Source organism: Myodes glareolus, chromosome 2 (genome assembly GCF_982192425.1).
Source record: "Myodes glareolus chromosome 2, mMyoGla1.1, whole genome shotgun sequence".
Taxonomy (NCBI): Eukaryota; Metazoa; Chordata; class Mammalia; order Rodentia; family Cricetidae; genus Myodes; species Myodes glareolus.
The window spans coordinates 42233163-42521520 of NC_142027.1; the positions used below are offsets into that span (position 1 = coordinate 42233163).

The 288358-nt window shown below is 40.8% G+C and overlaps 4 protein-coding genes and 2 long non-coding RNA genes across 13 annotated transcripts; 3 read left to right on the forward strand and 3 right to left on the reverse strand.

Moving 5' to 3' along the window:
* Nucleotides 1-18980: 18980 nt before the first annotated feature.
* On the forward strand, nt 18981-22145 carry LOC125392978 (ferritin heavy chain B-like). The gene is made up of 4 exons (XM_048422966.2): nt 18981-19185; nt 19640-19783; nt 20678-20803; nt 21846-22145. The coding sequence occupies exons 1-4, from the start codon at nt 19090-19092 to the stop codon at nt 21996-21998; spliced, it is 519 nt and encodes a 172-aa protein (XP_048278923.1). The 5' UTR covers nt 18981-19089; the 3' UTR covers nt 21999-22145.
* An 8407-nt stretch (nt 22146-30552) lies between these two features.
* On the forward strand, nt 30553-36271 carry LOC125392928 (ferritin heavy chain B-like). The gene is made up of 4 exons (XM_085685653.2): nt 30553-33075; nt 33875-34018; nt 35036-35158; nt 35949-36271. The coding sequence occupies exons 1-4, from the start codon at nt 32965-32967 to the stop codon at nt 36054-36056; spliced, it is 486 nt and encodes a 161-aa protein (XP_085541779.1). The 5' UTR covers nt 30553-32964; the 3' UTR covers nt 36057-36271.
* An 8556-nt stretch (nt 36272-44827) lies between these two features.
* On the reverse strand, nt 44828-55553 carry LOC148122947 (uncharacterized). The gene is made up of 3 exons (XR_015735844.1): nt 55410-55553; nt 47816-47878; nt 44828-47061 (listed from the first exon to the last, which is right to left on the reverse strand). It is a non-coding gene; the product is annotated as an uncharacterized LOC148122947 (long non-coding RNA).
* Nucleotides 55554-57734: 2181 nt separating this feature from the next.
* On the reverse strand, nt 57735-114863 carry LOC125392914 (uncharacterized). Of its 5 annotated transcripts, none has more exons than XR_015735846.1 (7): nt 114753-114863; nt 111762-111844; nt 73578-73789; nt 69960-70040; nt 61976-62163; nt 61068-61153; nt 57735-60284 (listed from the first exon to the last, which is right to left on the reverse strand). It is a non-coding gene; the product is annotated as an uncharacterized LOC125392914 (long non-coding RNA). The 5 variants fall into 5 exon arrangements; XR_015735845.1 differs by having other exon boundaries at nt 57735-60292; XR_015000616.2 differs by lacking the exon at nt 61068-61153.
* Nucleotides 114864-122668: 7805 nt separating this feature from the next.
* Nucleotides 122669-182879, forward strand: St3gal6 (ST3 beta-galactoside alpha-2,3-sialyltransferase 6). Of its 3 annotated transcripts, none has more exons than XM_048422382.3 (11): nt 122669-122851; nt 139334-139500; nt 151480-151579; nt 159583-159657; nt 162328-162431; nt 163950-164013; nt 172773-172868; nt 176005-176191; nt 176290-176427; nt 177361-177513; nt 178713-182879. In XM_048422382.3, exons 2-11 carry the CDS (start codon nt 139419-139421, stop codon nt 178797-178799), a joined length of 1086 nt encoding a protein of 361 aa, XP_048278339.1. In that variant the 5' UTR covers nt 122669-122851; nt 139334-139418; the 3' UTR covers nt 178800-182879. The 3 variants fall into 3 exon arrangements, with proteins under 3 accessions (XP_048278339.1, XP_048278335.1, XP_048278338.1); XM_048422378.3 differs by lacking the exon at nt 122669-122851 and adding an exon at nt 122958-123269; XM_048422381.3 differs by lacking the exon at nt 122669-122851 and adding an exon at nt 138988-139129.
* Dcbld2 (discoidin, CUB and LCCL domain containing 2) lies at nt 180452-241970 on the reverse strand. Of its 2 annotated transcripts, XM_048422655.3 has the most exons (16): nt 241506-241969; nt 227898-228125; nt 214857-214994; nt 203774-203825; nt 201827-201899; nt 201394-201527; nt 199053-199093; nt 197923-198138; nt 197085-197209; nt 193700-193850; nt 192659-192745; nt 192384-192509; nt 188807-188900; nt 186357-186406; nt 185171-185308; nt 180452-184197 (listed from the first exon to the last, which is right to left on the reverse strand). In XM_048422655.3, exons 1-16 carry the CDS (start codon nt 241699-241701, stop codon nt 183728-183730), a joined length of 2319 nt encoding a protein of 772 aa, XP_048278612.3. In that variant the 5' UTR covers nt 241702-241969; the 3' UTR covers nt 180452-183727. The 2 variants fall into 2 exon arrangements, with proteins under 2 accessions (XP_048278612.3, XP_085541778.2); XM_085685652.2 differs by lacking the exon at nt 185171-185308 and having other exon boundaries at nt 241506-241970.
* Between the last annotated feature and the right edge of the window lie 46388 nt (nt 241971-288358).

Sequence of the window (288358 nt, forward strand, 5' to 3'; positions counted from 1 at the left end):
CACAAGAACATACACAGATACATATGCTCATACATATGCATACATACACATACTACGCACATACAAATACACATACACAATTCCCAAGTACCTTCCCTAAATTATACCGTGTTTACCAATTTTCTGTGATAAGCAGTCGCAAGATGTGTCATATCAAAGTGACTCTGTTCCATTGCTTTCAGGACAGATACAAAAACACAAGCTAATTAGTAACAAGGTATTGCTAAACATGGCCTTGGGCATGCTTTCCAACAACTTAGGAATTCTAAGTGCGGTTGTGAGGGGAATGAAATTAACAAGGAAGGAAAGCTTTTGACATTTTAGTATTCTGTCCTAGGATTTGCATTTTGAATTTTTCATCTTCTTGCAAATTTTTTCATCTTAAGAGAATAGTGTCGAGTTGCCTTATATCAATATCTAGGCCAGGCGTAGCACATATCTGCCATTCCAACACAAGGGATGCTGAAGCAGGATTACTGTAAGTTTGAGACCAGCCTGGGCTGCAACAACTCTATATATTAAGTATATAGTGCCACTTAGTGTGGTTGGCTTACTCTTACTTTAGTCAAAGTAATTTTAATTGAATGTTCACAGACAGAGGTAGAAAAAGCACTCAAATAGTCCAAGAGAAGTTCACTCAAGAGACGAACTCACAGTGCCTGCCCCTTCTCTTCTATCTTTTGCCTTTAGCTTCTCTCTATTTTTTTTCCCTACAGTAATCTGGACACAATGTGATCACAACGATCCTGTTGCTGAGAATGTCCCAACACCTTGGAGAGCAGGTTGCTCAACAGAGCCTGCACTCTGAGGGCAGCTTTCAGCACACACTCTAGGGCATACTGCCTCCTTCTAGACATCATGTGATCTAGGAGCAAATAATTTAAAGACTGAACTTGTTCCTTAAATCTTACAGATATAGACACTGTCTGTCTTGGTTCAGATGCCTACCTTGGGAAAAGATGATGTACAGACATGGTAATTTCCAACAATAATTAATGCCTGAGGCTCGAGGAAAGGGGATGGTGAAACTGTACCTTATCTTCTCTAAAAATCAATGAATTGAGTTGGAAAGACTAGCATGGATAGTCTTTTATTCACATAAAACGGTAGGTTAAAGCATATAATGGGAAAGCCTGGCAACTTGAGTTTGATGTCTGGAACCCACTTAGCAAAAATAGAGCCAACCCCTTGTAAGTCGTCTTCTGACATACAATAATTTTTAAAAGAGTGAGAAAGTATAGAAGTTGATTCTGAAAAGCTTACTATGCCTTAAGGTATTTTTTTTTAAACAAACTAGCAAGCACAGAGTAGTGGTTTATGAACAGCGAAGGGCATGAGGCAAGTATCTAATACATTCAGCGAGCAATATAGTTATTTCTTTTTAGTTAGTCAAAATACTGAAATGCTGCTCAATAATCCTCTTGTACACTGTAAAGATTTGTCACTCAAATTGGCTTAATAAAATGCTGATTGGCCAGTAGCCAGGCAGGAAGTTTAAGCAGGATGACCAAACTAAGGATGATGGAGAAGGGCAGAGTCAGGAATCACCAGCGAGAGGTGGAGCAAGAGATGAGCTTGCCATGCTAATAAAGGAACTGCCACATAGCAGAACATAAATAAGAAATATGGGTTAACTTAAAATGTAAGATCTAGTTAGCAATAATCCTGAACATTTGGCCAAACATTCATAAGTAATATGAAGTTGTTATTTGGAAACTGGAAGGCAGAAAGGTTGATTAAATTTGGCATTCTAACGAGGGACCAAAATTTCCACATAACACCTGACCAAACTTAAAAAAGGATTCTAGACACACAAAAAAAGGCGTCAGGTATGGCTTCTTGGTAGCTGCATTTACTCAGGTGGGCTCTGTTTGCTGGTGGTGAGCAGAGGAGTGGCTCCTTTTAGACACAGCTTCCTGTCTCAGTGTTAGCCACAAGAACAGATGGCCTTTTTAAGAAGCCCTACTACCAAACACTTAAATGGGATTTGTGAGCAGTGGATGGGATGCTACTTGTTGCCAGTGTGGACTCTGAACCTTCCCAGAGCTGGAGTGGTAAACATGACTCCAGCCTGTACTTTCACCATGAAGCTAGGCACTCAGAACCAAGGATTGGGTCTGAGGCAGACACCAAATCCACAACTTTGGTCATGCAACTTAGCAATTTAAATACTCATGTGGTCAGAAAAAGATAGAGATATGCAGTAAAGACAGATTCAAATGAAAAAAGGGAGTCTCTAAATGGCTTATTAAAAGTATTCATAGGCTTGGGAGAAAGAAGAAAAATAATATATACAGCCTCAAATTAAAAAATATTGTTTTAAAATAAAGTCCTTAAAAAGAAATAAAGTAATAAAAATATAGTAAGTCATGTAAAGATGGAAAATACACAGAGTCTTGATACTGTAAGTTATTGTGTTGCTTTTAAATTTTCTGACTACTAAAAAGCAAATGATAAATACTAAGATACATTTGATTATAAAAACTACTAGATTAAATCAACCTATATATTTAAAAATATCTTGACTTCAAAATTTCAGTCGAAAGGTGTTTTACTCTGGGAAAGAGATTCTGCTTCTATTTCCACAGGAAATTACAGGCTATAGATTCATTCTGGGCTAAGAAAAATCAGGCTTGATCAAGGAAGACCCTCTGAAAAACCGCCAGTGGGGATGGATGACCCAGATGATCCAATGTTTCAGAGATCCTCTGTTGCAGTTTCCTCTGAGGTCTACTTCCAGAACAGTCTGCCAGCTGCTGGTGGAGATGATCCAGCTTCACAGAATATTCCAGACAGGACTTGACTATAATCCTAAATTTTTTCAGGGTCCCCCAAAGAAATAGGACCAGCACCCCCAATCAATAGGAAGTAGCCTAGAAAGCTACACTCACATTCCCAAAAATGGATTATGGATGTTTGCCTTTGTTTAGGGGGGTTTGGTTACAAATTGTTATTGGTCAAAGGGAAAAAGGAGAAAAGAAAGAAAAAGTTAAATAAAAGAGTTAAATTCAAAAATTCCTTTCTAAAGAAAAAAGGGAAATAGGATATAGAAATAATAGGATAAAAGTCTAAAGAAAAAAGGGAAATAGGATATAGAAATAATAGGATAAAAGGGTAGATTATTGAATCTAATTTAAATGTAAAAAGCAACTACTAATCTTAAGTATTTTACATTGGTTTGGATTTTGGTTTATTGATACAAATTTAATGATTATTTTGTTATACTGTATGTATGTGGTATGGGAGAACTGTCTGTAATCTGTCAATCATGTTTAAAATAAGCGCTGATTGGCCAGGCAGGAAGTATAGGCAGGTCAACCAGACAGGAAGTGGGGGGGGCAATGAAAACAGAAGCATTCTAGGAAGGAGAAAGCCCATTCCTCCCAGTCCTGCCTCAACTACCTAAAAAGCAAGATGTGATCTGCCTTACTGAAAAAGTTACCAAGCCATGTGGCTAACATAGATAAGAATAACGGGTTGATATAAGTTACAAGAGTTAATAAGAAGCCTGGAATAATGGGCCAATCAGTTTATAATCTTATGGAGACCTCTGTGTGATTTTCTCTGAGACTAAACTTCTGGGGGACCAGGTAGGACAGGAACCCCTACAAGCCTGGCCCTCATGTTACATGTATGTTTCTACTTTTGTGTGGAGCATTGTATTATGCCATTCATTTAAAAATGTAATGCATAATTAAGAAATATAGATTAATAGTCATCTATAATAGCAAATTTATAGTCATCTAAAATAGCAAACTTATAGTCATGTTAGTTAGATTTTTAGGATCATGCAGAGATATATTTCTTTAGGTATAATAGAAGATAAACTTGGCACAAAACTTTGGGATCACAAAGGTAAGATAGATAATAGCCTATTTTCTCCAATTTTGCCAAATGCAAATAACCTATATATTGTAAATATAATTTTTATTTGATAATTGTTTTTGTTTTATATAATCTTGCCATGTTAAACTTAAAACTTTCCTTTTTAATTAGACAAAAAGGAGGAAATGCTGTGGGATAATCCTCTTGTACACTGTAAAGATTTGTCATTCAAATTGGTTTAATAAGATGCTGATTGTCCAGTAGTCATGCAGAAAGCATAGGCAGGGGAACCAAACTAAGACTGATCAGAAGGAGAAGGGCAGAATCAGGAATTACCAGTGAGGCACAGAGGGAGCAAGAGATGAATGTGCCATGCTAGAAAAGGTACCACAATATGGCAGAGAGTAAATAAGGAATATGGGTTCACTTAAAATGTAAGATCTAGTTAGCGATAAGCCTGAGCTATTGACTGAGCATTCATAAGTAATATTAAGCCTCTGAGTGGTTTTTGGAAACATTGGACAGGAGAAAAACATCCAATTACACTGAGAGTGTTACACTTGCTAGGGCTAAGGGAATGTGTGACTATCTGACCCTTTCAGCATCAATGCTCTTCCCAACCATTCTCATGTCAGGGGCCAATGGGTAGGCTGGGTCATTTGGAAAGGAAGACCTTGGGGACAAAGCAGTAGCATATGTATATATGTGCTTTGTTTTAAGCAATCAAGGAGTGGTGAATCTTGGTACCTGATGAGGAGCCCTCATCATATAACAAGAAGATATTCAGTCTTGCTTATGTGCACCACCCTTCCCTTCCTTCATTTCTTCATGGAACTTACAGCAAAAGGCCCTTACTCAAGAAAAGGTACTCACTCCACTCCTGCCCATATCCCCAAACATTCTTCCAGGCTGGTGGGAAAGATCACTCTTAGAAAATATGCATTTAAGAAGTTTTATCTTAAACCATACTGTCCTTGCTTTAAATTTAGATGACAAGAATCTGCCTCCACCTGGAGTAATGTTTTTTTACCTCATCCTTGGAAGCTGCTTTTTAGATATGAAGAGCCTTGGATGAAAGCAGATAGGGAAAACCACATTTGAATGGCTTTTTGCTACAGGTGGGTTGCTGTATTAATGAAGATGTGGACCTCCAAGGGACTGAGGCTGAAGACAGGTGAGCAATCTACAGTGCCGAAGAAGGCGCACACAGAAATCTGCTTAGAGCAAGGGGCTCAAAGACAGAAACAAGAGCAAGGAAACATTAAGGGACAAAGGAGACCAGAAGCCTGGGACCTCTGATACAATGTCCCTGAAGCAGTGGGGATGATGGCATAGAGAAGAGAGAATCAGTGGGATTTTTTTTCAAGTGCTCCTGTCTGATCAAAAGGATACAAGTGCCAAATAGGAGAAAGTGCTGGGATCTAGGAAGTCTTTGGCTGCCATTGAGACAAGAGCTTCAGGAAAGAGAGACGCTATGGGCTTTCCCAGCGCTGAAGCAGGAACTCCGTTGGAGCCCTTGAGATCAGGCTTCACCCGCAGACCTCACTTTGCATGTTGCTGCAGGACTATACAAATGACCCTCAAGCTAAAGTCAGTATGCCATTTTTAATAATAAGTGGAAAATTTAGGGTCCTTCTGGAGCCATTAATACTTTTGCCAACACACAAAATCTAAGGCATAGCAAATTATAAATACAAATATCTGAAGTATTAATTACTTAGTAATTTAAAACACAAATGACATTGAGAAGTGGGATGCTTTACTCCTTTGGGCTTTTTGAGAATAGCTGGAGCCATGCTCGCCTTCTTGTTCTTAGTGTGTATCCTGTGGCCTGGAGCGGGAGGCTTTCCTGGGCTTTGTTGAACTGTCACTCTTGTCTCTATTCTGGATTTAAATATGTACTTAGAATAGTACACGTTTTGGGCTTTCAGCCTTTTGAAATATTCCAGCAGAGCCTTTAGTCCTGCTGGGGGTTTTGTTGTTGCTTGTTTGTTTTTCTCTCAAACCCACTTCACTTTCTCTGGATCATTTTCATCCAACACTAACAGGTTCTTAGTGTATATTAATAAGTTTGACTTCTGTAAGTTTTTAAACAATTTTTATTACATTTTATTTAGTGCGCATGTGTGTGTTTGTGTGTGTGTGTGTGTGTGTGTGTGTGTACTTGTGAACCACAGCACCCTGTGAAGGTGACATGACAATCTGTAGGAATCAGCGCTCTCTTTCTGCCGTGTGGGATCAAAGGACTGAATTCAAGTCATCAGGCTTGGTAGCATATTCCTTTACCTGCTGAACAATCTCACTAACCACTTCTATAAGTTTTTAATGATGATAACTTTATGTATCATTTACATTGGGCCTCATTTCCTAGATGTTTTGTCAAGCATTTATCTGTATGTTCATGCAAGGATAGTTTCACACAAAACCGAAATTTGTATTTCAGTGGGCATTCAGTCTTTCAATATATTTGTAAACCTAAGCCAATCAGTTGAAGACTCAAATAGAGTAATGGATGAGCTTACAGATTTGAGATTTGCCAGACTCAAACTTTCTTAAAAGACACACACACACACACACACACACACACACACACACCTCTGCCTCCCCCCTCAAATACCTCTCTCTCTCTCTCTCTCTCTGGGATTCTCAAGACAAAGTTTTTCCCAGTATCTTTGGCCATCCTGGAACTCTCTCTGTAGAGCAGGTTGGCCTCAAACTCAGAGATCCACCTGCCTCTGCCTCCCAAGTCTTGGGATTAGAGGTGTGCACCACCACCACCCAGATTTCCCTCTCTTAATAAATACACAGCAATGTTCCTGACAAACTTTGACTAATAATTTTCTGCCTTTCATATAGCTGTCTCAAAATGGATAACAGTGTGATTCTCTGGGTCAGTAAGGTCTCCTACAATTCCACTTAAGTTTGGCCCAAACCTCACTTCCATGGTTGCCACTCACTTTTTCTTTTCTTCCTTCACTTTCATCCTTGTTAAATAATTCACCTTTTCAATCATCTATTTTAATAAAATGTCACATGGGTCTACCCCTGGGAGGTAAGGAAGCAACATTAGTTATATACATTGTACCCTGAACACACATTGAGCAGGTTCAGAAAGTAACACCGTTGATCAGTGACTACAAAGAACACTGTTTTTACCTAGTGATTGTGAGCCAAAGAGGTAAATTAAAGTACTTTGCACAATAAGCCAAAGTTGCATAACTGACCTTTGAATTGTGTAGTTGGGGAATGGGGAATAACCAAGGCAGGGTAATTAGCTGTAATCTGTGCATGTTGGAACTGGAGCGAGCAATGCAGGGACTGACAGTAGGGATTGGGGAATAACCAAGGCAGGGTAATTAGCTGTAATTAGCTGTAATCTGTGCATGCTGGAGCGCGCAATGCAGGGACTGACAGCAACTGCTTTCCAGCCTTCATTCATAATCACCGAAGTCCCCTCGAGAAGGACCATGAAGAAAACATGGTTGTCAGTACAACCAGTGGCACTTCTGCAAGAACTGTAGTATTTCATGAACTAGAGTTATTGAAACACAGAACATTTTTATCATAATTTCCATAAATAATTAGCACATAAAAATATAAAGTTGTCCAAATAACTGAAGTATCCTGTGAGCAGAAGAGCTATTTTTCACCAGACATCCAGTCTTCTTTTTCCTGCCTCTAACAAGAGCACTCCGGGTTTGAATAGACACGTAGCTTTCTCACAAGAAATCCCCAATCCCAATCTGTCTTGACACTTCCGACCCAATTATAGTCAGTGGGACGTGAAGACGTGGGTGCCACTTCTGGGTTTGGGCCCTAATGGAAAGGAGGTGCTCCTCTGTGGCTGGGATATAGATGTAAGGGTGGGGACTAGATCAACTGCTCTGAATCCATTCTACGCTAGAATGTGTGGTCTGAGTGAAGAGCTAGTGCTGCATTCCACACCCACGGACGGCTGCCTGCTGTCAGTTTCATCAGAAAGAACAAACTTCACCACTGTTTGATCCTCTATCCTTGGGGACTTTGGACTACAGGCACTTGACTCCAGCCTGACAAGTGTTACATATCATCTCCTGTTTGGGGATAACAATCCAGTATGGGAAAGGGAAGAACTATACACGCATATAGGGGTGTAACATATAGTATAACATATATGGTTCATGGATCCTCTTCCTTCCAACTTTCATCTAAAGAGGACAGAGGAAAGAATAAGGGACACATGTCTACAGTTTTCCTTGTGAGCTAAGCTGAGCAGGCCCTGCAGCTGCGGTCAGTGAATCTGCACTAACACAGCGGCCGGAAGTTTCCCTCTGGGAAGGTGGGATGTGGGCTTCCAGAAATAAAATTGAATTTTGTGCTGGAGAGATGGATCAGTGGGTAAAGGTGCTTGCCCCAAATCTGACGAATGACCTAATTTTGATCCTTGGGACCCACATGGTTTAATAAGAGAATTAACTTTCAATCTCTGCAAGTGCTTTCATACATACACACACATATGCATATATGCATAAACAAACAAACATATAAATACATCATGCAATTTAAATTTTTAATAAATTTTAATTTCCAGAACTAAATGGATACTAATGACAGTCATTTGGTACTATTCATATACTAGTGACAAAATTCAATTGAAGTTAATTAAAGTCTCAGTCATCATGATGAAAATAATTTATCCTTCTATATCTGTAGAATACATGCATCACAAAATCTGGCTCATACACGGGAGAACTTGAAAGGAGGAGAGAGAGAAGATGAAAGTGATTTAAATATTGTAATCTCAAAAACTATTTTTAACCCTAATTCATTAACTAAGAATGGTGTAATAGTCGAGGATAGCCACTAGAGGGCACTCGCCTACTACTAGTCCTCAAATGTTTACCTCTAAGACGGTTTGTGGATGGTCCTGTGAGTCTGCCCTTTAGTGAAAGATAGTTAAAAGCATGGTGAACAGAATGGCTCGTGGAGCTTAAATGGCAGGCGAAACCTGGCTTTGTCATCCGTGAACTTGGGTGGTGTTTATTTTAGTGTCCTGAGCTTAGGGTCCCTGACCCGTCAGAAAGTTAGAAACAGAACCCAACTCTTAGAGCTGTTGTCACCAAGTTGATTTAAAACACAAATGCAGAACAATTATCAACATTTCATCAGAAGTACTATTTTAATAAAGGTGTTTGCTGAATTTCTCTGTGAGCCCCTGGGCACAAAATTATGTAAAAATAAAAATGGTGATTGTCTTGTAGAGCAGCCAATCAAAACGTAAGTTCTGATCCTCGCTGCAGCAATCGTGGAGTGCTGGTCAGGGCTGTGCATGGGGAATGAGGTAAGGCAGGGCTGTTCTTTGCATGCGTGTTTTGGACTTTATGCTTTTCTCAAAAGTGAGTGGGATCTGTTCCACAAGGCATGAAGGCAGAGGTCAGACAGCAAGACCAGATTTATGCTTGAGATGATCACTGTAGGAGAGGAGGAGGTGGAAATGAAGGATAGATGAGTCTGGGGTCAAGTAATTTGGGAGCAGAGGTCATTATAAGATTTCCCCTGTTCTGGATTTTAATCCCAGCACTTGGTGAGGCAGAGGCAGGCAGATCTCTGTGAGTTTCAGGTCAGCCTGATCTACAAAGTGAGTTCCAGGACAGCCAGGACTACACAGAGAAACCTTGTCTCACAAACAAATAAACAACAACAACAACAACAAAAATGCCCCTTTTCTAATCTAAGGAAGAATCTTCAGAAAATACTACAATTATTTACATCTATTACTCTGATGATAACAACTTGAACCTTATAAATACTTTTCTTCTTACGGGATAAACATAGCCTTGGGAGTTTAACGGAGCCTAGTGGAAAACTTTGCACGAACCTTCCCTTATTTATACACAGTGCATATTATAAAGATACCTTGCAGGCCCCTTCCTAAGTTCTGGGCTTTCAGTCCTCCAAGGAGAAGGTTGTGAACTTTGCAACCACAGGGGAAAGCAGAGCTGCTTTTCCCAGAACAAAGAGCCAAGGAGGACAAGCATTTCTCAGATAGCCTGGCAGAGCCATAGCTAATGCAATGGGTTTCCAAGAACTCAAAAGATACTGAAGACATTTCAGTCCACTTTATCACCCTGAGCCAGAATGGGTGGGGCCAAGGAGGCGGGAGTGAAAGCAGGGAGCCAGGAAAGAGAAAAGCGGGTGTTGTGGTTTGGATCTAAAACATACTTCACACACTCAGGTCTTGAATGCTCATTCTTCATTTGAAGGTAAAATGTTTGGAGCCTGTGGAAGAAACGCATAGCGAGGGATAGCCCTGAAAAACAGTGGTCAGCCTGGGTTTTCCCATGCTGTCTGCTTCCTGGCCTCCTGCCATGTGAAAAACCTCTCCGATGTGCCCAAGGCCCTACAAACTGACCATGTGCCTGGGTCTCCATGGCTTGCCATAATGCACTAAAACTCTCTGAAACCATGAAATCAAATAAATCTGCCCTTCTTTAAATTGTTTGGTATTGTGGCCCCAGTGAATGAAATTAACTGACATAGATTACTGGTGCCAGAGAAGGAGGGCCATTGCTATAATTAATCCTGCCCATGTGGCTAAGTCTTTGAAACTGGTGTGGGAGACAAATTTGGGAAAAAGTGGGAATGTGGGCTGGAAAGCCCAGAGAAGGAGCTAAGTATAATTGGACAATCATTTCAGTGGGAGCTCAGAAAACTAAAATGGAGATGATGAAGGCTGTGTTCATAAATTTTCAGATAAGATTTCTACTGGGATAAAACTAGAGGCTGGTTATGTTACAGACTGGCAAATAATTGGCCAGTGTTTTGCTGATGTTGTGATCCTTTGAGTGATGCTGAATTCAACTAGGAAAAGGAAATTTCAAGACAGTATAGCACTTAGGATGTGGAGCGGCCATTGCTAATTGTACAAGCTCCAAATAGAACAGGATCCAGAGAGTGGCCATATGGGCTGCAAACATCAAAACCATAGGGATGGAACTGTCAGACTCATATCATGACACCACAGACCCCTTGCTGGACAGGAGCTACAGAATGTTGTTTACCCTGATGGGTTTTGGTCTGTATTATTCCCATCCTTTATTTCTAGGTACCTGTTTCTCACTTTTTGCATGGGATTATTTGTTTTGTGCCTGTATTCTAGAAGCATCTCTTTGTCTCTATTTTTCATAGAATCACAGCTGAGAGACAGCCTCAAGTCTCAGTAGAGACCCTGGACTTAGATGTTTGAACAACATAGGAACAGTTAAGACCATGGTGACTCTTGAAGTAGGGCTGAATGAACTGTGAATCAATTATAATAGTCACAAGTCTTTGGAGGACAGAGACAGAATGGTACACGTCACATCATACAGGCTTCTCTTTTGAATGCCTACTAGCCGGTATTGCCATTTTGTTTCAGGGACTGTGAAATGTCTGTGAAGTGTGGCTTAAAACCCTAAGTAAGTCAGTGGGGAGAGAGGGAGTCAGTCTTTGAAGTTGATGGCTGGTCCCTGCTTTGTATCATATTCTGTGCTTTCTGATTCACCTTTATATGAACAGTCTTAATCCCATGGACCCATTCCCATAAACTGAGTCGCTCCACCTGCCTTCCACAGTGGCAGCAGTAACCGAAGTAAAGAGAGCCTGAGATTGCCTTGGTTCTATCTAGAACTCACCAACAGTTTATGCTATTTTCAAATTAGTGGTACCAGGAAAAAGAGGTACATCTATTTTCTCTCTAGCACCTGAGTGATGACTAGAAATGGCTCCACAAGGGAGGAGTTTTCACCTTGGGACCCTTTTGCCAGGAGTCAGCTCCAGCTTTACACTTATCTGAGCTTTGTCTATTTCCCTCATGACTAGTCACTAAGAGAAAAATGTGCTTGATATAAACAGACAAAACTGCTCTTCCCTCTGTCAAAGTCTTAAAAATTACAGACTCTTGGGGTTTTATCTGAGACTGTTTTTTTAAAGATAAAAGGAATCGAATGTAATGATTTCAAATTTTACTATCAAATTATTTGAAGCTAAATGCCGTGAAGAAGCTCATTTAAAACATGAATGCGTGTCTAAGCTGGCTTTGTTGTTGAAAGTTTTGGGTTAGACATGTCTCTGTTGTTTGTCACACTTAAACACTAGGTGGTATAAATGGCTTCTTTGAATTTTTAGAATAAAGAGAAGCATGAAAGTCGTGATGAAGCGAATTCTGCCTCTCTATAGAGGGTAGGAACAAATCCCAAATAGTAGCAGCTATTTGACTCGCACAGTACTATGCGTGGTTATAAAGATAAAACTGAAGATTGTTATTTCAACTCATGGTGAAGAGTGAGATCAGAGAGACTTTTTAGGACATTTTTTTGGGGTAAAATCAATAACCTGATGACAAGGCAAAGGAGGGGACCTAACAGGACAGATCAGAGTGTTCCCCAGCAGTCACCTGATGCACTGTGGATAGCTGTGGGAGAAAACTGAAATCCAGGAGTGGTCTTAAAGAGAGCTGATGGAAGCTCGATACCCCTGAATGGTAGAAAAGAAATGAGACAGAAAGGTGACTCCCCGTGAGCAGGACCCCAACACAGAATTCAACACTGTCGAGTCAGAGTTTCCCAATGCTATGGAGATGTTCTCTGCACCTTCATAGTGGAAACTTGGGTGTTATAGCTGAGTGTCACTTACGATATCTTGTCTGAGCTTGCCAAGTCAAAAGACCTTGCATTTTCTTATCTCTGGGAATCCACCTTTCTACACTGAGTCTGCGTGTGTCTGCTTCCAGACCAGTTTGGCCCTGAAGAAGCAAGCGTATTTGGGGTATGGAGTGATGAGAATTCTTTGTGAACTTTGCTGGTGTGTGAAGCGTGAGATAACAAATATCCCTTCCTCTTAAGACAGGTGACATGGGAAATCAGCTGCGAGTTGCCAGGAGGAAGCACAGTTAACATATAGCATGAATGGAGAGGAGTCTTGGGACTCCATAAAACGGGTGGTAGGTTGTGTGGAGCCTGCCTGTGGCCATCCCCAGAACTCTACAGCCTCCTGTAGAATCTTTTCCCTCTCCAAGGGGCAGCACATGCTGTAAGAACCAGCACTGACTCTCTATCAGTGACTTTTTTGTTGCTGTGATAAATCCCTACAACCAAGGGCAACTAGAAGAGTCTATCATGGTGGGTTAGCGTGACAACACACAGAAGTCTTGGTAGCTGGAGCAAGGAGTTAAAAGAACAGATCTCAACCACCAGCACAAAGCAGAAGGGTGAAGTAAAAGTAGCATGAGGCTATACACTCTCAAAGCCTACCCCAGCGACACACTCCCTAAGCCTTCCAAACATGGCCACCAACTGAGGACCAAATCACCTCACAGACATGCCCCACAGTTTGCTTTCTAGGTTGATCTAAATTAAGTGATCCTCAACTTTCCTAATGCTGTGACCCTTTAATGCAGTTTTTCATGTTATGGTGACCTCCAACCATAAAATTATTTGTTGCTACTTTGTGACTGTGAGTCTTCTACTGTTATGAATCGTAATATAAATATCTGACACGCAGGATGTCTGATATGTGACCTCTGTTGGGGGTCGTGACCATAGGTTGAGAATCTCTGATCTAAATTATTTCAAGTTGATGAGCAAGGTAAACCATCACAATTCTGCTCCTTGTTAACTTAATACCCAAACATATTATTTTAAAACTGAAACATCATCTTCCCCTGGCCCTACAGGTTCATAATGGAAAATACATTCATTTCCATTTCAAAAGTATCAAGTCATTAAGAACTGCAACACTCTTTAAAAATTCAAAATTTCTTTTTTTTGAGACTCAAGCCAATATCTATCTATCTGTCTGTCTGTCTGTCTGTCTGTCTGTCTGTCTATCTCTTCTTTCTTCTCTCTTTCCTCTCCCTTCCACCCCCATCCCCCACCCCCAGTTTTCAAGACAATGTTTCTCTGTGTAACCTTGTCTGTCACTGTCCTGGAACAACCTCTGTAGACCAGGCTGGCCTTGAATGCACAGAGATCCACCTGCCTCTGCCTCCAGAGTTCTGGGATTAAAGGTATGCACCCCCACACCTGGCTGAACCCAATCTCTTAACTAGGAGCCTTTATAGAAGGAAATGTTTAAAAATTTACATCCTTCCAAGATAACAATGTTACAATATAGTATTGTTACAATGGCTCTATCCTCATTCCAAAATGGAGGGATGGGGGCATAGCAAGGAAAGATTGGACCAAAACAAGACCAAAATCCCATAGAGAAAACATCGAGCCCTATAGTGCCATGTCTGGCATCTCTGGGCTCCAAAGGGATTGGTACCTGCCCCCTTCCAGCTTTATTTCTTGCAACACACATTAGCCTCCTCTTGGCGTGAACTGCACTTCGTACCTGGATTTATCTTGGCAGAAGTCAAACAGTTTTTATCTCCAACATCCTGTGGCATCCATCAAACCCCAGGCTTTACCTTTACAGTTTCATGCAATGGCCTTGTGGGACCTCCTTGCAGAGACTGCAGCCCGGCCACACATTGCCTGGTTGCGGAAGACTTTGGGAATCTCGACCCAGCTACCATAACTCCCTCATTCTTGTAATTTTCATGCCTGCAAAACCAGTACTACTAGGCAATACTGCCTAGTTCTACTACCAGCTCAAGGTGTAGACTGGTCCTTTAGGAATGGAGTCTCAACTACCGTTACATGCCTAAAGAAACATTTCCTCAGGTGGTTCAGTTCAGTCTGTCTCATTTCAAATACATTTTCATTTTACAACCTGGGGACTTTGATAGGCAGAGTCTTACCTTTAGAACATCTTACTATTATCCTAGAACAGAATAATGGGTTTCTCTTTAATAATGCTAATAGCATTATTAGAGTTGTTTTCATACTAACCCCGTCTCTATTTTTAAACTCAGTCTCCTTTCTGCACAAAACTACACACTTTTCTTATTTTTCTGCTGTTTTGTTCTTTCTGTCTGGGGACCTGAGAACAATGAGCAGCAATTGTGACCCAGCCCTAATGCTGCCCTGCCCTGATACTTCTTCCATCTCATGGATTAGACCATTGTTTCTAAACTTGGCCTCACTCAAGCTGTGAAGACACAGGCAGGATGCAGCCGGATTCTTCACCTGACCGCAACCCAAAAACCCACCAGTCCTGTTCTTGACAGAATCCATGTCTCAGTCTGAAGTAGCATACCAGGCTTCTACTGTCTGTCTCTCTTAGCGTGCTGGTCTTCCAGTCCCCAGCAGAATGTCCAAGTGCTGCTCATTGCATGCTAGCACTCTCCAAACGCTCACAGATTCCGACGGCAAATCGTTCTAAAGGCCTCTGAGCTACAGAGCTGGGTTTATCTCAGCAACTGTTCTACACCTGGTACTGGCCTTCTGGATTAGTTTCTTTTCTCATTAGAGAGACTAAATGCCTCATGAGGCAAATTAAGGAAGAGAGTCTTTTGCCTTGTGGTTTAAGAAGATATAGTCCATCATGGCAGGGATGTCAGTGCAGTAGGATCATGGGGCAGTTGGTTATAAGCATAGTAAAAATATGAAAAAGCTAAATTAATATAAAATGCCATCAATGGGGATTCATTAGAAGAAGGGGGATGGGAAAAGACAAACGCCTACATAGCAGTTTCCCCACAAGGTTTAATATCATATTCCTGTTGCAGTCAGCATGTCAGTCTTTGCCAGTGACGTTCACACGAGCCAACCAGCGCCTCCATCATCCTTCTCCTCACACCTGAACCAATCCTGCACAGCCTTTCAATCATAGGACGCCATTGGTGGCACTGCTTCTGCAGCTTTTGTCTTTTACTTTTCCCAGTGTTTATGTCAAACTATGCTGGAATCAAACCAGACACATACTCACCAAAAACCGAGACAGACATGTTTTTTTTCTCATCAAAAACTACACATTAGTTACCCAGCAGAGAAGGAACTGTAGCCATCCAGAGAAACTGCTCTCAACAAGGATTGTCCACACCACAGACTAACATAGGAGGGTGGCTTTAAGAGTTTTTTTTTTTATTTTCTGTTGTTGTGATTGTTAGTTTTGGTAGTAATGATGTTACTGGTGGTGGCAGTGTATATGTGTATGTGTGTGTACAAATAAACAATGAAAACTTCATGTGACGATATGATGTCTATCTCATTGGAGTATTTACCAATGTACGTGCTAATAATATTCTAGTCTTATTAGTGAGATTATAATCTCCCTTCTCTTGGGGTAAGATTAGGTTGCTTTTTGGTGGGTGAAAGTCACATTTTTCACTAGGATGTACACTTTGGGGTACCACAAAAAGCATTTGCCAAATGAAAGTGTAGGTGTGGTTACTACAGTTAAGATAGAGACATGTTGTCAAATGCTGTGTTTGTGTCTCCAGAAAATGGTTAAAGCCCTATTGAACTCTATTCCCTGGTCATCTTCTTTTCTATGACTATTTAAGGATTGGCATGTGTATCCATTATAATGTGATGTAACAATGCCTCCTCATATTTCTCTGATCCTACAATAGGGGTGATTTGTATCTTCCGAAGAAGACATTAAGGCTATATATAATCAGTGATCTCTTAGTCAACCACAGACTGTTCATTTCTAAAACTGTAATTTCATATATTTTTATGATAATTATACATAAAAAATATATTTCAGGTTGTAGGGGTTGATTTAGAAAAACTGTAGCTGTACCTGAAAGCCTACAGAACATCCATCACACTTTATCACAGCAAAAATGATTATAAAAGCTATAAAAATATGAAAAGCAAAAAAGAAACCACTGAAGTTCTTTAAAAATGGGTAAATAGCAATATAAACAACATTCCTTAGTATGATGGCTACTCTCGGTTGTCTTCTGGGGCGTTTCTGGAATGCCAGAAATGGAGGGCACACCTGTGATCCAGGTGTTGAGGCAGGAAGACACACCTTTAATCTGGGCCACACTTTCAACTGGAAGTCTACGTAAGGACAATGGAAGAAAGGTTTCCTTCTTTGGCTGTTTGCCCTCAAATTGGAGCCTACTTCTTTGAGATTTCAGCATATATAGAAGAGCGGCTGAAACATTCAGCCTCATGGCACTGAGAAACTACTCGATTTTTGGACCTTTCGTTAACAGCTAGCCATTGCTGGACTGCAGCCTGTAAGTCATTCCAATAGATTCCCTTTCTATATAGAGTGAGACATAGAGAGATTAATTCCTTAAGTTCTGTGGCTCTAGAGAACCCTGCCTAGACCACTTAGTAATGTCTAGCCACAGGATAAAGCTAGTATTCATACATATGTGTGTATAAAGTTTATATGACTATAAATACATATATTCAGTCTTATGACTTGTCACAGAAGGAATAGTAGAATCATGCCACTTTTGTATGGAGGTATCATTATAGTATCTTAGAATCCTGCAAAATATCCAACTGATCATAAAAGTCTTTCTAAACAAAAATCTACAGCTTGTCGACTCATTCACATAGAAACTGCATCATATAGAGAGTAAGAAATCAAACGTTTTATCAATATACTCACACAGTATTCTGATCTTCTAAAGAATTTCATGAACTGGGGGAAGAAGAGTTGGGTCATGTTTTCCTCAGCTGGGAGCAGAACCAATGGACCAGTGGACAATATTTACAACTTCTATGTTTCTTCCCCTTGGCCTGCTCTGACCTTCAGAGTCCAGTATGCCCAAGTGTCTTAGCATTTCTGCTTCCCAAGGACTCTGCCATGGAGGTCCTGACAGTTTAGACATGTTTAGACATGTCAGTGCACCACACGGACCTCTGGAGAATCCTTCTTTCTCCTCCTACTCAGAGATCACCAGCAGCATGGTTTCTACCTTACAGAATTTCATTAGGAGCTTTTGGGGAATATTCTTTTATTTATTTATTTATTTATTAAGTATACAGTGTTCTGTCTGCATATGTGCCTGCAGGCCAGAAGAGGGCACCAGATCTCATTACAGATGGTTGTGAGCCACCATGTGGATGCTGGGTATTGAACTCAGGACCTCTGGAAGAGCAGTCAGTGCTCTTAACCTCTGAGCCATCTCTCCAGCCCCCTTGGGGAATATTCTTGAAACCCTTCTTTTCAAGGTGTAATCCTTGATGGGAAGCATCTGGCCACTGCTTAGAGATGCGGTGTATCAGGCTCCACCAATCACAGTTCGGTGGTTGAACCTAAGACCCAGGTGATTCCTATGTAAACTATGGTTTGAGAGGCACTATCTTAAACCATCTCTCTCTTTCTAAATGGAGGCCAAGAACAGTGTTGCATCAGGAAACAAGAGAGACAAGTGAAGTGACATTTTTATAGTCTTCCTTAAGGTGACTTTGTGTGTGAAACTCTGCCCAACTTTGAAAGCTTAGCTCCTTCACTGACTCGTCCTCCCTCACGAAAGTGCTCACCCCGCATCACCTCACAGAAAGACTTTTGGACACATGCAGACATAATTTAGGTCCAAGTAGAGATCCACCAGACATATGGAACATTTGGCCTTTTACATATATGGAAAATATACTGTAATTACTCAGTGCTGGTTCAACACACTACCTAAAAGTACCTCATTATGGATCATAGGAATGGTGAAGAAAGTACAACAGTCCCCTGCCTCAGAAGGAAATAGATAATGAAGAAGTCGGCATCAGGCCAGGTAGGAACTTCAGAGAGATGGAGTAAGAAGGAATTCAACAGAGAAATTGGGAAACTACTGCCTCATCCGGAGACTGCAGCTGTTCTCCGGAAGATCGCCTCGTGTCTGATTCCACTTCTCTGCCTTCCCTCGCAAGACAGATTTAGAATGCATATTTTTTTCAGAGGCTCTGCCCTACTCTTCCTAGCTGACATGATTTTGCCTTTTCAGAATGCTGCCGTATCCCACACTAAGCTCAGCCGTGTGAAGCTTGCTGAGGTCTTATGCACAAAGTTTGAGGTCATAGGGTAGGCTCTCTGTGGAGCCAGCATGCTGAGCCAGCATAGTTCTTAGGGGAGAGGGATGGGCAAAGGCAATGAATCCCCTTTGACAATACACACTCTCCCAGGATATATCAGCCTTCTCTAATCATATTTAGAAAGATTAGCAAGAACACTGAACGCGGAGATAATTAGAGTAACTCCTCCCTCCACAGGCCTTCTTTGAACAGAGTAGTTCTTCCATTTAGAAACACTGCGGTTGTTGGTGGGCCAGTTACTATTAGTTACAGCTGGAAGAAAATTCACCTTGTCATTAGAAGTGGGCTGACCTATCAGATTTAAGAAGCACTCCACAGCAGTGGGAAGCTCATTGTTTGGTTGAATTTCCCTAGTGCTGAGATGTATTTCTGCAACCCTTTTTCTAAGGAATGTGAAGATGCTTTGAACCAAGCTGTGGCTTACCACCTGCATATCTCCTGTGTGTATTTAGGAATGGTTAGTATGGACTGCTGAACGCCTATGTGGGAGGATTCTGCTCTGTTATGCTTTGTTATGTGTGACAATGGGTTTGTTATCATTTAGAAATATTCGTAGGTATATTTGCAATCTGATACTAGGTAAAATGGCAACTCAGTTGGTTATGGTATTGATGTCCTGCAGTCTGTTGATTTAGAACTGTAATTGGAAATCATGGGTTAGGGTGAGGAGAAATACAACCTTTGTAGTAGGTCCCCAGAATTAAATGGACATCAAACAGTTGTGGGAGGCAGAATTAATATATTTATACCACTATGTGATTATTGGCATATTTTTTAATGTAGATATGTTGGGATTAATGAAACTTCCACTGCATTCTGTCATGAATCTAATGATTAATGAACGAGAGTGCTAGAAACAAGACTAAGCCTCTCCCATCCCCAGTAGTCTCATAGTCTTATCTCTGTCCTAGGCCTACAGTTTTGTGGTTGATAAGAAAATGCCCCCTTTTGCCCGGTTCTTTGAAACTCAGGCTGAAGAAAGGAGGGAAGTTGCAGATCAATTCCTAAAATGTCTATGGAAACGTAAGGGTAAAATCTGTCCTCCAATTTATAAGGTAACTATAATTTTACTGTGATCATCTCCCCAAGGCCTTGTCTAGGCCTAGGAAATAATTGATTGCTATCTCATTTATTAGTTTATTCATGTTCTTAGATGGCCTTCTTTGTGACAGAACTCTAGGGTAAGCATGTGTCAGTACCTTTGGGGGTAAAACTTAGTCACTGAATGCTTGTTTAGTTTTTCTCAATGAAGTACACGAAGAATTGTCTCTGCACCAGCAAACACCACCTGAGGATCCTGAGAAATGCAAATTCAAGGACCTCAGCCCAGGCCCAAGTTAGTTGTATCTTAATAAGTTCCTCATTCTGTCCTAACTTGATCCAAATGTTCCATAGACTGAGAAGCAGTACCCTCACAATTTCTTCATAGGCTCATTAATATCCTCTTTCCTATCACTAGTTCACCCACAGGTTCAGGTATTTTCTCTTTTCAGTGCGGTACTCCATCTCATTGCTCAGGGAAGACACTCAAAAGAAATGGTCTGAAACTCAGGGACATTACATCCCTGATTACCTAAAATGTTGCTGTTGGTTTTTTTTTTTAACTGAACCTTTATAAAGAGAAATATCTACTAATAAGAAAACAGAACTGTCATCACTATACAACTTCAAACCTAGGAATAATTGAATACATACTTGGGCCATTTACCCTCAATGTCCTTGATTTGTAGCACATTAAACATATCTCTGCAGATAATCCTTGATCCCAAAGACCACTTTACATATCCCATCATTTAAATCAGTGTTTGCAAGTGAGCCATCCAGTCTCTGCCAATTCCAAGGCACTCAAGATTGTGGAAACTATTGGATTGTGCACGTCTTATTATATGCAAAGTAGAATATAACCTGGCCTAAGGAAGGAAATTAACAACTCTGTTCCTCTCCAACAGAAGCCTAATATGAATGAAATAACCACTCCTACAGAAGCCCTAAAATTAGCTCAGGAGCTGGAAAGAACATTAACACAGATTCTGTTAAATCTAAACACTAGAGCTTGTCTGGATCGTGAAGCTGATGTAAGTAGTTAACTGATTCTCACAAGGTCATTTCCCACTTTTGACTAGCAATTTGCCTATGAAGTGAGCAGACAGAAGTACATTCCACATTACGTATGTGTGTTTCTATCCTCAAGGAAGGACATAAACTCATTGCTAAGCGTAACTAGGACCTGAGCGGTTAGAGATCTAAGTAAGGAAGGGTGCAATGCATTACAGCATAGCTTTCTCAGAAGCAATGTGTTCTGGACAATTATACAAAATTATGGTATGATGCCAGCTTGAAACTTCATTCAGAAATGCCTAAGCTCATTGATCTGAAACCCTTGGAGAACTCACTACCCCAAACTCCTGGCATCCACCCAGTTTATTTTGTTTAATATGCTTTGCGTGGGGTCTCCACTTTGCTTTTAAAGCAAGTTGCAGGCCATGCTGCTGCCAGCTGGGAGGCACCATTTGCCATGTGATCGTTCTGTAGTCTTGATGAAATCTTCCTGGCTGGTAATGAAAAGTCCTTCTCAAAGTAGAGTTCAGCTCACCAAGCCCTTGGTGTCTCAGGAAGTCAAAAAAAAAATACCATAGCACAAAAGTTCTCCACCCTAGTTAGACAATGTGCTCACCAAGGGGCTCTAAGGAGTTGTAGTAGTTGGACTTTAGGCCTGAATATTTAGCTAAGTCTTCAAAAAGGGGCTCTGGGTATCTATCTAGTCAAAGTCTCCATGTGATTCAAGGAAAGGGGATTGAAAAGTATGCAGTAGAAGCTTGTTCCTTAAAGTCATATGCACTCTTGAGGAAACATCCTGGCACTCTGGCAAGCAGGTGCCTGTGTTTACATAGAGGTTTTGAACATCTTTGCTCAGTTCTTTTGGCCCTTCAATTTGCATATGAATCACCTGCTCCTGCTCAGTACTCTGTGTAGTGATTTAGTAGATTTGTGGCAGAACTTGAGATTCTGTGTATCTGCTGGGCTCTGGACTGTGCTTCACAGGTTACAATTTAGATAAATTGCCTCCCATTGAAGGCATGGTCCTTAATGAATGTTCTTCCCTGTTTATGTCTGTAGCTCTTAAGCTTTTTGACATCGTTGATCCAGAAACAGAAACGGAATGAAGGTTATCTAAGTTGTCAACTGACTTACCAGGAAAGAGTAGAAAGACAGAAACAAAAAGACATCCAGACTGAAACACCTTCTACTTCATCAGGTGAAGGGATTTAACTTTGAAAGGCAAAGAAGCAAACTGGAAATCGTAAAGTCAGTGATTTAAGAGTCTTCATCACCCAATTGCTGAAGACTGCTTTCTTTTCTATTTTTCTAATGCTCATTCTTAAATAAAATTAAACCTGTTTTGCATTATAAATGTGACTTAAGAGTTTAATGCTTGAGAAAGTTTAGTTTTGCGAATATAGAACTTGGTACAAACATCATGAGGGCCCCCAAGGTACATTAAATTTGTTTTTCCTACCTTCACTTATGGCTCTCAAACATTCAGTGACAAACAAGATTAGGGGAACTCAAATACAAGTGAATGTCTAAAAATTAAGTGGTAAACTTTAGTTTATGTGTATGGGTGTTTTGCCTGCATGTGTATCTGTGGACCAAGTGCATGCAGTGCCTATGGGGTCCAGAAGAGGGCATCAGATCCCCTGGAACTGAAGTGAAAGAGCACTGTTAGCTCCCATCAGCGAGCTGAGAATCCAGCCCAGGTCTTTGAGAAGAGCAGACGGTACTCTCAACATCTAAGCCATCTCTCCAGGCAGTAACGATTAAAATCTCCATATTCTGCCCTCATGTGTGTATGTATTTTAAACTTGAAAAAAGAAAAGATTGGAGGGTTTTCTTGTTTCGTTTTTTCAAAGTAAACGCAGCTTGAAAACAAGAGGTGCTCGGGTAGAAAGGATGACCCTCACCTGAGGGATGCACAGCAGATGGCTAATGTCACCTGGTCCCTTTTTATAAGCAGAGATAGACACGGGTGGAGCGGTTCTGTTGAACTTGTCCATATTGGGTTTCATGGTCTAAACTGATGAAGATGACTGACCAGGTCTCTTTCTCAAGAGGGCACCAGACCTCATTACAGATGGTTGTGAGCCACCATGTGGTTGGCTGGGAATTGAACTCAGGACCTTTGGAAGAGCAGGCAATGCCCTTAACTGCTCCACCCATGTCTACCTCTGCTCCTGAACCTTGCAGTGTGTGTGTGTGTGTGTGTGTGTGTGTGTGTGTGTGTGTGTGTGTGTTATTCACATGCCCTATGTCCTATTTAGAACGAAGCACTCCATTACCACCTCTCAGTACACTGGCCATATATGTGGTGCGGGAGAATTGTCTGTATTCTGTCAACCATGTTTTAAATAAACGCTGATTGGCCAGGCAGGAGGTGTAGGCGGGAAAACCAGACAGGAAGTGGAAATGATGTAAGAAGAGCAGGAGAATTCTGGGGAGGAGGAAGTTGATTCCTCCCACTCCTGCCCAGATCACTGAAACAGCAGGATGTAAACTGCCCCACTGAAAAAGGTACTGAGCCACATGGCTAAAATAGATCAGAATAATGGGTTAATCAAGATGTGAGAGTTAGCTAATAAGTAGCCTGACCTAATGGGCCAATCAGCATTATAACTTACAGAGTTCTCTGTGGTTGATTTTCTCTGGGACTAAACAGCTGTGGGGTACTGGGAGGCACAGAAAACACAAACAAGTAGGCCCCCTCATGTTACATATATGGATGGCTTTATTAACTGCTGCCTTGCTACAAAACAAACAGAAGTCTGTAGCAGACAACAGAGGCAGAGAGCACTAATCTATGGATATAAATGAAAATATTATAAATATATAGCAGGCAGTTTGTCCTTTAGCAAGCCAGTAGTAGTGATTTGTGGCCCCTCACCTAGTGCCTACAACCACCTCAGCTCCAGTTCTTTGTCCAGATTTACAGTACTAGGCATGGATTCCATCCTGCAGAGTGAGCCTCAAATCCCTTCAGAAAGTTGCTACTCCATAGCAGTCATGTATTGTAGTGGGCATTGCTAGAAAGGTAGTTTTCCAGCTCACAATTATTAGGCCTTTGCTATTGATAGCTTTTCTTCCTTAGCAGTCTGTAGAGCACCTTCTGGCCCTATGGAAACTGTCCAGCAGAGAGAAGCCTTCCAGCTCAGTTTCCACTTGATTTCTCTCTGTTTTGCGGTTGAAGTTTGTGGTTTCTTCAACAAGGTAGTATCACCTAGTTTATGGTGGGCAGGCAAGAGCAGTGACAGTCTCCTGCCTTGTGTTGGAGTCTCCCTGACCCATAACTTATAAGGTAGTGTCCTACACCTAGTGCTGGGATTTTCATTTAACAACCTATAGCTTCTGGGAGCAGTGATATCCACCCTGGCAGGGTACCACTCTTCAAACTTTTTATATTTTTTGATTATCTTATCAAGTGGGTCTATTAGGGTTTAATGTGCGGAAGGGTACTTTGGTGGATTGGGCTCAAAGAATGACACAAAGTCTCATGCCATGCAACAGACCTCACACAAGAGACTTATTGAGATGGAGGTAAACAAAGACAACCTCTGATCAAGAGTGGAGGAAGGAAGGAACAGACTGTGAAGCCACTGGCTTTGTAAAGGGAATAGTGCAGATAATAGGGGAATATGTGACTCGTAGCTACGGTGGAGATGGTGATAATGGTGGGTGGTGATGATGCGGCTGCTGGTGCTGAGTTACTGAAGGAGAGGTGGGGATGCTTCCGACATTCTTCCCTCTTGTTTACTATAAAAGGAGAGGAGATAGAAAGGGGTGACTGGTGAAGCAGGAATGAGGGTGCTGTGCTCTTCCTGTTGACTAGGTCAACATCTTCAGGGTTCTGTTGATCCTCACCATCAGGATACATTATGTACTGATGAGTCCCCAGCTCTGTGACTTCAGGTTGCTAATCTTGTAACAATAACTGATTGTTTGATTAGACATTTTTTTAATTCATTGTTGAAGAAATTGATAAAGCAGGGTACAATTGGTAAAAGCAGGAAAATGAGAAGCGGGGATCAGGAAGGGAAGTGTCTAATTCCATCTGAGGTTCACAAAGGGCCCAGGGATGGAGGCATCACTTTGTCTTCTTACATTTTTGGAAGTCTGAAGTTGTTGGATCAAACTCCTCTCACCAAGATCCACGTGACGCTGACTCTCATAAATTCTCCTCCAACGGCCACATATACACTATGGTACATAGGTGCACACACACAAGAACTCACATACACATGGGTGCATAGATAACTGTTTCAAAATGTAAAGTAAACGAAGGCATCCACTCACCTAGAAGAGTTACTGCTAGTGTAGGGTCAGAGGAGGCCAAGGAAAGCTGGTGGCTATAATCCAGCTCATAGCTCCACGTGCACCTGGCCGAAACTGAAATAACCAGGGAATGGAGACGCACCATGTCTGCGGAGATTGGTTGACAAGAAGAAAGCTGAGAAGTAGAATTGAAAGTAGGCTGTGGAACACAACAGAATTAAGAAAGCCTGCCTTTTCACATACAACCAGAGGTCCTGAGTTCAACTCTCAGCAACCACATGGTGGCTCACAGTCATTTATAATGAGATTTGATGCCCTCTTCTGGCATGCAGGCATATAGGCAGATAGAGCATTCACACATTAAAGTAAAAAAATAAAAAATATGACAGAAAGACACATCTGCCATCAAGTCGTATATCTTCACTCAAGGCTTGCCGACTGCAGGTGCTGTGTGGGCCTGGGGATGCCCCTTCACCCCTAGTACTAGTCCGTTAGAGCCTTGAGAGCCGCTGGAGATGAAACAGGGCCTAGGCACTGCTTGCCCAAGGAGTTCTACAGGGAATCAGAGGGGCACTAACTGGTGAGTTCCTGGAAAAAAAATCCTAGGGAAGGAACTGTCTGGGACCAAGTTCACCCCAGTTCTGTGCCTAACACTGCTCACTTGATGACTTTAAAAACATAAAAACAGGAAAAGTAAAACGATTGTGTCATTACGCCAGCAACAAAGTCCTGGCCTGGTAATTGAGACAGGTGGAATTTAAAATTGCTTATTCTACTGCAAGATTCCATCAAATGTGTCTTACATTTATTACCGATAACCAGGGAAAACAAACACCTACACTGCGGGCCACTCATCCTGTCTTCTTTTCTCCTCAGGTCTGCACAGGAAACATGAGGGCAGAAGCTAGTGCTCTTGACAGGCAGCATTCTGTTCCTATAGAATACCAAGCCCTAGGAGGAAAGGCAAGTTGAGAATTATCATTCCTGGTAGGGTCCAGTCATTCGCCTGTTAGAAATGTCTGGCACTTTCTGCTTAAGAGAAGTCACATGAAATAAAATAAATCTCTCCGGTCTATTTTTCTGGAACAAACAAACAAGCAATCCTTTGCTTCTGATAATATAAAACTAGTAAAAATATAACTTTATAACATTAGACAAGTCACAAAAGTTGGTCCTAAGCAAATAGTGTACTAGCTTCCAGTCTTCCCCATCCTAGTTCTGCTGTGCAAAATCACTATGCAATGCTCAGGTGAGTCCTGAAAATATCTGACTGGTATGAGTCGAATCATCTTCCTGGGGCTTCAGACCACCCCTTGTATTAGTTGCTTTTCTTGTCACTGTGACAAATGCCTGTCAGAAGTCACTTGGAGAAGGAAGAATTCAAGTCGAATCACAGATTCAGGGTGGGAAGGCAACGGCAGTGTTCACTGCAGTGGTTTCTGTCCATGGTAGCAGGGACACAAGGCATCTGACTCAACACATCTATTAGGAAGTAGAGAACTTGAGCCAGAACGAGGACCAGCTATAATCGTGCATCCCCACCGACGTGGCCTGTTCAGCTAACTACATCACATATCGGAAAAGTTCTAAGACCTCCCCAACGGTACAATCAGCTGGGCACCAACTCTTCAAACATATGAACCTGTGGGGGGCAGCTCACAGACAACCATAAGACTTCTTAGAACAAACAGACAAAGAGCCTGAAATCAAAACATAGGACAACAGGTAATCGTAAAGAAAACAAAAAGCCTTGAGTTTTTCGTGACAGTACCATGGAAGGTACCAGGACAGAAGATGGCACAGAAAAGCAAGTGGCTCAGTGGGAAAATATCCCCTGTCCAACCAACAGAGAACATAAGTACAAGGGGAGGTTAGGGCTAAAGGCTCTGTAGTGACTGGAGCTTCAGGAAATCTGGTCGAACAGCAGCTAACCTGGCACAAACACAGACCCTGTGGTAGTAAGGGTGTGAAGTTATGCTACAGTCATTTATTTGAGGTTGATGATTGGTACCCTGTTTTGCTGACAATGAGACAGTATAGAAAAACTAAAAGAATAAGAGTATGAACTCCAGCGACCTCACGGGTGGCCAAAGATTTGTTTTCTTCTCTTTTTAAATTATACCAGGGAGACTACAATCAGTGAGCATAGAAGTCAAGATGAATGGGAAAAAGTTGGAAGTGGTGAAATAGCTTTCATTGGTCCGTTCCTTCTTCCCTCTTTCTCCTTCTGATTTCTGGCCCCCGTGATAGGGCAGCTTCAGTGTAACTCCTGCTGACAAGATACTCTGCCTCATCTCACAACAATGGGGCCAGACAACCTTGGTCTGGAACTTTTGAAACCCAGAGTCAGAATAAACTTTTCCTTCCCTTCAGTTATTTTCTCAGGCATCTCACCAAGCAGTGAATGTTCTTAATAGCGCAATACCTAACCTCAGCTGCAATGGACAATTGCGAGAATGCCGTAAGGTAACTATCGCTAATCAACCGGAGCCCAGAACCAGTCATTTTCTTTTTATCAGCACTGTCTATGTGTTAGTTCATATCAGTCTTGTGTGTGCAGAGGGCCATTGCAGCCACGCTCACATGACACATAAGGAAACTGAAGCTTGGGGAGGATTAGAGGACAGACACAAAGTCTAGATCTCGTCTGTAATTCTCCCTTAACGTTCTTGTACTTATTGCTCTGCCTTTCATAAGACGTAAAGTTGCCACTAATGCAATGTCAGTAAAATTTACTAAGTACATGCAGATTACTGGGAACTTCAGGGTTGCAGAGAAGCTATCAACACCACCCTCTTCCAGCCCCCAGAAGTAGCAATCCATTTGAGTCATGAGATTGTGTTTTCAAGAGCATTATCTCATTTTGCATGACGCTGAAGGACCATGAAAATGACCCACAAGCAGAAACCAGATCATTCTTAATATTCAGTGGGAAATACTGCATCTTTCTGGAGGCTTTAATAGCTTTGCCAATATGAAAGAACTAAGTTTTAGGAAATTAGGAGTGAGAATAAATAAAAAAATGTTAGCTAGAATGTTTTCTTTGTACTTTTGAGAACGACTTGAGCCATGTTTGCCTTCTTGTCCTTATTGTGTCCGATGTCTGGAGGAAGAGTCTTCCAGAGCTTTGCTGAGTTGTCACGTTCATTTCTACAAGTGGATCAATTTGTAAGGTTAGAGTGTGTTGGCTTTGATTCTCTGAAATACTCTAACAAGTCCTTTGATGTCACCTTCTCTATGGTCTTCATCTAACATAAACTGGTTCTTCATGCATGTCCAAGAGTCTGCCTTTGGGAAGAGCTCATGGTGGTTAATTTTGTGTATCCATGTTGGGTCACATTTCCTAGATATTTAGCCAAACATTACCATGTATGCTCCTGTTGAATTGGATTTTAGATGAGATAAAAGTTTATAATGTGGATGGTGAACCTCCATTCTTCACCTGAAGATTTTCCTGAACAAGAAGGGTTACTTCAAATTTCTGCTGTAGAAACAGTCATACTTGAACTTCAGTGTGTTCTTCTTAGCTCTCCAGTCTGCTGCTGTTCCTTTCTCCAGCATTACAGATTGTGGACTTGGCAGACTCCAAAGTCCTTAAGACAAAGATCCCTTCTCTGCCTTCTCTTTGTCTCCTTCTCTGTGCCTCAATTTGTCTCTGTGTCTGTGCCTCAGTTTGACTCTGTCTCTACATACAAATAATATATGTGTATTTGTTTGTTATATGTGATTTTTAAAGATATGAATGTTAAAGACATATGCATGCCCATGCTTACTCCGTGTTATTATTTTGCTGACCTTCCCTGTCACCTGGGTACCCTCTCAAAAGCTCCACCCACCCTCAACCTCCCCGCCTTTCACTGAGGCAAGCATATCCCTGCCTCCTCTCCTGCATTCTCTCTTTCTTACCTCCTCTGAAGAGGTAACTTCTTCCCCCTTTTCCCCTTTACTCTCTTCTTCTCTTTCCCCTTCTCTCCTTTCCCCCTCCTCCCCTTTCCCCTTCCCTTTCCTCTCCATAACCCACTAAATAAATTCTATACCCACACACTCTCTCTGCATTATGTACCTGTCTGTCTCTCACCTGACAAGGGGACCCACCTAGGCTTCTGGGGACCCGCCAAGGCCTCGGGTGACCCACTGCTGCCTCTCGTGGGACCGGTCCCCCACTACCATATCTTTAAAAAAAGAATAACACTCCTGGTTCTGCTTCATTGACTAGGTTGTTAGAGATGTATAAAGATGTATAGATAAGTAGATGTAATTCCTCTGTATCTTCTGTAAGTTCATTTAAGTCTGACAAGAATTGTACCTTGTACTGTTATCACTTTCCATTTCCTTCACACCCATCCTCATCCTCTCTTACTTTTGTTCATTTTATAATGTGGCACATTAATCTACCACTGGCAGACAAAGAAATAACATGGCTACCTTTCTGTAGTACCCACCTAGCGTGAACTGAGCGGCAGACCAGAGAACCCAAACACCAAATGCTTGAAGTTTACTTAAAAAGTAACATGATTGACCAGTGAGCATTGTGAATACTGCTATTCACATAGAGGTCTGTAGACTGACGAGCTAAAGTTTGTCTCTTTCACAATACACGCATTGTACTGTGTACAGTAAGTATAATTGAGGTAGCTGACATTTGAGCAGTGTGCTTGAGCAACTGTGACATTTAACGAAAAGCAGGGCAACAAATTGTAATTTGTGCCCAAGGAAATACAGTGACAACTGGCACTTACTTCTCAGTTATCTAGATTCACAATTACGAAGGCCTCTCAAACAAGGGAAAGGGGTTCCCACAAAATTGGTAGCCCTTCTATAAGAACCCTATCACTTCACCAACTAGAACTGTAGAGATAGCTGACACTTGCAGCTTAATAGTTATGAACAATTGGCACACAGGAAATTCACACTAAAACATGCGCACACACAGTGTGAGTTGTGATGGAGACAGTTTTCTCCCTACAATCCATTACCTCCACCCCCTTTAACAACGCTGCTCTAGGTTTCAGTGGGGCAAATGGTCCCCTCTCTGAAATCGTTAATTGCACCCTCTTTTGAAGCTTCTGACCAAATATTGGTTAGTGAAATGTGGAGGAATCTCTTAGATATGGCTATGCTTTACTCTGGCCTTTGCTAGTCTGTCTTGGATATAGTCAGATTGAAGGGAATTAAATCAACCGCTGTGAACCACAAAATGGAATCTGTGTGTGGAGTAAGAGTACTATGCTCCCTAGACTGCTGTCTCTGTACAGCTATATAAAAAAGAAATACAATCCAATTTTGTTCTAGTCGCTGTATGTGTGTGTGTCGGGGAGGGGGGGGGCTGTTTGGTTACAGACACGACCTGGGCCTAGCAAGTGCAATGCACTGCTTTCTGTTTGGGAATAGACAGCTGCTTACATATACAACAATAAGTAGTGGCCTTTCTCCCTTCCAACCCTCAATGAAAGACAACAAAAGGGAACAGGATTAATAAATATTCTTTTTCTACAGAAGGAAACTGGACAGGTCCTGCTGAGGAGGATTAGGAGACCAGCAAAGCCGCTGTAGCTGTGTTGAATGAAGGAAGCCTGCCTCTCAGAGTGGCTGTGGTCCATCCCACTGGTCGTTTCTATACACAACGGCTACAGATTTCCATCCGGACCACCAGATACACTGGAGTAGAGACTCCCAATATAAAACTGAATTCTCAAGAACAGCTGAGGCCTGGGACAATCATCTGGCATTCACCTACACAGTAGCTCTCAATCTGGCTAGAGTCTTATGATCTCCTTCCTGACCTTTGCAGGCTAGGCACACACATGGTGCACATACATATATGCAAGCAAATACTCATACAATGAAACAAGAAGAAATGTCTTTAAAAATAATGGTGAATGATCTGCTCAGGTGCCATATTTTTGGCCTACTCTTGAACTCCAAAGCCCAGCTATTCCAAAATGCTCTAGCATGTCCACCTCTCCAGGATGCTGCCATGGAGGACCTACAACTTGTACCTGTCAAGCCAACACAGCTGTCTCTAGAGAATGCCTCCACTTTCATCTTATTCAAAGATTCCCACCTGTGTCATAGATGCCAGGCAGAACATTACTGAACACTTTTCGGAATGTTCTTTAACCCCTTCTCTTCAAGATATGGCCCTTCCTAGGCAGTACCTAGCAGTAGGCTAGGAATGCAACACCTCAGGCTCCACCAATCACAACTTTGCGTTTGAACAAAAGTCCCAAGTGATTCCATTCCTATGTGAACTGTGGTCTGAGAGACACTGTCTTAAACCACCTCTCCTTTTCTAGAAGTAATCTCAGACTCTATTGGAAACAAAGGCAGGGTTGGGTCAAGAAGCAAAAATGATAGGTAAAAGACACATTTGCAATCGCTCCTTCTTTAAGATCACCTTGTTTAACTCTGTACCAAGTTTGAACATTTGGCTCCTGGGCATGAGTTCTCCCTCAAGAGGCTTCTTCATCATTCACCACCTCACAGGGATGGACTTTGAAGCAACTGCTATTTCCTTAAAACCATCTCACACATCAAGATTCTTGCCGCTCACCCTCCTGAAGCTTGGATTAGTCTAGCACCTAGACAGCTGCCATTTCTATTCACTTCAAGCAAACAGGGGTTAGCTCAAAGTTAAGGTCTGCCAGATGAGGAAGTTTGAGCTTTCTTTGTAGGGCAAACCCATTTTCTTCAACAGTGACTCAGCACATCCCTTCAAGCACGCCGTTACCAGTCTTAAAATAGAGAAATAGATGGAGGCTGAGACACAGAGAGACCTTTGAAAAAAAGAATAAGAAAAGAGTCAAAAAGATACTAATTTGGAGATAGGTAAATTCCTGCCTCATCTCTTAGCTATAGCTGTGTGTGGCAAGCTGCAGGTGGAAGGCCTTTCTTCTATCTCCACTTCTACATCTTCCTTCGGCTTACAAGGCTAACTTAGAGTGCCAGATTATTAATGAAACCCTTACGACTCCTCCTCTAACTGAGAGGATTATGATATTTCAGAACTCTACCCTAGTCTACTGGAAGCTCACTTCTGTACGAGGAGGGAAGGGGTTGTAGTGTTTCCTATAAACAAATGTGTTCTCAACATGCTTCTTAGATCTGATGTACATCAAACATTACTCTTCAGGAAGTATACTTGCATTCTCAAATAAAAAATGAAAGGGAGAAAAAAATGAAAGGGAGGAAAGTTTGTTCAAGGTGGGGGTGGGGAGGTCAAGGTCATCACAAGGGAACCCACAGCTGACCTGGGCTCATAGGAGCTTGCAAACTCTGGATCTACAGCTAGGGAGCCTGTATGGGACCTACCTAGTCCCTCGACATATGTGTGACAGTGTATATTTTGATCTACTTGTGGTGAGAACAGGGCCTGACCCTCCCTCATACTTTGGCTGGCTTCCAGGAACCTTTTCTTTATACTGGGTTGCCTTGCCCAGCCTTAATACAAGGGGAGGAGCTTAGTCCTACCTCAACTTGATATGTCAGAATTTGTTGACATCCATGAGAGGCCTGCCTCTTTCTGAACAGACACAGAGGAGGAGTGGATTGGGAGTGGAGGATGAGGGGAGAGAATTGGAGGAGAGGAGGGAGAGGAAACTCCAGCTGGCATGTAAAATAAATGAATAAATTTAATTAATAATGATAATTAAAAGAAGAAAACGAGAAGAAAGATTGGCCATTGAGGAAATCAGAAGACAAATCCTTACATCCCCTTCTAACCCATTTTTTTGCCATTTAACTTGATTTCCTTACCCAGGCACAATGCCTGTGCTGGTAGATTGGCAGTTGTGGTCTCAGGTGGTCATGGTTTCATCCATTGCGAGGAGTGGGCTGTGACCACTCTTAGTATTTAAGAGGCTCTCCAGTGAGTAGGCAGCACATCCTATGGCTGAAATTTCCTGTTGCTGAAATGGCACCTAAGAAGAAAGCAAAAGTGGATATCGTTCCCGACGAGCCTTTAACTGCTATACACCAAGTCGCCTGTATGCTGATGAACATCAGTGATGTTTATTACTTCTTGGTTAGTAGGGCTCTTGGGCAGCTATGGGGGGATGTTGCTCTGATCTGGGTGATGATACACTTGCTAACTTCTTACCTTGGAGTTTAACATTAGGTGAAACAGTGGTTCAATAGGGAGACTTTGCAAATTTATAAGTCTGATAGCAAAGTACGGCTATGAAAAGGAAAATCACAATTCTCCAGTTGAGTTCCCAAAGTTATTTGGGCAATAGCCAATGGTGGCAGAATAGTTTTTTTTATTTGTTTTTTGTTTTTCAAGACAGACTTTCTCTGTGTAGGTCTGGCTATCCTGGAACTTACTCTGTAGATCAGGCTGGCCTCTAACTCACAGAGATCCTCCTGCCTCTGCCTCCTGAGTACTGGGAAGCATGTTCCACTACTATCTGGTTCAGAATAAACAGTTTAACACCTTAATGCGATTTCATACTCAATATTAGTATTCTAGGATTAGTACGATAAAACTACTCTTAGATTTTTAGTAAATCTGTGCTAGGCTTCTGTCATGGATCTATATGGTTACTGAATGAACCTGATAGTGTGTATGGTAACATATCTGACCCATAGACAAGCCATATTGTAGAAAGACTAGGGACTGGTCCAGGTGACTGCTCTTTGGTATAGCCTGAGTTCAGGGAAAGAGTAATTTCTAGAATTCAAAGAACAAACCAGCCACCCAGGAACAACCAAAGACCTTTTCTAGATGACCACTGAGACAACCAACTGTTTTCATAAGATTACTACCTAAAAATTTAACTTCTCCTATCTCCATCTCTTCCCCCAAATTCTTACCCCAATCCTAGAGTTACTATTACAACGATCAGGTGGCAGTGGCTGGTTTTGGAGCACATATTCAGGACCAGGCTGTGACAAGATGGCACGAAGCCAAAAAGTCTCTGAAATACATCACAGGAAGAGGTAATAAGGTCTGCCTTCCAGATATTCAGGTGACTGAAATTCTACTCTGATAATTTCTTTGGGAGCTTTTTACTAGATCTTAACTACAACTGCTTGCTACTTAAACTTACTAGTTAGTTCATTTACGTTCTTAGTAGCTGAACATGAGTTGTTTTCTTCAGGCCTAAAGCTTGACCACAACAGACCTGTTTAGCTTTTCTCAGTGAGCCAGCCATGGAGATCTCTGGATCACAAACCCGAGTCCAACACAAGGACAGTGAGAAATGCAAATTCAGGACTTTCACCCTGACCCAAGGAACCTGATTGTGAATGGGGCCAAGAAGCTGTGTCTTAAACTCCTCAGATGATCCTAATACTCTGAAGAGCTTAGAGGCAGAGCTCTCAAGAGCTTTCCCTGGGGCTGCTACCAGCCTTTTCAGTTTACAGAAAACTCAGGTAGACCCTCAAGGATTTATTATCATTGTCTCATCAATGTCTCTTACTACATTGGTCTCACTGAATGCCAACACTCCAAAGAAACAGTCTGATCTTAAGACTGTTGTATCCTAGCTCAGGGGTGATTGGGGCAGCAACACACACCTTCAGTCCTAGCACTTGGAAGGCAGACGCAGGCAGATCTCTGAGTTTGAGGTCAGCCTGGTCTACAGAGTGAGTTTCAAGACAGCCAGGGCTACCCAAAGATTGTCACATCCATTCATCTGTAATGTCATTTTAGATGTATTTTAATAAAGGAAGTATATATCTTCTACACAACATAGTCGAACCATCATTGTAGAATTTCAAAGCCAATGGAACAATTATTAACTTGTTCAATTTGCCCTTAGTACCTTTGCTATGCAGCAACTGAATTTGTCAAGGATCTTTTTACTGTCCTGAGGTCCAAATCAATTAATCAAGATTACTGCAGGTGAGCCAGGTGCCAGTCGTTAAGACTTTGACTCCTGTGCTATATGAAGTGTGAAATCCTTCTCACTCGCAAACCTAGTCCTCATCTTAAATAGAAATTACCCGAGGTAGGAAATTGACTACCTGTTCATTTCCAACAGAGGCCTGAAATAAACAACTGGGAACATATTAACTGTCTGACAACTGCTCTAGATATGGAAAAAGAGTTAACCAAGGTCCTGCAAAATCTTCATGCCTCGGCCTTTAATATTGGAGATACCGATGTAAGTAGCCAACTGATTTTGATAATCTCTGGGATCCCTTCCTGATAGTTGGTGAGCACTCTGGCTCAAAGTGGACCTTCTCTTTCACTAAGCCCATAGCATCTCAGGAAGTCAAATTGAAGAAAATGTAGTTCAGAAGTTCTCCACCCCGATTAGGCAATGAGCTCAACCACGCGGCTCTAAGAAGGTGTAAGCAGTTGAACCTTGTGTCCGAGCACTAAGTCTTTGAAAATGGGTTCTTTGTATCCAGTCAATCTCCACGTGATGCAAGTAAACAGGATTAAGCACTTGTCAAGGGGCTGGAGAGATGACTGAGTGGTTGGGAACATTGACTATTTTTCCAGTGGACCCAGGTTCAATTCCCAGCAACCACATGGCAGCTCACAACTGTCTGTAACTCAGGTTCCATGGAACCAAACACCCATGGCAAAACACCAATACACATAAAATAAAAATTAAAAAGAAAAATTTGTCAAGAAAACCTTATCCCTTAAAATGATCTCCACCTTAAATATTCTCCATCACTCATTCATTGCAAGTGGGTACTTGCGTCTACCTAGAGGCTTTGAATGTCTTTGATCTGCTCTTTGGGTTTGGGACCTTCAATATGCATATGAATCACCTGATCTGTTTGAAGTTGCAGGTATTGATTTAATGGGTCTGATAGAGCATGGGAATGTCTTTCTGTTATGATCTGGGCACTGCTGGTTCATGGGCTAATATTTGAATCAACTGCCTCTCAGTGCATAAATGGTCTTTAATGGAGTTCTTTTCTATTTTATTTATGTAGACATTAAACTTTGTGAGAGAGTTAATACCTAAACAGAACAAAAATGAAGAACGTTTGGAAAGGGAAATTGCTGAGCTGAAGAGGCAAAATGAGAAGTCTCCGATGTAGGAGGAAGAGGAGGAGAAGGTAGAGGAAACATGCCTGTACCCTGTCACCCTGACTTGGAAGTTACCAAGGAAATAACTGAGTGGTAGCAAATAGCATCAACCATTTTATTGCCGGTCTTAGAGTCAGTAATTTAAAGTCTGTCTTTTCCACTTGCCTGAGGAATTTTTTCCTTCTTATTGTCTCATGGATGAAAATAAATCTGTTCTGCACTGTAATTTGTATAAAGAGGTTTCTGTACATGTACATGGGTTAGGTGTACCACTACGTGGTTGACCAGGACTTCCTGGGATGATATTATATGCATTTTAAAAGGTATCTCCCACGCTGTGCTATGGTCCCCCAAACACTCAGTGACAGTCACGATTAGGTAAATTCTAAAGAAATTAAAGGAAGAGATGTGGAAGGTGGATATGATGAAAACATGTCTTATCTGACATTTTCAAAGAATAAAAAATTGGGTAAATTCAAATACAAGAAACTGCAGTAGAAGAAGTAGTAAAACTTGATCTCAATGCTCTACCCTCATTGTGTACATATTTTATGCCTAGAAAGTGGGGTTTTTCTTCACATTAAATGAAATTTTAAAAGGAATTTTTCATGCAGAAAGGTGACCCTTACCTGAAGGGCGTAAAGCAAATAGCTAATGCTGCCAGGTGCTTTCTCAAGGCAGCACCAGATGTGGCTGGGCTATTCAGAGGTAATTAACTCTCTGTAGTCTGGAGCATACTGCAAAATTATTTTCAGGCGCAAACAAAGATGTAGATGTAGGTCAGATTTTTCAAAGCTGATGTGGGTAATTCAGGATAGATATGAAGGGCTGATGTGGTCAGTATAGGGTAGAACTCTCAGAGCTGATGTGGGTAATACAAGAGGATAGTCTTCTCAGACCTGATATGGGTAGTGCAGGATAGACCTCTGAGGGTTGATGTGGCTAGCATTCCCTGAGAACAAATAGGAAGCTCTTTAGGATTGTGTCCCAGCTACAAAGCTTATTAGCCCCATGCATGAGTTTTATCTCTTTATTGCCTCAGTTTAGTCTGTAAAATGGAGTTAATATTTCATAAGGTATAAATTCATACGTGAAAAGTACTTAGAACACCTCCTGCCTGAGTTACATATCCTGTTTCTATACTGTTACTTACAAGCATGAGGAAGCTGATATCTAAGAAACATTTCTAGTAAGAAAATAGCACAGGCGAAACCAGAGGACTATCTTAAGAAAAAGGCCAATTTTGTTAAAACACAAAGATATGGGTATAAGAATCACCCATAGATACCTTTCAAAAACTTTAAAAGGATCAGTATTCAAACTGCCAATTAAGCATTCTAGAAGATATCTCAAATTCTCAGCTTGGGCTAATAGGAAGAGCCTGCCTCAAAATAAAAGACAGGAAAGAGCAAACATTTTGTTTTGCTTTGCTTTTTGGTACTACTTAGTATTTTTCTAAAAACATCACAATCAACCTTAACGTTTGTTTTAATTATTTATTTTATGACACAAGGTCTCATGCATTCCAGAATGTACTTGAACTGATTCTTCTGCTGGCTCCACCTCGTAAGTGCTTAATGGCATTACTTCCAGTTTTATGCAGCGCTGAGGATGAAACCCAGCTCCCTGTAGGTGCTAAGCATGTAAGCAAGCATTCTACTAACTCAACTACATCCCCCAGGGGTCCTCAGTGTTGTGATCACCTTGAATGTGAAGGATAGCTCACTGCTTTTTGGGGTGGAGTATGTTCTTGCAACCCAAGCCCAGCCTCTGCCTCAGATAGGGCAGCTCCTGCACTTGTGACAAACAAAGGACTTCTTTAGACTGTGAAACGGCCCTTAAAAGGCATCATTTCCAGGTTGAAACCCAGATTCTCAACTGTGAACTAAAACCCGCTTTAAGGAAGGCGACCGTAGGCTGCAGAGATAATGGAGTCGCCCCTCCCTATTCCCCGAACTCTGCTATTTCCAGAATCTGCAGCACAGCACCTGTGTGGTGTGTGCGAAGGAAGGAGGGAGACAGTGAACAGGATGCGATGCGGTCAGGGAGCAGCGAGGACAGACAGGTTGGGCGAGAGTTTGTAAAGGAAACAGCAGAGCCTAACCTGGAGCGTGTCGTACAGCCCTCCTGCCTGACCAGGCTGCAAAAGACAAAAGGAAAGCCGTGAGAGGCTCCACAGTCGGCACAAAATCAAACAAAAACAAAACACGGCTCTCACCTTAGCGGGAACGAGAGACAGTTTATTACAGAGACAAATGTGAGTGTCGGTGGACCAGATATACAGATTAAGTTATCCCAAGTCTCATATGAATGTAGTCATAGTTTCACAGAACGTTTGCAGTAAGAGAACAGAGAAAGCTTATATCAAGACGTTTTGCGAATGCACTGGTGGCTGCATAGGCTAGGTCTCTAACCGTGAACCAGGGCAACCTCTGTTAGAGGTCCCAGATACTAGGATTTTAAGTAAGTGGAAACTAGCTATCTGTACGGTCCTGGAGGATTTACAGAATTCACACCAGTGTTAGGTCTAACACATAGAGTAGGCAATAAAGAATATTTAGGTGCTGTGCCCTGCACGGCTCCAGTGTCTGACCTGACTAGGTCAGCCAGGGAATGAAGAAGGGACAAACACTGATACATGGACACATGAACATAAAAACTGGAGTCTGACGAGAAGCCTCATTACCTGGAAGCTCAAATTTTTTTTATTTTATACAAAGCAAGGAGGCAGGTTTTGCCAATCTTGGTAGGAACAGTTTCTATTGGGGGGCAGTCTTCTGGCTGTAAACAACCACAGTGAGAAAGCTATGGTGGACGTTTTCAGCACACACTGTCAACACTCACACTCAGACCCAAGGATGGTTTTGCTATTACTCTTATCCTCACCCAGGAAAGGCTTGGCCACTCCCATGCACCTGAAACGCTGGGTTTTTTGATAAGGCCATCACCACGTCAGCAATACACATTTCGTCAGGACTTCATTTGCTCCCCACACTTGGGGAGCTAAAATAGCCCAAGACAGTTAGACTCTGCACCTGCAACATTCCATCTCCCCACAGCCATTGAACTTTTAACTGTCCATAAGCCTTCTAGAATGTTAAGGTAGGTGCAGCCCCCCTCCCTTACAGTGCTTTCGGTTAACAAACCACAGACATCTCAGCCAACACTTTGAGAAATGGTTTTAGGTATGAAACCTAAGTCATGACGTGCAGCAGATAGAACTTGGAGGCAGAGACAGTACATACGCTCCAGGGTCCTCCCTGACTGGTACAGGATGTAGGACATGCTGAGAGTTAGACCCAGTCCTCCTGCTTAGCCAGTAGAAGGCCTGGCACTTTTTCATCTCTTAAAACTTATACAATACTCCATTTCAAGAAGCCCTGGGGATACAGGAGGAGGGAGAGGACAGAAATTCTGACCCACAGAGCCAATCTTGAACAGAATAGTTTTTCCATGCTACAACTCAAAGATATTGCCCCATAACTATCTCGTAAACACCAGTGAGAGAGACTTGTTTCAGTATGCATCACTGTCGACTGCAATGTGAGCCTTGGTGGGCTCCTAGGATGCTACAGGTGCTGTAGCTCTATGACTCAACGTGACCCACCTGTTTGTCAGTCTAAGTGGCCAAGGGGCCCAACCTCAAACAATACAGAGCAGGGTAAGTCCCCAGACACTGTGGCTAGGGCAAAGTTGTAAACACAAGATTTTGCCCTGGATCTCAGTAGCAATGTCCTGTGTTCCTCATCCCCAAGATCTGCAGGCTTACAGAGACTCTACATGAGCTTCAGTATCAAAAGAAGATAGGCAGGCTAGTCTATCCTTCCCTTAGTCTAACTGGAACCAGTTGAAGCAGTTGTGATGCGCTTGGACCAGGAAGCCCCCTCAACAGTAGGCAACCAATGTAAGCCTTGGCCCAACCCCAGGATTGAGCAGGTCTAAAAGACTATGGGCTCTAGGTGTGATGCACTTTAGAGGGGCATTGGTAGCCAAAGCTGAACTCTTCACAGTGACTCCAATCAAACTTAAGCAGACTCTTCCGTGTCTAACCACAGTTGGTAACTGGATGAGGTATCTTGGTCTAGCTGTCCCCAAAGAATGAATTAGGTGGATGGGATACTCAGTTCATTTCATTGTATGAATATTCACACGAATAAATAGAAGAGTCTATGAAGTGTGAAGCTGAAGTGTTTGAGGATGTTGCTAGAATTCCTTCCACAAGGGAGATGTAAAAACATCTACCCCCTCCTTCTAAGATCCCAATAACAAATCCCGGTAAGCGCCCACCAAAGTCCATTCAGGGAACCAACGAGTCTACTAGAATTACAAGAATAATGGGCAATGGGTTGTCGGTAGGAGCTAGAACAGCTGTAAAGGAGCCGCCCTGGAAAGGCTGCGCCCAGCATGAACGATGACTTCCTAATAGCTTCCTGCATGGAGTTCCCTCCCTGAATCCTTTCCCATCCTTATACTCTTCCCCTCCCTGAGGCGACATGAAACTGGATGTTACTGGAGAGGAGGAGTAGCTGGATATTTCAGCGAGGGTTCCATGACCCTCACTGACAACTCCTTCCATGAGGGAACATCGACAGCCAGCAAGGCCAGCTGGGACAGTCTTAGGTAAGTGGGCACAGCTGAACTCATGGGCCTCTTGGCTGAGAAGACAGCCTGTGCAACAGGAGATAACCACATTAGTATCCACAGTTTACCTGGAAATACATGAAACAGTGGATTAATGAATGATAAAGACATGGGAATATTTATGTGAAAAAACATATAATAAATTAATGATACAAATCTACTTTTTCTCCAAATATTTTATATACTTCAATTTTGTTGTATAGGTAAATATTGCCATGATAAAAAGCTGGTAAATATTCATCTTTAGTCCATATATTACTCTCACAATTACAATTGTTCTAATTTGCACAAAGTTTTGCCTGGAGAAATTTCAGTTTTTATATATAGACTTATTAGCCTTTTTCTTTTTGTTTTTTATGTTATGGAAATGGCCTTATTCACTAGTCAGCCACCGACCTGTTTTTACCCAATTCATGGTCTTGTTTTTGTAATTTTCTTGTTCCATTTGGAATTTATTTTGGATAAGACTAAAATGATGGTGCTAAAGGACCTTTATTTACTTATTAATTTGTTCAGGAACACTTCTCAAGTCATCTACCTAGACAGATTCACATAACAAGGACATCTCTAAATACATGGTGCATCCAACTCAAAAGCTACATGATTCATTGTGCAGCTTTCTGGTTCTCTTTCATAAACCAGGAAACCAAGTCATTAAAGTCCACGTCTCATTTAGTCTGTGCTTTACAAGTTTTCTGGGGGAATAATCACAGCCATAAGCTTGCTAAGCATAGAGGTTATCCCACCAGAGATTTCCCTAGCATAACCTAGAAATGGTGCTCACTGCTATGCTTAATGCCACTGGTTTGAACTGCAGGTGAAACTGAGAAGAGTTTTTGGGTTTCTTTTTTTATTATTTTATTTTACATACCTTGAAAGACAAACACAAGCCTTCATGCAGTAACTGATGGAAGCAGATTCAGAGACCCACAGCTAAGCACTGAGAAGGATTTTGTACCTGAGAAAGATGAGTTAAAAAACGTGGGTGTTACATGAGTAATCAATTTGGCCGTACTTCTTTCACTGTTGATAGTTTTTCCATTGATTGTTTTTATTGTTGTGTGTGTATATTTTCGTTGTTGTTGTTTTCTGAGGGATAAGTTCCTCTCATGGAAGTACACAGATCTTTAATGTGTATCTCCACAACTTCTTACCCATGGAGAATTCCATGTGAACACTAGTGAAATTAGGATGCACATTGTTCTCCAGTATCCGTGTTCTCTTCCAGTCAATATCTTCCACATGAATAGGCATCATTCTCACTTCTACCGTGTGCATGCTTTTGTCTGTTGATTTTATTTTGTTACTGTGTGGGATATTGAACCTATAACCCTATGCATCTTTTATCTAATTTTGAAAATCTGCAACATAATTCTACAATGTGCAGAATCTTGCCTGTCTTAATTTTTCTCGTGTTTATTCAATACTTCTCTTTGAATGAAGTCATCACACTGCATTTACTGTTTTTCATAAATGATTGAGCTATTTTCCATTTTGAGCTATTACAAAAAAAAAATCCGGCTATGTACACTCTTGCACAATTTTGGTGGCTCTGTCTCTATGTCCTCATTTTCATGAACTATATTTCCAGATGGTAAGATTTCTGGGATATTTAATTTAAGTCACTGATACACACACTCCCAAGACAGTTCCACAAATTTATACTCCCATAAGCAATGGAAAATGTTTTTGGTCCCATGATAACAGGGTATATTCATCCACTTCTTAGTAAATTTTAATTTGTATGACTACAAATTTAAATATTTAAAAATTTGTAATATTTAAGCTGGATGCCAGGAACTTCCACCCAGAACTCTTTCACAAGAGGTATCCTGGGATTCACAATTACTGTACAATAGTATACTGTCTCATCATGTCTGCATCAGACAAGGTCACTCTAAGATCACAACAAGATGAGAGAAACCACAGATGTTGTTCAAGCAATCCACAAAACATCAGCTGTCTTCTCTCCTGACTAATGCAAACAACTGTGTCCTTGCCCTATGCTGCTCTCTGTGTGGATAAGATAATAGTTGTTCACACCAGTAACTACCAACAGTGTTGTAGATCAAAACCACAATGACATAGCATCTCATGCCTGTTAGAATCTATCACCAGATAAAAATAGTACATGCTGGCTAGGATGCAGAGACAGGGACTTTCTTAAAAATTGCTGTTTGTTGGTGGAGGATTAAGTCCCAAGTGAATGTATATTGTTGATACAAACATGGCCTCAGATCCAGAGCAATGGCAAAGCCTTCTCCTGGTCAAGGACAGAGACTGGCTGTATATGCAGAAAGTATCAACTACAACTTCCATGACTGCAGTCCAGCACTGCCATCTACACAGACCCACTACCAAGGCTAGCTCACCCACCTCCTCATTCAGTTGTATTTAATAAATCTGGCTCCATGTTCAGTGATATATAATAAACATCCTAAGCTTTCAGGCTTCTATTGCAGTTCCATCAGAGCTCACAACCCAACTAATCCCAGCTTTTCCGTATGTGTGAGTCATTTCTTCATTCCCCATCACCCCAGTCAGGTCAAACCTAATGCCTTGCAGGTTGTTGCAGAAGGGAGAAATGCAAATTAGCACAATATGTTACCCTGCAATCCTGCCACAAGGTTATATATCCAAAAAAAAATGGAATAAGTACATCAAATGCATATGTGTAGGCCCATATTTACTTTAGTACTATTTACAATAGCCAAGATATGACATCAACCACGGTATTCATCAATTGATAAATAATAAATAAATAAAAGAATAAGTGTGCTATATATGCACGATGGAATATTACATCAAATCTTATCATTTATGGCAATGCGGATATAACTAGAAGGCACTATGTCAGGTAAAATAAATCAGGTAAGAAGAACAAAAGGCACATTCCACTCATCTGTGGAAACTGAGCTGAAAACATAGAAATACAGATTACAATGGGGTCCCGAGAGTTTAAGAAGGGGATAGGAGAGAGATAACAGTGAAGGGAGGGACAGTGTGTACCAAAATTGTAGGGCCTGGGTCTACCCTTGTTCCTGGGGTTCATCTTGAGGACAATTTCTGGTCAGCTAACTAAAACATTCTGTTTGTTCCTGTGCTCCCTCTGCCCTGCCTGGTGATTAGCTGTAGGGCATTGTTTACTCCATCTCATCTTTGGTGTGGTAATTTCCTATCTGCCTGGGCAGAAATCCTTGTACAACAGCGAGGTATATAAGGATTTCCCCAAGTTGAATAAACGGCATTCGGCATTCGGCTTATCTCCTTTCGAATGATCCAGGTCTCTTGTGTGTTCTTTCAATCTTCAGGCCCTTGCCCGACTCACATACGGTACAGTGGCGCGGCGAACTGTACCGAGAGGGTAACACAATGAGGTGTTACACAAAATAAAGTCAGAGGGGAGGAAGTAGTCCTGTTGTCACAAAACTATATCCCACAATTAGCTACATATTTTTAAATAACTACAGGAGAATAGTTTAAAGGGCCCAAACATAAAAATTATAATATTTGAGGAGTTAGAAATACTAATTATCATGATTTGACAACTACATGCTATATTAAATATATCAAAGTACTCTTCTGTATCCCACAGTTAAGTACAGCTGTTATATGATATTAAAATTAAAGCTGAAGATTGAGTTCAGTATACAGTACCCAGTACCCAGGAAGAACCATTTCAGTTAAAAGGATGCCAAGTTACAGAATACCTCTACTTTCAAATCCTTAGGTAAGTTCCACTTTCTTAAACTCACATCCAAATCCATCCGGCAAACTTTAAGCAGTTTAACAGGTTTGACCTCCTCTTGGCCCGCTAGCCCCTACCTGGAGCACTCTTCCCTGCTACTAGAATTACAAACACAACTCATTCAATTACGTGCTTCTCTGGTGGCCTTTGGCTGGAGGACACTGACAACAGCTTCTAATAATGTAAAATGCAAGGGAAAAGCCAGACATATTTCCGTATTTTAATACTGCTTTTCTAAAACAGATCAAATGAATTTTTCAAATGATCCTAAGAAAAACTTTGCAAAGTCATGGATAAACAGCTTTATGAAGAAAAAAGGGGTGTCATTTTTTTTATAAATAATCCTTAAGAGGAGCCTCTCCACTGACGCAAAATAACTCCAATCAGACCAGATTAGACCAAATCAGATGACCACATTTAATGAATGCAGCACTCCAGGGTGGCACAGGAACATGGTAGAAGAAAGACAAAGAGGGGAAGTCCATGCAAACCCCTAGATCATGTGTTCCTTTTTTTTTTTTCTGGTGTAAGCCTAAGTAGCCTGTGGGAGTGGGCTTCCCGGAGGTGGAGTCTGGACCAAGGCAACTCCCAGGGGGAGGGGGCTTAGGATGGATACCAGGGACTGGGGTGATGCTTCCAATCATCCCAGACTCTTTGGATATAGGGGTCTTAGAGGGCTAGGGTCTCACTTCCCAACAAACATCCCAGAATTTTTGTATATAGGGGCATCGGCTCAAATCTGGCTACTTCCTGGGGGCATGGGGTGACATGGGAGAGGGGAGAGCTGGGAGTTGGTGAGTTCATGCTCAATGAGATGTGTGGCTGGAGCAGCATCTGGTTTGCTGTCATCCTGGAGTCCTCAGGCAGCTGCTTTTTGAGGGAGCTGAGAGGCAGGTGACTAGGAGAAAAAATATCGTTATTATTGGTACCATAAAATGGGGCTAGCCATAGGAAGTCATTAACTGCCACAAAGAGAAGCCTGGTTGTATAGGTGAGGCTTGGGTGTATAACTGGGACACAACAGCAGATAAAACCAGATTTTAATTGGTAGGTGTCCTTGATCCAGGAGAGTTGGTACCAATGGTGAAGGTCCAGGAACTGTTGCAGGTGTTTGGTGTTATCTGGAGAGTGCTTTGGGAGTTGGTCTTGCCCAGGCAGCAAGAGTGACCTGTAAAATATGCTTGAAGCTGGGTGAGGTTAACACAGCAGAACATTTTCCTGGAACCTGTAAAAGAACTGGAACAGATTAACATTTTGGTGTCATAGCAAAAGGCTATTGTTTTAGGTTAAAAGGTATGAATATTTTAAAAGATAATTAAAGGTAATTAGGAACTCTGGATTTTAAAGATACACCTGTTAGTCCTGGACTATGAGGCCTGTAAAAGAGGCACACTGTGTGTTTTTAGTAGGAAACTTTATTAAATCTCGTGAATGAAGTAATAAGTTAACAACATCTTAAATTATCAAATGCCATTAGACAGATCTGGGAGGGTTAAATGAGCAAAAATGAGACAGCTTTTTAGCTATGCAGATAATGCCAAATCTTCTCTTTAGTCCTTGGAGAACACCAGTCAGAAGCAGTGCTTGCCGTTAGCTTTAGAGTACAAGAGGCCCAAAGATTTTTTTCCTGTGGGAGGGTGGAAAGACTTAGTCTACCTGTCTTGGCAGAAGATCGATTCCCTGGGTGAAGCATTCAGGAAGCTAAAGAGGTGAAAGGCTGCTTTTTGTTGTGTGAGTGGGTTTGGCAAACCCAAAGGCAAATACCTGGTTCCAAGAAAGACCACAAACTGAGACTACCCAGACACCACCTAGAAACAGACCATCCAAAGGAAATTTCTAACATTCCAACCATTGTAGGTAGGATCACCTGCCAGCAAACACCAATTGCTTTTCACCAGGATGCCCCTAGACAAATGTTAGCCAATCAGGGGTCCTGAACCTTAGAAATCCCTTACCCCCACCATTGCTACTATAAAAACCCAACCCTAACTGAGCTCTCTGATCACTCAAATAAGTTGGATACACAGAGAGACCAAGTTTGCGAATGTTTGTAAGAATAAAAGCTCTTTGTTCTTATATACAGGACTCAGTTTCCTAGTTAGTTTTGGGGGTACTCCGTGAGCTGGCCATAACAAAAACCAATCCATGTTTCTAGACAAAATAAAAACCAAGAATGGTGTTTTCAACAAAAGTATAATTAATACATACCATTATGAGTTTCTGGAGGTTGAGTTTAAAAGTCATTTGGTAATCAACAACCATTTGTCATTTTAAAACTTATAGCTCAAAAAATAGACATGATCATGTAAACCTGTAATCCTAGCTCTTGAGAGCTGAAGGCAGAAGACAGGGAGTTCCAGGCTATCCAAGCTAGCCTGGGATACATAGTGAGATAGCACAATCTGGCCACGGGTGTGGGGTGGAGTCCTTGGTCAACTCTGAGTAGACAGAAACTCAAATGTGCTGAAGGGTAATTATAAAATCATACACTGGCCTGGTGATGGTGGTGCATCCCTTTAACCCAAGCACTTGGGAGGCAGAGGCAGAAGGATCTCTGAGTTCCAGGCCAGTCTGGTCTACAAAGTGAGTTCCAGGCTCCAGGATAGCCAGGGCTACAGAGAGTGAACCTGTGGGGGGAAAAATGGAAAAAAAAAAGGAACAAAAGCTCATGCAGTGAAATCTTTAAAAACCATCTCATTAAAATCAGAAACAAGATCAAAATTAGTGCTCTCTCTATTTTATTGGCATCTAAAATTACCTGGTGCAAGGAAACACAAACACACAACAAACCCTCTTAGGAGTTTATTGGAGGAGGGGTGTACAGGCCTGGTGAGGTCGGTATGCAGACAGAGAGAGAGAGAGAGAGAGAGAGAGAGAGAGAGAGAGAGAGAGAGAAAGAGAGGAAGATGGTGTCTCGAGCTTTTAAAAGCTGCCTAATGCATGCATACAGGGGGATGACATGGTTATGTCATACACAGATGACCGTTCACACATGCACACAAGGGCTCACACAGTTGTGTCAGACATTGGTGATGCAAACATGCCGCACATGGGTCATGCAGGGTCCTTTAAGATCCCCTGGGGCCATTTGGCCCTTCTGCCTGAGGGCTTGTCCTCACATGCATGCGTGGCCTTAGAACCCAGAAGTGTCAGCCATGCTGTGTGACTGAATCATTACATTCCATCCTTTGTTTGTTATAAAAATTTGGGGCGTTTGGGGTCTTTAATGGATGGGAATAGAGCATCATAAGATCTCTTGTGACTGCTTCCTGTTGATTTTGTGGGCATTATCAGGTTTCTTGAGACTGCTTTTTGATGATTTTGTGGGAATCGTAGAGTTGAGATGCTTGACCATCTCAACTTGTTGGGGTGGCTGATTACCTGTGTGCTTTTTTTCCAGGCTCCATGGAACTGGTTGGCTGGCAGCTTGGACCTTGCAAGATGCTGGAAAGACAGAAAATTATGCCTGAAAAATATTTTAGATCCTGGTGATTAAGGGAGTAGAGTCCCAATATGGAAGAGAGAGGGGTGTTTTTTGGAGGGTGGAGGAGAGAATTTCCCAGGGGTTCCCAAGACCAGGAATAATAAGGAAATAATTAAATAATACTTATTCTGGGTGAGTCTGGTCTATTTAGAAAGGTTCAATTGGCTCCCTGGAGCTTATGAAAAAATGTTTGAAAAGAAATAAATTTTAGACATATTAAAAGTTTATGATTATGATGGAATAGTGTTGGAATAGAAGACAGTGGAGAGAAGGGGGAAAGGAAGGGGGAATTATTGGAAAGGGGAATTATTAGACCTCTCAATGTTTTAACTGAAGCAAATCTTAAGGCACTTGTTCTCTTTAACATCATGGTATTACCTTAACATCCAGGAGACACTGCTGCAATCAGTAATAAACCCATTATGTTAAAGTCTATTTTGTGGGGTTTTGGAGTCTGGAACTGTGAATATCCCCAAACTCATTACTGTTTCTTACCACCTGGGCTTTTGGGAATCCTTGTACCTCTGGCTCTATGTTTAATGATGGTCCCTGTAATAACAGCTGAGTGGTTAACTGGAAATTTAAGTATGACATTGGAGATATAGAGAAGTTAGTAAAGCAGATAGGAGAAAGAGGAAGAGGGAGAGTATATGAAGTTTTTGTCACATAAGAGTTTAGTACAGTGATGAGACTTTTATTTTTCTGAATCTGGAGAAAGAGTGGCTGATCTTGGTGCTCTCTAAAACTTAAGGGAGCAGGGCCCTGTTTGAATTACCATATATGGGGGGGTATCTTGAGCTGGAAGAGTAAAAGGTTTAAGGTGAGACAGGTGGATCCAATGAGAGAGTCCCTCTAGCTAGGCAGCTGTGGGAGTTACAAGAATTACTTCAAAAGGGCCCTGCCATTTAGGGGAAAGGGGTGAGGGGTATTGATCTGGGGGAGAGAATAGTACTTGATCTCCTATTTTAATTGGTGGTGAGCATGAATTGGCACATGGTTGAGGTAATGAGCAATCAGTAAAATCCTATAACAGGGAGTGAAGATGGGATAACAGTGGAGTAAGCAGGTGATCAGGAAAGGGAGAGGTTTTAGGTGAGAGGCCAGGAGTTAAAACCGGCCACCCATACATGAGTTTAAAGGACAAGATGGAAAGGGGGCTTTTGGGGAGAACTCTAAGCCTAAGAAGGGCCAGAGGCAAAAGTTTTACCCAGTCAAGGTAAAGCTCCTGTGACATCTTAACAAGAACATTTTTAAAGCACAGTTAGTTTGTTCTACCTTCCCTGAAGACTAAGGGTGGTATGGGATATGAAAATGCCAGGGAATGTTAAGAGTTTTAAATAAAGTTTAAGAGATCTGGGAGGTAAACTCTGGCCATTATCCAACTGAAGAGAAGTTGGGATTCCAAACTGGGGGATAATTTCTCAGAGAAGAACATCAGAAACTTTCTGGGCCCTCTTGTTAGTGGTGGAAACTCGTCAATTCACCTAGATATGGTGTCCACCAAAGCCAGGATATATTTAACTTGTCTGACTGTGGGCATCTGAGTAAAATCAAGCTGCCAGTCAGTTCCTGGAAGGGAGCCCCTGGCCTGGATGGTGGGAAAAGGGAAGCTATGATATTCGGTCTTGGGATCTGACTTTTAACAGATTTTAGAAGAGCCAGTGATAGCTTTTAAGTCCTCAGGAGTGGGCTGGAGGTGAACCTTGACAAAATGAAACAGAGCTTTGCTAATAGGATGAAAGAGCTGATGTAGGTAAGACAGAATTTGCCGGATGTCAGGTGGTGTATGCAAAAATGCGGGCTGTACTGTATGAATCCCCTGAGGTGACTGAGGTAGGTTTGGGCTCTGGAATGCTGCTGTCCTAGCTGCTTGGTCAGCCCAGTTATTTCCCTTGTAAATAATTGGAATGATCAGTCTAATGAGACTGACAGTGAATAATTCCTATAGCCTTGGGGAGATGGGAGACATTTAACAGGTCCATAATGTAACCTGAGTTAGTTACGGATCCTCCTTTTATCATAAGAAGCCCGTGCTCCTTCCAGATAGCTGCGTGGGACAGGAGGATATGAAAGGCATATTTGGAGTCTGTGTAAACATTTAAAGATTGTCCCTGTGACAACTGTAAGGCATGGGTAAGGGCTATTAATTCAGCCTGCTGATTAGTGGTATGGGCAAAGAGAGTGCCTGGGGCTCCACCACCCAAGTATCTGACACCATGGCATAGCCTGCTCTATGGGTCCCTTCACATAAAAAGGAACTGCCATCTGGGTACCAGATGTAAGTGGCCTGGGATAGTTTGCCCTCCTGTATATGTGAGGGGTGGGGCAGTAGATCCTTTAAGGTTTCTATGAAGGAACGAGATGGGGAATAATTAATGTTAGGTTGAGGTAGAAGATTTGAGATATTAAGGGGTGGGCAGGATTGGAAAGTGAGTGTGGCATCTTCTACTAGTGCCACCTGGGGGGAAAGAATTCAGGAAGGGGGTAAGGTTTGTAAGCCTCTGTAAGTTAAGAGATGAGACAGATTTTGGTGGGAGAAGACAGTGGTGGGTGACCCAAAGGTTAGTTTCTTTGACTCACAAATAAGAAACTAAGTGGTCGCTAAAGTGTGCATGCAGTGTGCCCAGCCCTGAGTGGTGAGGTCCAGCTTCTTTGACAGGTACACTACAGGTGCAAAGGAAGGTCCCAGCTGATGTTCTAGGACCCAGGGGCATATTCCTCCTTCTCTGTTACATAGAGAGAGAAGGGACGAGTTAAATCTGGGAGATGGAGAGCTGGGGCCTGGATAAGGGCCTGCTGGAGTCTCTGTAAGGGTTTAGTGACCAGATAGAGAAGGGGCTCGTGCAGAGAGCTGAGAGTTGCCTCATATAAGGGACAGGTAAGGAGAGAAAAAGAGGGGATCCAGGAACGCAGGAAGTCAGCTACTCCTAGGAACAATAAAACCTTTTCTTTTGTAGGAGGAACTGCAAGGGGCTGAATTAGCTTTTTCCTGTCTAGGGTAACAGCTTTTTGGTTTGGGGTAATAAATAATTCCAAGTAAATAACCTGAGAGGTAGACGGTTGGACCTTAGAAGGTGAGACTCTATAGCCCTTTTTGGACAGGAAATGTAAAAGAATGGAGGTATCAGCTTTGCTGATCTCCAAGGATGGACTGCAAAGTAAGATATCATCTATATACTGTATGAGTTTAGACTTAGGGAGAGACAGTGAGAATAGATCAGAAGCTAAAGCCTGACCAAATAGGTGTGGGCTGTCCCAAAATCCCTGGGGAAGGATGGTCCAGGTGAACTGTGTGGAGAGGTGAGTGTCAGGGTCAGTCCAGGTGAAGGCAAAGATATTTTGAGATTGAGAGCTGAGAGGAATAGAGAAAAAAGTCTTCTTAAGATCTAGAACTAAGAAGTGGGAGGTTCCTGGGGAGATCGTAGAAAAAAGTGTGCAAGGATTAGGCACTACAGGATGAAGAGGGACCACTGCAGAGTTAATGAGCTGGAGGTCTTGAATCAGGCAATAGGTTCATTAGGTTTTTTTAATAGCAAGTATTTTTAATAGCAAGCCCCCATGGTTGGGGGCTGTCCCCCCCCCATTTCTACGAACACCAGAAGATTTCTGGGAGCTCAAAGGTCAATTCCTTGGGTTCAGAGGAGAAATGGTTAAACTGACCAGAATGGGGAAACTCACAAATTAAAGCTGGTGGTGTGTATAGAGGTCATGCTCAGGCAGAAGGGACATGTGGTTGTTGTGGAAAAAATACCTGGTCCTGGATTCCGACCCCAGTAGAGGTGCAGAAGAGCTTCCCGAGTCTCACGGCACCAATGAAATTATCTGGTGCTAGTGAGAAGGAAAAACGAACATGCAACAAACCTGCTTAGGAGTTTATTGGGGGAACGGGGTTGTACAGCCCTGATGAGGTCGGTGTGCAGAGAGAGCTAAAGATGGCAGGTCCAGCTTTTAAAGGCTGCCTAGTGCATGCTCACAGTGGGATGACGTGGTTATATCATACGCAGATGACTGAGCTCATGCATGCACACAAGGGCTCATGCAGTTGCGTCAGACATTGGTGATGCAACCACGCTGCACATGGGTCGTGTATGCAAGGTCCTTTAAGATCCCCTAGGGTCATTAGGCACTTCTACCTGAGGGTTTGGCTGCACATGCGTGTGTGGCCCTAGAATTCAGAAGTGACAGTCATGCGGTGTGGTTGAATCATTGTAGCATCCTTGCCAGCTTATTAATATTGTGAACAAAGTTTCTAAAACTTTTAGTAACATTGTGTTAGTTGCTTAGCACCAAATGTTCCTACTTTTCTTCCCAAAAATTTATTCTATAAAATAGCAAACATTCAAAAAACAGTTATCTTTCATGAAATTAAGAGAAGAAAACAAATCCTCTGCAAGATAGAATCTAGATTGGCGGACCACGGGAAGGAAGCAAGAGTGGCCTGGGTGTGAGTCTGTTGTAGATGAGATAGGCCTAAACTAAATAGTCCCTACCTAATACACAAATGCCTGGGCACAAGCAGTTAGACAAACACTGGCAGCGGACAGATATGGCAAGGGGCCATAGATAAACAATAAAGACAGCAAACTTCTCACTTCTTTCTCATCTGAGACAAAGGCATGGCTTTTGTCCCCCTCCCCACTGACCTATCCTACAAATTCAAAGCTAGAGCAGGTCTTATTAAAACTGTGGGCCTAACAGCTTCCTTCTTAAAGTGACCAATCCTAAATGCGGGGAAGAAGACCTGCATTCCAACACACCAAAGGTAATTCAAAGCCAGAACCCTCAGCGAGAAACCAGACAGCTTCCTCCATTTCCCACCGCTTTAGTACTTATTGTTTACCTTGCTGTGTGCCAACATTGAAGCTTTTCTTTAACAGTTGACTCTGCTGCTTTGTCTGAGATTTTCTCCCTGAAGATACCTGTTGTGCTGAGATTATTGTTTTCTTTTTAACTAGTAGAGAAAACAAACCCAATCCAGGGTCCTTAGATAGCACCAAACCTACAGCTATAAATCATTGTGGATTTACTGTAGTCAATCTCTATTTATTTTAGTTCTGTTCACTCTGCCGTTCATTCACATCCCTCCCTACCCTTTCACTAAGAATAATGTTTTACTCTGGATTAACCTGCAACTTTATAACAGTGAATGAAATATGCTTATGCTTAGTGGGAGACCAATACACAGGCACATTTTTGTCATGTTGCTTTCTGTTTTCTATCTATGCACCAGCGTTACACATTTAATCACCTTCCTTCTAGACCCTCTCTCAAATGCCCCTCCATTCTGAGGTGCTGAATGTTAAAATCCCAACATATGCATTTGGAAGGACACAATAGTGCATGGGAAAAAAATTATCTGAAGGAAGGAAAGGAGATATGACAAATGTCAAACTAACTCACTGTGCTCAGTAGAATTTCGCTGCTGCTATCTAAACAAAGGATATTCTGTGGGTATCATGCAAAATTCTAATTATAAATGAGTCAATTGAATAAAAATACCATAGCTTCATATAAACATACCATAATTTCAATAAACAAGACTCTACAATGAGAGTTATATAAATGTAGTTGTTAGACCTGCATGTTACTTTGCAACCTTTATGTCAGCTCTGTTTTAGTTTCGGATCTTTTGTTAAAATTGCTCAGAGTTCACCCCATTCCATTTGCTAACAAGTCCATGATCTCTTGGTTCTCTGGAGCATGCTTCAGTAGCCCTGATGTGAACAATAATTTTCTGGGTCCTTGATCGTGGAAAAACACAACCCTGGCCTTGACACTTGAAAGACAGTTTAGATGAACTTAAAACCTTTGACTACAGCTCTCTTAAATGTTGAATATAGATGGTGTCCTTTTCTGATGTTGACTCTGGCTATGACAACTTGGCTTTCGTTTCCAAACAAATGACACAGTGTTCTTGTCCCACTGCCCAGTTATGACCAGAATCAGCAAGATGATCTGGCTTATTATTAATAAATATAGCTTATATATTAATAGATACAGATACTGGCTCTTGATACTAGTTTCGACGCTGATCATTCTAGGACAATTTACTCAGATTGGATGGAATGTTCAGCATAGTCTTACTTCAAGAATGCATTCTAAACCAGGCATAGTGGCACGCACCTTTAATCCCAGCACTCAGGAGGAAGAGACAGGTAGATCTTTGAGTTTGAGGCCAGCCTCGTCTACATAGTGAGTTCCAGAACAGCCATAACTCATTCTAGCTCTTGTTCTCTGTGGCTTGGTTTCCATGATTGAAGGACCTACCATTATTCATATTTTGGAGTCTTCTCCCCTTCAGTTTAAACTTTCACTTATTCTGGTTACAAGTAATTTTGCTTCTCTCTTTCATTTTCCTCACTTTCACATGAGAATAAAATCTGTGTCTTATTGTGCTTCCTGTGGTTTCCCTTGTGTACCTTATAATTTAGTTCTTGCTTGACTCCTCCATCTCTCCCATAAGTTTCACAAGCAACCGTTTCATATCCTGTCTTTTCTGACTATTGTCTCCTTTGAATTGGCCATCCTGGTGGGTTTTGACCATGTTTCCTGAGGGCCTGTTTATATTTTCATTGTGTTCCATCTTAGTTTCAATTATATCATTAACTTATTTGTCTTTTATTCATGTTGGAATATTATGTTACACCCATCCTCTGCTTTGGAGAAATATTTCCCAAGTGTTAGTTGGCAAGGAAGTTTTTCTTTTGTTTGTTTGTTTTTTTTTTTTTAGCTTGGCATTCTGTTCACCCCATTCTTCTCTAACGGATCTCTCGTTGAGCACCCTAATTATGCAATTATTTTGTTAGTCGTATTAAAGTGAGTTGGGAATTTTCTCAGTTAGAAGGAGGAGCTGCACAAGAGGCTGTCGCTTTCCACATCACAGCAGCGATGTAAGGCGTGTGCCTCTTCTGGGTCAAGGCTCACCTCAGTTTCAGATCTTGATCACAAAAGCTCTTACCATCAGTTCTATGCCTCTGTGGTTCTTTCTAACCCTCAGAGGAGAAAACTTCACCAAGAGATTCCATTCCCAATGTATACTCAAACATGCCTTTCCTGTAAAGGCGCTGTATTCTTGACTGTATCCCTGCCCTGGGCGTCCCCTCACTCCCAAATTTTCTACATTGACTGCCTTTCTCTCCCACTGTACTTCCACTGCTCAGCTACCTCAGTTCTCACTAAGAATAGCTCTCACTCTTTGGGGAGTAAATATTTGCTCTTAATTTTTGATATCTGCTCTTTCTGAAACCCCACTGTGCATCTCATTCTGAGATACACTCATGGCCATTTTGAGGCTTTCTGCAACCATATTACTGCGTTTACTTACACACACACACACAAGCGTGCATGAGAAAGAGAGAGAGAGAGAGAGATAGAGAGAGAGAGAGACAGAGAGAGAGAGAATTATTACACAGAGTACCCAAAGGAAAGGAAATATGTGAGAGAGAGCCCAGTATAACAGATACCATAAAGCACAGGCATTAAAATATATACTTCATAAGTGTGAGGGAATCCCTCTAGAAGACAAAACTCCATCCTACGTTTCCTCCAGAAACAGTTCAGGAGGTGGTAGCAGACAAAGTTCCTGCTATGAGTTGTGCACATAAATACAAAGAGGCAAGACTTCCAAACAGCCGTGGAGTCTAGAAGAAACCAAATGAATCTGTAATTCCAGGGAAGAAATGTGGCATAAGGAAAGTCATGGAGTCTTCATCTGGCTTATTTTCCTGGCTCCTACAGGAAATTTTTGAAAAAGGTACGCCATTCAATACCGACTTCAAATAGCAACTATAAATATACAAGGAGAAAGGGAAGACAAGGGTGGAGAGGAAGAAGTGGAGGAAGAGAGGAGGATAATTGCCCTTGCTTGTGTAGAGTTGTAATTAATAGATAAAGGAGGGTAACTAAACATTTGGTTTCTTCTCTTTTTCCTTCTATATATGAGGTACAGGTTGTGACTTAGCTATTAGTAGAATTTCCTGTAGGAACCAGGAAAATAATCAGTGCTAAGAAATCATGGCTTTCCTTATGCAAACTCTTTATTTTCTGGAATCACAAAACATATATTTTAATTTTAGCCTTGTATAGTAGTTATCTTGTAGATTTATTTTGCATTTCTTTATGACTGGAAAGGAAACCTTTTAAACTTATGAAACTGCATGAGTGAATGCGCTGTGGTTCTCTGTAGAGCCAGAGCTGAGTCTGATTAAGAGGAAAACCATTACCATGGAATCTATCCACTTTAGAGTCTGAATTTTCCTACTATCAAGATACTGTTAGTTCATAGCATAAAGGCTTGCTGATGCTCACAGGTATTGTTGTTATGATATGATAATCATTGTGCTCATTTTAAGCCTAAGATATACATGAGCAACTGCTATATTTTTAGACAAAACTGATTTGTGTCTCTACTTAGTTTTCAAAAAATGTGATATTATAGGTAGAAAATAAGTCCCTTTAAAGCACCAGAGAGATCGCTTGTTATACATGATAAAACAAGATTGTTCAATATTGTTCTTCATACTAAATCAATTCAGCAAAACAAGTATTTATTGTGCTTCATCTTTTTCTTTCTTTTTTTTTTAGGGAGTGGGTGGGGAAAGTGTTCAAGACATGGTTTCTTTGAAGCTTTGGAGCCTTTCCTGGAACACACTCTGTAGACCAGGCTGAGCTCGAACTCACAGAGATCCACCTGTCCCTGCCCCTCCCCCCAAGTGCTGGGATTAAAGGCCTGGGCCACCATCACCCGCAGGCCTCTCTTCCTTTCTATTTAACCTAAAATTCCAATTCTGTCTTTCTGTCTTTTCTTTCTTTCTTTCTTTCTTTCTTTCTTTCTTTCTTTCTTTCTTTCTTCCTTTCTTCCTTCCTTCCTTCCTTTCTTCTTCTTTCTTTCTTCCTTCCTTCTTTCCTTCCTTCCTTTCTTTCCTTTCTTTTCTTTTCTTTTTTTTAAAATTCTTTTCTAAGACAGGGTTTCTCCATGTAGCCCTAGCTGCCCTGGAACTCACCATGTAAACCAGGTTGTCTTAAACTCACAGAAATCTACCTGCCTCTGTCTCTCTAGTTCTAGGATTAAAGGCATGTGCCACTCTTACCAGTAAGTTTCATATTTACATCATGGACTTAACCTAGATATAAAATATTGTTACCCATGAAACCCTAATAATAACAGTTACAGTTTCCAGAAGAGTAATCCAAACTTATCATCATCATTTGAGTTGTCCATATTGCTGACCATGTTCCTCTAGAACTTTTACCTTCAAGATCACAGGACTTTTTCATAAACTTGGTTGTTGGTGGTTACTGACACCGATTGTCCACCAGCCTGTAATAGTAACAATCTGTGTCAACTTGTTCATTATTGACTGATATTAAAGATTTACCTTCCAAGAATATGAGCACTGCCATCTTTACTAACAATGAGCGAGATCTCTAGGTGGAGGTGCTATGATGGTAGCTGATCCAGTGTACTTTGCGTATCTAATGGCATCATTTTCTGGGGCACCCACAAGAGTCATGGTTCAGCTCTATTGCCTCAGAAGTTCAGAAGAGGTCCATGAAGAAAAACAGATCACTGTGGAAGAATCAGTGATTGAAGAGATCTTCGTAGTTGAAAGGTCTTCCATGTCTACTAAATCTAAGGTCCTGGGCAGTATGTGCAGGCATTTTCTGAGCTATAACTTCAGAATACTGAATTGGTAGGAGCTATAACTGTTGAACTCATACTATCTATAAAAAAGAGTTCTAATGGGATATGGAAATAATGCTAGCAGAGACTAAATATTGATAGTATATAATACAAAGATAAAATGTAGAAACAAATTCTTTAGAATTGAAATTTTTATTCTAGGTTAAATTTCTTTACAAATTGAATTGTTGATTAAAAACCCAAAATCATTTAGACTCTTAAATATAATAATTAAATATAAAAGCAAATTATTAAAAATAACTTTCTTCATATAAATGAGACCAGTTATTTAAAGTTATTTAATGTGTCTATGCAAGAATATTAGTGATTGATAACGTAAGACAGGTCATCAGCATTTTGGCTAAACTAAGTAAATGGGAACAAATGAATTTTGTAATCTCTATGTTACTAATTATTTAGGCTCTTCCTGAACTTATGCCCAACATCACACAGTGTTCTGTTATCATAATGATATTGTCTAACTTGGTGGGAAGGGGAAAATCACTTGGAAAAATTAAGTAAGCATCCTTCAAAGTCATTTCCTTTCTCATAATCAACTCTGTGTTTTTAGAGTGCTCACCATACTGAGGGGTTCACTCCTGAGCAAGGTACCACAAAAAGGTTCTAGAGGATGAGGGTTAAGACATCAGTTATACATTGAAAGAAGGATATTTGTGGAAAAAGGTGTCATCAAAATAAAAAAATGATTATCTCCATCTAGGTATTGTCTTGGGAAATTTTAAGATAAAACACAAAAAGAAGTGAAGGATATATGATCTATCTGATTCTGAACTTTACTTAGAAATAGAAGTAGACAGATGACAGACAGATAGATAGGAATAATATGTGTCCGTATAAAAAATTAAACTGATTTTTGATAATAATCTTATGGTATAAGAACTATGAAACTAGAAAAGAAGTAGTGTATAGAGAATATTAACTAGATCTAGGAAATCTAGATTTCAAAGTTAACTAATTTTAAAGTTACCATTGGTATGAAACAAGATATACCAGCAGAAACATTTATTGGCTCCTGGTGTTACTGCTCTTAGTCTGGGATTACTGTGAGCTCACTGGGTATGGTTGTGCAAGCCTGTAATCTAAGTTCCTTGGACATAGGAAAGAAGATCATGAGTTTGAGGCCAGCCAGGACTACAAAACACAACCATGTTTTAAATATCTAAGAGGTAGGGACACACTAGAGTGACAGAGAACTTGCCCATCAGGAACAAGGAAGACCTAGAGTCTGATCCCCATCACCATGAAGAAAGAAAAAGAAAGGGGAAAAAAAGAAGGGGAGGTGGGAAGGGTTAAGAGATGGGGAGAGGAAAAAGAGAGGGGGTAGAAAGAGGAAAAGAAATGAAAAGAAAGAGAGAGAGAAAAGAGGGAGAGAGGAAGAAGGAACATAAAACCCTTAGTGGCCACATAAAAATATCAGCGATCAAATTTACCAAAAAATAACAATAAATAAAGGAAAACTATTAAGGATTTAACCTTTCCTTGTCTATATAAACCATCATAAAGTAACCAAATAGTGAGGCTGAGGAGACCGCTCAGCAGTAAGAGCTCTTCCTGCTCAGGTATGAGGACTTGTGCTCAAAATCCAAGAACCAACGTTTTCTACAATTCTAGTCATGCCTGTAACCCAAAGACCTCTTCTAGCTTCCCAACAGTTACATGGATACACACCCATACACACATGTGCATATATGCCACACTCATAAACCACTAACACACAAATCAATAATTAATAAAGGGAAGTTTCAACTTCTGGAGATATTCCATAAGATAAATAATAAAGAAACAATACATTGTGAAATTTTCTATTTAGAAAATTCTTTTGAAAAACCACTAGAGCTTAGAATGTAGCTGAGCAGTAAAGCATTTGTCTAGAATTAGTGACGCCCTACGTTTAATCCTTAGCCTCTCAAAAATAATATAATAAAACTAACAGCAACCTAGACAACAATTATTAGTGACTTTTAACAAGGCAAACATATATCCAACTGGGCACTTGGTGCTTCCCAATTGAAGTGTGCAATAATGTCACGAAATGTCTACTGTTTCTGTTCAAGCTTCTGAAATCACAGACAGAAATCAACACGATCCAAAGTGTGAGGAATCTTAAGGAATAGATCTTCAACAAATAATCACAGGGAAGAAAAACAGAAGAGAGGGCTGGCAAGATGCTTCTGTAGCAGGTAAAGGCAATTGCCACCAGGCCTGACTGCCTGAGTTCATATGGTCACAGCCTTTGCCCTTGAAGAGATATCAACTAAATATTTATGAAGGAAGTAATAGAAGTCAAAAAGAGAGTAGGAGGTGGGGTAAATATGTGACAAGAGTGGTCATGGGTAAGCCCAGGTGTCAGATATTAAGAACTATATTACACTTTCCACATACTTTTCAGTGTGTGGAATATATATGCATTTTTAAGATAATCGCCTCTAATGGACATTTTATTCCCCTTAACATGTGGTTCTGGCAGATGAGTGTTGGTTGAGTCCAGCATTCTTTGTTTGCCCATGTCTTCATATCTCCTTCACAGAATTCAGGGTGACAGTCACTTCAGCCATGGCCATCCCATCATCCTTACAGAAATGTTCAGACTTCCAAGATTTAGTCTGTGGAGTTTTTTTGCAGTGGTGCTTCAGTCTCTTCTGGGAGCAATGATGCCTGGTTCCCTGTGCCCCTCAAGAAAAGGACAGAGCAGACTGTAAATGGGCTCCTAGACTTCGTAAAGATATCCTTTTTTGCCTGATTTTCTAACTACCTCCCTACATGCAAAAATGACTGGCATATATGGAAGGGCACTTAGTGCACTATTCATAAAGTATAAAGTAATGGCCAAAGTCATTAAAAAGTCATTTTCTGTCTGTGGTTAATATTGACAACAGCCATCACTTCCCCAATATATGCTTCTAAGGGCTTCACATTAATTTTCTCGAGTTACTTGTAATCATCCAAAGTATTTTTGACATGTGTTCCTCATGGCAACTCTTCGAAGGGACTTCAATCACTAATTCCAACAGTGGCTAGTCTCCTTAAGACTCTGCCTCGAGGACCTTCACTCCAATTCACTATTATATTTCAAGGGTGACAAATTTGTATGAGAATCTTCTTTGTAAAATTTTTATGACATTTTATTTGTTTATTGGGGAGGCTCACACTCATGCCATGATGAGCATGTGGAGGTAAGAGGACAATTTCGTGAGTGTTGGTTTTCTCTTTCTATGGGATGCTGTCCTAGGTATTGAACTCAGCCCACCATGGTGCTCTGCAGCAAGCGCCTTCTGCTGGTGAGCCATCTAACTGGCCCTGTTAGGAGATTTAGTGATTCAAATCTAAAGCACGACAGGCAATTTCTTGATGATTGTTCTCTATGTTCTAACTTGATCTGTGTCTGACTCTTTGCCTCTCTGCAGATTCTCTACCTTGTGACTACATGGTCAAATGAGTCAACTTACCATATATCCTTCATTTCAGCAACCAGCAAAACCTGGCCCATCCTATCTGAATTTCACTTCTCCAGTACTATATAACTTCAGTTAGCCTGGAAAGTCAGAAATGCACCATTGGAGCAATAGCAATGTCTCTGAAACACGGTGAGATCATCCATTATAAATATGACTACAGGGATTTACAGGAGATAGTTTATATTAAAAAAAAAAAGAGTATGAATGCCCGGAAAATGTCTATTTATCATAAGACTGATAGATGGGTTCAGTATATAGAGATCTTTTGCAATCAGATTTATTTGCTTTAGAAACACTAGCAAACTAGATGCACTCCATCCTATCATTCCAGAACAAAATTCAGTTATATTCTTCTGCAGGCCAACAAAAGCAGACTTTGGATAGATGGAAATCACAACTTCCACTCTAAAACTGACATAACAAATGACTACAAATCAATCAATCTAAAACATCAGAAATTTATTTTTCAAATTTTAGAGCCCAGATTTCTGGTTCAAGGTTGGTTGAACCCCAGCAGGGTTGGTTCCTTTGGGAGACGGTTGGTGGGAGTTCTGATTGAGAACTTACTTTCAGAGTCTGGCAGCTATTGTGATGCTCAGCATTCCTTGGCTGGTGGATGCTCCTCTCTAATCTCTACATTTGTCTTTTCTCTTCATTTCTCCTCATCTATCTTGTACACAGTTAGTCTTGTCGAACTCAGTTCAACTCTAGGCATAATTTTGAATTTTGAATTTGAGGGGAGGGTCAAGATACAACCCAATATAGTATCCACCAGACTTCCTTTGCAATGAACTTAGACCTTCCTGTCCCACTTGTCTCCCCGAGTCTATTTATTACCGTTATGTCAAACTATTTCCCTGTGGGTGGCACCATTCTCACCTTTAAATACTAGTACTTACCAACTGTTATGAATTAGGTTTGTTTCTCTGCTGGCAATAGTTTTTTCTTCTGTGTGGAAGTCTGTCAGTCCCACCTTCTGCTAATGGTTCTTTTCCTGAGAACTGTGGTTAAATCTTGGCCCAAGACAGCTGTAGCTGCCTGGTATGGAGTCTCTGATCTCTCGCCTGGAATAGATTGACACCTCCTCCTGGAAAGGGATCAGATTCAGAAAACAGAAAGAAGTTTTAAGGTTCATGATGACAATATATTTTTAGAAAATGAGAGAAGCCAAATCTTCCAAGGAAAGAGGAATATAAAACATAAGGAACTGAGCCAGTAGCCACAGTTGGACACAGTGACAGTCTGCTTCCCTCAGCAGTATGTCAGGGATGTCCCCTTTGCTTCAAGAGAAGGTATTTTGTGATCTTGTCCCTCACCAGGCCTTCCTTCTACATTGCCACCTCTTTCTCTCCTCTACTCAGACCCAGTAAGACAGCTAGCTAACTTGCAACTGAGGTGCTGTGTTGGACTGGTTTTTGCATTTTTGTTTGTTTGGTAGGTTGGTTGGTTTTTCAAGACAGGGTTTCTCTGCACAGTAGTTTTGGCTGTCCTGGAACTCACGCTGTAGACCAGGCTTGCCGCTAATTCACTAAGATCCACTTGCCTCAGCCTCCTGAGTACTGGGATTAAAGGCATGCACTACCACTGCCCAGCTGAACTGGTATTTTTAATTCTAACTTTTGTTTTGATTTAGAACACTTTGCTGTGCCTTTAATCCCAGCACTCAAGAGGCAGAGGAAGGTGGATCTCTGAGTTTGAGGCCAATTTGGTCTGCAGAGAGAGTTCAGGAACAGTCAGGGATACACAAAGAAAGCTTGTCTTGAAAACCAAAACAATCAAACAAAAATTAAATTTAAAAAATTCCTTGATGATCTATAACAAAGTAAAATGAGTGAGAATCTAGCATATCAATCTCATTTCCTTTCTAGAGGAATGACCTAAGTAACAATTTATTTGAAGTTTACTTGGAAGTGGCATTCATTGGCCTCAGGGACCTAATGATATCTTTCCTTCATTGTGTTTATGTCCTCAATGCAACAGTAAGCTGGTACCTCCAACCTGCAGGCACTATATTAAAATGCCAGAGCATCATGGCTTGCAGGAAGGATTAGCTACCATAAGTAAAGAAGACATTACTTAAGTAAAAAGATGAAATCAATATATTTGATGAAATCAGTGTACTTGTATAAGGAAAGACTTATTGTCTTTGTGGGAAGAAATCAAAACCGAAATAAGTTATAATGACTTCTTGATAGAAATTGGAAAACATAAACCTTTTAAAACACTGAGTGTAGTGGTGTGATGTGGGAGTCCCCTCTGTGTGTTGCTTTTCTTGGTTAATTAATAAAGAAACCACCTTGGCCTGTTGATAGGGCAGAACTTTGGTAGGCGGAGAAGATGGAACTGAATGTTGGGAGGAAGAAAGCAGGACTCAGGGAGACAACATGGAGCCACTGCTAGAGTCAGACATGCCAAATCTTTGCTGGTAAGCCACTGCCATGCGGCGATATACAGATTAAAAGAAATGGGTTAAATTAATATGTAAGAGTTAGTCAATAAGAAGTTAGAGCTGACAGGCCAAGCAGTGATTTAATTAATACGGTTCCTGTGTAATTATTTGGGGGCTAAGCTAGCTGGGCGGCCAGGACGAACAAGCAACCCCTCCTGTAACAGTGGTGTAGTCCTATAATTTCAACATTCAGAAAGGAGTGCCACAAGTTGAAGGCTAGCCTGGGCTACAAAGTGAGGTCTAGGTCAACTTAGCTAAAATAAGATTTTGTTTCAAATTCTATATACATACTTTTGCATAAATTTCTCCTCACATAAATAAGTATAATTCATTCACTCTAATGTGTAATACAATTAGTCTATATCTGAACTTTTCTTTTTGTAAATATAAATAATAAAAATTAGTACATTTTAAAAATAATACCAAGCAAGGGCAGTTGCACTCAAATAAATATACTGACATGGTTTCAGATAAATTTTATCTTTTAGCAAAAAAAAAAAACACCTTTGAAACCATATTTCTAGAACTTTTTCTTGGCTTTATAAGCAGAATTTTGTTGGAATTAATCAGACATTTATTAGCAAGTCTTGAGAGATTTCCAGTAATCAGTCTCATTGTTTGATAAGAATGAAGCAAGCTGATGCCAGAAACTGTCAGGTAACTGATCGTCTGCAGCTGTTTGAGAATTTCTTAATGATCTAGTTCTCCTACATCCTTTAACATTTCCAAAATGCTTACAAGATAAGAGGTCAACGATAGCACATTTCTGTGGTACTTGGCTGAATTATAAATTCAACAGAAAGTACAAGATTTCATAATGCTGAAAGGTAGTGTGCCCTATTCCTGAAGCCAAAGAGAAGAGTGCCCCTCCATACTTCATCACTAACTGCCTGTCTCTCTACCTAGGACATTTCCTGAAGGCCTGCAGATCTCCCTGGGAGAGGTAGAAAGAATGAACTGAAATTTGAAACCAAGTATTGGTTCTTTAAAAACATTCAGCTTATTATCTGTCCTTCATGAGTCAGTAGCATATTTTCTTTTCCATGCGTGTGTGTGTGTGCATCTGTGTGTTTGTATTGTGCACTTGTGCATATGTACATGTGTGTGTGTGCACGCATGCGTGCATGTTTGTGTATATTTAGTTCTTTGAGAATTTTGTACAATGTGTTTTGATCACATTCACCCCCTCCACCAACTCTTTCAGGATCTAGTCCCTTCCTAACCCACCACTAACTTTGGATCCTTTTTTTAATCCATCAAGACCAATTTATGTTACCCAAATATTCTTGGATATATTTCTTTCTCTAGAGTGTGGTCACCTTACCACAGGATATACTGTTAAAACAAAACAAAACAAAACAAAAACTTGTCTTTCCCTTTCCTAGTAGCTAATGATTGCTCGTAATTCCATGGTTAAACGTGGGATTTCATGTTCAGCTCCCGTTTCCATGCTTGGATCTGCTCTGGCATGGACTTGCACAACTTTTTTGCATGCTTCCACAGCCATTTGTATACCATGTACTTGAGTCGTAGACCATGGAGAAATCAAGCCAGTACTAACTTGGAAATCTCATCCTTACTGGTTAACTTTCACAGTGCCAGGAGGTGTTATGTGCACCACTGGAGGATGAATCATCATCATACCGAGCTGTGAACGCTTTGAGCTATGATAATGGCTGCCCTGGCAAGATATGCCTTTGGAATAATACTGGCAGATACAGTAGGAGAGTAACCAACCACTTCAATATTGAATGTAAGTCCTCCTCCAAAGATGAAACACATCCATGCCACTGTTATTGGCCCCTAAACTTATGACCACACAGGGAATAGGCCCCAGGGTAGTACTTAGTACTGTTATTTTGCTAAGTCAGCAAAGTATTATAAAAACTTATCATTACACCCACAAACCAATGCTTCTCAAAGTCCTCATCTAAGCAGCTCCTAAATGCAGGAGCATTTTCTTAAGACACTGCAACCTTTCTGTGAGAACTCCAACTTGTTATCAGCACTCTTGCTTTCATCAGCTGCCACACTTCATAAATAAGTAGAAAATGGTTCCGGGTAGGAGTTTGAAAGTAATTGGCCCCTATAAGCTCAGGGAGTGGCACCATTAGGCGGTGTGGCCTTGCTGAAGAAAGTGTGTCCCTGTGATGGCGGGCGTTGAGACATCCTATGCTCAAGCTACACCTAGTTCAGTTAGTTCACTTCCTATTGCCTTTCAGTCAGAATGGAGGACTCTCAGTTTCCTTCTCCAGCATCACATCTGTCGGCACACTGTCATGTCCTGCCAAAATGATAATGAATTAAACCCTCTGAACTGTAAGCCACTCCAATTAAATGTTTCTCCTTTCATAAGAGTTGCCTGCTGTGGTCATGGTGTCTCTTCACAGCAATAGAAATCCTAACTAAGACAGAAGTTGGTACCAAGGACTGGGATACTGCTGTGATAGGCCTGACCATGCTTTTGTTTGAAGGAGTATGGACCCTGGGACTGTAGATTAGAACTCTTTACATGCTGCTTAATGGACCATCCTAGAAGAAACATGGAAGACAGTGGCGCTGAGTGTGATTTGAACTATGGGAGCCTGGATCAAGATGCTTCAGAGGAGAAGAATGTTAGTTGGTATGTGGACTAGACACTGGTCTTGTGATGTTTTGAAGGCTGTGGCTGCTTTTTGCCCATGTCTGAAAAGTCTGCCTGAGGCCAAAGTGAGAGTTTTAGATTAATTCTTTTGGCAGAGGACAGCTCAAACAGCCTAGTATAGATAGACCCTGTTGTGTGGTTACTAGTGTTAACTCTGATGCAGATAGATGTATAACGAAAATGATCAAATTGAGCAAGAAAAAATACCTGAGGAGAAAGGGAGCACCAAGAAGTGGAATGGAGCTTAGTCCTGTATTCAAGGAGATAAACAGATTAAGAAATGGAATAAAGGGAGTGGTGACCTCAGGATAAGATTCCACCCAGAAAACTTCCCACTTGTCGAAAGGATTTTAAAAAGAAGTTTAGAGCTGTTTGTGGTGGCATACACCTTTAATCCCAGTACTCAGAAGGCTGGTACATCTCTGAGTTTGAGGCCAGTTTAGTCTACAGAGTAAGTCAGAATAGCAAAGTTTAGGCAGTGAAGGAAACCACGAAAAATAGAAAACTGGTGAAGATATAATAGAACAACGTAGTCATGTTCTCACCCCAACAAACAGCAGAAATTGGCAGTTTTGGCCATATGGTTCTGGCTTTAAAATCAAGGAGCAACTAAGGAAAGCCACCAAGGCCAGACATGTGTCAAGGGTGTTCCTAGAAGAAAGCCCAAAGAGGCTGTTATATGAAGCTATGCTATTGAAGCCTGGATTACCTTTATTACCTTGGAGACCCCAAGATATTAGAGATGCCAAAGTCATGGGATATCTGCTAAGAAAGGCTGCTAATAGGAAGTGGAACCAGTTCAACAGAAAGAAGCATCTTGCAGTCAAAGCTGGAAGGAGCTGGAGTGCTTTGATACCAGACATGGAGATGTAGACTTTGGTGTTTGCCCAGCTGGTTTTCCATCTTGCTTTGGTCCAATAAATTTCCTCACTATTTGCATGAATCTCATAAGAGACTTTGAACTTTGGACTTTTAAGCACTATTGAAACTGTGATAGACTATGATGATTATTTTGATTAAATGTATTTTGCATTATATTATTACAAGCTTGTGGGGGCCAGGGAGTGGAATGTTGTAGTTTGAATGTAATTGGCCTGCATAATCTCATAAGGAGTGGCACTATTAAGAGGTGTGGCCTCATTGGAAGAAGTGTGTCACTGTGGGGGCAGGTTTTGAGGTCTTTTGTGCTCAAGGTATGACCAGTATCACAGACCACTTCCTATTGCCTGTGAGAGAAGATATAAGAATCTCAGTTCCTTCTCCATCACCATGTCTGCCTGCATGCTGCCTTATCCCGCCATGATGAAAATGGACTAAACCTCTGAACTGTAAGCCACCTCAATTAAATGTTTCACTTTTATAAAAGTTGCTGTGGTCATGGTGTCTCTTCATAGAAACTGAAGCCCTAACCAAGACACAGGGCAGCAATAAACAGTGCTGAGGATAACTCAGCTCTGCCAATGGCTTTTGCCAAATCATATTGCTTTGTTGGATCAGAGTCCTTACCTAGAAAGTGCAAGCGTGTGTGTGACGCTTTACTCTTTTGATTTTTTGGAGGAGCCCACCACCCAGCTCCTTAAAAAATCACCCACAGAGGCTTATTCCTAGTTATGAATGACTGGCCTTATCTTGGCTTCTTTCTAGCTTTTCTTATCTTATTAACCCTTCTATCTTTTGCCACTGGCTTTTATTTTTCTCTGTTTCTGTATACATTTCTTTGCTTCTTTCTCCATAGCTTGCTATGTAGATGGGTGACTGGCCCCTGATGCCCTCTTTCCTTGTTCTCTTACTGCTCCTCGTCTCCCTCCACTCAGATTTCGCCTTCTATTTATACTCTCTGCCTGCTAGCCCCGCCTATCATTGCTCCTGCCTCACTATTGGCTGTCAGAGAACCACAGCTTCACAGTTAATCAAATGCAACATAAACAAAAGTAACACTCCTTAAAATAATATTCCCCAACACAAAAGGATTGCTTATAAACTTCAATCTCCTTTTGTATGTGATAAATGTAACAAATGAGTCCGTGAACTGAAAGGATTTCCTGAGGAGACAAAACGTTTCTAGAGATTAAATAAGAAATGAACATCTATTTAAAACTCTGACTGCTATACTTTAATATATTGTGCAAAGGCCTTGGCGCAGTCAATCATGAGTCAAAGCAAAGGTCAGCAGACGAATCCTGTGCCTGTCTAGTGGAGTGAGGAGCATAGTGCTTTGCTTTATTCATAATAACTTATAAAGTCTAAGGTGGCATCCCTGAAAGCTTGACCCTATCTCCCGTGTCTGCTGTATTGCTCTCAGTATAACTCCTCCAGCTCATGCCTGTTGTGGCAAACAAACATTTCCTTCTTTTGAAAGCCTAAACAGTTCTTAACTCTGTGTGTGTGTGTGTGTGCTCGCGCGTGTGTGTTTGCTTGTCACATCTTTTAGCCTATCCCCTGGTGAACACAGCTGCTGTGAGGAATGCTTCAATTAACGCTGGAGTTCAAGGCTCTCCCTGGAACACTGATTTCATTTTCTATGCATATGAAATCAGTTGTGGGATTCCTTCAACCATGGGTGATCTAGTGTTGAGTTTTTGAGAAAACTCAGTGCTGGCTTTCATAGTGGCTGTCCTAACTTGTTTTCTCACTAACACTGTGGCAACATCCCCTTTGTTCCAGTCATTGCCTAGACTTGTTATCATTTATCTTTTTGTGTGTACAGTTTCTTTTCTTTTCCCCACCCCCAGGGAAGGAGTGGTTAGATAGGATGTCTAGTAATACAGTTGGCCTTGGAGATGGCGTGTAGCGAAGGCTGTCTGTGAACTCTTGATCTTCCTGCCTTCACCTCCAGAATGCTGGAATACACAGGCAGACGACTTATTCATGTGTGTGTGTGTGTGTGTGTGTGTGTACATATAAATTTGTAACAAGAATATTAAAGAAAAAGAGTCATAATTTAAGATAGAGTGAGGGAGAGGCATGGGAAGGACTGGAGGGAGGAAAAGGAGGGGAGAAATTCTTTGGGGGAAGATTTTTAAGACAGGGTATCTCTGTATCTTTGGAGCCTGTCCCGGAACTCGCTCTGTAGACCAGGCTGGCCTCTAATTCACAATGATCTGCACCCAAGTGCTAGAATTAAAGGCATATGCCACCACCGCCCAGCTAATGTAATTATATTTTAATTAAAAGTAAAATAAAAATTTAAAACCCTCAAGAGCTGGGCAGTGGTGGCTCATGCCTTTCATCCCAGCAATGGGGAGACCGAGGCAGGAGGATCTCTGAGTTTATGGCCAACCTTGTCTATAGAAAGAGTTTCAGAACAGCCAGAGCCACACAGAGAAACCCTATTTCAAAAAAAAAAGATAAATAAATAAATCTCAAGAATACATTTAATAAGGAAGAAAAGATAGATATATACCTCTGTCATGTGCACACATGCACTTAGGATGGGGTGAGTTTTCTTCTTGTGTGTAAGCTCACTTGAGTGTTGTAAGGACTCTGCTAGCAGTGGGGCTGTCTAGGTAACTAAGCATGGTCATATAGCAGTGAGGTCTCTGGCTGTGAAGCTTGGGGCCCAGGAACAGTTCCTGGGCCATCAACATTTTGACAGCAACAACAACAGAGGCAAGATCACAGATCTATCCACAATTTGTGAATAACTTTAATACTGTGATAAAATTTGATTTTCCATGTGTTAATGTAGTCGCATTTTATTTGTATTCTAATAAATAAAGCTTGCCTGAAGATCTGAGAGTAAAATAGCTCCACTGGTCAGCCTTACAGACCAGATAGAGGTAACACATACCTTTAATCCCAGTAGCCACTAGTTGCCATAGAAACCGTGCAGTGCATTGAAACCCCGTGGTGCACACCTTAAATCCAAGCCCTGGAGAGGATTATAAAACAGGAGGAAACTCTCAAACTCAATCTCATTATGAAATTTCAGAAATGTCAGGCTTGTCGTTTCGGACTGAGGTCAAGGTCAGAGCCAGTGACTCATTGCTTTGCTTTTTAAATCTTCAGGTTGAACCCCAATTTCTCTCTATGAGTTTTTATTAATCGTGCTCCTGGTAAACTAAAAAAAAAAATGTATTGTCTTTCCATTTTGGTGAGTCTGTAGAAACAATAAAAAGATGTGGTTTGGAAAACTAAAATACTGCTAGATTTCTTTCTCTTTGAGTGCATGTAGCAAATCGCCTTGAATTGTCCACAACTGGGAACCTTGAGCTTCTGGTGAGGTACTGCTCTTCTCAAGGACTGTGTGTGAAGAAAGGATACATTTGTTTAAGGAGGGTTTTCAGGCTTGGGAGTTGTCAGGATTAGATTCCACCAAATTCTAGATCAAATTAGACTCTGTTGAATGCATTAATGTATGAACCCTGAGGAAACTACAACATCCAATGTGAATCTAGTACAGGAAACAAAAGCTTCAGAGACAGGACGACAAGATCTGATAACCTGGGCACGTTGTTTATTATGCTCTCTCAAGATTGATATTTTCACATGGAAATAAACGAATTAATTTGATTTTCCCCTTTCACGATGATGAAAAGACACATTTTTAGAACGCAGAGTCGTTTTACAAAGCCAAGATGAAACTGTGGAGCCTCTGTCCTCAGTTTCCCAAGTATTATGTTTACAGGTGTGCACCACCGTGACCAGCTGATTAAAGTATTGTTAAAGACACATGACCTTTTTTGTTAAAGAAAGTGCTCATTTTATCTTCTGTGAAAACCACAGTTGGCTTCCTTGCCCTTGCTCACTTTTAGGTCAGCATTATCACTCTGTAACATACTGGAGAACACCGTAAGCAAGCTTAACAGATTATCACAACGAGAGTGCATATCTTTAGAGCAAGCTTGAGACCAAGAAGTGGAACATAATCAACGATAGAGATGTGTTCTTCCCTCTTCTTAGCCTCACCTAATTTACCCTTCCCTGACTCTTGGGGCCTGGTATTTAAACGGGATGCATATGGAATGCTCTAGGGTGCATCATTTTGTACCTGTTTCTTTCACTTTACTGTAACATTGGGAAATTTATTCCGACTGGCGTGAAGTATTTTATTCATGTTCATTCTGCAGATTCTCTGTGTTTTAATGTGACATATTGTATTTATCCTTTCCTATACTGGTGAACATTTGTGCTTCCAGATTGATGGTATTACAGTCCTATGACAATCCATACATATGTGTAAACATGGTTCTTGCAAGAATATTTACCAGAGTCTAACTGCTGTGTGTATGAACGGCTTTAGTATATTCTGTGAAACAGTTTTCAAAGTTTGCTGATTTTTCTATCAAAGAGGCATGAGAGTTCTTGTTCTACATCTCCATATTTGGTATCAATGTCTTTTTCTTTTAAAAGTTTATTCTACTAGATTTCTGTCTCATTGGGATGGGATTTACGTTTCTCTGATTGTGATAACTAATATGGTACAAAACCTTTTTGCACAACTGTCATTTGTGATCTTTGGTGATGTGCCCATTTAAAAGGGCTGAGCAGCGTGAGCAATAAGGTCTTGCTAACAAGTCCTACAGGAGGATAACCAGGAGCATTGGCAATTGCCTGTAGTCTTTGAGGGTCTATGGAAACTCACTGGCCAACAGCTCCAAAAGAGGTAACCCATTCCTCACCCTGAGCTTTTTGTTTGTTAGCCATGGTATCTAATAGGCCATTGTCGTTGATTATAGCATAACTCCATGTAAACTCTTGTAATATATGTGTATGTATACATCTTAGGAAACCTCTACAATTGTAGATTTCTATAAGGCTTTTTTGAAAAGATTTCAGTGTCTCTTAGCACTTCCCTTATTCCTACCTCTGCCCTGCTGCCCTACTTCTCACTCCATTTAACCCTTCCTATTCTATTGTTAGTTAGAAATACGGTGGTTTTTTTTAATTTTTTGGGGACTCTCCATACTGATATCTACTGTTTTTTCTTAAACTCGGTTGCCCCTTAAGCAACTGCTGTAGTAATGGGCAATTGCAACTCCGCAGCTACCAGTAGAGGTTTGGCTGCCCTGGCAGTAGACAGGTGGGGATTTTGTTCCCTCAGGCACCAACCAGCTCTGTTAGGGTCACTGAAAAGATAATTTTAGATCTCTACCAATCTCTAGAACTCAGGATTTAAAGGTTGAGGTGAAAATCTACTTGCTCAGAGAGGCTGAAGAGCAAGTAGCTAACCTTCTCTCCTAGCTCTTGGCTCCCAAAAGCAGTGCATCCTTTGCTCTGTCCCCACTTAAGAACCTTAGACATACATGGTTCCTCCCTACCTCTTCCCATCAGCTAGTTGCTGACTCAGCCTCCTGACTGCAGGTTAGTTTTATTTAATCAAGCAAATGTCACACGTTTCTGCATCATTAAATAAATATTTCATAGCATAAACAAATGTAACACATCTTAAATTAATACTCCGCAACAGATATCCATATCATTTGAACTAGTTTCCATTCCCATGGTTGGAAAATTTAACAAATTTCTCAAAACTAATGGAAAACCTTTTAAAAAACTCAATCCATATTCAGAAGATTTGAATAAGGTAATTATTAATGTTTATTGAACTGACATAAAACATAATAACAAAAAGAACTAGATATACACTCTTTTATGGACATATGGACATTTCCTGAAACTGACAACATTATAGACTGCAGGTAAAGTTCCAACAAATTCTGAAACAGCAAAATTACACGGAACACATTCTTTGACCACATATTAACTCAGAAATAGTTATTCCAAACATTGATAAAAATTATAAGTGTTGATCTCAATCTGTCATCAAAAATTATCCAAATAAACTATATATTTAAATATATAACAGAAAAACATACAAAATATACGACCCATGTAAACTTTGGCTGGTAAAATTTCTCTCTATAAGACACAAAATAAACTATGAAAATATGCATGGATCCTTATCAAAGTTTAAAACTCCTGCCTGCTAAAAGCATAGCATGGAGGAATCTATGTCAGCAGACCACAGAGATACTTTCATGTGTATGTTTTTGCCACTTGTTCATAATATTTAAAATATGAAACTAGCCTGGGTGTCCATCACCAGAAAATGGATTAAGAAAATACGGTTGATTTGCCGTCTGCTATGTTTAGTATCGTGGGCACCTAATTTTTCTAGAATTAGACATAAAGGTTTTAACATATTACCAGAAGCAAGTAAATAAAAAAGTGACTCTCAGCCCTTCAGAGGTAGGATTACACGCTTGTGGTAGCCCACTCCTGGAATTCTAGCATTTCAGGGGGGTGGAGACAAGAGGATTGGTGAGGCTTTCAGACCAACCTAGATACAGACTGAGAATTTGTCTAAAAAAATAATAATAATGAACAAAAACGTTTTACATCAATATTAAGTGTTGACTCCTGTACCGCTGGTAGCCAAACCCAGCTGAAACTAGCCGGCACTCACCCCTTCCAGTAAAATTAGCAAATCCTCAAGATGTCATGTTTCTGCCTGTGAGAGTGAACCCTGGAGCGTTGTGTGAGCTCTTCGGATGAGTTTGGTGGGCATGTTTCTTAACCGCTCACTCCATTATTCATCATGTGGAAATTCTCAGTATGATGAAGTCATGAGTCATGGCGGAGCCACGGCTAAGGACAGAAAATCCACCTGTAATAGCACTAAAAGTAAAAGTTTACAATTAGCTTCTGTTCACCATATGTTTAAGACAGACAGCTGTGAAAACTCGTTGCCAGTGACCATTAGTGTTTTTTCCTTCTCTGTCTCTCGTCTAAACTTCAGTCTATGAATCTGCTCCTTAGAAACAATGCCCACATTTCAGGATCTTCCCAATTATTGTTCCAGAACATTGTTTAATCTCCTATAGTTTTTTCTTTCTTTTTCTTTTCTTTTTTTTTCTTTTTTTTTTTTTTTTTTTTTGGTCAAGATGTGCCAAACATACCAGTTATTAACGTGAACTTCATAGGAGTTCACCATTGCATCTGTTAAACACTCTGTGTAGCAGTTAGGATCATCACAAAGAGCTCTTTTAGGAACCCTGGCCACGCTGCCAGATGGCACTTTTTCATGCATCTCCAATCCCTCTTGTCAAATGCAAGACCCACTCTTGAAGAAACACTGATGAATGTGTTCTTAATGGTGTTGTTGTGAAAACCCACAGCTACTTCACTTACTTCCTCAAAAATAACAGTAAGTGCACATAAAAAGATTTCAGAATAATAGCGTTCATCCATTTCCTACCAATTTGTCACTTGTTGGTGCTATTCATCATTTTTGCCATGACAAGTTGAAGATATGGGACAAATGGGTAATAATGACTTTTCTAAGTGAAGGGAATAGGTGTGGTTATAGTTTTCTCCTCCAAACTAATCTACAGCCCACACTCAGAAATCCCTAATAAAAATGTGTATTTAGTGAAGAAAATGTACTCAACATGACCTACAATAAAAACATATGTCTATAATATGTGTGTATGAGACTGTATACAGAATGTCAATTTATCACATCAGATGCCAGATAATTTTATTATGTGACTATTTGTATTTTACTCACTTTATTTAATGATCACATAAAGTAGGTTTTTGAAAGCCTACTTTAAAATATTTTGATTAACAATTCAGACAAGTGTGGTATTCTTTGAGTTGCTATAATAGGTTGAGTTGCTCAACTACCCAGTGATAGTCGCACACTCTGTTTTCAATAGTTATTATATATTATTTTTACCAGACAGAAAAGTAAATTCATCTTTTTCGTGAACTACCAACATCAAACATCTACAGTTAAATCATGGGCCTTAAGCATTTGCAAATTACCAGGGCACTAAATGGTCTACCAAAGAAAGATTCTGTGCCTCCCTCCTCTCTCGACAGGGTCTCTCTACATAGTCTTGACTGATTGTACTAGAACTTAATATGTAGACCAAAGTGAACTCACAGAGATCCACCCCCTCTGGGATTAAAGGCATGAGCAACAATGCCTGGCAATACTGCCTCGTTTTAAAAATGAAACATCATTCTGACAGAGGAATCTATGACAACTACTACACAGAAGAAAATGAGAGGTTCAAGGTCAACTACTCCTTAGCAATTAGTGACAGCTTTGGCTGGTGATTATTCTCCAAACATAAAAGAAAAAGAAGACTGGAGAGTTGGCTCAGTGGTTAAGATCACTGAAAGCTCTCTCAGAGGATCTGAGTTGATTCTCAACACTCACACGGCTGCTCACAACCACCTGTAACTCTAGTTCCAGGGACACATGAGGTACATAGACATATATGGATGTAAGTTATCTATATGCATAAAATACAATTTTAAAAAATTAAAATGGAAAAAAGAACAAGGGATTACCTAGACAGGAAGAGGATAAGCAACTTGGTGGCATGGATGAATGTGGAGGACACTGTGTTAGGCAAAGTAATCCATTCACAGAAGAATTTGTACCACATGATCTCTCTTATATGTGAAAGTTTGAAAACCCAAGCTTGAAGAAACTGAGAGTAGAACATTAGTTACTGGGACTGAGGAAGTAGTAACCAAATTATATAAAAGTTGAGTAATGTTGGAGGAACAAGGTCAAGATATCTGTTAATAAGGTTACTGCCATTAACAGCAAACTGTAGTAAACATCACCAAGAGAATGAATTTAAGTATTCTCACAAAAATTTAAAGGTTTGTAAGGAAATGCATGAAAATTAGCTATTCCATAGTGTATGCGTATTTGAAAACAGAATGTAGCATGCTGCAATTATATAAGCCTTTATGCCAGTAAATAATTCTTTAAAGAAGAAAATGATGAGGGAAAAAGAATAGAAATGGTTAAAGGAGGGAGAAATGGAAAAGAGAAAAATGGAAAGGATATGAGTCTAAGTCAAAGAACTAGAAAAGGGGAAAAAGACAGTAAAATGGTAGGGTTGGAAAGGGCTTGACTCATGTGACAATGTGCTTGCCTTGTAAACCTTGGGGAAGGGGACCTGAGATTCATTCCCTAAATCCGTGGGAAAAGCAATGAATGCCAAGAGTGAAGTAATATTCCACAGAGATGAGCCCAATACCAAGTGGTCAACCTTGAAACCATTTTTATGTAAGCAACACTAAATGGACTCTGAGTTGAGTCTACATAGGGAGTTCCAGGTCATCCAGGACTTCATAGAGAGATTTTTCTCTCAAAATAAATAAATAAGAAGAAAAACAGAAACAAAAAATTCTAAAGCCCAAAAATGCTAAGTAAGAAATGTGGTACTATGATGATTTCAATGACTTCACTATTCTGCTTATAAGAGTTTGAGATTGGCAGTTAGAAATGCTGTAGTATATTTCCCACCCCATCATTAGGCATCTTTGACCCGCACAAAACTTCTCGATATCTTAGCCCATAACCCATAATTTCTTAATGTCTTCACTTTTGATCAGCATAATAAAATGCTAGACAAAGCTACAAAGATCTTATGGTGGTTTAGGTTATCAAAATTAAGAAAGAACACACTTAACAATAAGAGATCATAAAGAACTTTAGTATTAGTGATATTCATGGTGTCTAATGCCTTTGCCAGGAACATCATTCACAGATTGGTTTTGGTTATTGATCTAATTGCTTTTATAGCTACAGAGACAGATTAAAGGGAGGTTATGATACTGGGCAAAACAAAAAAAATGAAAAACAACAACAAAAATTCATAATGGTTAAGTTGGTAAAGGCTACTATTTATCATTATTGTATAATAGTTTTGTGCCACAGTCAACAATGCAGTCAGAATTGAGATAATCAGAAGGCAGTTGCATACATTTTGCTGATTGTTCTGGCAGCAATTACTGCATCTGATGCATGGTTAAAGCATCTTCCAGGTTCTGGCCTTTCACAGGAAGTGTCAAGTCAGTAACTGGTGTGGAGTCCGTGTGAAAGGAAGTAACTACCAGTCATTCTTGGACGTTACCAACTGGGGTCCGATCACATCAGTTATTTGTTCCACTAAGTTTCAGCAGTTTTCAGATTTATTTCCTAATTTGCAGATTTGGAAAGTGAGAAAACTTAAGAACAAAGTTAATTTGTTTTGCAAATCAGTCAGGATGCAGTCAACTTCAAGTAACAGAAAATCCTGTTAAAACGGCTTTAAAAACACAAGCAAGACACATGGAGGACGCCATACAGGAAACCAAGCCTCCACCAGTCTTCTTTGTTTCTGTTCTTGAGCCTGGTTGTAGCAACCAGTTGTAGATTGGACTCAAACTCAATATATTGTGCAGGCTAGCCTTGAACTCTTGATTCTCCTGCCCCACTTCCTGCATGCTAGAATTACAGTCATGCACCACCAGACCCAGAGTTTGTGCAGTGCTAAGGATGGAGAACAGAGCTTCAAGTATGCTAGACAAGTGCTCTACCAGCTCCTTAGCACAGTGGTCTGGCATCTGACTGTTCACCTTACCAGGTGGCTGTCCTCACATTCCATGAAACATGTACAAATATGACAACATGTAGGCCCTAAAATGACCAGATTTTACAATCTCCATTATAATTAATATTTTCTCCTAAGTATATGATTCATAATAAAATTTTGAAATGTTTTTAAGTAGTGATATGTTCTGAACCCCAAACCACAGGCAGCCTCTTCATTGTGGAAGCCTGGCTGTGTGAAATATGCCACAGACTTTAGCTGCTACCTCTAATCCTTAATACAATGTTGGAGGTAGCTTCTATCATTCAGATTTCACCGATGATGAGACCACAACTCGAAAACAGTAAACTTATCTCTGTATTTCTGCTAGTAAAAATATAGAACAAGGAACTGAACGTTTGATTCCAAGCCATCAGACACAAAATCACGTATTAAATACTGCTAAGGGAATTGAGAAATGATCATCCAAGGATGGGGCAAATTTAAAAAAACAGAAATCAAACAAGACAAAATACTTGAATTCTTGCTTCTAGTCAGCATAACTGCAAAGCCATGGTGGATGTTCAGATCTTTTGAAATGAGTACTCAGCTTACATAGGTAACCATGCTGAGGTCTGGCTGATAATTCTGTTTTTTCATAATTCTTGGTCAAGTTTACGCTGATCTTCATAATTTTTCATCAGCCCTTCTGGCCGTTGTCCCTGATTATCAAGCCCACAATATTAATTACCCTTTTGGACTTTCTCAGGAAGGTTAGTTAAGTTCATTTCCTCACATTGCCCAACTGTAAAAAAAAGCTCTTGATTTGACTCACATAGCAAAGCAAACTCCTCTTGTCAACAGGATATTCTATGAACTATGTATGTAAATAAATGTTTCACTTCTTCCGGTGATTTAGTCTGGGCCCCCAAGCGCATGACAATTATAGCCCCTTTGTTCTGAAGACAATGTAAAACCCATCTTTAGGTGTCGAACGTAAGTGGAAGAAAAAGGAAAACATGAAATGGAAGGAGCAACTCCTCAAACTGTAAAACCTAGAATACTACATTCTCAAGGAAATCAGAAACTCACTTGGAGTAAATGCCCCTGGCTGCCACAATGCTGCCACTGGCTGTGTGGCTGCTCTCCCCTTCTCCCTCCCTCACCCGGAAACTAGGGAGCTTGATTGTAAAAATCCCTGACCCGGTTTCAGGCCCAGTCTTACTTTCCCAACGCACTCTGGGATAAGTTCCAAAGCTTTCCTATTTACCCAATACACCATCTCTTTTCAGGGTCCAGCCCTCTCTTCTCCCACCTGACACCCATATCCTTCCGGCCTGTGGTGGGTGGGGTGGGTTCTGGAAGGAAGTTGAGGATGTAAACAGGTTCCCTAACGACTCTATACCAGAGCCAAATAGGAAATTATGCTAGCAGCTTTCCTCCTGCAGTTATGAAAGATGCTGACACTCTGAGAGATGGATGGAACACGAGAGTCCCTCAGAGAGCAGCACACATGGAGAAAACCTGTCAGGCTCCCTGTGCCCTCTGCACTGGAGCAAGGGGATGTAGCATCCTTGATCAAGACAGCATGCATTACTATGTCTGAATAACCAGGGCAAAGTAGTGTATTGGCTGATGTTCCATGGTGGCTTTCTCTCACCCCATTCCAAACCCCTGGGAAGGAGAAGGAAAAAACTTTAGTTTAATTCTCATACCTATGAACAAAGAAGGATTATTCTGCTTTATGCCATTGTAAATTACTAATATCCTCACTCAACACTTTATTAATAACCTCATGCAACATTTGGGAGTTATATTTGATATAGAAAAAAGATAATGAGAAAGTGAAGATTTAAAAGTAAATTATTTAAAGAACCTCAAACTTTTAAGACATGAATTTATAACACTTTTAAGAGCTATAAATTTATTAAAAAGAAAGCAGAAAGACTTGGAGAAATCCAGCTCTGGTGTTTCATATTGACTCTCTGTGCACTAGCAGAGTAATAACAGACACAGTGGTTAAACAGTCGTTGAAATAATGACATAGGTAACGATATTGACCACAAAAAGCTGCAAAAGAAAAAATCTTAAAACCTGTGGTGGTGGCACATGTCTTGAATCTCAGCACTCATGAGGCAGAAACAGGCAAATCTCTGAGTTTGAGGCCAGTCTGGTCTACAGAACGAGTTCCATGGCTACACAGAGAAACCCTGTCTTGAAAAAACCAAAAAATAAAAAGAAAGAAAAGAAAGCTGCCAAGACACCAAGTTTAAAGTCTAGACTGACTTAGTTTTTTTTAAAAAAAAAAAGTGTCTCTCTTATAATCCTATGATTTATATCAGTCCAAAAGAACTGAAAGTCGCTTGAGGGTTTTAAACTCTCCAAGCCCATCCCTAGTGAAGTACTTTCCACATCAAGGCTGTATCTCCCCATAACGTCTTCAAACATTGGCACCAGTTGTAGACCAGGTGATCAAATACTCAAGCCTAGGGAAACATTGTTTATTCAAATGACCTCATCTAGCAACAGAAAGTCCCAGATTTGATCACTAGGACCAAAACAGGATCAGGGACTGTCAAGGAAGAGGGAGCAGAAAGATTGTAAAAGCTAAAGGTTGAGAGGACCAGAGTAAAGTAGGGTCCCCTGCACATGACAGGACATGACGTGAAGGCATCTGTGCTTGCCTTCACCTTGCATGTTTAATTGGGCAGAAGATGAAAGTATTGGCCTTGGGAAAGGCAGAACAATGACATTTACTGAAAACAGAGAAGTTGAGTCACTGTACCTAAAGTATAAACAGATCCTTAGTCATTCTGAAGAATTCAGAATCTTATAAATACAAGAAAATGCCCTTGCTTGCAACTCATGCAGACAATTAGAACATATGTCCAAGATGGAAGTGAGTTTTGTGGGTGAAGGAAATGATTTCCATTTCAAGGTATTCAAATATGAATGGTAAGAGTTGTTTGGAGACCATTTTACATAGAGGAAATACAACATACCACAGAAGTTCACAGGGAGAAAGAATGGACTTATTCTGAGTCTTTTGCATTTTCTACATATGAGAAAGAATACGTGGTCTCACAGCAGTGACATTGCAATATTTCTCTTCACCACTTAAGATTGCTAATGAAAATCATAAGCACAGCACTAGCTAGATAGGAAACAGCCCCACCTTGGGAGATTTGGGATGGGCTACTGGGGAGTTAAGATAGGGAAAATATGGCATTGCCTTTCTTGAATACTGTGAAACAACAAACTGCATCCCCCTTTAAAGTCCTTACCTCTGTTTATGACTCAAACACTATACACAGTTACCCTGAGCAAAGCCCTGCCACCTATCCTCAATTCTGATCAAACTCAACTCTTTTGATGTCTGTGTTCATCTGCTCCTCAGCCAGCTCTCCCTGGGGTGCAGTGGGGTGGAGCACTGATTAATGGGTCCACAGGTGATACCAGATGAAAGCATTTTCCCTTCCCTATCAGCAAAGAAGAAAGTCTGCTAAGCTGCTACCCTGTCTTCAAAACCCATCCACTGAAATGTCTCTCCTTTGCTGTTGTCAAGTGGGTTTCTGTGAATTTATGCTGAACTAAAAAAAAAAAAATAGAGGACCTAACAAGTAGTAGAAACATGAGAGGTCCTCTTAATCTTCAAAATGAACAGATGAAGTCTGGAAATTGAGACCACCTGAAAGGTGCTAGAGATTATATAAGTGCAAGATGACAAAGAAAAGGAGCAAAAGATAGAAAAGGAGTTAAATACTGTGGGGTTTTAGTAAAAATTAAATTCTATACATTTAAAAAACATAAGAAAAAAGCATAAAAAGTTAAAAGGCATAAAAGAATAAAACGGAATTCTATTTGATTACCAATGAATGCTTGTTCTGACCTGTGAATGGTATGTATTCATAGAATAGACCACGTAGTTTAAAGAGTCACATATGACATTTGAAATGATCAACTCATCTAGTTCACCAAAGACTTTCCAATTTGAGCTTTAAATTGTTCACATCCTAGGATAATCTTAAGTCTATTCACCTTGAATTCTAAGTCATTACTGACTATAATAAAGATTCCATGTGTCCCATTGCCCAGGAGACTAATAACTTCTAGTTTTTTTCATTAAAAATAAATGGTTAGAGAAGATAAAAGAAAAACTATAATGAACTGTGAAACTCAAGTTCTGCTCATAGAATTTGAATTTCCTTTCTTTTTTCAGTCTGCAAGACAAGTCAGGCATAGCACTTATCTTTCAGTCTCAGTACTTAGGAAGCAGAGGCAAGTAGTTCTCTGTGAAATTAAAGCCAGCTTGGTCTACAGAGCAAGTTCTATGACAGCCAGCACTGTTACATAGAGAAACCATACCTTGAAAAAATAATAAAAATAAAGGCATAGAATGGGCGAAAGTTCAATGAGTGTTGAGAAGAGAAGAGAAAACAAACAGTAAAAGATATTTAATGCAGATAGAGAATGTGTGTATGTGTGTGTATACACATGTGTACCTATGTACCTGTGTATGTGTGTGTGTGCACTCATTGCTCTCTCTCTCTCGCTCTCTCTCTCTCTCTCTCTCTGTGTGTGTGTGTGTGTACACGTGCATGCTTATGCATTTCTGTATGTGTCTATAAGGAAGAGATGTCAATGAAGCATGATTCCGTCCTCCAAGATACATTTAGCAGATCCCTCAGTTCTTACAACTGGAAGGAGGACATCACTGTCAGGGGAGTAAAAAGGACACTGGTAAACACCAATAATATACACAAACATCAGTATAAAGAAGAGTTTTTTGAAAGCCGAAGTGTCCATAGTGCCAAAGTTATGCGATTCTGACCCAAGGGAAGGGACTGATAATGGACATCAAGAAAGTACAAACAGCAGGAAGATTGGCTTGCATCCTCTTATTTTCTTAACCTACACCATCCAATGATATTGAAAACTAAGACAATTTTCTTGTGCAAAGTTGTCTTGTTTGACCATATGTATAATGTTAGGAGACATGGGTGAAAAACAGGAACCAGGTGCCAAGCTATTGTATTCAAATGTCCAAGGTATATAATTAAACAATCTGATTGAAGAAAATACTACTTATTTATCTCCAAAGTTTTCCAACATTAATATGAAAGGGAGTGTCCCAACTCAGAAGTTATAAAAACAACTGAATTTGAAACAACAATTAGAGGAAATAATTCTTGGTCACTACAACCCACTGATTCATTTACTCCACAAGGATAATATCTCTTAAAGCCAGGATTTTTGAAGAAATGGGTGTATGAAGATGAACATGCTAAGCAAAGGCCCAAAAACATAGCCCTTGAGTGAAGGCAAGCACTGAGCCTCAAAAATATAACAGGGGGACTCATTCTACTTGGAGATGTCTCAGAAAAGATAAAAATTCCTGAAAATTAAAAACTGAGGAGTGGGTGGGTGTGAAAAATCCATCAGAAAAAGTCAAGCTCACAAAGTACTTAGAGTACTTCTCCCACATTCCCATTACTGTCCTCTCCTACCTTCGCTCCTAGCGCACATGCCCCCTCTCTCTGCTTCTTCTGCGTCTTAGTGGGTATCACTCAGGTCTAACAGGTGCCTTCACCCTTCTACTGTGCATAGTCTGTACCACTTGATATTCACCTATAATTTCATTATGGAAACTTTGATTATTACTTGGAAATTAACCATGTATGTCATGAACATTCTAAGACAGGGAGCAAATCTATATAGCTTAAAGATCTCAAGGACTTGATTGTCAAGTCCTTGACCACCAGGTTCATAGTCTAAATGGTACTGAGTTAATAATATTAAAATGTTATTAACTGGAGCCTGGCCTGGTGGTTGAGGCCTGCAGTCCCCACTCTTTGGAAGGGTGAGGACAAGTTCAAGGCCTACCTGCGCTCCAGTGTAAATTCAAGGCTAGCCTGGAGAACTTAAGCCTGTCATGAAATGAGTTAAATAAAAGCTGGAAACATGTTTCGGTGGGAGAGCACTTGCCTAGCATGCACAAGGCCATACACACACACACACACACACACACACATATATATATATATATATGTATATATATTCTTTTTAAAAAACATAAAAAGCTGTTGTTGGGAGTCAACAAAGCAGAAAGGGAAGATTGTGTGAGGTGCAGTACTCTGCTAAAGAAGGAAAATTCTTAATCATTCTTCTTTGTGACTAGGAGAAAGCATATATTTGGTATTTGGTACAAATTGGGCATAGAATAAACATGTTTTTTAAATATTTATTTATTTATTATGTATACAATATTCTGTGTGTATGCTGCAGGCCAGAAGAGGACACCAGACCTCATTACAGATGGTTGTGAGCCACCATGTGGTTGCTGGGAATTTAACTCAGGACCTTTGGAAGAACAGGCAATGCTCTTAACCACTGAGCCATCTCTCCAGCCCAACATGTTTTTTTAAAGGAAACATCAGATCAAATGCTGACATGTAGTTGACAGGAGTGATTATATTTCTTACCTTCATGGATTATTTCACTCTATGTATCACTAATCTATTCCTATGCTTCTGATTCCGATCTTCACATTAAAAACTACTTTAGTTGGTCCAAATGATGTGCTCATGTGAACTAGGCAGGTAGTGTTCATCATGCCTGGCACTCTTGGCCTTACCTTCTACAGGACAACTGTGGTAATGGGGGGAACTGGCATTGGGAGAAGGGGGTCTACTGCTCTGCAAAAGGAGACATGAGTCCGCTTAGTGATCATGGAGTCTTTATTAATGGCTAAGCATCTAGTAAGTTTTTAGTAGGATTTCCACAGAGTTCTAGAACCATGGAGAATGATCATCTTCAAGCATGAGAGTTTATATTATCACCTTGTGTAATTCTTTTTCTCCTGGACATGAAAATGTCATTGTTCACTGGGCAGTGGAGGCCCACACATTTAATCTCAGCTCTCAGGAGGCAGAGGCAGGCAGATTTACTTGAGTTTGAGGCCAGCCTGGTCTACAAAGTGAGTTTCAGGACAGACCCTGTGTCAAGAAACTAAAGGAGAGATAGAAAGAGAGAGAGAGAGAGAAATCATTGTTCTTACTTTATTTCTCTTTCAATGTAGTATGGAGAGTTAAAACATTTTTCCTAAAGTTATTTTAAAAAACTAGACTTCGCTAAAGAATACTAAAGTGTTGCAACTGCTTATCTATCTGATGAGGTCAAGACAGGCATATTATTTATTGAGTTTCCGCATTAGAAATTAAAGAAGGAATTTTAAAATCTTTATATTGGGAGGCTAAAGCAAGAGAAACATGAGACTGGGATTAGCCTGGACTATCTAGTATAATAACAATCCTATTGTACGTTAGCATAATGCATTTTAAAAATAACTATCATTTCCAGAAAAAGCTGTGAGAAGAGTAACATTTATTTATATTTTTCCAATTCTCTTTGATATTCAAGACAGATGGGGTCTCATATCTGCTCATTGAGTCAGTTCATTGGTGCATATACTGTTCTAGTTTAGACATAGGAGGAAGTTTTAGCCTTATGCAGATTAGTAATTAAAAAAGAAAGGAGTTTATTATGTCCTCTTGAGAAAATAGCATATTCATCTATGGTGCTATATCAAAATCACTTAAAGAGGAGCTGCAGTCTAGGGCTAAACATTCACTCAAAGACTCGCTGTTGTAACATGAGGGTCTGCTTGTTGGGGTTTCTATCCCACAGTCGGTAAATCCCAAAGAAAAATCACACAGAGAGTCTGCACTAGATTATAAACTGGGATTGGCCCCTTAGCTCAGGCTTCTTGTTCACTCTTATAACTTATATTAACCCATTCTTCTTATCTATGTTAGCCACATGACTCAGTACCTTTTTCAGCAGGGTAGGTCACATCCTGCTTCTTTGGAGATCTGGACAGGGCTAGGGAGGAATGGGCTTCCTCCTTCCCAGCATTCTCCTGTTCTCATTGCCTCACCTTTACTTCCTGTCTGGTTGTCCCACTTATACTTCCTGTCTGGCCAATCAGTGTTTATTTAAAACATGATTGACAAAATACAGACAATTCTCCCACACCACTTACCCCTCTTTTTTTTAAGCAAAGGTAAATATCCATAGTTCATTTTTTGGGAATGTGGGCATAGTATTCCAGGCTACTTCCAGTTGCTTGGGAGCACTGATAATCTTATGGGGACCTAAATAAAATTTAGAGTTATGAACAAGTCCTGACTGGAGTATCCTGTGAGGCTTGATCATCTCAGGAAGCATCTTGAATCTGTTCTGGATATAGAACACAGACATCCAGGCAATCTGTTCCTACCAGAGATGTCTTAGGTGGCCTTCCTTGATCAAACATGATTTTTCTTAACTCAGAATGAATCCATAGCCTCTCATTTCCTGTGGAAACAAAAGCAAAATCTCTTCTCTAAAGTAGCATACATTTTGACTTCAATTTTGAAGTCAAGGTATTTTCAAAATACCTATCTTGGATTAATTCAGAAGCATTTATAAACAAATATCTTTTAGCAGCTGTTCCTCCGTCCTCAGCATTCAAACAATTCAAAGACAGCATAATAACATACAGTATCAAGATTCTCTGTGCATTTTTCATCTTTATGTGGCTTCATTTTAACCTCTGTTTCTTTTATTTTTACTTTTTGAGACAGGTTCTCTGTGATCTTTGTCCTGGAACTCACTCTGTAGACCAGGCTGTCCTACAGACAGAGAATCTCTATCTACAGGCAGAGATTCCTCCTGTCTCTGCCTCCCCAGTGCTGGGATTAAAGGTGTGTGCTACCACACTTTGAAGTCACAGAGGCCAGTCTATCTCTGTCTCCCAAATGTTGGGATTAAAGGTGTGTACCACCACACCCAACTACTCTCTTTCTTTCTTTTTTATTTTAAGGACTTCAACCTTTTTTCCCTCCTAAACCAGCAAATATTTTTAACACACAGTAAACCATTTAGAGGTTTTCTTCTTCTTTGAATCTCTCTTTACTGTATATCTCTTTCTTTCTGACCACATGATTCTTTAATTTACTAAGCAATATGGGTAGGATTAAAGTCGTGGCTTTGATGACTGGATTCAGCCTATTCCTTAGCTTTCTGTAATAATAGCCTCATGGCAGAGGTACTGGTTGTAGCCATGTTTATTGTCACAACTCTATGGCATTTCAAGGTCCTTCCCAGCAACAAGCTGCAACAGTGTGTCCACAAACCACACTCAAATGATCCATAGTTGGACTGCCTGCCTGAAAGAGTCAGAGTTTGCCCTGGCAGGATGGCTGGCATTTTAAAATGGCACAGCTTATTTTCTTTTATGGAAAAAAACAAAAAGCATGCGGTCAGCTTTTCATCAACACTATTTAAGTGTTCATGGCAGGACTCCTTAAAAGAGCTGCAAGGCTTTACAGCTAAAGCTGAGTCAGAAAACTTTTCTTAGATGAGAGTGCTTACTTGCCTCTAGCAAGCAGATCAGACCCGAGAAATTGCTGCTACTAAGAAAACATGCTTTACTTTATTCTTTCCCAAGCTTTTTCAGGCTTTCTGGGGATGCAGTTATCCATGTGGGCGCCATTCCGCAACATGAGGGCTGGCTTGTTGGGGTTTCTGTCCTGCCCAGTTCCCACAGCTAGCAAGTCCCAAAGAAAATTACACAGAGGTCTCCATGAGATTATAAACTGTTTGGCCCATTAGCTCAGGCTTCTTATTATCTCTTGTAGCTTATATTAACCCACTATTCTTAACTATGTTAGCCACAGAGCTCAGTACCTTTTTCAGTGGGGCAGATCACATCCTTCTTTTTTGGTGATCTGGGCAGGACTACCAAAAGAGCTTCCTTTTTTCCAGAATACTCCTGTTCTCATTGCCCCGCCTCTACTTCCTGTCTGGTTTTCTTGCCTGTACTTCCTGCCTGGTGACCAGCCAATCAGTGTTTGCTTATTTATTTGTTTGCTTAGTTGTTAAATAATCACAAAACTTTTTTATTTATCTCTTAAATCAGCATTTATTTAAAATATAATGGACAGAATATAGAATTGTCTCACACCACACTGCCTCTCTCATGTGGAGATCTTCTTGTTACACTTCTTCTCCTTTTCTGTTCTCTTCACTTTTACCTTTGCTTTCATTTTTGTTTGTTTGTTTGTTTGTTTTTGTTTCTTGAGACCAGGTTTCTCCCTGCAGAACTGCCTGTTCTGAAACCCACTCTGTAGAACAGGCTGGCCTCAAACTCAGAGCTTTGTCTACTCTGCCTCTCAAGTGCTAGTATTTGAAGCATGTGTCGTTATTGCCCAGCTTCCTTATTTCATTTAGCATCACATTTTGACAATCTCTCTCTCTCTCTCTCTCTCTCTCTCTCTCTCTCTCTCTCTCTGTGTGTGTGTGTGTGTGTGTGTGTGTGTGTGTGTGTGTGAAATCTCACACATACACAAGAGAGAATGAAAGCAACTGGGGGGGGGAGTTTCTTGATTTGTAAACAGAGAAAAATGAGAGTCCCCCAAATCACATCTCTGACCTTGGCAAGAACACACAATAAGTGATTTGTATCCAGAATTGAATCCTGTGTGCCTTTATCCTCTAACATTCATTCTGTAACTTGGACATGATGAAGGCTAGAAAGCTCATGACATAAACTTCTTGTTGTATATAAGGAAAATAGGATACTACGCTAAGTTAATTATTTAAGATCACACTATGGACTTTTGACTTTAATGTTCCATATTTACATAGAAGTTCCATATTTACAATCCTCATCTAAGTAAGAGAACATTATCTCCTTGTTCATTTATATTACGAATGACATCTAAACAGGAATGTATTTAATTTTCTTTGGGAAAAAAGTATATACAAATCAAATTTTATTAACTGTTTTATTGCAAACTTTTTTAATAAAATTTTTTGCTTTTTTTATAAGCATACAATCTATGCAGGGAGGTATTGGCACACAACTTTAATCCCAGTACTTGGGAGACAAAGGTAGGAGAATCAAGGCCAGGCTGGTCAAGGACAACCAGGACTACTCTGAGAAATCCGTCCTCAGGAGACAGAGGCAGGCAGATCTCTGTGAGTTCGAGGCCAGCCCATTCTACAAGAGATAGTTATAGGACAAGCTCCAAAGCTATAAAGAAACCCTAGAAAAACTACAAAAAAAAGGAAAAAAGGAAGGAAGGAAGGAAGGAAGGAAGAAAGGAGAAAAGAAGAGAAGAGAAGAGAAGAGAAGAGAAGAGAAGAGAAGAGAAGAGAAGAGAAGAGAAAGAAAAAACTGGGCGGTAGTGGCACATGCCTTTAATCCCAGCACTGGGAGGCAGAGGTAAGAGAATCTCTATGAGTTTGTTGCCAGCATATTCTACAAAGGGAGTTCGAGGATAGCCAGGGCTGCTACACAGAGAAACCCTGTCTCAAAAACTCATAGAGGAGAAAAAAACACCAACAAGAGAAACAAACAGACAAAAAAAAGTACACAGTCTGTACATGCACACAGACACTGGAATATTAACTCCTGGTTTCTATGTTGAAGACTTAAAAACAGCATAAAATTTTACCCAAGCCCAATGGCTATTAATGAATCAAAATCCAGGATATGTAAAACAGCCAGAGTTTCACTTATGGCTTGAAATTTGACCCTTGCAGTTAGTTACTTTCCCTGTTAAAGTGAACATTTTGTTTACAACTATCCATCTAAGTAGCTGCTTGGCTCATCACACTTTCCTAACGTTGAGTTCTCTCTTTCACAGAAGGGGTGAAGCCTGGAAGCTCATCTTTATTTAGTCAAGCTGATGCAGAATCTTAGATAAATTCCTTAAACTTTGAACCTCTGCTCTTTCGTAAGGTGACCAATAGAGACACTGACATAATGCCTAACAATTGGGCTACATTATGAGAAACTTGTTGCTAGGTGATTTTACAGACGTGCAAACATCACAGGTTATGTTAAACTACGTGGCCAAGCCTACAACATACTAGACCATATGGTACAAACCACCAACATGTAGAGTGTCTTACTACAGGAAATTCTGTAGTAACTATAACACAACAGTAAGAGTTTGTGCATCTAAACACATCTAAACTTAGAAAAGACACAGGAAAAATATAGTGCCGAATACTGGCTCGGGTACATGCCATGAAGAGAGTATGCAGGTCTGAAAGTTGCTCCTAAAGGTTCAATAACAAAACAATGTATGAAAGTGAAGCCTAAGGCAGACGGAGACCCACATTGGAGCACCAGACTGAGCCCCCCAAGGTCCAAAGGAGGAGCAGAAGGAGGAAGAACATGAAAAAGCAAATCAGAACCGCAAGGGGAACGATCACCCACTGATACAAGGCGTCTGATCTAATGAGAGTTCACCAAAGTCAGTTGACTGGGACTGAAGGAGCGCTTGATCCAACCAGATTCTCTGGAGGAGGCTGGATTCTCTGAATGTGGCTGGCCTGAAGTCTTTCTAAAAAGCCATTGACAATGACTCTGGGACTTGTAGCCTCTGCATATTCTGGATTTTTGGGGATCCAGTCTGATTGGATACTCACCTTCCTGGTCCTGGAGGGAGCGGGGAGGAACTTGAACTACCCACAGGGCAGGAAACCCTGACTGCTCTTAGGGATGGAGAGGGAAGAGGAGAGGGAGTGGGGGGAGTGGGAGGGTGTTGGGAGGAGGGACGAAAATGGAAACTTTTATATTTTAATAAACTTTGAAAAAAAATAAATAAAATAAAAAAATAAAAAAAGAAAGAAAGTGAAGCCTAAGGCAATATTACAAACTTTATAAACAACATGTATATAAAAATATTTTTAATTAAATCAATCTTGGTGTATTATTACACTTCAACATATTTCACTTTTTACTTCTTTGTAATAACACTTGGCTTAAAATACAATCTTAGGACTGGGGTGACAGCATTGTTAAAGTGTTTGTGTTATAACCATGAGGACCCAGTGTAAGGACAAGGGTGACTCCCTGGTCCTCATTTGCAAAGAAGCCTAGCTTACTTGGCAAGTTCACAGTCAGTGCAGACTCAGTCTCAAGAAGCAAGGAGAAAGCTGTCTTTGACTTCCCCAAGTTCCTCCTTCTCCTCTCCTTCTTCCTCCCCTTCCTCCTTTTTGCTCTTCTTCTTTTATCTCCTGAGGATCGTATCCAAACCTCACACATTCTAAGGTAAACCCCAACTCATTTAAAAATTGGAGACAAGGACTTACTAGGTTTGTGAAACTGCCTTCAAACTTGCAATCCTCCTGCCTCACACCCCTGAGTGCTAGATCCTGCACCTGGTATGCTAGCTAGACATGCTATATTTTTGGATGACTGGCAGAGTAGTGGGTTTGGTTTTTACCAGCATCGACATGAACACAGGAGTAAATACAACCTCCATGGTGGTTATAATAGCTACACTGCTGCAAAAGAATAGAAAAATTTCAGTTCTGCTCTATTGATGTATTGGACTACCATTATATAGGTGGACAACTGTAGACTGAATTGTTGTTGCATAGTGTACAGTGTAAAGTGATGCTGTAGTTAGAAACATGTGCCAGGTATTGGTATAGTGTAGCTATTGGAGCTTGTTTTGTTCCTGTGACCCCTGGGGGTAATAGCCAGACCAGATTATACATATGTAATACAAATACTTATGTAAGCTAATCATACTATTAGCTATCACCTAATCATGATCAGTCAACAATCTATGCTACTGTTTATGGTAGCCACAAAGCCTGTCTCATTTTAATCACTGTCCTAGGCCACAAGATTATACTTTTCTTTCTCTGTCTAGAGGTTTCTTGCTCAAAGTTGGCTTCAATCTTTGACCTCAGATCTCTTGTACATGTAACAGTTGTGAGACGGAGGTCGTTCTGTCACTTAGTAACCAGCTGTTAAACACTAACCACACACGGTACCATTTGCATGTGAACGGTACAAAACAAACAGGTGCATGACTTTTTGTGCTTTAAGTGGAAGGGTACATGGGTTTTAAGATGTACCCTTGTTGTTCATCTTGTTCTTGTTGGATTCCTAATAGTGTATGTTTGAGGGGGCTGCTATGCCATGTTTGGTTGGTGCCCCCGGGAGGCCTGCTCTTTTCTGAGGGGAGGCAGAGAGGAGATAATTCTGGGTGAGAGGGGACGAGGGGAGAGGGAAGATTTGAAGGAGGGGAGGGAGTGGAAACTGCAGTCAGAATGTAATATATGAGAGAAGAATGAAAATTTAAAAAAAGAAAGATCTTCAGCTGCTAACACTGTATTAGTTAATTTTGTGTTTCTGTAAAACTTCATGACCAAAGCAACTTATAGAAGAGAGAGTTTATTTTGACTTACTGTTCCAAAAGGTTAGAATCCACAAGGGAAGGGGGCAGGGACAGTACAGCAGCAGGAGGCAGGCATGGGGTTAGAGCAGGATGTTGAGAGCTCATATCCTTTATGATAAGCAAGAAGCAGAGTGAAAAGTGAAAATATTATGAGTCTTTAAGTGCTCAAAGCCTGCTTCCAGTGACATATTTCCACCAACAAGTGCAAGTCTCCTGAAACTCCCTAAACTGAGCCACTGACTGGGCCCCAATTGTTCAAAAATGGGAGCCTACGAGGGGATATTCTCATTCAAATCAACACTGTAACCTTACCTCCTTTCATCATAGGTCTTAGCAGTGGGTGAGAAGGTGCTGACAACAGTGGAATGACCACAGATGAGTCTCAGGCCTAAGGAATGACCATTTATGGTAGACCAGAAGCTCAGGAAGAGTACCTGGCATTCTTCTCTAGGAGGAAAGGCATTTTGCTCAAGGGCCCAGCTAGTTTGAAATCGTGAAAGAATTTGAACCTAGGCCTTTTTGACACTGCAGCTGAAGAGCTTACTCTTTACTCTTGTAAAATGATCTCATTTAGGATCTCTTTCGGGCTCTCAGGGAAGTGGGGTGTGCATCACTGCTCACACAGCATTCTGCTCCTGTCATTCTCACTCAGTATAAAGTCACTTATTTCATTATCAGAATAATGAAGCATTGGTCTTAAGTTCAGTTAATGGAAGAACTTCATTTTCTGCTTCATTCAGAGATGATCAGGGATTTAGAAGAGGAAGCAGTTTCTTGTTCATCCACAAGTAACATATCTTGGTGAATGTTTTCTGAAAACAATTCCCTTGGTGATAATACCAAAGCAAATGATGGGGTTTTTCTTGTTGTTGTTTTTGTTTTGTTTGTGTGTGCTTTAGGGTGTGTGTGTGTGTGTATGTGTGTGTGTGTGTGTGTGTGTGTGTGTGTGTGTGTGATATTGGTTTGGGAGTAGTTAGACAAGATGGAATGAAGAATTTTAGAGTTCAGTGTGAACAGAAGGGGTATCACCAGGCCTTCCCCTTCCCCCAGACTTCTGCGGAAAGTTAGAAGGAAATAGAGTTTTCAGTTGCTGGGAGCCAACATCAGACAGCACTTACCAGGTCTGAGTCATTGTTTTCCAAGCTTCTCTTCTCAGCTTAACCTTGCTCAAACAACTAACTAACTTCCCCCAAGATTTACTTACTTTTCTTTCTTTCTTTCCTCTTTCTTTCTTCCTTTTCTTCTGTCTTTCTTTCTTTCTATCTAAGGATATGTTACTTTGTTTTTATGTTTGTTTGTTTTTAATTGATTTTATTGATCTATACATTTTTCTCTGTTCCCCTTCCTGCCTCTCCCCTCCTCTTCAACCCTCTCCTGTGGTCCCAATGCTCCCAATTTATTCAGGAGATCTTGTCTTTCTCTAATAATTTACATGGGAAGATTTTCCTTTCTTAACACAGTGACTTTGTCCTGCTGAGACAGGGTTTCTCCGTGTAGCCCTGGCTGTCCTGGCCAGTACATGAGATGAGGTTGTAGATCAGGCTGGCCTCAAACTCAGAGATCTGCCTGGCACTGCCTCCTGAGTGCTGTCCTTAAACTTGTGGGCCAGCATTGCCCCGCTAATAACTTCTATTTTAAAGAGGGAATTAAGCGGGGCAGGAAGAAAAGAAGACCCAAGGTCTGAAAGCAGGGATGTGACAAAGCCTGCTGTTTCCTGTAAACATGGAACTTCCCAGCTGATAAGCTTTCCTTTCTCTGCCCCAGTTAAAAATGTGTGGTGTTGTGGTCTCTCTCACCATAGCTGTCCACTTTGACCGCTCCCTCCCTCAGGGCCTGAGTTACAGCTATGAGGGCTGGGACAGTCTGCTCTTTGCACTGTCAGAATCAAAACCATAATTTCATTACAATAGGCTCTTCACAAATCCTGTCTCACTTCATCCCCAGAGTTGGCCATGAGAAGATGGCATCAATGTTGTCACTTCACAAACAGAGGAGGAAAGCTTCAGCTTGGGACATCTGTTCATGTTGTCTGGAGCTCAAGACCCATTCTCCAGGCTCAAGTGGTCTACAGTTTCTTTGTCAGAAGGTGACTGGTAAAGCTTTCAAGCAGCCAGCTTTTTGATCCTGATTCAGTGGGCAGTAGGGCAAATAATCCCCTGTTAGGCGTCTCTGATGAAGCCAGTGTTTCAATCGTTGCAGTGATCCTCAGTATTTTTATGTCTGCTTGGCAGAGTCCTTCCCCAGGTGAGTTCTGATTAATCACTGCCACTGCCTCTCAGAGCACTCTGTTCTTGTACCTGATATAAGATTAACCAAGTGTTGTCGGGAGCATAACCCCAGGCCCTGGCATCCATCCCAGCCCCCTGGCCTGGGAGTTGCATTGCTCTGGACTCCAAATCCCAGCATGCCAGGTCCTGACCCCTCCTTGGGGAAGGGTCAGGACTACTCCCACGGGGTATTTAAATGGACTCACAGAGGAGGAACTCACGGTTCTGGATTTGCATGTGCTTCCTGCTTTCCTGTCTCTCCTGCCATGATCTCAGTCACCCAAGACCCTGTGCTTAATAAAACCTGAGCATTTTGTTTGGTTTTATCTGTTTTAATTGGATTTGCTTGTGCCAGCGGAGTGGCTCGCATTAGGAAATATTCCTAAACATCAAGCTATGTGAAAATTGGCTGATCTCACACCAGTGTCTTGACTACATAATAAGTAAATGAGTGTTTGAAGTCCTCTTTGTTTTTAACTTATTCTGTCTTGTATTGTAGTAAGGCTGCTTGATTGTTTCCCAGCTGCCTGGCAGCTCAGCCCTGAAATAACCACACAGAAATTATATTAATTAAATAACTGCTTAGCCCATTCGCTCTAGCTCCTTATTGGCTAACTATTACATATTCATTTAACCCATCTCCATTAATCTGCGTATTGCCATGAGGCTGTGGCTTACAGGGAAAAGTTCCAGCCTGTCTGTCTGTCTCTAGCAGGGCCACATGGCTTCTCTCTCCCTCTGCCTTCCATCTTCCAGCATTCAGTTTATTTTTCCCCTGTCTAGCTCTGTTCTACCCTATCAGGGCAAAGTCAGTTTCTTTATTAGCCAATGGTATTCACAACATACAGAGGGGACTTTCACATCAGTCTTGATTTATTTGTTTCACTTATCTATAAATAGCAAGGTTTTCTTTATGATTTAGGCTCAAATTAGATGTTCCTTCCTCAAGGAAACTTAATTGATTGCCATTTTCTGTGACAGCATCTGGCATAGGGACAATGCTCTAATTCTCAGAACTCAATTATCCAAATGCAGACTAAATATATTCTTGGGATACCAGATAAACAGAGGCACCAAGTATTTTTGGAGAAATTGACAAATTATTATTTTTCAACTACAAAAGAAATTATTTTGGGGGCAAAAAAGGGATCTTGTTAATCTGGGATTGGTTTTATTTCATCTTATTTTGTTCTTTTGCACACTTGGAAATTTAATCTAAGTATCAGTGTATGATAGCAAGGCAAGTGTAACACTGCTGATCTAGGGCCCCAACATCTTTCCTTCCTTCCTTCCTTCCTTCCTTCCTTCCTTCCTTCCTTCCTTCCTTCCTTCCTTCCTTCCTTCCTTTTTTTTAAAATTTGAATAGAGAGCTCTGGTACCCTGGGTAGCATTGAGCTCATTCTATAGAGCAGGAAGTCTTCAAACTTGCCATTTTCCTGCCTTAGATTTTCAAGTAGCTGGGACTGTAGGAAGGTATGCACCACTAGGCCTGGTGAGTTGGTGTTATCTTTACATAGAATTACATAACAGGCTGATCTTTCAAAGGCACCAACACCCCTACCTTTAAAATGGTTCACAGACAAACTTGTGTGGGTTGATCAATGACCTTTAACAATAGAGAAACTGCAGACTTTAGAACAGTTGGTACAGGAGCAGATGAATATTCAGCACATTGAAAAATCAACTAGTCCTTGGAATTCTCCTGTATTTTTTAATAAAAAGGAATCTGGAAAATGGAAAATGGTAACAGATCTAAGAGCTGTTAATAAGGTAATTTAGCCAGTGGGTTTTCTACAGTTTGGAATTCTTTTGCCTTTTTCATTGCCTAAAGGATGACCTCTTATAGTTACTGACTTAAATGATTGTTTCTTCGACATACCTTTAAAAGAAAAAGAGAGAGAGAAATTTGCCTTCACAGTGCCTACTTATAGTAATTATCAGACTGTTAAGAGATATCAGTAGAAGGTTCTCTCATAGTGAATGTTAAATACCCCCTCACTGTGCCAATAATTTGTACATCAGCCATTTGGAAATAATACAGAAAAAATGTCCTCAATCTATAGTTTACTATTACGTGGATAAAAATTTTACTATCTGATTCAAATGTAGTTACTTTAGAAAGTTTAAAGTAAAAAAAAATTGCCTTGTTGGGGATTACAAATTGCTCCTGAAAAAAATACAGAGAGGAGATTCTATTAATTATTTAGACTATAAAATAGGTTTACAAAATATTACACCCCAAAAGGTGCAAATCTGGATAAATCAATTGCAGACTCTTAATGACTTTCAAAGAATGCTAGGAGATATTGCCTAACTATGGCTTACTATTGGCGTAGAAAATGATGAACTGAGTAATTTGTTCAAAACCTTAGATGGTGACAAGGACTTAAATAGTCCAAAAGAATTATCAGTTGAAGCTGAGAGAGAATTGGTTTTGGTAGAAAAGAAATGATAGGATGCACATGTGGATAGTTTGAATCTAAAGCTTGATTGCATTTTGGTTATCTTACTCTCTAAAAATTCTCCTACAAAAATATTTATAGGCAGGACCAGAGGGAACCTTCATCCGACGATGGATGGCGATACAGAGGGAGACCCACATTGGAGCACCGGACTGAGCCCCCCAAAGTCCAAATGAGGAGCAGAAGGGGGGAGAACATGAAAAAGGAAATCAGGACTGCGAGGGGTGCGTTCACCCACTGATACAAGGGGAATGATCGAATGAGAGCTCACCAAGGCCAGCTGGACTGGGATTGAACGAGCATGTGATCAAACCGGATTCTCTGAATGTGGCTGACATGGGGGCTGACTGAGAAACCATTTACAATGGCACTGGGTCTTGTTTCGTCTGCATGGACTGGCTGTTTGGGATCCTAGTCTGTTTGGATGCTCACCTTCCTGGACCTGGAGGGAGGGAGGAGGAACTTGAACTTCCCACAGGGCAGGAAACCCTGACTGCTCTTTGGACTGGAGAGGGAGGAGGAGAGGGAGTGGGGGGAATGGGAGGGTATGGGGAGGAGGGGAGGAAGTGAAAATTTTTATAAACTAACAAATTAATTAATTAATTAATTAAAAAATATTTATGTAGAGGGAAAATATTATATTAAAGTTAAAACCTTCTTTTTTATTTAAACAGAAAAAGGGAGGTGATGTGGGAGTCCCCTTTGTGTGCTGTGATTACTATTAATGAATAGCGAAACTACTTTGGACCTATAGCAGGGCAGAACTTAGCTAGCTGGGAAAAGCTAAGCTGAATGCTGGGAGAAAGAAAGGCAGAGTCAGGGAGAAGCCATGGAGCCACTGGCGACAGATGTGCTGGAACTTTGCTGGTAGGCCATGACTCATGGTGAAGTACAGATTAATGGAGATGGGTTAAATTAATATGTAAGAGTTAGCCAATAAAAAGTTAGAGCTAATGCCCCAAGCAGTGATTTAATTAATACAGTTTCTGTGTGATTATTTCAGGTCTAAGCTAGCTGAGTAGCCGGGAACCAACAAGCAGGCCTTCTCCTATCTTAAAACGGATGTTTTGCCACATAAAGAGAGTAAAAAAATTAAAAACTTATGTGGAAAAGATCTCTGAGTTGATTCTAAATGGAAAATAATGATACTTCATCAATTAACAGGAATAGATCCAGCAGAAATTATAGTACCTTTTACTAATGGTGAAAATAACAAATTATGGGCAAAAGTGAAATGTGGCAAAGAGCTTGAAGTAATTTTTTGGGGGAGAGATTAACAACAAATATCTTCAAAACAAGAGAATCAACTTACAATTTTCCTTGTTACCAGATTCAGAAAAGGAATTCACTAAAGAGGAGTAAAGTGTCTAAGTTTGAGAGAGAGATTAAAAGATAGTTTTGTATTGCAAATTAGAATAAAAAGAATCAGGTAAAACATTTTGAACTCATCAAGATAGGATGATGAGTATTTACTCTGAATTCGTCATTTGCTAATAGATTAGACATTGTTGATGTATTTATTGCCTATATATATATTATATAGTTTTTCTTATATTAGTTATAACCTTTTTTATTTTAGACAAAAAAAGGAGAAATGTGGTGATATTTTGTTTGTACTCTAACAATTAAAGTTCACCTGAAGATCAAAGGGTGAAGTTATCCACTTGTTAACCACTGATGTTTGGAGGTCTATACAGATAGGCAGGAAGTGATATTGCTGGGTGGGGAGAGGAATAGAAGGTGGGAAGAGATAGGCACTCAATACTTTTTCAACTGAGGAGTTGGCAAGGTAAGAGTTGGGTGCTGTTTGCTCCTTTGTCTCTCTGATCTTTCAGTATTTACCCTGATATCTGGCTCTGGGTTCTTATTATTAAGACCAATTAGAACTCATGAGACACATCATGACCAAAATCAACTTGGAAAGGAAACAGTTTATTTTACCTTCCAATTCTACATAACAGATCATCATCAAAACAGTGCAGGCAGGAACCCCAGCAAAGTTTGAACCTGAAGGCAGAAGTTGATGCAGAGGCCATGGAGGCGTTCTTCTTGTTGGTTTGCTCCACATAACACCATCAACCTGATTTGTTATAGAACCTGGGGACCACCAACCCTATGGTGGTCCTACCCACAATCCACTGATCCCTCTCATATCAACCTCTAAATAGGAAAAAGCCCTATCTTATAGAGGCACTTTCCCAATTGAGGTTTCTTCCTTTCTGATGACTCTTGCTTATGTCAGATTGTCATAAAACTAGACAGCACAATGTCCTCTTCATACACAAAACCTCTAGTCCAGTAAATAATCTACTCTCCAGATATTTAATTAGGACAAGACCTTCACCATGGCAAAGCTTATTTCCTTGTTATGACCTAGAAAACATGGGGACCAAAGGAGACAGTCTGTGAGACCAGGACTGCTTGAGCATTAGATAGATGATGCTGTGAATTGTGTGAGACACTGTGGTCTTCAAAATTTGGGAAACCAAACAACTCGCTCTATGGTAGCTCTTCCCTGGTGAATAACTTCATTCTGTCAACAAAAGATGATTTACTTCTTCTGCAGGGCTATGAATTTGTGCCACACTAATGTGGCAGCAAAAGATGGTGCAGAGATTCCTCCATCTTGTGTTCTTGCTGAGGTTGTTTTCAGGTTTAACGAGAATCTGATCTCCTGGGTGAATCCCATGGAAAACTAGCCAATTCTATTCTAGGAATTAAAGGTCAGGATGTCCTAGGTTGTTTGTACAGAACCTCCTCCAGCTAAGAATTCATTTTAGCTGCCTGTTTGTGCAGAACTCCATTCCACTGGCTAACCCCTTAACTTCTGTTAAAACTCCTGGCTTCAAACTGCTTACTCTGCAAAGCTGCCTGCAGCTGCTGAACAAGAGGCCAGGACAAGGTCTCTCCCCTTAAAATCCCAATGTTCTGGACACTTAGGGTCACACCTCTGTCCCCAAGCCTTTGGATATGGTTCCAGCTAGCTAGAATAGACACTTTCAACTGTCTCTACAATGAGTGTGTGGTCATCTCTGATGAGCTCAGCCTAAACTTTCATTTTATTTCCTATACTGTTCATTTGGAAAGTGTTAGGCTCCATGTAGGGAGGTCGCTAGTGCATTCCCAGCTGCCTGGCAGCTCAGACCCAAAATAACCACACAGAAACTGTATTAGTTAAATCACTGCTTGGCCCATTAGCTCTAGCTTTTTATTGGTTAGCTCTTACATATTAATTTAACCCATTTCTAGTAATCTGTACATCGCCACATGGATGTGGTTTACCAGGTAAAGTTCTGGTGTCTGTTTCCGGCGGGGCTACATGGCTTCCCCCTGACTTTGCCACCATTCTCCCAGCATTCAGTTTAGTTTTCCCCACCTACCTAAGTTTTCTGCACAGGCCCAAGACAGTTTCTGGTATTCACAGCATACAGAGGGGAATTCCACATCATGGCTGCTTTCTTGTTTCTGTGTAGTCATCTCTGGCCTCAACTCCTGCAGTAGCCCAAGCTGGTTTGGTGGGTTTTTGTTTGTTTGTTTGTTTGTTTGTTTGTTTGTTTGTTCTCTCCTCCTACCTAGCTACTATTCAAGTATCTTTACTGGGTTGCCCTTAGGGTCCTGACAAGATACATCCTCAACTTCAGTCACTATAAGCATGTCCTGTGCACATTTGCTACATTCCTTATAAAAGGCAAGCTTTGCCACCTCCCACCACTCTCCCTCTTCTGCCATTCTTGTCCCCAGTCTCTGTTCCCCTCTCTTTCCTCTCCTCTTCTCTTTCCTCTTCCAATACACTTCCTCTGTAAGCCCTGTTGTATGGCATAACTCTTACCCGATTTTTTAAAATCATAACACCACTTTTGTGCTAGAGTTTGGATCTTGAATATCCTTCAAAGGTCTACGTGTAGAAAGCCTGGAAGCCTTCCTCAGTGTGGAGGTCTTAGGAAGCGTGACCTGGCAGAAGAACAACTGGGAGTACCTGTTTACAGGGTATTACAACTCGTGCTTCCTCTTTCCTCTCTTTGCTTCCTTGCTGCAATGAGATGAACAGTTTCTACTGCCATGTGCTTCTGAAATGTACTCATTCTTTCATCGCAGGACCAAAGCAGGCCACACACTGGCACATCTGAAACTTGGAGTCAAAGTCAAACCTTTCCCTTCTTTAAGTTGATTCCCTCTGTTATTTTGTCACAATGGAGAAAATCCTACTTTACTTCTCTGTAGTTCTCTTTCTACTTGGACCATGGAGTAATCCTTTAGACAGAAGTTAGAAAACCTCATTCATTGATCCACATCCTTTAGTTAATTTCATTCAGTCTCCCAGTCCTTATCTTCAAAATCCCATGGAACTCATGATCTGGTTCCTATTTCTCCTTCCTCTACTCAAATAAGAATTTATTTCACCTCAGATAACAGTCTCCAGGTCAACTGGTCTGTTACCGTTCCCCTGCATGCAAAGCACATGCCCACTTGAGATATTTTCATGAACACTAACTTCCTGTATAACCACCTGGGATGTTTGCATGAGCTCTTTACTTCCTGTGCCTGGATTGCCGAGCAGATCTAGGAGTTGACTTTCTATTTTAAAACCTCTCAGAATTTCCTCAAATCAGGCAGGATAAGTCAAACAGATATGAAGTGACTTTCATGAAAGAAAGAACTTCCTATACTTGCACATCTCTAGAAACAAGACACATTCCAACAAGGGTCACATGGGGAAATGTGAGGGTCATTCAGAACAGAAGAAATGCAGACAACCAGGGCAAGAGCCATGTGATTTCTGAGGAAACAATGAGGCTAAGAGAGAGAAAAAAGTGTTTTAGGATGTGCTAATTTGAGTATTTCCTTAACCGACTCTGCAGTACAAGAAGAGTATTTTAAATAGGCTGGTACTTGTCCTGGGGCTATTAAGGCTAGAGACACTTGGCCTGAAATGTCAGGGTTCAATGGGGGCTGTGTGGTAGATTGGTTCGTTTGTTAATTCCATACTCAGGAACTTGGCAACACTAGTTCTTCCTAAGTCAGCCAAACCCTGAAAGTCAAAAAACATGAAAAAAATAGGGAATGACTTTTGTACAGCTAGTACCATAGCTCTATATACATCATTGAAACACAGATGCAGACTTTCAGAAACCACCTTTAGAGTCATGGTTCTTAACCTTCCTAATGCTGTGACCCTTTAATACAGTTCCTCAAGTTGTGGTGAACCCCAACCATAAAATTATTTCATTACTACCTTGTAACTGTAATTCTGCTACTGTTATGAATCACAATGTAAGTGTCTGTGTTTTCTGATGTTTTTAGGTGACTTTTGTGAAGGGGTCATTTAACTCCCCAACGGGGTCACAACCCATGGGTTGAGAACTATTGATCTACAGACAAGGGAGCCTCTCTTCTGTGTCTGACTTTGTAGTTAAAGTTTGACTTGACATTTTTCTCTTGAATTTATAACAGGCCAAGTTTTCTTACTCTTTTCCATAACATGAGGGCCGGGTTTGTTGGGGTTTCTGTCCTGCCCGGTTTCCACAGCCGTTCAGCCCCAAAGAAATCACACAGAGAGTCTACATTACTTATAAACTGATTGGCCCATTAGCTCAGGCTTCTTATTAGCTCTTGTAGCTTATATTAACCCATTATTCTTATCTATGTTAGCTATATGGCTCGATATCTTTTTCAGTGGGGGCAGGTCACATCATGCTTGTTTGGTGATCTAGGCAGGACTCAGAGGAATGGGCTTCCTCCTTCCCAGAATTCTTCTGCTCTCATCGCTCTGCCTCTACTTCTTGTCTGGTTGACCCACCTGTACTTCTTGCCTGGCAAATCAGCGTTTATTCAAAACATGATTGACAGAATACAGACAATTCTCCTTCACCACTGTTCTTAAAGGAGAGGCGGGGCAGAAATCCTCCAAATGCATCATTCTTAACCAATAGTTCTCAATGAAAACTGGCAGGAATGTGACTGTGAATGAAATTCCCCACTCGTGCTAAGACCTCCTTTATAGTCTTTGAAGGAAATCTTGAATGCCATTGCTCATTAAAGTACATGTCCCCCTCTAAAATCTAAGGAGGTCCACATAGTTCTAACAACCTAATTCAAATGAGGCAAATGATGGTGTGATACAGTGGCTCCAAATCAGGATGGCACAGAGGAGGATTCTGTTGGATGTAAGGTTATCTGGAACAAGGTGCTTGGAAAATGAAGACCGGTTTCTCGTCCACAGAAACAAGGTAAAAGTGCTGTGTAATTTTAGCTGCAGGCATCGTGGCTTTGCTGTTACTGTTCTCACATCTTCCTATTTGGTTAAATTTTACCATAGCAAAACAGAGAAAAAGTTAGTTTGTCAATACATATTGAGAGTTTAATGTAATGCTTAAAAATATGGGTCATAGACTCTCAGAGATACAATAATTCCATGAGTTAGAAAATTGTTTGTTTTTATAGAAATTAATTCTGCAAGCTACTTACACAGTAAATATGGACAACTTATCCTATTACTAGACACCATGTGTGTTAATTATAATGGATAAATTGTAGGCTTCTAATTCAATACTTTGATCCAACAATAAAATTGAAGACCTTTTTTTTCCCTCTGGGTGGGGGGTAGGGAGAAGCCTCTAAGAATCTCTCACCTAGAAATTAGGCCATTAATCTACAGTCCTTTACTGTGAACATAGAAAACCCACTCTTTTCTGCTAAGAACTTGGATTGTTGAGTTCCCATGATATTGTTTGTATATGCAAGCTATTTGGAGCGCTATCACAAGAAAAAAAATATGATTGATCATAGCATTGATGTATCTGGATATGCTGTCTATTAATATACTGATATGTGATACTAAGATTCTAGGATTGCATAATACAGCAGTCCATTCAAATCAACCAAGATCCAGATCTCTGTCTCCTTGCCCAGCATCTCTCAGAAACTGTTTTGTCCTAAGGTGATTCCAGACTGTTTAAAGATAGATGCCATTGAAACATCTTGGTCATTGGTAAAATGAAAATCAAAACCAAATCTCTCCCCAGCCAGAAAATCAGAATGGTTATCAATGAGTGAACAATGGAATGGGACACTCATTATACCATTGGTGAGAATTTATATTTAAATAGTACCTATGGGAATCAGTATGGTGGTTCCTCAGAAGACTGAGAAGAAAACTAGTGTAAGTATATAATGAGCCACTCTACTCCTGATATCCAACTAAATGAATCAAAGCATCATGGAATGGAGATGCCTGTACACCATGTTTACCACCACCCTGTTCACAGTAGGTAGCTGTGGATTCATCCAGTTGCCCATCAGTGATTAATGGACAAAGAAAATGCAATACATTAAACAATTATTATTCTGTCACAAGAAAGGAAAAAAGTATGCCATTTGTAAGAAAATAGATGGAACTAGATGTCATTGTGTTAAACAAAATATATCAGTTTCTTAGAAAATATGTTTTCTACCATATGAGGAATTTAGAAAAGAAGCACATAAAAGTACAGAAAAGGGAATAGATAAGGATAGGAGGGAATGAAAAATGAATGTGATCAGGGTATATAACATGCATACATGACAATAACATACCAAAAAAATTCATCATTTTATATGATCAGAATATTCTGAATTTAAAAAGAAAGAAATGTGTATGATGACATACACCTGTAACTCCAGAACTTAGAAGACTGACCCATGAAGACGTTGAGTTCAAGAGCAACCTAAGCTACATACAGAATTCCAGGTCAGCCTAAGCTATATACTCAGAACTGGTCTTTAAAGAGTAGGTGGGACCTGGGCTAGTGATGTAGCTTAGTGATAGAGCACTTTCCCAGCATGCAATAGGCCCTCAGTTCAATAGTATTTTAGGCACAGCTGCTCTTTGACCAGGTTCTGTTTTTTACTAGTAAATGTCATCGACAGATACTGGCGACCTTTACTGAACTGTGAATATAGGATATCTCTACATTTATAGTATTTTTTTTCCTCTTTAAAGCATCTCAATGTCTGCTCCATATTGTTAAGTCCTCTTAGGTTGTCTCATCATCCTAGTCCCTGTTGGTCCCACTGATGCTGTCTTTAGGAAGTTTGCTTCCCAAGATCAAGGGATCTTCAAGATCTTCAAGGTCCACACACAGGAAATAGCCTCCCCAGACCAGTTTTATCCCAAAGTATAGCAATTTGTCTGTTATAGGTAAGAAAAAAGCTTCTCATTTTAGTTCAAATTTCTAAAACTCCTATCTATGAGGAAGAGAAAAAAGGTTATTTCCAGTCAAAGCATAAAACATCTTAACTTTTAAGTATTTTAAATTTTAGCTATCTGACAGACTTTTTTTTTTTTTCCAGAAGCAGGAAAATTTGAAGAACTGTTGTACCCGGTCTTGGAAAAGTTTGGTAGTCACTTTTGTGTCCTGCTAGTGCAGATTGAACTTCAGCTAAGGCAACGGCAGTTCCTTTGCCACATGGATAGCTTTTGCCAAAAAGAAAGCAAACTCCATATGGAGTTGCTTTTATGACTATCATTTTTTGAAGTTATTGGTGTTGCCAGGAGCAGACATATTTTACTGGTGAGAAAAATACAAGCTCTTAAAACATTTTAAATGTCATATTCTGTAGATCTTTGTAGTATTTAAAGATAGTCTCTTTATCTGAAATATATCTCTGTATGACCTTGGAAACAGACCTAACATGACTAAATTTACTATTATAAATTACTACTAATCTGCACTTCTTAATTATATTTTAGTTTTGTTTATTGGCTAGTTTGCTTTATTTTGTTTTGTTTTGTTTTGTTTTTCAAGACAGTGTTGCTCTATGTAATAGCTCTGACTGTCCTCTAACTGTCCTGGAACTTTCTTTGTAGACCAAACTGATCTTGAACTCACAGAGATGTGCCTGCCTCTGCCTCCAAAGTGCTGGAATTAAAAGCATGTACTACTACTTCCTGGTCATATTTTTTAAATAAGATGCATAAACATAATACCCTAAACAAGAGTAGAAGTATGCATACAGTATAACAAAATTAACTTTAAATTTTTATCAATAAACTAAAATCTTTCCCAATGTAAAATATCTTGAGATTAATAGTTGTTTTTGATTAAAGTAAATTCAATAATCTATCCTTTTGTTCTATCATTTCTATATCCTATCCCCCTTTTTTCCTTTATAAATAGTTCTATGAATTTAACTCTTTTGTTTAACTTTCTTTTCTTCTTTTTTGGTGTATTTATTTTTTGATCATGACAAATAGCAATTTGTAACCAAACCTCCTAAACAATGATAATCCATAATCCATTTTGCATTCATAATCATCCATAGTACATTTTTTTGGGAATGTGGGCTTAATTTTCTAGGTTACTTCTTCAAGATTAAGTGCACTGGTAATCCTTGGGAGACCCTAAGAAAATTTAAGACTATGTTTAAGTCCTGATTGGAGTGTTCTGTGGGTCTGGATCACCTCAATCAGTCACCTTGAAGCTGTTCTGGATGTAAAACTCAGAGGAAACTGCAGCAGAGGTGCTCTGAGATGTTAGCTCCTCTGGGTCATCCATTCCCACTGGAGATTTTTCAGGGGCTTTCTTTGATCAAACCTGATTTTTTAAAACTCAGAATGTGTTCACTCTACTGCATCTCATATGTGGAAATAAAAGCAAAACCTCTTTATCAAAGTAATATATCTTTTGACTGAAATTTGAAGTAAGATAATTTTAAAATATACAGGTTAGTTTGATCCAGCAACTTTCAGAATCAAATGTCTCTTAGCAGTTATTGTTTGCTCATTAACAATCAAAACCTCTAAAGACAACACAATAATATACATAATCTAGGCTTTCTGTGTGTTTTCCATCTTTATGTAGGCTACTATATTTTCTATTACTCTATTGCTTTTTATGGGACTTTTTCTACTTTTTATTTTCTCTCCCAAGCCTATATATACCTTTTTTTTTTAACACATTGTAAACTGTTTAGAATTTTTTTTTCCATCTGAATCTGTCTTTATTGTATATCTGTTTTTTTCTGGCCACATGAACCTTTAAACTGCTAAGTGAGCAAAGCTAGAATCAAAATCAAAGCCTGACAGTTGGCTCTACTCCATTCCTTAGTTTTCTAAAAGTCTACCTTCATGTTAGAGGTACTGGTTGAAGTCATCTTTACCACTCCAACTCTGGGAAGTTTCTGAGTCCATGCTGCTAATGAGTAGCATACCACCAGCTACTCATATACCCCATTTAAGTGTTTGGTGGCAGGACCTCTTAAAAGAGCCATGAGAATTTTGCTGCTAATGCTGAGTCAGGAAGCTGTAACTTAAAGGAGAAATGCCCTTGCTTGCTCCTAACAAACAGAGCCTATCCAAGAAAAATCAATTACTATGAAGCTGAGTTTGACTCTGTTCTTGTGTGCTTAGAATCCTTTTAAAGTTTTCTCAGGTTTTATGTGGAAATTCATGCCAAACTTTTGGGCACCATGTTTAGGCAGAAGACTTCTGTCTCAAAGCTGCCCAGTCCCAAATACCCAGCAGCTGCTTCCCAAATCACCACACTGAAGCTTAATATTACTTAGAAATGCTCAACCAATAGCTCAGGCTTATTACTAGCTATCTCTTACATTTTAAGTTAATCCATGTTATATTTATGCTCTGCTATGTGATGATACCTTTTCTTAGTATGGCATGCCCATCTTGCTCTCTCTGCATCTAACCAGCATCTTCTGACTCTGTTCTTCCCATCATCCTTAGTTTGGTCACCCTGCCTTTATTTTCTGCCTACTACTGACCAATTAACATTTTTTAAAACAATTCAAATGACTCTATACAGTGTACAAGAGTATTATTTCACAATAACTCCAACACTTAGATTTCTGTATGTTCAATGTGCAGAATGTCAGCATGCTGAATATGCAATGGATTGTCATACAAATGGGTAAGTGAATAAAACCATTATACACACTTTGAATTCTGTTCTCATACTTAATGCACATCCTGATATACCATAAAGTTTTTCTGGAAATAAGTAGAATTGGGTTAATGCCAATTAAAGAAATGCCCGATTAAAGAAAGTTCCCTTACAATAATTTGGTTGCAATAAACACATGTCAGAGAATTTTGCACAGGCTACTTCAATAGGGGTGAGGAAAAGCTAGCTAGTAAAGAGAAGGCTATTTCAGGCACCAAACTGAACTGGGTCAAAAAATCTATTCTGTGAATTCTGAACTAAACCTATTTAAAATGATCAATGATAATAAACATCTAACATTGTGACAGAGGTTTCTGTCCTGCACGGTCCTATGTTTGTTCAGTCCCAAAGAAACACACAGAGGCTGACATTATTTATAAACTGGCTGGCCTATTAGCTCAGGCTTTCTTATTAACTCTTACATCTTAAATTAATGTTGTAAAAGGAGCAGCGGGCTGCATTCCTGACTAGATCCCGGCTGCCTGGCTAGCTTATGCCCAAAATAATCACATGGAAATCTGTTTTAATTAAATTGCTGCCTGGCTCATTAGCTCTAGCCTATTCTTGGCTAATTCTTACATCTTGATTTAACCCACTTCTAATAATCTGTGTAGAACTATGAGGTCATGGTTTACTGGGAAAGATTCAGCATGTCTAACCTGGCAGCTTCATGGTGGCGGCTCTCTGCTTCTGCCTTCTTCCTCCCAGCTTTCTGTTCTGTCTACTCCGCCTATCTAAGCTGCTATCCTATCAAAAGGCCAAGGCAGTCTCTTTATTTAAACAATGAAAGTAACACATAGACAAAAGACCCTCCTTCACCAAATTAACCCATAATTCTTGTCTATGTTAGCCATGTGGCTTGGTACCATTTATCAGTAAAGCATTCTCAACTTGCTTCCTCTGTGTCTGGATGATGACTGCAGACTGAGCCTTTCTTTTTCCCAGAATTCTCCTGTTCTGGTTGCCCTGCCTGTTCTTCCTGCTTGGCTACTGGCCAAACAGCATTTTATTAAACCAGAATAAGGGACAAATCTTTACAGAGTACAAGACCATTGTCCCATGGCATAACATAATAAAATACTAAGGAATGTATGTATGTATGTTTTTAAGAGCAATAATAATAAATGGTTTCATATTGAACTTACCTTTGCAAGTCTGTCATGCAATGTTTCTCTATATGTGTTTCTCATGAAGTGACTTTCATATGAATTTTCTTTTTATTTATGGCTGATTGCTTGAAAAAATTCCAATTCACATGGTTCTCTAATTGAATATACAAATTTGAAGAAATTTGTTTTCTCTTTCTCTTTTCCTTTTTTTAAACATGACTTTAAGAGATAGAGACAGGGATCTATCATCATAAAATCCTGAGAAAGAAACAAACTTGGGGCTGGAAAGTGGCTCAGAGATTAAGAGCAGTGCCTGCTCTTCCAGAGGTCCTGAGGTCAATTCCCAGCAACCATATGGTGGCTCGCAACTATAGTACTCAGATCTACTGCCTCCTTCTGCCATGCAGGTGCACATGCAAGAAGAACTATTTTTTTTTTAAGAAACCTTGTTGAAATTAGATTTGTCTAATTTTTTTATTCTTTCTTCACCCCCCCCCCAACACCTTGGTTCACACTGGTTTTTTGAGACAAGGTTTCATCTGTCTAACAATCCTACCTGGCCTAGAAATCTCTTTGTAAACTAGGCTGGCCTCAAACTCACAGAGATTTGCCTGCCTCTGCCTCAAGTGTTTGGATTAAATGTGTGCACCATGCCCAGCTGTCTGTCTAACTCAGTGCCTTTCCTTATTGCTGCTTTTGAGAGACCATTAGTTAGACAGACTCCCTGGTAAATAGATGATAGGGTGAAGGACCATGGCTAGGGAATAAATGTGGCCAGCTTCTTCTTTACCTTTCTGACTTAAAAGCCCAATAGCTTAAACCTGTGATTCTCAACTTTCCTGATGATGTGACCCTTTAATACAGTTCTCATGTAGTGGTGATCCCCCACAATAAAATGATTTCATTGCTATTTCATAACTTTGATTTGCCTATTATGAATCATAAAATGAATATCTAATATGCAGGATATCTGATATGGGACCCATGTGAAGGTCGTGACACATAGATTGAGAATGGCTGCCTTAAGCCAAGAGTTTTTCAGGCTCTTGTCTCTTACTGGCTGGTCCCCTGCTGATGGACTGACTCTACAAATTCAAAGCCTGCTCAGGACAAGCCCCACAATAGTTCTGAGCCAATCAACCATGCTTGCTTTCTTCAAACTGGCCAGCTCTAAATTAGGAAAGGAACGTTCTTCAGAGGCTTTACAATTTGAGAAGAAACTGGATTTTCCAGCTTTCAGAAGCTTTCTCTGCTTTCAGATGACCTTTCCTATGTGTGTCTACTGCATGTATGTTTCTTTACCCTCAGCAAACACCTTTCTTCCATTGCTGATTCTGTCTCTGCTGCTACTACAGAGCTCCTGGGTCTTCCTGCCTTTTAATTGTCTAACTGGGATAGAGAATGAACCTGATCAAGATTCCTAGACTTTATCACACGCCCACACCCCCTGTTTGTTTGTTTTTTTTTTTAACTTAGTAGCATGTTACCAGCAGAATGCACTGGTTGGGGGCACAGAGACTAGCCCAGTTTTTCTTGTCTCGAAATCCTTTATTTTGGGAACCTAAATTCCCAGCAGGACACAGTTTTGGAAAGGCTACCAAATTTCAAAGTCAAATGTTGACTCTTTCCTGTGCTAACAGCCCTAGCACACTGCCTCTGACTGTGATTTCTTCAACAAATCTTACCTGGAGGAAATGTTAGTCAAAAAGAAAAAAAATAGAGCTTAAGTTCTTTAAAATAAATAAATAAAAAGCAAAAAAGGAAAGAAAAAGAAAGGGGAAATGTGAAATGTTAATCTGAATGACAAAGTGAATGAGTCATTATTTATGAAATTTAAACATTTTGTTAATAATAATTTTCTTTGTTACAGGCTTTCTCATGAGCAGCATGGGACTCCCCCCACCTGATGATGCCACATGAAACTTGGTGCTGTGACTTTGGTCCAATTCAGATCTAGGTTTGAACCTGGCTTCATTTCTGGTTTTTGTTGTTTTGTATTATATCAGTCATGCCTATCTGCCTGGCTTATTGCAAAGTCCCTTCCTTGGTGCCCAATTCCCTGCTCCACTGATTCCTCAGGTCTGTCTGTCGTGCTTCCTTACTGAGCATCTGTGGATAGAAGACCAGCAACAAGAACTGGTCTCATTTGTCCCATATACCAGGACTGTGTTTCTCCATCTCAGAGAAGTAATGCAAGCTTTGCATCTGTTCTGGTGGCCTAGTGGCTTCTTGTTAGGGTGAAAGCAAAGTTATCAGATATTCAGGAGTAAACCTACCTAGCTGGCAGTGGTTGAGTAAAAACAAAACCGGACAGGCTCAGTTTGGAGCGATGAAGTCTGCCTTTTGGCTTTTTTGTGGGAGGACGAGAGTTGAAAGCAGGAGGTGTAAAAGGTTGCTCAAGAGAGAAGGGTGCGAGGATGAGAGGGAGTTGAGAGCAGAAGGGAAAAGAGAGAAAGGAAGGGCAATTGGTAAAGGAAGGGTAGGAAGTATTGAGAGGTTGGCCCCAGGCTGAGAAGTAGGAAGGTAAGTGTGGGTCTCTAAATATCACTGCCAGAGCCAAATGCCCTGTAGCTCTAGAGATGGGATCTCAGTTATGTCGCCTCAGAAAGCAAATGAATGCTAAGTGAGAAAAAGCACAATTGAAACTCAGACAAGGGGCCAATCGGCAAGGTGATAGGAAAACTCAGTAGGTCATGAGTCATTAGCACTTAACTACAGGCCTAGAGACAACGGATTTCTGTCTTCCTCAAACTGCTCCGCCACTAAGCACAGGGGTGTCTGGCAAACAGGGGGCAATGTTAAACCTATCATTAATGATAGGTGTGGAATGTGCTAATGATATGAAGGATGAATATTCAGTGGCTTTGGGGAAAGGAAGGGAAGGCCAGGGTGACTAAGATTTCACAAGGGAAGAAGGGGGCTGGATGGAGCTATGTAAGGCTGAGAGAGCATGAAGACAGAACAGATAGAGTTTTACACTTGTTGACACCGCATTTTGTAAAGCACTCGGAATAAATAGTGCACTGCTAAGTACACGCTGAACTGAATGCAGAAGCCTGAATTAACAAAGTAGTCGATGGCTGGAAGTGAGGTTGTGAAGAGTTAGCATGTACCTAGAGACAACTTTTCAATGCCCGGGATTCACATTTCATTATTTTCGGGCCTAAAGTTTTGAACCTTTGATAGATATTTTACTGGCAGGACTCTTGGCTCTAAAGAGCAGAGGAAAATTCAAAACAATTACCTTTGTTATCTGCAATCCACATAAAGAAATCTTCTATCAGGTATACAAAATTTGGAGCATCCAAAGTCTAGGAGCTGCTTAACCTGGTGAAGAAGCATTAATTTATCATATAATAAGCACAGAGGCATATAATTAAACCCTGCCTACTCCCACTCTTTTTGCAGGCAAAATCTGCTTCTTTTTAGCTTCTTAGACAAGCATATAGAAGTCGTCCACGCTATGGACTAACACTAACATAACGATCTAAATTAAAGCCATCGGTGTTTGTCGGTTTTTACACACTGCAGGCAGTTGTTTGGATGTCAGGATATCAACACTTGTGTAGTGAATGATCTTGTCACAATGTGTAATCATTCTCTTAATACCCAGGATTTGGAAAGATTGTGCTTCTTAGGATGCAATGGCTACAAAAGAGGGGAAAGAAAAAGTAAAACCTTAACAAAACAGAAAAGCAGAAATGAAAACTGAGAAACAGATCCCTCCTGTAAATCATTAGTAAAGAGTGGTCAGAATGAATTCTTTCTACTTGTAACTGGGATTTTCACAGCTGGTGGGGTAGCCAGTTTAGAATGCCACTGAAAAGTGCACACTGGATAATTTACAAAAAATTGACTCAGTCCTTGCCATCCTGGAGGCTAGCAGTCGGAGCTGAGGTAGTCAGCACAAACAGGCCCCACTGAGCATCTTCTTGCTGGCTGCAGACAGCTGCCTCATGGCCTTTCATGGTGGAGTGAGGGAGTCTTCTAGGGCCCTTTCCACAAGAACATTAATTTCATGCTTGGAGGTTTCCCTGCCCCCAAAGCCCGATCAAAGACTCTACCTCAAATGGCATCATACTCAGAATTAGGATTCAATGTGTGAAGCTGACTCGGGTAGGGCACATTCCAGCACATAGTTCTGGTTATCCATGTCTGACCTTGCAATGAACACTTCCACGTAAGTAGGAGGGATGAAGAACTCAAGCACTGGGCTTACTCTTTCTGGGGAACCACTGGACTTGTCTCTGTGAGGACCTCACTTTCACTAGAGTTGCTGCTGGACCTGTACCTTAGGAACAAGAAACACCCGAGAGTGCAGTCAGGCATGACAGAGCACACTGGACCTGCGATGAGAAGGGGTGGCTGGGGTTCCAAAATATATTCATATTCATCTATGTTTTATTTATCCCTGGTAAAAACATTCTGAGTTGAGTGAGCTGGGCCTGGAACAATGGGTCATAATTATATGCTCAGTGTATCAGAGGTTCAATGTAGAAGATGTTTGTTTTGTTTTATTTTCCCAAATAATCAACACTGAAATTTACTATTACTTTAAAATGCTTGGCCAATAGTTCAGGCTTCTTACTAGCTAACTCTTACCTCTAAATTGACCCATGATTCTTATCCACACTCTACCCTATGGCTTGATACCTTTTTTTTTCATGCCCATCTTGCCTCTCTCTGCATCTGCTGGTGACTCCTCTGACTCCACCCCTCTTCATTCCAGCATTCTCTGTCTCAGGCTGTCTTGCTTAATCACTTCTTGCCCAGCTATCAGCCAATTGGCTGTATATTAACAATGAGAGCAATACGTATTTTCAGTGTGCAGAAGGATTATCTCACAGCAGCTCATCTGAGCTTTGCAGGCTTCCCCCATTCAATACGGTGATAAATATCTTTCAGAAACGTCATACTCCAGAATAACTGCCACTAATTCTTCTCATCAGTTGAACAGAAAGACACTGTGTCATAGGTACAAAAAGAGGGTTTTTAATTCTTCATCGGGTGTTATCCCACTGGCAACAAATATTAGTGAGGTAAAGAAATAAACAGCTCTCATTCCTTTTCAGTTACAAAGTCAACAGGTACTTATTGTAAAACTCAAACATTCAGAAATGTTTGTATAAAACAGCACAAGTCTAGATTTGTAAGCCACTTTGTAAGATGAGAGGCAAAGAATGGTATAGGCTAATACTGTTAAGCATTAACAAACCAGGTAAATGCTCAACACGGAGGTATTTGCAGCCCTTTACAAGAACAGGGGTCATGGAACGAAAGCAGAAACCAGAGAGAGGCTCTCTCTTTTCCCCTCTCCTGAAGTGGGCCTTTCCCCTAACTAAATAAAAGCTCTGAGCAAACAGCATTGTTGTGTCGCTGTTTTGGGAGACTCCCTCCTCTGACCCTCGGAAAGGACCCTGGCATCTCCAGGCTTTTGTGAGGAAGTGTTGTACAGCAACCAGAAAGTTTGATCCTGTGTTGATCAAGGTAGCTAGGTGCCTGCTAAGAGACCTACGCTTTTCCCCATCCTCCTCAGTACTAGCTTGTCTGTTGGGTCAAGGTCACACTGTCTTCTAAGGGGCACCTCAAGCAAGAATTTAAAACCCAAACCCCAAGCAACCTTGTGAATTTTACAACAAGCACCAAACTGTTTTCTCAGAAGGAAGTACTGCTTTATAGTTCCATGAATATTATTCTGACACCTTTCGACAAAACTGAACTTCAGGAATACTTCAGTCTCTGTAAAATGTATTCCTAATTGTTTATTTTTATTAAACATTGTTGAAAAAGAAGAACTTCAAGAAAGAGACTGCTTAGTGGTTAATAGCACTTGCTACTCTTGTAGAAAACCCCAGTTCACTTCCAGAACTCACCCCTACCCCAGTTCCAGGAGAATTAAGTGCTCTCTTCTGGCCTCCTTGGGCAGCATGTACACATGAAGTGAACTTACATACATGCAGACAAGCAAAACATACTTCCTAGGGCTGTCAGTATAATAAAGACAATGCCAGAAGGTCTATTGTTACATGAAGGGCCTGCTTGTTTGAGGGCCGGCTTGTTGGGGTTTTTTCTGTCTTGCCCGACCCCCAGCTGTTTAGTCCCAAAGTAAAATCACACAAGAGATCTCTTTAAGTTATAATGCTGATTGGCCCATTAGGTCAGGCTACTTATTAGCTAACTCTTCCATCTTGATTAACCCATTTATCTGATCTATTGTAGCCATGTGGCTCAGTACCTTTTTCAGTGTGGCAGCTCACATCCTGCTGCTTTGGTGGCCTGGGCAAGAGTGGGAAGAATCAACTTCCTCCTCCCCAGAATTCTCCTGCTCTCCTTGCATCATTTCCACTTCCTGTCTAGTTTTCCCACCTACACCTCTTGCCTGGCCAATCAGCGTTTATTTAAAACATGATTGACAGAATACAGGCAATTCTCCTGCACCAGTCTATGACAGATGATGGATTTTGTTACAGGACTTGACACATCATCAGCTTTGAATAACACTCAACTCCTTTCCTCCTGTCAGAAGCTCTTCTCTCCTGAGGGTCATTTGATTGCATGTGATTATTTGACCAGAGCCCAAAGGCTTGAGTTGCGAATTGAATACTAAACAATGAATTATTTGACAAATATTGAAATTTAAGAGCATTCAGAACTATGCAAGTATGAGGGCATTGAATATTGAGGGAGCTGGTGAGATGGTTCAGTAGATAAAGGTAACTGTGGCCAAGTTTGACTACGTGATTTAGATCTCTGGAGCCTGAATAGTGGAAAAACAGAACTGACTCCCATAAGCTGTTCTGTGATGTCTACATGCAGTGCTTGCACACACATACAAAATAAATAAAATGCCATTAAAGGAACACTGGGAATCTTACACGTTTGTGAGTCATTTTATTCATTATATGAATTTGAATTATTTGTTAAGAAGGTTGCCCAGGACATTGACAAAAATACCTCTCACCAGGGGAGAGGTGTGGGGATTTACAAATAGTCAATAATATGAAGATGTGAATGAAAATAATAAAATGGAGGAACATATAAAATAATATTGAGAGAGAATTCCAGTGAGTCTGAAAATTTGCCCACATTTAATTTTCAACTTACCCTGACCTCAAAAGGTAGGAGTAAGACAAAAGACTGCATTAACAGGATACAAGCAAAGGAACATACCAATTGAAGGTGGCGGGCTACATTCATAATTAAACATTCTGTTGCTAGAACAAAATAAATCACACTCACACACTAGACCAAAACATTCGGCAGGCAAACCACTCCCTGGGTGGAATCCCAAGTTATCTCCATAAAGGGAACTGGAACTTAGCTGGATCATTAAACTCTTATTTGAGGTAGGAACAATCTTCTCTATTCCTGGAGCACAAGGTCTAGCTATTAGCCACATCTGTTGACAGTAATCTTTAGAGAGCAGAAATCTCTGATCTACAGCTAGGTGGGTAAGTTGCAACCTCTGATTTTTGGTCAACCTGGAAATGGGCTCACATTTCTGGGACTCCACTGAAGTCTGTGTCTTCATGATTCGATTTTTATGGGCCCACAACAAATATTTATATTTTCTGGATATTAACCTCTTTGCTATTAAGTAGCAATTGTTTCCTGGTGTATTAATTATAGTTTATACCAACCAGATGTTCCACATGCTGTCTGCATAGGACGTGTTATGAAAGGAGAGAAAATCTGTTTCTTGAGACTGTTGTTACAACTTTTGAAACTGTGCTTGAACTGTCCAATATCAGAGCACTCTTCACTTATGAGTAAAAATGTTAAATTCCTTATAGACTCAAATTTCCTTTGTGTGTGTAATTTCCAAACTGACAAAAGTCATTACAGCAGATACTTATACATGTAGAACTGTAACTGAGACCCTGGTCTGATACACTTTGGGAAAGTATGTTCTGTCACAAAGATTCAAGTTCCTGGCTAATTTAATAGTTTTCTCACATTATAGTCATTACTGTAAGTCACAATGTAGATGGCTTAGACACTGTGGCTTATTCTTTCTAAGAAGTTCTTGCTATTGGGACACTAGCTCATGATAGACAAGACCCCAATGACAGCTGGAGGATGGGACTGACAGGTCTTCACTTAAGCTGAGGAAGCACTAAGTGAAAAAGGAATAAGTTTGATCAGTCAGTCTCAGCCTTGAGTGAGATGTTATTGAAAACTGAACAACTTGCTGGGCTGTGGTGGCACATACCATTAATCCCAGCACTGGAGAGACAGAGGCACTTATGCTGACCCACAGGCTCAAGCTCTTTACTATGAACAATTCTTGTCCCTATGCCACAAACCAGCCTTAAATGCTTGTGACAGGGTTCAAGAACTAGTAAAATGAATTGGATCATATACCAGGTTTGAACAGGGTCAGAGAGAACCCTTTAGTAACCTTTTACAAAGATTAACTAAGGCTGTACAAGTAGGAATAACAGACCCAGATGCTAGACAAGTACTTATTGAATCTCTGTCTTTTGAAAATGTCAACTTAGAATGCAAAAAGATACTTGGGCCTTTAAAGGTTAGATCAGCACCAATGGATGAATGGGTCCTGCATACAATAAACATTGAGACATTTGACTATAATACTGAATCTTGGGAAGAAGAAGCAATTTCCAAAGGAATGAGGAGACATCAAAATGCCAAATGCTTTAATTGTGGTAGAATGGGACAACTGAGAAAGGAGAAAGAATTGTAGACAAGAAATTCCTAGGTATAATATCTCCTCTAGGAATGGCAAGAGTAGGAGGACTCAGTCTTCAGGTATATGTGAAAGGTGTGGCAAAGGCCGACATTGAACCAATGAATGCAGATCACCAAAAGACAGACAAGGCAACCTGATACTATTAGGAAGCTACTTGGGGAGCCTCTCGCACGCCCCCAAGTCAAAAGTGGTCCAGCCAATGCCAGTCACTGTGGAGAACATGTTTCATCAGGAAAATTCAAAATATCTAGAGCCTTTGTAAAAAAAAAAAAAACCCATACCATTCCAGATAATGGAAGAAATATAGAAGATAAATAAGAAACGTGAAGAAGGACACTTAAAAGAAATCCCACATTAGCTCAGAATTGAGAAATAAATGGTTATTTATTTAGGGGTAGACTCACAAATTAGAATCTTTTGCCAGAATGGAGATCAGAAACTGAATCTCGCAGCCAGAAAAGAGAGACTGAATGCATGCTTTACATTGGCTTAAATAGTATAAGAGGCTACACCCCAGTGGGCAGGTAATTACTGACTGTAAGCCTTCCCACAGCACCTCCCCCTTTTGTTTAAATAAGAGAGTTCTAAGCCTAATAATAATTATATACAATAAGAACAAATATATTCAATAATTATTCTATCCTAACTAGTTTAAGTCTTGTATAATAAATAACTTGGCCAACTCACGAGAGGAAAGTAACTACAACTATTTAGTCTTCAACCCCAATGAAGATCCAAGAAAGGAAATAATATTACTTGAGTAAGCAGGAAGTACAATCAAGCAACTTCCAAAATGTGCAACAAATGACAGAGACAACTGGCTGCCTGAGCAATCACACAAAGTCTCATTTTCAATGTTGAAACAATCAACTTTGGCTAAGGCCTAGAATAACTGACAGACCATTTTCGGAGGGAGGAAAATTTTCAAAACCATCTTATCCTGTCTTGGCAAGATTTGACAGTCCTGCTTATCCATTTCTGGATATCACGTATCTTGTCAGTGGTTGAGGCATGGGCAGTTCTTTGCCCAAAGGCCGGTTTTGCCAAAAAGAAAAGAAGCTCCAAGTGGAGTGTCTTTGGTGCTCAACATTCTCTCAGGAATAGACCAGCGCTGCCAGGAACAATCGTGTCTCACTTCAACAGAACCCTAAATTATTTAAATGCCATATTCTACAGCTCTTTGAAATGGCTGAAGATTATCTATCTATGCAGAATACAATCTCTATGTATCTAAAGAATCTGATTCGTCTAACTATAAGTATGACAAACATGGATGACTATTGATCTATGATTCTTAATACCTATATAACTTAAAGACTAAGACATCATATTAGAGTATTATACAATAAACAACTGTGCAACTAGTAAGGACCATGACCTCAAAATGTAAACAATGTATAAGTATCTTTATCAGAGGTAGAAATGTACATTGCAATATGATAGATATATATCAATATATAAAAATGTTTTAAGCAGAGGTAGAAACATGCATACAATATTCAATATAATTTAACTTTCAGCAGCTTCAATATGCAAGACAACTCTTTTTGCATATTGAGAATCAGTAAGTATATTAAGAGGTTCTTTAAATTCCCTTAGCTCCATGAGAATAGCATATAATTCTGCCTTCTGGACAGAATTATATGGGCTTTGTTCCACACAGTCAGACAGTTGTAGAAAGATCAAATCAAACTATAAAGGATATGTTAAAAAAAACAGAAAGGGATGGAAAATACCCCCAGAAATAGATTACATAATGCTTTATTAACCTTGAATTTTCTTAATGCTATGAGAAAGGGACAACAGCAGCAGAGAGACTTTGGATAATAGAAAAGTCATCAGAATTAAATCAGCTGGTATATTTCCAGGATGTGTTGACCTCTCACAATGGAAACCAGGAGATGCACTACTTTGGGGAAGGGGTTTTGCTCTTGTTTCCACAGAAGGAAAAACTATGAATACCTTCAAAATGAATAAAGATTCGCTTTGAAAAAGAGAACTCTCTGGAGAAAGAGAAATGACAGCTCATCCACAGTGGTGACAACCATACAGGTGGTAAGGAAACGATATAGGGTTGGGACAGGGTTCTGTTCTTGTCTTTGCAGGAAAATACTCATCTTCAAAAAGTTAAGAGACCCTGGATATCTAGACGCTTAAACAGAAAAAGATAATTATCCAGATAGCATCACCAAGCAAAGAGAATTATCACTTGTGAGGACATGTCATTTGAGGGTAAGAATCTCTGAATACTAACTAGAATTCACTTAAAAATCAAAGCTGGCTTTGGAGTTGGACAATGGATCTGTCCTTCTCTAAATCCAAGTTTGTTGTTAAAAGAAAAATTCAGAGTTTCTGTCTTATGTCAAGTGCTGTCTGGTATCGGACAGAAAGAAGAAAGAATTTAGAAATAATTTTACTCTTCTTCATACCTATTTTTGTCTCTATTATACTTTTCATTGAATATATATATATATAATGTCTGCATATGTGTATTTAAATTGTGTTTAAGTTTTCCATAATTAAGAATGAATTTTCTTGCAGTAATCTTTGAAGTTTCCAAGAAGATGGGGCCCCACCACAACTCCACCTGGTTGATATGACGTCACGATGCCGATAGCACTACAACTTGTTTACAATGTTTTGGCCAGAACTCCAAATAGGAACCTCAGAAATCCCTACTGAATACTCAGAGACTATTTGCAATTATATCAGAGAGTAATCTTGGAAGTTACCCACCCACTTGGGCGTGGCCTCTTGTACTATATATAACAATGTAAAGTGCAAGTCCGGCCTCTCTCTTCTGGCTGTTGGATTCCGTTGCTGTTCCTCATTCAAGCAGAGGACTCCCCTAAAGAAATAACCCTCTATTATACTCAATTCTGAACTAGCGTGGCATTTCTTTTAAGCGTCCACATTTACTGGGGTTAGTCACCTGTGATCTAATATAACTGCCCTGGGTGAGAACACTCATGTAGGAGTAGGTCTCTTCCACAAGATACAGGCAGTTTCCCCATTACTGATTCTACAAATAGCTGGGTTTGGATAGGATAGGTCTCCACAATCTCCATGGGGGCACAGAAGAAATGCTGCTTTCCTGAGCCTTCCTCTTGACTACATGTGTGGGCAGTCTGGGAAGTATAAGGAGCCTGGCTTCTCTTCATCACTCAGGATGCAAAGGGTATCCTTGAAGCAGTATAATTTTATTTTAAATGGATTGCATTATTCACAAATTACAAGACGAATAGGACTCTCCCTATGTGCCTAAATATAGGGGTCTCTGAAAGGCCTGCCATATCCCCAGTGTTCTTTCAGTCTGATAACTGATCCCTCCTACATTGTTAGAATACATCGACAAAAAGGCAAAATCAAATATATTTGTTTCTCCAAAACATCAAAAGCATTAAAAGCTAGCAACCTACAAACCTGGCTTAATCTTTTATTATCTTTCATGAGAACTCAAAATATCTTCATAATCATTGTTATGTACTCATACAGTAATGTCTTCAATTTTTTCAGAATGAGTATTATACAGATGAAAACTTTCCATATATAAGTTACATGCTTTAAAACAAAAATAGAATAATTGGTCTCTAGCAGTTGTGTTTAAATCCCAGTTCCAACTTCTTCATTTCTAACCATAGATAATTCTGCTTTTCAGGGAGGAGCTGGGGCACCATGAAGGGCAGCTGACTCATGGTGGCTCATGACTGGTAGCTCATATTCTCTATGCTATTTTAAAAGTCTACATTTTACTTCTTGAACTGATAGTCTAGGTCTTGTGGTACTGAGGGTCTAGGTACACAGGGCCTAGAATTTCTTCTACCATTGTGTTTTAATCTTTCCAAATAAGCACTATAAAGTTTGTGTTGTTTCACTTCACAGCTAATCAAAATGGAAGCATGTGTAGGCTAAGGTCACAAAACAGGTCAGCAGGAAAGGCAGCATTCCAAGATAGGTGAGCAGCTGTTAACCCCAGGTCTTTGCAGAACACGAACAGTTATAGAGGTCACCTCAATGCAGCCAGAGGCCTCCACTATAGCATCCTTCTTTGCAGATTCAAAAATCTAGGCATATGGTGCTAGAGAGATGGCTTGGTGGGTAAGTGTGCAGTCTGTTCTTCCAGAGGTTTGAGTTTAATTCCAAGAAATCACATGATGGCTTACAAAAAAAAGTCTAGGAGTATAGTGCATGCGTGTAATGTAAGCCCTTGGAAGAATGAGGCAGGAGGATGACCGTGAATCTGAGATCAGCCTGGGTTACACAGGAAAATAAAAAGACCCTGTATAACAGCAACGGCAACATAAAAATAAAATGGAGGAGAATCTAGGAATACCCCTCCTCACTCGACCACCACATAGATGGGTGCATTCCAGTACTCCAGAGTCTGAAGAAAGGTGATCTAGAGTTCCATACCAGCTTAGATGACGTAAGAAAGTGCTGTCAAACAAAAAACAATCCAACAAACAAAACCTGGAGGATAAGAAGGGAAAAAGCAGAATCAGGTTTAAATTCAAAAATGATGAAGAAGAGGACATAGAACTCAGAATAAACTGAAAGTGTGTGGTAATTCTCCAGAAAATTTGTCCAGAGAGACAAATTCCAGAAATCTTTTTGGCTAACCTGGTGTCCCAAGAGTCAAGCTTATAATTACACAAGCTGTGTGAGATATGTCAAAGGCAATTTGTAGAAAGGTCAGAGAATATGAAGGATCTCAGCACTTTTCATGTTTTGATTGGAAGAACAACAAGTGATACTTCAGAGGGCTATTGGTATAATTAAGACAAATACCAGATGGCCCATCACAGATGACGGACTTTGTTACAAGACTTGACACATCATCAGCTTTGAATAACACTCAACTCCTTTCCTCCCAGTCAGTAGCTTTTCTCTCCTGAGGGTCATTTGATTGCATGTGATTATTTGACTAGAGCCCAAAGGCTTGAGCTGCGAGTTGAATGCTAAACAATGAATTATTTGACCAACATTGAAATTTAAGAACATTCAGAACTGTGCAAGTATGAGATCATTATTAACACAGACTTTGTCCTAGAGAGAGCTACAGAAAGAAAGAAAAGGGAGGAAGGAAGAGAGGGAGGGAGGGGAGGGAGGAAGGAAAGAGGAAGGAAGGAAGGGGAAGGAAAGGGGAAGGGAAGGGAATAGAAATGGAGAGGGAGCCCCACCTTCATTCTTACTGAGGTAACAGCTTCTTTGAAAGATACAAAATGTACTAAATGTCTAGGGCTACTCCCTCTAACATTAACACTTTTGTATTTGAAGACCAGAGTCTGGAAATTGTGTAGCTTTGTGAACAACCCCTCCCTTTCTGCTAGGGACCAAAATGCCTGCTGTGTCTGATGTCACAGACAGTCCAGGCAGCGACCAAACTCTGTGTTGATTTCTGCCTCCTGTAAAGCACCAAGGGGGAGAATCCCTCACAGCCTCCCGCTTTTGCTCCTGCAGCTTTCCAAACAAACTGGGCGGGATGGGAGTGTCTTCTTGGCTCTGGAAATCAATCCTCCTACCTTGTCCTGAAGCTACCCGCCACCCTTCCCGGGCCCTCCCTTCTCAGTGATTTTCCTGTCCTGGACTCCGGACAAGAGGGAGCGGACCCCGCCCTAAAGGTAGGAGCCCAGTCGTGCGGCTGAGGGCCGGGGGTCTCAGAGCCCTCCGCCAGTCTCCTCACTGCACTTGGCGCGAACTTGGGGGCGGCGGCCACCGTGCCTCCGGCGCCAGCGACAAGGAGGAGCTTCCAGCCGCGTCGCACGCAGCCGCCTGGGACGCGGAGCCGGCACGGCGGACAGTGAGGGGACCGGCGGCCGTCTCGGACTCCCGGTGCCGCAGCGCCCTGCTCCGCTCCCCGGCCACATCTAGGGAGCACGAATAGTGTCCGTGCCACCTCGCTCAGGCTTCCGCTTGTCCCCGACTCGGGGACCCGATGCGACAGGCGCCGCGGGACGGACGGCTGCGCGCAGCGGAGAGCGGAGAGCCCCGGCCGTGGAGTCCCGCACATGTCTCTGCGGTCATCGCGCCCGGGCCTGGGTAACTCTCTGCGGCTGGCCGCGCTGCGGGTTTGCTTGACTAGGGGTGCTGGGAAACTGCGTCTCATACTCAGCTCGGGGTTTGGGGGTGCAGTCCAAACATTCCAGCTCTGCAGCTGCTGAGAAGTAGGGAAGGGGGCTTTGTGCGCTCTCACTGCCTCCGTCCCCCACCAACCCTTGGGAGATACGGAAGCCATAGGGCCCTAAGACCCTCCAGTCAACCGGGTGTGCGGGGTGCCTGGCCGGGAGCTCTACTGTAGTGTCTTCAGTATCCTGGAGCTGTTAGGAAGAAACCTGGTCGATCAGCACCCAGGGGCACAGGGACCCTCCTCTCCTTAATCTCCCCCGTGCCTGTGATCTCCTCCTACTCTGTGTTGGGAGGCCGACCCGGGTGCACGGTTCCTTGCCCACCATTGTTTGTGAAAGGGGCCAGTGAGTCTGGAAGGTTCTTCTCCTTTACCATACAAAGTTTTCTGAGAGATCCTCCTTGCCACGTTAAAACTAAACCTAGCAAAATATCGAGGCGGTTTGTTTGGAACAAAGGGCGACGGTGAGAAAACTGCAGTTTGGGCTGCGGTGAATTTTTAAGATAAGGAAGAAGAAACTTGTTATTTTGCGGTTGTTGCCTCGGGAGCTTCAGTGGGCTTCAGCTCTTTTCTTGTGCACTGTTATTTTGGCTTAAAAGAAAGTCTATAAGAAGCGAACTCTAGAAACTAAAGAAACTCGTCTTTTAGGATCTTTAGAGGAAGCCGAGAGAAGAGCAGGCTGGGGTGAAGAATTTTGTTTAAAGATAATGTTTAAAAATTGTGTGTGGGGTGGGACGGGAAGTACATGGTAGGTGCTAGCCTATCAGAAGCAACAGAGTCTAAATTCTGAAGTCAAATTTGCTTTTAAGAGGACCTTACTACCACGGTTAGAGGATGATTTAGAATGACAGAACCTTCATGGCTCTGGTGCCCCATCCGGCTGACCTTCAGGCCTCTTAACACATCCTCAGATCTCTATGGCCCCCTCTAATAGGCTTCCCTGACTAACTCTGTGGGTCTTAAAATCGAACTTTCCCTTCTGACCACAGAACTAACTATCTTTTTGTTCACACGCTGTCGTTAAACATTCCGGAAGGCCTGACCAAAATGCCCAGCTATTTTTCATCAGAAAGCATGCTGATTTGATGTTTGCTAATTGGTTCCCATTGCCTCCTTTTCATCTCTTCAGGGATTTCTTTTTCAATCAAGATAAGAAAAAAATCAAAAATTAAAAAAAAAACCCTTAGTTACTTTGACTTTGAATAAGGCTGGCTATTTCAGAGGCTCCTCAAATAAAGACAGTTTTGGATCAAGGGAACTTTTGTAGGAAATATCTGTATGAACCTGATTTGTTTTTCCAAGATGCCTCTTAGGCTAATGTAGAACAGGCAGAGCAGGCATTCATTGCTTAATAGCCCTTTCCTTGAAAAACGTTCTTGCACAGTCCCTGATCACTGTTGGATCCCACTGGATCCTGATGTAGTAGTGGTACAACTAAATGGGACTGTGAAAATGCTTCAGGAGACCGACAGCAGCTACCATTTTTTTTTTCTTCTGTCCCAAATCAATACAAAAAGAATGTAAGAATCAAAAATAATATATGGGCCTGACAGAAGAATGCAATCAATATGCATCAGTCTATGTTTTGTGAAGTTGTAATTCTCAAGTTTCCCATTCCTGAACCCAGTGGCAGAGGACGGAATTCCACAGCCCCTCCTTCAGTTAGAGATACTTCCGTGTTCCCCATTGTGAAGCGCAGATGAATAATGCCCTGCTTCCGACTCCCCGATAAGCATTGTCAGTTCATCACGCAGACTCCAGATGGCTTTCATGGAAATGATGATCTTTGACAGGGCTGGGGACGTCCCTTTAACCTAGATAGTGCCCCCTGAAGAGGGAGGGCATGGCAGAATGGAATGTGTGTGGAGCACCCACTTTGTCCCTGGTGTGTTCTCACGTGTCATTTCGTTTAATTTTCCCAGCAATGCTGAGACAAAACATTTAGCCCACTTTCAAAGCTTAAAAAAAGAAGACTTCTTTAAGAGAAGTTGTGATGAATCCTGTGGAAGTCTGTCCATTTTACATCTTTATGGAACCTTGCAAATGGCACAGCATGTATTCTTCACAAATTCGCCCATTCTTTGTTTACGTCTTCACACACACACACACACACACACACACACACACACACACACTCTATAGTTTGATCTGGTTGGTTGGTGGTTCTTCCCTACACTCCAGAGAGGCTTGGAGAGATCATTTGCACGCTTTGGTGCCCTTTCCAATTGACATTCTCAGACTTTGTTTCTCGTGCAGAGTTTAATGCACCCTTGGAGACACTGTGTCTGACCAATCTAGGCAGTCAGCTGACTCCACCGGGTTATAATCTAAACTTCTTTGCTTCCTGAAAATATAGCAAGAAGCTCCTTTCCTTCAAAGGCCGGCTGTGTCTTGTCTGTCAGTCTTTCAGAATCACATTCTCATCCGTCAAAATAAAATGAACCCTTTCCTTGCGTACTCCTGCTAACATGGATAATGGCATACTCCTGAGTTCTGAGTTAGCACTTAGGATTTGAAAATGTATTGGAGAAAGAGAGATGGCTCAATGGGTAAAGGTGCTTCCCATCACGCCTGAGATCCTTTTTGGGGACCAACGTGGTAGAAAAAGAGATCTGATTCCAAAGCTGTACAATGGTGTGGAACAAGCTTGACTTGTGTGACAGAATAGTACACATGGCTTTGCGTGTGTCAGTTCTTACCAGTTACCTATCGGATTGTCAGAAATAGTGGCGACTTGCTTTTCATGAGTGGAAGGAGCTTTTTCCTGATGGTGACGCCTCCTATTACAATTACCTCAGACTTGATCAAGAACTTTCCTTGTCCCCTCAGGCTAGGGAAGGCTGAGATTCTGGGAGAAAAGTTATAAAGGTGAGACTAAGGATCCATAAGATCCCATTTTGGAATTTTTCTTCTTGCTCATCACAGTGGGAACTGGTGGCCTATCTCTCCTTGCCACACTTTCACATCGGATGCCAGGGGATATCCTTTCATGGGAAATTTGGAAAAAGTGGGAGGCCATCAACCATCTCTTAGGAATCCTTATCACAAATGTTGAAAAACAGAGTAGAAAGGCCCTGCTTTCCGTTTTCTCTTTCTTCTTCTCATATATGTGTGGACATACATATACAGATGACATCAGTTTCTCAGTCGCATGTAAATACTTTGAAGACTCTCTAATCATTTATATGCTTTTTAATCTCATTGAGAATGGAAGGATTCTTTTTCAAAATACTTGGTGTGAACTAAGGCCTCCAGATGAGATGCAGGAAAGTTAGCTATTCCCTCTAGGGTCGTTCTTCCTTCCCGGTTGTGGAAGTAGGCCTGGAGTTGGGACGAGGAGGAAGGGAGCTGCCCTAGGAGGTGAGACAACAGAGGGAAGCAGTTTTCAGTGGATCTCGGCTGCCTCGTTGCATGGTCATTCATAAGGTAGGGCTTTCACCAGGTACAGTAAATACAACTTAGTATGTCCTGTATAGCAAGAGGGGTTCTTAGAGGATGGAGGACTGCATGGTGTAGTGTCAGACCAAACAAAATCCTATGTTCTTGTAGAGCTTCAAGGGAATCAGAATCCATGGCAAAGGTAGAAGTAAATGAAAGACACATTTCAGATGGGATGGGCGTTGTAAGGGTGGTGCACCGTGCGGGTGAGGGGAAGAGGGGATGGAGGAAAGCCGTCAGCCTCTCTGAAGTGATTGAGGGAAGTGGAGAGCAGAAGGAAGGCGATTCCAGGGAGAGGAAACGGCAGCTGCAAAGGTTCAGAGATGTGTGGATTGGAGTGTTTGGAAAAGGAAAAGTCAGTGTGGGAAGGGATGCCGGAAAACGTTGCCCCAGGAGAGAGCAAACAGTGGCGCGGAGATAGCGTTCAAGATACAGAAGGTTGGCAGATTTTATGGGGCCATCAAACCTGGTCCAGGAGCTTGAGTGAAAGTTGCTGGAGATACTTAATTGCAGGTTGCCTTTTCCCAGTGAACTCTAAACCATCCCCCACACATACATACACACTGCACAGAGATGAAGCCTCGGGTGGCTGGCTCACTGTCAATCATGGAGTTTCCTTGTCATCCCAGCCATAGGCATATGTGTACACAGGGGCAGGGCACAGAGAACCTGCACTGTACGCCTCACAGCCTCTGAAAGAGTCTCGCAAATTTGCTTTACAACGAACCAAATGCCCCATGTCCCTGTGAAGCCTTTGGATTGGCTGATAATGTCTGAATCCAGATACCAGAAATTAATTATCTATTCAAATTATGTCATAGCTGAAAACAATTAGCAAGACAGTCACTTCTGAGAGTGGCAATATTCTAAATAATTCAAAGGCTTTGACTTCCCTGAATTTATATCTTATTCTCTTTACAGTCTGTCATCTAGGTTCTTTGTACAGAAATCTTGTCCCTGTCTGTGACAGTTCCTTCTCCATCCTTCTCTAGACATGATCTTGATCTTGGAAGTGTGAGAGTAGTTCACGGATCTGAGACTTATTATTTCTGATAAGATAGTAGTGCTGGTTTATCAGAAATGCTCAGACGTCTTGTAAGCTTCCAATTATTCTTTGATTCCAGGAGGTCTCATGTGACCTGCATACCACTCCCTGGGAAAGACTAGCCTAGTTTTTCGAGAGAAAATTGCTTTTGCGATTCTTTGATATGTTCATTTCTCATTACATATCCACTACCTGCTTTTCTTTGACTTTTAAAAAAAATGTAATGATATATTTTTATTTTTATGTGCCTGCATTGTCTGCGTGAGGGTGGTAGAACTCCTGGAACTGGAGCTATGGACAGTTGTGAGTGGCCATGGACTTGAACCTGGGTCCTCTGGAAGACCCAGTGTTCTTAAGCATTGAGCCATCTCTCCAACCCCTGCTTTTGGGGTTTGACTCCACTTTTCCCCCTTTTAAAATGGGGTCTTGCTGTGTAGCCCAGAACTTTTAATCATCCTGTGTCAGTCTCTTAACTACCTGTGGTCTTGATTTGCTCAACTTTGTGTTCTTGTTCTCTCGATTGATACGTGGCACGGAACCTAGAGTTCGTTCCTGTTTGAGAGGACAGCACAGGGGCCCCACTGTTTTCACCCCAGCATCTTCTTCACCTGGCCTCATGGTCAGCATGTAGAGGTAGCAGACGGTTGCCAGATAACACGACTGTTCCAGGATGCTGTATGTTGCTGTGATAAACACCATGGCCAAAATCAACATGAGAAGGAAAGGGTTCATTTGGCTTTTGAGTGGCAGGCTATCATTGAGGGAAAACTCAGAGCAGGAGCTTGAAACAGAAACTATGAAGAAATAATGCTTCTTGACCTCTTCCCTTGGCTTGCTCAGGTACCTTCCCAAACAGCCCAGGTCCTCCTGCTAAGGATGATACCTCCCACAGTGGGCAGGGCCCTTCCACATCAATCAGCAGTTGATGCCCCACAGATATGCCCACAGGCCTAACTGATGGTGGCATTTCCTCAGTTGAGATTTCTTTCTCCTGGGTATGCCAAATCGATAACCAAAATCAGCCATCACCTACGTAATGCTTCTATCAGTGGTTAGTGTTATAATATTGGCTCAGTTACAAAGCTGTCATGATCAGCATTCATGCTGGTAGTTACTGTGACTCCCAGTGTGTTATTTGAAAAGCTCCTCCCACTAGAGAAACCAGGTCATTCCCATGAATCTCTTCGTGCTAGTTGAAGCTCTAAGCTGAGGCATGGTGGTTGCACCTACTTCTAACCCTTGAGTTTGTGAGGCTGAGGAATGAGGATCAAAAATTTAAGGACTGTCTTGGGGTACATAAGAGAGTCATCTTTTTTTTTAAAAAAGTAATCACCAAACAAGAACAGAACCAAAATCCAAATGACAAAGAAAAACACCCAAAACTGTAGGGAAAAATAAGTTTTCTTTTTCTGGAAAATTGCATTGTGTTTATGCTGGAGGAGGTGGAATGTAGATGCCCGTGAGTGAATGTTCTTATACTTGTTTTCATGTGCAGCAAACTGTCAGAACATTTTCATGACTCCCGATTGATTTGTGTTGGGCTACTCAGGTTTGTGGCTGCATTAATGAGGCATTTAAGTGTCCCATCAACAGGAATAGCAGTTAATTGACTCTTTGGGAGTAAGACATCTTAGCTGGGCCTGGTGACTCAGGCCTATTATCACCACTGCTCTGGAGTCAGTAAGGTCAAGGCCAGAATGGACAGCTTAGCCCATGTTTCAAATTTTGGGTCACATAACAAGTATGAAGCCAAAAAAGGAGGGGAGAATAAAAAGCTTACAAGCTTTGTATTTATAGTTTCATGCATTTTCCCCCAAGCAGTTTCTTAGGTCACACTTTCATTACTTATTAAGTTCCAACTGCTTTTTCCGGTGTTTCCTAAATACCTATTTGGCACTTACTTAGTGGGAGACATATTTAGTGCCCTGAGGCACGAAAAACTCTCCTTATTAGAACAGACAGAGCTGAGCGGAGGAAAAGATTGGCGAGAAGTGGGGGTGGAGTCAGGTTTTGGATAACTGCTGTCATCCACTGGTACTTTCCTAGCATGCACAAGGCACAGAGCTCAACCCTTGCACCACACACACACACAAATAAACACACTAGGAAATAAATTCTGCTGTGGTGGTTCACACCTTTACTTCTAGCACTCTGGAGGCAAAAGCAGGCAGATCTGAGAGGCCAGCCTGATCTACAGAGTGAGTTCCAGGACAGCCAGAGCTACACAGAGAAACCCTGTTTCAAAAATCCAAAATAAATAAATGTAAAAAATAAGATAAATAAACAAAAAACAAGAGAATTTTAATCCAGGCATTCAAATGGATGAGCAGTTCTTTGTTTTAACAGGAGTTAGTTTAGAATTTTAACTGGGTGTGATGATTTGAAGTTTTCTGCAGTAAATGGGTCTTATAACAGACTCTGCTGTCAAGTGACTTGATATTTGGAGCCAACACTTCAGGTAAACATCAAAGGACTTAGTTCTATTTTTATCAAAATTCCTATTTTAAATAACTAGGATATTAGAGACCATCACACAGTTTGAACATAGAGTATACACGATTGCAGACTTGGACTGTTTTGGAGGACAGATCTTGCCTACTTACTACAAAAGCCTATCTTTACAAAACTGGTGGGCAGAGCTCTTTGACATTCTAAAGAACCATATTCTTAGACTGAGACAGATGGATCTCTGTGAGTTTGAGGCCAGCCTAGTCTACAGAGTGAGTTTTAGGATAGCCAGAACGGTTACACAGAGAAACCCTGTCTTGGAAACACCAAAATAAGGCAAGACAAAACAAAAAATCATGTTCTTTTAAAACTTTTCTGCTCAAGCACTCTTCCTATGAACACTCTTATTCCAGTACAGAAAACATTCATAACATTCATATAACATTTTTAGCATATATATATACATACATACATATACACACATATATGCACACACACATATATACACATAAACACAGAAATATACATGTATAGTTATAGTCATCCCTGTTTTTGACATGACTTTATGTGTACCTCCTTTCTTAGACACTTCTGTACCTGTTGCAAGGAGGGCTACTTGTTGGTTCCCAGCCGCTTAACTGCAAAATAATCACACAAAACTATATTAATTAAATCATTGCTTAGCCCATTAGCTCCAGCTTCTTATTGGCTAACTCATATTAATTTAGCCTATTTTTTTGTAATCTGTGTATAGCCACGTGGCTGTGGCTTACTGGCTAAAGTTCTGGTGTCTGTCTCCAGTGGGGCTACATGGCGTCTCTGAGACTTCACCCTTCTTTCTCCCAGCATTCAGTTTAGTCTTCCTCGCCTAGCTTTGTTCTACCCTATCAGGCAAGCCAGTTTCTTTATTCATTAACCAATAAAAGCAACACATAGACAGAAGGGCCTCCCACACCATGTAATTTTAGCCAAATTTGGGGTATCAATAGATAAGGCAGTCCTCTTTAAAGAGCAGAATTCTAGAAGGAAGCTTGGTGGTAGGTAGGAGGGTGGAGACAGTGTTTCAGAAACTTTATCAAAGGTACTCAGGCATGACTCAGTGTCTGAGAACTGCTTCAAGTTCCTCATTATTAGAGCAGAATGTTCAAAGTTGAGCACCTCTAGATATGAAACGTTAGAGGCTGTGGGAGCCAACTTGATCAGAATTAAGGCCCGTGGCCTGTATATTTACTTATATTTTCCCTTAAGGCTATGCACTTAGAGACACAGCTCTACATAGGCAGTTCATGATGGTTAAATTTTATATGTTGTTCTAAACATGGGTCTGGGCTTTATAGATGGCATCTAGTAGTTCTCTTTTAACTGCTGCTCTTACAAGAAAATGATTTAAATGTTAGTATTAGTCCACATTGGGAGTTTCAAAGATAGAAATACTATTTCTTACTTGTACTTTCTGAGGTGTAGGAGTTTAAAAGCAGTGTGATAGTAGTGACATCCAATGGGAGCAATCAATAGCTTTCCTGAAAATATATGCTTTGAAACTTGTGCTACTAATATCTTATTTAATAGAAGCTGTACATATCCATCTACAGCTTCCTTTTGCATAATTATATTTTTAATAATTTATATGCAAATTTTGGTTAATTATGGTTGATACATATTTGTTAGCATTGCAGTTAAATCTTGCTTCCTTCCTCTCCCTTGAACTGATAAAGAATTTGTTATTCACTGTTTATGTATTACCTGATGCTAAATGTCCGCATTACATTTAATTCTAGAAAACCTTCTCTGCTCCCCAAACCTGAGGTTTACTAATGCTACCGTCGCGTAGGTGCTTTTCACTTTGGTGGTTACTGGGCAATAGGACCCAGCACATTCTAGCCATAAGAGCTTAAAGCCCTAGGAAGAACATAGACGTGAAAGGGGAACATTGGCAGTTCCTTGAGCTGTAATTAGCCTGGAGATGGAATGTGAGGGGGAGCTCTGCAAGGAGGGCAGGAAAATAGAGAGAAAGCAGGTATCTCAGCACATTGTCAGCACTGTGCAGGGCAGTGTACCCTTGTGGGCACGTGCTTATCAAACAGATGCTACGTTATCACTCTTCGCTTTGCTTATAGACCTTGCCACTTTGCCGGTTCAAACAGACAGGCTTTTGGCACTTATATTCTTCTTAGAAGCAAATTGCATTGCATTTCCAGTTCCACACCGGCCTCCTGGGAGCTGTTCCTCTTAGGTGAACTGATCACTCAGGCCGATGTCTAAGCCATCTGTAAGGAGGTGCTGAGCCCTCGCTATGTGACACGGGGTTAATGATTCTCCTGTGAAATTTCAACGGGGCTGCCAAGACCCCTATGTCTTGGACGATATTATTTTCTTTAACAATTTATGGGGATACATTAGATGTATAGAGGACCACACAACCCATATCAGTAAATCTTGATAAATTTCCCCCACAGTAAACAGACCTAGGTCGGCTGCCTTGGATGAAGCAGTGGAGTGTTCCTGGCTTCAGGAGGGCATCACCTGCTCCTAATTAGTCACCTACACTTTTGTGTTGGCTTCCATCAATGTTCATAGTGTTTTGGCTCCGTCCTTTTAGCTCTGGTGTTAGTACCTGTGCACTCTGAAGACTCCATAGTGTCATGAGGGCCCGGTCTTCTTGGGAAGGTGTTACCTCTTGTCAACCCTAAAATGGGAGCACCTAATCAGTGGTGTGGCCTTGTTTGGGAACAGGGTTGAATCTGATGTAATTAAGAGGAGGTCATACCGGAATAGGATGGGCCCTTAAAGCAATTAACTGGTGTAAGGTCGGAGGCCTGGTGGAAACACCAGGTGATGGGGGAGACTGGAGGGATCTGCTTAATAGGCCGCAGAATGCTCAAGATTGACAGCACAATGCAGAGTCAGAGAAAAAGATCATCACAACTCTCAGAGGGAAGACGCGCCTGCCAACACCTTCCTTACAGGATTCTAGACGTCAGAACTGTGTGAGACAGCATGTATCTATTGCTTTAAGTCCCCTACCCCATGTCACCCCATTCCTGAAGCCCTGGACAGTGGGTCCACCGGACAGTGGTGAAGAGGGTCTATGGGGTGCTGATGCTCTGTCTCTCGTTGGGTAGAGGCTTCATTCTGTTGAACGTGGGCATATTAAAGAACATTTTTTCATTGGAGAAAATAAAGCCTTCCGCTCAAAAGCAGCTTGACAATGAGATTTTCATTAGCAAGGAACTGTGCAGAGCTTAAGAGTCTACTGGATAGGTTTTTGTCTGCCCCACCCCCAACCCCAGCAAAGCTGGTTTCAAACTGCCTTACTACTTAATCTAGTTTTCATTTAGGGCTAAGTTTCTAGGGTGATCACAAGGAAGGTATTGTTTTGCAATCCCCAGGACAAGTCCACAGACATGGCCCAATTCCTGAGCTCTGTGCTGGTGCCCTGCTTTCTAGGCCTAGGGACTCAGCTCGCAGCAATTCTTTACAGGCTCTGAGCTTTTAGTCTCCAAGGATGTCCTGAGCCTAGAGTGGCTGCAGAGAAGATGCTGACCATCCAGCTTTCCCTTCCCTGCTGTGCTTGTTAGTAACTACGGGAACATCTTCAGGGCACTTAAAAACCCAAACATAAAACTTGCAGAAGTCTCAGAAAATGTTAGTTTTGTCTTCTGTTTTGTTTTTTGTGGTTTTTTTTTTTTTTGTTATTTCCTAGTCCATTTTCATTTCTTAGTTCATCGATTGTCTTCAGCTTCTAGTCCTTGGCATTGATACCTGGAGAAAAGGGAGGGAGTTTTAGGCTACTTGTATCTTCTAGATAACATATGTATTTATCATAACATAAATTATAAAGCAGCATACCTTGGACAAGCAGTTCCGAGGCCAAAGGTTCTGTTTATGTTCTGGTTAACTGTGTTTAATTGTGTAACTGGGGATTTGCCTGACAGGTGGCCTTGTTTTCAACTCAACCTGTGCATCCTGAGATTCTATGGTGGATGCTAAATGGATGGGTAGTAATTGATCTAGGATGGACGGATGAGTATAAAGAGGGGAATGGGGGGGGGGACACAAATATGTCACTGCTCCCTTTCTCTGGCAGGTTTTCTTACTAAAGTGCTAATGGGATTTCAGGTCTCCTGAAGCCTGGGAGGGTTTTCCTCAGTCCTGCAGGATTTCTTGGGCTTCAGCCAGGAATTGAGAGGCACTATCTTGCCCTGCCTACGGAATGTGCTAAAGCATTTTTGTAGTTGTTTGTGAAAGCAGGACCAAATAGCTGGACTCCATGGAGACTCCAGTGTGCGGGCATTGCTTCTTAGGTTGGGAACACTAATTTCGTTTTATTTCCCAACTTGGGAATGGTGTGTGTTTTGTTGGAAATCATCTCAAACCACCCCGAGAGAAATGCACTTCTTTTGAAAATTGTGGACATTCAGTAAATTGTTATACATATCTTGAAATATATAATGTTTGAGGTTGGCCCCCTTTTTTGATGTTTGTTTATAAAAATGTTAAAAGCTCAGGAATTCCATAGAGAATTCTATATAGCTCTGACAATATACCTTGTTCTAATGCCCTTGATCTAAAAAAGCGCAGCAAACACAAATAGATAGATCCTTATTTTTAGTTACTAGGTCTTAGGCATTTTGTTGAGTTGCTTAATTGCCTGTCTGTTAACATTGTCTCTGTTGCACAGTAGACACTTCACAATCCTTTTTATTTTCTTTAAAAAAAAATGGCAGTTTTTATGTTTGTACTTTGGGTTGTTTTCTGGATGGAACATAGGACCAAGCATTCCAGAGAAACCTTAGTTTGTCTGTTTTTCCACATGGCTGATTTTCCTGCAGTCAGCATGGTTCTTGAAAGAGATAGAAAAATGTATTTGCCTCCTCATTAAAATGCCTTTTAAAAACAAAACAAAGCAAAAATAAGACCCCAAACAGAGTTTCTCTATGTAGCCCTGGCTGTTTGGAACTTGCTCTGTTTACCAGGCTGGCCTTGATTGAACTCAGAGATCCACCTGCCTCTGCTCCTGAGTGCTGGGATTAAAGGGGTATGCCACCCCACCCAGCTAGGATGCTTTGTTTTTAACATTATCATAGGTTCATATAAACTAGAAATCTGTTATCTTAAGATTTTTGTCATTGTTTGCATGTGTGTTTGCATGGTCACAGGTTCATATGAGCTTGCACTTGTGTTTACGAATGACGGCGTACCTTATTCTAATGTCTTTAAGGCAAAAATGCAGCAAATGCCAATAGATTTCCCTCTGCCCTGTTGTTTCTGGCGACTGCTCTCAGGCTGCTGTCGGAATGGTTGCAGGTGCTGTTCCCTCTGTCTGGAATGTTCTTCCTTCCTACAGACCCAGACTTGGTGCCCAGCAGGAGCCAGGGCCTGGTCGACATCCTGGTCGCAGCTGGCAGTGCAGTCCACTCAGGTTGGCATGACCCTGGGCATGGTGCATCCCTTTGTCGTCAACATGGCCACATGTTGTTTCGTGTGATTCACACTAAGCTTTCCGAAGCTGTGTCTTGCTTTTCCCTGCCTGGATTAGTTCCGATGGCTCCCAGCCATAATTTGATAAATGTTTATGAATGGCTTGCTGATGTATGTCTCTGAGGCACTGTATCCCTGATGGGTAGAACAATGTCTGGCATTGAGTAGAAACTGGGAGTTTATTTATGGAGTGTCAACAATGTCACTTTAGAGGTGAAAGCAGTGCTCCGAGTTAATTTTACTGAATAAATACTGAATTTTAGTCAATATTTGTTGCCATAAGAATTATTAGTCAAAAGAAAGAATTATTAGTCTACTGACATTAGAAAGTAAATACACAATGTATGGTTTCATAAAAATATATAACTGATAGTTTATTTGTAATAAATAACTAGTAGCCCAGGACACACCTCTCATTTATAGCTCGGGTTACATCTTCTAACAGTGGTGCACATGTTGTCACATGTATTTACCCTGAAAAGCGGGACAATTTCTAACACAGAGATCTTAAGGCTTGATTTCTGCTTTCTCTGAGCTTGATTCCGTTTCTTTGTTTTAAAAGTATCTGAAGAGGCCGAGAGAGAGGATGTAGCAGAGAAGAATTGGAAGAGACTGAATGATCTAGGCTCACTCGGAAACTAACCTGGCAGAATAGGTGATTTGAAAAGGGGACTTTGTAACTTCAGGAAGGAAACGCAGAGAGGTGGTTTACGCAGAGAGGTGGTTTGGGCTTTTGTTTGTTTGCTTGTTTTATTGTTTTCCCTTCTTTGCCCAGTACCGGGAAACTTGGGCCTCACTTGAGCCACCGGTCAAGCACTTCCCTACTGAGCTCTTTCCCCAGCCCCACTGCTATTTGTTTATGTTGAAACAGGATCTTACTAGTTGTCCAGGCTCACTGACCTTGGAGCTGTTCTGTCCCAGCCTCTAGAGCGGCTGGGATTACAGACTTGGACCAGCTGATCTGCCTTGGTCCTTGTTCATTGCAATAGTATTCTCTCTTGGAGGGAAACTAAAGAATGCTTACAGTTTGAGAAAGGGCTACTTTCAGGTCTGTATATTTCTCCAGCGAAGGTTTTGTGTAAGGTTCAGAACTGATCGAAAGCCCCAGTCATTACTAAATGAGCTGGGGAGTAGAGCAAAACATGACCAGTGGATTCCAGGTGGGAATTAGGTGAAACAGCAGGACTAGGGGAAGAACAGAGAGCCACAGGAGAGGTACCATTTGAGGCCTTGAGAGACTGTTTCCTTTTACAGGTACTCAAATTTTATAGAAATCAATGTGAATAATTACTTTAGAGCCTTCTTTTTCACATTCTGTATTACCATAAACCAGTAAATTATTGGCTGTGATTTGTTTCAAAGCTCAGGGTGAGAGTACCATTTTGTTTTTGTTTTAAATAGAAGTGGCTGGGCGGTGGGTGCACGCACCTTTAATTCCAGCACTCAGGAAGCAAAGGCAGGCAGGTCTCTGAATTCAAGGCCAACCTGGTCTACAGAGTGAGTTCCAGGACAGTCAGAGATACATGGAGAAAACCTTGTTTCGAAGCCCCCCGCAAAAAGAGAAGTGAACTGCATCTTTGCATTTATGTGTAATTAGTGTTCGAAATCTGACTGTAAGGTTCTCAAAATAGCATGATGTCACACTTTTTCTGGAACTGGGTATGTCCTCACAAAACCTCTTACCCTGTTACTAACTATCTGCCCCCAAATCAGGATTGGAAAGGACCTTTAAGTGTGTGTGTATATATATATGTGTACACACACACACACACACACACACACACACACGTACAGGACTGCATTTAGGAAACACTGGTTCACCTGGGGGCCTGCTGAAAGGGAGGACAATGAGGATTTGGCTCAGACCAGAAAGATCAGAATTGGCATGCCCAGCTGATGCCGATGGTTTTTAAGTGCTGCTCTGCAAATCCTGCCAAGTAGGCTGGGGAGCAGAGTAAGTATCTTTAGTAACGAGTGACTCACTAGCCCATGGTGAAACCTATTATTATCTTTAGGTAGCCTAAATCTTAGGAAATTCTCCCGAAGAAGGAGCTCAGACCTAGCTCTGTGAATAGCTTTCACACCACAGAATTCCTCTTCATGAAGATCCTTCAACCACGAGACTGGGCTCATTCTTGATCAAATGATTTTCCCTGGGAGTACCTACATCGCCATCTCCCAGCTGGTTTTGGTATGACATTGTTGGCTATTTCTTTATGATCTGTTCAGACTAAAGAGCCATGAAGAACCTTTCCAGCATTATAATTGTGATTCTTTTACTCCAGTTAGTCTGGAGTGGTATTTGGTAGAAGGTGAGAGAAACCCAGGAACTTTGCGTCCTAAATATTCATGGAAAGCAATTCGGTACAAATGTACAGATTTATCTTGATTCATTCTTTAAGTTCAAAGTTCTGCCTCATAGAACTGTTGCATGTAAGGGTGACCATCCAAAGCACTACTTCTGAGTTCTAAAAGGCTCAATTTCTTAGTACGTCTAAAGAGAAATAGTATATAATAGTATATGATAATGGTATTGTATATAAAAATAGTATTTTATCTTTTTGACAAGTTAAAAAAATTCTCCTCCATGACTCAAAACATTCACTAATTTGTGTTTCTCAGCAGGCTGTCAAGTGTTTGTTTACACATATACTGAGCTAGCCTAATGTACTCAACTTTGTAATCTCTTTTTGGTGGACTCTATCTTTGCCTGGCACTCAGCACAATTATAATCAGCACAATTATTTACGTAGACTGCACAAATAAAAAGTCACCCCCTTTTTGTTTCTGTATAACTGTTTTCTAAGAGGTCTTCCCCCCAAATGTTTTTAACAGAAGCAAGCTTATGACTTTTGTTGGTTAGTCTGTGTTCCAGTTAACCTTATATAGAAAAGCTGTATGAGGAGCAGTCTTAAGTCTTAAATTTCTTTTCAGTTTTTTTTTTTTTTGAGTTGGCCCATGGCACAGCTGACCCTAGGTGCTGGCTGAGCTTCTGCTGTGCCCATGCTGCTGTCTTGCTCATTATCCTGTTTCTGTTCTTCTCAACCCCCACCCCCATCTTCTTTCTTCAGTCTTAACCTCTGAAGGCTTTGAGAGCTTGGAGCCCTTCCTTTCACTTCTGCATTTAGCAGTAGAGCTGTGTGTGTGTGTGTGTGTGTGTGTGTGTGTGTGTGTGTGTGTGTGTGTGTGTGTGTGTGTGGAGAGAGAGAGAGAGAGAGAGAGAGAGAGAGAGAGAGAGAGCCCGAAAGTTAGACAGCTGCTTCTTTCACTTCCAGTTTGCTTTGGATTAATTGGGCCGAACACGATATTTTTCAAAGAAATTGAGCTGGATCCTTTGGAAAATCAGTCTGGAAGGACAGAAATGTAACGTGGGGCTTGCTCAGCTGTTTGGTTTCGTGTTTATTTCATTTAGCTTTTGTGTTTGGTATTCTCATCATCCCATAACGCAGTCTTTAGGAACTCATAGTTGATCTGACTAAAGCAGCGTTCTTATTATATTCGTTACTGGTTTCACCTCCCTGCAGCCTAGCCCTCCCCTAAATGTGCCACCTCTGTGTTTTGTTTCAGCGCTTGCAATTGAAGCTGCAGCACACCGCCTCACCGTGGATCGTTTCCAGCAGGCAGACCTCCACATGTCGGCAGTAGGCTCCTGATGCAGTCCCTCCTCCTCCTCCATCCCTCCGCACTGTTCTCAAAGAGAGTGGGCCTTCAAGAAACACACCCCAAAAGTGCAGGTTGGTGGAGGCCACTCAGCCTTGTCTCGGGCTGCTTAGCTGTGAGTCTCAATGCGGGAAATGCGGAGTTCCTTGCAGGTGGCACGAATGTGTCTGTCTCCAGCTGCCTGCTGTTTTCAAGCTCTGCAGGTGGCTGCAAAGCTCAGAAGACGTAAACCAGTCCGTTTATGTCTATCCAGAAGGCAGGCTACTGAGGCTGGGAAACTTTGTTTGTTTGTTTGTTTGATAAATTTCATGCACCAACTCATCATTTATTCGGAGAAAGCTTTAAAGCAAAAAAAAAAATCCATCAGGAATCATTCACTTAAAAACAAACCCCACGAGCTCTTGCGAATTTGTTAACAGTGAATCCCTTTAAGTCCTTTGTTAGGTTGTGTCTCTGTGTGTCTCTGTATGATCCCGAGTGCCATTGAGGTTTTGTCTCTGGGCGCATCTGTATGATCCTGAGCGCCATTGAGCATGCTCGTGTGCCAACACGCATGCTGCGGAGGCCAGCAGACTAGCATCAGGAGTCAGCTCTCTCCTTCTACCAAGTGGGTCCGAAAGACCAAACTCCGGTTGTCAGTCTTTGTGGAAGGCAGCTTTCCTCACTAAGTCAGAGGTTCTCAACCTTCCTAATGCTGCAGTCCTTTAGTACAGTTCCTCATGTTGTAGAGACCCTCAACCATATAATTATTTCGTTGCTACTGATATGAATCATAACATAAATATCTGCTATGCACAATGGTTGAGAGCCACCGTGCTAAGCCATCTTGCTGGCTCAACATCTTATTTGCAAATCTTTTTGTATAGGACACATCTGGATTGAGGGTATTATGCTTTAGCAACACCCTAAATATTTAAATTTAGCAATTTAAATATTCACTGTGCTCTTGGAATTTAGTCCTTGAGAACTTCTTGAGTTCTTGTTTATTAATCCTGATACGATATGATTTGTGGTGTTTCATAGCCCACCACCACCCCAGAATAACCCCGGGTCTTACGCTTCACTATAGTGAACCTAGACTTGGATGGTCAGATGAGATCCTCGGTTTCTTTCTGCTACCAACCTGTTGATGGAATCCGACCTGTAATCTTGATTTTGCCATTCTTGTCAGTCTTCCCATTTTTTGGCATCAAGGAGATGGAATGATTTTGAGAGTCTCTATAATAACAAAAGTCAAAGATTCAAGTCCCAGCCCTGCTGCCGACATTGTTGGTGTCCATGGGCAGGTTTTGTCCCTTCTGTGTAGTGTCTCCATCAGGTTGAGAGGGATGGAAAAATAAATACCCATTTTAGAGGCTGATTTTGATGACTAAAGGTCTCTACATCTACAATATTCAGAACCGTCTTGCCAGCAAAAAGTTCTGAGAAAAGGGTTTGGTAAATTTTAGCTCCTTGTTGTGATCTGCTGCTCAGTGTGCTGATGGGGTTTTGACAGGCTGGGAAGAGGAAACCTCAGCTGAGAAAAGGCCTCCACTTGTGGGAAGGCCTGGCCCATTGTGGGCTTCAGTTCCTCCCACCGGGTTCCTCCCCTGACTTCCCATTACAGATGGACCATCATCTGTGACACTCCCCACGTTGCTTTTGACCAGTGTTTTATCACAGCCATAAAAAGCAGACTACTGTGTGCATACTATGTCTGTATCCATTTGCTGGCCCTAGAGCTTGTAGGCTTTCCAGTCTTCACCCTCACCTTGTTAAACGTGTTGAGTCGCAGTATTTGCTTCCACATCTAGAACACAAAAGCTAACTCTTTCTCAACACAATAAGAGATCTTAGTATAAGATGAACCTATTCACCAGCTTAGATTATTTGTAAGGGTTTTGATTTTGTTTCTAATTTTTAGACAAATGTGAAGCAAGGAGGGGTGATAAGCATCAGTGATCCCAGCAATTGGGAAGTGGAGGCAGAGGGGTCAGCCAGACTGGCTGTGTATAGTGAGCGTGAGGAACAACTAGCTATGGGATACCTGCTTCAAGAAGAAACGGAAAGGATTTGAAATGCTGACTATAAATTGGGATTTGCTTGATTTTTATTGTCACTCAGTAGCTGTGTAGTTTTATTATGAAAATGATAAAGAAGGTATTGTTTCCCTGGCAGAAGTAGGATTTAATTTTGAATTTCGCCAAAGAATTCCCACTTCTGTTTGGGATGCTTTTAATTTTACATTCAGAAGTATGTAATTAAGGGAGACTTCCTGTCAGTAGACACTTAGAAATGTCAAAATTAGTGTACAGACATAATTGTTACTGTGGTGACAGAGACTGAATTTTTGAGGTTATTATTAGCATTATGTCACGAGTTCTGTAAGATCCTTACCTTTTGTGTTTTCAAGACAGTTTTGGGTAAAGACTTGGTGTATGGCCAGTTTCACTAATTCTAAAAGAAACATCAAAATAAGATTTAAAAGTTCTTACAACCTGCCAGTTGCTTTAATTGCATGCATTAGTTGTAACACTTCCGTTACATAACTAGTCCCCATTTTGTAGAGGACAAAGAGACACAAAGCAGCCAAGCAGATTCCAGAGTCTTTCGAGTAGTCAGGAATCGCAGAGACTGAAATCTAAGGTGTTCAACTGACAGGCGATCTGAACGCTCAATTGTGTTGCTGCCTACAAACTGCAAATTGCATGAAAAAGATGGGGAGCAGTCAATGAAAGGGCTAAATGATATAGAAGTCTAGGATTCTGGCCTCAGCGGTTTTATGGGTATGTGGTAGACAGTCAGTGAAAGTCTCACTGTGGGTTCTTGGCAGGATGGGGACCGACTGCACGTGGAGAGCTGGAGGCCAGCCCTAACACGTGGGCTGGCTTAAAGCGAACATTAGAGGTCATTCCGAGTAGCTGAGTGATCCGTAATGAGAATAAGGGTTTGAGAAACAAGATTAAGATAGCTGCCTGGGAGCTTGAGTGTGGATTGGCAGAGGTGGAAGTGGGTGGAGATCTAGAAGCATGCAGAGAAACGACGAACAACACAGGCTCTTGTGGCACCACCCAGAGGGAAGTGGGCTGGATATTTAACACCATAGAGATCAGCAAGCATGGGACAAAAGAAAGACCAATGACGTCAGCAGTACCATTTAATTCCCTACTGATTTGTTTATTCGTTCTGTTACTGAAGGCTAAACACTTCTGATGAGTTTTTAGGTTTCTTTTTCACAACCTTGGCTGTTCCTCTGTAGTTTAGTACTTAGGGCCACATTCTGTCTAAGTGTCCTAAACTTTTGATTCCTTCTTAGCTCTAAGATTGTCATTTCTGGATCCAAGCTGTAAATCGCAGTAACTGGAAATACGTTGTCAGAATTTGAGCCGTGATTCATTTGGCACTTTAAAAAAGACTTTTGTTTCTATTTGTTTTTATTTATTTACTTATTTGATATGTGTGTGTGTGTGTGTGTGTGTGTGTGTGTGTGTGTATGTTTGTGTGAAGAAACAGAGAGGAGGGAGGGAAGGAGACATGTTACCAAGATAATTTATGGAGGTTGGTTCTCTCCTTTAATCATGTGGGTCCTGGGGTTGAGCTCAGGTTCAAAAGTGGTTCTCCACATTTCCTCCCCCAAACATGAGCAGATCATGGGACAGTGGTAGTAGGTAGGGGATTGAAGTGGCAGTTCTGCAGGCTCAACCACATCTGGTGAGTTCACAGATAAACCACAGACACAGAGCCCAGCTCTTCTTCAACTCTCCCTTATCCTCAAAGGGTGTTTCGTTTGTTTCTTCCAAGAAATGTCTATTCATTTGCCATTTTGAAAGATGCCTAAAGGCTGAAGCATGGGAGTTGGAAGAAACTTCTAAAATCTCAAAACCCCTGGTTTTCATGAGGGCCTGACCCTCTCAGTGGGGTCCTGTGACTTCCAGCAGGGCTTTGGAAGCATGCATCACCAGGCATCTGTAAAAGTCCCTCTTCTGACTCAGAGGACCAGAGAGTGTAAGAGGGTGAATTTCCCTGCCTTCCTGGGCCGTACTGAGTACTAGGGAAGTGAGATATTATTTTTAACCAGTAACAGATAGCTAAAATGATTTTTGACTTTGTGTAGCTTAATTTCTGTACCGCACGGACTGCTGTTCTCTATATCCTGAGGGCACATATGCATTACATATAACTATATGTTTCTAATCAATGTATTTTCTTTCATGCAGTTAGAGCGTCTTTTCCCAATAGTATATTAAAATAGAAAAATAGGTCAGGCTATTGCTAAAGATGACTCATGCTAGTAATCCCAGCACATGAGCAGTAGACACAATAGAATCGGGAATTCAAGTTTAACTTCTGCTACAATAGTGAGTTGAAGGCCAGCCTGGGCTACATGAAACTGTCTCAAAAAAAAAAAAATTCCATTCTAAAATAAGTGGATCACCAGGCAGGGGTGGCACATATCTTTAATCCCAGAACTCAGGATGCATATCTCTGAGTTTGAGGACAACCTGGTCTGCAGAGTGAGTTCTAGGACAGCACAGAGAAACCCTATAGTGGTGTAGGAGGGTCTTCTTTCTATGTGTTGCAAGGGGGGGGGGGGAGGAGGGAGGGAGGGAGGGAAGGAGGGAGAGAGAGAGAGGTTTCTGAGATGAGAAACATAAATAGATAGACAGGAAGATTGATAGAAGTGCATCCCTGAGAGAAAACAGGAGTACACAGAGGGAGTAGAAAACTTCCTTGTGTATGTGCAATGGGGCAGAGTATCAAAGAGTATCAAGAGAGAGGTTCCAAGAATAGGAACTTTAGTTCATTTATTTTTAGCATGCGATATTTTAGCATCCAATACAGTTGCTGATAGCTGAATGGTTTTTGTGCCTGCTGTGCTATTAAAAATAAAAATTATGCTGCAAGTCATTTCTCTCCTTTTCATGTGCTCCGTGAGCATGTCCCCTGTGGGTAGGGCTGGGGGAATGTGGGGGTTTCGTCATCTGCTTTGACAATGGCAGCTTACATTCAAGTAGATGGAAAAGGTTGTCTGCATATGCTCAGGATGAAATCTACCCAGCAGAGCACTGGCTTTCTGCACAGACTGAAAGAGAACGGTGTGTGTGGCTGAACATTAGTGCATTATCCAAACAACTGATGGATGGGAGACAAAGAAGCTCCATTATACATGATGTTGCTTTCCTGCCAGGAAAAAGAAAACAGCTATGGCTTTTGAAAGTGGCTAGAATTTATACAGTTGAGGAAAATTTGTTGAGACTACTCGAAAAAATTTTTTTGGAGGGGATAAAAACCAAGTTATAATTTTCTATTGGTTTATTTGTAGGTGTTCTCTTCATTTTAATATTTTTAATCATATGATAGTAGCTAATAACTTCAGATTTGAAGTAATAGTTTCATTTGGCATAATAGTGTATGTTATTTGTGTATGTCCCTTGTTTCTTTAATTATTGCCTATTAAAAATTTTGGGATGTTTCTAGGAGAAAATTCCATCAATACTTTAAACTATCTCTATGTGCAATAGATTAAGGTGTTTGTAAGTCAGTGCATTTTAATAAATACTTATTTAATGTACATCATAACATTATTTTCTACTTGCTTAGTGTTGGAAATTGAACCTAAGCCTAACATGCTAAACACATGCTCTATCACTGAGCTACACCTCAGTCTCTGTGTTTTAATTTTAAAGTATATAATTAAGTTCATAGAGTTATAGTCAAAATTACAGTTATTATAGTTTTACTTAATATACAGTTTAAACTTGTGGGCTATGAAATCAGATAGTTGCCAGTTTGAATTCTGACCACTGGTCTAAGTATTAAACAATTTCACTGAGTATTTTGAACCTCTTGACTTAGTTATTATGTACAAAAGGGCTTAATACAATGCTATGCATTTACTCTGTACATAATGAACTATGCTATTATCTACAAGGTCATGGCCTACAGAGAATAAACGGCCTTAGTATAGAAGAGGGTCTTCCCTGCACCTTGGGGGCATCAAGGAAAGTAATAAGGACATTAGAAGGAGGTTGTGAGCTGAAGACTGAGGCTCTTCCATCTGTCAAAGTGGGGTCCACCATTTTAAGTAAGACTTGAGCTAAGCAAAGATGGCTGGTCCTATGAGGTTTAGGCTTAGGGCTGGATCTAAACATTAGAAATTAACATAGACTCAAGCTTGGAGGTTTCTTCACATGGGTATGTAACTGCAGAGAACAGTCACAAACAATGAGTAGAAAGAGGAAAGAAGGCAGGATGTGAGATCTGTTGGCCTCATTCTAGACAGTCTTGACCGTGTGTCAGTATGAGCTGAGGATGGGCAGAAGTGGAGGAAGGGCCTTGGAAGGGCAGAACGGACACAAGTGTCTGTAGGACCACCGGGTCACGATGTAGGGGTGAGTCTTGGACAAGGGTGTCTAAGGAAAGTAACAGCCAAAGTCTAGCTGGGCTGAAATCATAGATACCGGGTGCTCACATCGTTGAGAGGAGCTCACAGTCTGTTCCTTTCTAATTTGCACAAATAGGTAATTCACTAGGGCTTAGCAACAGCACACTGGGTATAAGAGCTGGCCTAACGTGAACAGTTAAGTCATGTTTCTCTGACCAAGCAGAAAGCACAAGAAAGCCACAGAGAACATGGGGACATGGTTTAGGACCTGGGTAATTTAAATAAGTAAGCAAATAATTAAATAAATAAATAAAATTTGGCTACCAAGCTGTTGGAGGGAAGGGCAAGTGAGCGAGTGCGAATAAATGAATGCAGATATTTGGAAAGTGTGATCCGATGTTGGAACCTTCCAATGGAACCAGCTTTGGCAAATGAATGCTATCTACGGGAATCCGCTCAAACCACTGAGCTGCTAGCCCTGGGCTCTGCAGGCTCCCTTTTCTTGAATCAAGATTGGCACCAGATCTTGGGGTGTCTTAGTGTACAAAAGGTCCTGGAGAAAGGCCAAGAGGAAATAGGGCCATAGAAACCAGACAGCAGGGATCTGCAAACACTTCGTGTAGAAAAAAGCCAACACCAGGGCTGTTTCTGATCTGCTATTGAATGAGATTGATTTTGAGACCAGCAGGATTTTTGTGCTTGGTGAGTTTTCATTATTGTTGTTGAATATGCTTTCTTCTCTTTTGACTGTTTAGCAAGCTCCCTGGGGCTAGAGAAAACATTAGGAGGCCCCTAAAAAAAAATGGTCATTTTTTTAGTGCTGTTTTATAGGGTTTGCTTGTTTCTGCAAATAATACAGGAAAAGTGAGGAGGGGCAGGTTGGAAGGAGAAGAATGGAGACAAGTAGGGTTTTATTTCAGCAGAGTTTGTGTCAGAAACTGTAAACTTCCCATTTTACTAATTGGCATTGAATCATTTCTGCTAAAAAAAAATGGGTGGAATTGACAGAGAAATATTCTGTAGTGTTTAATCTGGTATCAAGAGTTTGGACCTGCTCATCTGTGAAAGGACCCCTTGGAGAGACAGCTGTGTACAGGGGACTCTGGCCTAGGAGCTACTGCTTGAGTCACATGATTCTGTCACACATCAGGTGTGAAACTTCTCTCAGCCCTTCAGGTCCTCAGCTCCAAAATAGAAACTGTGGGCGGTCCACTTCCTCACGGTTGTTAGGGCGGCGTGTGATGATTCACCAGAACCCTTCCCCAGATGCTTGCTTTTCAATGAATTCATGTCATCATAAGCCCTTGGCCATGTGCCACACACTAGGCATTTACAATGAAAAATTAGTTGGACCATTGAGTTCTGATATCTGTAACTATATTCAACAACCATCGTCTCTGCAACTTCTGTGTGACATCCCCTGTGGAGGAGAAACATCCAAAAAGTAGTGCATGCTTCCATGTGGTCCTGTTGGAGACCATCTGTTATGGACGCAACAAACCCAAAGTTTTCTTTTTCTACATCGGGATTCTATAGTGAGTCCCAGAGCAGCGCTTCTCAAACTTCTGTATGCATTAAGAACCTCATGTTCAGGGGGTGTTCAGTTGCTGCCGTGGCTCCCATCTCACCCTGGATGGTGCTGACTTTCGGGCTCTGCGCAGAGAGAGTTCCCCTTCACTGTTATGTGCACTTCCCAAACAATGACGGCAGAGCACCTGGAGGAAGTTGTAGAATACAATTCTCTCTTTCGAGCTCCCCTCTTGCCTTTTATTTTGAGATGACAGGATGATCCAGGAATAGATCTCTAAGGGACAGACCAGGCTCTCTTTCTGGCTCTCTTAAATCATGTGATGGGAGACATCCTTTTTTTCCTCACTTGCCTGGAGGCTCATAGCCACACAGCTACTTAGCAAGCTTATTGTGACCCTTAGAGGAAATGTTAGCCTTCCAGGCTGTTGGTGATCTTAGCAGCTCAATACAAACAGTACATTCTTTTGCTCTTGAAGAGAAGGGAAAGTTGTTGCCTTAAAAAACCGTGTGTGTGTGTGTGTGTGTGTGTGTGTGTGTGTGTGTGCGCGTGTGCGTGACATGTACTTAAACTTGTGTATGTAGGCCAGAGATCATCATCTTTCTCAATCACTCTCCTCCTTATCTTTTGAAACCAGGCCTTTCACTGAACCTGGCGTTCATCTGTTTGGCCCTTCTGGCTGGTCACTGAGCTCCAGGGATCTGTGTGCTCCGCACTATCTCTGCGCAGTGTCGGGTTTACCGAAAACTCAGAAAATTGGCTACCCATCACGTTTCATGTCAGGATCTTAAAATGTGCTGGCTGGCTTGTTTGTCGAAGTTGCATTCTAGACTCTTACGACTTTTCAAAGCCATACATTGTCTGTAAGAATCCTGAGCGGGTTTCCTTTGAATACTCTTGCTTAACGCAACCTAGTCGTTCCATTTATGGGATTACAATTAAAGAATTAATCTATTTATGAAAGCTTCTTCCTGTGAACAGACAGAGGGGCCATACATGTTTATCACCAGGGTACCCTGGTTGGCCCTAGTTTACTGTGCACCTTGAATATCATCAAAGCTGTAAGTTGGCAATGAGATTTCAGAAAGTGCCTAGGCTGCCTCAGGGTTGTTTTTTTTTTCTTTTCGGGTGCTGTGTTTAACACCTCTGGAAAAGCAGGTTTTTTTACTTTTTGGGAAAAAAAAGAATGCTTTCTCATACTCCTTTGTTTTCAGTTGAACCATGTATTAGTAAGTGAAAAACAAGACGATAACAGGATTGTCACTTACCCATAATGCTAGGCTTCATAAAATTACCCCCTCAGGGGTATGTCTTAAGGGATGGATAAGCAGATTGAATGCTAACTACTAACATTTCTAGGCCCTTATGTGGAACTATATTTTTTAAATTTTGCTGACAAACTGGGAAGTTATATCTTTATTAAATATTTATATGAAGTATATTATTCCGAGTAGAAGTTTAAATCCGTATTTTGAGCATGTATCAAGGTTATAACATTGCGCTGTAGTCTCTTGCTTCCCACAACCCTGTGATAACCTGCTGAGAATGGGGGTGTGCTCCTGCTTATAGACTGTGATCACTCATGCTACAAGCAGACTGACTGACCAAGGCCCCCAGGCCTCAGGTGGAGTTGGGCTGTGGATCATGGGATTTCCCAGCAATTACACAAACTCAATGACATGTATGTGCAGACTAAAGTTTACTCACCTAGCTCCCTTGTTTACTTGCTTTCTGCCCTCATTGAAACTAATTTATTACGATGGTGCGCGGGCGTGGTGGCTGCCAGGGCGATAGCTGATTGTCAGAAGTGACCAGGCCCCGTCAGGTAGTCATTACAGGTAGACATTACAGGTTAGGACTGCTTAGCAGATCTCCTACATTAACATTCACACCAATGAGTCTTAGCTCTGAGAAACCTAGGCAACTGTGATTCTTAAGATGACTCCCTGTTAGAAAAGCAAACAAAACAAGTAAAATGCTTGAGTTTTGTTTAGTATGCTCCATTTACAAAAGCAAAAAGTGGCCTAAGATTTCCAGCTAGGGGATAAGAGGATGGCTCAGCTGATAAAGCGCTTGCTATACAAGTATGAGGACATGAATTCCACCCTCAGAATCCATGCAAACAAGCTGAGCATGAGAGCAGACATATATAATCCTAGTGCTGGGGAGGCAGGGACTGGCAGGTCCCTGGCACTGTCTCACCATCTGTATAAAAACCAAAAGCAGCAACTGAAAAGGAATGGCACTTGAGGTTGTCCTCTGGTCTCTGCATGCTTGCACACATACATGTGTATGAAGTATATGTGCACACACAAATACACACAATTTGAACACAAAAGGGATTTTCACTTTAACCTATTTTCCCTTTAGAAGAAACTGGACATGATTCCAGCCTGCCCTTACTTTGTATACTCAGCAGGTCCCTGGATTCAGGTCACTACATATGGATAAGAAAGAAAGGAATGGAATATGAAGTCGGTTAGATCATCTGGGACCTTGGTAAAGGAAGCAGAGCGATGATGTCCCTGTTTAAAGACAAATGCACTGAAATAAAAGGGTGTGTTTTAGAACTACATATTAAGCATGACTTCTGTGTTTAATTTTATAGTAAAATAGGAGATTTTCATGTCTGGCTTTGAAGCAAAGGGCAGGAATACCAAACAAACACACTTCAAATGTTTCCAGTGGCCTGGTAGTGGTGTGGCTCACACCTTTACTCTCAGCACTTGGGAGGCTGAGGTAGGCGGATCTCTGTGAATTTGAGGTCAGCCTGGTCTACAAAGTGAGTGCCAGGGCAACCAGGACTGTTACACAGAGAAACCAAGTTTCAGTAAACCAAAACAAACAGACAAAAAAAGTTTCCAGTGGTTCTCAGACTTCCTCGTGATGTGTCCCTTTAATATAGTTCCTTGCTCATGTTGTGGTGAACCTCATCATAAAATGATTTTGTTGCTCCTTCATAACTGTAGTTTTGCTGCTGCTATGAATTGTAATACAAACATCAGGTATGTAAGTATCTGATATATGACCCCACACAGGTTTTGAGAACCCCTGGTTATATTTTATATTCCATAAAGTATTGTGTGGTATGTGTGTGTTACAATCTAGAGAAGATTGTCGTCTTTATTTTTTTCTGCCTACAAAGGTACAAGGAGTAACACATTAATGCAAAACAAAGCTGAATATGGCTATGCTGTGATGTTGAAGAGTCAATACTAATGCCTGAAAGTTGAAATGTTTTAATAGTTTCCCCTATTTTTTGAAATGAGGAAAAGGGCACTGAAACTATGACACATCGTATTTGGAGTCACTTCAGGCCGCGAAGGGGTCAAGTGGTTATTCACATCTTAAAGCACAGACTCACTTTTTATTGGAAAGGATCAAAAAAGATATTCTTCGGTGTTTTTGAAGAAAGGTTTTGGGTGTGGAGATATGTAAATTCTCTTTTTGAAGAATTTTTTCCATTTTTACCTAATATGAAAAAGCTTCAGAGAAGCCTCTAGCTTTGGCACCACAGAGCCGTTGGTTGTTGGAAACCTGCATCATATGCTGATCAATTGCTAAGACTAAATCCAAGTGTTCTTTCTGTACATTCAGGGAGCATTTTCTTTTCTTTTTTAATTTTTTATTTATAAGGTTTTTTTTCATTTTACATACCAACCACAGTTCCCCCACCCTCCCCTCCTCTTACTCCCCTGTCACCTTTCCCCCCACCAACTCCCCATCCACTCCTCAGAAAGGGTAAGGCCTTCCATGGGTCAACAAAGTCTGGCACATCAAGTTGAGGCAGAACCAAGTTGTTCCCCCTGCCCTCCCTCCCCGTATTGAGGCTAAGCAAGGTAGCCCTCCATAGGGAATGGCCTCCAAAAAGCCGGTTCATACACTAGGGCTAGGGATAAATCCTGGTCCCACTGACAGTGGGTCTACGGACTTCCCAAATCACAGAACTGTCATCACTTTCAGAAGGCCTAGTCGGTCCTATGCAGGCTCCCTAGCTATCAGTCCAGAGTCAGGGAGCTCCCTCAGTGACCACTTTCAATGTTATAGACCCATGTCATTTTTCTCTTCTCTCTGTATAGATTTATTTATTAATTCAAGTATTTGAACCGTCGTGAAAACCATCTGTATAACCATCCCCTCTGTCTTTGGTTCCTGTTTCAGGCAGGCTAGCCATGAGAGGGTACCTCCTGGCCCTATTCTTGAGTTGCGTCTTCCTCTATTATGTGCTACACTGTATCCTGTGGGGAACAAATGGCTATTGGTAAGTTTGTTTTATTACCTAACATGACTTTCAAACTGTCTTCCCCTTATTTATCTAAAGAATCGTCCAGAGTATTGTATTGTTTTGTATTGTATTTCAATATTGTATCCAAGATTGTAACATGTTGGATTTTTGTCTAGCCTTTCAACCATACACTGGGATTTTACTGTTCAGGATACTGTAGATTGTTTCTCTAACAATTTAAAACTGTTGAGTAGGTCTGGGGAGATGGTTCAGTGGGTCAAGTGCTTGCTGCTTATGGAGGAGGGCCTGGTGGTAGGTTGCTAGAACCCATGTGAAAACCAGGTATGAAAACCCTGTGCATTGGTAACCCCAACACTGGGGAGGAGGGAAGGGCTGGAAACAGGAAGAGTGCTAGTGATGGCTGGCCAAATATCAGATTCAGCTCCAGGGGTCGGGAGGGTCCCTGTCTCAAAAGATTCAAGGGCAGAGTGACAGAGCAGGACAAAACAACACACACACACACACACACTCACACACAAACATACTCACACACACAAACACATTTACACACTCACACCTACATACATACACACTTGCACACAGTCATACATATACTTACACACTTTCACACACACTCACATCCACAAACACATTTACACACTCACACCTACATACATACATACTTGCACACTCATACATACACTTACACACTCTCACACAGACACACAGACACACAGGCTCACATACAGAGATAGAGACTGAGAAAGAGAGAGAGAGACAGAGATTTTTTTTAATTGAGAAAAACCCTGTTGGATAGACCTATTTCTTTAAAAGATATTTAATGTTAAAGTGTGTGTGTGTGTGTGTGTGTGTGTGTGTGTGTGTGTGTGTGTGTGTGATTATGTGAATGTGTGTGGATACCTGTAGGAGCCGGAAGAGGGTGTTGGATCACTGAAGCTGAAGCTGCAGGTGGTTAAGAGTCACCCTCCACATGTCCTGGAAACTGACCTGAGGTCCTCCTCAAGAGTAGTACGAGCTCTTAGTCTCTAAGCCACCCCTCTGGCCTCAATCCATCTCTTATTGACTCCCAAGTAAAGTATTAGTCTTGACTACTTTCAGGATATAACATTTTGTATATATACAATAGCTCATCTTCTTGAATTAATGAAGTGGTGCTTAGACTCAGAATCAGTCGAGTTTCAGGTTGTTACTGCTAACATATACATACCACATCCAGTTCCCTTTATTCAAAAATACCATATGCATTTCAAAATGGCTTTGACATAAAATACTTCTAAAATTTTAAGGCATAATTTTACTGAGTAGGAAATTTATTAAGTGTGCTTTTCACACTTTCCATTTCAGTTCTTTGGCTGCAAATAAAATTTTGGTGACCTTTAAATCCTAAACAGATGTCAGTAGACAATTAAACACAAATAAATCAAATGGTAACTTCCCATCTTAGATAGTGTTTTGTCAGTGTTTCAACAGCAGATCTTAGGTTGTTTCTAACTAAACGAAAGAAGAATCTCATATTTCTGTTTCTGCACTCCCATCTCATCACTGAAGAGTTATTGTAGTGCTTTTTCATGGAATAAAGTTGGCCAGATGCCACTAGAAGAAACCCTAATGCCAGCTGGGTGGTTTGAACCTACAGTTTTAGCCTCTGCACCTGATTTCGGGGCCAGAGAACTTTGAAGTCTCATTCAGCATTCAGTGAAGACGTCTTTCCCTTCTGCTCTGCCACCTTCTAATAATAATAGAAGGGAGAAAAGGCAAAAAGATTGCTAAGCTGCTATTTATAATAGACAGGGTTCTCTAGAAGGACAGAACCCATACAATGTACATATATTATAAAAGGAGGCTTATTAGAATGACTTCCACGAGAGAAGCTGAATAGTCCAATGGCTGTCTGAAACCCGGAGATAGGCTCAGGTCACAGAGGTGGTTCATGCGGCTCAGCCTGAAAGCTTCATCTGTCCCTGTGTCATGATGAAGACTGGGAGGATTTCTTCAAAATTTCTGGGTTTCAGTTCACATTGGAAGATAGAGCAAGTGACGGACAGACACACTCATAAGCAAAGGAGGCAGACAAGCTCCATTGTATTTTCCTCTGAAGGTTTTCTGTCTGGGCTGCCTACCAAAGGGTGCCATCCACTCTGGCGTAGGGGCTTTTCCTAATTAATCATTGCTAGAATTGCCCTCGAGACCCACCCAAAGGTATGCCTCTCAGTTAATTCCACATCTCATGAGATTAGATTATCGACCATTGTACTTTTCTAAGCATCCTGTTTATCACAGAGGAAATGATAAAGGAGATAATAAAAATACGTTGACTTCACCACCATCTTTTGTCACCAGAATTTGAAGAGTGCCCATGCTCAGTTAACTTTACCCAGCTAATGTGGGTGTGCACCCCAGTATTGCTTCCTTTAAAACTGTTTTAGGGGAGCTGGGTACGGAGTCCCTGCATGGCCCTTAGGAATGGACCTGACTGGGGCAGGAAGGGAATAAAAACAAGACAGACAGATGGACATATGAATAGCAATCTGGGCGGGGGGGGGTGGTCTGAGCTGTCTGCTGGAGAAGTCTCAGCATCCTGGAAACTCAGCGTGCTAGTTACTATATAGAGTTGAAGTGAGAGAGCAAGTCATTGCATACAGCTGGAAAAGAAGATAGGGCTGATGGCTGGGTCAAAGGACAGACTCAGCTAATCGCGACAGGAGCAGTCTCTGGAGAGGAGCCGTCTTCAGGCCCTACACACCAGGGACACACCAGGGGAGAAAGCCGTGGTGGACATTTTCTGCCCACACTATCAGCACGCAGGATCAGTTCCCTTAACAAAAGGCTTTGGTGTCCCTCTGAGCCTGAGGCTAGGGGGTCCTCGACACAGCTGTGTCCATGTCAAGTGCACAGTTTCACTCAGGACTTTGTTCATTCAGGACTTCTCGGTTCCCTATACTGGGGAGACAGTTAAAGGGGCAGGGGAGATGATTCGATTGGTAAATATTTTCCATACACGCACAAAGACCTGAGTTTGATCATTGTAGAATGGAGCTGCGGGCAGGCCTGCTTTTCGCCTCACCCAGCTTCCGCACGGCTAGCTTAGTCCCAGAAATAACAACACATAAGTTGTATTCATTTAAATACTGCCTGGCCCATTATCTCTAGAGAATTAGTTACTGGCTAACTCTCACATCTTGATATTAACCCATTTCTAATAATCTGTAGCACCACGAGGTCGTGGCTTACCGGGAGAGATTCAGCATGTCTGACCTGGTGGCTGGCTCCATGGCATCTGCCTCATTGCCCTCTTCCCAGCATTCTGTTCTGTTTACTCCGCCTACCTAATTTTCTGTCCTATCAAAGGGCCAAGGCAGTCTCTTTATTGACCAATGAAAATAACACAATAGACAGATAACCCTCCTCCATCATTTCCCCTTTTTCTGTTTAAACAAAAAAGAAAGGCTTTCATTTTAACATAGTAAAATTACATATAACAAAACAGTTATCAAGCAAGAATTACAGTCACAATATTTATAACTATATCTTTATCATAATAATGGAAAACTATAACTACAACTATCCATTCTTTAACTCCAAAGACTCCAGAAGGATATATTACCTAAGTAAACAAGAAGTAAGCAACTTCCAAAACTCTAGAAATGACAGAGACATCTCGCTGCCTGGACAGTCACCCAAAGTTCCTCTGTATCGTTGGGGCACCCATCTTCAGCCTTCAGACCCATAATATCCAGAGACATTTCCATGAAGCAGGAAATTTCAAAGGCAATTCAGTCACTATCTGCCGTGTCCTGCAGAAAGTCTCGCAGACTCTTTCATGAATCAAGAACCCCGAAAGATCACCTCACCTTTAGGCAAGTTCAGCAGTCCTCTCTCTGCAGGTTCTCTGTGTCCAGTTTATACAACAGTCCAGGCAAGAGCAGTTTCTTGCCCAAAATGGCTATCAAACTCCATAAGGAGCCTCTTCGATGCCCATCTTCCTCTTGAAGTAGATTGGTGCTGCCAGGAGCAGACGTGTCTCATTGTCATGAAAAGTCCTAAGTTATTAAAACATTAAATGCCATGTTCTGTAGTCTTTGAAAGATATGAATGTCTATCTGAAATATATCTATGCACTTCTAGAAAATCAGACTAACATTACTACAAGCTTTACTATTATCGATGATTATCCATTAACAACCTATATTTTCTAATTATACATTACATTTTTAAAATGAACTACACAATCACAATACATCAGTCAAGATCAGAAATATATATACATATAACAAAATTGACCTTAAAATCCATACCAATGAAATTATTCATATCTATATCATATCCCCCTTTAAATGTAAAAGAACATTTATAAACAATATTTGGGAATATGGACGTAGTTATTTCTCTCCAAACTTCTTCCTGCTGTATAGGGGCGCAGTTAATCAGGTCTTTCATGGTATAACCTGTCTGCCAGGTTCATCTCAGTCGGCAGTTGAGTGAAGACATTTTTTGAGGGTGTTCACAGAAACCTTTCAGGAGGGCGTGGTCTATCATACCATATTGGGATAGACGCAATCCACAGGGTCTCATCCTCTGTGAAAACAAAAGAAGAACCTCCTTTCCAAAGTATCATATCCTTAGATCCAAATTCAGAAGTCAAGGTATTTTCAACATATCTATCTTGGATTAGTTCAGCAGCACTTATAAACAAATATCTTTTAGCAGCTGTTGCTCCTTCCTCAGCATTCAAACAATTCAAAGAGAGCATAATAGCATACAGTATCAAGATTTTCTGTGTATTTTTCATCTTTATGCAGCTTTATTTTAACCTCTATTTCTTTTATTTTTCCTTCAACTTTTGGCTTTTTGAGACAGGTTCTCTGTATATATCTTTGTCCTGGAATAACTCTGTAGACCAGGCTGCCCTTGAACTCAGAGATCCCACTGTCTCAGCCTCCCCAGCACTGGGATTAAAGGCGTGTGCTACCACACCTTGAACTCACAGAGATCTGTCTGTCTCTGCCTCCCAGGCATTGGGATTAAAGGTGTGTACCACCACACCCTATTTCTCCCTTTCTTTCTTTTTTATTTTTAATGACTTTAACCTTTAGCTTCCATATATTTTTAACACACTGTAAACTCTTTAGAGGTTTTCTTCATCTTTGAACCTCTCTTTACTGTATCTCTCTCTCTTTTTTGACTACATGAGTCTTTAAGGAGAAGATTAATCCTCTCCTTTAAAGCCGTGGCTTTGACGGCTAGATCCAGTCCATTCCTTAGCTTTCCAGCCTTTTGGCTGAGATACCAGCCAGAGCTGTGTTCTCTGCCACAACTCTATGGCGTTTCATGGTCCTTGCTAGCAAGCAAGTTGCAGCATTCTGCTCACAGACCACACTCAGTCGGACTGCCTGCCTAAAAGAGTCAGAGTTTGCCCTGGCAGGACAGCCCAGAAAGCCAACATTTTAAAACAGCGTGACTTTTTTCCTGCTACTGCTGAAAACCGAAAAGCATGCGTTCAGCTTTTCATCACCACCATTTAAGTATTTCGTTGCAGGACCTCTTAATGAGCTGCAACGTTTTTGCAGCTAAAGCTGAGTCAGGAAGCCTCTCTTAGCTGAGAGCCTTGCTTGCCTCTAGCAAGCAGAGCAGACCTGAGAAATTGCTGCTACCATACCAAGAAAACATGCTTTACTCTATTCTTTCCCAAGCTTTCTCAAGCTTTCTGTGGATTCAGTTATCCACGTGGGCACCATATGTAGAAAGGAGCTGCAGGCAGGCCTGCTTTTCGCCTCACCCAGCTTCCGCACGGCTAGCTTAGTCCCAGAAATAACAACACATAAGTTGTATTCATTTAAATACTGCCTGGCCCATTATCTCTAGAGAATTAGTTACTGGCTAACTCTCACATCTTGATATTAACCCATTTCTAATAATCTGTAGCACCATGAGGTCGTGGCTTACCGGGAGAGACTCAGCATGTCTGACCTGGTGGCTGGCTCCATGGCGTCTGCCTCATTGCCCTCTTCCCAGCATTCTGTTCTGTTTACTCCGCCTACCTAATTTTCTGTCCTATCAAAGGGCCAAGGCAGTCTCTTTATTGACCAATGAAAATAACACAATAGACAGATAACCCTCCTCCATCAGATCATAAACAGCCAGGTGTGGTCGTACAGACTGGGCTAGTGGGCCTAGCCTGATCCATAGCCTCTCAGTGAGAGACTCTGAGACAACAATGCAGATTGGCTCAAATGGGGGCCAGAGTGGTTCTCTGGCCTACCCGAACACACGCAGCACAACACTACCAACAGGAGGCAACTCGGCACTTAAGGCACTTGCCATGCAAGTGAGAGGCCCAGAGTTTGCATCCCCAGAATGCATGGTGGGTGTCAGAGCTCACCTGGAGTCCCAGCTTTGTAAGGGAGAGACAGGAGGTTCCCCAGAGCTAGCTGACTCCCAAGATACCATATTAATGAACTCTGGGCTTGAGTAAGTGACTCTGCCTCAAGAGAGTAAGAGTAATCAAGGGAGATGCTCTTTGTCATCCGTGGGCCTCTGCTCATACATGCACACATGTGGGTATATCTACACATATGTGGTGTGCATGCCATGTATACACATGGAAAGAAAATAAAGAGATGAGTCTTTGTTCTCACAGTCACCTAACGTTGGTCTTCATGATATTCTAAAACAGCTGTTTACGTTCCGTCTCCGTGTTGCTTCTCCATCTCTAACCTTAGAAATGAAGTAATCCAGTTCATCTTGCTCATTGAATCTAGCACAGTGTTTGTGGCTTGCTGTGCTTGTCCACCCTATCTGCGGATCATCCTTATGGATAAACCAAGTGGCCCTTGCCATTGCAGTATTCTCAAAACATATCATTATCTAAGGACTGACATCCTCTTAGTTCAATAGCTTACTAGTTCTAAGTATGGAAGTTTTTGTACTTAAAACAATGAAAATTAGGGCTGGAGAGCCGGCTCAGTGGTTAAGAGCCTCTCTTGCTGTTGCAAAGGACCTGGGTTTGATTCCCAGCATCCACATGGAGGCTCACCACCTCCTTGGGCACCAAACACAAATGTGGTGCACAGATGTACATCGAAAACACTCATAAAATAGTAAAAATAAATGTAAAAAAATTTAAACTGGCCATAGTGTGCCTTTAATCCCAACACTTGAGAGACAGAGACAGGCAGATCTCTGTGAGTTCAAGCCCAGCCTGCTCTACAGAATAAGTTTCAAGACAGCCAGGACTACATAGAGAAACTCTGTTTCAGAAAAAAATAATCATAAAAAAGAAAAAAAACTCCCTGTCTACAAAACCTTTAGTCTATTCAGATTGAGTCTTATTGATAGTAGAAAAATATTAAATTTTTACTTTTTCTCATTAGGTCATTTAATTTTAAAGCATCAATTCTTCATGTAATTGTTGATCAATGAATGAAACGAAGTGATGCTGTTTCCTCTTCCGGCTATTTCCTCCCATCACCCCACCCCCACCCCACACTCCTGCCATTTACTTTCCTAGTTGGGTTTTGTCATGTTCTGTTAAGTCATGGAGAAAATTACTCCATTTAGAAACCACCTGAGTCAAGAACTGAGGACAGCGAGATATGGCTCTCAGCGGTGTGACCTGTGACACTGCCAGAGCCATGGTCTGTTCAAGTTGCTCAGTCGGATGTGTACACTGTTTGCCGTTGCTAGGTGTTCCCACGTATGACTTGGGGATGAAAGCCATGCGCACGTGGACTGTTTGACTTCGAAGGCCATCGAGGACCAAGCTAAACCCTTCCCACAGGTCCCTGGAAATCTCTGTTCCCCCAGTTCCTTAGGACAACATGGCCTTTTCAAACATCAGGGCTGTGTGTGTGTGTGTGTGTGTGTGTGTGTCTGTCTGTCTGTCTGTCTGTCTGTCTGTCTTTGTCCTCTGCTTCCAAGGCTGGTCAGCAGTGGAGTCTAGTGGGTTCCTGGTGTACATGTTTCTCTTTGGGCAGAATTCCTGGTTCTGGTTTCTTACTTCAAGTAATTCTTTTTCCTAGGGTACCACCTATGGATATCAAGAGTAAAAATATCAACACTTGTCCAAAAAAGCCACCTTTCAGCTCTCTTCTGAGGTAAAAAATAGAACAAAAAACTGTGGCCATACAACATGTGCGAATGTGGTCATTTTCACACTATTTACCCTTTCCATGCAAATCTTGGTACATGGTGATACTGCACGCGCGTATAAGGAAGTGTATAAGAAACTCGAATAGCCTGCCTTTGTGCATTCAGCCAGAGCTCTGAGCATGGTTTAAGGAAAGACACTAAAGCTGGTATTCTCTTAACTCAGGTGAGATTGGAGAGGCCTGTATGGATTTGATTAGAAAAAAAGAGAACTGTTCTTTAGTTTTTTTTCTCCTCCCTCCTCTCCTCCCAGTCCCCTCCCCCCACCTTCCCTTTCAATGAGACTTCATCCGGCAACTGATCCGAGCAGATGTAGATTTTATTATTATTACTATTAAAAGTTTCCCCTCATGACTGGGCCATGGTGGTGGTGCATGCCTTTATTCCTAGTACTCGGGAGGCAGAGGTAGGTGAATCTCTGAGTTTGAGGTCAGCCTGGTCTACAGAGCTAATTCTAGGACAGCAACAGCTGGGGTTACACAGAGAAACCCTGTCTCAAAAAAAAAAAAAAAAAAGAAAGAAAGAAAAAAGCCACACACACAAATGATTGATCTACATGTCTTGTGAATAGTGAGTGATCGTTGTGGTTGCTAGGATTTGTAGTCTACCAGTTCACCCTTCCACCTACAAATCTGTCTTCTTCTATACACTGCCACTTCGATAGACGCCTGGGCCACCCACTGCTAGAGAGCAAAACCAGCGCCAAACTCAGTTAGGCATGTTCAATTGTATAACATATTCGTTGAGACCCCTCCCCCAAGGTTATAGTGTTTGTTCAAGACTGCTAAGTGAGCATCTAAGACTGCAAGCAAAGGCACAGGCAGCCATGGATTTATCATTTGCACAGTACACTCTAGGATGCCACTTTCTCCGAGACGAATAAAAGTCAGGAAGCATAGGAAACTCTGCTCAGGAACCTGGGTGGGTGGAGGACTCCCTCCCTCAGAATCAGGCTTCTGTGCGGATTGCAGCTTCGGCTTCTGTGGGCTGGTGGCTCCCTCCCAAAACAGGAGCTTCACCACCCACCCATCCTTACCATAGCAAGCTTTTGTAAGAGCAAGAACCACGGAGCTGCATTGTGATAAAAGTGCTTTTTAATATGATTATCCTACTTATTACAGGTAAAATTAATACTTATAGAGGCTTTTAATATGTCTGAGATATTATGCCAGATAATTATTTCATTTGGAAAGTAAGTGTAAGCAGTGAATAGAGGCTTGGCTAGGAAGACATGTTAGTTAACGGTCTCATTCCCGTCGTATCACCTTAACCAGCTCTGAAGAAGAAAGTCTTTTACCGGAGCCTCACATTAGAGCTCCGTTTCTCCAGGGAGAGGATCTTGAATCTTCTCCCCCAAGCTTGAACTAGTGTCCTGGCACTTCCTTCCCCAGTGTAGGTCCTGAACTTGGGGATCCACACTGATTTAAAAAGGGCTTTTGCAGGGTGGCTGGCTTAAGGCTGCTGTCACAACCAGCGCTGAAGCTAGGCCTCACATTTGGTCAGGGAACGCCACGTTCTTTCCTGTTTCCTCTGCCAAGATGCCAGGTTAGTTCGTAAGGCAGCTCTCACGACCAGGATCAAATGGAAGACCTGCACTCTCACTGGATGGCCATTTCCATTTGACACGCAGCATTGGGAAAGCCCGGCCTCACTCTGGTTCCCTGCTGTCCTTTTAAATATTAGCCAAAGCTGACAGAGGGAGTCAGATCGTGCTCCTGTGGGGTCTACTGCTGAGCAGTAGAACTCAGCAGGTCCTGCCCTATAAATTCCAGTCTTTCTGGTGGGAGAAAATGCCTTAGGAATGGGACCTTTAAGATCATTTCTCTTTCTTTAATAACACAAACACCTCTCCTACTTTATAATGGTCCTCTGAAAATTGATTTGGAGTTAAAATTCATTCAGGCAGTTATTAAGCAGGTGTTGACTAACTGTATTCTGTGCTGGGTACTGTAACGGCTCTTCCTGTCTCTACCAGACATTCCGAGGAGAGGTGTGGGAGTCACAGGGCACTTTTTTTTTTTCTTCTGAGATAGGGTTTCTCTGTAACTTTGGAGCCTGCCCTGGAACTAGCTCTTGTAGACCAGGCTAGCCTCGAACTCACAGCGATCTGCCTGCCTCTGCCTGCCGAGTGTTAGGATTAAAGGCGTGTGTGCCACCACCGCCCAGCTGCACAGGGTACATCTTGAAGACAGAGCATGTAGCAAGAAGAAAGATGTCCACAGTTTTTGTTCTCGAGTAAAGCTTAGTTTAGTGACTTTAGGGCAGAGATGAATTCTCCAGCTACATTTAGCTTTCATTATATCTTTGTGTTTACAGTTGGTACAGTTTGTGCATATGGCACTTTTAAATTTTGGAATAGCTTAGCATCAATCCCTACATAACTTCCTGGGCATCATTGTCTGTATCACTTAGAGGGTGGTTTTACTTACACTGTAACATAATTTTGGTTCCTGTGCCTGAAAATTGCATAGCTCTAACATTTAAGTATTGTCTTAATTATTTAAAAAAAATATTTGCCCAACCTAACTCATCCCCCGTAATAAGTTTCAGTTGTGATCAAAGATGTTTAAAAACATAGCAGACACTTGACATGATCATGCTTTATTATTTCCTTCCAGGTTTCCCCGGTTTTACCCCTTTCTGTGTGCATCTGATTTTGCAAGGATTACTTCTATGTACGGTACCAATAATTTTGTTTTACCCTATGGGGTAAAGTCATCAGGTCAGTCACGGTGTTCTTATCCTGCCTTTTGATTTATGTGGTGTTTGATGCGAGCTGCATGTTTCTGTTTCCAAATAGCTCCCAGGAGATATGATTTGGGGACAGGGTAAAGAGAAAAAAATTAAAGTTTTAAACATAAATACTCTTTTAGAGGCAGTGTAGCGGCAAAAATGTTTTGGATGTTTTGTTGTTTTGTTTTGTTTTGTTGCTGTTTTTGTGGTAGTGGTGGTGGTACTGGGGAAAATGGATTTCCCTCTGTTCTGTCACAGTGGGACTTAGCTCACATGCTTAAATTTATTATAGTTTAGAATTAGCAGGATAACCTTAAAGGGCAACTTCTTCCCAGCCCCTTCATTTCACCTGTGTGTTCATGTAGACACATGTGCATATACATGTGAACATGTGAAGGTCCTAAGAAGATCTCAGATGTCATTCCTCAGATCCCCCCTCCTTTTTTTGGAGGCAGGCTCCTTCACTGGCCTGGAATTCACCACGTAGGCTAGAGTGACAGACCACCGAGTCTAGGGATCTCTGTCTCCTCGGTCACAGCCTCCCCTGTGCTATGACTGCAAGCATAGGCCACGGTGCTGTTTATGTGGGCTTCAGGGATTGACCTAGGCTCACATATGTGCACACAAGCACTTTGCTGACGGAGACTCCCCAACCCCAGTTCTCCTCTCATCTATTTCATCAGCAAGTTCTAGATCCTTAATATTTTAACTTTACTAGTAGGTTTTTATTTTCATTAAATCTAGAAGGAGTTATTCTGCCTCTTAACAACACAGCAATCTTCCCCCACACTCATTGAGAGCTTTGGGGACTTATGTAGCTTAAAGGTTTAGATTTTGGGGAGGCCTTAAAAAACCAAGTGGTGCCAGTTATAATTTTGTGATATTTTACTTTTTCAACTGATTCTGCTTTAAAATTGTCTCTGTACGTGTGTGTGTGTGTGTGTGTGTGTGTGTGTGTGTGATTTGCAGAAGGCTAGGATGTAGCTTAGTTGATATAGTGCTTGCCTATCATGGTTGAATAAACCAAGTATTGTGGCGCTTGAGAGGTGGAGAGGCTGGAAGATCCGGAGTTTTAAAACCTCCTCAGCTACACAGAAAGTTTGAGGCTAGCTTGGAATATATGAAATCATATATATGTATATATATACATATACATATAAGTATATATATGTGATACACACACGTATGTATGTATGACTAATTGACTTAAATTCACTGAGTTCCATTTTATGGTTCAGAATCATCTGACTGCTAATTTTTATTACTCTTTGTGACTATTTTTACACTGATCCTTACTCTTAGGAAATAACTTCAAGATATTTACTACTTTGAGTGTGCTTTTTGAGTATTGTGATCAAACTGTAGATAAGTTGTCAATTTTCACTGATCATTTCCAACACAGCCATGGTGCTTAGAAAGAGTCTGGGAGCTGGGGAGTTGGGTGACTCGCTGACTCTTGAGAAGATATGGTTAGCCTTCTGTTCATAATGCTGTATTTGTTTTCCAGCGGTATATTTTCGAACTGTCCTTTCAAAGCTGCAGAGTTGTGATCTCTTTGATGAGTTTGACAAGTGAGTTTATTTCTTTCTCTCCGACTTTCAGCTTTATTTAAAGTTACTTAAAGTATTTGCCCTAAGAAATGCAAAGTACTCTGGACGATTCTACTGGATGTGTGTGTTGTTAAAACTCCAGTAGTTATTTCTACTCTCATTCCCCTGGAAGTGAGCAAGTTATGAAATTAATATAGAAGTTGCAGCATTGGCTGGCTCGGTTTTCAGTGTTTCAGTGATGAATAACAGGAGTTTCCACCCGTGGTATTTTTGACCCATGTCCATCATCTCTAATTTGTTTCTATGAAGGAATGAATTCTCCTGTACTGCTAACCAGTGCAGAGCCTCCATCCGCACTGGTTCCCCACACCTTCTGTGCGTATCCCCAGGGCTCCTGACTGTTGACTATTGAACTTTGGAAGCAATTCTGCTCCTTTTTGTTGAGAATTACATTTGAAGGAAGCAGGCAACTTACTGAGGTATCTGTTTTCTATCTACAAATGTTGCTTTGTGTGGAGAAAATCTTCTTGCCAAGATAATCCATAGAAACCCCATTGGATGTCTTGGTAGGCAGCTTACTTTCACAAAGGTGGACATATTTCAAAAAGTTTGAGGATACAGTTTAGAATTTGGACCATGGAGTAGCATAAAGAATGAGATGGTCTGTGGAAATCAATCCTGTATATAAGAAGGGAATGGTAGGATTCTTCTTGTCCGGGAGTGCAGTGGTATTCCTTGAGAACCATGGAAACTATAGTGGACACAGACGTGAACGTGGAGAGGGAAGTCAGAGCACAGAGTTGGATAGGAGTGCTACATTTTATTGAGATCTTTCAGGTCTGCGAAAGACACAGATTGTGGAAATATGGAATATGTATGGTTGGTCTATTGCCACTTGTTATAATTTATAATTCAAAATTATGCCACCTACTGATCAGTTTCAACTTATTGCATATCAAGAAATTGTTTTTTGTTTTGGTTTTTTGAGACAGGGTTGTTTACTCTGTACACCAGGCTGACCTCAAACTCAGAGATCTGCTCGTCTCTGCCTCCTGAGCCCTGAGATTAAAGGCATGTATCACTACCACCCTGTTACCACATATCAAGAGTTTTGAGTTTTGTGCATGTACACATACGTACACACACAGAGAGACATACTTATGCATCTCAAATTTTACATAGTTTTCATTTGTAGAGTTTTGATTTGTGAAGATGGTTGGCTCATATCCTTTAGGTCAGTTTCCTCTAAGTTTTCAAAAGGTAAAAGTAAGGCTGGACAGAGAGACAGCTTGCTCTAGCTGGGAAATGGCAGAGCGAGGATGAGAACTGAGGTGCCTACAACTCCACTGCTTAGATGCCTGTGCAGAGAGCAAGATCAGGGACCTGAAAACAGTTCTGCAAATGTAAATTGTTGTATTTGAGAGTCAGCGAGTAGAAGTTTCATTTTTGTCTCCTTTTACTGTTACTAGACTGTTTGATTCAGCTGCCTTCCTAGATATCTCAGGCAAAGAGAGATCTTCAGCCATTTATCTGTTCTTCTTTACTGACTTGATCGGGCTGTGCCCACTGTTTCCCCTACATTGCTGCTAATCCTTCCACTCCCATCAGGCTATGTCTAATCCATCCACTGCAAACCTTCATCTTCTCCTCTCTGTACTCTTTCTCATTTCCAGAAAAAAAAAACCAACATTTTTGTTGCTGTTTTAAGTATAAATGATTTAAGGTCACATTAGAATGCTTTAAGGTCACATTAGTTTGCTTTAGATAGCTAAATCAAAAGTGTCTAATGCTTTGGTAAATTCCTTTGTGAAGGAAAAAATGTGAAGTATCAGTTAAATTTGTAAGCTGGATACTTTCATCTTTCTCATGTTTTTTTACATGTATGAAGTTTGCAGGCCTGTCCTAGCAGTTCTGTGGTCATCAGGGCCAAGGCTTCTTTGTGTTGGACACTGCTGTTGCTCAGTACATGGCTTATTCCTTAGGGTTCAACGTGAAAGCTGGAGTCCAAGCTATTATGTCTCCATTCCTACCAGAAGGGAGGAGGAATGGGCAAAGGGCATGAACCCTTTCTTGAGGCTTGCCTTCTGCATATAGACCTCTCAAGAAGCTACACATAATTGTTCATTGTACCTGTTGATGAGCTGGAGCCAGAAGGGCCAACATGGGAGAGCTCTATCTCTTGCCAGCTCCAAATTTAGCAGTTTTAGCTGGAAGCTTGCCTTTTGGAGCCATTATTTATATCACAGGGATTGGCAAGTCTCACAAGCTGGAGCTTTTCAGACTGTCTCCTTCTTCTCTACCCTCAGAATCGATCATTAAATACGCCTTCTCAGCCACTGATGACTCTTGTGGGGTAAACTGAGGCACTGGCCATGGCTGGCTAGAAAGGTGATGGGAGATGTTGCCTGTTGTCTAGTGTAAAATGAAGGGCCTGCTTGTTTGTTGGGGTTTCTGTCCCACCCGGTACCCCACAGCTGGCAAGTCCCAAGTAAATCACACAGAGTCTACGTTAGGTTATAAACTGATTGACCCATTAGCTTAGGCTTCTTATTAGCTCTTATAACTATATTAGCCCATTATTTTTATCTATGTTAGCCATATGGCTTGGTACCTTTTTCAGCTGTCAGTTCACATGTTGCTTCTTTGGTGGTCTGGGCAGGAATGGTGGAGGGAGCTTCCTGCTTCCCAGAATTCTCCTGTTCTCATTGCATTACCTCTACTTCCTGTCTGGTTTTCCCACCTAAACTTCCTGCCTGGCCAATCAGCATTTATTTAAAATGCGATTGACAGATTACAGACAATTCTCCCACACCAGTCTAGGTCATATTGTGCCCACCTAGTAAGCCTGACATCCCGAGTTCAACTTCAGGTACATAGAGTGAAAAGAGAGACCCGAGTGTTCTCTCTCATACTAAATAAGCAAAAGGTAATAATAATTTAAAAAGTATGTCCTGTTAGAAGGGTGGAGGGAAGCATGGTGATAGTCTTTTTAGGAGCTTTCTCCTTTGTTTCTTTGCCCCCCCCCCAAGTGTTTATGTGCCATGGAGGTTCCTGAAGTCAACTGGGATAAATAGCCCAGCCACGCCTCTCTGCACTGCTCCTGTGCTTTCCCTTCTCAATTCACCTAAGCTCGGGGAGCATAACTTCCATGCCCAGTGAGCCTCACTAAAGACGGACATTACAAGAAAACTGCAAGGAACACTTCAAACAAGCCCCAAACCTAAGTTTATGACTTCCTTGTTGTCCCTGTCACTCCCTTGCTCCAGCCTGGTCCTGGCCTCAGGATATTGCAACCTCTCCCATGGAACTTCACCCCTCCCCAGAGAGGAGCCACAGAAGCCTTAGCATGCAGAACTGCAGCTCCCACTTAAAATGCACAAGCTTGCTTCCCCACCCCCACCCACCAGATGAAGACTGCTTTAGTCCCACAGCCTACGTAGTTATACAGTAACTACATATAAATACCTACTAAGGGAAGCACCTGTGTTAAGGCGGTCAGGAGCTAACTGCGCGGTGGGTTGTAGAAGCTGTGTAGCTGCTCGCTGAAGTAGAACCCCTTATGTCGGCTCAGCAGAACTGGGTTGGATTGGTTATGAGAAGAGGCAGGGCTGGAGCCTGCGGTGAGAGTTGGAAAGAACAGAAGCTTGCTAGAAACACTACAAACGTGGTGAAGGTCTGCATCCCGTCCACACTCTGACATTCTGTTGAGTGAAGGGCTGTATACCTCCAAGCCCATGTAGGGTGGAGGAGCTGAGAGCAGAGGAAGTTGTGATCAACAGAGGGTTCATTTGTGGTAAAAAGCACAGGGCAGCCCTACCTATTTCCTACCATCTCTGCACAGATGCTAAGATAAGATACAAGAGCTGAGGCTCCCCTGTCCAAAACAAAACGAAACAAAACAAACAAACAAACAAAAAAACAACAAGACGGACGACGTCAGTGGTTTCTGTACTTCATACAAACTGTGATGAGAGGGTCAGATCATCAAGCCACATTCCTAGAGGCACTGAGGGAGCTTGAGTAGAGAACCTGGCCTCCATCCCTAATTGCACAATCTTTTAGGGTTTGGCTTCAAGAAATATAGATTTCTGACTGAACATGCATTATTAGTCTTGAGTAGCTTTAGGTCAGCAGGTTTGTGGTTCCTATAGGATACCCGCCATGGCTTCACTGAACGTAAAGTGTACAACCCTATGGAGTGCCAATTTATACCCGAAGTTCTTACTGAAGCTTCCTGAATTTAGACTATGTGCAGTCTTAGCATTTTATGGCATGTCTCTGGTTGAGGGGTTGAATAGTGACTCGATGGTGTGAGGGATCCAAGGCAGACTCTCTGTGGTTTTTTTCTGTTTAGGTATAAAGTGGTGGCCTCTACTTTAACCTTATGTCATACAGTATAAATGTATGCTGAAAAAAAGCTGAAAGGAAGAGGCAGATCCTACACCTCTCCTTGGAATGTCTGGTAGAGACAGGAAGAGCCTTTACAGTATCCAGCATAGAATACAGTTAGTCAACACCTGTTTAATAACTGCCTGAATGAATTTTAACTCCAAATCAATTTTCAGAGGACCATTATAAATGTGTTGCTTATACCATTCTCTTTCCAGGGGCAGAATCTTTTCTGAAAGCATCTGACAGACTTCCCTACTATCTGATTAATCATGTGGGATGGGTCACATGGCTGCCCCTAGACCAATCAGTGTGAGGGATAATGAGCTCACCATTGTAGGTTTACAAAAGTAGGCTGCTGGGTTATTGAGAACTTGGCTAGTAGGACCTGCCATAGATTCTTACACTACAGACAGCGTGACATGTTTAATGTATTGCATGTTACCAAGGTAAAAAGAGAACATCACTCAGTAATGAAGACACTTCATCACAGATGGTTTGTAATGGTTGCTACAGTTTACTTTCTGTGTATTGTGTGGGGTAGTGAATCAGCCAGGAGTTGTAGCCCTAAACAGCACTGACTCTTGGTCTTGCCTGATTTCAGGAGAAGCATGGCTTTTATCTGGGGGACGTGAATCCTAGCCCTGCTTCCTCACTAGCTGCTGAGGTCCTACTTTTACAAGTTCTGACACTCAGCAGTTATTTGATTAGTGGATCAGACTCTTGGGGCTCTGTGTATTTCCTTACTTTTTTCCAGGGTAGAGTAACAAATCTGCCTCTCCACACATTTTGGGAGAGTAACGTCCACACACTTAATGTGAGAACCGAACTGATTTTGAAAACCCCTGTAAATGAAGGAGTGGTTTAACTGGAATGACAGGCAAGAAAAAGGACACCACCCTTTCTTCTAGGCACTCAGAATTCACCTCAGCTATTTGTGCACGAAGATGGTGCTAAGTAAATATGATTGATGAGCCAGGTGGTGGTAGTGCACTCCTTTAATCCCAGGAGGCAGAGAGGGACAGGCCGATTTTCTATGTGTTCTAGGCCATCTTTGTCAACAGAGCGAGTTCCAGGACAGTCGAGGCTACACAGAGAAATCCTGTCTCAGAACAAACAAACAAACAAACAAACAGTAAACATGATGAAGTTCCACAATCCCCAGAGGATTCTGGGAATAATCTCTCCTAGCTAAGGTGCCAGGGCAGCCAGAGTCCAAGGTCAAGTGCATCACGGGGAGCTGGAGACATCAGTTCCTGTACAGAACATGAGAACCTGTGTGGGAGAAACGAATTCTCAGAGCAGTGGTTCAGGCCGTTTGTATCATCCTGTACCTGCCAGGGCTGCAGTGGAGCTGTGGCTAAGATGCTACTGGGAACAGGCCATGCTAGCATTACCCTGATTCCCTGTAACCTATGTGAGCATCAGGAAAGTCTATCAGTCTTTGTGGTACCTTTTCCTCTGAGGAAAGATGTGATCTCAGGGATGGGGTTTCCGCTGGATGCCTAGGGAGTTTTTCTTCCTGCAAAGGCCCTTTCTTCCCCGTGCCCTGTAAAGCTGACAAAGATGAGAACAGAAAATAAAATTCCTCCAAGCGTTTGATGCTGAGCTGTGATGCCCAAGAACAGCACTCTGCGGGGGAGCTAGTTGTACAGGACCCTGTAGAAGAGATCTGCCTGAAGCCTGTCTCTTTGGTTCTCTTGGCTGACCGTGTTAGTAAGACCTGTGGGAAATCCAGGACTCGCACTTTGGGGAATCGATGTGCTGGCTTGACAGAGGGCGGCTGTTTCTGGTTCGCTGTTCATGATGCCACATACAACTTGGTCCGATAGGGAGGCAGACGCTAGGAATTCTACGGTTCACCCTGTCAGTGCATTGCAGCCTTACGGCATTAGCCCAGTTTGGGACTGAGCCAAGTTATCTCTTTCGGGAATGAACTTCAGAGCTCCAGCTTATGAGCCTGGAATCCTTTATTGAAACCCCAGTGTAAGTCCCAGAGGGCGTGCTGGGAGCCTTCACCCCCAGCAGCGATTGCCCTTGTGTGGTTGGTGTAGTCAAGACTGTAGTCTGGTATCAGACTGGAGTTCCAGGCCAGGATAAAAGTTAGAGAGAGCCCTTAGATTCCTCCCTCTACTTAGGGAAAAGCAGTTAGTTATTCGCCGAATGGAAGAATTGAAAGTGGCCAGGCAGAGCTAGTTCCTGTCAAATCTGTTACACACAGAAACCCTGTTTCAATACCCCCACTTCCAAACAGAGAGCTGAAAGTGGCTTTCAGTCTTCAGTGGAGGCTGAGGGGTTAGACTGATAATCACTGATACTCTTCCCTGATCTCCATTCAGGCTGTCTCATGGAAACAGTTGTTGCTTCTAACCTGTAGGTTCTGAGCCACCCTGTCTAGGTGCCCAGGCTTGGTCAGGATTTCCAGGAGGGGGTGAGGAATGTCCAGCTTCAGCAGGATCAGCCTGGGAAAGAACTGACCCTGAGTTTCTGGAGAAGGAATTGCTCCCTGTGGAGGGCATTTATGGGACAGACCTCCCGAGGAGAACAGCTGTAACACTCTGAAAAGAGGGTTTGACAGTGGTACCCTCCCTCTAGCAGTGAGGAGCTGGGGCTTTGGTGAGCTGGGCTTCCTCCAGTTCATATTGAGGTCACACTTGTTTATAAAAGTCTCTAGAGACAGCTTTCTTTCTTTCTCTTTCTCTCTCTCTCTCCTTCCCTACTTTCTTTTTTCCTTTGTTAATGCACGATACTACTTTATTTTTTTAACATAATATTTTTATTGATTATTTGGAAATTTCACGTAATGCACCCAGACCACCTTCACTTCCCAGACACTTTCTTAAAATATGCAGACCTAAGAAGACACCTCCAGAACATATTGTGATGTGTATTGATTATGCAACGATTTGTGGACACACTTTTTATTGGATAATTTTTATTTTTTATTGGATAATTTTATTGGGCAATGCCCCTGTCTTTCAGCTTCCAAATTCTTGACACCCATAAAACTGTTGTTTCTTGTTCTTATCTGGCAAAGTAGATACTGATGCCAGCAGAACTCATAGTTGTTGAGAACTAAGAGCCTCTAGTTAAAGTGTGTCAGAATGTTTTGGGGACTGGGGCTGGTGAGATGGCTCAGTAGGTATAGGTGCTCACTGCCAGTTGTGGTGACCTGTGTGTCGCCAGCACCCACATGATGGAAAGGGAGAACCAATGGCCATAAATTGTCCTCTGATCAGCACACTTGTACCCCCACATGAGACAGAGAATAAATATAATTAAAACAGGCAAAGAATTTTATATTTTTAGAAGTGCTTTTGTAATATCCATGTTAAAACACAACATAAATCACTGAAATATACAAGTCTCTGAAAATATGTTAAACTTGATTACAGAACACACACATCATCTCTTAACCCAACTGGGTTTTAAAAAATGTTTCCCCACTCCTACACACTCCAGGTTTAAATATTATACAGCATTTGTACAGTTTCGCTGTTAAGGTTTTAAGTCTTAGAATTTGGGGGTTGGCTCTGCTGCTGGCTTGAGAACCAGATTTGTCTTTAGATTTCTCCTGTTAAGAAGGACCCCTTAGCAGACTCCTCTGCTCGTCTCCTAGAGATCTGTCACTTCTTAGGCTTAGTGGACAATGGTTAGAGCAAGAAAATTCCAGGCCAGGGTCACTTTAGCGGAGGGCCAATGCTGTGCCACCCTAGGGTTTGACTCTGCCTTGGAAATCCCCTTTGTGCCCTACTTCAAACTTTTTTCAGAAGCACAGTGAACACTGTGTTTAGGTGAAACACCAAGAAGCAGTCATGTTTGAGAAATTCAAGCAGGCACAGGCAGGGTGCAGAAAGCCGCCCTTCCTCTACCACATTCCAAACTGGTCATTTCCACACTCATATGATGCAAGCGAAAGCCAGGGGCAGATAAGGAGTGGGGAATACTGGTTTAAGATGTAGATAGCGATGTAATATGAGCTAGGCTAGTAGGACCCGCAAGCTTATACTGAGATGGACCCCCTTGGCACTCTGAAAGTTCAGAACCAAATGCTAGTCCCACCTGTTCGGAGTTGGGACTTTGAGTGATACATTTCCCCCTCAAATTTATTTCTCCATTTGTCTATCAGGGACGATCAGGCTTCGCTCTCCTACCTGCTGATGCTAAGGAACAGAGGAGAGAATGCACGTGGGCATGAGCTGTTAAGGGTTGACATCAACCATGATGATATGCTTTCCCCAACAGCATTCTTTTTCCCGAGCCTCTGGACCCCAGGCACAGTTGGTTATTTTTCTGCTTGGATGACAAATGGAAGCAGGAACGGGTTCTTGGAATCACTCCAAATCATAAATGTGATTGTTCAGTCTCACGCTTGTCTGTTTGCTCCACAGTGTGCCGTGTAAAAGGTGTGTGGTGGTTGGCAATGGAGGCGTGTTGAAGAATAAGACATTAGGAGAAAAAATCGACTCCTATGATGTGATCATAAGGTAAACATAGCTCCTATTTGCTAACCTAGAATTGCTTGAAAAGCACGTGGCTTCCCACTCTAGCACAGCTGTGTTTTCAGAACGACCGTTTATGCATCCGATTATATAGCTTCCTGCCTTGGTTACTGAGGTACAGTGAACAAGATTTCAGATCACTGATCTAGCAAATATTTAATAAGTCCACTTAGTATGCCAGGGACAAAGTTAGCCACAGGGGAGATCTGAGCATAATAAGAATGTTCTTGTTGTGAGGTTTATATTCTAAAGCAAGGGGAAAAACAGTAATTAAAAATATAAAAAGATATTATAAGTTTAATACAGACAAATAGAGATGATAAAGAATTATCAAATGACTACTTGGGAAAGGGTGAAATTGAAGCTAGACCAAAGGACCCATATAGGACTAGCTATATGAAGACAATGGGAGCACTCCAGACAGAGAGGATGTTTTGCAGGTCCTTAGGAAGCTTTCATCCTGACTTTGTGAGAAGCAGCAGACAATCCAAGCTCAGAGAGTGGTCTAACCAGAAACAGAGAAGGTAGGCAAAGAACAGGCTATGCAGGACGTTTGAGACTAGATCACATGCTAATTTAAGTCCTTTAGGAGCTTTTGAAGACTTTTAGATAGGAGCTGCAGGAAATACATGTATGTCTTGAAAGTATTCTGGCTGCAGCAGACCATAAGGGACAAGGCATGGTAGGAAGCGTCAAGAGAAGATGCTGTACTGAGGCAGTAGATGCATGGGCAGAATTGTCATGGATGGGAAGAAGGGAAGTGGCGGACAAGAACCGGGTTACGGAAAAAGGGGCATCAGGATTTGCTGCTTCATTAGATAAAGTACTGCAAATAGAGGAAGCAAGGGCACCTCTGGTTGTTTTCAGCTCCACTGATTGGTTGGGGAATTACAGCATTATATAGCAAGTTTGGGAAACAGGTTCGGAATAGGCTCAGGTTCGGAAGAAAATAAAAATTTCTGTATTACTATGTTATCTTTGAGATGTCTTTGAGATATCAGTAGGGAAGCTGACAGTCACATAAAGACGTAAAACTTTTCAATAGTGACTGACTTAAGAGCTGTATTTAAACCAAGGGCTCGGTGAAACACTTTAATACAGTTACTCTTGTTGTAGTGGCCCCCTCCCCCAACCATAAACTTCTTTTGTTGCTACTTCATTGGTGTAGTTTTCTACTGTTATGAATCTTAGTAAATATTTGATCCGCAGACCATCTGGTCTACAACCCCTGTGAAAGGGTTGTTCGGCCCATAGGTTGAGAACCCCTGCTCTTGGGCGAGCTGGGCAGACACGTGAGAGAGTCTGGCACTGATGTTTGCAGCTCCTAAGACTTAGAATGATCTACCAGTGAGGCATGAAGAAAACGGGGTGACCACAGTTGCCAATAGGACGAGGGATCAGTTGGGTCCAGTTGTGATGAAAAGCTGTGCAAGGGCAGACGGGGGCCAGCTGGATTGTCTGCCCAGCAGTCACTGTCACCCTTGACCAAAGCTTCAGGGAGGAGATGGCAAGAAGCCCAACTGGAGTGAATTGAGGAGAGAAACAAAGATAAAGCGGGAGAAACCAGTATGGTCAACTACTGAGAAATCTTCCGAGCGGTTGAAAATGAACAGAGCCTTGGAGGTGGTTACAGAATCTCAGAAGGCATAAGGTTAAAGTACTTGAGTAGTGAAGCTGCTGGGATAAAAAGAGGCCCGGGGTCAAGAGTTCAAGGGTGATTCATTTTCTGTAATGGAAAGGAGACCTATACAATTGTTACAGCTACCAATAGTTCCTTCATCATAGTATGTGGGGAATCTTTTCTATCTCTACTCTCTGAATGGAAGGGGAGCTAAGGTTGTTATCTGGGTAAAATTCTCTCTCCCTTACTGTCTGTGTCACCCCCCCCAACCCACCCCCTGCCCCGTATGTTAGAGATAGCTATAAGCAGCCATTGTACATGGTGACCAGACCACACACTGGGAAGACCTTGCAGTGTGCCTGGACACTGCCTGGGTTACAAGCTGATTTCTGCAAAGCAAGGTCATCTTACTTCCTGTTTATTACCCATTTTGAAGGAGCTGTGGTAATTTATAAAACAATTGGATTTTTCCTCTTTCCCACTTACAGATGTTTAACTCTGATAATTTTTAGAACCTCAGCAAGCCTTTGTAGGGAACACCATGGGGACATTTTGAAAGCCACTGCGAGTGTCTTGAATTACACAGAGTTGGTGGCAAATGAGTCAAACACTATTTATCCTCCCAAGGGACATTATTTTGGAAACAAAACATTCCTTTTTCATATAATGCCTTTATATTGTGTGCACAAACAGTGATTGTCTAACATTGGCCTTAAGCATCCACTGATCCAACAGTAGATCTTTTTACTGTTTATAGTTTGGTAGCCAAAGGAATTTGTCTAATTGTGCTGAGTGTGATACAGAATTTTTATATAGTTAATTTTAGAATATTTTTTTTAAAAAGGACTTACTTTTATGTGTGCTTGTATGCAAGTGTGTTTGTGCCTGCTGCCCGTGGAGACCAGAAGAGGGTAATGGCTCCTTTAGAACTGGATTTAGGAATGGTTGTGAAGCCAGCATATTGGTGCTGGGGACCAAACTTCTGTCCTCTGGAAGAACAGCAAATGCTCTTAACTACTGAGTCATCTTTGGAGCCCCAGAACACAGTTTCAGTGGGTCTTCACACTAACTTAAATGTGACTCTTCAGGCTCGTCAGTTGCATGGGTGCACATCCATATAGTTGTGGGTTATATAGCCTGTAGGCATATAACTTTCTCAGGAATTCAAGGCCATTAATTATCAATCCAAGTTCGGTTTGTGTGATTATTCACCAAGGTCTCTTCTAACTATAGTAATTCTGTGGTTTTATAGTTTCATCTCTTTTAGTCCTGTGTAGATCAGAATGACTAATGCCGTAATTAGTGCTTTGAATACAGACGACTGTCTCCTTGAAAGGAATCATCTCCCTGGTCATTACTGGAAAATATTTTTCAGTTGTCTTGGTGCTTCTGAGTGCAGGAATCATGACTGATGCTCATTCAATGCTGAAGCCTCAGAACCAAACAAAAATGGCTCATACTCCACTCATCCTGTATATATTGTTGTCTTACTATCCGCAGAATGAATAATGGTCCTGTTTTAGGATATGAAGAGGATGTTGGAAAAAGGACAACCTTCAGGCTTTTTTATCCAGAGTCTGTCTTTTCAGATCCCACTCACAGTGATCCCAACACCACAGCGGTTCTCATTGTCTTTAAGCCACAGGATTTAAGGTGGCTCTTGGAAGTACTGAGTGGTACCAACATAGTAAGTTGGCAAAACTATTTGGTTTCAATTACTTTCAGTATTTCCCTTTAAAGAAAACTGTATTCACAACATCCCATTTTCTGTGTCCTTTATTTCAGGACACTAATGGTTTTTGGAAGAAGCCAGCCTTAAACTTGATCTATAAACGATACCAAATCAGAATATTAGATCCGTACATTATCAGAGAAGCAGCTCATCACCTGCTTCATTTTCCCAAAGTTTTCCCCAAAAATCAGGTATGTATGTTTCATCACGTAGTTTCGAACTAAAGATCTAGCTAAGGGGACCGAAGGACATTAGAGGTTTTGGAAACTAAAGACCATGGTTTAGATGTCATTTTGTTAGGACTACAACTGTGTGCAGAAATTAAACATCAAATGGATATTACCAGATGTTTTACAGGTTTCAGAATAAAGTGAGAGGTGTGTTTTTGGGTTTGTCTTTGTGTGATCTTCATAGATTCTTTCTCCAAAGGCTCAATAATCCATTTCTTACACCCTCATCTCCAGAGTAGTACAGCAAGGCCAGCATGACTAGTGGGTGCTCAGCAGCCCTGTGTGCAGAATAGCTTCAGGACAAGGAGGTAGCTTTTCAGAGTAGAGAACTATCTCAAGCACTCTGTGTTAGTTAGCTTCATGCTAGACGAAATAGCGGAGGTATGCCACTTAGGAAGAAGAGACTCTTAGCTCAGGCAGGTTTGAAAGGTCCTACATATTCTTGAGGTAGCAACCATTGTGGGAGTGTGTTGGAGTACTCATATCTCAAAGGCTGGGAAGAGGAAGGAGCAGTGTTGATGAGGCCATAGTAAGCAGAGCATCCTTACATTTTATTGACAGTCTCAATTCTCCTAAGGCTTTGCCTTTTCCATAGCAGCTGGACTCATGTTACGATGTTTCATTTTTGATCAAACAACCACAGCAGGATACTCTTCAATTCACAACTTCTCTCTGTGCTAAAACCACAGCTATATTTTGGAGACTTCCTAAGATACTAGCCATAGTGTATTATGTTCTTTTTAGAGTACTGTGTACTCTTTGGGGCTTGAGTCTTAGGACATAATGATGGCTTAACTATTTCTCTTTTTAATGTTTAGAAATCCATCTTTATCAGACTAGGTCTGGGAAGAATGTAGCTTATTTGTCTTTTTTAAGTTTCTGATTTCTTCTTAGAAACCCAAACACCCCACGACAGGAATTATTGCCCTCACACTGGCATTTCACATATGCAGTGAAGTTCACCTTGCTGGTTTCAAGTACAACGTGAACAACCCAAACAGTCCTTTACACTACTATGGGAATGCTACCATGTCTTTGATGAACAAGGTAAATTTTTTTACTGTTTAGAAAACTCTTACTTTAAGAATTGTGTGTAATCATGTTTGTAGAGAAACATGTATGGGTGTCTCTGGGGGCTGCTGGGCAATGTACCGTGTCACTCCTCACCTTGTTTTCCTTTCTCTTAGCTTTGTTTTTTATTTAAAAGAAAAACTTATCTTTTTTCTTTATACCAATCCCAGTTCCCACTCTCTCTCCTTCCCTCCACTTACCCACTCTATTCAATCCTCAGAGAGGCACATTACTTTGGAGAAGCTCCAAGGCCCTCTCTACTATATCTAGGCTGAGCAACTCATCTTGTTTCTTTAACAGTCTCTCACCAGCACAGAATTTACTAAGCAGTGACCAGCCAGTCCCAGGGATCAGCCTGTCATTACCTATCCACAGCTGGGATCACAGGTGTATGCCACCACACCTGGCTTTTTACATAGGTGCTGGAGGAGAACTCTGGTCTCTCCAAGTACTTTACCCACTTAGTTTTGTCCCCAGTCACCCTTGTGTCCCCTTTCATACCTTTGAGCTCCCAAATGCTGAATCCAGGATCCTGGTCCAGAGGTCATTTTACTATAGCAGCAATTTCTAACTTGTGGCTCTCAGTGACTGCTGTTTCATCAATCCCCAAGAGGGACAGAGATTTCCTTTCTCCACTATTTAAATATAATCAGCTGGTGTGTTTGAGACACATGAATTCACCAAATCATCACAATGGTAATAGTAATTACATCCACACTTTTAGTTAAGCAGACAGGTGGTCTAGAAACATGGAACCCTATGAAAGACTTCATGGTGACAAAGTGGCAGACCTCTTTACCAGGTCATGATCCTCTCCATCAGACACTGATGCTGGTAACTAGATCCTGAGGATCCAGTTCTGAATGAGAAGGGATTTCCTACTGTAAAGAGGTCTTAGATTAATGATACACCATAAATGACACAAGAATGTTATGTTTAAAAATTTGAAATGGGTGATTTGCTATAAAGTATATTGCAACAGCCCATGAAATCAGCCTTGTTAAACCTCTGAATACCCCAGCTGGGGAAATGATACTCATGTTGAATTTTACTGCTGTCTTTTGTTCTTCTAACATGAGACAAATGTTTAAGCTAAGGTTGGAGGGAAAAGCTCAACATTTGTTCTAAGCGTAAACATTTTTCTGATGACAATTTTATTTCATTTTCTTTTTCAGAATGCATATCACAATGTGACTGCAGAGCAGCTCTTTTTAAAGAGAATTATAGAGAAAAATATGGTAATCAACTTGACTCCAGATTGACCATACAGATTCAAAAGATGACGCTAAATAGTATTAGTTTTATTTTTGTACTGAAAATTTTAGTTTATTTTTAAATATGTTGAATGAACTCATCAAATAATTATATATATTGTCTGTTGCTACCTGGTGATTTATAACCACCAGCTTAATTTCTGTGAATATATTTATGAAATACAAAACAAACCTTTTAGTTATGATATCAGGGAACTATGTAAAGTTTTGACTGTTGTTTAAAACAAGCTGGTGTTTTAAAATACCTTTTTTTGTAGTTCCTTCATCTTAGAGTTCTAGGTGATTTAGTTGATGTCACTAGTTTTGATGGTCACATGTCATTCTGAGACAATTATTTATTTGTTATTCCTGGCATATGACTGGGGGCCAGGTGCAGGAAACTAGAACCCACTTGGCTTTGGAGTCCATGGTGTGGTGTTCATAGTGGTTTAGTTAAGTTCCCCATGCAATTAATTAAGCTAGTAATAACTTGCAGTGTTAGGGAGCAAATCAGTCTTTCTTACATATGCTAAGATGAGCACTCTCACCTTGATGAACATCCTGAGATTTTTTGGGGGGTGGGATGAGGCAGGTTTTTACGATGTAGCCTAGGCTGGCCTCGAACTGGGTTCTTGCCTCACCTTTCCAAGTTCTGGGATTACAACTGTGTATCACTGTACCCTACAGCATCATTTTTTAAATTCAAAGGAAAAAAAAAAAGCTTTTTTTTTTTTTTTTTCAAGACAAGGTTTATGTAAGCTCTGGATGGCCTAGAACTACAGTGCAGTCCAGGCTGGCCTTGAACTCAGAGATGGGCCTACCTCTGCCTCCGGAGTGCAGGGATAAGGTCAAGAATGAGAAACTTAAGTATTTTCCTAGTTTAATGTATCCATTGCCTCTTAAATGTTTATTTGAAGCAAATTAGAAAAGTAAACCAATGAAAGTAAAGCCTTGGGAGTCCAGCTGATTCTGTTTGTTTGTATAAAGAAAAAAGTCAGCATTTCATGACTAAATTTAGCCTTCACTAAAACATTTACTAGGCCACTTCAGGTACACTAGAGGAAAGTCTGATGAACCACAAACAAAAGTTAGCCTGTGAAGCAATATTAATACACACAACCGAAGGCTCCCGGGGGCAGGAAGGGAGGAGGAAAGACTAGCAGAGGTGGCAAGGATGGATTCAGACACCATCAGAGATCTGAGGAGAACAAGAGTCACTGTCTTTGGGGCAGCAAGCATTACTGGAAATGTAAGTGGTACTGGCAACCAACTTGCTTCCCTAAAGAGAGTACACGTGGAGAGTTCAATACCAGGAAAAGGAGGAATGAAATATTGAAAACCAGCTTGTGTTGGATGGATAGTGAGGCTAACTCATACTGGAACAGCTTCGTAATTCAGAGGTGGAAGCCGGAACACTAGAAGACTCTACGTGTTCATGAGGTGTTTCCCTCTTACTCCATGGCCACAGGGAGCAGGGCTGCCCAGGTTCATGTTCATGGTATGTCTGGGGGAACTGGCAGCGGAGAACAACGGGACAATTTTGAAATGATGCTTTAAGCACTATAATCTTGGTCATAAAAATGTGATGTCAATGCTGAGAAATCTGGCATTTTATGGAGTATGATGTCAAAGGTTGTTTTATTTAATCCAAATAATCAGAGTAAGACACACATATATAATTTATTAAAAACACATTAGAATCTCACTATTTCCAACAGCCTAAATTCTAGCAACATATACAAATATCAAGTGACTACAGTACATGCCGAGGTAAGAAAATACATTCTGGGAGAATATAACTGACAGTCAAGCCATTTTCACTTCCTCTGTATTGCAATACATGTTTTATTTTTATCATTCCCAGTGCCAAAAGTGGAAAACAAGAGAAACTACACACAAGCTGGACTAAATAAGAATTTGTGCCACAGTTAACTTAAACATTCTCTAACTCGCTAACCACCCAACCCACTAGGTTTTGCAGTTTAGGGACTTTTCAAGTTCAAAACCAAAAGGCAGAATTAACAGCCCCTATACAGAGCTTCATTAATTCTCCACTGAGGGTCTGGACACCATCCAGTGTCCCCCATAGTCTCTGGGTTTGTCTAGTGGTCTTGTCTGCTTTAGTTTTCTACTCCCCAGGTGATAATGTGGAGCCAAGGCAAAGAAGCTCTCGCTCGATCCCTGGCCACAGCTTTGTGGCCACAACCATATTTAATGCTTTGTCACTGGGACAGGGAGAGGAGAAGCACACACGTAGAACACACCGTAACCATCATGACTGTAGAAACTCTCTAAGTGAACAGCGAATAAACCCATTGTTCAATGCAAAGTGCAAATAGTGAAACATGAATTAAATAACTGGACTAGACCTGGCATATTCAACAGGAACTACTTGGATCTACAAACAGCATTTAATAAAATGCAAACCAGAATTAACAACATCTTTATCTGTGCTGGTTCCAAAGATCAAATAACAGCGAAGTCAGTATAATTTTCTGAACCCTCCAAAGGCCACACTTGCCAAACTACTGTCTATATATTTCTATAACTGTATTATCAGGGAAAGAACAACCGAATAAACCACAGTGACTTAAGTATTGAGTATTTCAAGCAAACAATTAAAAAAAAAAATCAAGGAGTTTGGTCAAGAAAAGGTTCCTTTCACATTTTACTTGATTGTCTTCCAAAGCTCTGTATCAGACATGTAAGTGACTGAGAACCTAAAACAATCTATATTACATAAACAAAAATACAAAACCAGAGAAAATCATTTGAATTAGGCTCAGCTCATCTGCAAAGTAAAAAAATATAAAAATAACCAGGTATTTTATGAAAACCATTGGTAGAGCTGAAGACAGCACAGTGGCAATATGAATCAAGTCTTACAATATGCATCATATGAGAAATGGCCTCGCTTTATTTTAAAAACGTTCTGGGAAAAATGATCTGAGACACAGTTACACAAAATAACAAGCTTCTTTGGGAAAATGACTTCATCTTCAAAATGTCTCAAAGCTTCCAATGGGAATCAGACTCCAAGAAAACTATACTCTGCCTCCTGAGCATGAATAAAAATAAAACAGCAAACGGTTAACTTTGCTCCCACCTGAAAGGGACAACTGCACCGTGTGCTTTACACATTCTTGTTTCAGTACAAGTTCAGTATCTGTGCTTTTTGCTTCATTACCTTAAAACAAAATATGCATTGATTTTTCAATGAGTGAAACTGTGTCTCAAAGTCCACAAAATAAAAGGCAAATTACAATAAAAGCAACAAAATCATACAAGGGGGGCAAAGGCAGGGAAGCTGCAGAAACAGACAATTCTGTTTCTGAAGTAATGTTTTAAATACTGACACACTTGTGGAAGGGAGCAGAGTCAATACTGTCTACCACTATCCAAATGTCGTAAAGTTTGGCAATGCAGAACCTGGGTGGTATAAGCTGAGAAAAATGACCAGGACCCAATGGCCTGATATACTTTACAACTAAGCCAACCAACAGGTTTGTGGACAGGGATACAGAATTTTATGTCAAAGCTATCAGAAGGTGGTTTCTGCACTGTAGGCTAATCCATCACAATGTCTAATCTCCCCTATCTGACATGAGTCTGGCCAGGTTATGCTCAAGCAGTGACAAGCTGCTGGGGAGAATCGTGTACAGTTCAGAAGTGATGACACTGCTCAACCAGGTCTGACACAAAGGATTACTTAGGCCTCTTTCCACAGAATTATACAGAACTGAAGAATACATGTTGACCCTCTTTTCTCTTTTAGTACTAGGACTGAATCTAGGGCCTCGCACTTACTATAGGCAAGCACAAACCACTAAGACATACCTTATTTCTTATTTTGAGACAGGATTTTATGTGTAGCCTGGGTTAATCCTGAACTTAGACTTCAAAGCACTGAACTTGGGATTCTCATGTCTTAGCCTCCCAGGTCTTGGGATTGCAGGCCTGAGTCATCAGGTCTGGTTTTCTTTTTCTTGTAATAGTTTACTGAAGAAAATAATTATAAAATAACTTGGAACTCAGAGAAAACTTTTGTATTTGGGCTTGTGTGTAAATAAAACCAAGGAGGTTAATTAAGTTTAGTCTCCCTTCAATTTTTTCCCTAAGGTAATTTATATATCTCTGCAGAGCGGAGAGCGGAGCAGAGGGACCAAGCGGCTTCTCCCCCATTTCCCTGGGAAGAAGACCTAAAGACTGCCTACTGAAAGGGGCCACCAGCATTTATAAAATTTATAGGATAGAGCGAGGCCACAAAAGGTCCTGGATGGGATGAGCACAGGTGAGACCAGGTCCTGAGCCACCTGGTGTTAAAAGAGTGTTACCAAAGGAGAAGTCAGTCACCCACCTTACTGCAAGGCCGGGAGCTCCAGCTATGCACCTTCCTAGGGAGAAACAGAGCAATGCACACGGCTGCAGCTATGATGATGGTTATGGACCACTGTTGTGGAGAAAAAAGATTGCAGACAGGAATAGAGGGTTGAAAGAGGAGAACATGATAGTACCTACCTTTCACAAAGGGAGAATTTCAAGCCATTTGATAATTTCAAGAACAGTACCATGCATTATTGCCAGCAAGGCTTACGGAACCATCTCAAGTTCATTAATGTACCTGCAGCATTGGTAATAAATACTCAGTGATTTTCAGGTTCATTGAAGTGCATTATAGGGAGCTTTTTCGGTATTAAAAATAGTGTTTTACAGTAGTAACAAACAGGATGTTTGAAATGTAACAGGCAAGCAGGAATTGTACCACACAGTAACACCTTTAAAGCAAGATGGCAAGGTAAGTAGTTTCTTGTACCTCGGTCACCACATTCCCCTAACCACTTCAGTGACAGATACTTAATACATTCTACTATTACTACACTACGGATTAAAAAAGCCATGTGCTTTAAATGGATGCTTCGTAAAAAGCAGCACCACCTTCAAAGGATTTCTTTAAAGGCATCACGCTTCTCATCCCTTCCTGCTCCTGATACTTCCTGGGTGCTCTGTGGCACCTGGTACACCAGTTCCTCTGGGGCAGCGGCTGGCTTCCCACCTTTCGGGGTGTCGTACTGAGCCTGGCCCGAGGAGCAGCTGTCAGTCCGGGAGAGAAGTGTGTTGTAAGTTCCCACTAAAGCAGGAGGAGGTTGGTTCCCTGCCGTTTTGAAAGTAGATGTGGAGGGCAGACCAACTGAGGCTGTGGGGTGCCCTGACATGTCCATGACGATCGGGGTTGCATACTCAGGTCCCGTGATGGGCAGCGGTTCCGCATAGGCATGGTACACTTCCTGCACTGGAGAGTTGTAAGGATCCAGGTCTGCATAGCCTGCTTCTTTTCCTTCTTCAGGTTTAAAGGTAGATCTCTGATGGAGCGTGCCGACGATTCCTCCCACGAGGGGTTGTGCATATTCTGTTGTACAAGACACAATGAGGTGCTTATCTTATGAAAACAGAGTACATACTTTAAGGTGACAGCTACAGGTTGCATCAAAACCACACCTTACATCACGGCACTGTCGTCTTTATCAAGGTAAAACAATAGAATTCCCACCCACAGGGACCAGCTGAAAAATGAGTATGCTATCTAGTACCTCACAGTAGTAACCTGACACAACAGAAGGCTTCATTTCTACCCTTTGCATCAAGTATTTGTTCTTCAGACTCACAAGCAGTACCTGCACAGAAGTCGTGTTTTCTTAATGGAGTAAGTATTAGTCTCAGGAAACATCACCTCTTCTTTCCTTCGAAACTATCAGGAAATGCTTAGAATGCACATACACTAGGACCGCAGGATGCACTGTTTCTCAGCTTTTCCTGATCGTTTATTATTTTGCGTATTGGCATTCATTTGTCCATACAGAGGTAAGAGGTCAACAGTGGGTATTATTCTGTACGAGCTGTACACTTTGTCTCTCACCGAGACCTGGGGCTTGCCTATTTATTGGGCTAGCAAACCAACGCCCCCAGGCTAACAGATATAATGCCCAGTGTCTTTAGAAAGAAATGCTTCAGTTTTATGAAGAGAATATCTAAGCAGAAATGATTCGTTCTCTCAAGGTTAACCTTCAGAACATAGTTTATCTTAAAATCTTTATGTGCATGAATGTTTGCCTTACACACATTACTGTGTACCATGTGTGTGCCTGGTGCCTGTAGAAGTCAGAAGGAGTCTGATCACCCAGAACTAGAGTTACAGATGGTTGTGAGCCACTGTGTGGGTATTGGGAATGGAACTCAGGTCCTCGGCAAGAACCACAAGTGCTCTTAAGTGCTGAGCTGTTTCTCCAGCCCCAGAACACAGATTATTTTTAGGATATGAAAAACATCAAACACATCGTAAATCCTAAAGTCCTTGGAGGGAGCGTAAGTGTTCCTAGTCTCACCTGTAGAATCAGCTTGGAGCACTGTGGTGACTTCTCTCGGGCTCAGGTGACTAACTTCACTATTGCTGTAGCGAACTGGCGTCTCCTCATGTTCCACGGATTTGGCAGGGAGAAACTGTTTCACGCCTTTCCACCAACCTTCATTGTGATTGTAAGCCAGGGACCAAGTGTTACTTACAGAGACCAGCTCTATAGAAACCAGGTTCATGTCTGCGGTGACTGTGCGGACAGAATGTCTAGCAGAAGTCTCTACCCAATGTGCATGCAGAAACAAATCCCTACTAATCCATGGTCAGACAGGGCCACCTCAGTGTTTTTAAGAAGTTTTTCTCAGAACCTCCCACTTTTTAGCTGTCCGTGGGCTGGATTGTTTAGCCAGAGGCCTGCTATACTCTGGTCATGGCATTGGCCTTTTGCCCAGTGCTTACAGTAGGAAGGACTCTCAGGCATTCAGATGACCAAGGCCTTCAGGGGTTCTTAAAGAACTGACTCCACTGGTGAGCACCATGGCAGACTCACATACATACACTGTTCTAGGACTCCGGGTCTTATTTCTTTTCCTGTTTGTTTGCTTGTTTGTTTTTGTTTATTGGGGGGGGGTGTTTTTTGAGATACGGTTTCTCTGGATATGTAGCCTTGATTATCCTGGAACTCTCTTTGTACATCAGGATGGCCTTGAACTCACAGAGATCCACTAGTCTCTACCTGGCAAGTGCTGGGATTAACACTGCCTGGCCGGTCTCCTCAAGAGGAATAATCACAGGAAAAGATCAACTTTTCAGAGGAAAAGATAATGATGGGTGTTGCAAGAAATTTACATTTTCCCTTTAATCACGTTACAAACCAGATGGTGGGAACATGTTAATTTTTTTCTAATAACTTATTTATTTTTATTTCATGTGCATTGGTGTTTTATATGCATGTATGTCTGTATGAGAGTTCCAGAATCTCTGGAGCTCGAGTTACAGACAGTTATGAGCCAACATGTGGGTGCTAGGAATTGAACCCGGGTCCTCTGGAAGAGCAGCCAGTGCTCTTAACCACTGAGCCATCTCTCCACTCCAGGAGAGCATGTTAGCTTCTAACTGAGGCATCATCACTAATGGCTGCGAACATCTTTCCTCCACTATACCCAGCAGAGGAAAGATTCCTCTCTGACTGGATTGAAGCTAAGCTCACAAGTTACCTGCTCGATCCCAGTGCGGTAGGTCATAGGTGCCTTCCATTTTTTTCTTTCTGAAAACAAAAATCAGAGAACAGTGAATTCTCTAGTAAAAATCTCCCAAAGGGTAGCAGAGATACCAGTTATTAGTCAGGAGCATGTGGTTCTTTGGCACAGATAAGTTTTGAGAGTCTCATACTCTTAACTGTATAGCCGTCCTCACCCAATCCCAGCAAACAATGTTATCACTAGCAGTGACTGGTGGAGGGAGGAGAATGTCTCTGCAGACCTGGAAGGTTTTACAGAGTCTGGGAGGAAGAAAAAGGCACAGGTGCAATGAATAAGATCATTCCCAGCCTACTCCCGACATCAGAAATCTCATCTGGCCTCACCAGGAGAACTGGTCTCTGCTAAGAATCACTATTTACTGACAGCCCGGTACATAAAGAAATCAGTGAAAGGACATTTCCTGATACAAGGGGCAGTCTCACTTGGGCTGGGGAGATGGTTCCACAGGTAAAAGGGGCTTGCCATCAAGCCTGAGAACCTGATTTTGAACCCTGGAACCATAGGGTGCAAAGAGAAAGACAGGCTCCCACACGTGCAGCATAGTTTGTGTGTATCTATTTACACAATATACAAATGTAAAGATCAAGCCAGATCAAATTCCAGCAAACCGAAGGGACGTGGTCATGAATTTCCACCCCCACTGAAGAGTTGTTCACAATTAAAAGCTACCTGAAGAGGGAGAATTAATTAGCTTTCTTCAAGGGTGTTGCCCCTGGTAGGTGGATGGCCACATACCCAGGAGTAGACAGACAAACACTGATTAAGTTGGATAGGTGAGAACACAAAGTTGGGTGGGTACGGAATAAGGGGAGGGTGGATGTGGGAGGAGTTGGGGTGGGGGTGAATATGATCACAGTGTAATTATGCAATTCTCAATTAATAAAAACAAAAAAGAATTACTACTTAGAGCCGTTTACAGAGAAAGCCTAGCAAATGAAAGGCAATTGATAGAAAAACATGCAAATCTAATCAAACTCAAGTTAGTGTTTACAGGCAGGCCATCAAGAAAGCAGAAATTATTCTGCTTTACAATGAGGATACATGTAGCTGTATGAGTTGTTGTTTAAGATCCTAAAGAGCTCAAGCCACTGACGTTGCCCGCTAGGATGTACAGATCTTCTAGCAGGGGATCAACACTTGGCACAAGGTCACAACCAAATACACAATACAGTACTGTCGAATGGACGACTAAAAGAGCCCTCTTCCTCTGTCAAGCTTGTCCCTCCTGCCGTCATCTCAGCTCATGGCATTGCTACTCGTCAAACTCCAAAGCCAGAATCTCACAGTGCCCCAGAATGATGCCGTGTCTGCCTTCAAATACAACATCCTGCATCCTTCTGACACGCTGTAAAACAAGTCCTGGGCTGCACACCTGCCTGACCAACTGGCTTCAAAATTCATCTGATCACCTCTTCTCACCTCTCTACTATTCACCTGACCCAGACTTCACAAACACTGCCATTTTCTACAGCCATCTGACTATAACCATTCCCCAACACAAAATACTTTTCTAATCTATAGAACAAAACCCGAAAGCCCTTGCTGATCCAAGCTCAGAGTGCACCTCCACAGTTACATCAGTACATCCCCATGCCAGGCTCATAGATGACTCAGTGCTTATCCTGCCTACTGTCTTACATAAACAACTCACCCAGTTTGGACTATTCTGAACTGTGATAAGACCCAATGCCTGTGTGTCTCCAGGATTCAGATGTTAGAATCCTAACCCCACATGGTGATGGTGTTGGGAAGTGGGGTTCTGGGAAAGATCAGGTCATGATTTCATTGGAATCAGTATCTCTAGGAAAGGCTGAAGGGAGCTTGTTCATCCCTCCTCCACTGTCTGAACCACAAAGGCGTCTCTTGCTAGCCACTCATCTGCCCGCATCTCATGTTCCATTCTCAGCCTCCAGTACTACAACAAGGAAATTTGATTTACAAACCACCTGTTTTATGGTATTTTCTTCTTGCAAACTGAATGAATGTTAAGACATCTACTTTCTTTTATCTGGGTAGATCCTGTTTCTTTAAGCAAAATGTGAAGCTGCCCTTCCTGAAGAGAGGGTTTCAGGTTGACTCTCATGGTCTTCCCAGCACTTCATTTATATGGCACTCACCAAACATGAGTGTTTGTTATTTTGGTAAGCCAACTCTGTTAAACATGTTAGAGAGACCAGTGAGTCTAATTTTTTCAGTGTTACCAAATATCTGTATGTTCATCTTAATGTATAGCTCAACAGGCACAGCACAGACCTCACTTACCATTAGAGCTCCACAGGAACTAACTGTCCTTGGAGCTGAGCAGGTGAACTGGACTGGACTTCCATTATCTTATATATTTAGGGTATGTTCCCCATCACTGCATGTCTCCCAGGATCAATCATGGAAACAAGCTCGGGACTGACCTGTTTCTCCAGTGCCATGCGCACACTAAAATGAGGATGAGCGTCGTGAGAGCCATGACCAGCACAGGAACAAGAACAGCAGCCAGTGCGACATCTGAAGCCATGAAACAGAACAATCACATTAACAGTGAGGCAGAAATCACCACAGAAAAGAAAGAAGCTGAGGCTTAGCATAGCAACACTTTTGGTCTCAAAGAGCATCTTAAATATCATTTATGAAACAAGGCTGGCCACCAATGGGTGACACAGGCTTGTGAACATGTCCTTCAGCATGCCCCCCCATCCACCTCTACCTCTGCACATGTCTGAAATAGATGCAGCACAGATTTTAAATTACCAAAAGTTGAAAGGCAAACGATAAACCAGAAAAGCATCTTATGCATACATAGTAGAGCGTATGTTATAAGACACAGGTCAAAACAGCATGAAAACAAGTTCATGGTCAACTACCAACCTATCCAGAAAATACAAACAAAGAAGCCTCAGATGCAAAGAATTGCCAGTTAAAACCAAAACAAGGTGCTACTTTTGCTTATGGCACTAGAGGCCATTAAAAAAGAATGGGTATTTGTTGGAAAGGACAGCGGGGAGCAGGTCTGTTGATGAGAAAGAGTATAAATACAATATTTCTGATTGATTTTTTGATGCAGTATGTATAAGAACCTATTAAGAACTGCCATTCTACATTAAGAATTTATTCTTTGGAAGACATCAAGATGTTCAAAGATACATCCTCAAAGATGCCCAGAAGAGTGAAAACTGGAAGTAATCTGAATATCCAGTGATGATCTGTGCTCTCTTCACAATAGATCAGAAAATAGCAACCAAAAATGATGTTATAATATCATGCTAAAGTATCTGTAGCTGTGGCCAGGCTACAGTGCAGGCAAGCACAGAAAGCGATCTGTGCATAAACAATCAGAAACACACTCGATGCTGGAGTGGGCAGGGATTTAGACATCACCTTCTCCTCTCATCTCGTTCCACAGAAAATGGTCTGCTCAGAGCGACTTGGAATAGTAATTCTTTCCTCTTCCGCCAGTGAGCAGGACAGGGGCAGCACGTGTTGACAGGTCACTGAGGGGTCAGAGCGGGCACTGTCTAACCCGTAGCTTCTCCTTTACCCTCCACCATACTGTATCCAAGAGGAGGAGAACACACCACAGAAGGGAACAGCAGGGGGAGGGTGGAATAATGTTGGGTACTTAGGAAGCAGATGCTTGGGTTCAGGTCCAGGGGAAGGGATTCGCCCTGGGTAGCACAGAAGACTTCCTTTATCAGTGCCTTAGACAGGGCATAGAGCGGAGTTAAGTGTGCAGACTCCCCCAAAGGGATTTTCCTTTTCATGGTTTCTGCCTTGAAAAGGTTGAGGAAAAAGAGGGGTTGTGAGTGGAAAAGCTCTTGATCAAGCATTTGAGATATGGGGAGCATTTAAAACAGTTTTCGTAGAGAACAAGCGAAAGAGCTCACTGGAAGCATCTGACCATGATATGATTTTCTCCATGAAATTAAGTGCGGGAAGAGAAAGAGGAGCAGGAGCAGTAGATGAAATAAAATCACAACTGGGGCCAGGGAGCACTCAGAAATCAGAAAAATGAATAAGCCTTTTCCTTACTGTTTTTAGAGCTCGAGAGAATGTTGTAAGGTTTAACGTGACCAGTCTGATTAAAACCCAGACATTAAGACATCTGCCTAGACACAGGAATAATGAAGTAGCTGCCTTGTAAAGACAAGGTCTTGAATTCAGTCTCCAGAACCCATGTTAAAAACACAAAAAAGGTAGGAGTGTTGACATGTGCTTGTAATTCCAGTGTGGAGGAGGCAGAAGATCTGGGAGGCCCGCTGGCCAGCAAGTTCCAGGCCAGAAGGAGACCCTATCTCACAGAAAAGTTGCACAGTGCCTAAGGAAAACATCTGAGAAGCTTCTGTCTTCTTATGTAAGCACAAACAATTTAGCTTAGATTTGAACAAAACATTGTACGCCTGCATTTTACCCGGAAGCTGGGTATGCTCAGCTCTATTTGCTCAGAGAACTCTGGTTTCTGACTAGCTTTTCCTATACTACGAGGGAAATGAAGACAGGCAAGGAACTCACGTATGGAAATCTGAAGAAAATAAGTTGAGTTTAAGCAGATTTTAGAAAATGAAAGTAGTTATTAAATTCTAGAAAGGGGCTGGTGGGGCGCTGCTGTGGAAGAAGTGCCGTCCAGTGGCCAGAGAGTCCTGACTGGAGAAGGAAGCATCAAGACGAAAGACACCCGACCACACCAAGGCTGGAAGCTTTTCCCACAGGAGATTTCATATACAAGCAGAGAATGCGTGAGAAAAGCCGGTGGTACAAACAGGAGTGTGGGCACAGTTAGAGGTCCTATAGAGGGCTGCACGCCTTGTGCCCCAACAGTTTCGAGGCTTTCCTTTATTCAGCTCACCAACCCCACTTCCACTCCGGATGTGCGGTTTCTTTCTTCATAAACTGTCTCTCTACGTTTATTTCTAACCATGTGACCTGGTACAACCCTCGGTGTGGGGACATAAGAGTCTGGGGTCAGTCCAGTATCCTCTGAACCCAGAACCACAGCCTGGTGCCAAGCATGCTTTCTCTCTCTCTCTCTCTCTCTCTCTCTCTCTCTCTCTCTCTCTCTCAGATGTTCTGTGTCCCCACCCCAGAGGGATGAGGTGGGGTGTTTCTCAGTCTTTGAGGACTTCTCCTCCTCTCCTCCACAGCTGCTCACCCTGCTTGCTAACTTTCTCTTTTCCTCTCCTCCAGCTCCCTGACTCTGCAGCTGTGGAGATTTACAGCTCGCTGCCCTGCTGCTTCCTTCTCATGCGGCATAAAAACCACCCTAGAGCCTTGCACCTTTATTAAGGAGACAGGAACTAGAGGGTCCCTAGTGACACTTTCTTCTCTACACTTTGCTGAAAATGAGCACTTTTCACCTGTTAGCACTGGGACACTGGCACATCAATTTCTGAATTTAATGGACATTTTTTTCTCCTCAACGAGTAGAAAGAATCATAGTGGTTTGTACATTTGACATCACCATAATACAATTTATAAGTAATTCTAATGCTTGAATGAATAATCAGGAACAAAACCCCAAAATGACAAATGTATAGAATGCTTTTATTTTTTAGATGAGAATGCTACTTGAAAAATTTTTAAAAAGTATTTGTTTCTACCCAAAAGTTCTGTGTTTTTTTTTTCTTCTTGCCTCTATCAACTCTCCCATTTGTAATTTAACACATAATATGGGTAAAAAAGCATGTTTGCTGCTGTGGCTTAATAATTTCTAGAAGTAATAAGTTTCTGAGCTTGAGAACCATGTGTTTAGTTGATGGGGGTCGTAAGGGGAAGCCTACAGAACAGCCCAGCACAACAGCTAAGAACCGGGCTTACACGTACCAGAGAACAGACCTAGAAACATGAGAGCTTTTCCCTAAAGAGAGAAGTTCATACTTATTTTTTTTTTTTTCCCTTGGAGGAGCTGCAAAACTACAGGAAAAGTCAGTAAGCTGGAAATCCTGAGTTGAAGACAAGAAACCCATGAGGTAACCGTACCGTGCCTGGTCTGCCTACCTTTGGTTACATTGGGAGTTACGGTGGTATTTTTTATGTCAGGAGTGGCAGTTGTCTGTGCTGTCTGTGCAGGAAGGTCATTCCTACTTCGAGGTTGAAGTGCTTGAGTAAATTTAGGGGCACGACCTTGAAAAAAGTTTGGAGAAATCTTTATTTTTTTTTTATCATTAGCAACTTGATTAAGGTAAGTTAATTTTTATGTTTTAGATATATTTATAGGACATTATGTCATAAATCCAGGGCATATCAAACTCACATATTAAAAGCAGGCATACCTTTAACTAGTTTGGGATGAGCTGTTGTGTTCCTGAGGTTATTGCTGTTCCGGGGTGGAGGAGGCTGAGTAAGCTTTGGAAGACGGCCTTAAAAATTGTTCAGAAATGTTTATACATATTACTTTAAAAAATAATAGTTTAAAAAGACTAACGTTAAATGGTCAGGTCATCAATTCCTAAATCAATTCTGCAGAGCAATTTTAAATCTCAGAATCCAGAAAATGTAGAATGTAGAAAAGCTAAGACTTTCTAACTTTTAAATATTCATTAATAAACAATCTTAGGAGAATACTGGAGGGCAGAATGCTGTTGGACTCCACAGCAATAATTCAATATGTGCCATCTTTAGTGCACTTAATAAGTATGTTTAGGTAGCCAACTACGTCAGGCACAATGGTAGTTTTGTAGAATATAAGAGCAAATAACAGCAAGGTGACAGTGGTACACGCCTTTAATCCCAGCACTTGGGAGGCAGAGACAGGCAGATCTCTGAGTTCAAGGCTAGCCTGGTCTACAAGGTGAGTTCCAGGACAGCTAAGGTTGTTACACAGAGAAACTTTGCCTTGAGAAAAAAAAACAAACAAACAAACAAATGAATATATAACATTAAAATGTTATAAAATATTGAGTGAATTATTACAGTTTTTAATTACTTAAAAATCAAAGTTACTTATGCTAAGGCTACTGATCAAATCTCCAGCATACATATCTCATCACACAAAGCTGAAGACGAGTCTTTAAGACTAGAGTCGGAATACGATGCTACCATTTCATTTGTAGTTTTAAACTGATGTGCGACTTTTTTTTTTTAAATCAGGAAAACAAATGAGCAATTCCTACTAGAGAAAGGACACTGACAGGTTTCAAATACAAAGAACAGTATCAAGCTGAAGTGACAGAGAGGGCCATTACTGGTCATGATGTCTGTGAACATGAACAGAAAGCCACAGTGTCCCATGTGTGCAGTTACTAAGTCCGGTGCAGGGGGAAATGCAGAAGGGGAAGCAGTGGAGACCACTGCTGTGCGTGCTGACTCTTTACCTTTGAGAGTAAACTGACATCCGAGGAGTTCCACTTTCAGGGCAATTTTCTGTTGCCACTGGACAGGGTTCACTCTAATGAAACGTGCAATAATTGGTGGCAAAAAGTTATTACGAACATCCTTGTCATAATCTTTGTTTCCTTGAAATATCTTTAAAAAATAACAAAAATTGGTATTTTACATCAAAAGAGACCAGAACTGGACTGCTCCACTTAAGCATGTTCAACAACATCTGTAAAGTATGACAACAGAACAGACTGCTCAGAAAATGACTTAATTACAAACTGGAGAAACAGTTATTCAGAAGCTGCACATTTTCCATTGGAGTTAATATGAGGGAAAATTGAATCACTATCAGCCCCAGTCCCTGTGGAATTAATAATTATTTAAACATATTTATTCTACTTTGAATGTGAAAAGGAGCTGACCATACAAGGGCCTGGTCACCCTGTTCACTCCATGTGCACCATTTCTCCCTAGGCTGGACCTGAATGCACACTGGCAAATGTAAACAAGCCTATACCTCCACCTGCTGGACCTACTATATTATGGCATGCCCCACATCACAACCCAGTTTTCAGTACTTGTTGCTCATATGAAGTAACAATAACTGAAAAAGTGTTCCCATCTATATGGTGACTGTAACTAAACAGCTAAAAATGTATTACATAAGCCATCTTTAAGCAAAAACATGATTTAAAGTGACATCTCATTCCTTTTCTAGCAAAAGTATTTTATACTCCCTATAAATAAGAGTCGACTCTTATTTATAAAGAATTTTCATGTACTTGCCATAAATGGTTTCCAAGGCAGGGCACAGAAAGCGTGACTCATAGATAACAGTGGCCAGCAGCAGGGAGCGGACATGACTGAGTCCTCTGCCTTAACCACAGGACTGCACTAGCTAAGCAGGGCCTTGGTTTCCCCTCGTGCCAAATCAATGAGGTCCATTCTATTATAACCTAAGGTGAGAACATGCACATACTGGACAAGCCAGCCCAAGTATGACAATGATATCTTCTGAGTCCATCCACAGGTAACTAAATTATATACTTTTAAAGATATATTAAGATCTGTAATATTCTATAGGGTTTGCTCTGAGCATCCAATAACCTCAACTTCTGTAAACTTCTATGATTTCCTCAGATACTGTTCGGAAATAGAACAAAGGCAGAAATTGCAGTTTTGTTATTAGGGAACAGGAATTAACTGAAGCATCATTTTGGGACAAGAGTAGGCTGGGCTATATGAGACCCTGTCTCAAAAGCAATAGTTGATCTACCAACATTTACTGAGAATCTGGTGCACAGGGAGGTTTGTAAGATGCCCGTAGGAAAAATAAAAACAGAAATAAAACCCTACTCACGGAGTATGTCATATGGGGCATTATCTCACACACACAAGCACACACAAAGATGGTGTGCTATAATGGAAGCAATAGATTATGAAAGTTTAGGAGATATATTGATCGTGTTTTCTGGAAATAAAAGCAAATGTAGGCTCTGTATGTATGCAGACTTAAAAGATGTGTGAAAACAAATGCATCAGTTACCCAAGAAGAGAGCAGAAGGACAGATTTAAGTGAGGGAAAGGGTGCCGCTTGATGCAAATCAATGTAAGACGTCCTCTGCTGTCTGTAACTGAGTGACAGGAGCTGGACCTCAGCCATACACAACTGAGAAAATGGGAATGTGCATGACGGACTCAAGACACTAGACAACAGGAAGCAGAGGGTAAGTAAGAACCACAGAGAAGGAAAACAGACAAGGCAAGCCCTGTTCATTGGTGCCGACTGGTGAATTTCCAGGTTACAGGGCAAGAGTATTCCATATGGAACTGGCTGCTCTGCTGGTGGCACAGACAGAGTGAGAGGCCTTGAGGCTAGCAGATATCTGGAATTCCTGGGGTAGAGTTTAGTAGAGCAGGAAGTGGAAATGAACAGAGTAATGACAGCAGGGGAGGATGAGCTAGACAAAGGTTAGTAGGCTCTGCAAAGGGATTTCCCCTAAGCCCTCAGACATTCGCAAAGACACAGCTTAGAGTCAGAAAAAGAACCCCAGGACCAGGAAACAATCTTAAAATGACACAGGCCTCAAAATACTCTACATCTCTAGTACACACAATGGAGAAGTCTCATAATGCATGTGATGTTGTCTCAATGGTGTCTGGCAAATTAGAACCCAAAGATGTTCATTGCCTAGCAATTCTTAAAGTCAAGACCTGAATAGAAAAAAAAAATGTTTTCTGACAGCTTAATTGTATCCCAGAATAAAGCTCAAACGCATACAAAGAATTATGATAATAAAAGCACCCAGCAGCAGTCAATGGCACAATGGCTAACACTGTGATATGTAGGACAGAGTTACTGGGTAAGCACACCAAAAGAGTTACATGCTCAATGTTCCATGAACCTATGAAGAAAGACATGAGAGAAGAATTTAAAACTCAAGGTGAAAATAAAGAAGGGAAAATACAGTACTGGAGCTAAAAATGCATTAGATAGGGCTAAAAGATTAGATACTGCAGAGGAAAGACAATAGGAAGACAAAAAAGTAGGAAATCTCCAAGCTAAGTCATGGAGAGGTGAAAAGATTTTTAATGAAAGAAAAGAAAAAGACCAGAGCACCAGGGCCACTGTGAGGTTGCCTCCAGGGATTGTGAAATATGCATGGTGAGAAGAACTGAAGGGAAACACTGCATGTCTCACTGAGAGAAAATGCCATCTTCACCTTCCTGGGGGATAGAGATTCTTCCTCTTAAAGATTCTGTCAAGAATCACAGGCCAGAAACCAGGGAGTGGGACAAACAGCCAGGGGAAACTTCTACCTCCTCTTCTACTTTCTCACTTGCTTGATCAGTTCCAGTATCTCCACAATCTTTTGCTAAGACAGAAATGTCTAAGTATCACAGAAATTAAGGAAATTCTGCACGTAGGAAAATCTGATTTGTACTGACACAAACACTGGCGAGGTAACCTCACAATGATCTTTCGATCTTTGGTGTTCTTTAGTTTTTGGCTCTAACTCCCTCCCTTCTTGTCTGTAGTTGAAATCTGAGAAGGAAGTCAAGACTCCATCATTTTATGGACTTTAGAAAGACAAGAAATTGAATGTAACTGTTTAGAAGTTCTTACTCTAGTAGTCAAAATACTTAGATAAAAATTCAGTAACAAAAATCAGTACTTATACAATCACAAAGCAGAATCAGTACTTATACAATCACAAAGACCTAGAATCACCAACAGTTTTCTAAGCCTATTTATAAGGTGAAGACAGTAACAAACAGTACCTAGAATACCCAGAAGAGAGCAGTGTAAGACAAGCTATGAACGTAGTTAAGCATGAACTAGCGAGCTTCTGTAACTTCAGCCAAGGCCCACTTTACCTTGTCCTGCTCCACACCAGGTTCTCTGTATACCGTCCATTTCTGCCCATCGTCACTGTACAGAACTCTATAGGCAGACACATAGTAATTGTGTTCTACCATGGAAGATCCAGTGGTTACAATACCTGGGAAAAAAGAGTTGCTTTCATTAGTGCACAGGCAGAGACTCCCAAAGTCAGCTATAAACACCTGCGATGCACCCTGGAAGCATTCCTGTCGGTGGCTTATTTCCATCTCAGTGGGCAGTTTTCATTGTAACAGCTACTAAGCCCTGGCTTTGCTCCTTTGGAGACAGGAAGAATTACGGGCATGTGTGAGGGAAGAACTACTGCGCCTTTGCCGCTTGAATTCGTACCGTTAGAAGATACATTTCCACTACTAATAATGATTTTCTGGGAAAGAACATTAAGCACGATGACGGGTATATTCAGTACTAGGGCAAAATGAATCCTTTAGCCTAAGTCTCTAATGCAATCTCAATCATCCTGATGGCCACTGAGTCGGCCTAAGTTAAATCTGTACTCAGCACATGTGGAATCTCAGTTTCTTCTAGCACTTTAGATGCACTCTCCTTAGCTATCAATTCCTTAATAATAGTAAGAAGTCTCAAAACTCACTTAACTGAAACTCTACCTTAAATGGATCATATTAAAATAGAACTACTAAAAATTAAATGCAAATTCTGCTTTTGGCAAAATTTATGAAAGCATCCCCAGCAACTTTAATACCATGGAGAAAACTGAAGCGCAAGCTTTATAATTTTCAGTGACCTGATTTCTGAAAGTTTCAGCTCTCATGCGGCTCGTGGTAGTGGTGCTGCAGAGAGCACGTCTCTCACCTGTGATCTTCCTCTCCTTATTCAGGTCGATTTGCAGCCACTGATGCTCATCCGTGGCAAATGCAGCCCACGGAGGCCCAGGTTTTCTCAGCCTGGCCTTCTCCGGTTTCCAGCTGTGCTCCTGCCCCATGTGGTCAGTCCACTCCAGCACAGATGATGCAGTTATCTGGGGGTCGGCAATCACCCCAGATTCCATCCCCAGAGTCCCATAACAACCTGAAGTAGAGAGGAAAATCCATTTGGTTTCTAGGGGTAAATTTGAGATCTCTATAGCAGTGCTTCTAGAGACTTGTGACTGAACAACCAGGCAGCTGCTTCCTGGGCCTTGGCCTCTGTGTCCCACCAGAAACCTACAAACCTACACCTGCCCCTATATGCCTATAGGGAATCAGTTCTGAACAGCCCATGTTCCCTGGCAGTTACTAAAATCTGCAAATGCTCAAGTCTTTTATATAAAATGTGAGAGTATGGGCACATAGTGTGCTATCTGTCAACTTTAAGTCACCTCTGGGCTACATACAATGCGAAAGAAAATATAAATTGGATGTATATAATTGTAACACTATATTGCTTAGGGAAAACAACATGGGGAAAATTTCTGTGCATGTACCTAGCACAGAAACAGGATTTCCACTAAATCTTTCCAATCTGTAGGTGTGAAAGCTATGGATTTGAGGGTCGACTAGATGTGTTTACAAGCATTAGCTGTTAAGTCAGCAGAGATAAACTATCCTGCCTCTGAGGTGCCCAGCAGGCGAAAAAGGCAACTTCTTCCTGGACCTCTCATAGGTTTTGTTCATGTGGCATATCTTGTTGTAAAGCCTTTTCCATCTGACTTCAAACTTTCAGACAAGTGGAATGAATGAATTCTTTCTTCAGACAACTTCTTTGTTTGTTTGTTTGTTTTTTGAGAAAGGGTTTCTCTGTGTAGCTACAGAGTGAACTCACAGAGATCCGCCTGCCTCTGCCCAGCTAGCCTAACCTTTATATAATTCAGTCCTTATTTTACTTATGTTCTTCTTGAAGGCGAATGAGAATAAACACCTCAGCAGCTACTGGGTGCCTGATGGTGCTCAAAACAACATTAGCTATTATACAAAGATGATGGCCCAAGTCCATGGCAGGCTTACCACTTGTCTTAAATGTAAACAGACTCGGAGATAAATAGCCCCTGAAAGAGAGAAAGGGTCTCATGTGATACTCAGTTAACATGTAGCATCCCTGTATTAATCACAGTGAAATGCTAATTTCTCCTGTTGTTTAAAGGGATAAGAAGAATCCGTGACTACAAATCAAACAACATGCATTTTAAAGTTTCTTTTTCCCTGAGGAAGACAACCTGTAAAATTACCATGAACAACTTTTTCTATAAGTCCAGCTAGCATCTAGGTTCACAGGTGACCATATAAATATGCCGTGTAACCTTTAACTCTTATTTTATTCCTTTCTCATGAAATAAATACATAAAACTTTTACTCTCTTTAATTTTGTGAAAGAACATGAAAAGGGGGTATTTCAGAGAATGAGGTGAGACTCAAGCGTCCTAGTAAGCACACAAGAATTGGCTACTAGGAAAGAGACTGCATTTTCCTTAGAGAAAATCAGCATGTCTGAGGTGAGTGTGGCATCACATCTGGACTTCAAAGGGATGGGCAGGATGGTGAGCTGATGAGGACAGAAGGGTCAGACAAGAAAAAACTTGCCTGTTACAAAACAAAAGAACACTTAAGACTCCACGAGACCTGTAGGATGTTTAGTTACACTCTTCCCTTAACACAATGCTCAAATGGTCACAAGAGGACCATTTATTATTATTATTATTATTATTTTGAGCTGGGTTTCTCCCATTAGCCTATGCTGGCCTTCAATTCACTAAATAGCTCAACTTGACTGTAAACTCTGGATTTTCTTGCTTCCCCTGCCTAAGCCTATGAACTGCAAGCATGCGACACCACACCCATCTTATGTTCCATCAGAAACCTACAAACATGCAGTTGTCCCTTGGCGCCTGAGGAGACCAGTTCCAGGACATCCTATACTCCCTGGCAGATATCAAAATCTGCAAATGTTCAAATATCTTATACGAAATGGCACAATAATGGTACATAACCTACTATCTGTCAACTTGAAGTCATCCCTGAGTTACTTACAAGGCCAAAGAAAATATAACTTTTTTACATATGAAAGGGAAACGACACGTGCCTCCAAACTCTAAGGGTAGAATACAGGAAAGAATGAAAGGATGTACATAAAATCATGTAACAGAAAACCAAAGGGAGAGAGCGAGCTACTTTTGCCTAGCAACAGGCTGAGAATGTTTTCTATGCAATTAAAAGGCTGAGGATAAAATAAACAAGCATTAGTGGAGGAGACAAGTTTTGTTTGCTTTTGGAGACAGGGTTTCATTTTGTAGTCCAAGTTGGCATCAAACTCACAGCCCTCTGCCTCTAGCAATATGGGCTCGTGCCTGCATGCCTGGCTACTAGGTGGCCTTTCAAAGACAAGTTTGCTGTTACTCTGTCATGTCCTGTGTATGGACCACGCTCTTTCCTTCTGAAAGGAACCTGTCTGCAGAACTAAGCACAGAGAAAAAGCCAGATTTTAGAAGCAGACTGCTAATAATGAATTTTTATTTAATGTTTCAATTGATTCTGATTGTCTTGTCTTTGTTTTACAAAATACCTGAATACTGTAGAGACCAAGAGAATCCATATTTACTACTCTTTTGAGATGAGTACTTTTACAATACTCCCGCTTTATGTCAAAATCTATTTCTAGTAACTATTTCAGTTAGCCATGGTCCACTCTGGACTGCACAAACTATAAGAACTATGGTTTCATCTTCTGAATCTATTTATTTGTTTGTTTGTTTTTGTTTTTTGGGACAGGGTTTCTCTGTAGCTTTGGAGCCTGTCCTAGAACTAGCTCTTGTAGAACAGTCTGGCCTTGAACTCACAGAGATCCACCTGCCTCTACCTCCCTAGTACTAGGATTAAAGGTGTGCACCACCATCCGGCATCTTCTGAATTTTATCTTCAAAGAATGTATGACCTTGTCCACAAACTCCTAGACTTGGTTTCGAAGCTGAGAAAAGCAGCAGCACTCACACACCTTTGTACAGTAGAACAAGGTAAACAGTGCAGAGCCACGGGGAGGACACCTCCACCCTGCGGGATGGCACTAGAGGCTCTGTGTGCAGGGGCTACAGGTTTCCAGCTTCTGTGAGCTGTCACCCACGCTGGGGTGAGCTTCGGTGATGTAGTTCTTTTGACTAATTTTTGTTCCTGTAAGGAACCTGTCACCCTATTCCTGTAAGAACCCCCCCCCCCAAAAAATCTCACTGGTTCACCACACTGGACTATGGTACTGTCATTGGTTGTCTCTCTGGTGGACATCTGCTTATGTCTCCCCAGGAATAGGGTCATACAACTCCACCCCCAAGCATGCTTACTGCAAAGAATGTGCACTTACACCACGGAAGTGACGTTGTTGGCCAAAGAGCTTTCATAGTATGGGGTGCCTTTGCTAATCACAACACTGATCTGGCCACCCAGGACGTTTGACACTACTCCCGCATGGATTCCAGCCATGCACAGTGGTGAAGACTTGAAAAACAAACAAACAGAAAAAAAAAACAAAACAAAAAATTTAAATGAACTTTTCTTCTTATTATTCATTAAGAAGATACATGTACTTTTTCAAGGATTTAGCTGCTATGGCAGATTCTCAGAAACAGGTTATTGAAACAAATACACTTTTAGTAGAAGAGTTAGGTTTTACTATAAAGGCATCATTTCTAACACAGGAAAAGACAGAGACATATAATATATATATCATCTTGGGAGCATTTCTGAGTTAAAATAACAGTGTACACAGCAGTGAAGGAAGTCTGTATTTAACTTACATCTCTGTATCCATGAGGAATCGTTCCAGATATTTCAGTAAAAGGGAGCAGACAGCCAGCTGGGCAGTATTTACTGAGAAGGAAAACAAGTAAAAGATTACAGAATGCTTACTTCCTGCGGGAAACACCCCAAAGAGAAATCCTATACACTTCATACATGCTGATTCCGTGCAGTGCAGAACACATGCTCAGCATGACACGGAGCCATTCCTTGCTAAAAAGCCTGCTCACACTTTCTTTGACCCAACACAGTGAATTTACTGATAAAAATGTTCTCGCAGCCTACAACTTTACTTTGTCACAAGCAGTAGATCTCTTTCTACTCTAAGACCTATTCACCATGCCCCACAGGGTTATATGAATGTCCACTATGTTGCCCGATGAGGTCTGTGACTTATAAATGCTAACCAAATAAAACATGGTCCTGCCATCTGAATCCATACTCAAATGGCAGAAGAAAAGATTCATTGAGCACTTACACAGATGTTTGGGATGAGGAGGGGATCTGTAAACAACTGAGAGAACTATTATCTAATAAAATACATACATCCAGCAATTTTGCTATGTCTGAGGAAGCAACCCGAGGGTCTCAGGTAATCCACACAAGCATCTCATGTAGGAGGTACTTTTATTGCTATTATTTCCATTTTACAGACAAGGAAAGTAAAGAACTGTGCACCTAAGTCACAAAGCTAGGTTCCTCTTACACAGGGCTTGACATTGCTTATTTGAGCTAGCAGATGTCACTGAAGTAAGTCACTGATGCTAGGAAGAGCGTGGCTCTGAGACAGGATGCTCTGCTGTGGTCCTGAAAGGTGCTGTGAGTACAAGGAGAGGAGCAGGATCCAGATCCTGTAGAAACCTTGTGGGCTATGAAGTAGGGGATGCATCTTCAAATCAAAACAGGAAGCCAGTAAAGGACTGTGACAGCTTACATGTGCAACTCAAGGAGTAACGTTTTAGGAAGGTTACTCTGGCTTCTAGCAAGGCAAGAGATTATAGGGACTCATGAGTGATAGCTAGGGGACACAGAAAGACAGCATGTAGTTCAGGAGGGAGATGAGAGCTCAGATGTGGGGGTGACAACAGAGCTGGAAGCTAGAGGGAACCCAGCTGACCCTTCCACCATGTCATCCAGGACACAGTGAACAACACTGAGGCAGCAGGTTTTCCACAGATATATCAGTCTTTTATGTGCATACATGTTTACGTGTTTGTGTGCATGTGTATGAGTATATCTATCTAGCCCTAGCCTATCTGAAGAACAGTTGATGGCGGCTGAGAGAGGGAGAGTTACTCATCTTTGGGGATCTCGCTACTGGTATGCTGCTCACGTCCCAGTGGATGGCCACTTACCCATGAGCATACATGCAAGTTCAATGACAATTAAAGAAGATATGAAGCTGGGAGGGAGATGGGATGGAGGACACTCAGCGAGTTCGAGGGTAGTAGTGGTGGATGGGTATTACCAATATATATTGTATAAATGTATGATATCTTCAAAGGATAAAAATAGCAAAATAAAACAGAGAATGAACAGCTTTTCTATTTTTAGGAGCAGTACTGTCAGATTTAAGACTGCTCAAACTTCAGAACATCCAACAAGTTACCTAGAACCATGGCACCTGAATGCAGAGGAGGGGGGATCTTGTGTTCTAAGCCAGTTGGGACCACACAGTGAGACCCTCTCTCATACACTTCTACATAGAAAGAAAAAATAAAATAAAAGTTGTATTCCTGTTTTGGAGATCTAACAACTACAGTTACAGTAAAATTTAAACAGGGCAACTGGACAACTTTAAATAAGCATGGTTTGGTTGCAGTCTTAATCAATGGTTAGCTATGTATCACACTTTATACATTAACCTGCACTCTAAAGGAATGAGAATGAAGAGGTATGCTGGAACACACATGAACACACACACATGCATACGTGCAAGCTCATACCTGAACTCAGGTTCCATAATTTTAGATATGTTATCCAAACAAGTGATTAAATCTAGAAAAAAAACATTAAAAAACTATTTATTAAGACTTATTAATTTTATCAAAATGCTATAATGCCATAAAATAGTATAAAACTGTATTCATCTAAATTTAAAAATATTACTACCTATAACTTCACAAATTTTGTTAAACAGTTTTTCTCATTTGATGCATCCACTTCTGGAGCTATTTTCCTTAATACTGCTGTTTAATATATCACCTCCTCAAGTCATAGATCATATGTAGTACATAAAGAAGTAGAATTTATATACTCCTTAGTGGTTCTATAAAATATGGCCCTCACAACACAGAGAAAAATATTTATTGGTTATTATGACTAAAAGTGACCGTATTCCGTTTATAAACAGAAAAAAAACAAAACTAATGAAAAAACTAAGTAAATTCTAGAGCTCTAATTTTTATTCAAAGTCTCCTCTGCCGGTCCACAGATGGGACCAGCAGTATCCACATCGTCGGACTCCACAGATAATGAGCCTTTTGTTGTAATCAATGCCCCATGCAATCACTAAGCACATTGAAGAAGACCCAGTGCACTGAAGAAAATTTATATTTATTTTAACAATTAACTGGAACAAAAGCTAACATATCTTTAATTTAAAAACTCAGTCATAGGCACATAGCTTTTATTTAAAAAACAAAAAAAAAAAAACCATCGAGCGTCTTCCCTTCCTTGTCTTAGGATAGACTAGAAAGTCTGGATTGCAGCATGTTTCAGGGTTGGCCTTGCTTCACTTTCAACCTTCCTCCTGCATTAAGGTTTCTCACCACCCTGGCTCTCTTCTGCATCCCTTGGCACACTGTCTGCATTCAGAACACAAAATTCATCTGCATCCCTGGATTCATACTCTCCTGCATCCCTGGGCACACACTCCCCTACATCTCCGGGCACACAGTCCCCTGCGTCCCTGAGCACACACTATCCTGCAGCCCTGGGCACGCACTATCCTGCATCCCTGGGCACGCACTATCCTGCATCCCTGGGTACACACTAACCTACATTCCTGGGCATACTCATCTACATCCCTGAACAAATTCTCCTGCATCTTTGGGCACATACTCTCTTGCATGCCTGGGAACACACTCTCCTGCATGCCTGGGCACAAACTTTTCTGCATCCCTGGGCACAGACTCGGCTGCATCCCTTGGCACACCTTCTCCTGAATCCTGGGCTCATACTCCTTTGCATCCTTGGGCATAACTATCTGTACAGCCTTTCAATTGCTCGAAAACCTAGCTGACTACTTGCTAACATCTCAACTTGACTGTCAAGTCCTCAAAGGAGCATCCTAGTCTTTCACATATGAAATCCCTTTATCCACACAAGGGACTTCCATTTTGCTTGTTTTAACCAACACATAATTATAGATCCAAGCATAACTTGCATTATGAAAAGGCTAATTTGCTAATAAAATCATAGTTACAAGCAACATTATTTTCTAACACCTCGTCCTTGAACAAAGAGTAGAGCTGTGTAGAGCTCACTCTTCTGGAGTTACAGAAATTAGGAATTACAGTGTGGGCTGCATAGGAGACTTTCAATGAACATTTATCACTGATTTCCTGGAAAAACAAAAGTTTCTGTTTGTTACCATGCTTGGCTACATTCAGCAACTTACCAGACCCAAGGGTAAAAACCTGGAAGGAGTCAAGAAGGAAATAACAGATAGTATTATGAGCATTTTCTGTTGGTTGTTTTCCCCAATTTGACCCAAATGTAGACATATCTGGGAAGAGGGATCTTAACTGAGAAAATGCCTCCATAGGGTTGGCACAGAGGCAAATCTGTGTGGGTACTGTCTAGATTAACAGTGAATGGCACTGTCCCTGCACAGGTAGTCCCTGGGTCTGGAGGCAAGTAGGATGAGCAAGCAACAATTAACAAGCCAGTAATCAGTGTTCCTCCATGGCCCCCTCTTGAGTTCCTGCCTTGAGTTCCTGCCCTGACTTCCCTGGATGATAGACTACAAGACATAAGACTAAATAAACCCTTTCCTCCCCAAGTTGATTGTGGTCATGGCATTTTATCACAGCCCTAATACCCTAACTGAGATGCCTTTTTAAAATTTATCTATTTATTTTACATCCCAACTGCAGTTTGCCCTCCCCTTGTATTAAGGCTGGGCAAGGCAATCCCTTATGAGGACCTCAAGAGCCAGGTAAAGCCTTATGGATGACTTTCTACAACACTGTCACTACATACTTAAAAAACCCAAAGTGTGTTAAGCCGATAGAAAAGTAGTATTTTGAGAATAATTTGTAGAGATCAATAAGTATGTATCACGGCAATTTCAATGATTTAATCTATGTTTCCAGAGTTCTCCATGGGGGTTCACTATGACTTAGTTAATTCACTAGGACGGGCAAGTCAACAGAATTTGCCTATCAACCTTTGTACAGCATCAGTGAGAATCAATTAAGAAACTCAGCTTCTAAAATTAACAGCCTGCCATCAACAGTACCTGTGTGTTCCAATGTAGCATTCTAGCTGCAAGGTGACTACCAGCTGCCTCTCCTACACTCAGACCAGATGTGCAGTGAGCCCATTTAGGGTTTAAGCTGCACAACAGGCCATGCTAATATGCAAATAATTACCTGGATCTTAAATTCCAAAGAACTCCTGAGGAGGAAAATAAAAGCCCAAAGTGGACAACTCTGAGAGCCAAGAAGAATGAAGGCAGGAAAGGAAAACCATGAGTACAAACTGACATTTACAATTCCATGAAGGCAAATAAAAAACACCAACTTAAGAATTTAAGACATTATGTGCCTTTCCTAAAAGCTTTTCCCAAGGAAATCGCCTTCTAGAAAACTGTTATTATAAAGCTTTCAACGAATAAGAACAAATCCTGGACAAGGTGAATGTGGTTAGAATGAAGCTTCGGAAAGCAGAGTGTAGGGAGTTACTGCGAGGAAGGGGCTGGGATTACAGTCACAAGAGTCCAGAGTTAACCCTTCGCATTCACAGTCAAATGAATTTCACCTGTGGTGTCTGGATAACATAACACAGCAGTATGCTGGTAGGATAGTCTTGTGAGTAACGTGACATCTATGTACGTGATCCCGTCACTGAAGAACTAGTTACCTCCCTCACAAACACAAATAGTAACTCAAAGTGACCAAAATTTAAGAACAAAACTGCAGACTTTTCAAAAATATAGGAATAAATCTTGACTTTAGATTAAGGATTGATTTCTTAAATATGATGAAAAGCACAGCAATCAAACTCAGATAAACAGAAATGATAATTAGAAAAGTCTATGCTTCAAAGGTTAGTGTCAAGGAGAAAGCTGGCTATGGGTGTTGAATGAGAATGGGTGTTCCCCATAGTCTTTGGCATTTGAACACTTGGTCCCCAGGTGATGACACTGTCTGGTGAAGATTTAAGTGGTGCAGCTTCAGTGGAGGAAGTATTTCACTGTGGATGGATTTGAGATAAAAAGTCTCAGCTACTTCCAGTTTCATCCCTCTGTTTCATACTTGAAGTTCAAGATGTGAGCTCTCAGCTTTCTTCTCCTGCTACCAAGCTGTCTCCATCATTAAGGGCTCTAACGGAACTACATGCTCAAATAAATTCTTTCTCTATACGCTGTATCAGTCATGGTGCAACTTATAGAGTTTTTATCACAGTAACATAAAAGTAATTAATGTAATGGCATACAAAATTATTCTGACAAGGCATATATCTGCTAAGTATCTAGAATCAATATCAAAAAGTATTAAGATGAAATATTAAAAAGGCAAATGTATATCTAGCCAATGGAATATACTTTGGCTATAAAACCAAAGCAGTACTGATCACAACACAGAAGAACTTCGTAAATATGTACCCAAAGCTACCAATCACAAACATCCTATACTATATTATCCTTGAAGTGTCCAGAATGAGTCCACCTAGAATAAGAAGTGGATCGGTGATGACAAAGAGTGGAGGGAGTTAAAGCAGTAAGTGGAGACTGACTGAGATTAATTGTGGGCTATTCCTCAGGGTGATGAAAAATGCTCTCAAACGGTGGCAAGGACTATAGTGTTCTGAAAACTCTGAATCACTACTCTGTGCAGGAGTACCATACTGTATGGGAATTAAATCTTGATAAATTTGTTATAAAAATTAAAAATCATAAGAAGAAATAACCACTGACTTTAATATATACCACACAGACATGTCTGAATAAAATAAAGCCCAGCAAAGAACCACGGTGGGTAATTCATTCCATTGCTCCTCATCAAACATCAGATATAAAAACATGACCAGGTAGTCTAGGCATTAGTGACTTTATCTATCTGTGAGAAGACAGATAGATATAAATGTCTGTATATATAAAGTACACCTACCTCCAAGTGGGAAAGAGTAAGAGAAAACATTAGTACAAAATGTATGTATAGTAAGGCAGATGGTGATAACACTTCAGTTAAATAAAGGTACAAGTTAGGAATAGTTTAAGACTTGAACTTTTAAGAGTTAAGTCCAGTATGGACCTCACTGCAAAGGTGACATGTGATCAAAACTCGAAGTGGCTCGGGATATGTGGCTCTGAAACTAGGTATGAAAGTAAAAAGGGCCCTATGTGGGTGCTTGGTCAGCACTTACAAAGTCACGGTGAAAAGAAGTCAGGCACATAACAGGCAGCTGAATCCTACAGGGCCCTGGAGGCAAGGATGTTCAGCAGATGAAGATGGGAATTTCATTTTATTAAAATCACACTGACTTAGGGTTGGAGAGATGCCTCAGTGGCTAAGAGCACTGGCTGTCTATTCCAAGGACTCAGGTTCAGTTCCCAGCACCCACACAGCAGCTCACAACTGCCCGTAACTCCAGTTCTAGGGATCCAACACCCTCATACAGATACACAAGCAGGCAAACACCAATGCACAGAAAATAAATAAATAAATAGATAGATAAAAATTTAAAAATCCCATTAACCACTATACAGAGAGTTCTTTCAAAGAGTAGTATCAGTAACCATTATATAAACAGTTTACATTCTATTAGTTGTGACACGTAATATCTTATACAACTGTAATCATTTCTTTCTATAGAAAGGACCTTAAATGTAACAAAAGATCAAGTAAAGCTCCTAGGTGACCATTAATTATTTATTTACCAAGAAAAGAAAACAGGAAAAAGACAAGAAAACAGGAAAAAGACAACAGATATATACTTACAAACTCAACTCTTTCAAATCCTCTAGAATGCCTTAAAAGGGCCAACTTCTCCAGCCTGAGGAAGTGCCCTGGTATAGGCACAGCAACACTGTTTCAGTAACCTTACTTCCCCATAGGGTATGAGATATGGCTGATCTCTTTGATAGATATTTAAAGGTGGAGATTAAATATTGGAGATCTCTTAGAGAAATTACAACGATACCTGTGGAAGCAGACTTCATAGGAGGAGACTGGGTACATTTCTGTGATGAGAAGTAAGGTTTCTTATCAATGACGTACAAGACAGCTAAGTTGCCTAAGCAATTAACCATAGTTAAAGAGGCTGCAAACCACATAAGGTTAACTGCATCAAATGAAATTCCCTCTACACCTAACTTCCTATACATGTAAGACATGTCAAAAGCTAGCACGCTTCTTTTGTGACCTACACAGTATCTAGGACACTAAACAATGCAATAATATTTAGCAACAGTATATCTAGAAGTGACTGTTAGCTTAACTCAGCACAATCCTATTGGTCCTTTTTCACAGACTTCCTAAGGTATCAAAATCCCCAACTACACAAGAAAATACCAGAAGCAGAATGGTACACTTCAGATTGTTTATGTGTCTACTTGGCACAAACGTCATTCTATAGGCTGAACTGCCTCTTCTGCAACCATTTTAACAGATAAATTCTGTTTTAGATTCTCTCTCTGCAACACTGATGAAACAAAAATATGCTTGCTGTCTAAATTAACATCAAAATATAGTTGCTTTTCAGTACGCCATTTATATAACACACATACGACTGTGTGTTCACTATTCACTGGCTTGTGAATAAGGGCTCATCTGGAGATCGGAATCAACGGAAACGTCACCAAGAGTCAGTCAATAGATTCAGAGTTTATTTTATTTATTATTTTTGTTTTGGTTTGGTTTTTCAAGACAGGGTTTCTCTGTAGCTTTGAAGCCTGTCCTGGAACTAGCTCTTGTGGACCAGGCTGGCCTTGAACACATAGAGATCCGCCTGCCTCTGCCTCCTAGTGCTGAGATTAAAGGTGTGCGCCACCACCGCATGGCAGATTCAAAGTTTTAAAATGTGTGTCAGATACAAAAACAGTAAAAACTAAAAACACAGAGAGGAAATTACAAATAGAAATGGGGCTAAGAGCCAAATCTGACACAAGACAGATTCTGTGTCGTCACTGCTGTCAAGGCAGCAAATGATCTGAAAAACTCACACCCTACATTCAAAACCAAAAACATTTCACGAAGAAGAAAAATTAATCAGCAACAGAAACTCAAACTCTATCAGAAAAAAAAAAACCTATCTATTCTGCCCTGTGTGTCACAGGTTTACATATTATAATGGAAAATGAAAGAAATGGAAACACTCACAAAAATAGTAGTTAAAGACAGTAAATCAGGAAAATTTTATTACATTGTGTTGATTCTAAAAATACTTCAACATACTGCAGCAGTGACCCTCAGATGGGTGTTTTCAGGCCCAGCTGTTCAAAAGTTTTAGGTATACTGTCAGCAAATTCTAGGGTGGAGGCAGCAAATGAACATGTGTTTGTGACTTCACACTAAAAAGAAAATGCATATCCCCATGGGATCATTCTGTGTCTCAAGAAATTTACTGTTTACTAATTTCCTCCAGAAAAATAAAGGCAAATTTAGGCTGTCCATTCCAAAATTCTGGGTTGGTAAGACCTTTAGTATTTCCTTTAAATAATGCGGCATTTTTTTTAAAGTTTTGATTTGATATTTTCTAAAATGTGCCTAAATATTTTCTAAAATTGGAGAATTACCATTTTTCAATTCTGGTTGTATATAGCCACCCATACACAGCCATGGAACACACAAATGAATGCTGCCTTGAAGGATTTGAAGGTTTCAATGTGTATATAAGTTCACTGCTATATAGCAAAAATGTCTAAAATCCCCTGATGAGAATCCTTCTAGAAACTGGCCAGGGTTGAATAGATTCAAAAACAGAAATTTAGATCACACATCTGCAAAATTCATTTTATTTTTTAAGTCCAATTAAATGCTGGTTTTAATTAAATTTATGTGTACAAGTGTTTTTCCTGCATGTATCTATGTAAATCCCACGCATGCCTCTTGCCCTGGGGTCTCAAAAGAGTGTTGAATCACCTGGAACTGGTATTAGAAACATGTATGAGCCACTGTGGAGGTTGGGAATCAACCTGGAGTTCTCTGAAATAATAAGTGTTCTTAACTGCTGAGCCATCTCTTCAGCACTAAATGGTGTTTTCAAATTGAAATTTATTTATGAAAATAGCATTTATTATCAAGCTTGACTGAAAGATCTGAGTTACTGAGTCACGAACTCTGAGAGGCTGGTTTTGACCTCAGGAGTTTTCATTAGTGCTTGATCATATGCTTGCTCATGCCTCAAGGGCTCACAAGCTTTCAGAAAGTCCAGCTGGAATTAGATGTGATTATGCCAATTTACAGTAGCAATGCCCTGATGCCTGGCTGGTTTAAATGATCACAGGTATTTGAATACTTGGTCCCCAATTGGAGATGCTGTTTTAAGAACTCTGAACTTGGGGGAGGAATGTCACTGAAGGCAGACTCTGGGAGTTTAAAGACTTGTGCCATTTTGACTGTGCTCTCTCTGCTTCATGCCTGCAGCAACTTGGAACTTTTAGCTAAAACAAATGCCTTTCTCCTTCAGGAAGGTGGAAGCTCTCAGCTTCCAGTTCCAGCTGCCCTACCTCTGCTCTGTCACCACGCACTTCGTCCCTGTCCTTCTGGAAACCTAAATCCAAATAAAGCCTTTCTTTTGCAAGATGTTTTGGCCATGGTATTTTATCACAGAGAAGTAACTCATACGTCTCTCTCAGACTTTGCAGTGCCCCCACCCTAAGCATTTCTGTTTGCTTGCCACCAAAGGCAGAAAACAGGAACCTGTTTTTTCACAGTAGATATGATTCTTCTTTTGATGTCAAAGAATATATATATATATATATATATATATATATATATATAAATAAAGGATGGTAACTACCACTCACCAATAATTAAAAGTAACAGGGAAGGGGATAACATCCTGAGATGTTTTAAAAACAAGAAACAAACGTAAAAGAAAAGGTCCCAGCATGACCTGGGCATGGATAATTCTGGATGCCATTCAAGAGAACTTCACCTTGAGTAAAGCCTCTCATTATAATTTAAATCACAAGGAAAATGAATCCTAATTCTTTGAAGAGTGTATCTGCAGACGAGTCTAAGTGCAAGGTCTTTACAAACAGACATTACTCTAGTATTTGTATCACACGGCCTCCGAATTTAACCATCTGGTCTCCTCTAACAGCCTCTTCCCTGGCCGTCCTACAATATCTTATTTCTCTTCTATCTGCTTCTCAGAGAGCAACAAAGAGAAACTAACACAAACACAATACAAACCTAGTCAGGTCATTCTACCAATCTAGAGCAGAAAATGGCAAGAAACAGAACTTTGCATGGGCTCTGATATAAAATATATCTTATACAAAACCATGACTCCATATAATATATATATATATATTGTGTGTGTGTGTGTGTGTGTGTGTGTGTGTAGTTTAACATACAACATAACACTAGCAAATCTTTGTGGGAAAGTATAAGAAAGGAAGAAATAGCTGCTCAAACAACCCTGTTCACACATCTTAATCCCTTTTACTCTGAATTTCAACTAGACTCCTAAGTGAGGGACATGTAGCACTGATCCTTCCAGGTATTTCAGGAATTCATAGTGGCAGTTAAATTTCCTGGATGGAAACAGAAATCTCAACCAAAGTCAAACAGCCTCTGAACAAATGAGTTACTAGGAAAAAAAAAAAATGTGACTGAGAGGCCACCCAAGAAGCAATAAGAAACTCGACCAGTGTTTCCTAGAATGTGTCTTAGCCAACTAACTTCAGTCAAATTAAACAAATGCCTGACAAATTGGACAGGGCATGCCAAAAACCCATGACACTGGAAGTCAGTTGGGAAATGGCGTTTCTCAAGACTGTCACTTTGGGATGTGTTAGTTTCAAGAAGTTGCTAAAGTCTATCTCTCATTTGTGCTGACTCTGTGTGAGATCGCTGAGAACATCCGAGACTCTTATCTGACACCAGGGTCAATTCTTTAATAAACTTTACTGTAAGGACATCAAGTTTCCAAGGGAGAAACAACAATCCATGATTTGAACACTTAACGTAAAACACCTTTTATAATAAACAGCAGACATTTATTTTCCAGGAACCCTGAACTTGATCAGTAGAAGGAGAAAACTGGGAAAAAAGGAATCAAAATGAGAATTTAAACCCAAAAAACTCAGGCAAGTGAGAAGTACAACCAACTGCCACTTTTCAACCTTCTCACCTGTCAACCTGAGACGCCCACAGCAGGTGGTGAAAGCAAGAGAGTTCTTACGTCTGTGTTCTTTACATCACCGACTAGATAGTGGGGAAATGGAAATATGTATTCATAATGTGGGATGGGGTGATACTGTGTCTCTGTGCCTTGTCTATAGACACCCCCACAGACAGAACACATGGCGGTGAGCTGACATGACAGAGATTATCCTAGTAGGCACATACAGAAGCAGGCTTGCCTGCTGATTTATTTATTTGCTTGTTTATCTATTTATTTTTTAATTTTGGTTTTTGAAAGAGGGCCAGCTGGCCTCAAAATCTGTGGTCCTCCTCCTGTCCTGCTTCAGTTTCCAGAGTGCTAGATTACATTGTGAGTTCCCACACCCAACCGGAAACCAGTATCAATTGAGATCTACCTAGTGCCCTTCCCATGATAGAACTCCATCTTTATTTTCCTACTCTGTCAAAACATCCATTCATTTAACTTTACACTTCTAATTCTTTTTCCCACATTATTTCATATAAATGAGCTAAACCTTTCTCATTGTCTCTGAGTTTGTTAGCTTTCCATCTTGCCCATAGTTTACAATCTATGAGAAAGTAGATTCCCTTCCAAGTAGACACAACTCTTTCCTTCATGTAAAGGTTCTAAATGACACTCTTAGGGAAATAGTATTCATCTCAAAGTCACCCTAGCTTAAGAGGGAAAGCTGGCAGCACCCTCAGTAGTTCCAGAGCTCATCAGTCTCATACCTAGGAGGGTCTTGACAGTTTTTCATCCAAATGGCCTGAAGCAAAAGCTAATATTTACATTTAAACAGCCAACTTAGAATATTTACTGTTGAACATAAGAACAATCATTTATTTTCTAATGCAAAGGCCTGTTTTCATAACCCTTCTAATAACACCACTTCTGAGAAGTCCTTTTCACAGTACCTCAAATAACAGAGATGAGATACAAAGCCACAGTAGTAAAAGCACCTGACAGATCTCTACAGGTAATGCATTTTATGTAAGAGATTCAACTAAATTTTGAATTTTATTCCATTTAATAACCCCTTTAAATCCTAAACATTAACAATAAGAAAAACTTTATTATGTTTCATCTCAGCACTCTTGGGAATCTCTTGGTAATATGAGAGCCAAGTCTTTGTAAACAACAATTGACCTTTGGTATAGAATTGTGAAATTATAACTTGTAGATAATAAACCTTTAGGTTGATACCTTTTACCTCAACGTTTCACAGATTTCTTTTAAAATTTTGATAGTTTGTGTTCTGATATCACAAAAGTGAAAAATTAGTGTTTTTTTTCTACCAAGGAAATGAAAGTACGTAGACAGAAATTAATCCAGACACTTTTCAGAATGTAGACCCTGACCCTTCTGTTTTTTTTGGGCATTATTAGTTGTTCAGTTTTCCTGTTCTACTCCAATGTCAGGTAACAGGTATTTGCTGTAAAGAAATGACAAAATGTGAGAGCTACAGTATAAGGCGAAAATTACCTTGTTTATCTATAACTGAGTATGAAGCAAAAAATCCTCGTCCAGAAGCATGGATTCCACTCATGAACAGCACTGTGACTTCACTGCCTTGGGACTCAATTGACTGATTCATTTGTAAACCCAGACCACAGTATTTGCCTAGGAATGAAAACACAGCATGTATTTGGTGTGACTCTCATAAAGTTAGTATTTGTAATGTATACAACAATAACAAACCATGTACTAGAGTAATGAAAAAAATTAGTAAAACTTAGGTTAGAAAACTATATTATTCTGGAGGAAAAACTAAATGCCAAGTAATAATTATTTAAATGATTCAAAAGAAAAAATATTACAGATTTCCACTGAACTTAGAGATTCAATTTCTATAAACACACGTATATGCTCTTTAAACAATAATGGAATAGTTTTAGAAACAGGCATTCCAGACAGCGTGATAACCGCAAATAAGTGATTAGCTAGCAGAGTGTTTACAAGGCTCCTTCAGGACCTCTTAGATTCCGCACCTCAGCACATTCCTCAAATTTCCTCAAGCAGGACTCACTCAGTTTTCTCTCTGTGGATTATCAGATCCTTTCTGCCTCAATTATGATCTGGACACTCAGTAGCCTAAATTTCCACCCATAGTCTTGGCCTTGAAGTCAGATGTATATATTCAATGTATAGCACACATGTAACACTGTGCATATCCTTAGTAAAATCTACGTAAACGATGAAAGAAAAGGGAGAGAAAGCATGGAAGCAAAATAGGCACCAATAGGCAATAAAATAGATTTCCTTATGTGGCTGGTAACGGTACCAGCAAATCTGGAATACAGAGTTCCAAAAACTGTTTCAAGCTGTGGCAACAACACCATTTGAACAAGAACAATGTGGACTTAATGTGATATCATTCATTCTTAGAGAAATGAAATTAAAACTATATGGATGTATCACTACATACTCTGATGAATGGCTGCAGTCAATAATATAGACTACACATTAAGTATCAGAAAGCATGTGGGAAAGTCAGAACTTCATATATGAAAGGCAGAAATATGAAACAGACAAACTTGAGACAGCTTGGTAATTTATAAGAGTTATCTATGCAGGAGGAAAGAAGCCATGCCCACAGAAAGACTACAAATGGTCACTCACTACTCATTCAGCTTCAAATGAAAACCATTTAATTTTATCAACTAATACCTAATGAGGTATACAGACACAAGGAGGAGCACAATGTTAATACATGAGAACAAGCTATTTGCAACATGGACGAATCTCAAAGCTAGTATGCTAAATAAGAGAAGCCATTGTATGACGCTTCTAGAAAAAGCAAACAAAATGACAAAATTAGAAGAGCAAAGCAGATTGGTAGCTGCCTGGAACCAGGAATAATGAGAAATGCACTTCAACTGGGCACACGGGGAACTGGACGTTAGTGATGTCTGTGCAGCTGCACCTTTGTGCGCAAACTCGTCAAAGGAGACAACTTAGAGACAGGCTAATTTGGTGATATTTAAAGCATAGCTAACAGGGTTCATAAGAGAAACACAATCTTTTATTGAGTGGAATTATCAGATATAAATGAATTAACCATTTTTGTGCAAAGAAAAAACAGATCATAGAATCAGATACTGTTTAGAGACAAGAGATCATTAGAGAACTATCCTAAAGCCCTCCTTCAACAACTGAAAACTGAAAAATCATGTAGATAACTTGATCACTTAAACTGACAATACAAGGTACTGGTAAAGTCAGTCCAGAACCTTTTGTTTTTGTTATGGAACGACTATAATTTGCATCCTCCCCAAATTCTTACGCTGAGAACCTTAGTCCTACTGTGACTGTATTTGAAGTAGACCTTTGTAAGAAAGAGGCTGCTGGAGTAGAGGTCTCATGACAAAATCATACCTGGAGAAGAGAACCATGTGAGGGAACAGGAGAAGACCACAACCGAAACCAGAAAGTGGCCTTGCCACACAGCAATCTGTTGGCTCTGGACCTCAGACTTAGGGCTTCTAGAAAGCTGAGAAATGACCATCTATAGTTCAGCCTAAACCACACTTGTTACACTAACATCTCTTTGCTTATACCCTAAGAGCAAGGTTCGTGAAGCAGACACTGCCTCCCCTCCCCTGGTGTATGTAAACAGCTGCTGCGCTCCCTCTGCACTAGGTCATCCTTCTGGGCTCGCACTTCTTTCCTAAGCTCCGGTGTATGTAGACAGCTCCACTAAAGTAATCTTTCCGTCTCTCTCTCGCGCCCCATCTCTCTTCCTCCCACACATCACTCCTTCACCAAGAAGGGAGCTGACGGTGCTTAGAAGCAGGATGGTGAGGGTCAAGTGTCCAGTGTCCCCTTCCTCCCACATCGACAGCCTGTGATTGTGCCCATCAGCATCCCATCACCAGCTTCACCCTTGACCAAACTGGCAAATGTTCTGGCTCGTCTTAGGTACGCACTGTCTGAGTGTATATCAATGCTACCCTTGCATGCCTTACCTGTGCAAACCTACACATGGGGAGAACTGCACCCAGGAAGTGATAATTGATTTAAAAGGACCGTTTTTATCATTATATGGAACGTTTAGAAAAAAATTTCAAAAAGCAAACAGTGGTTCCACCCAAGGGCTATGTCTGTGAAACAGTAAGTCACACTCCAGTTTCCACAGGCCTGTCCCTGCACAATGTCTTCTGTACCATTCACATCATGACAGTGCTGTTGTCTTCCCAGTGATCTTCCCAGTGAAAGGGAGTAAAGTAAAATTTAAAAAGCCATGTAAAGATGAAACATACACAGAGTCTGGAGTCTGTATGTTATTGTGCTGTCTTTGGATTTTCTGATTGCTAATTTTCTTTATTGCTAATAAAGAAATGACAACTGCTAAGACATACTGAATTATAAGAACTGCTAGAGTAAACCAACCCATATATTTAAAAAATACCTTGATTTCAAAATTTAAATCAAAAGGTGTGTTTCTTTGTGGGAAAAGGTTATGCTTTTATTTCCAAAGGAAATGAGAGGCTATGAATTCATTCCAGTTTAAAGAAAATCAAGTTTGGTTAGGCGAAAAACCCCTGAAACCCTGGCTACAGACATTTAAAAAAAAGAAAGAAAGAAAGAAACTTAGAAGAACTACAAGAAACATAACCTTTTTACCTGCTTTAACATAAAACAAAAAAACTCATCTTTAACTGACTTGTGCACACCACATAGTCCCTACTTATAATGTATGTTAATTTTTAAAAATTATGTATTTCTTTACAGAAGCCTATCAGTTTCAAGAGGTCCCATTTTATTAATTGTTTCTCTCAGTGTCTGTATTACTGGGGTTATACTTAGGAAGTGGTTTCTTGTGTCAATGTGTTCAAGTGTATTTCCTGCTTTCTCTTCTATTAGGTTCAGTGTGGTTGGCTTTATGTTGAGTTCTTTGGTCCATTAGGACACGGTCAACAAGACAAAACAGCAGCCTACAGAATGGGAAAAGATCTTCACCAACCCCACATTAGACAGAGGACTGATCTTCAAAATATAGAAAGAACTCAAGAAATTGGTCATCAAAAAAACAAATAATCCAGTAAAAAAAAAAATGCGGTACAGAGCTAAACAGAGAACTCCCAATAGTGGAATCTAAAATGGCAGAAAGACACTTAAAAAAATGTTCAACATTCTTAGCCATCAGAGAAGTGCAAATCAAAACAACTTTGAGATTCCATCTTACACCTGTAAGAATGGCCAAGATCAAAAACACTGATGACACCTTATGCTGGAGAGGATGTGGGGTAAAGGGAACACTTCTGCATTGCTGGTGGGAATGCAAACTGGTACAGCGCCTTTGGATACCAATCAGAAAATTAGGAAACAACCTTTCTCAAGACTCAATAATACCACTTTTGGGTATATTCCCAAAGGTTGATCAATCATACCACAAGGAGATGTGCTCAACTATGTTCATAGCAGCATTGTTTGTCATAGCCAGAACCTGGAAACAACCTGAATGCCCCTCAACTGAAGAATGGATAAGAAAAATGTGGTACATTTACACTATGGAGTACTATACAGCAGAAAAAATAATGGCATCTTGAGATTTGCAGGCAAATGGATGGATCTAGAAAACATACTGAGTGAGGTAACCTAGACCCTGAAAGACAAATATCATATGTACTCACTCATAAGCAGCTTTTAGAAATAAAGCAAAGAAAACAGCCTACAATTTACAATCCCAGAGAACCTTGACTGCGACGCGCATCCTGACCAGCAGGAATGAACGCCACTAAAAAACGAGAATTCCTTCCCTGGTCACGTCTTTATTTGAAGCCCTTTGATTGAGGAAAATTGGGGGAAGGGAAGATAGAGCAGGGACGAGAGAAAGCTTAGAGAGAGAGCGAAAAATCCAAAGACAGCTGCTTTTCTAGGGTGAGAGGCTCGAATGCTGATTGGTTGATGCCATTCTACTAGAACCCAAGGCCACGGGACAGGTCAGGAGACCGAGAGTCTCTTGAAATGCAAAACAAGGCTCCGAGCACACCGGCCTAAGGCGGCAACATCAAAGGATATGTATACCTCCAGGCTGTAGGACTGTCTCGCCAAGGTGACATCCTGGAGGCTCCCTACACTTGACAATAGCGAGGACCCTAAAAGAGACATACATAGATCTAATCTTCATGGGAAGTAGAAAAAGGCAAGATCTCCTAAGTAAATTGGGAGCATAGGGACCATGGGAGAGGGTAGAAAAAAGGGTAGATTATTGAATCTATTTCAGTCCTAAAAATATCTATTAATCTCAAAATATTTTACATTAGTATGGACTTTTAATAAATTAAGAAGGAGAGTAGAGAAAAATATACAGTTCAATAAAAACAATAAAAAATTCCTTGCTTCTCAGAAATGTCTGTTAGATATACAAGGTCTGTAGGGTAAAGTTGGATTCCCCAGCATTATGGAAGAACCTAGGATGACTGTCCAGGAAGCTTGACGTCCCTGTTGTTAGTTAATATTTCACTCTACTGGGGTCTTTGATAGAGTTAAAGAGTAAATAATTAGACACAACGTTTTTCTTAGTTATGAAAAAAAAGGTAAATTAGTTATGAAACTTTAGACTCACAAAGATAAGATTGATAATAGAATTTTTTCAGATTTTGCTATATCCAAATGGACTGGATATTGTAACTGCAATTCTTACTTATTAACTGTTTTTGTTGTATATAATTTTACTATGTTAAAGTTAAAACATTTTTTAATTAGACAAAAGGGGAAAATACTAACTATTCCTTTACAGTGTGTGACTATATGTCACTGTCATTGGTTTAATGTGGAAGAATAGTCTGTATTCTGTCAATCATATTTTAATAAAACGCTGATTGGCCAGGCAGGCAGTATAGGCGGGAAAGCCAGACAGGAAGTAGGGGTGGGACAAAGAGACTGGGAGCATTCTGGAAGCAGAGCTCCCTCAGCACTCCTGCGCAGACCACTGAAGAGGCAACATGTAACTTGCCCAGCTGAGAAAGGTACGGAGCCATGTGCTAACATAGATAATGATAATGGATTAATCTAAGTTACAAGGACTAATAAGGAGCCTGATCTGATGGGCCAATCAGTTTATAACCTTATGGAGTCCTGTGTGTAATTTCTCTTTGGGATTTGCCGGCTGTTGGGGTACCGGGCGGGACGGAAACCCCAACAAGCCGGCCCTCATGCTACAGTTTAATGAAGAAGTTGACTGGAGAGAAAAAGGCTAGGGAGGAGAACGAGACAAAGGGCACTGTGAAGACGGGCAGAGTCAGAGGGTCGTGAGTCAGATGCAGAGGAAGCAGGATGTGTAAAAAAATGAGTCTCCATGTCGATTATTTGAGAACTGGCGGATGGGTTATGAAAAGTCTGCCTATCGATCTCTCTCGTACTGTGTCTGAAAAACTGATTTTCAAAAAAGAGATTTTGCCTTAGAGCAACTTGAACAAAGACCTACCTTCAGAGGAGGGTGTCATAAGTAAGATCTTTCCTTTTCCTTTCCTTACTTTTTTTTTTTAAATAGAAGCCAGGAGGTGGTGGTGCACACCTTCAATCTCTGCACTCAAGAGGCAAAGGCAGGCGGATTTCTGTGACATTGAGCCAGCCTGGTCTACAGAGGGAGTTTCAGGATAGCCAAGACTATACAGAGATCACACAGAAAAGCCCTGTCTCAAGACACCAAAAGACTATGAGGTACACAGCATTTAAAATGAGATATAAAAACCAAACACTGAGTATATTCCAAAGGATGGAATAAAATCACTAAGAATGTATTTGCCTTCCTTTAAAAAGATAGTCATAATTGTTTTAAAAGCATCAGTCTTTTACATCAGGAAGTGATTGTATGTTTTGATATTAGACAAGTTAGTTCACTATACTTCCTTAAAGAATCGATCCAATATTTGCACATTTAAAATGAGCAAAATCTACATGTGAAAATGTACCCTGACATCTAACTCCTATCTCAAACATCATACAAAGAAATCAACTCAGGTAAAAGCCAGGGACTATCTGTAGAAGGCACTAAGACAAAACCTTGAAAACCCTTCATAACCAAGAAATGGGCCAAAATATATTAAATACAATACAAAAGTGCTAGTCATGAAAGGAAAAAATTTAACCAAAGTGCATTACATTAAATGATATTACCTTTAATGTATGTTTATCAAAGTATACCGATAAGGGAATGAAATGACAGGCCAAGAAAGGGAGTAGACACCTGCAATACAGGGATAAAAGGAACTCATAACAGGACTACATTTTCAGAGCTCATGAATGAGATCAAACAAAACCCAGCATGTCTGCAGCCCTACCTACCTGAGCAACCCCAGCAACATAGTTAGGTACTAGAAAAAAAGGAGGTGAGATTAACCAATGCAAAAAGTTCAGGAAAATTGCTGTTCTTTACCAAAGAAAGCATTAACCTGGTTAACAAACATGAACAGTGCATACCATGAGCCATCATGGAGACACAAAGCAAACTGTAATGCACAAGTTGGTACAACCACCGAAAACTTTGGTGATGTCTAGGAGTCTAAACGTCAGCAACAGGTGACCCCAAACTCTTCTCAGTAGAGAAATGTGTGCTGAGTTCAGAGTGGATGTTCTTTAGTTACCTGAACCTGCTCACACCACAGACATAACTCATCAGTCCCACTTCCAAGCTTTCTACATAGTGAATGATGCTAACACTGTAACAAACATTATTCTAACACGTCTCTGAAGGTCCTTAGTACTGACTCCTCAAGAGCACCATCCCAGGTAGCTACATCCAGTCCAGCATCTCTGCACAAAATAGCACCATCTTCACCAGACCGACATAAAATCTGAAACTTTTAAGCTTCTCCATTTATCCAAAGCACAGGGAGCTGGTTTTAAAGTCTTTGGTTATAAGTATAATTGCCTCCTGAAATATTTTTTTCTTGGAATTGCACTTTACTGTGGCACACAGGTGCACTAACAGGCAGAGCAAAGCATCCTAATACAAAGGTTACAGCATCCAGAGGGATCACAGTATTCACTAAGTAAAACTGATTTGTCCATCAACTCTGTAGACGAGACTCTGTCCTTCCCTTGTGAAGCTTCCACTAACAGTGATTTAAGAGGTATTATTTGCTAAGCCTGGCAAGATGGCCCAGAAGGTAAAGGCACTTGTCAATTCTGATGACCTGGTTTAGTCCTATAGATTCACATGATTGAAAAAGAAAAAAAATTCATACAAGTCTTCCTCTGATCTCTGTGAGCATGCTTGCACACTCATGTGTGCATGTACAGACACACATGCACAAGCACACACACACATACAAGCGTATGTACTCACAAATATATGTAATTTTGTCAAAAAATTATTTTCTAAATTCCAATTTGGTGGCACATGCCGTAATCCCAGCATTCAGGAGACTGAAGCAGGAAAATCATTTCAGGTTAGAGGCTAATCTGGGCTACATTGAAACCCTGCCTCTAAGGATCAAACAAGAAAAAGGCATCTTCTGGAAAATCAACAAACTTATGGCTAAAACTGAACTTGACATTTTGTTTGAATTTCAAGATAAAATCTCCCGAAAAGGTGTTGCTGGAAGGTTCTGGCTCCTCTAAAGCTCACAGCTTCTGTAAGGATAGTGAGCAGTCCCCATGACAACCAAGTTATTCTAAAAAACAGAGAGTCAGTCACGCGTAAAACCAGACCTGTTGCCAGGCAACAGGGAAGCACACCAAGAAAGCCTTCTCAAAGCTTTTCTAGAAAATAAACTTTTATTGGAGATATCAAAACTTTGAGTAATTTTTAAGAAGACGCACAACTGAATCAAGGCATACCTCAGGTTAGGATATACCACATGGAAGACCTGGAAAAGAGGAGGAATGGGGATTTCTTTCTTCTTTTTTCTTTCTTTCAAACACAGTTAGGAAACAGCATTCCCTCAGGTGAAGACTCTAAACAAATAATTTTAAGTAGTCTTCTCCTGCAGATAGGGCCACCCTATGGTTCACACTCCAGGATCGTACTTAAAATATGATGAGACTTTTGCTTTTGTAATTCTACTGTAGAGTTCCTGAGTGTGAACTTTGTGGGGAACAATGTCATTTGAAAGTGTCAAAAAGCTAAACACGCCCAACAAAGCAAAGCTTTAGCAATTCTAATTTTTCTGGTTTGAGCACCAAACAAAAGGACAAGGAGACATAGAGAGAAGTAAGTTATAATACAAAGAGAAAAGGGTGGAATGAACCATATAATAAATAATGGATAAAGATTTTAAATCAGCAAGAACTCAAAAATTTTTAATAACTACAGCTAGAGAAACAACAACAACAAAACAACCCAGATGCAATGTATACATACAAGTATTTATGCCTACCCACACATCAATTATCAAGTCTGTGTGTAGAGGGTATGGCAGCCCACTGTTCCAAACGTAAAAAAGATACTGATTTCTAATTTTATTCTACATTGGCAGAACAAAAGACTTCTTAAGAAATAATGAATTGTAAGATCTGGACAAGATAAATCTAAGACATTCTGAGCCTTACATTAAGGATTAAAAAAATCAAAAATTCTACGTCAAGACTCAATTTTTCTTTCTTACTCTAATACAGCTATACTCTAATAAGCAAAGACAGAACTCAGATCTGGAAAGCCATTTTAAAGTCAATCACTACACACGCCACCTGTCCCTCAATATTTCTATTCTAAGAACTATTACAGGGTGTATTACAAACACCTCACAGTTTGGCAACTCAGAAGTCAGGTAGAAAAGGTGAGGCTACTAATAGCACATAAAAGAACACAAGAAATAACTGCCCAGCTGCAACACAGACCAGTACTTAGTCAGCTGAGCACGTCCTAATGAGTATGATTTAAAACATCACCCTCTAGAAACTATACTTCTGTTTCCAGACTACTACTTCTTAGAGAAAAAAATTTAAGATTTATAAACCCAAGGCTAATTTTCAGTATCAAAGTGGGTGCTAGTTACAGGGAAATGTAGTGCATTTGGGCTTGCCTCTGTTCTGAAACGGCAGTGAGACAAGACTACAACAGATTGCAGAACCTCTGTTGCTGGAACCTTGTATTTCTTTCTTCTGTAATCCTCTGCAGAGATACATTGGCCAGAATGTTAACTGCCTGTTTTAAAAGGATCATCCCTTCTCTGTGAAGGGTCAGAAAACACATCTCTACCACTAACCACAGACCATGTGGCAATGGAGGAGCAGCACATGTCACTGATATGAGGTGACAGGGCCCTCAAACTAAGATTCCGCAGGAGCCATCATTACTTGGCCCTCTGACATTTCTGCAACTTTGTACCTTGTGCAAAGAGTGGAGGTGGGAAGAAAAAAGAATGGAAAATACAAGATAGCTGAGACAATTAAACACCTATCACATGCCAGCAGGATCAAATACGACTTTACTCCATGCCTTTAAAGGTCCAGAAGATGACTGAAATCTAGGCAGGTTCACAGTTGGTGTGCAGGACTCTTAACAGGGAGCTCCTGGAGTGCTGGCTGACAGCAATGCCAAACCCATGTCCCCAGGGTCTCCCATGCCACCTTTCCTCTCTAGTTGCAAGGTCAAAACTCGACTCATTTTCCAAATACAGAATTCACTTGTTTTACTAAAACAAACAAAAAAAAGTTACCATGAAAAGCTCCAAAAGCACACACAAATATTAGAATGTTAGCTCCTACACAACCCCTTTGTTTGGCTCATACCTCCCCTGCCACCTTTACTCAGTCTTTGAAGTCGTTTCCACATCTAAAACAATCATTCTTTATTATCAGTGAATGGTCAATACCTCCCAAATTTCTCTACTATGTTTTAAACTACCCTTTTAGATACCACACACTTAGGACCCAGGACTCAGATGATTCAGGCTGGATCTGACCTGAAAACCTCTTTCCTCTGATGTGCTCAGGAAACATTATGCAAGTTGTTCAAGGAGGGAAGCAATGAAGTGGTCCCACCCAGCTGCAACATCCTTGAAGCAGGGCAATTACAGCATGGTAAGATATACATAAAGGTGCAAAAAGTAGTACTCACACGTCTGTGACAACCAACAGCTATCTAACTGAATGTACAGCCCACTCAACAGGAGGGAAATCACACCAGGTGCTGGAGGGCTAACCAGCTTCATGGGACTAATGAGATTATGAATCTTAGACAAGAATGCACCACTGCTTTGCTAAAGCACCATAATCACTAACTCCATCCTAAATCTTATCCTTATACCCACGGATAAGTGTGGCTATTTCTCATCAAATAAGCGTCTTTTCATGGAAAATTGGTATCATCACAAAAACCCGCAACTGAGTGGTGGGGCACGCCTTTAACCCCAGCACTCAGGAAGGAAGACGAGCTGGATCTCTGTGAGTTCAAGGCCAGTCGGGTCTACAGAGTGAGTTCCAGGACAGCCAGAGACACACAGAGAAACCCTGTCTCCAAAAAACAAACAAACAAACAAAACAACAACAACAACAAAACCCACAACTGGACAACATGTGCTCATGAAGGGATTGTGGAGAGTCCAGTCCCACCAATGGCTCCGATCTACATGACAGCTCCTGCATCTATGGCTCAGGGAACACGGTGGAAGGAAGGGCATGAAGATCCTAAGAGTCAGAGTACCAGGAAGAACGTGGTGAAACAGTCTCTCCTAGAAATAGCTGCATAAGCAGGACCAGAGCAATGACACTATCAATGGATATGTTAATGTGGAAGGGGAGAGATTTTGAAGGGGTCTCAACCTAGACAAAGAATTACAGGCTGTTACTGACTGCTAGAAGAAGGAAAATTAATCTCTCCCAGGGATGAACCTCCTTATTGGTTATCCAACACAGAGTAGTCAGCTTTGAAACCATATATGTGCAAATAAAAAACCTTAAACTCAACAGATTTTACACACACACACACACACACACACACACACACACGCACACACACTTAAAGAAAAAGAGGCTATCTCCTAGGGGTATATGAAAGGGGCTGAAGAGAGGAAAGAGAGAGACGTGAGGAGATTTTATTTCAATTAACATACTCAAAACAAAAAGTTTGAAAAATAAAATTTAACTGGAAAAATGTCTTTTAAAAATTTTACTTAGCACTTAGTGAGCATGTATAATGTATTTTTCCATCTCTTCCATTTCCTATAAAGTGGCAGACAAGCCGGTGCTCACAGAGCACTAGCGCCTGCTCCTCTGCATCCTCAGAGGCACGATCCAAGCATCCTCCACCAGCACTGCAGCACTGCTGCTCCTGCATTCCCAGGTGGCCCAGGTTCTGCAGCTTTACCCAGCACCATATGTTCATGAATATGCAGGAGCTGCTCCAGCCACCAGGTTAATCAAGTTTTATAGTGACAACACAGGTTACCAACCAGTACCCAGGAGGTGGGATTGGATGAAGACGTGGCTGGGGATGGAGAGGTCAGGGGATGACCACAAGTTGGATAGTCAAGGAACAATTAAAAAATTCCAACTATAATTCTGAAAACTACTGTGTGTCCTGATGCCAAGAAATGCTTAAATAAGAGTGTACTTTACTTCTTGTCAGTTCACTAAACCCTTTACAAAGTTTTCAGCTTTCTTAAGAGAATGGTACTGATCTCTAAGCCAAACTTCTAAATCTTGGCAGTGAAGTCGATTCTCCTGGAAAGCTTTTATAACTCCGAGGCTTCCGTCTCACACAGTCACCTTCAATCTGTTGGCCTGGGATGGAAAGCATGCCTATGGTCTGTTTTTTGGTCTCCCAGGTGACTCTGTTACACGGCTCTAACCGAGAGCCACTGCTCTGACAGACTGGAAATACAGTCACCACTGCATACTCCGCATCTACTCTGCACCACACACCATTCCAGGCACTGTACATATACACTCGCACACAGGTTGGGTGCTCCCAACAGATCACAATGGGCTAGTGGCAAACAGGCTTGAATCCAAACTGGTTTGGATTCTAAACCCACAAAGTGCATGTTGCAATTCCTCCTGAGTACACATGAATTATATCTCTCTCCTCTGACCATAAATAAAACAATCAAAGGAAAACATAAAAGTAAGAGAATTAACTTCTACCTTTTTAGAAGCAGCACAGTGACACCTTGCATGAAAGTAACCAAGCACGTTTTGCACAAGGGTAACCATACACATCTTGCAGTAAGAAAGCATGTATATCTTGCACTAAGGTAATCATGTGCTTTTTGCATGGAGGTAACCAAGTACATCTTACATGAAGGCAACCATGTGTATTTTGCAAGAAGGTAACATGTGCATCTTAAAGAAGATAGTATATGCATCTTACAGGAAGGTAACCACCTGACATCTTGCAAGAGGTTGCCATATGTGTCTTGCAAGAAGGTAACCATGTCCATCTTGTACTAAAGGGCACATGCTAATATGCAGATGAGAAGATCCTCTTCCTGTAAGAAGATTTGATTTGAGTTTTCTAAATTTCCTATGATTTCTCACATCATTTTATGCACCAGTTATTCAATATTAAATATCAAAAACCATTTCAGTTTTAAAGCCTAAGAGAATGATATATAACATGCATTAATGTCCTACCTATTTCCGTTCTGCTGACTCCGATTCCATTAAAGATTTTCAGGTAATTAAGGTGACAAGAATCAGAATCTTCAATGTCAAAGTCACCAAACTTGATGTGAATTCTCTCTCCCGTCTTTACTCGGATTTCCCACTCACACACGGTGCTGTTAGGGTAGGTGTATGGGTAGTTGATGGATGAAAGTGTCCCACTCTCAGGGCCGAGTACGGTGTGTCCACACCCATCACCTTGAAAAAAACAAACAAATAAAATTATTTTCCCATCTTAAGCTTACATGTAATCAGGACTTTTACAGACTAAACAGCAATGAATGACATCATCTATTTTAGAGAGCCAGCACTTCCTTTACAACATACACAGCAGGTGACATACATGGTTCTGAGCACATCTACTCACTGCAAGGAACCAGAGAAGTCAGGCTAGGCCAAAACCAACAATGCAACAAAATTAAAATTAACATGATTTATAAGTTCAAAGATTTTCTTTCCATTGGGACATACAATTATGTAATAGTTAAATATGGGCCATAATAAATGAGAATATCAGCACGTATTCCTGGTAAACATCCAAAGTAAATGTAAATGTAAAAATGTGGTCAGCTTCACCGACTTACAAACACAAGATGTTCAGAGGTGAGCAGCAGCAGCATTTTTAGAAAAACATCAATGCATACAAAGATGTCCCAGGCACCAAAGCAAGATTTGATGTCATTTAATTCTACATTCCACTGAGACCCTATGTAACTTCTCCCAAATCTTATCTCTCTCAGAATACAAAGGAAAAAACAAAATGTTAATGACTCACTAAAGGCTAAGAAAGAAATGACCTTAATATCTTAGCAAAAGGATTACTTTGTTTCAGAAATTTCTTCAGCAACTGAGCATTAAAATTTTAGTAACAGTGTATTGTCTGGAAACATGAAAAATTTGCATCTTAACTTTCTCACAGTGGACTTTCAAATAAGTGTCCAGGTCATTGACTAAATGTACACCTAAAGAATTGAGCTGTTGCTCCAAGGTAATATTCAGTGAGCCTCTCTATAACAGGATGATAAGTGTATCCTTTTTTAAAAAAAGGGGCTTCTTCCTTTAAAAGAGCTATTCATTGTCACATTTTGGAACAGGATAGATCTTATGAAAGAAAACATTAAAATTAATACTTCTGAGTTTTAACTTAATCATCATGATCATGGAGGCTGTAACACAACTTCCATCATGTTGATTTATTATCTAATAATGTACTATTGATATCATTCACTTGAACAGATTAAAGATTGTAACAGCCTAGTAGTCTTGTAGCAAGTAGTAGGTGTCTAGTAAGTATGTATTAACTTCAGTTTACTAAAAAGCAATTTAACTTCCACAAAGGAACAACTGCCTGTCTGAACCCCTTTAACAATACTTGAAACAACACGTGTCTTCTGCTGGCAAAGTTTTATTATCCAATCCACATTAGTACAGCACATTTGTGTTCCTGAACAAACACTTCTCATAGAAAGTTTACTCGACAGTAAACTATATGTTTGAGCCCTGATTTCATTCATGTACAAGAACTAGGCACAGTGGATTAATAATATAAAAGACATAAGACGAGAATGAAACCATGTGGGGGTGAAATGCACCCTCTGATTTTCTCCAATAAAATAGGCTTTTATACAAACAGAAAAAGAAAAAAGGAACAAAAAAGAAAAACTAAAATTTCCTCCTGCAGCTACCATAAAATCCCATGAATCTCCTCTGGATGTCACATAAAGCAAAAATCACAAGGCTATAAGAACCTTCAGAGAAATAAGCACCGAAGTCAAGCAACTTTGGCTAATCACTAACATTTCCCCTTAGAAAGGCAAAAACAAGTACTCTCAAATAAATCTAACATTTGAAACTAGCCTGTGATTCCTGGAAGTGTTTCAATATTTAAAAAACAATCCCTTGATATTAAAAAGCTTCAAAATGCTACTATTTTTGATATGCAAAAGTGAAAGCGGCGATTGGAAGTGCGGATGGAATTCCTGCCACCTCCGCACGACTGTGACGCAGCAGCGCGGTTCATGCATTCCCTGCAGACTACCATTCAACCAGTGGTTGTTATTTTAAAATGAACGCCACAGAAGAGTACAAGCAGAGTGCTCAGAGTGATTTTTAGATGTCTTCATGTGCCTTTTAAATTTTCGGTAAAATATACAAATTGGCTTTTTGTCCTTTTCACCATTAAAAATGGTTTAAGGTTAACAAAATAAATAATAATTGGTGAAAATAGGGCTTTTGCATGCAGTGTGATCACGAAAACAATTAAAGTGGAGCTGCCTTTTTTCAGGATCTTGTGTCAGGAGAGGGAGGGCATAGCCGATGAGTCTACAGCAGTGTGCCAAGAATGCTCTAAAATATGTGCTGGAGTTCAGCACTCCCACCTCTCCAGATGATGTGCACCAGAACCCCGAGTTAAAAGGATGTCTCCAGTCTGCTGCAGTGAACATTCTTGAGTGTTTTACATTTCAAAAACTCTGATAAATTTAACCCAACTAGGTAGAATTTGCCACCACCTGCGTGTTTAGAACAGCCCATCTGGAAGGGGTGGCCTTGCGGAACACATATTTATTATGCCAGCAGCTGCATGCTTGCCTGTTGCTTTAAATGAAGAAACACATTTACACTGCAACTCTTGGACACCTCTCATGCAGATTCCTGACCTGTTAAACTAGCTTTGACCTAGAAAGCAGTAGTTCTCAACCCGGGAGTTGCGACTTCTTTGGGGGCAAACAATCCTGTCACCTGGGTCTAAGACCACCAGAAATATCAGATATTTACTTTACATAACAATAGCAAAATTACAGTTACAAAGTAGTAATGAAAATAATTTTATGTCTGGAGGTGAGGTTCAGCACAACATGAGGAACTGTATTAAAGGGTCACAGCATTAGGAAGGTTGAGAACAATATGGACTAAAGAATTCATGCCTACAGTGTGGAACACACTTCTCACTTCTCATGGGGACTGAAAGGTCCCCATGTTAAATTCAAGTCAAGGGAAAACCATGTCCTTGCTTTCACTTCAAAAGTAGCAATCAATTTCTTGGTTATTTTTATGCTTCTTAAAACTAAAATCAATCTATGAAAACATCCAAAATATGTAAAAATATTTAAAAGTAAAACCAAAACCTAGAAAATTATCAAGAGGCCATCTAACTTACTTCCAGAGGAGGCTCTCCAACCCCTCTTCCTCTTACAGAACACTGCAGGTTTTCAGTTGTCTCTGATGGAGGAAGAGGATTTTCACTGGGAACTGAGGTAGAGGCTGGAAATGCTACTCAAGTATCTCAGGATTGACAGGAAAAAGAAAGAGCAGCCTTAAATGCAAGCAGTGTTGAAGTTCAAGAGCTCAATTTAGGGTCAAGGCTAGAAAATCTCAGCGTCAAGATTTGGTTTGGTTCTCAGCTGGGTTCATCTGGCCAAAGGGCAATGCTGCTCAGCTCACTCAGGGTGCAGTTAAAGGGTGGAGATCCGTATCTCCCACTTCCTAGTGTTTGAAGCGAGTGAATCCTTCAGTTTCAAGTTACAGTGAAAAACTCTTTTAACTAATCTTCAATGAATGTTCACTGGAGACTCCGAGCTTCCAGTCTCAGAAGAAGACGAGGAGGATGCTACAACAGGGTCAGGGTAGCTGTCCCTAGATTTTGTGACTAGCCACGTATACTGAAAAAACTAATGCTCTGTGCCCAGGACACGCCACCTACCATCGCCCATGTCTGACAGAGCTGACAAAGTACAACTACTACAGAAGAACAAAACCAGACACGACCCAGATCCTCCCATCACTGGAGTCTACACACTGTAGCACTGGGAACTCTGCAAACGCCATCATCACCACCACCGCTGCCAACTTCCTTCTCCTACCATGAATGGTCTCCACTAGACTACGACTGACCAGAAAGACCCGTGACTGTGTACTTTCCATTTTAAATTTATTTCAGTGGGGAAAGAACATTGGAATTTGATCTGAGTGCTTCATCGCTGGGCTGCAGACAGATGTACCCAGGGATTACTTAGAGACCGTGTGCTCACTTCCTCTGAGGAGCACAAGGCCAGATGTGTTAAGGCAGATAGGAGATTTTGATACTCTTCCAGGAAAACAATGGAAAGGCTTTCCTTCATTTTATTTTTTATGAGTTTTCTCACAGAAAACAATAAGTGTAATGAAATGAGCATGCAATAATGCAATTAGGAATACAGCCTTATGTCATGCTGTTCTAATCAAATTCCAAACCAAGTGTGTTTTTTAGACAAGTGTGTGTCCGGATGCGGATTAGGCTGGGCCTCTGGCTCCCTTGTATTTTAATGATATGGTTACTAGCAAATAATACCATTGCTGAGTTTTAACATTAGGAGCCCTGTGGCTTCTAGAAATGTATCCTTTAGCAACAACAAATACAAACACAGAAATATGCCCCAAATATAGAGCAATGGAGCTTTCTTTACAGCTCAGCCTTTCTCAGAGAGTTTTCAAGGATTGTGGTTTTATCAGTGAGATGGTGAGCCTGACTATGCCTCCTCTAAGTGTTGCTTCTGACATATCTCAGCACGCACCTGTGAGATAATAAGACAAACATGCAGCATTTAGTGAGTAGAAGAAAGCTCATAAAGAAAAGTTACAACTGTTAACAATTCATCCAGTTTCATTCGACTACAGTGGAGTTTTTACTGTTTTATTCACACTGTGAATTTCACACCAGAAGTATTAGGTCAGCCCTAAAACTACCAGGTCTCCTAAGCTGTATAACTACAAACAGGTATCACTGCCTAGTACTTTAATTTCACTTAGTGCTCTTTGTCCGTATTCTGAAGTCAATTCTGTCTGAAATTAATGTGGGTGTTGTAGTTTTCTTTGGATGGGTGTTCACGTGGTATATCCTCCACAGACCACAGTTAGTTGTAGCCAGACTTTTCTTGAGCACGGGTTCTTCACAAATGCGTACAGCTGACAAATCTCAATAGACCCATCAACTCCCAGAGCTCAGGGAAGAGTCATTCTTGGTCCTGTACATTCTCTGGATCTAGGCAAATCCATGACTGGATGATAATGGCCACACCATGTATTCGCCCCTCCTGGCATTCCCAACCTGCACCCACGCCCTGTGGCAATCACTCTTCTTTACTGTTTGTGTTGCCTCTTCCAGAAGGCCAGCAAGTGGAAGCTCTCCTGTGCAGTCTTTTCAGAGCAGCTTCTTTCACTTAAGAAATTAAGGTTTTTATTGCCTGACAGCTCCTTTCTCTTACTTATTGTCTTAGTACTAAATATAAGGCAGATATGTATGTAGCGCCAAGGGACAACTTTTAGAAACATTAATAATCCCATCATTCTTTCTTCTACTGAACTCATGTCTCCATGCGGTCTTTATTATTTATTTTTGAGAATTTCATGAGTACTGTATTGACAACATCTCCCTTCTCCGACTCCTCCTATGTCCTTCCAGGCTCTCAAATTCATAACCTCTTCTTTAGTTATCAGTTACATAGTGTGAGTGTGTGTGTATCACATGTATATGCAAACAGAGCCTCCTGAGTTCATTTACTGTTGTTTATTTACATATGTGTTTAGCGAAGCCACACCATGAAATCTCCAAAATCCAGTCACCTAAACTAGACTTGGACAATGACGCCACCAGTTGTTATGCCATGCACTGTAGATGGGGATAACTCCAGGCCCTGCTCCAGATGAAGAGCTGAAGGTAATTAGAGGGGAGGAGAAGCCTATTCCAGGCACAAGCCCCGAAGAGGTTATGCAGTCCATGAGATAATTCACAGGTCTGACTTAAGAAGGAATGTGAACTACTGAACTATGCGAACCCTCACTACACACAGACTTTACCCAGGACACCATTGTTAAGCTTCAGAATTCTACAGCAGGTTGAGACGCCCATTCTCCGTGACTCATTTTGACGTTGAGGTTAGGTACTATAGCTAAGCTACATTTGCTGTCTGTAAAATGGGGACAGTAAGGGTCCAAACTTCAAGTGTTGAGGAGTAGGGATTTTATGAGCACACCTGACAGCAAGGGTAGAACCCACCCTCCCGCTCTTGTCACACATTTGTAGTGCTGTTCTCTCAAAACTGTAATACCACAAAAAACACACCCAAACTGCTGTTGTCTGTTGTGGGTTGACGTATTACATTTGGCTACAATCTAGCTAATTAACAGAAGGAAAATGGCCCCTTACTTTTGAAAATTTGTAGCAACTTCAGGGACCCAGAAAATCTTTGGTCTTATGAGGATAATAAACTCCTGAGAGATGCTCCTTACTAAGCATTTCTACTCTAATCGAGTAGCCCATTCACTTGGAAAGTTCCAGAGTTCCCCATCTTTCTCCAAATCCTCAAAACCTGTCATCTACTTAAAAGATCAGCTTCCGCTCGGCCGTGGCACAGCATTTCACATTCAATATCCCACAAACTTCCAGGGTGGGCCCTATCCATACAGTTTACAGCAGGCAGATACAGCAAGGACTTGAGGGAGGGTGAGTTCTACCAGGAATTCCTTGTCTGTTAGCAAATCTCTTTACTGTATTTCAATATGCTTAATTACACACATTATGGCAGCTTACCATTGCAATTTGGAGGGCAATGCACTCTACTTATATGCATGGCCACAGACAGGCATAAAACACAAAGCTCTTAACACCCGCTGCTTAACTCAGAAGCAAACCCCAGACAAGAACTTCTGAAACCCTCCATAATTCCATATACGCTCACCTAAATGTGATTTCTACCACGCAGATCCCAAGGCAACTGTGTAGATTCAATAAGACCTTACTGAGCGAGAGTGGTGGCATTTGCCACTATGCTTAGAAGGCAATGCAGAGGAGTCAGCGCTTAACGCCAGCCTGAGCTAAATGGTCTGCAGCAGACCAGCTAGGACTGTATAGCAGGAGCCCGCCTCACAAACACATGACACGATGACCCCATATATAAAGTTCTTTAAATTTGCACACTCAGCTGGGTGGTGGTGGTGCAGGCCTTTAATCCCAGTACTCAGGAGGCAGAGACAGGTAGATCTCTCTGAGTCTGAGGCCAGCCTCTACAAGAGCTAGTTCCAGGACAGGCTCCAAAGCAATAGAAGAAACACTGTCAATAAAATAAAAATAAATCAGCACACTATTAAAAAAAATCTACCCATTTCCCACCCTGAGAAGACGGCCTTGTTGATCCAGTGCTGATCCTCCTGAAGATTGTCTGGAAGTTCTGAACAGTTATATGACATCATGCCTCCTGATTGGCTGAATGGTCCATGTGTGGGTACTGACTCACCAAATGCCTACTCACTCTTCCCTCCAATTTCTGTGTTTTGCTCAAGAAGGAAAATCCCAGAATTTCTCCAGTTTAGCACTTATCGCGGGGACTTCCAACGACCATGATCTCTTCTACACTGGGCTGGCGCAAGAGGGGAGAGCGAAACCCAAACCCTCATTTTGGGGGTGCAGCTGAATGCTTTCCCCACTGGCTTAATGATGTGCAGCTCTACTCTGAAAATTAGCCCAGAATCCTCCAATAAATTCTCCTCTACATGCAGCAGGTTTGGATTTCAGTTTCTATGACCCAAAGAATCCTAACTAAAACACATCCACCACCCTTGCCATGCCTCACATCCAGACAGCAAGTTCCTGGGATATAACATGAACACAGGCAGGCAAGCAAGGATAAGATAAATCATTATCCAAAATGACTGTAAAGGGTGAAGTTCAAGGACAGCTGAGGTATATCAAAAGTCACAGAGTTACAGGGGGAGGAAGGAACAGTACTGAGTGTTGAGTGGTTTTGTGGCTGTTTATGGGCTAATCATGTGATTTTACTTCGATACCTGAGTCTTCTACTTGCAGAATTTGACTCCTTTCATTGAGTGGGGTGGAACTTCTATGAACAGTAAATGAGATAGGGACCAGGAATATGGATGGAGAAGAGGGTATTGCACATTTGAAATGGAGGATACTTTAACTGCCAAGCAGAAGAGTTGAATTAATGTCATATACCAATCCACTCGCTGAAAGACCAGACAGCTTTAAATCTGTGCAGCCCATAAACTTTGACACAACAGGTAAGACACGCCTGGAATTCTTGATCTATTTGCTCCTGTGAAGCAGGAAGGGAAAAGGCTGTGGCAATTATCAGAAACAAACTTTAAGTCAGAATCCAAAGGAGATGACGCAGGTGTTTGTTCAACTTTCTAGGAATTATTTGGGCCGTCATCATTCTTAAAAGCACCTAATCAAAGAGAAGATTTTGCTAGATTAACCATGTCTATATTCAGAGCTCCTGCTTGAAGGCGAAATCCCAGAGTCAAGAAACTATAGCAAAGAGGACTGGCGTTCCTTGGAGGGCTGGGGAAGACTGATAAGACTACTAGGCCCCAGGAAGCAGACAGTGAAGTTCAAGAGAGGGCTCCATTCCCAGAAGAATGAGATAAGCGCCCAAGCTTCTAGAATCGTGGCTATGTGTGAGGATTAGCCAAAAGCATGAAGGACTGACACCAAATAATGTGCAGGGGTAATAGATGCACAGAAGAAAGGGGGTTAATACAAACATTCTGAGCAACAGACACCGCAGCAAAAATTAGGAACAGGAAAACAACACTCTGTTGACTAGAGTACTTGAAATCCAGCATGGAAAATCCAAAGTGGAGAGAGGTATGTAGTGATGCTTACTCTTTCTAAGGGTGCTGCTTGGTGATTTTCAAGTAAGACTCAGGATTATCAAGAGAAGAAAAGGGCAAGAGGGCATTGAATCTAAGTACAGATGATTGAATATATAAAGAGATCAGGACAGACACTAAAACAAAATGTTGTGAAACTGCCCATTAGTGAAATACAAAGTAGCTCCGTCTTATACCCCAACTATAAAGTACTGACAGGTGTTTGTATGGTGTTAGAACAAAGATGAAGGGAAGGACCAGTGGTTAAAAAATATGTGTATGACACCCATAGAAGTTTGGACAGTATTCTGTAAGTGATATAGCGACCAATGACAGATGCTAGGCAAGTCACTGTGGAGAGCAATATTCTACTCCATGGGATCACAGCTGACTGGCCGTAACCAGTCAACAGATATCTGTCAAGCTGCTAGGCAGAAACAAAAGGGCACAGGACTCAAGGAGGAATGATGCCAGGGACCAGCCGCTGAGGCTGGCTGCTCGTTGTAACAGAGTAGCTTTTGACTCAGTTCTGTTGATACAATGATCACTGCTTTTCAAACATCTGCCAATTCTTCAAAATTCAGCCACAAAAAGGATCATCAAGGCTTCTGCTTCCCAGGTACTATGAAATGTCTCCTTTAATCTATACCACTGTGCACCCTACTCCAGGTGAACAGAACTATGTGCTCGACTTGCTTGTAGAGCCTCGGAAGACAAGGTGATGTTTTCTCTGAATGTCCCAGGGTTGTACTGACACATGAGCACTCTCCCGAGAGCTCATCACCGCTACCCTTCACTCTTGACAGTTCTTGATAAAAATAGAGCAGAGTACTGAGAACTTCTGTCACATTCTGAACAATACAATTAAAGCCTAAAGCTAAAGGTACTTTACTGAACAAAAGCCTTGCTGAGAATTCTAGGCCACAGTCCTTAGGAAGCCATCTTTAAACTACACCACTCTTCAGAGTGTGGGCTAAGTGAAGTTTAGTAATTATTAGAAGTCCCCATTATCTTGTCTGCTTTAATGGATATTTTACTGGCTGTCATAAAAACTAGTTTATCCGAATACTTATATTTTCCATCTTTTTGAGTTATATTGAGTTAGCCCAAATAATGACCTGGAAAATTATCATGAAATACTTTATCAAACTAACATTTCGAAGTGAAATACTTCCTTAAAGATTCTCTCCTGAATGACAAATATAATGGGTAAGAAAATATTGAAAAATCAAGTCTGAGTGATATAACAGCTTCATAAAAAATGAATGCCTTGTGATAATATTTGAGCTTCTATGATTTGCTGTATTTTACAAATATGTTTACCTGTGTTAAAGTTGTGAAACTACGAGAATACGGACTGGGAAAGGAAACGGAAAACTGATAAAATAAGAGACAACTGTGGACAATTCTCATCTAAGATTTTCACTTTACACCATCATCACCATCTTCTGTATAATAAACGCATACTGCCGTGGCTGCACAGTGCCACAGCTCTGAAGCTGGGACAAAGGTGGCCAGAACCAAGCCAGGAGCCCCACAAGAGAAGTTGCTAACTGGTCTCATTTCCTACTTCAGCAATTGCATGGAGGCAGTGTGGCTATGACACTCTTCCTACTCATTCTCATCTTGGCCAGCCTTCCACGGCCTTCCAAATGACCCGTCTATCTGCACAATGAAATTCAGGTTCACTCTCCCAAGTCTTATTCTTATATTGTTCTTTAAGACTGTAACTACCTGTTGAACCTGAACTAAACACATGCAAATAGATGGATCCTAATTCCTCAACTTGAGAATGACTACGAAGAGTGTCGTAGAGGCAGTTCTGCTTTGGTTTGGTTTAGTGCTTATTTGGCAGGTTTTCGAAAGGTCTCATACTGTAGTGTAGCTAATCAGGAAGTCCTGATTCCCCTCTTTCAGCAAAGAGCTAGGATTTCAAGCATGCCTGTGCTGCCCTAATGTTTTATCAAACTAAGACAGGACAGAAAATTAGAAGTCAACCTAATATTGGTAATTATAAATGTTTCTTTGCTGAGAGAACCGAGTTCTTCATATCTGACAATTCACAAATACTTAGCACCACACAAGTCAATAAAGGAACTGCCTACCAGAGCACACTTCATGCATTAACCACCAATATTACTGTCTAACTAAAATGATACTTTCAAAGAATCAACCTGATTTGTTTCATAGGTTATTAAATTGCAAACCAAAATCAATACCCTTGCCAACATATCACATGAATGGCTGCAAACAAATCAGTCTTAATGGATTTTAAAAATTAATTTCCTGATATTCCATCATGTTCAAGTCACATTCTAGCCCACAAGGCAGACAAACCTTCTGTAATGTAAAGAAGGAAGCTGGGCTACTGAGATGAGGTGACCCAAATTCCTAGTCATAATGTAAACTGGAGATAGAAATTCAATCACAGTAGAACATCAACTTCTTATTAGGCGAATTTATTACCGCAGCAAATACGCAGTCAGGTTAGGCTCCGTTAATTTTAATTTTGTTAAAAAAATGTGTATTTTTAAAAAGGTTTTGAAAATGAACTTAATATAAACATCTGAAACAATAAAAAGATTTGAGGATGAACTTACCATGAATTTTAGAATTCACATATATGAGCTACATCTAAAATGCCTATATTATAAATACATGTAAATAAACTGAATCTATTTATAAATTTAAAGAATACTAGTTATGGTATATTGCTGTGAACGATCAAGTTTTCAAAACTTTCATGAATTTTATTCTAAGCCAAACAGAAAGAAAAATCATTCTGAGTAGAAAACCCGAGGAACAGCTATTCATGGCACTAATTGGAGCAATAGATAATATCATTTCAAAGCAATGTCAGAAAAATAAAAAATCACTTTTGTATTTGCATAGCCACAGAATACATTTCTACCCAGCTAGGCTGAGGTAGGAGAAAAAGATCTATTCAGCAAAAAACATTTTCTCAATTTATCTTTATATAACTACATACAAATAGCTGATAATTTGAAAAGGTAAAAAGAAATGACTCACAATTCTACCACCAAAGACAGCAGATAGCATTTTATTATTTCTTTCTAATCTTCTACACAAGGCTTCTTAGCATACATTCCATCTCTGAACATGTAGGCATTCTCCTACTAAAAAGTCTAGAGGTACTTCAAGGCTTCACTTCCTGTGTGAGGGAATGCCATATGACATGAAAGCAATGTGTACACTAGTCAAGACCGGCTTCAAAGAAATTTCACTGCAAGCGCCATTGGGGCCCTTTGGGTAGGAGATTTTCAAAGGTTAGGGAATTCACCTCATTTGATTTCAGAATTTTCAGATGTTAACCAAACTGGCCCTTATTTTACCAATTTAGTAACTCAGGATTAATAACTGGTGAATACATTATGCTTTCCCATTGTAAAACTTCCTTTTTATTAATCTATGTAAGAAATGTAAATTCTCATATGAACAAGACAGAAAAGAGATACAAAGAGATTAAATAACAAAACAAAATTAACCCAATTTTGAAAAATAAAATTGTGACTTTTTAACATTCCTGGTGTCATTTCTATTTGTGTAGACTCTATTGGTGTTTACATAAGAAAGATGGGAGACAAATTTAATGTTAAAATGTTGGTTAAAATTATTCAGTCATTAAAAATAAGATGATGATGCATGTTACATTAGTCTGGCCATGAAATATTCCAAAAGGCAATAGTCCCCTATTCGAAGATTTGTTTTAAACACGATGTAAACACTTGGCTTGGAAATGGGATAACCATCACGCTTAGCCGTGGGTTAAAAGTACTGATTTACAAGAACCACTTTGCCCTGGGCCTCCCACGCGCTAAGTGTCTCTAAGCCATCGAGGTCTGTTTCCTCACCATTAGGACAAAAACTCCTGCATAGATGCCAAGATTTCAGAGGCTTCCACACTCTAATATAGCAAGCGCTAACTGAAACCTGTCTGCCACACATCTAAATACTTAGTTCAAATGTGACTACGAAAGAAAGTTTACCAAGCATGTATTTCCCTTCGAGATTACGCTCTCACGTGACCATCAAAGTCTCAGCTTCTCAAGACGATCCCATGACCTTGGAGATGCACTTTACCGACAAAAATGTGCACTCAGCGGGAAGCTGGACTTATAGATGAAAATGTATTTTTAAAAAAGAAACTCTTCCTAGCAGTAAGTAACAACACAATCCTTATCTTTCCTCATTGCAATGCAATGAGAAAAGCAACGGAAAATGTGTTTAACAACTAGTGCCAAACAAAATGTGGTATGCTGCCTGAAAAAGCAACTCTAAAAGTTCAGTCCTGTATTCTCTTCCCATTGTGATGATTTATCAACCAACAGTTTTGCCCTCTTCGGGAAAAATGTTTTCCGAGTATTGTAGATGGGGGGAAAAGGTTTTTTTTTGTTTTTTTGTTTTTTTTTTTTGTCACTTTCTGGAAACGTTTGCCCTTTTGATAGTGGACCGCCACCCTAGATAACTTCTGTGTTTGATCAGGTCAGGTCAATCTACAAACCACCGTCCTCAATAATGGGCAGGTGTTCTAAAGGACGAATTACAAATGCAAGGCTCTGAAGATCACTGCCTTCTGCTTCATTCGCTTTAGAACCTGGGCGCTTTCCCTAAGAACAGTAATCACTACCTGTCTTTTCAAAGCTCTAGATGCTTTCTAATTTGGTTCCTACTCCGTCCATCAGTCCAGGAGGAGATAGAAAAGAGGCCTCCAAATGGCAGTATCTCAACTCCCTCTTTTGAGAGAAATGAATGGCCTCGCGGAAAAGTAAAGCGGCGCAAACTTGAGACACCGGGCGGCAGAGCCTCCCCTTGGCACATCGAGTGTGGTGTCGCTGCATCTCTCGCTGCGTCCTCAGGTTCTTTCAACAGCGAGGAGCCTCGGGAGGCCGACCCTTGCTGGTCACCACTCACCTTGCTGGGCTCCAACGTCCTGGAGCAGCAGGAGCAGCAGCAGAAGCAGCCCAGGCCTGGAGGAGGAGTTGCGGCCAGGAGGGAGGGGACAGCAGCCTGCGCTGGGCAGCGGGGCCCGGCCGGTGGCGGCGGGCGCGGCCTGGCCTCGGAGACCCTGCGGACTGTGCGCGGCTCTCAGCGGAGCCCGGCTCGCCATCGCGGCGGCCGGCAGTCCGCCCGCATAGTGCGCGCGCCGCCGAGCCCCGCGCGCCCGGGGCCCGCAGCACCCGGCGAGGACGCGGCGGCAGCGCAGCGCGCCTCGACCCCTCTGCCCGGCTTCCCGCGCCCGCTGCCGGCTGCCCGCGTCGCTTCGTCGCGCTTCCCCTCCCGAGGAACCCAGCAGGAGCGCGGCGGACCGGAGGGTTGAACCGTGGTCGAGCTGGGACGCGCTCCCGCCGGGCTCGTAGCTGGACCGGCTAGCGGGCAGGCCAGCCCCACTCGCTCGCCCGCCCGCCCGCCCGCCCTCTCGCGCGTGCCGGCCACGCCTCCTCGGTCCACCGGGACCAATGAGCGGTCAGTTCTGGTCCAGCTCCTCCCGTACCGCCCAATTAGCACGCTCTCTGTTCCGTCGACCTGTTAGCTCTTCGCCTGAAGCGCCACCGCCCCTCATCCTCCTTGGCCAATCGCCTTAGAGCTCTGAGAGCGTCCCACCCGCCTCCCTCGATCCGGGCCCGCCCCCAAGCCGCGGTCGGGAACGGTCTCCGCCCCGCTGGAGAGCTTGGAGTTTTTGGGACCACTGCCCAAAGTGAACCCGCCGAGACTCTCCGGTCAGTGACTTCCGGGACTTCCCCATCCCGCGCTCTCCGGCTTCCCCCAAGCCAAGTTGCTCATGGCTCCACCCCCATCGCACATCAGGCCACTGGAAGGGGTGGGAAGCTGGATGCTGGAAGAGTTCAGCGAGGAGCTGTATTTAAGGAACTGTTTTAAATAGCAGAGTGCGTTTTTCTTAATTAAAACTGAAGTTAGTTGTTGCAACGTCTCCTCGTAGAATTATAGATGTGATGTTCAGTTTTTAAAAGAAAAGGTATTTTCTATGTCCTTTACTGTGGAGGTCTTGGGGGAGGGGGGGTATAAAATAAGACCCATACTGCCGAGACAATTTAAGTATAATATCTAAACGTGAATCCAGTTATACCACCGAGTTGTCGAGCGCCTGCCATGTATCTGTAAAAACTGTGCTCAGAAAAGTCCCTGGAGTTACAGCCACCTTACAGAAAATTTGCAGATTCTGGAATGGGGAAGAAATATCAACATATCATGCAAGTCAGAATGAAAAAGTACAAGTTAGAATAATAGACAACTTGATGGAGTCTGTGAGCAGACATTACATAAACACATACACACATATACATACATATATATATATATATATGAGAGAGAGAGAATGCCGTTTGGATGTTTTTTTTTTAATAGGGACCCCTATTTAAAAAAAAACCCTTAGCAAACATAACACCCTTAGCATAACACCCTTAGCAAACAGTAGTATAGAACTGATTGTATAGGAAAGAAAGTAACAATAGGGCATCTAGATTATCTCCCAATTTATGGTGATTCGACATGATTCATTTTCATTGGACCAGCAAGTGTGTGCTGTGATGCCCTATCCCAGTGCTTGACTGCCTTAACAAGTCACAGTTTCCGAGCAACTGGGCATTCTCAAGGCTAAACAGCTGATGCTCTAAAGCATACTAATACTGACATAGGTAGGATGTCGGCTACCTTCCATTTATTATATGTACTGTTGCCTTACAGTATTTTCATGTTATGGTAGGTTTATCAAATGTGTCTTCATCAAAAGCTGAGAAGCGTCAATACTGGGATGCAAAGTCAGAGAGATAGCTCATTGATTGAGAGCCCTTGCTGCCAATCCTGATGGCCTGAGTTGTCCACTGTCCTCAGTTGTGCATTGTGAAACTTTCTCCTGCCCCCCTCAACTAAATACATGATTTTTTTTAAGAAAAAAGAGAGTGATATGTATACTCAGCCAATAAGTGAAGCTATATAATAAGCAGTTGTGTAAATGTCAATTTGAGAAGTTGGAAATTGAGTCTGGAATTCGTGAATACATGTGATAGCCATAAACGTATAAAAGACTGTCACCATCAGAAGAAGATCTGAGTATTGGAAAGGACCCCAGAGACCATCCTTTTCAAGTTTTTGCATGCGTCTCACACAATAAGACTTCTGCTCAATGTATTTGATAAGCATTTATTGTTTATCAAAGAAAGCCTTGCTGTAATAGGCTCAATATATAAGTGACACTGGTCACACAAAGTTCATTGAGAGAAGCTTACATTCAGTGGAGAAGACGCACATTTAAACAGATCCATTGTCATAAGTGCCAACTTGTGAACTGACAGACCCAACATTATGACCCACCCTGGCAAACAGCCAGTACGAAGCCCAGGCTTCTTGGGATAGACTATCCCTGAAACAAATCTCTCCCTTGTCAAACCACCCCTTCCATACGGGCAGTCAGTGATGACTGTGGACCACAGAGTGAACACAGCAAAGGACTTGAAGTCTCTGGCTGGTATTCCTTCAACTGTGTAACTGCACCAGAAGCAGAGTGAGCTAGAACATGTATGGAAACCTTTCTAGAAAAAATAAAGCTGTGGTTGTGGCTCTTGCACCTCTGGGGAATACAGCCTGAAAAGATTCAGTATTTGTTGTTAATAAATACCCCTAGAGCAAGAGAGAGGAGTGCTCACGTTTTCTCTCTATTTAGTAATTTTTTAAAAGAGTTCTCAAAGTGGAGATTAGCATGGTGAAAGGTTCAGAGGTCAGGACAAGGAAAGAAAGAAGAGAAACCAGTGTCTGGAAAATAATGCTATCTGTCTGGGTTTTTTTTTTTTTCTATATCATTTTATGCTTCAGCTTCCGGAGTTGAGAACACCCCTCTGCTGCCTGAGCATGAGAAATCATAGGTGGAGCACAGATGTGAGGGAACTGAAATGTGCTGCCCACTCTGTCTCTCCTCTTCTGACTGCTGAGTACAACCAGCTTCAGAAGGCTACTGGAAGATAATGAAATGTTTCTCAGGAACCTCCCACAAAAGTCATATATCAGACATTCGTGTCTGGGACAATAACTGCCAGGAGGAAATCCTTCTCCCACCCCCCACATACTTCTTTAGTCAAACTTACCATTTCCTTTGCCTCTGAGACTCAGTTTCCTTGCAGGTTAGCATCTGCTGAGGCAATGGGAGTAGGATGATTTTGCTCATGAGACTCACCTACATAGGGCCAGGACTGAATTGCTGATTCTGAAAATCAGGACCCAAAGTGAATAGGTTTGCAGAAGGCTGCCATAATAAGAGTCATAGCTAGGGTGTGTCTCCTAGACAACCCTGGCCCCTGAGTTTTCCTACAGAATATCAAAAAGATGAGAGCGTTAGAGATTCCTTTGGGTGCAAAGTGACAGAACAAGCCCGAGCTGAGTGGAGACTTCATTACACATGAGTTCCTGGACATGAGCCAGAACTTGCGACAATCACAGTTGTCTCTTCTGACTGAGAAATGAAATAATGCTTTTAATGTAGGTTCTGGGGAAGATTAGGACTTTAGGAAAACACCACACAGGGTAGTTGGATATAAAATACTAGGAATTAAAGTATGCATCATTTTAATATATATTTACTTCATGTGAAGGCATTTAAAAATAGAAACAGATTGCCAATGTGAATTTTAATTCACAAGATCTCCACCCTAATGTCTTTTTCTTCCTCTTTTTTCTCACTGTTGCTGTTCTTTTATCTTCTTTTAATCAATAAAAAGCAACAGGAATTGATGTAGAGAAAAAAGAAATATGAAGAGTCACACCCCACAGTTTCATCTTGTAAATGAGCTCAGGAAATGAGAATGGAGGGAAAGCCCCTGGGGCTGGCGGCCTGTGCTCCTGTCACTGCACACATCTGGGTTTTAATGACACGATATGGTAAGAATCATTTGGCACCATCATTGCTGTTAAATGTCTTTCAAGCATTAATAAAACATAAGAGACTTGCTTAAAATGGCATTTATGGTGGAAACCTTACGGTGATGGTATGCGATGAATCACTGGTGAGTTTTATCAGTGGCTGTGCTTCTGACAGGGTAACTGGAAGTGGGGAATGAAGGCAAGTTTGCTTTTTTGATCTTCCCCTGAGCTCACAGAGAAAGAAGCCCATGGCAGTTCTAGGGAAATATTTCAAACTTCAAACACTGGAGGCCTAAGATCTGGTTGCTGTTCTCACAGGAGCATTTTCTTTTTCTTGTGGGCTACCGGGACAAATGTTTACAGCCATGCTTGTTACTGATCTGCTAATGATCCCTTCTGTGGACAGAAGTGGTTTGGATGCATCCTTTCCTTTATGTGGTTCGTTCCTTCTAGTTTGTCTTTTCAGACAAGGTTTCCAGGTTTATTCCTCAGATTTTCTTAGCATTTTTCAACTTTTGAGAAAGATATTTGTTAAACAAATGTAAGTGTTTTATATATATGTTATAATATATATATATATATATTATATTAGAATGTGTTTACTTCCTGTAAGTAGGTTATGAGTCATGAGTTCTAACTTTTTTCTTGTAAGATTAACAACAGTGTGTGTCAGTGACTGCTTTGATTCCTTTCTGCTGTATTTGCAGGTACTGCATCTGTCTCTTTCGTTTCTCCTTCTCCATCATATTCTTACTCCTTTCATTTTTCTAGGAATACGAGCAACTTGAGATTGAGAGTGTAGCTCAGTTGTAGAGTACTTGCCTAGTATACAGAAGACCCTGGGATTAGATTTTATTTTTGTACCAAAGGTAAAATAAGTAAATAAAATTAACTGGTTAAATCTCTTGTGGTTCAGAACAAGAAGCCTCCACTCTATTGTTTGTCTGTGATGGAGGCTTCAAAGAAATTTAGTGAGAACATGTGAAAATTGCCTAGAAATGAGAGAATTAAATATACATGAGTGGTTAACATATCACTTAAATACAAATACTGAAAACAGCAGAGGGTTTGAGAGTATGTATTTTAAAAGTGAAGTCGTTTCGTGCTGCCATGGCTTTATGCTGTGCCTTTTCCTGTAGAGATGTTTGCTGGGAACAGTAAGAATTAAAGTAAAGAACTGAGATGCTAGTTAACATCTGAGAAACCTAGTTGTGTTATAACATTGTGGAAACATCCCTGGATTAGGTGCATACATTGAGCTCCTGCTGAAAGTGTTCCTAAATCACCAGCAAGGCTCAGACCTCAGCTTAAGTTTCTCTGTCCAATTGCAGAAAATGGCTGAATACTGTTATAAATGTAAAGATGAATATTTCTATGTTTTTATTGGCTGCCTTCCTCCCCTTCTTTCCCACTTTGTCCCCCCATTGATGACACAGTGCGATCAATAATTAAAGGTCCTCCAGACTAGCTTACAAAAGATACAACTTTAATAAAACAGAAGGAAAAACTTACACCAGAATCCCAACCATCTGGAACGCTGGATCCAGGCCAGAGAGAGAGGGCTGGGGAAATGCACCTGCCAGGTTTATAGATAAACTTTTGCCTTAGGGCAACACGCCCCACGGACAGAATGTGATTGGCTGAACTCCCCTATCATCTCCCCCTTTTTTCTAAAATAAGACAGAACAAAACCAAATACAACTATATACAATAGAAACAAATAATAAATATAAAGTTACAAACAACAAACAATATTAAGCAAGAAACATATAACAAAAGTTTTACTAAACATCCTATTTCAAGGAGTCTAAATAATGTAGAGGGTAACTACAACTATCTAATCTTCAACTCCATCAAAGATCTGAGAAGGGAAATAATTTTACTCAAGCAGCCTGGAAGTACAAGTGAGAAACTTCCGAAATGTGCAACAAATGGAAGAGACAACTGAATATCTGGGCAATCACCCAAAGTCTCGTTTGCAATGTTGAGTCAACCAACTTTGGCTAAGGCCTGATGTAACTGACATGCCATTTTTCAAAGGCAAGAAACCTTTTAGGACTCTCTCACCCTGTCTTGGCAAGATAAGACAATCCTGCTTTTATCCATTTACGGATATTCTGTAATTCTGTCAGTGGTAGAGCATGAGACTCTTAATCTCAGGGTCATGGGTTCGAGCCCCACATTGGGCGCCACTCTGTAAAAGGAGCAGTGGGCTGCTTTTCGTCCTGCCTGGCTCCTGAGCCCCTGGCTAGCTTATGCCCGAAATAATTACACAGAAATTGTATTCTTTTAAACACTGCTTGGCCCATTAGTTTCAGCCTCTTATTGGCTAATTCTCACATATTAATTAACCCATTTCTAATAATCTGTATATCACCACAAGATGGTGGCTTACCAGGAAAGATCCTAACCTTAGTCTGTCTCAGAGAGGAGAGTCAAGGCGACTGCCTGCCTCTGCTTTCTTTCTCCCACAATTCTGTTCTGTCTACTCCACCCACCTAAGGGCTAACCTATCAAAAAGGCCAAGGCAGTCTCTTTATTAACCAATGGAAGTAAAAATAGGCAGAGGACCCTCCTCCATCACCCCATCTTTCTTTACCTGTGTGTGTGTGAATGTGGACACTATGCCATGGTATGCAATTAGAAGTCAAAGGCCAACATTGGGTGTTGGTCCTCAGCTTTCATCTCCTTTGGACTGATACACAAAGTTTCTTATTTGCTACTTCATACTCCCATTTAGATAATCAATAGCTGTTGGAGATTCTCCTCCCTCTACCTCACACATCTCCATGGGAACATTGGAGTTATAAATGCATGCTGCTTCATTCAGCTTTAAATGGGTTCTGGGGATCTGAACTCAGATCTTCCAATTTGTGTGTGATAAATACTTCACCCTCTGAGCCATTTTCCCAGTCCTGTTGCTTTCTTTTATTTCTTGGATAAATTCGAAGCCCTCCATTTCCAAATTGCTACACTTTTCGGGAAAGGGAGAAAACAAAGCTGATGAATACAGAATTGGTATCTGGGAAATGTTTACTCTGAACAGAAATGTACCTTAAGGGGTGCTTAGAAAGCAACTCCTAAACTAACTAGCTTCACATCAGCAATGCCTGCAGGGATAGACTAAAAGAATAGCCACTGTTCTGTTCTGTGGAGGAAGCAAACAGGATCTTGGAGCAACGAAGGCAACATTATCCAGGAGAAGACGAAATCAGAAGAGATAAAGCTGGCCAGCTATGTGGCAGGAAACCACGGCTGCCAACAGCGGACAAATCGAGTTATCCTGTTGTATGAGTGCCAAGATGCCTTTAAAAGTAGAATTAAGTCAGGAGTGATGGTCCATGCCTGCAATCTTAGCCGCATAAGAGGCGGGCAGGTTTGAGGCTGACACAACTACATAGTAAGACTGTCTTAGCTGACAAATTCAAACAATAAATAAGTAGGTGTTATAATAATAATTAGAGAGATCCAGTAAGTCATTTCAAGGCATTTTTGTGTTTGATCTATTGCCGTCCTTTCTCTGCTTTCTTTCCCAATGCTCCTTTAGGTTTGCTAGTCATAACCTTGATTTGGATGAAGCTCATGCATTGGGAAGGGAATATCAAGACAGTATCCAGTTTATTGATTGTACACAGAAAAGGGCAGTATCCCCCAAGGAGTGAAGTAAAGGGCGATCAGGAGACCGTTAGAACCATAAATTTGAGAAACTTACTACTCCATGTCACTACCCACCCTTTTCACAATAAACTGGTTTTCCAAGTCTTCTTAGTGTACTTGCATAGTTAGTTATAGCTAGCTAGAGAATCTGGAATCCTCTAGGCAAATAATACCCATTATGCTAGGATAAGTAAATAATATAATCAATTTTAAATATTCTGTGAGCCAAGAGAAAGAAGAGGAAACTGCAAATTTTAAATACACGCATCATTTCCTTCAGCTATTTGTTTTCAGTCCTTCAATTAAATTTTAATCTAATTTCTTTAAGTTTAAAATAAGTCAATAACATAGGATTCTAATATCGATCCTTTGGTGTTTAAAAGGAAGAACTAAGGTCTTTTAAAACAAATAATACAAATAAGTGTATTATTCCTTTCATGTTGCAGTCACATGCAAGCTAATGTTAGCTTGCCTAGCATAATAACATGTAAATGAGATGATGTATATTTTCATTTAAGCGAGTTCTTTTTTTCTTGACATTTTATTAACCGTGGTTTGCAAAATGATAGATTATGGATGCAAAGGAAATGATGTATTATTCAGATTAACCTAATTTTCCATGACCTTCTGCACTAATAGTCAGATTTTAATACCATTGTAAGTATTGCATTTGACTGACATGCACTGTCATGTGGCTCATGACTAACATTCAACACAGAAGGAAGGAGGCGAATGACTTCTGTTGAAGGATTGACTGCAGACTGTGATAACTTGTAGGAGAGTAACATTTCCCTACACTAGTTATTTTTGTCCCATCTTGAATAAGGCATGTCTAGTCTGTGTGGAATTTTGATAAAATAAATAAAATATTTTTCTTCCCACTTAAATGGTACTATTCACAGCTGCTTCTTCTACATCACGATTTCACCTACATTTGTGGGTCTGAAGACTCATTTTGGGTGTGTATAATAGTATTTGATACGCATGGCTTGTATTGTTTTGACTAAATGAAAGAAGCATGGCTCTGTAAAAGTCACAGATTATTAAGTCACAAAAAGTCGTGTAGTGACAAACGACCATACATTTCATACTTAGGGTTCATGCATGAAGGACACAGATATAAGCAGCACCTATTTAAATATTATTTAAATAATATATAAAATACTTATATATTTTGACATTAATATGTTTTTATTCCAAAGTATATTATCAAACATAGATAATCAAAGATTCTATTTAGTCTTTTTGTTATTTTCCATTACTCTCATATTCAAAGCAATATTCAGAAAGTACTTCAAACACAATATGAATCACTCACGAATATATTTGCTATACCTACTATTAGTTATGTATGAATGCTGTTAATTAAATCACTCACAAAATAATATTCCTCAAGAGGGAGTCAAGCTGAATTAGCCTCAGATTTTAATACCATCTCCAGCACTGCATAATTAAATTGAAATTCTCTCCAAATAAATGAACTCATGTGGCCACTTAGGATGGTTATAGAAGCCATCCAGTTAGAAAAATTAATGTTATATATTCCCAGAAAATAAATTGTAACACAATTCTTTACTCATAGAAAAAAATGAAACAAGCCATGCGTAATGATATGTAAAAATGTAGTCAAATCTTGTCTGTAATAATGCCCTTTCTTCTGTAACTCATTTGTTAACTTCCATGTCTGTGTATGAAACATTCAAATTCTTTACTCAGCAAGATTTTCTTCTTAATTCTGAAATTATTTCTGTAATTAGCATTCTTATTTTTTTCTGTTAGATGAAATAAACCCTGTCTTTATTTTTCTCAAACCAGACAATAAGAGAATTAACTAATATTCATGAAAGGTAGAGTAGCTCTCCTCTAAATATCTCTTCTCATATATGACCGCTGTAATCTGGGTGTGGTGATATATGATTAAATCATAACCCCTCTAGATAGAGACAGGAGAACCTGAGTTCAAGACTAGGGAGGGCTATGAAATAAGTTCAAGCTAGCCTGTGCTACAGAGACTCTTAAAAACTTAAAGGTTATGGTATAGCTCAGAGGTTCGACTAGCATTCTCATAGTTTGGGGATTCACACCTGCACTGCCAAAGAATGGAGAAAAGTTACCTTCGTGGGTTTGATAAAGGTATCAAAGGATAAGAAATTGTTATTTAGAAGAAAACAGCATGAATTGCTATGGAGGCATTCTGAGAGAGTAAAAAGTTTAGTACAGGACAGTCTGACCGTGTTAATCCATTGCCCAACAGGTTTCTAATATGACTGGGGGGAAAAAAGCTCCATAAAGTAACAACACTTACATTTGTGAACTATGGCATACACACTCCATCAAGAGGGTAGGTGCCGAATGAACTAAAGCATATATATTGAACTACTCCACATAGAGAGTAACTGCAAATAGTAGCACCAGATGGCACTTTCCAAATTCTGAGAACCCAAATGGAAACCTAAGGCTTCCCCATATAGTGGGAGAAACTGTTGAGAATAGTTCAACTCAGGACTTTACTGAGACAATTAAGTTGTGCGAGTTCCACAGAATCACTAGCATTTTAAAATTTAAATTCCTATCCTTTATGTTGTTTCTTCCAACTAAACTTGTATCTATCTGAGGCTGTATAGATCGATGCCTTGCACATTTGCCTTTGATGGAAGAATCTAAATGGAACCCTTTGATCCACTGGTGTGGTGTCATTGACTTGGTGTACTTCTGTCACTTGTTGATTTGTAACTATAGGAACAATGGATAGCAAATTGGGCTACAGATGATGTCTAAACCCTAGCTGTAGGTCAGACATGATGCTTGCCTAATAGCCCCTCCTCCTCGAGCAAGTAGATCACAGTGGGTACCACTTTATCATTATAAGAATTCATTTCACACAATTTCTTTTCACTGGAATTCTTCAAAAGACTGTGACAAGAATGAGGTGCTTTCTTGCTACCAATGAAGAGTTATGAACTTTAATATGGAACCACTACCTTGTGGTGATATTTTATTTACAAATAAAGCTTGCCTGAAAATCAGAGGGTAGAGCTAGCTACTAGTTAACCATAGAGACCAGACAGTGGTGGCACACAGCTTTGATCCCAGCCCTAAGGAGTTGGAGACAAGAAGTGATATGACTGGGTGGAGAGAGGAATATAAGCAAGGATGAGAAAGGAGCTCAGCTTTTTTCTGTCTAAAAATTTCATAGAGGTAAGAACACTAGTGGCTGGCTGCTCTGCTTCTCTGATCTTCCAGCTTTCATGCCCTAATTGTAATATTAAGTTGGGGGCATTACCCCAGCCCTCTAACACCCCTATATCCAAAAACTCTGGGATGGTTGGTAGCCCCTGGCCTGGGAGTTGCCCCTGTCCAGAATCCAACTCCCAGCCTGCCAAGCGCTGACCCCTCCCCTGGGGAGGGTCAGGACCACTCCCACAGGCTATTTAGGTTTGCACTGGAAAAAGGAATACGTGGTTTTGGGTTTGTGTGGGCTTTTCTCCCTGCCATGCTGTGTCGGTCCACTTGAGAGTGCTACATTTATTAAACACGGGTATTTTAATGTGGTTGAATCTGGCTTGATTGGAGTTTCTTGCATTTGGTGGAGACGTTTTTATTAAGATTAAACCAAACAGATGGAGGTTCCGACCGAAAAGGGTCTGTCTTGCCCACCCCCCCCCACCCCCCCCTCCCCGCGCCAGGCCAAGAAAGGAAAACACCCTTCCTGTGTGCCCTCTGCCTTTTAAACTGCATTTCCATTAGGGTCTTGGGATGACCCATTTGCTTTGGGGCTTTTGTTGAAGCCACAGGCCTGCATTGGAAGCCTGGTTCTCACGGCAAAAGTTACACCCTCGTTTTTGACTCAAGTGCACTGGGTCGGTTGGTGGATGCATCTCAACAGGCTTGGGTCACACAGACATGTGCTTAAAATGGGTTTCTTGCTATTCCAGGCCGATTCCAAATTGCTCTTAGACAGCCTTTTACAAAGACACTTTTAAATTGGGGCTATCTAACCTAAATTAACCATGCTCCAAAAGTCCATGGTTTCTGCCATGTATTCTACCCCTCCCTCCTGCCTCTACTGTTTGCTGCGCTTCCCTGGCAGGCCTAACTGCTCAGTATTTTTAAGTTGGTCAGCTAACACAGGTTTCTAAAAATGTTTTGTTTGTTTCTCTGTCAGAATGATGTGGTAACACTAAATATGTATAAATGTGTAAATGTGTTTTTTGTGATGTACTCAAAATATTCCTTTTAATCTTCTTGCATTGGTAAACTACTAGCATTGGTAAACTATAACTTACTGGATAAAATACATGCCTAAATTTAGCTTATATGCCCAGTTTAAATAACAGGTAATGGTACCTAGTTCTCAAGTGCCTTTACATATCTGAGGGCATGGCATTTTAACAACAAGAGTTTCTAACACAGACATGCAGCTTCGGCAGGCAGTACCCGTTAGCGCCTCCAAAAAGACAGAAGACCTTCCACCTTCAGGCCTTGCCTCTGGGTTTGGCAAAGCCACTCACACAGCAAAAAGCAACCTTCCACCTCTTCAGCTTCCTGGATGCCTTTTGGGGAATCAATCTCCACATCCTGCCAAGCCAGGTAGATTAAATCTTCCCCCACAAGAAAAATCTTTGGGTCTCTTGTACTCAGCAGCTAATGGCAAGCACTGCTTCTAAGACTGGGGTTCTCCAAGGACTAGGAGAGGATTTGGGATTGCCTGTGTAGCTAAAAAGCTGTCTTATTTATGCTCATTTATTCCTCCCAGATCTGTCTAATGGCATTTGACAACTTAAGGTACTATTAATTTATTACTTCATCCATGACACTTAATGAAGTTTCCTGCTAAAATACAGATAGGTATGCCTCTTTAACAGGCCTCATAATCCAGGATTATCAGGTTTCAGGTGTGTCTTCAGAATTTCAGTGTTCCCAATTTCTTTTAATTGTCTTCTAAAATGTTCTTATCTTTTAACCTAAAGCAATATCCTGTTGCTAAGTCTGTTCCAATTCTCTTAAAGTTCTGCTACACTAACCCCAGCTAGTTTCAAGCATATTTTACAGGTCACTCCTGCTGCCTGGGCCACGACCAACTCACAAAGTGCTCCCCAGATAACCCCAAACACCTACAACAGCTCCTGGGACTTCACCATTGGTACCAACTCGTCTTGATCAAGGACGCCTGCCAACTAAAATCTGGTTTTATCTGCTATTGTATTCCATCCCATGACTAGCCTCATTTCATAGGGCCAATAATAACAATATTTTTTCTTCTAGCCACCTGCTTTCCCCTACTCCAGAATAATAGCAAACTAGATGCCATTCCAGCCACTCCTCTTGCTGAGTGTGAGCACCCCAACTCTCAGCTCTCCCCTCTCCCACATCGCCCATGCCCATAGGAAGTAGCCACACTTGTTGGTTATAAATATCACCCCAGTTCCCTGTCACACCCCTATATCCAAAGAGTCTGGAGTTGATATTAAGTTGGGGGTGTCACCCCAGCCCTCTAATACCCCTATATCCAAGAAGTCTGGGATGATTTGCAGTCCCTGGCCTGGGAGTTGCCCCCATCTGTACTCCAACTCCTAGCCTGCCAAGTGCTGACCCCTCCCCCAGCAAGGGTCAGAACCACTTCCGCAGGCTATTTAGGCTTGCACTGGAAAAAGGAGCATGTGGTTTCAGGTTTGTGTGGGCTTTTCAACCCTGCCATCCTATCTCAGTCCAACCAAGAGTGCTGCATTTATTAAATATGGGCATTTTAATTTGGTCTAATCTGATTTGATTCTTGCATTGGTGGAGAGGCTTTTACTAAGATTAAACCAAACACTAATATCTGACTCTGGGTTTTGATTATTAAGAACAATTAGAATACATGCTATTCTACTTCCCATGCTCACAGCAACTTCAGCCATTGGAAGAAGGGACATGTATCATACAATATTAATCATGTTGTGAATGTATTACTGTTGTCTCCTAGCTCTCAGTGACTAGACTCAGCTGGGTTAGGACACTAGGGAAGTCTACTGTGAACATCTGTATTTTTCCCTACTTGACCATTGTACCTCCATGCTGCTTTGAGGATTTTACTTATATCATTAAGTGGGTAAGGTTCTCTCTAAAGCTTGTTCCTACTTGGGAACAAGTGAAGTATCTAATTAAAGTGCATTTTAGGTTGTTGCACAATTTGTTAGAGCCCACAAGACTATACAGGGAATACACAGCTGATAGACGAATAGACAGATCCACAGGAAGTGTATACGTACACATCCACATGGAATAACCCATTTTGCAGAGCTGTGGCACTTGTATTTTGGAAAAGTCACTGTCACATCTGTAAAAACCTCGTGAAACCATGATTCTTCCCTTTGAAATGGGATTCATTCCCAGAATACCTCAGCAGCGTGACTTCTATACAGGCAATGAAGTGACCTTGCTCTATTCCCCAACACCATGGGGCTTTGGAGCAATAGCATTCATTCTTTGTTCTAACAGTAATTTACATAGAGTCAGTCCCACAAAATTACCTGATAACAGACCACCTAGAAATTTCTGTAGAAGACAGACACCGAGCAGGAAGGCAGCATGTCCCACCTGTGGTAACACACAACTCTGGGCGTCCTTGAAGTTGGTTATCACCAAAGAGATTAAATGAGGAAAATGGGTGACTCAGGATACAGGGATGTTTGGTAACTTTATCTAATAGTTTGGAAAGTTAGGTGTTTCCCTTGAATGCTGGCTCTTTCCTGGGTCAGGCCATCTGTTCTGGAGTGTGGCTTTGTCAGGTTCTACCTTCCCTTTTTGTAACTTTGGTATGCATGTCCTGCCTATGGAATTTCCAACTATGTCAGTGAAAACTAGAAACTTCATGGAGATCAGCCCTTACTCTTCTTCTCCTCCTCTCTACTTCTACTTCTCCTCCTTACTTTCCTTTTCTCCTTATTCTTCCCTTTACTCTTCTTCCTACTCTTCCTCTTATCCATGCCCCTTCACTTCATTTTTTCCCTTTGCATGAAAAATAAAGAAGATGCAGACGTAATGTACTTGAGTTACTTTTTTTTGTTTGTTTGTTTTTTGTTTTTTGAGACAGGGTTTCTCTGTGGCTTTGGAACCTGTCCTGAAACTAGCTCTTGTAGACCAGACTGGCCTCAGACTCAGAAATCTGCCTACCTCTGCCTCCCGAATGCTGGGACTAAAGGCGTGTGCCACCAATGTCTGGCCTTGAGTTAATTTTTTACCCTCAGATCCTTGCTTGCCATACACATCCAATTTGGAGCCATGAGAAGGTACTCAAGACCCCTGATAACAATTATTTGATATAATTGACTGTTTTGAAAACTGTGTTAGTAAATGACTGTTATTTGTTACATTTTCCAAATTTTCATTAAGAAATTAGGTCTGAAATATTTTGAAAAGTTTATAAACTCAGGTTCTGGAGTTGTGTGGGACTTATGTAGTATTTAGAGACAATGGATTGACAGTCCTTATCTTAACCATTTGAATGTAACTCTAAATGAGATTTGAGAAACCAGAGATGTTAATTTTCATGTGACTTGATTGTCTCTGAAAATGTGACTTGATTTTCTCTGAAAATGATTTTAAAATGACTTTGAAAAGAATTAAAAATGTATTTACTAACAAGATGGTTTTTTATAAGTTCCATAAGGCAGAAGGACTGGAATTTGAGAAGCACAGCTGAAAATGAAGCTGAGGCCAAGTAACTGAATGTCTGTAGGTTGGTTTAATGCTTAGACACTTTGTGCTTTCTCTACGTACCCTGGTGTCACAGTAGGTATCTAAAGAAATAGTAAAGATGGGCTGTTCTGAAATTTCACTAAGATTCTGGAACTTTATATTTTGTCAGAATTATTCATGAGCATTACTGTTGTTGTATACCTGCTGTGGACTATAGTATGCCAGGCTTCATTCAGTGAATATGCCCATCCTGAATCTCTGAAGTCCACAGGCAAAGTTTACATTTTAACAACCACTTTCCTGATGGGCAAGAGCATGCATTGACTTAGGGTTATGTCATTCTGAAGAACAGTAGGCTATTTTTTTTTACAGAGCTGGTAGAAAAACATAAAAGCATAAATTTTATCCCATTTACATGATTAAACCTTATCAAAGTGCTGCTGGAGAAATGGGAATATTTTATGTTGAAAATTATAGTAGAAATTGTAGAAAATTGTAGCAGACAACGGTAGTAGTAACCGTTTTAAAAATCACAATATATGTATACAAAATAGTGATCCTTTTTTACTTAGACAAAAACCTGTTCTTGTTTAGACTTTAGGTACAACTCTCTATTTCCAGGTTTTGCTTTTAGTTTTTCTCCTAGACTCCATTCTTCTTAGATGTGAATGTGTTCTAAGGCGATATCTTCACCACTTCTTCATGTTGAAGCATCTTAGTCATGTTTATTTATCCTTTCCTAATTTCCTGCCGTTTTCCCTGGTTAGGTGTACAAGATTACAGACGATATATCTGGGGTTCGTATCCAAGTTCTGATTCTGAAGCCCAGATATATAGTTTATGTAATCTGTAAAATAGAGAGATATAGGGGATCTTGTCTCAGGATTACTAAGAGACAAATTTAAAAGGCTTAGTGTAGTGTAATAGAGTCACTCTTCAGCAAGGGCACCCTTTTTTAGTATCATTTAATTCTATGCAATTCCATGTACCAAAGATCAAGTATCTATCAGAACACATAAGTCAGTATATTGTATACTCCCGTATCCTGTTCTTAAGCCCTAAGAAATCCTCATTCACTGTTCAGCTTAATGGACAATGAACCAGTAAAAGTACACATGACTATTTAACACAGATACATTCTCTTCCCCAATTTTCACTGTCGTCTACAGTTTGATACTGATTAATAAGGAATTTGTTAGTCACAATTACTTATCAGTCTGTCATTTTTTATTTATCTTAATAGACTTCTAATCTCATTTGTGATGGTAAAGTACTCTGTTAAATATGAACACTCATAAAAAGTATTTTACAAATAGAGATGTCGAAATGACCTAAATCTGACCAGTAAAATATAATACTCCATCAAGGAAGGTTCCAGAAAACTTCTAAAAGAAGGAAAGGGTTATGCACCAATGCTACTTACACTCTTCCTCTCTTCCTGATGACATGGAGGTACACGAGGTCATTTGGTACGTAAAGACAGGAGATATCTGACAAAGCTTACATAGTAGAAAAAACAGGAAGAATTAGAAATCCCAATGTCATTTGGACCTATCTTGTAGGTACTTCCTATAAATATATTTATTTTAGAGAAGAAAATAGAGAAACTCCAGTTAGGGCTACTTATTAAGTTTTTATTCTTTGCAAACATATGTTCTTGTACAAGGTAGATGGGTACATACTGAACACATTCTAAGAGGAGATCGTACTGTAAAGACTTTGTTATAGGTCAGAACTACTGTCTCTTTTATGTGAAGCACAGAATTAGAGTAAAACTGCTCTTTTATAGTTTCAAACTGAATGAAGTAGAACTCAGGTAATTTATAATACATACTTTTGACCTATAAACTTATACACTCTTAACTTATAAAGACGAATATGAATAAGAAATGGTGTCATTTTTTAAGAGGCTCATAATGGTAAGCCAAGTAATTACACAAATATACATAATACAAAATAGGCTCAAGGGTGCACCATGATTTGGGGTAAATATAGTGGATGATAACATTGTATGTTGTCAGAGGGATCTGGACTGCTTTACAGAGGAAAATAGACAAGATTTCAGTAGAATAAAGGTTGAAAATAGCAAATGGTATGGGCAAAGCATGAAAGAGGAAGCAGGTAAAGTGTGATCTCAAGACCAAAGTGTTGCCATATGATATGTGCTAATTGTTTTCAGTTCTTGGCTTATGTTAAAATATCATTTTAGATAATTTTGAGCTGGAGATATCATTCTATGATGTACACATCCTTTGTTTTGATGTCAAGAACTATTATAAACAATCTCTAGGTAATTTTGAGACTATTTAAATTTTAGTTCAACTATCTTTGAAACCTTTATTTCCTAACAATTTGTTTCCCCATTCAGTTCTTTGAAAAAGAAGTAGAAGCATTAGCCATTGTAATTTGAGAAAATTAGCATAAATGGGAATTCTTTGCACCTACTGTCTGTGAAGGAGTATGGAACATAATGTGACATCTTTATTCTCCATGATGATTTGAAAGTTGCCTGTTTTGATGATATCAGGAGTATAATAGTTGCAGCCCCCTTGACTATCTTTGTCTTCTGTATCATGCACCAATGCTTTTAATTGTATTCCTTGCCAAGAAAAAGAATTTCACACAAAGGAAAAACCAGAGCCTTGGAACTGATAAGAGCTTGTACATTGTGAATTGTTCCACAGTATAAGCGAGTCCCTAATGAATTCTTGCTCAGCACTTTATCTCCTTCACTTTGAAATGTGATCCATGACATGCTTTGTGTCTGGGGGTGGGGTGGGGTGGAGAAATTGCCCCTTTTCAAAGTTATCAAGTAGTTAATACCGTGGAATTTTTAAAAGCAAAACTCATAGGCATATCTGAGTTTACGAACAGGCTGTAAGGGTCTTAGAAAAGAATTTTAATTAATAAAAAGTATATGTACAAAAATTATGCCAATATGGTATACATAGAAACTGGAACAATGTTACTTTTGAGACTGCTGTGTGTGTGTGTGTGTGTGTGTGTGTGTGCTTGGAGACCACGTGCTGTGTCGAGCATGCACTGTTTGAGTCCATAAAGAATGCATTCACTTCACAGTCTATGGGATGACACTTTTGCTGTTGGATGATGAGTACCTCTGTGGTCACTACAGCAATTCTTGGGATCAACTTTTGTTTTGTTTATTGTGGCTGAAGAGATTTCCTTGCAGAATTCTCGGTCTTCTGTCATTCTTCCAGCTCTTGCTTTTTGTGGAAGCTTCATCACAGGATTCACCAGTGTCTGTTATCTCTGGTTGTGACTGGCTGTGTTCTTGACTCCCTACAATATACTGGAAACCCATACATATCAATCCAATCTCTGGAGATTAGGTTAAAGTTTTTTCAGTGTTAATTATTGTTATTCCAGAGTCCAAGGATTTTCCTTACCTATGACTTTGGTCAGAGAAAATAATATTTTTTTGTCTTTATACTGGGGTATAAAATATAATTTTTAACCAGGGACAATTTTGGGTAAATATCATACAGTCCCCGAACTATAAAGCCACAAAATGCGGACATGATTCTCTAAGAAGGAGATGTCACTAATGACACTAAAATACCAGGTTCAAACTGGGGCCGTCCTGGGCCTCATGATGTCTTGACACCCATTCTTCTTTTTCTCCCAACGGGTATTCAGTCAATCCACAGCTTTAGTCAGTGAGAATATCATTTTGGAGTATTTCTGTTTTGTAAGTAAATAATCATAGGACTTCTTCCCTGAGAACACCCCAACTCGTGTAGCACTTCCCAAGGTCTCTGAGTATCTTACTAACTCCCAACAACTAAAACGCTAGCCCTTGGCCAGGATGGAAGGCTCCAGCCCTTCCCTGGGACTAAAGCTGACACCTGGTCTGCAGGAACCTACTCTGTTCTCACCATTCAAGGCTTGGCATTTCCCTACCTGATTCAAAGACAGGAAGGTATTGGATTCCATTCTCAGCACCTCAGACCTGCAGGGGGACTACTTCCAATTCAGCTTTATAAGGAGAGCTCTGTCTCTCTCCACAATCAAAGCATTGTGAAGAGATGGTGTGCCTGTGACTCTACTCCTATGACTGGAATGTGGCGAGGGTGCCTGACTGTGGGAACGAGAGTAGAAAAGCTAGAGAGAGAGAGCGTTTCAGACAGAGAGCCAAAAGAAAGGTAGAAAACGTTCCGTCTTTTGCTTATAACAATAACATGCCAAAGCCAAATATTTCCTGTTATTTTTTTGTTTTTATTTTTTTTTGAGACAGGGTTTCTCTGTAGCTTTGGGTCCTGTCCTGGAACTAGCTCTTGTAGAGCAGGATGGCCTCAAACTCACAGAGATCCACCTGCCTCTGCCTCCCAAGTGCTAGGATTAAAGGCATGTACCACCACTGCCCGGCTATATTCCTTGTTATTGACTCAAAATTGCAGCAGCAGGCGGCTTGTTGGTTCCCGACTGCTTAGCCTAAAAATAATTACACAGAAACTGTATTATTTAAATCACTGCTTGGGTCTAGAATCTTATTGGCTAACTCTTACATATTAATTTAACCCATTTCTGTTAATCTGTCTATCATCATGTAACTTTGGCTTACCAGGTAAAGTTCCCTGTGTCTATTTCCAGTGGCTCCATGGCTTCTCTCTGACTCCACCCTTCTTTCTCCCAGCATACAGTCTAGCTTTCCCTGCCTAGTTCTGTTCTTCCCTGCCATAGGCTCAAAGAAGTTCTTTATTCATTAACAAAAAAAGCAACATATAGACAGAAGGACATCCCACACTACAAAATAAAACCTCATAGGGGCAGTAAATAAAAAATAAAAATTTTATGGCTGTAGATAAATGTTAAATCTAGAATACAAAAATCCTAAAAGACACCAGACAAGGATTTGGCTGAGTATTAGTTTCCTTTCCTCTCCTTTTGTCTGTTCTTTTGTAATATACTAAATGTATTTTGAAAAGCATAAAGGGAACACAGAAACATCTAGAAGTGTGTGAATTGTACAAGAACACAGGATCTGGAGTAAGGTAAGTCTGGGTTCAAATCTCAGTTCTGCCTTCTCATTAACCTCTGTAGAGCAACTTCCTCAGATCACAGAAAGGCAAATAATGCTTTCCCCTATACGGTAGTCACCAACAATTAGGAAGCTGGCATAGGCAAAACATCTACCTGCATGCTACTCCATAGCAGGAGCTTGGTAAATTTGTACTTCAGAATCTTAGTGTAGAGTGAGAGAATTTTAATGTAGAGTGAGGGAACTAAAAGCGAGAGCAAAGAATCTGGCCAAGGAGAGTGGGAGGGTCAGCGTGACCTAGGTCTGGGGAGTGTTGGGGGGACTGACAGAAGAGCACAGAGGAGAAAGGGGAAAGAATGCAGCCCCAATTTCCAGAGCATGAGTCAGTGGTCAGCAGCTGGCTTCATATAGCAGGTCAAGGTCAAAGGCAGCCTTGGCATACATGAAGCCTTTCCTCCTTCGAAGATCTAAAGGGTATCTGTGATGATTCCCAGACATACAGTGAAAGGAAGAAAATAATACAGTTAGAATAATTCACCTTATGGGATGCTCAGTCTATATACTTGCTGGGTTTGCAGCCTTGAGGCTCATGGATTACTGGAGGGGAACTTTGAGATTGTTTGAGTAGGTTATTTTGACCTCTTGCACCCAATTTTGTGACAATTTTAGTGCATAATTTTTTGGAAACTGCATCTGCTGTTTTTCTTCAAATTCATCAAGAGCGTATACGGCATATGTCACGCCAAGTGATAAGAACTTTGATACAATACTACTTCCATCAGCATTTCTGAGTACAGAATTGAGCTAGGGATCAGCCCATTGCTGTTTTGTTTTAAATAATTTGTTTAAAATTAGAAAGATTGGAAAAATAAGCTAGTATGTCAGTAATGTAACCTTATTTTATGTTTATTTGTTTTTGTTTATTTTCTTAATCAGGTTCTCCTATATCTCAGATTGGCCTCAAACATTCTTTGTAAAGATGACCTCGAAGCAGCTGGAGATGATTTTGAAATTCTGATATCTTACTTCCAACTTCAGAGAGTTAGGATTATGGGTGTTTACTACCAGCCCAGTTTATGTGGTACTGGGGATAAAATCCAAAACATCTTATATGGTAGGTGAACACTCTACTGACGTAGCTTCATATCCAGCCAAGGTCTCTTCTGATTCTTACTTTTTCCTCTCACTTATTATCTTATTTTTACTTTATCTTAAGAGACAAAATCTTTTCTTTATTTCAATACACAAATCTGAGGAATCGTATGGCCCAGCTTGGAAAACATTTCATAATCATGAGAGGAAGCATCTCCAGACACTGCACCTGGAAGAGAAGAGATAGAAAGAATAAATGTTCTTCTACCATTATTGAGCCTCTCATTCACTGTCATTATCCTGGGCAAACTATGTCTCATTCTATCCCATGGTCTCATAAATGTGCTTATTATTCAAATAAGCTTGAACAGTGTTTCCTGTTATTTTCAACCAAACACATTCCAATGGGTCCTTACACTGTATTAAAAGAAAAGATGCCATGAAAAGCACACATGCAAGCGCTTTAACCCTTTAAAACCATGCCCATATAGCTAAATAGCACATTTGTGTACCTCATCTATAATAGTTGTAACATTTTCACTGTAGTAGTTATAGGGATGCCTTTGATTCCTTTATAATGTTAAGCATATTAAAAACCATGACCATTTACAAAGAGGTACACATGCAGAAATTCAGGATGTGTATTGTGAGGTCTTTTGTTATGTAGTGTATATGCTTTATGAAATTAAAACCATTCAGAAAAATTGAGGAATACAGGAATATAATTGGGAAGATCCACAATGCAAAAGCCTCAGCCTGCAATGCAAAGGAGGCAGCTGGCTGCTTTGAGAAACTGACCTAAAGAGCCCTTGATAGCCTTTTACTCTAGAGGTAACCATTCTGCTATGGCTCTTGTCGTGGGTAATTATAATGCTTCCCTGATATGACAACTGTATGATACATGTGTAATAACCCAGATGACACGCTGCCCTTGGCTGTATACTCTACAAATCACAGCTCAGGACAAATCTTAGATTTCCTGCTGCATTATCTACTCTGGATCATCCTGATATACATTCCATTTCCAGACTGCAAGGCTATAAAAAGGCACACCACATTCTTTCCAGAGCATTCTCATGTGAATAACACAGTCCACTCAGAGCCCACCTGACTTTTGGATGCTCCATAGCATTGAGTGTTACAGAGGAATTAGAATGATGAGGAGGACAATCTATCAATAGCTGGTGGCTAGATCTATAGTATTCTTTCTATAGATTTCTTGTCTTTGCAAGACTGATTTTTCCAAAGGTCCAGGCAAGAAGCCAACATCTTCCATAGTCTTAAACCTCAAACTTAAGAAGAATCCTGAAGATCTGTTCTCACTGAAACTATTTGCATTTTATCAATGGCTTGCATTGATGAATAAATGTACTATGACATTCTAGACTTTTTATGAGATAGGACTGAGGGAAATGGCTAGAAATGAAATCATAACTAGTGATAATTATTTCCAAACGTGGTTAATATAACTCATCTAACTCCTATTTTGTACATGAAAGACTTAGGACATAGAGGAAGGACCTCAAGTGTCTTGTCTAAGGCCACACTGCAAAGAAAAGCTAGAGGTAAGGTTTGGGATCCAGAAATATGACTGTAAAACACTTTCACTTAACCTGATTTTTTTTGATGCCTTTGGCATGGTATAATAGTTAAACTGTAGAATAGATACTTTTGCTTGTTAAGAATATTGGCAAAAACTAAAAGGAAACAAATGATTTACTAATAACGTGAGGAAGGGCCTATGTTGCTAGTTGCTCACAACTTGGATCTCAACAGAAGAGAAATGGGGTGATTCTGAAAAGGAAGCTTTTAGTTCAGGATAAAGGTAACTGTCTTATCGTGTTCTGACTGCTTGGGTCCCTAAGACCATACCAAAATGTTTTACTTAAGTACGGTATAAGAGTTCAGGAGCAATACGCTCAGGTTAAGGACATGACTTTTAACAGTGGAGAGACCACTCTGTGTTAGCTGAGATAGAAGCTTGCTCGGTACAGTATACATTACCAGTTTCTCACAATTCAGAAATCATCAATTGTAGCAAGTATGGCCTGGCGCATCTCAAACCAAGACCAGGTAGAGTCAGGTAAATGGTGAAAGCCTTGAAAATGTTCCAAGACAATAACCAGAGCTACTTACTTCACTAGGAAGGGAACATCAGCCACATAGCTCTTCAAAGCATTTGGGCCACACAATTTGTTAAGAGTCATGTCTGATAGCAATTAGAATATTTCTCCAGCAAAAGTGCTTTAAAATATCCATATTTTCAAAACTAGTTTTTAATTCACAACCAAAAAGGTTGCTCACACAGTTGCTAACTAGAAATCTCAGCTTTGGGTGGACTTTTCAAATCTCATGTCAGCACACACTGATAGACGATACTAACAAAGAACTCTGAAAGAATAATACCTGAAATGAAATCTGTAAATTCCATATAATGCAGCTGGAAAAATGTTGAAAAATAGTTTTCAAAATGGATGTGTCTCTGACCCCTTCATGTTTGTAATTGCTCTCTGTCTTTGGGAAGATGCCACAAACAATATGAAAGCTAATCATCTAAATACCTGGTTGACATCCACAGTGGGATGCACCCGTGGTGACTGGAGAAAATTTTCATGTAATCAGAGAGGTGACTCCTGGATAACCCCAACTAAATTTCTTGTGAGTCAGCTATGCTCACATTTCTTTGAACTATGTCTCTCCCAGGGGAGATGAAGCAATTGCATAGACATAATGCCTTACCCTTTCAGTACAATGCAACCCGCATTCCTCAATCCATTCATCATCATCCATGGTATTTGTGCGCAGTGCTGTCATGCAGAGCTGGTTGCCAGCAGTGATTAAAAAGAAATCCATACGGCTCTATGTTCAGGAGACAGAGGAAAACCAATTTTCACCGTGTTTACTATGAAGGCATCAAACCATTAAGGGGAAAATCCCCAGAGGAGCTCCTCAATGAGACTCTCGCCATGAAGACTGTCTCCAGAGACCCGAGGGGTAAATGAAGTGATTATCTGTCACTCACAATCTCTCTTCATGAAATCCGAGTCCACGAGGTTGGTCAGGATATCACTGTAGAATAATTTCTCTTTCCAGTCGCTACTTTGCCTACCGCTCGCTCACTGATTATGAAGGCCTTCTTTTTCTCCGACTTCCCTGATAGCCTGCTTTTATTCTCAAAACAAATAAAAGAAAAAAACCCCAAATCCCAAACACTCTGATTTCATTACTAGAGACATTTCATGTGGCATGTATCCTATCTAGCACATAAAGATCCTGTTACATTCTTAGAAAAAAAAAAAAAAGAGAGAATGTTTAAAATCCAATCTCCCCTCTTCTCCCAAGCCCTTCCCTCCCCATCTCTCTTCCTGTCTCTTCTTTGTCTCCCCTTTCTTCCTTTCTCTTCCATCCTCCTCTTCTTTCTCTGCCTTCCTATGTTTCCTTTCAACATGAAAATTTTAATATCACCAGGTTTCTGATACTTCTCGTACAACAGGTCTATCGCAGTACTTGCAATATACCTAGTCCCACCGGATTCTAAGCATGTTACACATACTGACTCATTGAATCGTCTTAACAATTTTTGGAGGTGGGGATAATTGTTAACTCTCTATAAACAAACAAAACTGAGGTATGAAGAAGTTATACAATTTGACAGTGGCCACATTAAAAATGAAGTCTAAACATTTCAAAGGCCATGTATGAATCAGTGTTACACACCATTCCATAGAGGAAGAGATCGAGGAATACAGAATTAACATATGCAGGGCCCCTAATTCATTCCAGCTCTCAGGCTATGGGTTACTTAGTTAAATCTGACCAACAATACTACACATCAAACATGATTATCTTTTCTTTAATAAAGCAGATTAAAATAACCTTTTCTCGGTAGACTGATAACCAGTTAATTAACTTATTCAGGCTAAAACATACTAGATTATCACCTGATACTTGAAAGTATATAAGTGACCTTTATTTGAAGTCATGTCTTTGCCATTTAGTTTTTGTTCATTCTGAGACCCTGACTACCTAGACATGCTAAAGACTTCAATTCAGCCAGTCAGGCCTGCAGCTTCCTCTTACTACTCTTAAGAATCCATTCCCTTCCCTGAAAGACTTCCAGGACATAAGAAACCTCCTCAGAGTCCAAGTCCTACTTCTGACTATGATTTGTATTACACATTTTTCTTTATTAACTTTAATCCAAAATGGTTGATAATGAAAAGTTTAAAGAAGAACCATATGACTTATCTTATAAGACTTACTCATGGGATTACATGAAAATGTTTTTATACAGTAATAACACAAATGGTGCCATTTCATATAAATCAAAATCATTTACATTTTCTTATTACCATTTTAATTCCATAATTTATTTAAAAATAATCAAGAACGTAGGGTATTTTAAAGGCAAGTGTTTAACTGGCCTCAAAAAATAACTGTTGGTATGTTTTATATAATTTTATTTTTCATGTAAATGATAAGTGTGGATCTTACAGCCCCAGGACCTAGTGTCTGCCATACTGGAATATCTTAAAGACAAAATTTTAAAAATGCTGTGCTTCATGAAAGAGAAAATACAAAATATCAAAATTTATAAAATGCATTAAAAGAGCTGGAAAGGAAGAATTATAACCCTAAATAAACTAAATGCTTAGTGTAGAAAATAAGAATAGTCTCAAATCAACACTTTCCACTTCCAATATTAAGTAACCAGAAAAACATTAGCAAGATAACCTCAGAGCAAGCACAGCATGAAATATCCAAGATAATAACACAGACCAGTGAACCTGACAGCAGAAAAACCATAGAGACAATCAGGGAAACAAAGGTTGTTTCTTTGAAATGATCAATAAAATTGATTAACCTCTAGCAAGACTAACAGCAAGAGAGTGTACAAATTACATATTAGGAAGGACAGGATCTACTGACCTAGCAGACATCAAAATTATAGTAAAGAAATGTCACCAAAAATTTTGTATACGTAAACTACACAGCAGTTAAAATGAACCAATTTCTCCAAAAACACAAATTGGTACATTTCCCCCAATATGAAACAGGTAATTTGAGTAGCTCTACAACTATTAAAGAAATTCAGTTTATAATTTCAGTCCTTTTCCCAAATGGTTTTTATGCTGAATTATTTCAAATATTTAAGTAAGAATAAATGCCAATTTTCTACAGACTTTTTAGAAGAAAGAACACATTCCAATTCTTTAACATAGCATGTGTGTGGTCAGTGCTAATGACTCCAAAATCTGTAAAAGACATCCAAAGAAACAAACTACAACAGCAACACACAAAAATACTCAATTAGTATTTAGTCCATTAAAAACAGCAACGTGTAAAAAGAGGCCATGAACAACAAAGTGGGATCAATTACAAGAATATACATTTGGTTCAAGTTTAGAAAAATCAGTCAGTTTAGTCTATTATACCAACACCCTAAGGAAGAAAAACCATATGATCCAATCAGGTGGTACAAGAAAGCAGTTGACAAATTCAGCATTCAGTTTTATAGAAATGCAGCAATCTTAGAATGGATAGTAATATCCGTATTCTTATAAAAGACATAGAAAATGTCATAGTTAACTAATACTTGATGAAAAGCTAATAGTACAAGGTAACCTCACCAGAGAACACACAGGATGCACTTAAAGCTGAACAGAAAGTGTTTACTTGCCAACTGGAGGCTGTCAGGGAAACGTGCCCAAATCATGCAGCCATGAGCCTTATTATTCTTGGATTTTTATAAACAAAAACTACATCCTGGTTGACAGACAGCCTCCAGTTAGCAGGAACTGTTAGCAATAAACAGAACTACAAAAACAAAAAAAGCAAGGTTAGTGCATTTACGGACTTTTTGTAGAAGTATGGGCTGTGATGGATTAGGTCTTAGTTCTCATTTTGGCAGATGTTATGGTCTATGTGCTGGGTTTTTAGGTAAGAATGGTACATTGGTGACTTTAACATGCTATTAATTGGGTTAAGAACTGGGGGCCTGTTGCATTCCCCACTGATTATATGGGCATGAGTCACATTGTGGATTCATCATGGGGTAAGAGGTTGTATTATTCCTCAATACTAAAACAGAATTTGCTCTCTGTTTTACATAGTTAGGCAGGTCCTTGGACCAGCAGGGTCCTACAGTGGGAGCTTGGAGCAAATGACAAACGGCCCAGCAATAGTTATAAGTAGCGTAGTTAATTAAGGGGGACCAAGGGAGCAAGACCTGGTACATCATTAGGTTCTTGACATCTCTTTTCTCTTTTCTTAAGGTTACTTCTGACCATTGATAAACTTTATCTAATTAACCCTAACTGGCTGGCACAGAGGCAGCAAGTTTCTCCCAGAGCCATGCAGAGGCCTCCTGGTTTCATGAGGAGGTCCAGACCTCTGCGATTCTGAAGAACAGTCTCTGCTAATGAGTCTTCCCTGGCACTCAGGAAAGGAAAAGAGGTCTTCCTGATACACTCAGGAGTGGGGATAGCGTGTGTGGGGGAGAAGGGGGGATTGTTTTTCTTCTTTAGGCCTCCTCTCCCCTCCTCACAACCAGGGTGACTTTGGCTATGGGGGCTCCAGGAAGAATTTCCCTTGGACAGAGGCGGCGCGCTCCACTACCATTCACCCTCTAGGAGGTGGTGTAATTTGACAACGGAAAGTTTTATAGTCTGGGTATAAAGTTTTGCTCAAAAAGGTTCATATAGAAGTCTATTTGGGAAGAAGGGGTACACTAAGAGTAAGAGAGGCATAAGAGAGGATATGGGGTGAATACGATTGAAATACATCAGATACATGCATGATATTGACGAAGAATAAAAAAACAGAAGGGGCTCATTTTTTTAAGGCTTGATATCTAGCACTTTTATGGGATGATTGCATTAGGAAGTTTCTAAATTATCAATTAACCCATTGATAAATTCATAGTAGGTCACTGGAGGATGCCTATGATTGACATATCTTGTGCCCAAATCTATTGCATACTTCACTGTCCACCATGAGTTGAGCTTCTCTCCTTTACCTCATGCCCACTGCCAACCTTGATGTTTCCTCTCACCATGTGGGGTCCCAGAACACTGCAGTCAAGTCTATCTATCTATCTATCTATCTATCTATCTATCTATCTATCTATCTATCTATCTATCTATCTATCTATTATCTATCTATCTATCATCTATCTGTCTGTCTATCTATCTATCTATCTATCTATCTATCTATCTATCTATCTATCAGAGATAGTTCCTGAAAGGCTTCAATCCTACATAGTTTGCATTCTCATTTTATATTATAAAATAACAATGAGATGGATAAGCAAGAGAGTTGCAGAATCCCTCATGGCAGTTGGCAGTTTGTTAAGGGAATGGTCCATTGCTTCAGCCATTCTTCCAGGTTATTCTGTTCCAGGTAGCCAATGAGGTCATGTTTGACAAATAGGCAGTACAAGCAGTGCTTTAAGTAAGTTACTAAACTCAAATAAGTAAATCAGTATCTAATAATTGGTATTTTCTACCTTGTTCTACTTCATAACCAATGCCATAATGCAATAAAAATTAGTAAACATAGAAATTGAAAATAAAACCCTATTGTTATCTGTTATAGAATCCTAGGAAAACCACAACAAAGAACAAAACAAAAAAATTACTAGGATAGTGATTGAGCTTATCGTTGTTAGGAGATATAAAGATAACATGCAAATATCCATTGTATTTCAAGTATTGATAAATATCTGGAAACCAGCAATGAAAAGCGATACCATTTATAGCTCGCTGGAGTAGTAGGTCAGAGTCTTTGATAAGGTCTGACTGCTTGGATCCTTTCCAAATTCATATACTGAACTGTTCACCTCTCCAAGTGAGACCTTGGGATAGTGATTAGGGTCACTAAAGTGGAGCCTTCTCAGATAGGAATGGTACCCCTATGAAAGAAGCAATGAGAACAATGAAATGCGATATAATTAAAGACAGGAACTATTTGTTATAAATCTAACATATGTGTAGAATTAAATTAAATCTAGAACAGAATGCCACTATACACCTCTTAGGGAAACTAAACTAAAAATACTAAAACAAAAGCAAAGAAACAAATCTAAGTACTAACCAGGATCCAGGATAACTACAGATAATGGTAGAGTCAATTTGGAAGTCAGTTTTGCAGCTTTCTATAAAATTAAATATATTTTAAAAGTACATGCTTCCCATACGACTGACGAATCTCACTCCGAGTTATCTGGGATACTAAAATGCATGTTTGCACAATGCATAGAAAAGCTAAAGTTAATGAATACACAAATCACTGCAGGGAGCCTCCAGGAGAATTCTAGAAAATCATGCATGTTTTCATCTCACCTCTTGACCTCATTCACTTTGTCTCTGGGCCCTTGAGCAAGAAAAAATTAATTCTTTTTCTGTTTGATACTGAGAAGAGGTCTGTCTCAGCATCCTTAATCTCCAAAATTGTGAATCTGACAATTATGAAAAATATCAATAACAGTTACATATACTCCAGAAAAAAATGACAATGAGGCTCACATGTTGACTATTATGAGAGATAACTGTATGATAGTAGCATCTTGTGTATATTTTGTTTACGAGTTGCAAGTACTAAAACCATCCAGTACTCTTCTCCTCAAATCACTAATATGTCTGTTTTTACCAGTGGAGATTATGGCAGAGCAAGGTTAAGCTATTTGCTAAAGATTGAGGAAGCTCCTAATTGATGGTTTGGGATTAAACCCAAGCTTTAATCATTGTGTAATTATTATATATAATTATGTACTATATATTTATATAATATAATAAATTAGTTTTCTCCTGTGGAATCACAGTGGGTATACAAACCAAACTGAAGGGAGGCCTCATAACCAGCAGTAGATAACTAACATAAAACAAACTCAATTATAGTTTTGGAGATGCTTTATTTGGGCATTTACATCACTTGTCTTCTGCTTATCTATTATGGTTTCTGATTTTGTGTTTTTATGTAGCATGTATGTGTCTGTTTCTTCTTCTTCCTTTTGGTCTGATTACTTTGTTTCATTCTGCTTTATTTTTTTAATTGACCTGTTTGTTTTTTAAAGAGAGAGGAAAAAGTCACAGAGTTGGATGGGTAGGTTGCTGGGAAGATCTGGGAGGAGATGAGGGAGGAGAAACTGATCAAAATATACTGTATGAAAAGTATTTTCAACTAAATAAAATTTAAAAAGGATCGATTTGATTTGAATCTGAATGTTGATTATGTGTAGAGAAGGGCAGGATATTCTTCTGTCACATTTTGGCTCCATCATAAGAAAGCATTCATTAAAAAGTGTTTATAAAAGAAAGACACCCATAGAGAATCATGACTTAACTTTCCTTAATGGCCATGTAAACTGTTTATCAAATCTCTGGAGAGAGGAAGTGATATTATTATCAGGATCAAGGAAATGTAGTTAATGTCATTTAAATTTATGCTACATGTACTTCTATTTAAAATTAACAGATGTATCCTATCATTCCATTATCATTTTAATTGAGAGTTCCAGGATGAAGAACCAAAGGCATTGGGTTAATTTGTGACAGGCTTCTCTTCAGCACTTCCTCAGTCATTTGCCTCACTATCATTTTCTTACTGATGAGGGAGAACATCTTTAAAACCATGTCAGAATCAATCACATCAATCACAGAAACAGATTCTGAAATAAACTCATGTCTTACTCTATGTAAAAGAAGACCAAAACAATATCAATAAATCCCAGAAAATCTCCCCCCCCCCCCGGAGGATAAAGTTTCTGCTCACAAAATAAATAGCTGTACCTCTATCCTATCTTGCTTTTACTATATTTTGAGTCATACAGTCGGCTGTGAAAACAAACATGCTTGTGTGCCCTGTCCTCATACCAAACAGTGCTAGCGCACACTGCAGTAGATGTCATTCTGTCATTTCTTGTATGAAATGTGATTCTTATCATTGCCTTGGAGCTAACCAAATGCAGAATCAATGACATTAAATCAGTTTTGTGTCCTCTTTCAGATGCTGCTGAGTAACATCAAAAGTGCATTTATTTTTAGTGTAAGCCCTCACGTGTTGTTTTTATGCTAGAGTCATTTTTAAAGAAAAATATGCAAGTGAGTTTATAATACATCAACTCTGTGTGAATCGTAATTATGCTGCTATTGCTGACCAACTCGGTAGAAAAGCAAAAAGCTGGTTCAAGAAGTTTTCTGAAAAAAATATATCTTTATCTGGACGTGAAAGAAGTGATTGATAAAAGGGCTCCAAGAAAGCAAGATGATTAACGTGTATGTCCAAGGTAATAAAAGTTTGTGAAGGTTTGATTTTATGTGGGTTGGGGAGAGGGGAGGATGAAAACATTAGTTCTTTGCTGAATCAGAGTCAATGACCCAGATTAAAATGAAAAGTTTTCAGGACAAGTTTCCTGGTGAGGGAAGTCCTTCTGTATATGTGTTCCTTTTATTGGTTTATGAATGAAGGAGCTTCTTTGGTCCGTGGCAGGGCAGGATAGAGCTAGGCGGGGAGAAAACTAAACTGAATGCTGGGAGAAAGAAGGCATAGTAAAAGGGAAGCCATGTAGTTGCCACAGGAGACAGATGCAAGACACTGGTCAGAACCTTACTGGTAGGCCACAACCACATGGCAATATGCAGATTAATAGAAATGAGTTAATTTAAGATGTAAGAGCTAGCTAGAAATATGCTTTCACTGTATTACAAATAATATAATTTCTGTGTGATTATTTCTGGTCTGGGATGACAGGAAACTAACAAGCAGCCTCCACCAATAGATTCCCTACTTAAAAAAAAATCTTATTTATTGAAGAACATGGAATCATCCATGTTGTGCTTGCTACCTGGAACTGAGTCAGATGCAGTGATGATCCAGGCAGGCCTTCTTGGGAGGTGACTGTACTTGAGTTGGATTTGTAGAACAAACACCTCAGGCTAATAATTAGTGGTGAGTCAATGGAGAAATAAAGAGGGTACTTGGTACATAAAAAGCACACAGGGGACAGATGCCTGTTCCTCCTGCCTCTGTGATTTCATTAAGTCAGTAAGAAGAGTTACTAGTTGCTTCCAATATGTGTCATTTTTCCACAAGGAATATCAGCATGATTGAAATGAACTCTTTCACCTTCCAATAAGGTAGATTGAATCAGTTGGCACAGAGACAGGTGCTCAAGGAATTCTGGAGCTTGTATATATCCATCTTACTGTACTAATTGAGATGAGAAAAACTGTTGCCTGCAATTCCAACATCACCAGCTTATTTGTATTCACAGAGGAAAAGCAAGGGGAATTTGACACTCTTCTGGAAAATCCTAGAGTTCATGCTATCCAGTGATTATTTTTTTCTGAAATCTTCCTACTGATAAATGCAAACACTATGAGAACTACAAAACCCATTGTCCCAGAGAATGCAAAATATTGAAGTTTATAGAAATTTCATTTTTGATCTAATGCTAATGGGAGGATACTCAAAGAAAATGCAATTTACATAAATTAAATAAATTCTTTGAAGGTTCATTAGTGACAAGTAGTGAAAATCAGAAGTGTTGGTTATCTTTTAATAGGTTCATACAACAATGACATATAATTAAATCTATGGTAGAAATATATTTTAAATGTGTCTGTATGTATGTATTGTGTTCTGGTATGGTTTAGAGGGGCTATGCATGCCATAGGACACATGGGGAGTAGAAGACAACTTTGTAGAGTTCTTCTCTTTCCACCCTTATACTGGTTCTGTAGCTTGATCTTAGATAAGCAGGTAATATCACTGGGCAGCAACCAGCTTTACACTAGTATTTTATGTTGGTTTATGTTGGGGTTAAGCACCATTAAACCTCTCAGGATTTAGAAGGATTGCTACAGCAGTTGAAAACTGGCTAAAGATATGAGAGTAAATAAATTAACTCACATAAATCTTTTTATCATGTCCCATTTACTTTTACTGTGCTTGCCCCAATGCTCTCTCAATGTTTCCTTTTGAAACTCTTCCATGTTCCTCACTGTTCTACCCATCCCACAAGGTTTCCAGTTTATGTACCCACACAAACATCATTAGCAATTCCATAGGTGGTAACAATCGTACCAAGCATGCATTTCTTAGGGCTAACAAGATGGGTAAAAGACTGACAAACCAGGCACCTTCTGTCTCAGAAGGGGCACGACTGTGAAGCTCTCCAGCAGATCCCAGGAGGATTAAGAAGAACCTTCACCCCCTCCGCCCAGGCTAAGCATTAGGGTACTGTATCTGCAGGCACCCAGATGAGAAGGAATTCCTTTCTCTAGGGCTGGTTTAGTGACCCCAACTTTTTTCCTGTATATTTTAGGGGTAAACATACAAACAATTAACTTCCTAGGCTAAGACCTTGTTTCAAATGAAAGGTAAAGGTACATGCAGAATATTAATAGCTTGTTAGGGTAGAGCAAAGGCCAGTAGGTTGTACTCTCCTGAGTTGGCTGTTGAGAGAATCCAGGGCCATCCAGACCTGTTTATTAGTAAGAGCAGGCATGCTGTGTCTCCTGCTCAGTGCCTCCTGCTCAGGGCTCCTTTCTTGTCAATAAGTCTTATCAGTAAGGATAATGGGATGGGGGGCGCACTAGCTTTATGTAGATTTGACTATGAGAACAAAGGTTTGGCCTAGTGAATATTTTCACCATCAGGACCCCACAATGCAGAGAAGGTCATCCAGCTTCCTGTACAGCAAGAAGTTATCTCAACAAAAGATCTATACATGGTTGGAATATTTTGGGATGATTCCCATTATGGAAGAAAGAACATCCGTGGCTTCACAAGATTTCTACAGAATTGACAGTGACTATTCAAAAGACAGGTATTCCTGATGCTCTGTAAATCAGGTTCCTCATTGGATGGAGTACACTCCCATGAGTTTGTCTAGTGATCTGTCAGGTGTACATTTACTGTATAATGCTTGTGGCTCACAGCTCACTAGAAATATTTTAGCAAAATGGCCCCACATGGAGGCAGCATTTTGTTCTTATGATTTCCACATGACGACAGAATATGAGCAGAAAGAAATGGCCTCTCGTGAGAAATTCATGAATAGCAGGTATGATTTTAATATTATCTTTCAAATACGTTAGCATTACCCACCACTTATGGAGTGTTTGATATGCCAGATGCACTGTGAAGTGTAGTTCTACATGCCATGTGCCGGGTTGTATCCGGAGGTTTCTCTTCTGCCCGCCAGTTCCTGAATAACCAGTTAGAGGCTTAATATTACTTAAAAATAGTTGGTTGGTGGTTCAGGCTTATTATTAGTTAGTTCTTACATCTGAATTAACCCATTGCTTCCTCAGCGGCTAGCAGGCATCTCCCAGATTCTACCCTTCTTCACCTGTATCTTTGCTTGAATTTCTTGCCTGGCTCTATCCTGCTTTCCCAAAAGGCCAAAGAAACTTTATTTATCAACCAATGAGAACACACAGTCACAATGTACAGGATCCCATAGCACCAGGTCCTGTGTTAATGCTTCTAATCTAATATTCCAGACCCCAGAGAGTATGTGAAGTTCTTACTATGCCCATTTCACAGGTGAGGAAACTGAGACTGTAATGCTTAACTTCTTAAGCACATACAGCAGTGATTTGCATCTGTATTTGCCTAGCTCCAGAAAAATCAGCATTTATGCATTGAAACTTGATGCAAAAAAACCCACTTAGTTTTTTAAGAGTAAACAAGTCTTTCAATAGATTTATTTAACGTTAACAAAATTTGAGTCTAGTTCAATGCTGTTGAATGCCTTCTAAATATTATTCATCAGAGTCATATTCAATATAGAGCATACTTGCAAATAAGAGACTAATGATGACAGTATTTCTTGGTTCTCCCATTCCTTCTTTTCTTTCTCTACTCACACCATCATTTTCAGAAATGATATATTCTTGTTTTCAAGAGTAATTTAGGCCAATTCTTTTCTGAAGCCTGAATTCTCCTCACTAGTTCCCACCTACTGCTTGAATGTACCCCACAAAGGAAAACTCTGCCTGCTCATGCTGATGGTTCTATTTCTGGACTGCCCTGATAATAAGAAAAGTGAGTCTTATCATAAGGCTAAGGCTACCTTTCTGTGCTTTTCACTCACTTGTACTAGTTGGTAGTGTGATCTGATAGAAGACTGTTCTTGAAATGCGTTTGTGGAGCACAGTAAGACTGCCGCACACAGAGTAAGGCACTTATAAAACAGATGCAGTAAAATGACAGCCTGAGATTCGGGACTTGGAAACACAATATGAGGGAAGAAAAGGAAAGGAAAAAAATCGAAGGTCTTGACACAGATTAGTCTTAGATAAATGCAATGCTACTCTTTCATGTAAATTCAGCACATAAGTGGCTAAAAATAGAAGCCCACAAAAACCCCTCAGTTATCCCAGTAAGTCTATTATCTTCAGATAGCTGATCTCTGCAAATGATATCTCCATGTGCTACATTAACTAACTTCCTCAAGGCTGTTGCTCATCCATATTGAATTCCTGCTAGCATTAATTTGCTTTGAAAATTTTTTTCCACAGACATTGCAATAGAACACCAAATCAGTCTAGAATTTAATATTACACATAATTAATTGATTAACAATATGTTTTATAGAAAAGTTAAAATGTTCTTATGTTGTTATTATTCTTTCTAAAGCATATAATTATCCACACATATTAACCTCAACTACTAAATCTCACTTAAAAAATTCAGAGCTACTAATGGTCCCATTACAGTAATGGCGCCCAGTCCTGAGTTAAGTACATTTTAAGTATCCAATATATACTCATTGAATGTTACTGAATTGAACTAAATAAGAAAATAAGTATTTTTATAGATGTCAGTTAATCTTGTTAAATAAAACTATTGTTTCAAAGTTAAAACTGCCTTGATTTGATGTGACACATACAAGGAAATACATAGACAACAAATACAAACTGAAACAGTTCTGTAGGTACCACCTTTTCAGTACCCAACTAGCCGTCATGGCAACTGCAGTAACTTTGGGAACCTAGAAACTGATTATGAAGACTAAGTAGTTAAAAAATCAGAAAAGTATTTAAGTGGAGACTACTCTTTCAGTCCTGGCCCCAGACCCAAGTAATCACATAAAAACTGTATTAATTACAACACTGTTTGGCCAATGACTTAGACATCTTTCTAACTAGCTCTTATATCTTAGATCAACCCATTTCTATTAATCTGTGTATCACCACGAGGCTGAGCCCTACCAGTAAGGTTCTGACAGCGTCTTTCTTCTTCAGCAGCTGCATGGTGTCTCCTTGACTCTGCCTACTCTCTCTCTATATCTCTGTTCAGATTTTCCGCCAGGCTTTATTCTGCCCTGTCATAGGCTGAAACAACTTTATTTATCAACCAATAAGGCAACACATATACAGAAGGACAGACATCCCACATCCAAAGTAGCTAATTATCTCTGAGATTCCAGTTTGTGACCGATACCATGCTGAAACTCTTTGCATTGGAGAATTAGTGGACAAATTGGGTAAACCTATATGAATACTGGAAGCACTGAGATAACATTAAATTAATTGCAAAGGTTATCAAATAATATAAGAGCTATCACATTATTTTGCACAATTAAATTAACACAAGTGCACAGAAAATGTTCTGGAAGAACCCACAGTTTCAGGGTAGGTGCTTTGAGAGGTCTTTGAAAATGTGGGAGGCTGGAACCATTTTGTCAATTAATGAATGCATGTTCCTATCATATGATTCCTTGGTAATTAGTGTTTTTACTTTCTGTTATAAAAATGTCTCAGAGTCGTAATTATTATCTGAAAGTCAATTGAAACTTAAAAACTAGGAGTCCTTTTTCCTCTTACTGCTATCAAATTCTGTAAACTAAAATCAATAGAAGTGATAATAATGTAATAAATATATTAATAAATATAATATAATAATAAATATAATAAAAATAAATACAATAAATGTAACATATAATATATTAAATATAATATAAGAGTATAATAATAAATATAATAATAAAGTGATAATAATAATCAACAATGAACAAGATGATAATACTGAAGATAATTATTTTCTTATTTATTTTTAACATAATTCTTTACTGATTCTTTGGGAATTTCACATTATGCACCCCAATCCTGCACATCTCCCAGTCCCTCCTCCATATCCACCTATCACCCCTATAGTAAGATCCCCTCCAAGATTAACTAAAAATAAACCCAAACCAAAACCTCACCTTCATTCTGTGCTCTGTTGCTCTAACACCTCTTTCTTCATTGTTGGAGAAGTCTGTAGTAAAATTGAGCAGCAGGCTGCATCCTGCCACCCGGCTCCCGGCTAGCTTTACCCGAAATAACAACACACAAACTGTATTCATTTAAACACTGCCTAGCCCATTAGTTATAACCTCTTATTGGCTAGCTCTTACATATTGATTCAACCCATTTCTATTAATGTATATTGCCACTTGACTGTGGCTTACCTGGACGAGTCTAACCGGAGTCCATCTCGGAGAGGAGAGCTATGGTGTCTGCCTACCTCTGCTTTCTCCCACAATTCAGTTCTGTCTTCCCCCCACCCCCCACTTATGTTCTGACCTATCAGGCCAGACAGTTTTCTTTATTAATTAGCCAATGAAAGCAACAGAAATACAGAAGACCCACCTACATCACTTCATCCTAGTGGTATCACGAGCTGCAGCATGTCAGGCAGTATGCTCTTGTCCAGTCAGCCCCACCTGCAGAATGTTCGCCGCAATGAGCTTGCTCTGGCACACCATCAGCACTGAACCCTTAGAAGAAACTCCTGTTGTTGCCCCGAGTCACCGAGATTCTGCGGTTGTCATTTCGCAGGACCAGTCCTTTCATGATGGGATAGATGTTAGGGTAGGCCAACCCAAGATCTGGGATGTGGGTCTGGGTGGTACCTGAACAGGCCAGTCTGGGTTACTGAGACTGCCCTTCAGGCAAGGGGCAGAGCCAGCTCTCTTAAGTCCATGCCATTGGGTCAGCTCTCCCACACCCGTGATGAGGGATGGGGCCGTCTCTCTTAAATGTGGGGCCAGCTCTCCCATGGGGGTGCAGCTCCCTGCTGCAGTGTCCATCCAGGGGCAGGGGCAGCTATCTCCAGTCCAATGAGGGATGGGGCCAGTTCAGCACGACCCTCGGATTTCAACATACATGGTTCCTATTATCTACTGGTAACAGGGGCCATGGACATCATCATTGACCCCAGCTGCAGCAGAAACATTAACCCAGACAGGCCCTTGGCATCAGCTCTGGCCCAGACATCACCATGGCCCTACGGGCAGCACAGGCCAGATCAGTATGGTCCAACTGACAACATGGCTCCAGACACCAACATGTTCTCAAGTGGCTGTCCAGACCCCAGGCATTCACTCAGCTCTCAGTAACAACAGAAATCATGGACATCAGCCCAGACCCTGACTCCCACTGGTTCACGGACCCACACATGACCCATGACACTAACCTGGGCCTACACAGCATCATGACCTAATGTGGGAGCACAGGCACCCAGATTGCCATTGCCCCAGTTACAGCATGGTCCCCAAACACCAACATGGCCACAGGTTATGGCTCAGACCTGGAGTATCCGTGTGGCTTTCTGTGATACTGTGGGCCACAGACATCAGCACAATATCTGGCTGTGCTGTGATAGAACCATGAACCCAGACATGGCTTGGATGTCACCGTTGCCCCAGGTGGCAGCACAAACCACACAGATTGGCATGGCCCCCATGACAGCATGGCCCTCAGGTACCAACATGACTCCAGGAGGTGGCCCAGATCCCTGGCTTTGGCATTGCCTTTGATGGTATCAAGAGATCCAAATATCAACATAGACCCAGACTGTGGTAGGGCCACAGACCTAGAGATGACTTTTGAAAGTAGCCCTGGCCCGGATAACACCATGGCTCCAGATGGCAGCACGGGCCATTCAGATTGGCATGGCCCCAGTGGCCATATAGCACTTGTGATTTTATATATATGTACACACACACACACACACACATACACACACACACACACACACACACACACATATGGTGTGGGAAGTCTTTTGTATCTTGTTGCTTTTATTGGTTAATGAATAAAGAAGCTGTCTTGGCCTGTGATAGGGTAGAGCAGAGCTAGGCAGGGAAAACTAAACTGAATTCTGGGAGAAAGAAGGTGGAGTCATGAGATGCCATGTAGCCACCACCAGAGACAGATGCACCAGAATTTTGTCAGCAGGCCACAAGACTTGTGGTAAATATAAAATAATAGAAATGAGTTAATTTAAGATGTAAAAGATGGCAAATAAGAAACTAGAGCTAATAGGCCAAACAGTGATTTAGTTAATACAGTTTCTGTGTGGTTATTTTAAGTCTGGACAGCTGGGAACGAACAAGCGGGCTCCTACTACACACACACACACTCTCTCTCTCTCTCTCTCTCTCTCTCTCTCTCTCTCTCTCTCACACACACACACACACACACACACTCATAAAATGTTCATTATTTATATATATGTATGTATATATAATGAATCATTGCTAAGATAGTACTGGTCAACTTCCTATTGCTTAAATTGCACAAAAACCATTTGTAGTCAAAATGCTTTGATTCTTTGTTAAATATTGTCAAGTGTTTGTTATATTACTAAGTCTTATATTCTTTGTAATGCATTTTTGACCCCAAAGTTTAGAAATCAGAAAAGCTCTGGGTTACACTCAGAAAAGGTAATCAATGAAACTGCAGGGAACACAATAACCTCCTACGGCTGATATCTGAGGCCCTTCCAAGTCAAAGGTTACGCTGCAGAAACATGTAGATGCTCTTCAGATTGCCTCCATCATGTTAGGCATGCTCCCCTCCCTCAATAGAAATAGTAATTTGCAGAATATTTTCTCTCTATAAGTATGGAGCTTAGATATGTGATACTGAATAGTGCTAGGTAGACCTCATCATCTGAGAACCCCTGAAAGGGATGCATTCATTTGCAACTTGTTAAAATCATGCTGCATGGTTTCCAAAATGATTACTTGGTACTCAGATAATTTTTAAGAAGATTGAGCCAATAGCTATATTAATCTAATAGAAAATTAGGCAGCAATGTGATTTGGGTATGAACATATACACAACAACAGCAACAAAACCAACAAAGTCAGACAGGTAACAATTCTGTTAGGAGATGGAGCCAAATGAAGGAATAAATTTTGTCTTCTTTGAGAAAGACTTCATGTTGGGACTCATTAAGCTTGACTCACTTGGTCTCATCCAAACTGTATTCTTCCTGAAGAAGAGCAAACTGTTCATATTAGTTATGACAGACTGTGCTGTTTTTTTATCTGTCCTAATACAAGTGTAGAGAAGCCTCTCTCTGACAGCTTGCTAACGCCAAGGCACTAGACCTGCTCAAGTTTATGGTTATAAATGGTCCATGGTTGGCCTATTCATTTGGGCTTATAAAATCCTCCCTTACAAAAACCTTCTTATTTCTGACTCCCTGGGCGCTTTTGGCATACACTTATCATTCCACCCAAACACTATTCCAAGGACTGGCAATCAGAAACATTCAGCAAATCACTTTTAGATTTATACTGTCATCCTTTGAAAGAATAGTCTTATATGGCTTTTCTCCCCTTACTGGTGGGAAAAAAAGAACATTTTCTCAAATTGGTTTCCATTCCAGAAACTTCATCATTTTGAATGTCAAGGGAAATAAGAAAAGACAAGCAACAATTAATTCACATGTTTAGGATGCTGTAATGTGAAAAGGAAGTCTAAGAGCAACCGTAATCTTTACATTTTTATTTGCAAGTTTTTGTTTCAAAAATAAATTTTGACTCCCTATCGGGTCATTCCTGTTAGTTATTTGGTGTGGGGGAAAAGGGAGGAGGCAAAGTCAGGAACGCTAACATTCTGTTTTCTCACCCACCTTGCCATGACTTGCTCTCCTCTACTACAGCTCCCACATGATGAACTGAATCCTCTAAACAAACCCCTTTTAATTGTGCCTACATTGGTTAATTACTACTACAAAAATACGAAGTCAGCTAACACACTCTGCAGGTAAAGCTTGCAGAAGGCCTTCATGTTAGGATTCTCGTCGTCGAGCTTGCCTGGCTTGTCCTCGTCCACTATGTGAGACTCTCGTGTGAAATAATTCACAGCCAAAGCTGTTCACTGGTTATTGCTGGTTGATGATAGCTCTTTCTGGCAGGTCTTCATATCCAAAGTCTGTGGTTCTTGGTTATAATCTACCTATCTTTAAAATGTTGTTTCTTGCTTTTCAGTGGGAGGTCACAAGTTTGGACCAGGCTTCATCACTTCCCGTCCATCTCTGCGGCTACTTTCTCCGAACATCTACACCTTACGCGGCCACTGTCAGATAAACAGTTCTTTTGTTGTTGTTTTTTATTGCCTTCATTGACCCAGTCTTAAAACTGAATATAAACTCCTTGAACAGAGGGAATGACCACATTTCTATGAGTTTAAACACTATTTAATAACTTTTTTTTTTGGGGCAAAAGAGGTACATATGTAAGGTTCCAATACTTTCAGTTTTAGTAATGTCAAAAGTTAGGGACAAACACACACCTCATACTCAAGGAAATCTGATATATCTTTTATCTCTGTTATTTTGAAACTAACAAAAAACTATTGGTAGTAAATCACATTATTTATTTCATTATTTTATTATTAATACTAGTAGTGCCAAGAGAAACACTATCCTACCAAGTTCATATTCAAAGTTTTTCTAAAGTTTATATTTAAATATTTAAAGCCATATGATCTTTAATTTTTTTCAGAAAATTGCTTTTAAAAGTTACATTTATTTATTGTATACAACATGATTCTTCATATAAGTGAAATGATTAGTCACAACATATTAACATGCTAATCTCTCCCCTGTGTGTGTAGGGGTGTGTGTGTGTGTGTGTGTGTGTGTGTGTGGTGAAGTCATATTTCTGTTAAGTATACTTCGTTTCTTTACTTTCCTCATTATACAGATACATCCCTGAACCTTTTTGAATCGAATCACTGTTTTGAGGTGATATCAGCCTTACAGATTGAAGTTCTGTGTCGTGCATCTGTTAGTCCCTTCCCTTCTCGCTTGATGGCCACCACCTTGATATTTTGTAACATGTATTAAAGTGCAGCTAAATTAAAAAACAATAATTACCTCCACAGCTGCTCCCAGAATTTCATTTTCCTAAAGCATTTGTATGTGTTTAAGAAAGCACCTCATGAATGTGAGTGTGAGTTCCTGAGCAGAGTATGGAAGAGGGAGCAGAATAGCGAGAAAGCAATCATATCATGAACAATAAGGAAGTAACAGTGCAAGAAACCAACTTTCCCCACTATTTTCTTTTTAACTTTGAGAAAAGGGTAATGAGAGGAGAGTAAAGGAACAGCAACTCACATAGAAACATCAGAGAAGGTGAAAATCTGGAACTCGAACAACACTAATGGGCAATGTTTTCTTCAACAGTACCATCATTGTAACCCATCACTATACCAGGAAAAATCTGCCGAGGGAGTGAACAAGTGAGGCCAAATCTGTGAATGTCACACAGCTATGATGCCTGACCTTGCTGGTGTGAGATGAAGATAATGCATGTAACAGTAGGGAAATGAACCTGAGGCCTGGAGAACCAGGAAAGTCATCAAGCCCTCGCCCCAGGCTGACACAGAAAGGAGTTCTGTTTCCTTTGTCTTTTCTCTTAGGTACTAATTACTGAAGATTTGCTGTTCAGCTGCTCTGGATTTCTTACTTTGTCGACAGTGTGTAAAACCTACCATGTAGACTCAACAAAAGCAATTTGAGAATATGAGCTTTTTGACTGATACAGAAAGACAATTCCGATTGATGGACACCTAGGTACATCAATTTTGGTTGGTGTACTTATCCCAATGTCTATAACAAAAAAATATACTAAAAAGTATATAAAGTATCTACTAAAATATGATTAAAACTTTGGTTAATGGTAAATGTTGCCCAGCACTTGCTGGCAGAAACTAACAAAATAAATGTAAACAGTTCAATAAAGACATGTTTTTTATGGTGAAAATAGAGTGAATGTAATTTTTATATGTGTAAGAAAAATTATTCAATAATAGTTAAAATAGATTGATTTTACTTAGCATTCATCCATATCTTGCTCAATAAAATTTAATATCATTGTTCAACACCTTGATACAATCTATTTTGTTTTTTGAGTGACACAGGGGTGCTGTTTGCTAAGTTTCTGCAAGGAGTGAATTATAAGAAAATGTATATTATTAGTCTTACATATTAGTAATTACATGTGGGAAATCATGTCCCACACAGAGTGAACAGACTTTTACTCTTTTCTCTCCACAGAACTTCGAAGTTCAGAGGAGGTATCTGTGGTGACTTGACCTGAGGATAAGAGATGGGATCTGAACCTAGAGGTTAGATTGGATTAATTAAGGAAGCATTTACTAAGCTATATTTTCCCAAACAAGATGTCTGTCTTACTGTGACTGGACCTATGCATATATCCATATGCCTGGAATTCTCCAGTAAACTTATACTTTTTTATTTCAAGTCAAGCTTAACTTTCACATCCAAGAGAAAAATTCCTCCGATTGTCTACAGTCAGTTGGTCTGGCAATCTCTTTAGGCCTCATCTATCATATGCTTCCCAGGGAATTGTCGTTATTCATCATGTGTTTGTTTACAGTTAGAGTGTGTGATTTGAAGACAGGGTCACGGCTTACTCATTTTTATATCTCTACGACTTACCATTTAAACAAAGAAGACACAAAGTTGGGAGGGGGGATGAGGCAGACATGGGAGGATTTGGGTGAAGGAGTGAACATATTGCATGGAATTGTCAAAGTATTGATATACAAAACAGAAAAAAATTCTACCAATAGAAATTGAGGCTGGCTGAAAAGAATGTGTATATTAGTAACAGCTGGATGGGAAAGCAGACATGAACAAGAGAGTGCCAAAGGTTAAGTGCAAAAATTACTTGAGGTTATTAAAGAATGTTCTGAAGGCCTGGGGTTTATAATCTCTTTGGAAGGATTGCTAGGACATAGGATGTCTTTTTTTAATTAATGACCAATATAAACTGACAAAGTAAAATATTAATGGTGGAAGTATTAGAAAATATTTGGTAATTACAGTGTTTAATCATTTAACCATGTATATGAAGCTTATGTAAATACTGTAGGGTTTTGTGGGAGAGAATGTGAACTCAGTCTGGAGTCTCTCCCATGCCAGGAAAACTAAGGAGACCAAGCAGGGGAATATCACTATAATTATACAACTTGTCCCCAAGGATTGCATACATCCAAAGCTTGGACATAGAAATGGAGAACACCAGGTCTGAGAGTCTGGAGAACCAGCAGAAATGGCCAAAACCTAACTTGTTTTCCATCAGGATGTTCACTTTGTACATTTTTATGGTAGCCACTGCTACTGATATCTAGTGACATCTAGGCTACCATCAGGAATTCAGTAGGTCTTTTTTTTTATTGCTGAATGATTTATTTATTCCACCATTCTTTTTCTAGATATAATACTTCATTTTCTTTGAAGAACTCCTCACCTCTTTATGTGCTCTTGGTAAACCTATCAACGATAAAGTTCTGTCTTCTCAGGGATATGTCTGAACAATTGGTTCAGGCTGAGCTCATCAATGCATTGCATAAACCTGAACAGTTAAAATTTACAGAGTGAACACAACAACAAAACCAGGCCAGTTGGGATTCTTCCCTGGAACCTCATGGTTAGACATGCAAAGGGATCACTTTTTTTCACTTAGCCTGTGAACTGTGAGAGTGAGGGTCTGTATCACCAGTGGCTATCCTCTGCCATTCACCACGAGTCCACACATAGAGAGGACACTAAAGGAGGCACTGATGCAAAGAGGAGATGTCAACCCAAAGAGTGGCAGGAGAGAACCATAGCAATGGCAGTCAGGTCTTTACCAGTCTGAAACACTGGCCTCTGGTAGCTTCCTCTTCAAGTGTATGACTAGCCTTGCTGTACTTCCGGAATAAACAAATCAATCTATTGTCCCTTTGCTTAAATTAATTTTTGTTGGAGTGTGGTCATGTGTAACCTAAGGGACTTAACTAATAGGGTTAACCCTTGCATGACGTTACAACAATTCTAGGGAGCATGCATCCAAGTTGGTTGTAATGTGAAGCTCCAGCTCTATTGCTACACATGCCCCTTCTATTTGTTGATCAATGGCACAAATGTAAGACTAATTTATTTAGATCTCTATTATGTCTAACTTACTGTCAAAATCCAACCAGATTACTAAAAATCAAAGCATAAAGCTTTTAAACTCTAATAACAAGTGTTGCAAGCATTCAAAATACGAGAAATAAAAGCTCTCATTTTGTAATATACACCACAGTGACAGAATGAGTCCAATCCCAACAGGATCCGCCTAATGTTGTCAGCTGCCCTTCTTGTTTGGACACTTAAGAACCACTGTGACTGTCTCCCTTTCCTCACTGCTGGACAAAGCGGAAATGGAGGGAACCGCAGTACAGGCTAATTTGCCATGGAGCGAGGAGAAAGCGTGGAGCCAGCTGGCAAAGCCTGGAAGTTCTACACTACAGCTGAGTCAACATTGTGGGTAGACTCCAGGTGGGAGAGTTTCTTGGGCTTTGATTCTGTCCTTTGGAGGAATCTCTTTGGCTACCTCAGGGCTTTGTTCTCTCTATTCTTCTGTGGATCTGGATAGGGCATCGGTGGTGTATGTTTTCCAAGGGGGCTTTAAAGCTTGGTAAACCCATTCTCATGAAAGAGGCTGGACAATCAAGACTCTTGTTCTGCCTTTTGTTTTTTTGGTCAAGGTTCCAGTCTCTTGGGTAATTTACTTTCCTCCAAGTAGGCTCAAATATATTTCTGTAGCATCAAACACGCCTAAAGTTCCTTTCAAAACACGGTTCTAAGATTTGCTTCATTTCTGTGTTTTTCATCTCTTTGCTTTGCATTTTCTCTTTGTTTCTTTGCGATGAGTCTTGCTGTGTCATTCAGATTGACCTCAACACTGTGCCAATCTTTCTACCTCAACCTCCCCAGTGTTGAACCTGCCTGCAGGTATCTCCACATCCAGTGGAGTGTTCTCTGTTGAAGCTTTTGAGCTTAAATGAGAAGATTACATCCCCAATCTGACTGTGCCAGGAAGAATATCAATCAACTGAGGGGTTTTATTGGCTGATCTTTATTATCATTAACTTCTTTTTTATCACTCGAAGCCTTGTAATCTCATTTCTCACTTCTGAGCTATCTATTGCTTTCTCGCCATGGGAGACCCGAAATTAGTAGTTTTTCTCGAAGATTACTTTTTGATATTCTTTTGAACTGTCAATGCTTTCTAATTTCATTCCCTGCTGGCTATGGCTTGCTAAACCCAGCAAAAGGTCCCTAATACACAGTCCTAAATCTCTGCTTTCCATGATTCCTCTGGCTCCCAGCTGAAAGCCCA

Coding starts and splice junctions, on each gene's coding strand:
- LOC125392978 (XM_048422966.2), top strand. CDS start 19,090: ATGTATTTCTGCAACCCTTTTTCTAAGGAATGTGAAGATGCTTTGAAC. Junction 19,784..20,677: donor TCTGTCCTCCAATTTATAAG/GTAACTATAATT, acceptor CCTCTCCAACAG/AAGCCTAATATGAATGAAAT. Junction 20,804..21,845: donor GTCTGGATCGTGAAGCTGAT/GTAAGTAGTTAA, acceptor TTATGTCTGTAG/CTCTTAAGCTTTTTGACATC.
- LOC125392928 (XM_085685653.2), top strand. CDS start 32,965: ATGGCACCTAAGAAGAAAGCAAAAGTGGATATCGTTCCCGACGAGCCT. Junction 33,076..33,874: donor GTGATGTTTATTACTTCTTG/GTTAGTAGGGCT, acceptor CCCCAATCCTAG/AGTTACTATTACAACGATCA. Junction 35,159..35,948: donor TTAATATTGGAGATACCGAT/GTAAGTAGCCAA, acceptor TTATTTATGTAG/ACATTAAACTTTGTGAGAGA.
- St3gal6 (XM_048422382.3), top strand. CDS start 139,419: ATGCAGTCCCTCCTCCTCCTCCATCCCTCCGCACTGTTCTCAAAGAGA. Junction 164,014..172,772: donor CTCTTTGATGAGTTTGACAA/GTGAGTTTATTT, acceptor TTTGCTCCACAG/TGTGCCGTGTAAAAGGTGTG. Junction 177,514..178,712: donor CCATGTCTTTGATGAACAAG/GTAAATTTTTTT, acceptor TTTCTTTTTCAG/AATGCATATCACAATGTGAC.
- Dcbld2 (XM_048422655.3), bottom strand. CDS start 241,701: ATGGCGAGCCGGGCTCCGCTGAGAGCCGCGCACAGTCCGCAGGGTCTC. Junction 201,900..203,773: donor ATTATGGAACCTGAGTTCAG/GTATGAGCTTGC, acceptor TTTCCTTCTCAG/TAAATACTGCCCAGCTGGCT. Junction 186,407..188,806: donor GCATGGCACTGGAGAAACAG/GTCAGTCCCGAG, acceptor TTTTGTTTTCAG/AAAGAAAAAAATGGAAGGCA.